The sequence below is a fragment of the Pogona vitticeps genome, chromosome 5, assembly GCF_051106095.1.
Source record: "Pogona vitticeps strain Pit_001003342236 chromosome 5, PviZW2.1, whole genome shotgun sequence".
Taxonomy (NCBI): Eukaryota; Metazoa; Chordata; class Lepidosauria; order Squamata; family Agamidae; genus Pogona; species Pogona vitticeps.
Genome location: NC_135787.1, coordinates 173078676 through 173310065, shown reverse-complemented (window position 1 = coordinate 173310065; position 231390 = coordinate 173078676). Strand labels below are relative to the sequence as shown.

General features: G+C 41.6%; 1 protein-coding gene and 1 non-coding gene across 5 annotated transcripts; both read right to left on the bottom strand.

The window, feature by feature from the left end:
• Nucleotides 1–44458: 44458 nt before the first annotated feature.
• HIPK2 (homeodomain interacting protein kinase 2) lies at nucleotides 44459–227900 on the bottom strand. Of its 4 annotated transcripts, none has more exons than XM_072999990.2 (15): nucleotides 227686–227900; nucleotides 154654–155746; nucleotides 88752–88875; nucleotides 86239–86358; nucleotides 85032–85118; nucleotides 83383–83567; nucleotides 80412–80574; nucleotides 79171–79393; nucleotides 74636–74757; nucleotides 65798–65940; nucleotides 64284–64463; nucleotides 56277–56558; nucleotides 50502–50758; nucleotides 49382–49545; nucleotides 44459–47350 (listed from the first exon to the last, which is right to left on the bottom strand). In XM_072999990.2, exons 1-15 carry the CDS (start codon nucleotides 227693–227695, stop codon nucleotides 46886–46888), a joined length of 3618 nt encoding a protein of 1205 aa, XP_072856091.1. In that variant the 5' UTR covers nucleotides 227696–227900; the 3' UTR covers nucleotides 44459–46885. The 4 variants fall into 4 exon arrangements, with proteins under 4 accessions (XP_072856091.1, XP_072856092.1, XP_072856093.1 ...); XM_072999991.2 differs by having other exon boundaries at nucleotides 50511–50758; XM_072999992.2 differs by having other exon boundaries at nucleotides 79171–79297.
• LOC140707873 (U1 spliceosomal RNA) lies at nucleotides 61863–62029 on the bottom strand. The gene has a single exon (XR_012088030.2). It is a non-coding gene; the product is annotated as a U1 spliceosomal RNA (small nuclear RNA).
• Nucleotides 227901–231390: the final 3490 nt, after the last annotated feature.

The following is a 231390-nucleotide window of genomic DNA, read 5'->3' as shown; positions in this document are numbered from 1 at the left end:
TCCTCCTTGTCTCTGGTCCCTCCTTCTCCTCCTCCAACGAGGAGCGCACCCTCCTTCGGCTTCCTGAAGGCGCTCGCTGGTGGGAGGGGGGGGATGCTGGGCTGGAGGACCGGGACGGGGGGGGGGGGAGTGTGGAAGAGCGGAGGAGGAGGAGGAGGAGGAAAGCCAGGCGGGCTCGCTGAGGAGGAGGAGGAGGAGGAGGAAGAGGAGGGAGGGAAAGATTTTGAGGAGGAGTGGACGCACGGGAGGGGGGAGCACCTGCGCTCGCTCGCGCGGGGAGTGTGCGCGCAACGGCGCCCGCGCGCGCGCCCGCCAAAGCCTGAGGGAAAGACAACGCGGGTCAGGAGGGAGAAAAGGCGCGCGCCACCCAGAGGAAAGAGGACCGGGGGGGGGGGACGACGGTTGGCCCCGCCCCGCCTCCCTCTTCCCCCCCCCGGCTCTGACCTAAGGGCACAGGGGGCGGGCTTGAGGCTTTGCATGCGCGCGCACGGCACCCGCTCCCCGGGGGCCCGGCAATTCGGGCACGCGCAAGCGCAGCGAGCGAGCGAGAGGGGAGAGAAAAGGAGGAGGCACCGGCGCGGAGGGGAGGGTCTTTTTTTTCCCCACCGAATCGCCACACCAGAAGGCGTTTGGGGGAAGGGGAGGCGCCCTCAGGGGGGTGTCGTGAGCTCACCGCCCCCGTGACGACTCCTCCTCCTCCTTTGCCTGCTTAACGCCCTCGCTCCGGCCGCAGCTCGGTTGCCCTGCGCCGAGCCACCAAAAGGAGGATGGGAAGCGGACCGTTATTTTCGGCCGGGGTATCTTTTCCCCCCTCCCTTTGCCTTTTCTAGGCCGCTTCTGTCCCCCAAACTGGACGAAGGTGGGCCCCCGGGTACCTTCGGGGATCTCCGGGGATGGGTTTGATATCCCTCAAATCTACCCCCCCTCCCCGGTGGCCAGAACAAAAAAGAAGAGAAACGGGCATCCTCAGAAGGGACGATGGAGGGAAGAGCCGAAGTTGTCCCGCCACAACTCATTATTATGGACCTCTCCTCTGATGGAGTTTCGCCCGAAATATATACCCGAGATACGAAGAAAGAGATTGAAAGGCGTTAAATCAAAAACGGATCTTCGTGGGTTTTTTATTTTGTTTGTGTTTTGGTAATGTGGAATCCTCACATTAGATTAAAACAGAGAGTTCAAGGATCCCTCGGTGCATGGCTTGGCAATGGCACAAAACAGGAATGTGAGGCACGGATCTTCATGATTTCATGTGATTTTTAGATTTAATCCTCCTAAATTTTAGACTAAAACCACCTTCAGATGCTCAGCTCTGACTGGCAGCCACTCTAGGGATCCAGCGAAAACCTTAAGGGGATGGTAGAGATTAAATGTAGAATATTGGATATGTGAAGCACATGTCGCTGAACTATACCCCTCTTTTTTTGTAGCCTTTATGGTTGTGGAAAACCATTTTGGCAGAACTTGGACTGCTGTTGTTAATGTAATTATAGTTCCAAAGCTTCCAAAAGTAGTTAGTTACTCTAGAACCTGAAAATATTTAGAAGTACCTTTTTACTCTTATAAACACACACTTGTATTTCCAGTCACCATGTATGGATGTGAAAGCTGGACAATTAAGAAAGCTGATAAGAAAAAGATTTGTTTGGAATGTGGCGCTGGAGGAGAGATTTGCAGATACCTTGGGCTGCCAGAAAGTCGGAGAAGTGCGTCCTAGATCAAATCAAATCAAGCCTGAATATCTCTGGGGTCAAAAATGGTGAAGCCGTGGCTGTCCTACTTGGAGGCATCATGAGAAGGCAAGATTGTCTGGAAAAGACAATAATGCTGGAAATGTTGGGAAGCAGTAGGAAAAGAGGAAGGTGAAGTGCAAAATGGGCTAACTCTCTAAAGGAAACCACAAGCTTGAGTCTGCAGGAGCTAAGCAGGGCTGTTGAGGATGTTCTAGAGATTTTTCATTCATAGGGTCACCATAAGTCAGAAGTGACTTGACAGCATGTAGCAACCACCACTTCCCTGTTCCAAAATTATGTTCAAAAATAGCTCTAAAAGATTCCTGAGTTACCTTAAAAATCTGAATGCTGAAAGTTTCTGTCTTGTGGTACAAAACGTAATCTTTTTCCCATTGACCTCATATTTACCTCTCTGTGCACACACAGGGGGAAAAACATTGAGGAACACAGCATGGATCAGCACTTGGGCTGGATTATATCCTTCCCCTACCCTTTAGTGAGGTCATGTGACTTTAGTTGTAAAAGTTTTTTAAAAGTTACAGTTACACCACAAAGGGAAATTATCACTTGTTAAAGTGAAATCATAACATAATATAATTACATTTTAATGGTACATTTATACTTTCCATACTAATCAGTTAAAAACAAACAGACCAAGAAATTGAGCTAGAAGTAAAAAAATGAAAATATAGAGTAAGTTGGCACATATACAGTAAATGCCTTGAAATATGATTGAATTCAGTGGAATGATAGCTACGCAATAAAAGTTAAAAGAAAGATGGCTCAGAGCAGCTTCCTAAATATGAAGAATGCAATATATAACAAAAATAAAAGCCCTAGCACATTGGGTTGAGAATGCACATTGTACATATATTTTCTTTGTATTCTTAGTTCTGCTTTGTGATGTGAAATAATGGAGTTACACACACACACACACACACACACACACACAAAAGACAGAAATGTTTGAAATTTGGATATATCACACGATATTAAGAATTTCTTGAATCATGAGGGTGACCAGGAAAGCACTAAAGCAAATCAATAAATAAATTTTAAAACATAAAATGCAGTAAAAAGCTAAGAGGGTTTAGTCATACAATAAGAAATGAAATGTACAGATTGTTACACCTGACCATTTAAGGTAAACTAAATAGAAGAAGTGCAGTAAGGAGATGAACTTGAGGAACTGTTTAAGATGCAATACAATGCTATTATTTATAGCTGCTGAATCTGAAGAAGTAGTAATAGACATTATTGTTATACCAGCAGTTGTCAATGTTCTTGTGTGCCATCAAGCCACTTCCATGAACTGCTGATGTCATTAATGTGCCATCTACTTGTGGGAATCCTATGGATTAATAGCCTCCGAAAAGATCCAATCATTAACAGCCATTTTCAGGTCTTACAAACTAATGGCCATGGCTTCCTTTACATATTCTCATAATTCGTCTGCGATTTCCCAGCTTGTTCAATTGTGCGTGAAAATAAAAGCCAGAGGGCCTTTCAAATTTTTGCACATGGACAACACATGGTCTTGCACATGGTTCAACACAAATCCTGTTCAAGGTAGCCAGAAAAATGGATGATTGATAACACAATCATGCCTCCATCCATAGAAGCTTCTCCCTGTGCTCTAAAGTGCACAGAGCATCAAACAGTGAAGGTATTCTTTATCGATATATAAGACATGGTTGTTGTGGGTTTTTCAGGCTCTTTTGCTGAGTTCTGAAGGTTGTTCTTCTTAACTTTTTGCCAGTCTTTGTGGCCGCATCTTCAGAGGACAGGAGTCAGAACTCTGTCTGCACTCTGATACATAAATTAATCCATTTTTGTTTAGCAGAAAGTTGCTGCAGGAGCTTATTTTATTGTGGATTGCAACATTGTTTGAATTGCATCAAAATATCCCAAGGCAAAGCAGCGAAGGGAAGTGTAACAACTGACAGTCCCAGCCAGAGAAGTCAAGGGAAAAACCAGTGTCCTACCAAAAGACAAGTCAACCAGGTACGGGTGATCTCCAACAGCCCCAATCTGAAGGTGAGGTTTATATACCCAAGTTGCTGCACCCTCACTCAGAGCTCAGCTGTAAATATCTGGCCAGCTAACAGTGGAGCTTAGCTGCAAGTTTTGGATCACTGACCTCCCTGTGAAGAAGGTTTTTCCCTGAAGAATATCTCTAGTCCCCAGGAAGCCTTCTCTCTCAAGGTGTCTTTCCTTGCAGCAAGACACTTCATGTAGGAAATTCTAGGTGGGTCTGCATCTTAATCCTAAAGCATTGTTGTGAGCTAACCTCGAGGCAAAATCCGGAGCTGGAGTCCCGAAGGCAGCATGTGTCGTTCTGCCAACTCCTGCGACATTGCTGGAACCAGTTGTATTGGCTCTTGCCTTTCCATTGGACCATTTCAGCAATGTGGAGAGGGGGGATCTGCTGCTTGGGTAACAGCCTATCCTCCATATTACCTTACCCGGGCTTCATGCTCTGGAGAGGACACTCCTCGATTCAGAGCATGTTACCATAGTCTCTCAAGGCTGAAGGATGCCTATATGTTGTGAGCTGGGAGGGGTCCAGCCTTCTCCTCTGACTTGAATATAAATCAAAATCAAGCTGCCTTCGTTTAGGGGTTCACACTCTCAAGAGTCCTGAGCAGTGGTGGGATTCAAATAAATTAACAACCGGTTCTATGTCCTAATGATTGATCGATAAATAAATAAATAAATAAATAAATAAATAAGTAAGTAAGTAAGTAAGTAAGTAAGTAAGTAAGTAAGTAAGTAAGTAAGTAAGTAAGTAAGTAAATAAATAAATAAATAAATAAATAAATAAATAAATAAATAAATAAATAAATAAATAAATAAATAAATAAATAAATGCCCAGGACAGTGGGATCTGATGAGGGTTTCTTCCATAGTGGTCTCCCTACTGCCTATTATCACAACTACCTCTCACATGATTAAGACATCTGGATAACTGTACTGTATCTCTTTGGGCATACCACTGCTGTTACCCTCACCATGGGCTTGTGCCAAAAACGCACACACAAACACACACACCTCACAGTGAGTGCTTATGACCAAGTTTGACAGAGAACTGACACATCTTTCCTTTACCTCCAATTTCGCCCTATAGCTCACCAGTAAAAATTACTTCCCTCCCCTTTCCTGCTCCTGAAATGACTGATAGCTCAGTTTGTTGTTAACTGGAGGCCAGCTTTGCACACCTGCAGAAGTTGCTGCTGACAAATCCATTAAAGCTGTTAATCAAATTTCTATTCCAAAGAACTCGACCTCTCCATTTCTCCCCATATCAAAAATCAAGGAACTGTCATACCCTAGTGACAAACCCTGTCACATCTGCTCTGTGGATCTCTGTACTTCTACTGCAACACACAAAGGAATTTGACCAGAAATTTAAAACTTCAGAAGATTCCTGGTGAAAAGAATGTGAACAACTGCTCTTCCAGGTGTAGGGATTTACTTTTATTTTATTTATTTATTTATTTATTTATTTATTCAATTTCTACCCCGCCCCTCTAGACAACGTCTACTCGGGGCGGCTTACAAACATTACCTTACAAAATATCTACAGGGCCCTTTGGCATTACTGAGCATGCGCGCGCGCACACACACACACACAAAATAACTCTTTTTGAAAACCAGAATTAGAATTCTAGCCGCTTTGGGAAGAAGAAGGAGGTGGACTTTGCAACTTACAGACTTTGCGGCAAAAATTGAGACCAGGGGCAACAGACGTTGCTCACCCCTGCTGTACATAGATATTATATTTAAATTATTCAAGAGAATTATGCTTCTCATAAGTTTCCTTAAACTGCTGTTGTGCTACACAAAACTTTAATTTGCTAAAACCCAGTCTGTGTCTAAAATATAGAAAATTAGACACATTTTTCTCCCCATATCTGCACACATGGGAAAATAGTAAAAGCGCATAAGAACCTAAGAGGAGCCCTGCTGGATTAGGCCAAGGGCCCATCTCAGTCCAGCATCCTGGATCTCTCAGTGGCCCCATCAGATGCCTCTGGGAGCAAAGAGACAACTAGACGCCTGTCTCCTGATCCCCCTTCCCTGCATCTGGAATTTGAAGGGACCTTCCTTTTAAGCCTGGAGACCTCAGCAACCACTGCCTCAGGGTCAAGCCTGTAGTTATGCAGAGTGTGACAACTACCTCATGTCATGAAATGGCAGGAAATTATTAGTAACTTAGGGTTACTTGTTGTATTTTTACTGGTGCTTGCAGGATTTTCTGCTTCACACTACTTCACGAATTGTCTTTGGGTGGCCCTGAATGATTTCACATACCTTCATCAGTACATTATTATCTACTACAGCACTATCTAGTTATGGAAATATACAGATTGAACAAGGAACAAGACAGGGATGTAAAAGCATGTTGACTCAGCAGTAGGCTGCCAGACACTTCCTCCCCCCGCCCCCCACCCCCCAATTCACCAACAATGTGGTTGTCGAAGTTCCTCTGGCTTTTGTTCTCTTAACTGCAGTTTAACATTATCAATGACTTGTTTCCATAAATGTTTACTGGAAGCTACCTCTAGACTGCTCCTATTTCATGCCCCAAAGCTACCACATTTGTAACGAAATTGTAGGCTGGTAGTATTAATGATGACAGTGAAGTAGAATTCTCTCCAGAGAAATTTTTCAAGAGAAATCAAATTTTTCACAGAGACAAAATAGGACATGCTTATATGCTTGCAAATAATAACATCCTGCCTTTCACAACAACCCTTAACATTAAGTAATGCAATTCAGAGAGGGACAGACTGGGACTCCAGAGTCCTGCATTCGAATTCCCATTCAGGCGTGGAAACTCACTGAGGGCGTGGAACTGGTAAAACGTAAAGCCACTCCTTAGATATCTCAAATATCTTTAAATATCTCACTTGCCTTGAAAGGCCCATTAGGGTCATCTTGAATGGCACATAACACACATGTAAAGCAAAGATGAACTTGAGAATAACTCTCAAATTCTCTGACCCCTTCTGAAGAAAAAGTTCTTACCACAAAGCAACAGTAACAAAGCTTTTTCTGTAGCACAAGCAAGAGAGGGCTGCCACCCTGGGATTTGGAACTGGTCTCTGAACAACGTCACAATCATTTAATCCCTCCCCATTCCAGGTTCTGCAGAAAAGCTGGAGGCAACAGGAAAAGAGGAAAACCAAATGTGAGATGGATTGACACCATCAGAGAACCCACAGGGTTGAGTTTGCAGCAGCTGTGCAGGGCTGTTGAGGACAGCACAAAGGGGCAATGTTGATAGCATGTAACAACAACAGAAGCTTAAAACAGCTTGCTGACACAAAGAGGACTGTCCCAATTAACAAAATTACGATCATCTTTGCAGACACCCTTGGCCTGATCAGATCGTATGGCAGATACTCTGGACTGCCAAAAAAGATGAGTAAGTGGGTTCTCGATCCAATTAAGCCTAAATTATCTCCAGAGGCAAAAAGAAAAAAACACACAAACAAACAAACAAACCTGAGGCTGTCCTACTTCGGGCACATCATGAGAAGGCAGGCATAGATTGAAAAAGACCATAATATTTGGAAAGGTGGAAGGCAGCAGGAAAAGAGGAAGGCTAAATGCAAGATAGACCTACTCCCTAAGGAAACCACAAGCTTGAGTTTGCAACAGATGGGCAGGGCTGTTGAGGCCAGGCCATGTTGGAGATTGCTCATTCCTGGGGTCACCCTAAGTAGAAATCACAGGCTTTGTATGGATTCCCTGCATCTAACTGCCAATTCCAAAAAAGTTGAAAGGTTATTCCCTTAATTGGTTGTTGTGAGTTTTTCGGGCTCTTTGGCCATGTTCTGAAGGTTGCTCTTCCCGAAAAACCCACAACAACCATCAGATCCCGGCCATGAAAGCCTTTGCAAATAAATGTCCTTACCAGCTTTTAAATTTTTTAATCATCATCATAATAAAATATAATACCATCCCCTCCTCCTGACCAAGCCTGGTTCCCCATTAGTTTTTCCATAGATCCTAAATACTAGATTTCTGCATACCAATGAAAAAAGTGGCATGTTATGCCCTCCCTCCCTGAAAATCTAAACATAGTGGCCTATATCATAAATGTTCATTTTCCCTTGAAAGGACATCACTGGAGGGAGGCAAATTAACTTCATGTTAAAAAGCATTAACTCATGGTGGCAAAATTTGGTTATGTTTCTTGGGGCACCTGATGAACACAATTAAACTTAAGCATGTGTTAATCACAAATACAGGAATAGTCTGGCATATTAGGACTCTGGAGACCAGGGTTCAAATCCTCACTCAGCCATGGAAATTCACTAGGAGTGGAAATTGTAAAATCACTCTTTAAAAACATATACTTTCTTTGAAAACCTAGTTGCTGTAAGTTAATTTTGCATAACTAATTAATCACCAACAGGCTTCTGAGCGTTTTTCTCCAAAGTTCAGGTATTTATTTATTTCAAAAAATAGAAGTATCAAATTTTCTAAACTCAAACACAATAACAATTACATAAATGCTAAAAGGTCCTAAAGGGAATCCTGTTGAAATAATTTTCAAAATATATTTTACATGATAAAATACCATTTCATTTTCCTCCTTCCATTTCTCAAGACTGCATGGCAAACAGCTAAGGCAGGGAAATATTTAATGAAAAGCGGCTTTATGCTCAGACATAGAAATGTATTATACTTACCTACTTACTTGAATAATCTTAAAAATGAAAGCTTGTGAAAGCAAGTTTGAACAGTCCTCTGAAGATGCTGGTCACAGAGACAAATGCAGCATGCATGCTTGAATTAACATGCTCTGTGTGCCCTTTCCTCCTCTTCCTCTCAGTCCCTCCGGCCCCCACCCCCACCCCCACCCCCAGCCTGAAGGTCTGGATCTAGATAGTTCAGATTTCCCTTTGATATGTTGATCTGCTCTGCTTTAACCCTGGCCTGGTGGTAAATCTTACTAGTGTTAAAAAGCTGATAGCTGTCTTCCTGTTTTTGAGTGAGGATCAATGTGTGCCATTTGTCTCCACAAATTGTCAGAGCAACAGCCTTAGTTACGTTTAACTTGGGAAAAAAAAACATAGCCCCCCTCCCCCCCCTCCTCGCTGGTCACCTGGCCCTCCTTCATTCATCAGTTTAGGAAACGGTTCGGCGAACTATTATTAGATTTAGGAAACGGATCGTGGGAACCGGTGCGAACCTGCTGAATCCCACCTCTGGTCCTGAGGGTCCAGGGCTGGGCATGGGAAGACCACTGTCAGTGGTTTTGCCTCCTGGAACTCTGAGAGTCCAGAGTCTGTGGGACCCAATAGTTCCTCTCATGTGTTGGATTCAGGAGGCTGGCTGCAGTGCATCCACAAGGGAGGACTTGTCCAACAGGGCTCTGGCAGATGTGAAGATACAAATTGAAGATATGCAAGCTTATTTTAAATTCCAATTTATGCATTGGAGTTACTTATTAAATTGTGACAGTACCATGCTGTGTCACCCTATACGGACTACTGTAGAACATTTATTACAGCATTAGCTTTCATGGACTACACTAATAAAGCCATCATGAGATGGCAATGGATCTTAACGTCAAATATAATGTTGCTCAATGTGCAAAAACATTGATGTATTAGTGGAACACCACTATGTGATTTCAGACATAGCTAGCATTTCTTCTTCTTTAATGCCATCTAATTTGATTAAATTCCCACTAAGATGTTATGCAGTATTATCTCATCCTTGTTTCCCCTTTTGTTGTATATTTCTTGAGTGAAGTAAAACTAAATTGTATTACGCAAGATTAAATTGTGTAAAAAACATTTCAGTGGATTCAAATTTGAATTCTCTACTTACCGCATCCACAGTTGAGTTCTTCTTGGTGTACCTACAATATATACTTGGCACAGACTTTTTTTTCGATACAGACTTCTTATGTAATGGTACTTTTTTCATCTATTATAAAATAATATAATCTCTAGGCAGAAGTCTACATTTTACTAAATTTGTCACAAAGATTATGAAGGACGTGCTACAAAAAAAAAGTAGCTCACACGTAGTGGTGTTGCTAGTGTTTGTAATATCTTGGCTAGGGATGCAAAGCTCATAGTATTTGTCTTTGTTGTCAGTATGAGGGCATGTGGCACACTCTAAAAGCTCTTCTGTGGCTTCAGTTTTAATCAGAAGCAGAGATGCTGTAGCAGTAGAAAATGTTATATGTTTGCAGGAGCTGGACTAGGTGGTCTCTGAGGACACCAACAACCTTTGTGGTTCTAAGGACCCAACCTGATTTTTGTCATGGGGATATCAGTCTTCAACACAAATAGAAAAGATATGTCTTTGGACCACAACCACTAGAATCCCCTAACCTTGCTAGCCTGGGGATTCTGGGAGTTGTGGTCGAAAATTGTGAGCTTTCCCAGCTCCAGTCTTTAATATTTTTATTTGTATTAAGTTAACTGCAAACAAGGAAAACATATTTTGAATGTTGGACCTTGGGATTTAATTTTTCTTAATCAAAAGACATAAATACGTGCACATGTGCTCTTAGTGGGTGTACATTTGATAGGCTCCAGAATGCCTCAGGGGTGTGTGTGTGTGTGTGTGTGTGTGTTTCTTTATCTTGCATGTTGACCAACTGCTGATTGCTCAGCCTTTAAATCAAGCTCAGAAGAATCACATGTACTCAGTATGAGTACATATGTATGAGTATATGAGAATGTACTCAGTATGAGTATATGAGAATCTCATATACTGTACTCTCCCTCAGGATAACCTACCTCGCAGGACTTCTGTGGAAATAAATTGAGGGGGATGGAGCAGGGCGGTGTAAGCTGTCTCAAGGCCGTCAGAGGAAAAGCAGGCAAAGCAGTGAAAAATAAACTTTTAAAATACTGTAGTAAGAAATAGTGTGTTGGGTCAAATTTCTGAACTGGCCACCCATTCACTGTGATGAATCATCAAGAAAGTTGTTCAGTGGAAAGGGGAAACCATATATCATCTGTATCATCCTCCCTTCTTCTTCACTTATAATTCCACTCCATGCCTGGAAGAAGAGGAGAGCAAGAGTTTCTACCATAGTAAAGGAGAAGAGAAAGCTTAGGGACTTAAAAGAAAGACAGAGGGGTTTCAGGATTGGAAACAGCAATTAGGCAACAGGGGGCTAACTCAGAGAGTTGTGTTGTTACTTCTGTACATTCTCCACTATCAATCATAATTGCCTTTCCTAATAGCAATTGAGCTGCAGATAGGTCACAAATCTCTACCTACCTCTTGTGAGATTTAGAGAGATAGATAGATATAGAGATATAGATAGAGAGATAGAGAGATAGAGAGATAGAGAGATAGATAGATAGATAGATAGATAGATAGATAGATAGATAGATAGATAGATAGATAGATAGATAGATAGATAGATAGATAGATAGATAGATAGATAGATAGATAGATAGATAGATAGATAGATAGATAGATAGATAGATAATCTTGAATGTTCAACAAAAGAAGCAGTCACCTTTCTATTGTGATGGCATGTCATGCATGAAGTATTTTATGGAGCACTGCTTGCAGTGCTGGCACATAAACACCAAATTCTCTGTAATAAAAAATATGAGGGGCTATTGGCCTTGTATTTTTTAACATGTGCAAGCACACCGTTTGTTCTGGGTACACTCAAGAACTCTCAAAATTTGAATTTTCTATATCTCTTCTCATTTCAGCTCATCTCTATTTCCTGCTCTGCTTTCCATTTGTTCAACCCTGTTAATGCACTATCTGTACATCCCTCAATTATTTTCAGAGCTGGGCTGAATGTTACTTTTTTGATGTTTGTTAGTGGCAACTTTAGTCTCCTACAGTATTAGGAATTCAAATGATAGCTTGGTGTGCTCATTAACTGTTTTATTGTTTGCTGGTGTTTCTTCATTTACCTTCATTGATCACCCTCTCAATTCAATAAATTCTTGATATCCTGTAATAAATCCACATTTCAAGGGCTTCTAGCTTTTTAATGATAGCCTGTTCATTCAATTAAATGCCAAGATACAGTATTTATATTAGTTAGTCAACACAATTCATTTTAGATTTTCATTGGCATTTGTTGAGCTGTTTCTTTCCCAATAACTGATATGAATTTTTTTGCCATCATCTATTGCACCTTTGTATGTTTTGCATTAGTTATTTTATATTAAGAGATTTGGTTTTTCTTTGTGTGGTATTTTATTAGATTATTATTGTATTTTTATTATATGTTTGTGTTATGTTGTAAGCTGCCCAGAGTAGTGATCTGGCCACTAGATGGATGGGATAAACAAACAAGCAAATATGGCAACAGTCATTTTTAGACCATATTCATTGCATACCTTTTTGATTAACTTTAGGGAATAACCTTTCCCAGACCATCTAAGTTGTCAGTTGGTAATACTGTATCACTTGTATATTGGGTGCTGTTGATAATAGCAAATTATCATATTTTTCATAAAATATTTTCATATTTTTTCCATGTATAAGACACCCCCCACTTTTCTAACTCCAAATTAAGAAATCAATATTTTAAACATAAAACAGAATACATTTTTATTTAGTACTTAGGTAACATTTACAAGAACAGGGGGCAAGTATACACAGAGGAATTATATCAGAAAGATTTGGATATCCCGGACAACCCAGATAATGTGGTTGCTGACCTTGAGCCAGACATCCTGGAGAGTGAAGTCAAGTGGGCCTTAGAAAGCCTGGCTAACAACAAGGCCAGTGGAGGTGATGGCATTCCAGCTGAACTATTTAAAATCTTAAAAGATGATGCTGTTAAGGTGCTACATTCAATATGCCAGCAAGTTTGGAAAACTCAACAGTGGCCAGAGGACTGGAAAAGATCAGTCTACATCCCAATACCAAAGAAGGGCAGTGCCAAAGAATGCTCCAACTACCGGACAATTGCACTCATCTCACACGCCAGCAAGGTTATGCTCAAAATCCTACAAGGTAGGCTTCAGCAGTATGTGGACCGAGAACTCCCAGAAGTACAAGCTGGATTCCGAAGGGGCAGAGGAACTAGAGACCAAATTGCTAACATGCTCTGGATTATGGAGAAAGCCAGAGAGTTTCAGAAAAATATCTACTTCTGCTTCATTGATTATGCAAAAGCCTTTGACTGTGTGGACCACAGCAAACTATGGCAAGTCCTTAAAGAAATGGGAGTGCCTGACAACCTTATCTATCTCCTGAGAAACCTATATGTGGGACAGGAAGCAACAGTTAGAACTAGATATGGAACAACTGATATGGTCAAAATCGGGAAAGGAGTACGACAAGGCTGCATATTGTCCCCTAGCTTATTTAACTTATATGCAGAATATATCATGTGAAAGGCTGGGCTGGAGGGATCCCAAGCCGGAATTAAGATTGCCAGAAGAAATATCAACAACCTCCGATATGCAGGTGATACCACTCTGGTGGCAGAAAGTGAGGAGGAATTAAAGAACCTTGTAATGAGGGTGAAAGAGGAGAGTGCAAAAAACGGTCTGAAACTCAACATCAAAAAAACTAAGATAATGGCCACTGGTCCCATCACCTCCTGGGAAATAGAAGGGGAAGATATGGAGGCAGTGACAGATTTTACTTTCTTGGGCTCCATGATCACTGCAGATGGAGACAGCAGCCACAAAATTAAAAGACGCCTGCTTCTTGGGAGGAAAGCGATGACAAACCTTGACAGCATCTTAAAAAGCAGAGACATCACCTTGCCAACAAAAGTCCGAATAGTCAAAGCTATGGTTTTTCCTGTAGGGATGTATGGAAGCGAGAGCTGGACCATAAAGAAAGCTGACTGCCAAAGAATTGATGCTTTTGAATTATGGTGCTGGAGGAGACATCAACTTGCTGACAAAGGTTTGCATAGTCAAAGCCATGTTTTTTCCAGAAGCGATATATGGAAGTGTGAGCTGGACCAGCAGAAGGCTGAGTGCCGAAGAATTGATGCTTTTGAATTGTGGTGCTGGAGGAGACTCTTAGAATCCCTTGGATTGCAAGGAGAACAAACGTATCCATTCTGAAGGAAATCAACCCTGAGTGCTCACTGGAAGGACAGATCCTGAAGCTGAGACGCCAATACTTTGGCCATCTCAGGAGAAGAGAACATTCCTTGGAAAGATGCTGATGTTGGGAAAGTGTGAAGGCAAGAGGAGAAGGGGACAACAGAGGATGAGATGGTTGGACAGTGTCATCGAAGCGACCAACATGAATTTGACCCAACTCCGGGAGGCAGTGGAAGATAGGAGGGCCTGGCATGCTCTGGTCCGTGGAGTTACGAAGAGTCAGACACAACTAAACAACGAAACAACAACGACTATGAAAATTTACATACCAGTACTGTCATATTATGCATCACACTTAGCTTTGAGCATATGACTTTATTGAGCCTCTCAACACGCTCGGACATTACCAGTCCCTATTACATCTGAGCACTGCCTATGTGTTCCACCTCCAATGAGGTGTGTTCCAATTAGTTTGTTCACCAACAACTGACATCAGTTAAATAAGGCTCGTGATTGGATGAAGCTAAGTCTCCTGACTGTAGGAAGCTAAGCCTCCTGATTGGAGGCAGTTAAGCCTCATGATTGAAGGAAGCCTGTTTGCAGAGGCAAGGTATGGTGAGTTTTGCAATTGCGTGGTTCTCTCCTTGGCTTACTTCTGTGTATAAGACAACCCTCAATTTTTAGTCTAAAGATTTTAGACAAAAGTATTGTCTTATATACGGAAAAATGCAGTAAGCCTTTAAGTGGAGATGCACAACAGGATTTCAGGCAATCTTGCCGTTAACAATGATAACCTTCATTTGAATCAGCAAGTGCTTCTCTAAAGATGTCCTTAATACACATTAGAAAACAGGTTACATGCTGTGCCTCCTGTGTGGTTATGGACAATATGCACAGTCCCAGAGTACAGTATCACCATGGGAAACCACTTCTAAATACTTTATATCTAGAAAACCATGGGAAGGTTCCTGTAAATCAGAATCAACTTGAGTGGCATATTAAGCATGCTTCTTTGAAAGTTAAATGTCAAAATCAATAGGACATATTTCAGAAGAAATATGTTTAAGAGACGTATTTTAAATATAGTATACCATTATACCACACTCCATATGTCTTTCTCCTTTGCCCTGCATAAAGGAATATCACAGTTTGCCCCTCCTTTAGAGAACCAGTGCTTTTCTGTCATCAGCAACCCTTCCAACCAACACCCATTCTCATTCAAGGTTTTATTAGGATGCCAAGGAATGAGAAAACCTCACATTAAATAATGGGCAAAGATTATGAGATTTAACTGCATGGAATCAAGGGCTGAGGAAAAAATGTGGGTAAGTAGAGATGAAGCAGTGTAGTAAAATAAATTTGAAAGTGCAGACATTCATCATGGCAGTCCCCCATGTCATGTCCACAAGGAAACTCAAAAAATGCAGGGCATTATCTTGGCCTAATATCATCAAACTCATTTTCTCTTTCACCAGAAGCAGCTGCCAATGTTTATTAATTTTATGTGCCAGCATCCTTTGCAGCATCCAAGGTGATATGCATATAAAATTGACATAACTAAAAAAAAGGCACACACATGATAAAGTATTTAAAAGACAGGCAAAATTCCTCTTAAATATTTTATGTGCAGACAAGAGCAACTGTGGATGTTACATGGCTAATTGACAAGGTGAAGGTGATTGATTGATTACCCGGCACCTTGTCAATTAGCCACAATTGGCTACACTAATGTCCATGATCCCTCTTGCATGTAGGATTTTTGCAACTGTTATATAAATTACGACATTAAAGCAAATACCAGATTAACATAACTTTAAAGATGTAACAACAAGAAGTGCAACATTTACTGCTGAAAAGAAGTACAACACCCACCTGCCTCAACAGTCAATCCATGGCCAAGAAAAATGTCTTTCCCATTGGAAGGATGGGAGGGGAGCGCGGCTTCACTTCCCTTAAAAGAAAATGATGTTGCCTCGGAGGAGCCATTGAGAAAGCCCTCTCTTGATTTCTCATCAAGCTTAATTGCTCATTCAAGACTAAGTCACCCAAAAATATTTTACATATTGACAGGGATGAATGGGCGGATGGGTGTTCTGTGCCATCAAATCAGAACTGATTTACTATAACCCTGATAGGGCTTTCAAGGTAAGTGAGCTATTTAAGGCATGGTTTTACCAGTTCTACTCCCCCAGTGAGTTTCCATGGCTAAGGAGGAATTTCAACTCTGTTCTCCAGAATCCTAGTCACTCTATCCACTGCACCACACTGGGAATTCATTAACAGGGATAGCTCACAGGAATACAGTAGGGCCCCTATATCCATGAGGCATCGGTTCCCAGCTGCCCCCACCCACCCCAGATACCAAAAAGCATGGATAACATACCTGTCATTACATGTCTCCCTGTACCTGTAATGACAATAACTGAGGGTGGCTTGTGATGATGGTACTTTGGTAGGTATAGGGAGTTGAGTCAAGGTGAAATAGCAGTGAGCTACCTCATAGCATTGTCCCTCGTTTCCTCTAGTGGCCAGTTGTGGTAACTGTGTCGTGTTAACATCTAATACTGTTGTTTTTTAAAAAATAGAGACAACCATATGTCAGATATATTTGATTTGCATTCCTGCATTGGCCAGGGGGTTAGACCTGATGGCCTTATAGGCCCTTTCAAGTCTGTGTTCACCACTTTAAGATCCTTGGAGTAAAGTTGGAATATAAATGTAACAAGCAGGAATGACCATATGGAATGAGAATAATTGCTACATTTCAAAAGCAGTATTAGTAAACCAGTCTGTTTGAGAGGGCAAAGACTTCCTTGGTTCAATTAATAGATTAGAAATAATGTCAGGCACCCTCATAAAATATCTGCAGGACTGCAATTTAAGAGACTAGAGTGCCATATGCTCTGAAGAAGCAAATGGGGATTATTTCGGAAGAGTTCTTTGAAGATATGTTAGCTCACATGGAATTAAAATTTAGGAAATGATTAAAACTCGTGGGGCTATATAAAGACTCTCTCAATTTTAAATTCTCCCTTTAAAACTGGTTGTAGAGAACTGCCAAAATAATTTCCAGAGACACACTCTTACACATTAATACTTGAGAAGACACCAGGTGCAGTTTCCACAACAACTTTTTTAAAAAGCCATCGGAAAGACTGCTGAAAGGAGCAGCTGTAATCTCTGGACAAAAATGCCCTTCTCTTCTCGTCGCCTTTTATGCAATGCAAAATTAAGGTCATGTAAAGGACAAGCACAGGAGTATCCCTCACTGGTGAATAATCTGTACGAAAATTCCAAGATAACTCTGTTTTGTTTTGTTTTTTTAAAGTAGCTCTTCTGCTTTGAAATGTCAGTTTGCTTCAGAGGTTTCTAGTCGGAATAAGAGAAACAAAACCATTTATTTTAGAAATCCCAATATTGGAAAAGGAGAAGACTCAACACTCAATCCCCTGCCTTTCTCTGACCCCCCCCCAGTGGAAAATTGAGGCCAGATTTGCCAACAGGAGACACCAGGTGTATATTATAGGGGGCTTTCAAATAACTGATAAAGAATTAAATTGTGCCCAAAATGTCAGCCAAAGCGATCTCTATCATTTAAAAAAAGCGGTACTGTGCAGCAAACAGCTTGCTGGTGCATGGATTTTCATGGCCCTCCCCTTAAAGTTTTATTTATTTATATTCTATTTATTCTGTGTTTTTGTTGTTATCTGCTATCAAGTCACTCTCAACTTATGACAACCCCATGAATGAATGATCTCCAAAATGTCCTGTCCTCAACTGCCCTGCTCACCTCTTGCACACTCCATCCTCTGTCTATTTTTGTTTATTTTATTGTGAATTATACTTCGATCTCTGGTGGGCTTAAAAGTTGAAGTGCTTTAAATCTTCTTTGTTCATGTTGGAAGCAAACCAATGGTGGAAGGATCAGCCTACAAGGTGCTGTTGCTGCCCAGGTATGTTGCCCAGGTAAGTACACAATCCTCACATTCTTTGGAAAGATTCCTTTGATGCCCCAGAATGTTTGGAATGAATAAATAAATTACCCAGCACCCATCTGAACAAAAAACATGTTGTTAGCCTATGGAAGGACCACAGAGATAGACCCAAACTAGGCTCCTTCAGAAGGGAGTTGCACAGCCTGGGAAAAACCATTGAGAAAACCGTCATGGTGATATCAAAACAATCAAAGAAAATCCCGGAATGAAACCAGCCCTGACATCCTGGCCCAACTGTACTGGATCACAGACTTAATTGTGTTTAAAGCATGTACGTGCAAAACTTTTGCTGTAACTTTAGGTGCAATGGACTGATAGATAACTACAGTATGAATCTAAAGTTTAAACAAGGGCCTCAGTTTGTAAAGTGATCCATTTGCAAAGAGGGTCTAGTGAGCCAATAATGTATTGTACATTTATGCACATACACAAACATGCAGACAGGTGGGCTATATAGACCTCTGCTCCAGAAATTTATCTGGGCCACCACTGTTTTCATTTACAACATCCCTGGCCCCTCCCAGCCAGTATGAACATGCTGACAGGAGAAATTTCTTCTGGCATTGATGGAGGAACTCCACATAGTTCTCACACAACATGTGAACTCTCAGACAGAAGTCAGCTTTTGAGCCCCAAAGGATCCTTCCACAGACTAGGCATTACAGAGCTGAGGGTGGTGCAAAAGAATCATTGATGTCTCAAAAGCCATTGTCAGATGTATGTGCCAGGCTCCTTTATTTCAAGCAAGATCCAAAATGGGGACTGCAGAATCATTTTGGAGGGAGCAGGCTTCAGCTTTGACCTTGAGGAACGATGAAATCTACATCCACTACCCTCAGCACTACTTCTATGTCCACTACCCTCAGCTCTTTAATGCCCAGCTGATGAAGCATCCTACAAGACTGAAAAGCTAGCTTCCATTTGAGGTCTAATAAAGGTACCACTCACCCTTGTCTTCAGATGTATACATGTATCATATGGCTTTTTTTGTAGAATTTGTGAAGTGTAGTTGAAAAAACTGAATATCAAATATTCTCTCATTAATCAGTTCTCTGATTAACCTTCAGAACCTACACCTCTTCTTCACATTTTCCTCACCCTTATTTGACCAAACTCCATCCCTTATCAAACTAAAATCCAGAATTTGCTGCACTCTAGAACACACTTAAACAGGGACGTGGTGGCGCTGTGGGCTAAACCGCAGAAGCCTGTGCTGCAGGGTCAGAAGACCAGCAGTCGTAAGATCGAATCCATGCAACGGAGTGAGCTCCTGTCACTTGTCCCAGCTCCTGCCAACCTAGCAGTTCAAAAGCATGTAAAATGCGAGTAGATAAATAGGTACCACCTTGGTGGGAAAGTAATGGTGTTCCATGTCTAGTCGCGCTGACCATGTGACCACAGAAACTGTCTTTGGACAAGCGCTGGCTCTACGGCTTGAAAAATGGGATGAGCACCGCCCCCTAGAGTTGGAGACGACTGGACTAAAAATGTCAAGGGGAACCTTTACCTTTACCTTTAGAACACACTTAAGCTTTTAAAATTTTAATTAACATCAATTAGGTTCAAGTAATGTATGCTACTGTCTTAATTTTATTCACTAGAAATAGCTAAAAAATTCTGTTGTTACACTTAAAAAATTATAATGATCATGCAGTTTTAGCTGTTATATTAGTGTCAAACATTATTACATTGAGATCCTCTAAGCTTAATTCCTTCTAATTTATTAATAAGTTATTATGTAAAACCTGGAGCATTCTTTTCTGATTTAAAAATGTGTTTTCACCATGCTAACTAAATGTATTCTTTTCTGCGAGGGCGCACAGTTTTTTTATATTATTGTAGCTAAAATAGGATTACTTCTTAGGAAATGTATAAATAATTATGATAATCCTATAAAATACATATTCTTTTGAGTGATTAATGCTAGTAGAGATAGAAAAATAAAATATATAGCACATTAAAGTTTTAGTTAGTAAAAATTTAATGTAACTTATGATTTGGAGGAACCTGGCAAATATAATTACTAGGACAACAAAAATTCACCACAAGGTTTTGTGGACTACAAACCACTTCATCAGATACCATTTATGAAAGTGTAAACCAGATAAAAGTGATTGGTCTTTGTTGTGACTTGAAACTTTGATGTTTTTGCTGCAACAGACTGAAAAACAGCTATCCACCTACAACATCTTGCCAAGGTCACTACCATTCTCCCACCAGCTCATAAAACCATATAATGGGGCTCTGTAATCTCTGTGAAGAAATTCTAGGAGCTATAAAATAACTGCAGATGTCCACAGAACCTAAAAAAGCTACTTTTATAAGCTACCATTGTGAGACACTCACATGCACTCCGACATCATTTTTCAAGGTCTGGAACTCCTTCTCTGAAAGCACAGAAACTAATCAAAGGGTCCTCTGTAGCATTTTCTCCCACCATGACTGTCCTGCTGGCTCTGTTCCACCATCAAGAAGGAAAAAGGGAGAACATTCTAAGGTGTGTAAGGGATGGGCTTCGAGGGGTCTTTGAATCCATCTGATCCAAAGGCCCTTTGTTTTCCAGACATGCCCCAGATTGGGTAGACTAGCTGAGTCAGCTGTTCATGTGCTAGTAGAGCAAGCAATACCAAGCAGCAGCTAAGTCAACTTGTAGATTCATCCCGACTATCAGAACAATTAACAGGACACGCTTCCCACATTGGAAAGAAATCACACCCACATCTCTTATTCTAGGAAAATGAGAAAGATAGTATTTATTAGAGAAATACATTGAGATAGGGAGGATAACAAGAATCCTGATCTTAGCTAAACAAGTTAGAGATGCAGGAAATGTGACTACTCCTTCACCTCTCAAAAACAAATGTGCCTCATCTTCCAGAAAGAGTTAAGATGAAAATGTGAGAAGAAGTGACCTCAGCAACCCTAAGTATATCCATCTAGGTTGAAGGAAGGTCAGAGCAGATAAATGATAATCTTGAAAACCTGAGGAAGTCAACTCCTTCCCAAAATATACATCTTCTTCAGCATAAGCAGAGTTGAACCCAGTCACTTCCAACAATGGGCAACTTCAAGACACCTGACAGTCTTTATTGTTCAAACTGTGCTTGGGGCCATTTATACTGTGTTGCTTGTAATGTATGGTGACTCTAACAGGGCTTTTAAGGTATGTGAGATGTTCAAGAAGTGGATTGTTGTTGCTGAGTGGGAGTCTGAACACAGGCTTCTTGAGTCCTAGTCCAATGCTCTATACATAATACCAAGTTGGCTGTCATACTATATGTTATAGATAATTTGTGAGAGACTGTTGCTCAACTTTATGCTGAGTTAGGCTGGGTAACAGGATTTCAGCCAATCTACCATTAGAATCTGGAATCTATTAGTGTTCCAGAGACATATTTGAGTCAGACCTTTGTGATTGAACCATTATGCTTACAGATGAAGCTAGACCTTATATAGTAATGACCAATTACAGAGCAAAGCAAGCTAATTTGCAAACTACATGAGGTGTGACAATCAGATGCTTTCAGCACTTAAAGAATTCCCTGTTCTAATGGCAGCTTATGGTCTGGTCATCAGACAGGACAGTGCTCAGACAGAGGACACCATTAAAAAGAAGGCTGTTTTCTGCTCTCCCTTCAAACAGAGGGCTGTGCTCTTTAAGAAATGGTGTGTTCCCACTCTAAGTGTTACTGTCTTATGTAATAATCATCATCAAGTCAATTCTGACCTACAGTGACTCTTTTCAGGATTTTACAGGTAAGGAATACTCAGAAGTGGTTTACCATTCCCTTGTTCTGGGACTCCCTGGGACTGTGAAGCTTGTCCAAGGCCACCCAGGCTGGCTCTACTCACAGGAGGCACAGTGGGGAAATTAATTCCCAACCTCTGGCTCTACAGCCAAATACATAAACCACTGAGCTATCCAGCCAGTGCTAATAATTGTGTGCCGCCAGGTCAGTTTTGACTTATGGCAACCCTTTCTGGAATTTTCTAGGTAGAGAATACACAGAAGCGGTTTACCGTTCCCTTCTTTTGGTGGCACCCTGCGACTGTGCAGCTTGTCCAAGGCCACACAGATTGGCTCTTCTCCCAGGAGGCACAGTGGGGAATCGAACTCCCAACCTATATAAACTGTTTAATAGTAAGCCGTTATTATGTGACAAAAATGCTTCCACTGCAAACCACCAGTTGCCCTATGATATACAGTACATTAGACAAAGAGATTATGATTGGTTTATTTCATATGTGTTGCTGCATGATAAATATGTTGTTTTTAATGGGCCTTGTTATTAAATAGTCCTTTCATGACAGGCTCTGTCCGTGAGCCATAAAAAAGTATGGTGTGGAACTTTTGAGGTATCTATAAATTATGAATATAGAAATCTGCTGAAAATAGAAAGGGGGTAGTGGTATTTCTCGAAGTAGCATACAAATTCTGGTTGGTGCGAAGTTGCCTCTTTAGGAGCCAAATTGAGATTTTAGTGACATAAACAGTGATGAGGAATTGACAGCGTACTTTCTCTCCACACAGCACCTCTATGTTTGAGCACATAAGCACGTAAACACATGCATGCATTTTTGGACAGGTGGGATTGCTAATTGGGGTCTTGTTCTTAGAAGGGTTAATTAGTTTTGGGGAGGGGAGGGTGTTTCTGCTTTGGATTCCACTGTGCCCAGCTGTTTTTACTCCATGGAATGGAGGAACTTCAAGACTTTGCACCAACCAGCATGACATTCCTTCGGATCAGCATTGAGCTTGCCTTCACCTCCCTTTGAGATATGTGATGGCGGTGCTTGCTTGCCTTGTTGGATGCTCTGAAATTACTCTGAGAATGTGAGCAAGTACAGTCCTGGCTTCAGCAATTATTAAACATGAAGGTCAGACAGGAATCCACAGGCCAGCTGTCACAGGGTCAAAGCCGCCCATGGCTCTCAAGTTGCAGTCTGGGAATTCTGTTACATCGAATCTCTAGTTTCCTAGGCATTGGTAGGAATGTGAAGCATCTTGTTGTGGGGAGTGCAGACCATCTGGGAGGCCACGCACTCTGAAGGTGTATCTTTTGAAAGCTGCCATGGAAAAGCAGCTGAATGGTTGATTCTGGAAAAATGTGTTGGTTTGATAACAACTCCCGGATTCCTAGTTCTAGGATCTGGTTTCCACAAAAGTTGATTTTTACCTAGTTCTGTGTTTTGTTGTAGGAAATCCTGGAGCAGTTCCATGAACTCTCAGCCTGACCAATCCCACAGTTTTTTTGGTGTTTGTTTGTTTTGTCTATGTGTGTAAGACAAAAACATTACTCTGGAGCAGGACAGGGTTGAATATAAACAAATAAACAATGTACGTATATTGGATTGGATCTAGGCTGAGCTTCAAGGTGCTGTTCCATGAATGAACATCAAACAAACTTAGCTGTCACTGTCTCAGTCTTTCCAAAATGCAAAGCTTTGGAAACACTGCCTTGGGACAACATGTGACTTGGTGTACTCAAGAGGGATTACCCAGAGTTACATCTTGTCAATAATCCCAGCTAGACCACTCCCACTGAATCAGCCAACCTTCAATAGATGTTGACTTCAAAAAGTCCTGATCATTCAACAAGTTGACAGTTGGTTTTAACACACGGGCAGCAGGGAATGGCAGTCGCAGTGCTTCTTCTTCTGCCTCAGTCAACAGGAAACCTTGCACCAGCACTACAGTGATGAGTTAAAAGAATAACTCCCCCAACCGACTGAAAACCCATGAAAGAACAGGAACGGTCTCTTCTTGAAATCAGTGACATCTCTTGGAGATCTGTACTGGGACCAGTGCTTTTCAGCCTGATCCTAAACCTGGAGTTGGGGTTAGGAGTCACATGGCCATGTTGACTGGGGCTGCTAAATTGTTTAGGGTCATGAGAACAAACATGAGTTCCTAAGAGTTCCAAAAGGGTATCTCCAAATGGGGGAATAGAGGTTAAAATGACAACTGAGATTCATGCCGTGTGCACTTTCATTGGGAGAAAGCTGGGATCTTAATCAATGATGGAATAAAAGAATTAAAGAGATCTTGTAGCAATGATGGATAGCCAAATGAAACTGGGAGCCACACACTAGCAGTGAAATGCGGGACCAGTGTCTTTGACAGACAAGCTTAAATAGAAACTCCCTCTCCTTTGTGGGTGGGTGCGATTTCCTTAAAGATCCAGACAGAACTGGCTTAGAGAATTGAGTCTGAACTCCAGATTTAATATTGATTAAATATTAATATTAAATACTGCTGACTGTTTACTTTGGCACCATTGATTGATTGATTGATTGATTGATTGATTGATTGATTGATTGATTGATTGATTGATTGATTGATTGATTGATTGATTGATTGATTGGATTTCTACCCCACCCATCTAGACCAAAGGTCTACTGTGGGCAGTTTACAAATTTAAAAACAATAAGACGAAAAAACATATATGATAGATCCAAGGTGGCGAAAGTATGAGAAATTAAGATACGGCAGGAAGGAAAGCCTGTCCAAATAGCCAGGTTTTAAGTTTATTCCTAAAAACACCCAGAGACGGAGCCAGGCAGATCTCCACTGGCAAGTTGTTCCAAAGGCGAGAGGCCACTGCCAGGAAGGCCCCGTTACTCGTTCTTTACTTCCGGACTTCCCTCGGCATTAGGCCCCTCAGCCACCTGGCCTGGCTGGAATGAGTGACACTGGCAGAACAGGGTGGGAGAAGGCGCTCTGCCAGATATCAAGGTCCTAAACCGTTTAGGGCTTTATATGTAACCGTAAGAACGTTGAAAACAACATGGAAACAAATCAAGATAGGGATGCAGCTGGGCAATCCAACGAAGGTGGAAATGTGTGGAACGGACCACTGATGACACCTGGGTCTCCATGGTGAGCACTGGGTCCAGATGTACAGCCAAACTGCGAAGCTCACTTTTGGTGGTAAGAGTCACACACACCCCAAGGGAGAGGGAGTTTCCCAGACTACTGATGTCTGCAGCACCCACCCGAAGGACCTCCGACTTGCCTGGATTCAGCCTCAGTCCATTCACCTGCATCCATTGCTGAACAGCCCCCAGGCAGCGCTCAAGGGACAAAACAGCATCCACTGTTGTTGGAAAAAAGGAGATGTAGAGAGCTGAGCATCATCAGCATACTGATGACACGAAGCCCCACATCTCCTGGTGACCCCTCCCAGCGGCCTCATATAGATGTTTAAACAGCACTGGGGAGATAATCGAGCCCTACAGATCCTCACAATTGAGGCTCCATGGGGCCGAGAAACTCTCTCCAACCTGCAGTCTCTGGGGATGGCCCTCCAAGAAGGAACAGAGCCAGGCAAGAGTCAGGCCACTGATTCCCAACTCGGAGAGACTCCCCAGGAGAATACTGTGGTTGACGGTATTGAAGGCAGCTGTGATATCGAGGAGGACCAGCAGAGACATTTTGCCCCTGTCGGCCTCCTTCAGGAGGTCATCAAACAGGGCGACCAATGCTGTTTCCATGCTGTGGTGCAGCCTGAAGTCGAATGGAATGGATCCAGGGCATTGGTTTCATCCAGAAGAGCCTGCAGCTGATCGGCCACCACTCTCTCAACTACCTTGCTGAGGAAAGAAACATTGGTGACAGGCCTATAATTACCAATATTGTTTGCTGCCAAGTTCGGTTTCTTCCTAATGGGCCTAATGAGTCTCTCCTCCTAATGAGCGTCTCCCCCTGGAGAGACCCATTAATTATTGCCGTAGCCCATTCAGATGTTATAGGCCTGGCTGCTTTGATTTGCTAGGCTGGGCAAGGGTCAAGGGAGGAGGTGGTGGCACAACAGCGGTCAAGCACTCTGTCCACCATGTCTGACGTCACAGGCTGAAAGTGATTAAGTCTCATCGGGCACGATGGAGCGCTGGACGTCTCTGCTTGATCCACTGTTTTCATATAGAGGGTAAGATCCCGGCGGATGGCTTCCACTTTTGATTTTAAAAAGGCTGCAAGTTGGTCAGGTGAGATGCTAGTGAGAGGCCAGTCACTATGACCAACTCCGGATAGATCGTGGACTATATGGAAAAGTTCCACCTGCTGGTTGGAGGCTTTGCTTATCCGAACAGTGAAGTAAGATCGACTAGCAGCCTTCATTTTAGATTGGTAGGGGTCAGTCATGACAGCTATTTGATTATTTTCCATCAGTTTCCACCTCCATATGCACTCTAGTCTTCTCCTATTTCACTTTATTGATTGCAGCTCTCAATTAAACCAGGGCGAAAGGCGATCTCTGCAGCTGGAGAGGGTGTTTAGGTGCAGTTGTGTCAACAGCCCTGGTCACAGCAGCCAGCTAGGAATCGCTTTCATGGTATTCTGGAATCCTATAGGATCCAATAACCTTTGAGGGCGGACCATTAAAATAGGTCTTTGCTCCCCAGCACTAATGATAATAATTTACAGTGGGGTCTTGACTTAAGAACGGCTTGAGTTAAGAACATTTTGACTTAAGAACCACTCTCATAGGAAAATATTGACTTGACTTAAGTACTTAGATTTGAGTTAAGAACTGAAAAAAAACCACGTGGGAGGCAGGGAAAGTGCAAAATTTGAACTTTCAGTTAACTGTTGGCCAGTGAAAAGGGTGCCTGTCTGCTTCCTCACTCCTCCCAGCGTTTAGAGAGTGGATTGGGAGACAGTCTTCAGACTGCCTGGTACTGTCCTGCCTGGACTGTATTTTCCCTGCCTTCCCTGAACCTTTCTTGACCTAAGAAAAAAAGAAACAAAATATCCCCCTCTAGTGGTCGAAGGCGGAATAGCAGCTTCCCATTAGTTTCTATGGACGGAAAAGAGCAGATACGGATCAAATGGTTTTCAATGCATTCTTACGGGAAATGCAGATTTGACCTGAGAACTTTTTGACTTGAGAACCGCCTTCCAATATGGATTAAGTTCCCAAGTCAAGCCCCCACTGTACTATTTGCTGCTCAAAATTACACCAATGGCCTTATGTAGATGTAAATAGTCATGTGGATGCTGGCCTTCATTATATATGCCGTGGTTCTTAAAAATATTTCTCTCACCTGAAGCTGTTCGGTAAATACAGGATTTATCTTCCCAGACTTAATGTCTATGTATTCCTACACTTCAAAAAGTAGGGAAAAGAGAAAACACCTTTGGTACAGTTAAAAAAAAAATTATGTAAAACAAAAATTCAGGCCACACATCTTAACTCCTTTTTTTTAACAGAGTAGGATGGAAGTCCTGAAACAAAACAGAGGTTTTGACATAAGTGCATATCTACAAACAACAGTTTTGTTCCCATTTACACTTGCCCACAGTCCTGTGGATCTAAATAGGACGGGAGGTCTCTCTATGGCTGAAATCTTGTTGCTTAGTATAGTACTTGCAACTAGAACAGGCCCATTGCATCAGTCAAGATTTGGTCAATCAACTCCTCTGTAAATTCCACTGATTTAAATGGGGCTACTCTAGTGGCAACTTACTACAGAAAGCAACAGGATTTCAGCCACTGTATTTGGTTTAGTCTTAAGTGAGAGAGGCACTTTTATTTCCTGTTTAGGGCACGGGCTCCCACCTTGAGTCCCCAGATATTATTGGAAACCCTTAGCAGGACAACTAGTGGTGAAGGTCTGAGACCATCTGGGGACCCAAGACTGGGAACCATTGTTTTAGGGAATCAAAGAAGGAAGATTACCGCTTCTGTTTACATGAGGTGGGAATTAAAGGGCAAGCAGACAATACTGGCATGTCAATCTCTTTAGTGTGTGTATGTGTAGAGGGTGACCTGTAATCTCTAAGGGCCATAGGCTCAGACTTTTTGCTTTAAACCGAAAAATAAAAATAAAATGGCATAATCCTTTCCAAAGTGCTTAGTTAAATTTGAATTTAGTACCACAGGACTCAAACAGCTTTTAGAAACCTGTGGCAGAATCCCTGGAAAGCAACTGTAAATAACAACAGACAACACCGAGGAATGTCCACTTATTTATTTATTTATTTATTTATTTATTTATTTATTTATTTATTTATTGAATTGAATTGAATTGAATTGAATTGAATTGAATTGAATTGAATTGAATTGAATTGAATTGAATTGAATTGAATTTCTACCCTGCCCATCTAGACCAAAGGTCTACAGTTAATCCAGTGATATTTTTCAACAGTTAAAGTAAGTCTTTGTAAAGTTCATTCAGAGCATGGAAGTAACTCAATACAAACATCAACTTTCTTATAATTATTAGTTTTCCTTAAAAATCAAGGCATATTCAACTTGCACTGCAATTATTATGTAATAAATTAACTCCTTTTACGATGTAGCTGTAACTTGCAGCTACATTCATAGTTACAATGGTCACATGACCTCACTGTATAGGTGTGTTTCATGCCATAGGCAAAAAAATATGTAGACTGTTATTTTTGTTTTTCAAAATGAAACAAAAGTAGCCATTTAACCCGTGTTCATATTATTAGAAAGTAAACAGTCACTTTAAACATATATAAAAAATGATGAAAGCAACAAATGACTTTGAGTGCTTTAGAAGTATAACTAATTATTTCTAAAATTAACTTTCTGCATTCTGAGCTTACAGTGCTCTACATGTGCATCGCCAGAAATAATGAATGGAATTATGCAAATATATAGCCTTTAACTGGAGCACCAGGAGAACCTCCCTAAGCACAAGATACATTACCCTATTAAATAATATGCCAAGATAAAAGGACAAAAATCCATAACTGCTGCTACTGGAAGGTAACGGATTCACCTGTTCAGAGAACACTGAATTGGAGGAGTATTCTTTTCATTGTCATAATCATCATTGTCATCACCATTATCTTAGAACTGCAGGGCTGGAAGGGACCCGATGGATCATCGAATCCCGCTCCTGTCAAAGAAGCACAGTGGGGAATTGAACTCCCAACCTCTGGCTTCACAGCCAGATACCTTAAACTCATAGTGACCAAGCAGACCTAAACAAGGAGTACACCTCTGTCATTACAGCACAGAATTCCTTATACACACAAAATACAAGATGAACACATAGACCTCTTCCTGCCAGAAGTGGAGAAGCCAAGGGAGCGGAAGTTTAGAAGAATAGGTAAACGGGAAAACCAGCCATGTTACTTGACCCATATATTTACTGTATTTCTTCATTCATCTGGCTGCTCAGAGAGGTTGCCAAGCAACCATAGCAGTGCCGCTATCCATGGGTGCCCAGTTTATTTTGAGCAACTGTCAGCTTCCCACACTGGCAGAGGAATCCATCTCTACAAATGCAAAATATCAGCCTTGCATATGGCATTTTCTTCTTTATCATCCTGTAGTAGAAAGAGGGAAATGAATTTTAATGGGATTTTAAGGAAAAGGGCAAATGTGAATGAACTATACTATGTTCTCCCACACACACACTAACTCGTTGATTTCAGTCGAATACGTATTACAATTCCACTGCTCTGAGATGTAATCCTTTTTCAGTCAGGGGAGATCTATTTACATTACATTAGCTGTCTGAAGGAAGGGCTGCTCCTATGATCAGCTTCTCTTATACAGTGAGATTGTGAGATGAGACTCATCTACGCATAAGCACTTTTGCCATCTGCAGACAGTATTGCACCGATTAATGTTCTGCAATCAGATGCCATTCTTTATAAACCTGCACAATTCAGACAAATAGTCTACAGTGTTTAAAGGAAGGGTGAACAATGTCAGTGTTTCACAGGGTTAACAGGAAGCAGAGAGGAGAGATGGAAATAAGTGACAAAGCTTATTTCAACTGCTTGTCAGATCCATGCTCTAGGGCATCTGCTGACTATTTGCTGACACTTTCCAGATCTATTGGACAACTCCTACCATCTCCTGCTAGCAAATGATCTTTGGACTTTGTAGTCTGAAATATGTAGATGTGCTGGCTTGGGAGAAGCCCTGACTGAATCCCCATACTAGGTCTATTGTCTTGTTGGACCCTGCAGCCCGGGGGGGGGGGGAGGACTTGAGGAGACTCCACTTCCTACCATTGTAGGGATGTATTACTGGAGATCAAGACTAAGCTCCTCCACACTATTCTATTTCCGATCACCATGTATGGTGTGAAAGCTGGACAGTTAAGGAAGCTGACAGGAAAAAAATGGATTCATTTGAAATGTGGTGCTGGAGGAGACTTCTGCAGATACCCTGGACTGCCAGAAAGATGAACCAGTGGGTCCTAGATAAAATCAAGCCTGATCTACCTCTGTAGGCAAAAATGCTGAAACAGAAGTTGCCCTACTTTGAGCACACCATGAGAAAACAGGTTTTCCTCTGGAAAAGACAATAATGCTAGGAAAGTTTGAAAGCAACAGGAAAAAAAAGAAGACCAAATACAAAATGGATTGACTCCCTAAAGCAGTGGTCCCCAACCTTGGGCCTCCAGATGTTCTTGGACTACAACTCCCAGAAGCTTTCACCACCAACTCTGCTGGCCAGGATTTCTGGGAGCTGAAGTCCAAGAACATCTGGAGGCCCAAGGTTGGGGACCACTGCCCTAAAGGAACCACAGGCTGGAGTTTTCAAGAGCTAAGCACTCATTCCTGGGGTCACCATGTGTTGAAGGCAAATTGGCCACACATTGCAACACAAAGTAGATTATTCATCATGTTTATCTCTTCTTCACATGTGTTTAAAATAAAATTCTTAATATATCGGACCTGAGCTTCTGTTGAGCCCTGGATACCTCAGTGAATTAGATATCTGGCTGGAGAGCCAGAGACTGGGAGTTCAGCTTCTCACTATGTATCCCAGAAAAGGCAGCCTATGTAGTCTTGAGAAAGCTGCAGTCTCAAGATGCTCTGAGGAGAAGGAAATATAGTAAACCACTTCTGAATACTCTTTACCTAGAAAGCCCTGAAAAGGATCCCCATAAGTCAGAATTGACTTTACAGCACACAGTTATTGTTATTGGGTTTCTACTTTACTAATCTTTCAAAAAAAAAGCATTTTGGTTTAAATTGCACACTTATAAAATGCTCCATGTGATGAGATGGAAGCAGGGCAAATTTTGCATCCAATTACTAGTAAAAGGGATGACGCTAGTTTGCCTGATTTTAAAAATAGATTTTTGAGCTTATCTAAGGTCCATTCCTTGCTTAAGGAAGTAAGCTGTTAGCACCCTCTGCTGGACACTGGGAAACATTGCAAGCTACAGAAATAGTTGCACATATACAGCTAACAAAGACATGGAGCAGAAAAAACTGAGATGCTTCAACAGAAGTGTCTGAATCTGCAACACTAATTAAATCTGCACTTGGTGAATTTCTCCTTGTCACGTAATGGATCTGCTGCATCTCACTTTCATGATGCAGATGAATCTCTCTTTCCGGAGGCAAACCTTTTGAATAAATGTTACAAAATTCAAGAACAATTTATTACTGTGCAAATCCATTCATACCCTTTCAGAAGCATGTCCCCTGAGAACAATGGGACTTATTCAGAGACAGGTATGTATAAGCTACCATCCTTAGACATTTTTTGCATTCTAGCTACATTAATGGATGAGCAAAACTGACATTTGAGCAAAATCCCATTTTTAAGAAGAGACACTGTAATTTTTTTTAAAGCTACACTCCAATTCACAATTTGTTTAATGATTTAAAACATCCTTCCCTTACTCTGATCCCACTCCCTAGATGTGCTGGATTACAAGTCCCATCAACCCACCTAAACATGGATATGTATGGCTTAGGATGTTAGAAGCTATATTCCCAACATATGACAGAGAAAAGCTGGTTAGAGTAAGCTGGTTGAAAACATTAAAACTGTATCTTTATCATAAAAGAAAGCATGTTTTATCTGCTGTACTCAAGTAAGGTGTTATGCCCCATTTGAGTCTCATAACAAGTCAGAATCAACGTATAGCAACCCTAATAAGGCTTTCAAGGTGAGGTATTTAAGGAGTGTTTTTACTAGTTCAACTCCCCCAGTCAGTTTCCATGGCCACGTGGAGATTTGAACAGTGTTCTCCAGAGTTCTAGTCCATCACTCCATCCCCAACATCACACTGGAAAATCAAAATTATTAGCCACTTTGAAAATAATTTTTTAAAAGAGCCAATTCTTCAAAGATTCATTTTAATTCTGAGGTCACAGTGTGGGAACTGCTGTTACCATCTCCCATCTGGAACTATTAGTAGCCCAGTTCACAGCAAAGGAGTTTAACTGTAATTCTTTAATGTATGATGATGATGATGATGATGAGACACAGCCCTAAAATGTTTTGCTTTCTACCCATCCACCCCATTTCAAGAAGTACAAAAGCCAATCAAACCAATCTTCTTCAATAATGGTGTCAGGATAACACCCTCCATCACCTACAAGGGAAGCAAGCTAGCTTAAGAGGTAAAGCACACCAAATTGTCTCTCATTCTGCCCGACAGCAGGCTCGATCCTGCTTTCGGGAAACTGGGTAACATGTAGGTATGATATATCAGTTCCCTGCATCAACCATGTAAGATGGTTGATCTTACGTAGACATGTAATCACATTATGTCTTCAGAATCATTATTTAGAGTATTACTGCTCCCAGATTGTCTCGTTTCATCCAGTCTGAGACTGAGCAGTAATCCAAACATTGACATTAAAGATAGTATAATAGTCTATCTTTGCTGATGGCCTTCACCCATGAATTTATCTGATTTCTTTTTAAAGTAGGGGTGCACTACCACCAAAATTCAGATTCAGAATTTCTGTTCAGAGAAATGCAGCCCTTCAGATTCAGAATTCAGAATTTTAAAAATTCAGAATTTCCAGACATCCAGAACTCTGTTATAGTCAGTATAAACACTATATATAGCAATTCATTTCCCCACAAACACACACAAAACAGGAAAAACATTTTTAAAAAATGATTGAACCCCGAACCGTGGAAATGCCAGCAGGAAATGCCAGTAGCATTGGGGAGCAGAGGCACTGGGGAAAAGTGGGCAGGTCGACTGGAGCAGCGGATAGCCTGTGGTGGGCGGGAACTCTGCCAACAAGACAGTTGATTGAGTCAACACAATCTTGGAGCAGCGGCTGGAAAAAACGAAAGAGACAAAAGGAGGGGGAAGCAGACTGAAGCATGACATACCTAGTACTGTACTGTGAGCAGAGAGTGCCATTCTCTCTTACTTAGAGGTCTTCAGAGAAGCTCAACAATGGTACATTGACCCCAAGGAAAATAGATTTTTCTACAGATCCAGGTTCCAGGCACGAGCAGTATAGACGGACAATATTGCCTGCCTGAGACAACACTCTCTCATGTGGCATGCGACTTGGTGGACAATACAGCAGTTCCACTGCCACCCTGATCAGTTCTCTTAAACAGACTTCTTAGCCCAGTAAGACAAAGGATGCTTCTACCTCTGCCTCTGCCATGTCCTTCCTTTGAGATGGGTGTCTCTGGAGGACAGGCTCCTGCCATGCTTGTCGAGGCAGTGTCCCAGAAAGCTTGCCCTGTTGTTGTAGGGCAGGGGTGGGCAATTAATTTATATAGGGGGGGGGCACATGAAAAATCTGAACTGTGTTCGGGGGCCGAACCAACTTTACTTAAAAATAAAATGAAACAGTGATGTTATCATTGTTTTTATTTTAAAATTGTTAATCTTCACAAATACTAAAGTGGTTTTTTGCAGTATGTTAAAGATAAGCAACTGATCAACTTTAGACGAAAAGTTATAAATGGTTTTGATGTTCAAAACTGTCCGCGGGCCGGACAGGAGTGGCTCACGGGCTGTATGTTGCCCTCGGGCCGCACTTTGCCCAGGTCTGTTGTAGGGGCTACAACTGTACAGTAGAATACAATTGCTGGTACTGTTGTTTGCATTGCTATGAACATTTTTAGTTTCCTCCTGCTCTGTGTGGCCCCCCACCCTGCCCCAGCGCTAGCCTGACCTTCTTCGTTAGCTGCTGCTAACCTGTGATGGAACATTGGATGGCACAGCCCACCCCCTTGCTACTACTTAATATCCATTGCCCGCTGTTTAATTTGGGAGTCCAAGAGGATTGCTAGAACATACTCCTCCTCCTCCTTCAACAACAAGAAGGCAAACCTGTAGTGGAGCATGTTCTTTAGCTTGATGGCCAGGGCCACCAGTTCAGGCTGGGAAAAGAGGCTCTTCTTCATCCCACCCGACTAGACTACTGTACTATTATGGCCTCCATCATAGCACCCAAGCCCTGGAACATTGGGTTCACTTAAGGATGGCCATCTTCCCACTAATGATCTGTGATGCACTGTCAAAGCTTCAGATGATATAGACCACTTGACCCATAATGCCCCACTCTTCTCTGTCTAGAGGAGCAGCCGCACCAATGGAAGTCTCCTGTGCCAAAACATGGGGTGCCCTTTACTGCTCCAGCACTCTTTCCAGCAGGTAGCATAATAGAGTTCCATCAAGTTGCCACATCCTGGATTAGATGGTGCAGTGGCAATCCCACAGTGAGAAATGAAACTCCAAATGCCAGTGTAGAGAAGAAAGATAAATGTAATACTGTACATCAGTTTTCTTCTCAGATGCCTGTTAATACTCCTAGTCCACAAATTCCCTGACTAAACTCTTCAGAAGTGAGACAGGAGTATCAGATCAGTTCCAGGTGAATGAACTTTATAGTCACACATTCTTCCAAAGCTTGTACAGTACAGCTAGTTATTAGAGGGAGTAGTATAATGATCCACTCAAAGGTACCCCTCACTGAGCAGTTGCAGGATGATACTCTTTAGTTCCTGAGCATCATCCTACCACTATTTATTTTTGCCATGCCATTGTATTTATTCCTCACAGAAGTAAATTCCCATGCTCTGCATTTTTAACAAAAAGTTCAAAAGGCTCAAATTCTATAAGAGACTGCTTCAAAAACTTTAGAAGAATTTAAAAGCCACACTGAAAATTATATCACACCCATGCCAGTTAAATGACAAGCAGACAGAGTAGTGACTTAAAACAGTTTAATGTAATTCCAAGACAAAGGGTGATTACATTTCTACACATATACAATATGCATATGTGAGTTTACAAATTCGTATTAATAACTCGTTTCACCTCAGAGACCGAAAAAATGATCAAAAAGAAATTGTGAATAACAAGCTATAACATAGTTCACCACAATGGGACCCCCTTTCTCACCCTACAGTTAGTAATATTACAATTAAAATAACTATATTTTTCTATAATGCTTTTTTTCTGTTAAAATCATCTCATAAATTTACAATGCTATTATTAGTTTTCAAGTCTAATATAAATTCACTCCATTTTTCTACAACGAAAATGATTATTAATTAGAAGCACACAACGTCATGATGAGAAACACAAGCATTTTTTTTAGTAGCAAGAACTTGATTGGGTAAGAATTAGTTTTTGTGTAAAACATTCTAAAGCCAAGTAAAATATCCATTCTTATAACATACCTATAATATGAGACTAAGGAATAGGTTACATATAGTTCTACAACACATCAGTTTCTTTTCTGTTTTTTTTTTCAAAGACATTACCAGAAGGGGAAAAGATAATGAAAGGAAAAAATAACAGGGGAGGAGGAGGGCGGACAATCCACGGAAAAGGAAAAAATAAACAATACACAAGAAAATACTGTTGCACACAATAATTTCCACAAAGTTTTAACATGGATTAACACTCAATACAGAACCATACAGTGAAAGAATACTACCAATTAGGGCTTTCATGGGGTTTCTTGAACTGAGATGCTGTTGTGTACTGATAATAGAGGAACCCTTCAAATATTAATCAGGTAAAAGGCTGGGAAGGTGTCATTTGTGTTTTGGAAAGTATTTCAAAAGTTTGGGAGTCTCTTTTTCTTTTTGGAAACTACCTTTGTATATTAAGTGTTTTCCCCTCTATTCAGAGCATTTTAGGTTTATCGACAACAAGCAGGAAACATCCTTTCAGGTTGTGTCAAGAGGTCCCAAATATTCTCAAAAAAACCTTCCCTAACTCATGTATTTAATACTACCACAACATAGACACCTTCTTCCTTTTCTAATAAAGCTATTATCCTTCTCTGTTTTGGGAAAAATGCTTTTGGTATACAATTTACAAGTTAGGCATTCAAATTTTGCCTGTGTAGAATCTGGACACAGAAAAATCCTTCACTTTAAAGGGTTGCTTAAAAAAATAAATAAAAGCTGAGCTGGTGAAGCATGAGGATTGAGAAAATAATTTCTGTGCCTTAAAATAGGTACGTCTTGGAATAGCAATGGAATCATCAGAGGTGGTGAGTGGGATATCAAATGAGTAGAGAAAGTATTGCAAGTAACCACCCCCAACTGGAAACATCTCTTTCTAGGGACAGAGGTAATATAACTACAAAGGCTCTAAAGAATATGGATCTGTCATGTTAAAAACCATTTTGTGCTTTACAGACTCCAAGCCCAGGTGGAAGGAAGGAAGGAAGGAAGGAAGGAAGGAAGGAAGGAAGGAAGGAAGGAAGGAAGGAAGGAAGGAAGGAAGGTTTTCTAGGGGTAGCTTTGATATTGATAAGTAGTTTCTAGGGTCTAGTTGCTGTCTACTGTGTCTTGGAATTATGGAAGCCAACATTTCCAGTATTCTAGAGACCTTGAACAGGTCTCTTCTTGTTTGACTTTCACAATAGTGCCAACAGCCATATGCCAATTTACCACTTTGGGTACCACTGCTTCCAATGAATTTACAGTGAAGGTCTGTGGGGGACTTCCGTTGAACCACATAGGAATTCTGATTTTTAACTGGGGACTAAAAGCAGTAACTATTTCTCCCTTGCAACCCATGCATATGCTGGCACTGTACAATGAGTGGAATTTTGCTGAGGTTGTCAACTCCACAGTGAAACTGAGATGTTAAAACAGAGTTATTTTTGTGCCAGTTCCAGTATATTTATTGTCAAAAAATACCTCTTTGCCCACCAGAAGGCTTCCAATGAAACTAATTGGTTACTTGACTATAAGAAAAACAGCGACCACCACTGCCACCCACATATAAACAGAACTCAAAGAAGAGAGAAGAAAAAGAAACAAGAAGACTGTTTGCATCCAAATACACAGTTCACTACAATCAATAATTACAGAAACAGCATCCAATATACTGTTGCCAGCTAATGGCCAAATTAAAAGTTCAAGCAGCAGGTCAAGTTCTTCCTATTCAGTCAAGGGGTTCAAAGTGGATTTGGAGTGACGGGTATAGCCTGATATATAGAAGAAAATGCAGGATTGCAAAACGAGAGCAGCACTTGCCATTGTTTTCCCCAAACAACCCAAGGAATGGTTGTCTCAATTCAATCAGTGCTCAAGTTCACTGTCACCATCTCCCCTACTACAGATATGCACATGGGGTGCTAGCGACTATTCCTGCATTGAAAAACTCCCATGGTTGTAGCTACCAATTTTCCAAATGAGGGGGTGTTGTGAGAAGCACCACATGCAGTGCTTCCAATATTTTTCGGTGACATACATATGCATAATGCACCTGTGATCGATGATTGCCATTTTTAGAAAATAATTCTAAGCACATGATTCTGCTTCACATGATTATGAGCACATGAACACATAATGACGTAATTGTGTAAATTAGCTATGAGTCATTCAGCTGTATGACACATCTTTTGCTCTCATTATGCAAGTATTTCTGTTTGGGTGAGGCTCTTAACAGTGCAATCCTACACTTGTTTACTGAGAAGCAAGTTGTGTTGGGTTCACTGGGGCTCCCCCCACCCCGGTAAATGTGTTCAAGACTGCAGTCTTAAGTTGGGAATTATTGTGCTTCCTGGTTTCAACTAATCATGCTAATTAAAAAATAAATAGGTAATCTACTGGACTCTACTTGATATACTTTAAACATGTATGGAGTGATTTCCCCCTTACCTTTGGAATCATTTTATCTAATGTGACCTTCTACTACTATGTTATATCTCAGAACAGAATGTACATAATTGAAGACATAATGTTTACTTCTGTTTTTAAAAGGGCAAAATAAAAACGTAAAGGGATAGCGGAGTTGAGATCCTGAAGATATCATTAAAAACAGAACATTTAATTAGAAAGTACCAGTTTAAATGTAAACTATAAAAACTTGATAACTATAAAATGTAGCCACAGTCTGTTGTTCAGTTCATATTGGTTTAAAATGTGATTCATTAAATATCTTCAAGAAGGCCGAAGCACTTTACAGTAGCTATAAACAAATATATACTTACACGTGCATTTCAACATCACAATTAAAATACATAAAAGCGTAATTTAATCCTTGGTTTCATTGTTTTATTTTTAAAGACTCACTCAAAGCAACAATGACCAGGGTGAGCATTTATCATTATTCTGCCCATACAGATAGCTTAATTGCCCCCCAACCCCCAATCCCAATTTAAACTGGCTACATGATTTCAGAAAAAAGGCTAAAACCAAGATGAATGCCCACATTTGAGGTAATTATTGCCATTAGGTCACAGTTTTTATTTTGTAAGATAAGCATTTTACTCCTTCTTCATATATAAAACACAATGTTCTGTCAGAATTCTGGAATCCCATTTAAACCAACTTGAATCCAGAATTTTAATCAGGTGAGTTTGCTTCCAGTGGAGTCAATGAGCTCAAGAAAGTCAGAAACATCTAGAACACAGAGACTATTCAAGAACCACAGGAAACAAACAAAAAATAACAAAATACAAAAACTACCGTAATGATGAAAAATAAAAATGGAACGGATGGCAACTGCATATATTTCTAACAGAAATTCCAGATTAAAGTATTTCAAATTTCCACATAATTTTACTGATTAAAAAAACAAACAAATATAAACAAATATAATTTCCATTATTATCTGCTCCATCAACACCTTAGTAAGTCCTTGGCTTAGTCTCGAAAGTGAGAGAAAAGTTTATTTTGCTTTCAGTACTGTTAGCCCAACTCTGCAAGGATGAAGGAAGGAAGGAAGATGTCACTAGGTACCATTCACATGTATTTGGGGTGAACTGGCATGCAGCTTCCCCAAAAGCTGAAGTGTTAGGCTTAGAGATGACACAACATCTATCAGTGCAGTAAAAATATCATATTTGGGGGAATATGCTTTTAGTATTGCCTTTCTTGGTTTAACTACATTACGAAAAAGACTAATATACAACTTTTCCCTTAATATGCACATGTAAAGTCAGATATAGCAGCACTGCTAAAACTGGAAGGACAATACTAACCCGTACATGAGAAACAAGAGTTTCCCTCGTATTTGCTATATTCAGAAAACCAATGTCTCAGAGCCTCCTGACAACTCTTATTAATGGCCCGCTCAAAATTACATGCGTGCTACATATATGTTTCCTTCCCCTATAGGATTTTTTTTTTTACATTCACTAGTATTATAATTTTGCTTGCCCAATGTGGCAAATCCTGCAAATACAATATTCCCCTGACATCCTGCCACTGCCTAAATATCCTGTGGGGCTATTTCCCACCATCATCACCACATAGGTATAGGAAGAAGTATCTGTGGAAGCAAGCCCAGTTATCTACCCAACTGTTATGAACCCAACCATAAATCAAACAAAAAACCCATCTACCCAAAGTGATGGTAGAACTATTGGGAAAAGTTATCTCTACGAACCACAGTATCCAGCATTCCACACCCAGCAGCATAGCCATACTAGCTATGCTGGCTGAGGTATATCGAGAGTTACAGTCCAAAAAGCAACATTTCCAAGCTCTAGGTAGAACAGAGTGGTGTACTCAGAAGACAGAATCCAAGTGACCAACACTAAGACAACTCCAATAAAACCTTGCCTCACTGAAAATACTGCACCCATCATCTGGAACAAAACAAATCATGTTAACAAAAGAGTACTGTACAGGTTCTGTAGGATGAGAGTAATTTTCTCCATTTTGGGTAACATAAGCATACTAGGCGCTTGTGCAGTCAGGATTCCTACAAGCACAAGTAAGGCAATGTGCAAATTGAGGAGATGGCTCAAGAATGCTTATGTTTTGGCTCTTGCTGCAGGTATACAACTCATTATGGACAGAAAGCAAACAAAACCAGAAACAGAAAGGCCCAGTGTATACTACTTGCCCCACAGAATGATGTGACTATCTCCAGAGATGACCATGGGGGATTTTCATATTAGCAGCAAGAGTCCATGCAGATGTAAATTTACTGGCCAAAATTTTTACCTATTAGGGTGATGGCTTAGGTAAGAAACAGCAGGTATAAGTGCTATGTCAGCTTGACGATGAGGCCAATGATTGAGGAAGTAGAAAGGAATCTCTTCTAGGATGAGCAAATATGACCCTCCAAATGTTGCCTCCTAAAATGGAGGACAACCATGTACATCACTCTGAGCTCCTCAGAAAAAAGGCAAGGTATAAAATGCAAAACAGAAACAGACAGAGCAATAAATCAGCCCTAACTAGCATAGTCAAGGGTAAGGAATTATGGAAATTTCAGTCAAAAAACACCAGGACTGAAATTTCCATAATCCCTTACTAGGAAGGCAACAGTTGCCCACTTCTACTTCAGTGAATTCTTTCAATGATTGGCCTTGCTCAAGGCAACAGGATTTAATTCCTAGGCACTAAACCCCACATTTTGGGGTGAGTTGGTGGGTCAAACTTTTTTACCTATTGATCTTCCAAAATTGTGTAAACTGGATTTAGCCTTCAGTGCTGCACTGAATATGAATACAGTCAGCAGAGGCTGATTACTAAGGCATGAAAAGTCATCTGCTGTAGAAATAGAAGGACCTTGCAGAAGTGTAGCCCTAATGGGCACTTAGTGCACTTCTATGCTAAGATGCCATGGAGAAAAAATACATTTTATCCAGTTCTGTTCAGAACAATAGAACAAACATGACTTTTTGTCTCCCCCTTTTCAGGCATCCACTGAAGTTTGGGACAGCAGCAATGAATATGTGTGAATTGTCCCAAGTACATAAATTAAAACCTAGGGCAGCTTGTGCCACCACACACCCACATTTGGAGGGGGGCGCCTCTCTGCCCGTCACATACCATCACTGCTTCAAACACACATTTGGAGACTCAAGGAGAATGTGACAAAATAGAAAGACAGGCAGAAAATAACATGGGTTTCCATATCAGTTGGAATTGCTGTAACATCACTGGATTCTGTACCTGGATTCTTTACTGAGTAGATATACAGTCACATTTATGTATTTTTCTTATTTTAAATTTTCTTTGGTTAAAGAAATACAAAGTTTAAGCTTTAGAAAAATGCCATGTCTTTTGATTCAAATTCCAAAGAACAGTCCTTTAAGAATACACAAGAAAGCAAAGGGAGAAAGAAGCATTTTACTAGTGAACTGTGTTGTAAGATGAACTATGGAGTGGGATGCAGTGAAGGGTGTGTTCAAGACTCAAGACTTGGTAGAGTCAAGACTCAGAAAATGTAGATTTATTTCTTCATGACAGTGACATTTAGGTAATAAAGAGTTAGAAGGAAAGAATCAAGCTGTTTCATTACATTGCTTCCTTCTGTTAAAATAATGGTTCTTCCATGGCATACAGTTTTACAAACAAAATGAATCAAAATATTGAAAATGATGTGTCTAATCATTGCTGTCTCCTTTCTCCAGAAAGAAATGCACTTTCACAGGTTGCAAGCCTACCTCATTCTATATGTGCCTTGCTTCCAAAAAAAAGTCACATTAAACCACTCAACCCTTCAGCAATTTTACGGTGCCTTCCTACGCATCTCTACCACACTGAGCTGAATGGAGCTTACTTCCCAGGTCACTGCACAGAGGACTACTACCAAAGTTTTCCTTGGTGTTACAGACTACTGTCACTGTCCCTCTCTCTCACAGATTTAAGCTGCTCTCTCCATAAATCCACAGAGAACTCGAAAAATGACATCAAAAGTAATGTGTCATTTCCCCTACAATTCCAATTGTCTCCAAGAAATGTTTGTTTGCCCCCCCCCACAGCTGCTCCTACCTGATACCTTCCATATTTATTGGATTACAACTTCCATCACTCCCAGCTAGCAGTGGCAGCAATGGTGTGTAGATAATGGGATGTGTAGTCCAATGTGTCTGGTTTGTCCCTGTAATCAAAATGCTCTCCACTTTTCTATGATGAAAAGCACTGCACTACTTTACCACGTTCATTTTTTCAAAAAAAGGAATAAACCACGTATTTACATCTCCTTCTCCAAAAGAAATGGACAATTCTTCATTAGTTCAGCACATGTAAATTTCTTCTCGGGATGCTTTATTTAGCTGCCTCCTCACTTTCATTTCACCTCTAGGTTAATCCACCATTCTATGAAGCAGGGACTGACAGAATATATTTTTTTCCAATTTGGGAGTGAGGGGCGGTTTGTACCTCCTCTGCATTTCTTTTATCTTTGCATCAAAGCCCTTAAATCTCCATTTTTTGAATCATTCTATGCTGAAAAAGAAGTATGTCTGCACACATAAGCATGTGAAATATATAAATAAAACATTTCAGCAAGTGTAATTAAAACCAGATCTTCATTCTATTCCTGCCACAGATCAGCCAATTATGTTGATTCTTGATAAAGCAATAAATATTCATTCATCAAACATGTCAAAATGATGCACTTCAAGAAGATGCTCTACAACATCCTGCAGAAAAGAAGCAACACTCACAGTTCTGTAACTGAACAGAAGAATAGGGTAGTCTTTTCAATCAAGAACAAAAATATCATTTTGCACAACTTGCAAAAGCAACCATCACAAGTGCTTGAAAGCATTGTTTTGAAGTCATAATATTAGATATTTTGGAAAGGAGGGAAAGCAAACTATCCTGCGCAAGTAATTTAAAGTTTTCATTTTGAACAACATTAACATTCAAAACAGGCAATGTCTTATTTGGAGTTACCTAGTTTTAACTAACAAATGCATCTAGTACTGGACCATGGATTTGCTTTATCTGGCTTCAGAAATGTCATGCTCTTGGTTGGCAGATATCCCTTCCCCCCTACATGCCACAGGGTCTTCAAAGTGGAAAACTAAACTAAAATGCTTACACATTGAGTTCATTAAAGGGCCATGGCACTTTCAATCCTGTGATATATGGAAAGTATTCTGATTCAGAGCTATTAATCAGTCATCAGTTTGCCTAGCCAAAGCTCAAAGTGTCTCCATGAGCCCAGTATCTTTCTCGAATGCAGTTCTGAAACTATCAGGTGTTTGGCTTGTGCCTCAAAAGAACACCATTCTGAGAATATGAAGATTATGTGTAAAGATATCCACAAGCTGTGAATGTGTGTCATTGTATAATAATATGATACAGTTCAGACCTAATGGAAAACTGTGATTTTTTTTAAAAAAAATTGCTATATGAACAAACTGCTTCCCACCCTTCTTCCTCTCTGGTCTTCTTTCATCATCAAAGAAAATTACTGGATCTATCTCTTTCTGCTCCTAAACTAACCGCCATTACTTTAATTTGGGATACTGTGGTTTGTTCACAGGGTTGTGAGAACAAACCAGGTTCTCAAACAGAAGTCTGAATCTGGCTTGTGCTCACTAACCACAGTTTTACCAAATCACTGTTCCCTGAGCTTGAATGCCATGTGGAAATGCAGTAAGTGATAACACCTGAAGAGAATGCTTCTGATATCCTCCTTACATATATGGAGAAGTCATATGAGTCCAAAGTCTTTCATCAAAGTTCCTTCTAAGGTGTACACTTGAGCGAGTACGCACAACTCTATCCCCCTCTACACAGCCTTCCTCCTCCTCTGTGCACCAACAGCTATTGTTTTCAGCCCCTTTGATTCCATTTGTGACAGAACCCCACTAGGGTGGGAGTCGCACAAAAAAGGGGTAGAGCCCCGCCCAGCAGGGCTGAAAATCAGAGGGAACGTTGCTTATCATAGCTGGTTCACACAGAGGGAAGCCATGGTTTCCTACTAGGTCTGCTACATCTGAATTAAACCTATACCTTGATTTCATCCATATGCTCAAATCTGATTATCCCTATGTCTCCATTTCCCTGCAAAATTTATATGTATGACAAGCATTCTAGTATTACTAACACAGGAAAAAAAACTTAATTAACAACAAAAATCTGTTAAGAGAATAATAACGATAATAATAATAATAATAATAATAATAATATAAAGATGCAGGAATGCATGTGCAATTAAAACACAAAGTAAAATATAATATTAAAATTAATAATAATATGAAAACAACAATAAAATATCCTTCCTCTCAACGACACAAGCAGCACAAAGCATCCATTCTAGATGAGATAGGATGGGGAGGAATGCAGTATATTACTTGGAGAAAGTAGGAGACTTCATTCATGGGTAGCAAACATAAAGGGTTTTCCTTTATACTAGAAAGAGGTAAGGTGCATGAACCAATGAACAATCAGGTTGGTGGATGAATCATTAAAAGAAGAAAAATAAAATTGATGCTCCATTTGAAAACAACAGAGAGAGTTGATTTAAGGGTTTGCAAAGAAAACTGTGTCCAATGAAGTATTCCTAGTTAGAGCCCTTCCTTCCTCCAGGTGAAGTATGTGCTTGTCTTCTTTGCCAACCTACATCCTAAGAAACCTTTCTGCCTTAACCATCCCTGGGATCCCTCCCTCTTCTCTCAGCTAACTGACCTGCCATATCCCAACATCTTGCCATATTGTCTGAACACTCCTCTTCTTAAGTCACAATTACAGCTATAGTGGTACTGAGTGGCTATGCACACATACAACCTGTCTTTTGTAGACCTCAGGCCACCAGTGCAAGTACATCTCCGGGGGTGGGGGCGCGCTCAAAGCAGTGACGTAACAGACATATCTACGTACATTGATACATTGATCAGATTTCCCTCCAAACTGTTTGTTTGTTCATTTGTTTTTCATTATACACAAGCTCGTCTTTGGAAACCTATTTCGGAAGTGATGATACACAGACACCAACCAGCAAATCTGAACATTAGGATTTAAAAACACACACACAGTAAAAATGAGGTGATCAGAAGGGAATAAAGCACTGTCTAAACCATGATGGCTATAATCACAATAAGTCTAAGTCAGAACTACAAATTTCAGACAGACTGGAGAATTGTAACATGCCATGCTGCAGTGGTCAAACTCCTCCTTTTTGGGAACCGGACTTGACCTTCTTGCAAAAGTAATGCAGTCTAATCACAGTTAGTTCATACAGTTGCCCAACCTGTGCAGGTGTTGGTGCAATTTTCTCTAAGGAGGAAAAACACTTCTGAAGCAAACCTGAGTCTGATACTCAAGAATGAATTTCTCTCATTAGCATATTTTGAACCACTGAAAGCATTCAAGTGAAAAAAATATACTGAGTCCTTCTCAGGTAATCATCTCCCCCACACACCCCGGTTCAGACACAGCAATTTAACATGAGGTACTACGTATTCTGATTCAAAGCCAGCCTGGGACCCCCTTGTTCTGTATATCCTTCAGCAAGAATAATAAACTATAAAGAATTATGGGAGAAACTGAGCCTCCTGATAGGACATTCCATCAATCTGCCCAATTAACAAAATGGAATTATTTAGAAAACTCCTCATAGGGCCTAAGAACAGTCCAGTTGTTCCAATTCCCATAAAACTTTCCTAGGCCCACTCATTTTTACATTCTAGCCAAATTTTCACAGGCCCTTCCTCAACAGCTCTTGCAACTTAATCAATAAAGACAATGTTACACATATATTATATATATATATATTTTTTAAAAAAAAAAAAAGGTCTGGAAGAAGGAAAGCAACCACAAAGAACACTCAAAAGAAGAAAAAGAGCTGAGATCAAATTCCAACCAGCCTCAGTCAGTTTCTAGGAGTACCAGTGGAAGTAAACCCTTAAAACCGCAACTGTAGTTTGGTAAGGCACTACAAGGGAATGACGTAAAACTAAGACTGTGACAGTTTGTAATGGCTGTGCTGAGGACCACACCACAAGAGAAGGCAGCATCAGCGCGCATATGCGCACACACTCATACACACACATACATATATACCTGGACAATCACATTTGTTACATGCCTATGTTATATCACTTTTTTGTGCAATCACATTGAGGAAACGTCTATTGGTATCATTGGAGTATAACACAAAGTAGAAAAAAAGGGTGCATGTATGGGATAGTGCTACATTCTATCAAGGACCAGCTAGAACATCTACTCCTATACTGACAGCCCAATCCTAGACATTTGGGATTGCGTGCCTACTCACAACATTTGTGCAACATCACTGCAATGTTTGCATGATGTCATGCTTTGGGGATGCAGTGATGGGTTTACTAATAGCAGAGCCCACAGTATACACTGATTTGCTGGAACAGGAAATGTTAGGATTGAGCTGCAAATGGCAAGGGGGTATCCAAAGAAAAAGTAAAGTATTTCCAAGTAAGGAAGATTAGATTCTATTGTACATTATTAAAGATTTTTCTTTTAAGAACAATGCTTTCAGGGATTTATCCAGGGTGTTCAAAGTAAGAACAAATGTCCCCATTGACCTGGATTTCACCACATAAGTGTTCTCTGCTTAGTGCGTGTTTTTCCAACCTACTAGTGCTACTAAGCCTGAGAGAGCTGGAGTAATCCAAAACCTCTCTCTGTTTGCTCCTCTCTTTCTCTTCCCGACAGAAAACACATCACACCTTTCATTGTCTTTTTTTATTTTGGGTTACAGCGACCAGTGCAAAGACAAAGCAATAACCCTTTCAGAAAATCTGGATAAATCCCTAATTGGTACGCTTCTTGGTTTAATTAAAAAATATATACCCAAACACCTATGAAACTTTGTATTAGGAGGTTCGAACAGCAAATTCCTAAATGTTGTCTCCTGGAATCAGATGAAAATAATCTGTAAAAGTCTATGGGTGAATTTATCCAAAAACAGGACCAGGCAATGATGGTCCTTCTGCTTCTCCCACTATGTGGTCTGGCGCAGAATGTTTTTGTAGTTTTGTTTTTCTTTCTTTTTATCTTTTTTCATTTTCCTTCTTTTTTTTAAATAAAAACTGTAGGACTGGTGTCACCTCCTCTCTTCTTCCCTCTCATGCCTTCCACAAAGTCTCCTTCATTCAAGTTTTGTTTGAGACTCCCATTGCATTGTTCGTTTGCCTGCAACATTCCTTTTCACAAAAGCAGCCTTGTTGCCCTTGGTGCGTGCCGTGTCTTTTCCTTCCTCATTCCAGTGTTTAGATGTAAGGGTACTGGTTGACCTTGGTGGGGCTCAGGGGATATCCAGTGTAGACAGAGGCTGGAGACGCACTGATATAGGTCTGGTGGGCAAACTGAGCCTGATACTGACTCGGGTGGATCGTAGGTGATGGAAGGACACGAGGACCCATGCTCACTGGAACCTGGTGGACAATGCTAGCTGGGTACGTAGTGTGCTGTACAGCATGACGAGCTGAACCCTGGGAAGCCACCAAATGGGCCACAGTGCCTGTAGAGCCCAGAGCAGCAGGCGCAGTGTATGTGTAGAGATGAGGTTGGGTGGGAAGGTGAGCAGCGGCAGCGGCAGCCAGGTGCGGATGGACTGTGCCATGGCTGGGGCTGTTATGTGGGAAGGAATATGGTGCCTGAGCAATTGTCGGAGTGATGTAGGCTTGCTGTCGCCGGTGACTCCCTGTGCGATCAGTTGTGATGTGCTGCTGGGCCTGCAGAAGGGGGAACACCAATAAAACAATGGCAAGGTTTCATCCCACTCTGTGCCACTCCATCAGTTCTCAAACCCATGTGGATCGTATGCTCTAAAGACCTTTACAGATAATACATTATTAGAAAAGGGAATTCCTCAAGTTTAGAAAGAACTTCAGGAGCTTATAACTAGGCTTTGTTTGCAATTCTTATTTCTCAGGCATGAAAGACTGTACAAATTGCATCTTAGAATGGAACAATTTACAGTACTGATATTTCAGTTCTTACCATGGGCTTCTGTCATGTAGTTTGTCCCTAATTTTAAAATCACAACGTCTTTCCATTCCATTTCCGTTCCGTTTCCAAAGAGTGGAACCAGGAACCAGTTTTCCTTAGTAAATATGCACCTATCAGTTAATGTGAATGCAGGAGCAGTGACACTGAAGGGCAAAGGGTGTGCAATCCTTTCTGTGCTGGCCGAATATTATCTGCAAATGCTCATACTGTTTATAAACATGATTTTCAGAACATCTACCTACTATTCAGAAATCAGTTTGACTCTTGAGCCATATAAATCTTGAACTTTCCAGCTAAGTGCACCATGGTATAGCTGTCGTCTTCACCTACCACTGTTTTACTGAGGACTTCTCTCACCTGAATTATTTCAGTATTAAAGCTATTTTTGGGTCCTGATGGACACTTCTTATTTGGACAACTGAACTAACTTGCCCACTTTAGATTTGTAGCCTATCTGCTTCTTCCTATCCCTACCCTGTCACACAAGCCACTACCTCCAAGCACCTGAACATTTGATGCAAGTCTGCTTTGGATCCTGACAACCCCTCCCCCACTTTCTTGCTTCCCTGACAAAAGCCAAGTGTCTTACTAAGTGGAAAAGGCTGCAGTGAGTACAGTGGTGCCTCGCATAATGAGCGCACCGTTTAACTATGAATCCACATAGTGATCTATTTTTCGCGATCGCTAATGCGATCGCATTGCGATGTTTTGAATGGGAAAACATCGCATTGCGATGATCGGTAAGCATTTCGCTTACCAATCTTCACATTGTGATGTTTTTAGAACAGCTGACTGGCGGTTCCAAAATGGCCGCCGGGTGCCCAAAATGGCCACCGCAAGCATTTTTGCGCGGTTTCCTCGCTTACCGAGGCAGCGAAAATGGCGGCACTATGGAGGATCTTCGCTGAACGGTGAGTTTTCGCCCCACAGGAATGCATTAAACGAAGTTTAATGCGTTCCTATGGGGTTTTTAGTTCCGTTTAGCGATGTTTCCGGATAGCGACGATTAATCCGGAACGGATTAATCGTCGCTATGCGGGGCACCACTGTAGTCCAAAACAGCTGACAAAGCAAAGCAAAGCATACTGCTTATATATTGCCCCATAGCACTTCAAGCACTCTTTGGGCTGTTTACAACTGAATTATGCAGACTACATATTGCCCCATCCACCTGTGAGATGGTTACTCAATTTACCAATCTTGGATGGATGGAAGGCTGAGTGAACCTCAAGCCAGCTACCAGGATTGAACCCAGGTTGTGAGCTGAGTTTTGGCTGTAGTACTACCGTTTAACCACTGCACCTTGAGGCTTCTGACATGAAGTGCTCACTGCCACCATGGATGTGCCATTCGGAATTTCCAAATTACAAATTCCATAAGTCCCCATGCTGATATTTTCACCTGGCAGATACTTACAGACAGCTAAATGTGGCTCACCTGGGAGAAAGACCTAAGCTTAAAGTTTTGTGGTCTAGTTCCAGCCAAACGTCCTGTTTGGAAAGGAAGCTTTCTCATCTCTGCCCTTTCTCAAGCATAAGGCTTGCCATTTTAGCTTTTCTTCCTATTTCTGCTTCTTAGCTCTCTGGTAATGAACTATGTCTTGCACTAAGGCTAGGCTTGCATGACTAATTCTGAGGAAGAAGGTCTCAGTGGAAGCAAACTGTTTTCTGTAGGGATGCAGATTATGCAACTTCTTTGGTAGCTACTGAAGTCCTGGTAGGTTTATCTGGCCCCTGTTGTGCCATTTTGCATACCTGGCTGAGATTGAGAGGCTGCTGCTGCTGGAAATGTGGCCCTGGCCGCTGCTGCCTGTAGGCGATGGCTCCAGATGAGCTCCCTGAAGAGTGACCGCTGGTGGAAGTCATGATGCTGGAGGACTTCGACTTGTAGGAGGAAGAGTGATGATTGGTGGTGGTGACTAATGGATGAAAAGACAGAGACTGACTAGGTTATCCAGGTCTATCAGTTATCAGAAGCTTTCAGGCTTTATATTTATTTATATCTATATTTAAGGCCATTCATAGACTGGGACCCCAACACCACACAACTCTTTCCCAAGTTCCCCACTCCGTCCCCTTGGTTTCAGTGATACCTGCTTTAAACTCATGGTGATGAAGTGACCTGTGGGCAAATGTTTTCTCTCTCTCCTGATTCTGAGGAAACTTGCTTATAGAATGCATAGGGATGTGGGATTCTGACAGACTTCCTGCTTGTTCCCCTTGCAGGGACAGCTTCCTTTCTTAAACAGAAAGACAATGTCAGGCTCTGCTCCATTTAGACTAGCTCTAGAGCCAGATGATATCATCTGCTCTGTAGGAAGAGAGAAGGGGCGAGAGAGTACAAGAGCAGGCAAAAATAATACTGAAGCCTACTCTAGGTAGATTATCTTCACTTCAACTATATCCCAACTGCCTAATGGGAAGGAACATGACATACTTAACCACATGTGCTACTCAGATTTACTAACTATTTTCAGCATGTGCTTTGTGTTTCATATACCATATTTTATTAATGTAGTAAGGAACTTTGAATAGGGGGTTGTACAATTACTAAATAACATTACTGCTACAAAAAAACTTGGTGCCTAGCTAGCCTTCCAGAATGGCTGACTCTTTGCAAATGGTAGCATACCTAAGGACAAGCCTAACAGAATGTAAGGGAACTATTGAGAGACATCCAAATAAGCCCTGCAGATTGCATTGGTTCATATTTCTGCATAACATGCAGAAAATGTTTCTGGATCACATGCACAAACTGCAACAGGCCTGCTAAAAGTGTCAGAGAAAGGGGCTGGGACAAGGAACAAGATTAACTATGGGAGAAATGAAGTCTTTAGTGGACTCTTAAAATTCCTTAGTATTCCCAGGGACGTACCAAACTTACCAGGTACCAGGCTATCACATTCTACTAACACCTCGCTGGCCTGGGTTTTCAGTGGTGGCACAATGATCGTCCGAGGATTGCCATTGCAATGTGTTTCTGGTGCTCCCTTTGTATCATAGCCATTTCCATTATTGTTTCCACCACGATGCTGCACTGCATAGGGACTGGTGTTGCCAGAAGAATCAGAGTAAGGGGAATCATGCACAGTTACACAGCTGATGACGTTTTTTCTTTGCTTAGAAAGGGGGCTGCAAAACAAAACCAATCCCTTCCCATGTCAGGTTTCATACATGGCACTATGGTTTAAATATACACTCAGGCTATTTTTTCAGTGACAGAGCTAAAGCACAGTCTGCTTAATGTACATGAAGCACTATCTAGAGCAGGGGTCCCCAACCCCTGGTCCGTGGCCCGGTGCCAGTCTGTGGGCTTCACAGGACCGGGCCACAGAGACAGATCTCCCCCCGCCACACTCACACATGGTGGGTGTGGCATGCTTGCACGCACATTGCCTTGTGTGCGCGGCTGAGCAGGCACGTTCATGGGCTGGCATGGTGTGCTCACCCATGAGCATGCCACGCCCATCCACGCATGTGTCCATGCCACGTCCACCTGCAAGCATGCCATGCCCACCCGCAAGCGCAGGGGTGCCCCCACCCCCCAACTGGTCCGCGGTTCCGAAAAGGTTTGGGACCACTGATCTAGATGACCCACTGCTATCACAAAATTACAGAGTTGTAGAGCTGAAAGGAATTCAGGGTCTTCAAGTAAAGTCCACAGGTAAAGCAACCACAATGATCCAATACAGCCAACAAAAATGACTTCTTCTGGCTAGCTTCTCTGTATCTGACACGTATCCTTTCTGTAACCCAAATGGCAGCTTAAGAAGTCCTAAATCAAATTAATTCAACCAGGCAATTTTAAACATTTTAACTGATGATTGTATAATTGTATTTTATGCTATTTTAATTGTGTTTTAATTTATGTAAGCCGCCCCGTGTAGACGTTGTCTAGAGGGGCGGGGTAAAAATCGAATAAGTGATTTTCTCGAATAAGTGAAGTGATTTATGGAATGTTAGGCATTTTAATGTTTGCTCTGAATATTCGTTTTGTTCTGAATTACTTTTCCCTTTTTCTGTACATTGTGTCAGAATACTATTCCGCACTGGAAGAGATATGAAAAAAATTATTGACAGGTGTAGTTGATCACAATCCTGCACAGAGTTGTCCAATGGAGCTCTTCTGGGTGGTCAAAGGGCATCTATTTTCTATGTAATATATAACTAACCCTTGCTAGTTATATATTATGTGTCTGCTTACGTGTCTCTTTGTGCTCTTGAAATGAGGTTGGTAGATGCTTGGCATGTTCTTTATATATCATCAAGCTTGTGCATCTTGTGAAGCACAACCTTAAAGTTTGGAAAAATTGTTTATGATTCTAGAGAGCAGAAATGCCCAGCTAACTTGTTTGTAAAAGATATGTTTGTTATTGTGGTTTTTAGTTCAAAAATGGCTCATCAAATATTTGCAGAACTTGGAAATGTTATTTTTTGGTTTTATTGCTCCTAGACTTCCCTGGCTGGCATGGCCAATTTTTTTCACTTCTGATCAAGGCAAATGCAGTCTGCCTATCTTGGTCTCTGGCAGTATTTTCCCACTGGGACAATCTCAAGCAGGCAAATAAAAACAGGAGCATCACCAACTTCTTGGTGGGCCACTGTATGCAACCAGGGAACTATGTTGAACCTAGTGGTTCATCAGAGATGAAGACATCATTCTAATCCCTCTCAAATGTTAAGACACGGGAAACGTTTGTGGTTGCAACCTTACAAACAAGACGAGAAGCCAGCAGAAATACACTGTCAAAAAACTCCCCTCAGAATACCAACCACTTGAAATTGTAGTGTGCCTTACAACATTTTCTCTGAAGTTCACAAAAACTGTGGGGGCTGTTTTAGTTAAAAAAGCATTTGGACTGTAAGAAAGTAGGGTCTCAGATGCTGTTATATCACATACTGTGTTTATTGTTTTAAATTCTTAATTAAATGTAAAGGCATCCTAAGAGGCTTGCCTTGTAAATCTGAGGATTCTGAAAGTTACTTTGGCAGTCCTGGTTAGTTCTAGTCAGTGGGGTAAAAATTTAATAAATAAATGAACAAAGGTCTAGAAACACAGATGTACATATCCTGATATCTGCCTTTTTTGCCATTCCAAGGTACCATGTGAAAAAGATATGACACTTTTCTGTGCAACTGAGATTCAAAGGTACACTGCCTCTGATAGAGGAGGTAATATATTACTATCATGGCCATGTATTACCTCCAGTATCTGAGACAGTGTGCCTTTCAGGTCCAGTTGCTGAGGGACACAAAAAGACATTACCAAGCTTTATCCACCATGAATTCATCTAACCATCTTCTAAAGCTGTCCAAGGTGGTGTCCAGTGTTCACTGTTTTGCCTCTATGGAAGGAAAGTTTACTTCAATTACCATATTTTTCCGTGTATAAAATGACACTTTTTTACTTAAATAATTAGACAAAAAATTGAGGGTCATTTTATACATGGAAGGCAACCGCTTTCCCTGCCTTTTCCGAAGTCACAGGGTAAAGCAGCCGTGAAAGGGCTTCAGGATCAAAGGGGTCAGAGTATGCCACCCTTTTAGGGCTGCTTTACCCATTTCTTAAGCCCTGCGGGACTTAGGAAATGGGTAACGCAGCCGTGAAAGGGTGGCAGGATCAAAAGGGTGCGAGCATGCAAATATTCAAATTTTCTAATTTGGGGGTTAGAAAAGGGGGGGTTGTCTTATACATTGGGTCGTCTTATAAACAGAAAAATACGGTATGTGTGAAGAAGTACTCCACTGTCCCATAGACAGTAATATTTTCTCTCAGCTAATAAGAAATGCCATGAGATCAGAGAAACAGTATTTACTAGACCTTTCAGTAAATTGGTCCAATCCAATTTGGAGGCACACACAGCTGATTAAAACTAAGCAAAATTGTGAGTGAAATTAAAAATAATCACAGAATATCTGGAGAAGATTTTGCCCTCACTGGCAACAGTAAAGAAAGAAAATATTTAACAGATCTGGTAAAGGCTATGCATTTGGATATTTATTTATTTATTTATTTGATCAATAATTTAATATCTGTGTACTAAGTAAAATCCACCCAATATAAAGTGCATGATAACGAAACATTATTTGTCCATTTTATACTTTTAAGAATGATTTCCATTAGGGGGCAGTCTTTCATTACATTAAACTTGAAGTCCCCTGGGTTTCTCATTACGTGGAAGTCAGAGTCCCCTCCTGTTTCACAATTCATTAGAATTGAGAATATTTTAATGTGTCTATTGGTTTTAAAACTGTTACACAAAATTCATGCATAAAATGGTGACTTGAAATACAATCAACCTCTTTCAGCCCAATTCTACACATGCTTACTCAAGGGCTTATTCCGCTGGGTTCAACAGGTTGATACCCACATAAATAAATGTGCATCGGGGTGGTCCAGCCTCTCTCACCCCCTGGGTAAGGAAGCAAAATGCCAAACCCCCACCATATGCAGGACTATCCCACCCTTCCATGACACTCCGTAAAGGACACCGATCCCCTCACCCACAGAAGGAAGCAGTTCTAGCATTTGCCATAGCTCTGCACTCTTCCTTCTCACAGGATAAAGCAGGGTAGGCGGGAGAGAGGAAGAGGCACACATTGTTGATGTAGGTGACATCCAGGCAGCTCTGGAGAAATGCTTTGCAGCAGAACTGCACAGGGCCTCCTGGGTCAACACTGGCAACAGCAGATAACTGCACAGTAGCGACTGAAGCAAATGCCTCACCAGATCTCATGGTATGGATGGCTTTGGTGAGCATCCAATATCATAGTTACCTATCCCAAAATAAGCTATAGTGAACACAATACTTGTGGATAAATATTTCTAAAGAATGCACTTTTAATGAAGTACATGTTATTTCCCCACCTAATATCCTTTAAAATTTTCCATGTGGAAATTTTCCAGTTTCTTTTACAGCTTGATCTAAGCCTTTTTATATGAAATAATGTCTCACTAAGTTGAACAAGTTTTACTATAAATAAATCTAATTTGGGAATATAATTATATATTTGGAAATTCTTACAGGAACTGATACTGTTGTGACTTTGAAACGGTTTTTAGAGAGCTGAATTATATTTAAATATGTGGCGATATGCTGTACTGTATTTTTGAATGCTAACATTAAAATATATGTATGATGCAATGTTGTATTACTTTCTTTGTAGTTTTTATTTTGCTCTCTCCTTGGATGAATGCAAAAGACTTATAAATATTAAAATAAATACCATATTTGTACATTTACATTTTATTTCAAAAGGGGAAATTATTCCATTCGGCATGTCATTTGCCTGTAGCTTTATATGAAAGGATATTGACAGAACAAAAGTATGCGTATCAACCTCATTATTACGAAACCCGAAATAATGTTTTTCCATCTGCATAGCATCAGTTTCTTGACCTGCTTGTCATTGTTGCAAACTAGAGCCAAAGGGCCTGTTCCTGATCCCATGTGAAAACAGGTAAAGGACCTCCAGAAAATTAGAAGAGGTAGCTTCCAGACTCGAACTCTCTCCCACAGGGGTCCAAAGCTGGCCCCATCTTCACTATCATTCTGCAAGCAGATGAAGACCATTCTCTTTCCTTTAAATGACTGGCTGACCAAGGGGATTTTTAAAAGGGTTTATTTTATTCTGTTGTTTTACTTGTGTTTTTAATATTGCTCTTATTTATAATTTTTAATATGGTATTTGTTTAATTCTTTTAAAATATTTTAACTTTGTTTCTTTTAACATTGTAAACTCCCCTGGATCTTTTAGAAGAAAGGTGGGGTATTAATATTTTAAATAAGAATGAAATAAATAATAGTTCTCCTGATATTGTTGGACTGCAGCTTCAGTAACCCTATCAGACTTCACCACTGGCTATGCTGGCTAGAGTTGATGGGAGTCGCAGTTCATCAGCAGTCCTGTTCTACTTGTTTATTTCCATCTACTGTTTCTTATATATTTGACCCATTTTTGCATTTATATGTGAAAACATGGGCCTGTGTAACATAAATGATTTTAAAAATTTGAAATTTCACATCAATAGTACGCTTAGTCTGTGAAATAACATTTGCAAAGCATTTCACAGAGCAGGTAGATTGGTCTTCACAGATAATATGCATTAGTAACATTGCTCTGGCTCCACCATTAGTATGCTTAGGTACCAAATTCTCCACACTTGGAAAAGTTTCATGTTCATCATAGAAAGAGAATGCTGACTCTGGATACTCTTTCTCTCTCTCTTTCCCTTTCTTTTCTATCGTTATTATGCTAAATATATTTTTTCCTGGAAAACTAACCAAGATCGATGAAAGCTCTATTCAGGAATCCATAGGAAAATGAACACTGCTCTCCACACAGTCTTTGTGGGTGGAGCATGTTTCTGATTCTTCAATGTTTCCCGTCCTTCTTCTTTGAATTGATGCTCCCCATGTAAGAAGAGTGAGGATGATGATGATGATGGAGTGAGGTAAGGCTAGCATGAGCCCCACCTCACATGTTGTCTGGAACCTTGAATGAGGCTTTGATGTAGCTGGTGATGAACTCGCAGATGAACCAGAACTTTCAAGGCATCATCCTCACACAGAGACACATACACGCATACAGATAGGCTGAGCTTGGAGACACACACACCTTCCAGGAAACATCCTCTGTACCAGCTTACCTGGTGGGTGCATGTTTCTGCTCCTCCTCCTCATCCGTGTCACTGCTGATAGTGATGACACTGACTGCAGGGCTGGGCGTGTCAGGAATGACAATGGTCTGCCGCTGCCGCTCCCGTGTGGTACTGGATGCCCCATCACCCCACCCACATGTGACAGAGGTGCTGCAAGCGGGGCTGTTATGCACCATGGCACAGCGAGGAGGCGTGTTCTCCTTTACTCGCTTAGATCGCTGTGGTGAGCTGATCGTCTGAGAGGAGGATACCTCAAAGTTTGACATATTCCTGAAAAAAATATATATATAAAAGACATTAAATGCATATTATGCCCATGTCACAGTGTTTTGTTTCTTTTCAGTCTTCCTTTGCCTTCTGATTTCTGTTTCCTTGCAGCCTAGCACTATGTGTCAGAAAAGGAAACCCAACAAGATCAAAAGGCACTTACTTCCAAGTACTGTAACCAGATAACTGCCCCCTAATCACCAGAAACTGCTCACAATTGCCCAAGGAGGCATTCACTATCTGCTTGCTTTCAATGACGAGACTGCCAGTCAGATATTGTATAAAATGCTATTCCTGTGGAGATGTTATGCTACTTTTTTTTCCAAACAAGATACTACCCTTTCAATTAATCCAGACTCAGCATTACCATACAGCACCCTCAAGCTCTAGCAGCTGCCATGGTCTTGGTGCACTGTTAGCATTTACAACTAACCTGGCTCCTCTGATGACAGATAGCCAGGTCTACGAGATGCCATTTTAATTCACGTAATGTGCTTGCCTTAATTTAGTCTCAGTCTGGGACACTGTGGAAAACTAAAATTGGACAAACATACCTCATAACACTGTGAGGAATGAAAATGGCTGCTCTGTGCCACCTTTTGCCACAATGTACTGTAAACCCATGGCTGCAGTTCCATCATCGTAAGAAGGAGGCTTCGATTGGGCATTTGGCTCAATGTTGCCTCCAATCTGGAGTTTTTCTCATGAGACAGAGGTTTTCAAACCACAAACCTGGGAGTTCACGCAAGCACCATGACTTACAATGTCTCTGGACCAGTGGTTCCTAACTTTGGGTAGCCTGGGTATTCTTGGGCTGCAAGTCCCAGAAGACTTCATAACTAGCTGTACTGGCCAGGATTTCTGGAGTTGCAGTCCAAGAACACCTGTGTTACCCAAGAGGTTGGGAACCACTGTGATAGACCCATCTATATATCATACAATCCAAATCTGAGAGGCAAAAGTGATCTGGGAAGGCATGCAGTTCATCCTGGAGCAACGATTTCCTCTTCCACAAGATAGTCTGTTTTGCAGCTTGCGATTCTGAAATTGTGCATCTCTGTGCATGCACAAAAATGTATGTACGTGTGCAGGTACATACATACATGTGTCCTTCAAGGAGCAGAACATTATAAAAGTCAAAAGCAAGTAAAGTTCTTGTAAAAGCATTCTTCAGCTGGGCTTTGTTTGAATTTTCAGTTCGGTCTGAGCTAACAAAGGACTAGCTGGGATGTATCAAAGGAAGGGAATTATGGACATATCACACTGCACTGAGTACTTTGCATAACAAATGACTGCACAGTAGCATTCACAGTGCTCACTGAATACCAATGAGAAGTGTGGAGTATTCTTTTATCAAAAGCAGATCATTCATTTGGAAATAAAAATGCAAAGCAGAGGCTAGACCACAGGAATCACACCTCCACCAAGTGCCTGGCCCCCTTCTCCCCACCTCCCTGTATAAACATTGTGTGACTGTGGGAAGGGGGATGTTTTGGTAAGTTAAAATATGCTAGAAGAATCTGCTCCACGTTTTTTGGCTGACCCATCCTTTAGAGCCTCTGCTCTGCATTTCATATGGGCAAAGACTGCTGGAAAGGTCTCAAAGTAAATGAAATCAGGACAGTTGAGAAATTCTTTACAGATCCTCTGGCCTCAACCAAGACTGGATGGAACTGCACACTTCTCCATTTTTCAAACTGTAGATTCATCTCAACTCTCTTTTCTTCTACTATTGATGTTTAAAAGTAAAGTTTTGACAGATAGGTCAGTTTAGTTCCACTAACAAAAGAGCCACCATGTAATAATACAGATCTTTCAAACATCTGTCTAAACAATGTGGCTCAACATCTCTGTGGGGAAAGGAAGGGGTTACATGGCCAGACCCTCATTCATGCAATGGTTCATGATGTGTATCACAGGGCAGAACCTATCTTGATTTTTCAATCCAGCATATAAGAGCAAGGATTCCGTCAACCTATATAACGATTTTTTCTTCTGAAGATTTTGCAATGTAGGAAGTAAAAATACAAAATCTTCCAATCAAAAATATTACACATCTGCCCAGGGACTGTCTGCTATAACATAATTTTAATTTTTTTAATAAACTATTTTTACAAACCGTTCTCAGTGCAGAGTATCATAAACACTACCTATGTATTTAAAAAAATCCACACTGGCTGAAATCCTGTTGCATAGCTCCATGTATGCAACTGGAATGACATCATCATTGGCAGTGAATCACTGATGATTTTTTTTTGGAGTATGCACAATTTGACAAAGTCATATGGAACAATTAAAGGAAGCCTTTAATCACCTATCATTTGCCATTGATAATGACATCACTGCTGTTGCATGAGCAGAATTGCACAACAGGATTTCAGTCACTGTGCCTAAAAAATCCAGTATGTGCAGCAATAAAAATAGGATACAGGCCATGTAAACTGGAGATCTCCAGCCTCCTGGCTGGAAATAGCCTGCTAAGCATCCCCATCTTGCTTTCTGCCCCCTCCATGGTCCCATGTCCTCCAGAGCCACTTTCTACCAGCTTCCTGGCTACTTCCTAAAGACCAGCTGAGTGTCACAGGAGAAGGGATTTCAACTTTTCCTTTCTCAGCACAAAGTACAGGAATGTGTAACAGTACTGAAGGTGGAAGAGAACAATCTTGATCCACCTTGATCCACTTTGCCACACCCAAGTGAGAGAAGGTGGATAGAAAAAAAGGAGACTATTGCCTTAGCCCCACTTACCACTAGTTTGTGGCTTTTAAATTCCATTCTCAAGCTGTAAAGATTCCTGACATGTTGTTCAGTGTCATGAGGACAAACTGCAGTGAACCTTGAGCTTGTCCATGTCTGTCCTACCTCTTCCTTCCAGAACACCCCAAGAGGAGATGGGATTCTGCTTCCATTTTGGTTTGACCACAGTTAACATTATGTCAAAATCCTAAAGTACGGTTTGTGGTGACCATGGTTCTTGAATCTGCCATTTGAAAGTTGCCTTTCGCTCCCCAAGAAACCATGGATAACACTGAACATGATGTTCAAATTTATTTGAACATTGTAACTATCAGAGGTTATCCCCAAATTCTTCCTCAGAGACGCACCAGGGGAGAAAGAGGGAGCACATAGTCCTCAGGCTCATTATTCTTTGTGCTCAGAACTGTAAGCTATCATTTAGTGTTAGGTGTGCAAACAGCTGTGTAGTCCCACATAACATTTGGAAAAAAGGGCCAGCGGCCATATTGTCTGGGGGATTTTGGAAGTAGTAATTTAAAGAACTGGTATTTCCAAGTTTAGACTATGCCTCTTAAATTAACTAACAATCAAGGCCAGAAGATGTTGGGTTATGTAACCGGGTTGGGGCAATTATGTAAGTGGTGGGAGGCATTTTGCCATTGTGTGCTAAACTGCTTTTAACTTACATGACCAGGCATGTGACAGACAGCTGGAAAACGGTGAAAATCATTTGGGTAATTGGCCCTATGCATAGAGTCTTTCATAACAGGAATCTAGCCCAAATGTTTTGCTAAACATGCTTATTTGTCCAAACAAATTGTGCTCCTGGCCTAGTGGTTCTCCAGTGATAGACAGCTGATTGAGGCCACTACTATGGAAGATGGAAGGCCACTCATCTCCACACCTGTCATTCAGATTTAGGTGCCTAGGAAAAAATGGGTGCTTCATTCCTCATTAATTCACAGCCCCTGCCAACTAAAAAAATGGGTGCTTCATTCCTCATTAATTCACAGCCCCTGCCAACTATTGTTTTTTATCCTTTAGATCATGTTCTCCCAAGATAATGGACAGAACTGGTACCCTATGTATAATATATGGTGGATCACTTTGAAGCAGGGAGGGGTCAGTATTAGTCTTGCGGCAGACAAATCGCAGTGCTTCCATTTGTCCTGCCTTTCAGAAGCAGCTCAAAGTGCTTCCCACGATAGCAGACTGGAAGTGCGTCATCGCTGCCTTGTTTATGGGCAATTTTCGCTGGACGATGTTTAGGTAAACTTTTTGAGCTGAAAAAGTGGACTAAGACTAGGAAGTTTTGCCAGCCACCACTTGTCAAGACTCAGTCCTACACATAAAAATCACAAAAAAATTGGCCATAATGTTTGAATAAATGACCCCACATTTAAGACTGAAGACATCAGCACACAAACTATTTGCACTTGCAGAACTGTTGTCAAAGATGATATGTTCCCAGCAGCCTGTTTCCTTTCCAGTTCCCAACTTAAGAAAAAGAGGTCATAAGCACAATATATGTTGAAGCACACACGTCTTTTGCAAGATAACAGCAGCTTCCAAGTGCCATTAACCTGCAGTAACCCAGTACACCATGGTTGCTTCAGCCATTTCTGAAGAACAGTATCATTTCAAATACAAGCCAAAAGCCATTCCAGTATCTGTACAGTGGTGCCTCGCAAGACAACTGCCTCACAAAACGATGAATTCGCTAGACGGTGACTTTTTTTAGCAGTGTTGTACTTCCCAAAACGATTACAGTGGTGCCTTGCATGACGACGTTAATTCATTCAGCGAAAATCGCTGTAAAACGAAAACGTCATCATGCGATTTTAAAAAGCCCATAGAAACGCATTAAAACCCGATTAATGCATTCCTAGGGGCTTCAAACTCACCGTCCAGCGAAGATCCTCCATAGCGCGGCCATTTTCGCTGCCCGTGCAGCAAGGAATCCGTGCCAGAAAACAGCGGGCGGCCATTTTTTTTACCCGGCTGCCATTTTGAAACCGCCAATCAGCTCTGCGAAAATCATCGCTTTGCGATGATCGGTTACCGAAACAGGGGACCGATCATCGCAAAGCGAAATTCCCCCATGGGGAACATTGTTTTGCGATCGCTTTCGCGATCACAAAAACATCGACATAAAGCAATTTCGTCGTCAAATGGAGCGCTCGTAATGCGAGGCACCACTGTATTCCTATGGGCAATTTTCGCTGGACGATGTTTAGGTCCTTGCCTCGCAAGACAGTTTTTTTCCCAACCCTGTTTCGCAAGACAGTTTCCCCCCCCAATTGGAACACATTAATTACATAAGACATACTTTTTTATCCCAAAAAAGTATATGCTGGTGGCTTTCCAGGGTCTGCCTCCTAGAAAAACACCAGCATACACTTTCTCCCCTACTTTTTTGGAATAAAAAAAGTAGGTCTTATGTAATTAATGTGTTCTAATTGGGGGGGAACCATCTTGCAAAGCATCACCAATGGGGCTATGGTTGCAAATTTAAATGATAGAAAGTGGTGAAAATAGCCAGAAACCAAAGGGTAAAGTGATTATAAAAAAACAGGGGAATCATAAATGTAATCCCCTCATTAAAATAAATTATGCAGCTGACTTCCCCACATTTGGGGAAAATCACAGGGATCAGCAGCACATCCAAAGTGCAATGGATGAGCCTCCCCCAGGAAAAACACTTTTATGACACAGTATTTCTCCTGCAAGGTATGAGTTGGAATGGCCCTTGCATCTCCTACCCCATACTGTCCCCTAACCCCCCAAGTCATGGTGCCCCCCTGGCTGCACCTCCCACTCAGTACAGGGCTGCACAGCCCCAGTCCTGCCAGAGGCCAAGAGAGCTCCTCAGTGTTTTGGGGTGCCCTGCGGGACCCCATCAGGGGCTAAGTGTTCCTCCCACAATCCTCTAGTGCACTGGTATTAGCATAAGGTAGCAAGTCCTGATGATGTTTTATATTCCATTCTTTCTCTTTTAAAAATGCAGCTGAAATAAAGTAGGACATGCAACACAATGTGGCAGTGTAGAGTTTTCCAGCAAGCCATGACTTCTTTCAGGATACCCATCCCATTCTGGCTCCCAACCTGCTTTCTGCTACTCCATCTTTCCTAGCCTGAATATGCAAAGAAGACACGAAGCATTCTGTGACTACACAGTACACCCAGTTATTCCTGGGTTGTGTATTTTGGGAGGGTGGGGGTTCTTCCATTAGGCTTTTTTCCCCCTCAAGATTTTCTCTACTTCTGCAAACCTTAGAGTTCCTCCAACTGTGCTGATACCCCCTCCCTTATTTTTCAGGGCCAACATAATGAAGCATCATTTGCTAAGAGTACAGTGGTGCCTCTTAAGACGATGTTAATTTGTTCTGCGAAAAATGTCTTGTGAAAACATCGTCTTGCGAAATGCGGTTCTCCATAGAAATGCACTGAAATCTAATTAATGCATTCCAGTGGGGGGAAATCATCGTCTTGCAGAAAAAAATGTCTTGGGAAACACGGTTTCCCATAGAAATGCATTGGAATCTAATTAATGCGTTCCTATGGGCAAAAAAAAGTCAGAACAAAGTTAAATCAAAAAACTTTATAAATATCATAGAAAAACATTCATCTTGCGAAAAAGTGTCTGTTAAAAAATCGTCTTGCGAGTCAGGGACCCAACTGTCAAAAAACATTGTCTTGCGAAAAAGCGTCTCTTAAAAAAACTCGTCTTGCGAAGCATAGACCCAAACATCGTCTTGCGAAAATCGTCCATAAGAAAAACCGTCTTGCAAAGCGCAACAGTGATCGCAAAGACTAATCGTCTTGCGGATTAATCGTCCCGCGAGGCAATTGTCTTGCAAGGCACCACTGTATATGAATACTGAAAACAAGACATGAAGCTAACAAGAAGGGCTGCAGCAACTGCTTATGCAGCAGCAGCTTTTGTAAAAAGAATGCATACTTGCACCAAATACAACATAACTGATTGCTGGCTATTTTCTAATGAAGTTTATTCCATAGAGCAGTCTAGATTTTCCTAAGGATTTTCAGTAGCAGACTACATGCCCTGGACACAAACGGTTCCAGGCTCAGCCTCTGACATCTCCAGGCAAGCCTGGAATCTGAGCCTGGAAGGAGCAGATCACTAAAAATGAATTTATTCCTTTTAAATTGTTAAAATGTTCCACAAATTTTAAAATTTCCTATTTTAATTTTGCTGATGTTACAATTTTGAATAGCAATCAATTGAGGAACAACAAATGATTAATTTAATTTGTTACTTCAGGCGGTTGGGCCATATTTGATTCTATTTAGTACTGCTGATTGTTTTCAAAATGAAACTGTAATAATGCAGTAAGAATGATTAGTGTAGCCAATTAACATACTTTTCATTTACTGTTTTAAATTTAACCGGCTAGAGTCCTTTAACAATTTAATGTTATTGTGTTAGTGTAGATGCCACATTTCCAGTCCGCTGAACCCTGGAGAACTGCTGCCAACCCGTGAGGACAACACTCAAGTCAGATGGTCCACTGGTCTAACACGGCATAAGGCAGCTTCCTCTGTCCCTATGATTCATTCTGCAACCTTGTCACACATTAAAGAGGGGAAAACTCAGTTCTCCCACTGGTCACTCAATCTTGCCTACCTGATACAAAATACTGTATTCATATTGTATACAACACAAATAAAAACATGCTATGGCCTCTTCACTCACTACAAATTTTAGATGTGCACTTAAAAATGTGAAATATAATCACAACTATACCTTTACTGAACTGTGAACATCTCTATTCTACTGCTCTATTGATATTTCAGTTTCCTGTGAAACTTTCTCTCTTCTTAAGAGGAAGAAGAGAAGCTGAGGACATTGGGGACTAGCCACCTCATATTTCATCTAGTATGTCTCCGTATCTTCATAGCAATGTTGGTAACAGAAGACACCTTTCATGCCTCCAGCCCTTCCAATCACCCGCCCATGGCCATGCGTACCTTGCTGATGACTGATGTTGTTTATTCTTCCTAGAAGAGGTTGTGCTGGTTGGTTGCTGCCTCATAACATGAGCTACACCTACGTTTAAGGGCTGGGCTGCTGGAAGGGTGACATGACTTGCTAAAAGTGCAGGCTGTTGCATGATGGGATTGTAATGGCTGCCATGAGCGTGCGTATTTCTGGAAAAAGAAAAAACAGAGGGAAAGGTGATTTTTGAATTTCGAAAAGAATGTTTATAAACAAATGGCAATCACAACTGCTTCCCAGTACACCCAGAAGAATGTATATCAGCAGTGACAACAAGTTTCTTAGAAATGGCTTTCTACTCTCACCCCCATAAATTCTCTATCTGGTTTAAAACAGCTATTCTCAACTTTTTTTTTTTTTTTGCCTAAGCCCTTTTAAGAGCTCTTCTCAGGTTCTGGGGACCCATACATATATAAAAAAGGAAAACCTTTGGCGGTGTGCAAACAAGGCTGAAACGTAAACAGATGAATCTGTGGTCCCTTTCAAATGTGCCAAGGCCCCTATTGAAAATGGCTGGTTTAAAAGGTACTTCAGAGTGCTGCTTAATAATTAAACACTTAAATACCTACTTTTCAAAAGAAATGCAGGTGGAAACAAAAGCCAAGGAAAAGCTAAGGCCAACAGCAATATGTGTACGGCTCTCCAGTTCTCCTCAAACATTGGCATTTGGCTCTTGGATGCAGCTCCAAGAAGTCTCAGCCTGCATGTCCAATGGTCAGGGCTTCTGGGAAATGAAACCCCAAACGTCTGGAAAGCCAGAAGCTAAGGGTATGACACCATGTACTGAACACGCACTAGTGCTTTTTTTTCCAGAGTGAAGTTTTAAATGTAGAAAGATTGATACAATGGGCTTGTTCTTATCAATATTTGGCAGCAGATACAGCTTACTAGATGTGGATGATGTACTCCTCCCATCAGAAGTGGTAATTATCTGTCACAACCCTGGCAATTTCAAAATAATACCCATTGTGCTGTAAGCATGCAAGAGTGCAACAGATAATAGTAAAGAACAAAGAAATAAATCCCAAGGGATGGTTCCCAATAGAATAATAGAATATAAGAAAATAAACAACTCTAAACTGTTCAAAAGACAATGCCCTTTGCAGAGGGCATTTCCTGAGCTGCTGCTGTCACCATCATCAGAAGAAAATAAAGAGCATCTCGGCTGAAAGCTGCCCAGAGTCTCCTGTGGCTGTTCCCCACTGTGCTTTCTACAAGTAGGGCCCACCTGTGCGGTCTTGGGCAAGCTGCACGGTCCCAGGATGCCCCTAGAAGAAGGGGCAAGCCACTTCTAAATACTCTCTGCCTGGAAAACCCTGAAAAGGGTCACCATAAGTCAGAATTGACTTGACAGCTTATGATGATGATGATGGTGTAATGAAAATTAGACCATACAGGCAGCCTTCAACAATATACCACGCCTGGATAGCGAGGCCCTTGCAGAACGAGTTTCTCCAGACACACTCATGATTTTCTTGCTATTTACCTCCAATCCGTGAGCGGCTGGGTTCCTGCCATGGTCTCTGGGATTACAGCTGCATGCTGGACTGAGGTGTGGGTGGCTACCCCAGTCAGCTGTTGCCAAGCTGGAGGAAGCAGGATTTGCTGAGTACCACTAGGCCAAGCTTGCTGTGGGTGAGAAGAGAACATTGATTTCAATATAACAATTAAAAAAATTCTGAACCAGCTCATAAAATGACAATTACTAAACTCTGAACCAGCTCATAAAATGACTATTTTCCTTTTGGAAGAACTTTTGCACATATATGGGGTGGAACAGATTTAACTGAACTCCATTCAAAACTTCTAAATAACTAATTCAAAGAAAACAATTATGGGCCAGTCAGTTATGGCGAACAATGACAAAACATTGAATGCTATAAGCCAGGGAGGAAATCAATGAAATATCCTGTTTTAAAGATCTGTTAGATTTCAAAGAGAGCTGAAAAGATCAAACTGCTATTACCAAAGCCTGAACATTCATTCCTACTTCTTGTACTTCATGATCCTACATAATGGGTCTGCCTCTCTAGCCATGTCCTGTAGTCCTGTGCTCCCATATTTGGATGTAAGTTCCACTGAACTCTATTTACATGCTGGCAGCCAATGTGGTCAATTGGTCAGGGTCACTGGACTGGGGAAAAACAGTTCAAATTCCCACTCAACTAGAATTTCACTGGGTAACTCTAGACCAGTTGTCTTGATCTTAACCATGGTTAGTCAAGATTAAAACTCACTATTATTAAGAGGACGTCTTCCTAGGTAAGTTGAATTCCATACACAGTACATGCTCTTTTATAAGATTCACTGAACTCAGGAGGACTTAATTCCATGTAAGTACGTACAGGACCATAACCATTCTCAGTAGTACATCTGCACACAATCCTGTATGTACAGGCTACACTTATATAGTTGGAATCAAGGGAGTTGACTCCCAAGTAAATGTATATTGGATCTGACTGCAAGCCCCACTGAACTAAGTAGGTTATACTTCTGAGTTAACATATGTAAGCTCAGATTCTAAAGGCAGAATCCCAGATGTAAGGACAATCATGCAAAGAATTCTATCTGGTTAGGAGGCTGTCCACTGTACTCTCACACTCACAGAGTAAACGGACTTGTGCGCCCAGCTGCACAACAGACAGTAAGCAAAAGAGAGAAACTGTTTGCACTGTTTTGCCCTTATGCATGTGGTTTTCCTCAGTAAGATTTTGGTCGGCGTAGTATATGCAAAGAATGAAGTCATCTATAGGCCATTTCAGGTTTGCTTATTGTGATCTGCCTAACATATTCTAGGTATAAAGTACTGAGAAGTGGGTCACCAGTCCCTCCTTCTCGTGGTGCTCTGGGACTGTGAAATTTGCCCATAGCAGCCCAAGTGGTAAGGCATGTAACTGCAGCCGCCATACACATCATGACCCTTGGCTCCATAGCCAGGTGATTCACGCCACTGAGCTACACTGGCTCTAAAGTACACTGACTCACAATCTCAGGAATGTAGTCATAGGAGAGTCTGACGTATTAGGCCCCAACAAATTAGTGGGCAGATCTTTAGTCTTTTTTTTTTTTCCACTGGTGTTTTCTGAGCTTGTATAACATGCTGCTGCATCTAGGGTCATCTGCACATGCTGTCACCAAAGACATGTGCAAATGTCATGTTGCTCAAATGACTTGATTTTGGAGTCATATAATATTTTGGAGTCATATAATATTTGACCAAACTCTGGGAGGCAGTGGAAGACAGGAGGGCCTGGCGTGCTCTGGTCCATGGGGTCACGAAGAGTCGGACACGACTTAACGACTAAACAACAACAAAATATTTTACAACTAGGTCACATTTGAATTCCTCCTGCATGACATGGCAGGGCATCTTAATCTCTTCCAAGTACCAATTTAAGAAATGCATGTGCTGAAAGATTTGCTTGCTCCTGGAATCCAAGGCAGCTTAATACCTAGGGCAAGGAGCATTCTGCTCTGAAAAGGCCTACATTCTGCATGCAGGAAACTCACACTTTGCATTCACGAATAAGGAATGCTTACTCTTGGTATAAGCTGTTTCATGTGTTGAAATGACAGGGAAGCATTTGTGCCGAGATTTTGATAGACCAAGGGAACAGGGCAAATTTAGGGCACCATGACAGTCCCTATGAAAACAACAGCATCTCTCTTTGAGAATCCATATGTAACATTTCCAGAAGGAATTAAGGGGGCTTCTCTCCTAATATCTTTGTAACGAAATAGATCCTATATGTTTTTACTCAGGGGTTATTCCTGAATTTATGTAGATTTACTTAAGAGTAATCTCTCCTTGAACCATAGCTTGGTACATTATTTTTTCAAGGTAATTCACTGCTTGCTGCTCTTTGAGAGTATTTCACTAACATTGCTCTTGATAATATTTGTCATATTATGTTATCACTGGACTAACGTACACAACACCTTACTTTTTAAACCCTTAATTATTGTTGTTGTTATTCAAACACACCAGGCACAGTCAATAAAAATTATGAAAACATTGACTAGTATTATATAACAGATACAAGTTTTAACCAAAAACCTAAATATCTGTTAGATATTGGTACCATATATATGCTGTTCCTAATACTGTTGTTTTTTGTAGCTCTGATGGTGTGATTTCTGAGATCTGCAACTGCTTATAATACAGTGTGAAATTTCTTGATATTGTTCCCAAAGCCCCAATGACTATGGGGCCTACTGAAGTGTGTTTAACCACAAGCGAGATGTTTCAATTGCCAGGTCTCTATACTTTGTTAGTTTTTCTAACCCCCCCCCAACTCTGGCATTCCCTGAAATTGCAATGTCAATGATTCAGGCATTTCTTTGTTCTATTACTACTCTGTCTGGTGTGTTATGATCAAGGTGTCTATCAGTTTGGATCCAGAAATCCCACAGGATTTTGATGTGTCATTTTCTGACACCTTCTCTACCTGATGTTCCAATGGGGTTTTGGAGGCTGGCAATTTATTATTTTTTGCATAACAACCAGTGCACTAATTTTGCCACTTGATCATGTTTAACGACCAGTTAACTAATTTTGCCTCTCTATGTTGTTGATGCTGATGCTGATTACCGTATATTAATAATATAATGATGAGTTGCAGATCTCAGAAATAATACCATCAGAGCTTCAAAAATGGCAGTATTAGGAACTGCATACATACTGTGCCAACATTTAACAAATACTTCGGTTTTGGGTTAAAACTTGTATCTGTTATATAATACCAGTCAATATTTTTATAATTTTGATTGACTGTGTCTTGTGTTTTTGAATAATAATAATACATCTTAGAACTGCAGAGTTAGAAGGGACTCTATGGATCATCGAATCCAGCCTCTGTGTCAAGGAGGCACGGTGGGGAACTGAACTCCCATCCTTTGGCTCTGCAACGAGATACCTAAGCCACTGAGCTCTACCCAGCAGTAATTTTAATGATTTTTCCAAAATGACCCTAAATCTCCCCAAATATCCAAAAAATGTCCACACAGAATTTTTAAAGTAAGCAGTACCTTGCTACAGGAAAGATCTGCTTTGATTTGGATTCCTGCATTGAGCAGGGGGTTGGACTCGATGCCCTTATAAGCCCCTTCCAACTCAATTATTCTGTGATTCTATGGAAAGAAAGTTACACATTGTTTCACTGCATGTTTAAATTCCTGTTGTTAGCCCCTTGCTGTTAAACAAGAATAATGCACCACAAGTAATGATATTTGTATTATGTTATATCCAAACTCCACCTTGAACCCCGTGGAGTTTATTTCTGAATGTGCATGCACAATCCACACTGCTGGCTGTACAAACTTACAAGGCAGCATGCCCACATTCCCAGTTATTTCCCCTCCTTCCTTGCTGCCTGTGACAGAGCAGCAGACGGCATGTTCCTTTGCCTATGAACAAAATCAGGGTACAAAGCACCCCAGGCTAATCAACTTACACCAGTGCTGAAGGCAAAAAACTCCCACATATGTTGCTCTACCTTTGGCAGCAAAAATCCGGCAATGATAAATTAAACAATTAACAGCAGGTATAATCAGCTGCTGTTTAAATGCAGGGGTAGCCAAGCTACAAACTAAGCCTACCAAACTTCCGTTTTTTTAAAAGATAACACAATTTCAAGTTCACTTGAATTTTTTAAAAAAGGATCTTTTTGTCTGCACAAAAGGATAAACCAAAGTGTTTGCCTTTAAGAAACTGCTGCTATATTTGCTAAAAGTGAAATCAGAGCTTCTCCTTGCTTGTCTGTACAGAAAAGGCAAACTGATATAAGTGTCTCATGAGGGTGAAAATACACCCTGAAAGGTTGGGTAGGAAGGCTGTTTCTTCACCACCTACCTACTCTAGGAGTTGCACGTACACACCTGATCTAACTTTCATATCACATTCCCTGCAATCAATGTCTATGAAGATGAAATACCAACTTCAGCCCATCAGCCTTTAGCTACCATAAATATTTTACTGCATTAGGAACCTAAAACAGGATTGCAATTTCCCCCCCTCCTGCCAGAGGCAGTGCATATTTTAACAACCATATGGCAGACCAAACATATATATATGTTGGAGAAAAATTCATGTGTTGAACCTTATCTTCCATATAGCTCTTAATGAGCAGTGTTTCCGCTAGAAGAAAATGGGATAACATGCTGCCTGGGGGATTCTGGAAATTGTGGTTCTGAAAAATACTTTTTAAAAAATCTCTGTGAAAGGGAGACATGATCACATGGATCCACCTTGCTGAATGGAGTAACAAAGCATCCCTCTGTTTTGAAAAGGACTTGTCCATTTCTCTATAAGCATACACAAAGCAACAACGTTTGGCCAAGAGGGATGTCGGCAAGTCTTTGGGTCCAAGTCCGAGTCTTTGGCACCAAATCCTGAGTCCCAAGCCTGAGTCCCTATTAAAAAGAAGATTTCTTCCCCAGAAAAAAAGGGAGGGTGTGCGTGGGTTTCAAGTTGTGAGTTGAGTCCGAATCATTGAAAAAAAAAAGTCAAGTCAGAGCCGAGTCACTGGTGCGACTTAAATCTGACTTGACAGCAAGTCTCACAACTCAAGTCCCCTTCCCTCTTGGCTAGAGTATTGCAAAATTCCCATGGGGATGCAAAGATCCTACTGCCCCTGCCCTATTTACTGCAGGGCCTGCAAACCATACACAAGACACAGGTTGCCAGGGTTCGCTATGTAGGTCTAGTATGACTCCTTATGCTAGAAGTTTGTTTAGAGGAGGGCTGTGCTCAGCTTCATTCTGCTTGTGAGGAACTGAGCAGGAGTGTTTCCTACTGTGACCACTATCTTCATTCTTTTTTTTTTTTTTTTTTTTTTTTGTAATGTTCTTAGTCAAAATACTGGCGCATCCAGCTCGTACTGACAACAGTCTTTCTAATTATTTACTGTATATAAATATCCCAATTTTTCCAGCAAGGCAGGAGAAAAACAGCTTTCCTTCTCTTCATCCCCTCCCCCTACATCAACCCTGTGAAGTAAGTCAGGTAAAGATAAAGGTTCCCCTTGACATTTTTAGTCCAGTCGTGTCCGACTCTAGGGAGTAGTGCTCATCCCGTTTTCAAGCCGTAGAGCCAGCGTTTGTCCGAAGACAGCTTCCATTGTCACATGGCCAGCGTGACTGGGGAACGCCGTTTTACCTTCCCACTGAGGTGGTACCTATTTATCTACTCGCATTTACATGCTTTCGAATTGCTAGGTTGGCGAGGAGCTGGGACAAAGTGACGGGCGCTCACTCCGTTGCGTGGATTCGATCTTACGATTGCTGGTCTTCTGACCCTGCAGCACAGGCTTCTGCGGTTTAGCCCACAGCGCCAACATGTCCCTGACTGAAGTAGGTAAAGGTGAGACCAAATTACTGGCTCAAGACACTCATAAGTTTATTTCTTAACAGGGACAATAGACTGGATTTTCCAAGACTCAGTACATAATTATGGCACTATTCCCTCTCTAATTTCCAAGTCATCCATAGATGGACTGAGTGAGTCTTTTAAAATCAGAGATGCCAGGAATTATATATTGTTCTAATAGAGGTGACAGCCAGAGACAGAGGCTTTTCAGTTGTGGCATCCCATATGGAATATTCTTCCTAAGTTAGGTTTTTCTGGCACCAAATGGAATGAATGGAAGTTATACAAGAGAATATAACTGGTTATCATCTAGACCTGTGGTCCCCAACCTTGGGCCTCCAGATGTTCTTGAACTACAACTCCCAGAAGCCTTCACCACCACCTTTGTTGGCCAGGATTTCTGGGAGTTGAAGTCCAAGAACATCTGGAGGTCCAAGTTTGGGGACCACTGATTTAGACCAATGTTTCCCAGTCTTGGGTAACCTACATGCAACACCCAGAAATCCTGGCCAGCACAACTGCTGTTGAAAGTTTCTGGGAACTGCAGTGCAAGAACACCTGGGTTACCCAAGATTATCCACTTTTCCGGTAAGAATCAGCCTTGTTCTGATCATTTTGAGAACGTGATAATATGGTTTTAAGCCTCATAAATGTATCAATTTACTAGCCCATTATTTTTTTACTGTCCTATCCATATGGTACCACATTCCAAAGCAATCAGGTATGTGTTCAGATGTAGTTGAAGTCCCACTGGGTACAACAGAACATACTCCTCAATTGCAACACAAATGATGTAAAAAAGTCTTTTCATTTGTTACTTCAGTCTCTATTCCCCCTCTTTTAGAAACTCTAGAGGGAGCAAACATTTAACAAAGATCTTGTGCCCAGTTATCAAGACAGCCTACCTGTCGCAGGAACAGAATCTCATGGGACCTTAAAAGATAACGAATTGAGGCTGCAATCCTGTGTTGAATTTTTGGGCAGAGGGATCCCACTGAACTCAGCAGAACATTTTTCATAGTGGACACATACAAGGTTGTGGGGTTATTGGTGGATACAGTATTCATGGCCTGGAGTCGGCCCCATCAGTTGTATGGCTAGCCTCATACCACTACTGTGTATTACTGCCCATGTTGGCTGGGAAATTCTGGAGCTGCAGTCCAAGGAAACAACTTTTGAAACCCTTTGTTAAGTTATGAGAGTTTTATGCCACAATAAATAATCTTAGGGTTTTTTTCTGTGACAAGTGAAGAGAAGTACTCATTGGGTTCTTTTTAATGTATCATAATTGACCAGAGGAATTGACCTTTATATTAGAAAAGGTCTCAAATACAGAATTTGATAGCTTGACATAGTCTGAGTGCCTCACCTTTAAAAAAAAAAAATCACCATTTAAATGGTACTACAATATAACAATATCTGTCTTCATGATTAACTTTTAGCCTGCCAGATGAAATTACCTCGTGGCGCAGTGGTTAAAACGCTGTACTGCAGCTAAAACTGGGCTCACGACCTGGGATTCAAATCCCAGGTAGCCGGCTCAAGATTGACTCAGCCTTCCATCCTTCCGAGGTCAGTAAAATGAGTACCCAGCTTGCTGGGGGGGCAATGTGTAGCCTGTATAATTAAAATTGTAAACCGCCCGGAGAGTGCTTGTAGCGCTATGGGGCGGTATATAAGTCCAAAAAAAAAAAAAAAAGTCCAATTAAGAGATCTGTAAGATGTTTGGGTCTGAGTTTTGAAACTGTGTGAGATTATGTATGCTCATGACTGGGCACTTCAACTCATTTCACACGGTACTTTTAGGCAAATATTTTACATATTTATGTTTGCAAATTTTCCTTTCTTTCTCTTGACTGAAATGCTTACACTTTCTTGTCCTGCTTTCAAATGCTTCACCTTTTATTTTTAAATGAGAAAGATAGTTTTTCTCTCAACTGCAATGCTTGGAAAAAGATGGCAGGCTTTCACAGAAGTGGACTTCATTCACGTCAGAGACAGCTCTTTCACAAAGACTGTCTGTGGGAATGGGAGGCGGCACCTAGCTAATGAGAATAAATCATGCAAGCTTCAACTTTTGTTCCATACTGTCTTTCCAAGATAAGCTGGGCTGGCAGCTGGCAAAAGGAAAGCTGAACGAACACATGCTGGAATGCTATCCAAGCAAGTCAATGCTTTGGCAGGACCTGGGAAGCTATTGATGCCTTAGAATACGAGAATGTTCTTCCAGGCATATACATTCTGGTGCCCAGTGTGGTATAGTGGATAGAGTGACAGACTACTAAAAGTCAAGAGACCTGGGATTGAATCCCCATGGAAATTCATTAGGAGTGGCAGAACTGGTACAACTATTCCTCAAATATCTCGCTTACCTCAAAAGCTCTGTTAGGGTTGCTGTAAGTTAGACAGATATGAACCGCAGTTTGGCAGTTCGGCCTGGTGCCCGCACAGGTGTTCCATCATGCTGGGCACTTCCTTCCCCTCCGTCATTCCCTCCCGTATTGCCCACTCACTGGCAGCAGCATGTTTGCTTCCTCTGCCTCCTCCAGGTGACTGCCCACTCACTGGCAATGCCATAGGCTTCCCTGCCCTGCCTCAGCATTTGAGTGGTCAGGCCTTTCTTAATATAGTGAAGAAAGGACACAGAGTAGCTGGTTTATCTGCAGTACCTACTGTTGACCTTGGGGCAGGCAGATTAAAGAAAAAAGGTAGGTAGTAAGATTTCATGAACACACATTCTCCTCTCAAGGTTCTGTGAGAGAAATCCAAAGGAAAGAAAAGCTGGAGAAAGAAAAGCAATGATATTGCAGACATGCTAATGTTCCAAATCCATATTAATATCCACACACATGGACTATTCTTCTGTTGATTACACAGAGAAGGTTTAGCTTTGCATCCAGTTTTTCCCATTACAGTTGAAAGGTGGAGGAAAATCAATCCATGAGAATGAAAATGTACCTGTGCTAAAAGTCCTGGCTGGATCTGAAGGGGCTGAGCCCCTGGAGCCTGAGTAACTATTGGCACAGCATTCTCCATCCGAACAGAATACCCAGCATGCTTTGAAGGGGAAGTCTGCAATCCTGGACAAGGAAAAGAAGAAAAAAAATAAAAGACTTAGACATCAATTCCTTTCCTAGGAATAGGTACCTTAAATGCTATGCACACCATTCATGTTTGAACACCATAACTAAAAGCAGGAATTCAAGAGCTGCCTCTGGACTGGGGTGTGTGTGTTGTAATTCAGCACATGTTGAGGGCAACAAGCTGGGGAACACATCCCATACATGCCCACATTCAAAAACCAAGGACATGTGCAGAAATATTCTGAATAGGGTCTACTTCTCTCAGGGGATTTCTAAGGCCAGAACCTGGGCATTTTCCAGCTGGTTGACATTCAACGACTTGGAAAGAAACGAGTGGTGCAGGTTCACTGTAATTTCACTCGATGCTTTATTTTATTTGTATGTTTCTTTACTATATTTCCAGACTGGCTTTCAGACACAATGGCTCTCCAGGTGGTGGTGGTGGTGGTGATGTGTTGTCAAGCTGCTTCTGATTTATACCGGCCCTATGAACTCCAAAAGGTCCCATTCTTTGTCAGCCTGGTTTATATCATAGGGTCTTTTTCACTACATAGCAGGGATTGGGAGGACCACCTCTTGACAAGATAACCTTAAGGTAATAGCTTTCAGTAAAAACTAAGGTTCAGCTGAAAGTTCTCAAGGAAGAATTTTTGCCTGACATCGGAAGAAGTGGGTTGCAGTCCACAAAAGGTTATGCAAAAAACCCAAAAAAGCCCTGATTAGTCTTCAAGTTTTTTTCTTCTTCAGCGGACTAACATGGCTACCTCCTGGACATTTTTGTCTTGACATTTTAGAGGTTCTAGGGATACAAAACAAAGGCAGATCTGAGCTTATGGTTTTTTTCTCTGCTAGCCATAGTTTGACAGTTACACTCTTACTGACAGCTGCTTTTCCTCCTCACCTGTATCCTGAAAACCCATCCATGGAATGATTAATTTTATTATTCTGTTGGTTTTATTTCTATCCCACATTTGCTCTACAAGCTCAAAACAGTATACCTCTAACCTTCTTTATAGTTGAAAAAAACAGTCAGTTAGGTAAGGCTGACAAAAAGTGACGGGGCCAAGGCTACCCAAGGAGTTTCATAATTTAGCATGGGTATATATTAAGATCTGCCAGTCCAACGTTTTTACTGCTGCACCACACTGACAGAGGGGATTTCAGGAGGAAAGATGTACGGCTCTAGATGTTAGCAGCAGCAAAGAATAATTCTGTGCCCTTCTACTTTTAAGGTGCTAGTCATAACCTATAAAGCTCATCATGGTTTAGGACCTCAATATTTGGCAGAATATCTTTCCCACAAAATAGCCACCCATTCCACATGCTCCTCGCAGTCCTTGATCTTAAGAACTGCAACACCTAAGGAGGCCAAAAAAGTGAACACGAGGAACTGAGCTTCCTTAGTCATGGCCCCTTCTCTCTGGGACAAGCCTCCTACAGAGGTTTGCCAGGCACCAGCCTTCTCTGTTTTTAGAAAGCTAATTAGGACTGAATTATATAAAGCTGCCTTCTACTAGTGTGAATTTTGTCGTGAGATGTTCAAATGGGTTTTAATTTATGTATATTTATTTAAAGGCGGTTTTAACTGGGGACAGTGTTTATTGTATTTTTTGTATTTATTAGAGAGTGTTTTAATGTATGATTTCATTGCATATTTTGGACTGCCTCTCAGAGAGTGACAGATGGAAGAGGCCTCAAAAGTAATCTAGTGTAGACCAAACCCATGCCAATGTAGTTTTGTTTTTGAACAGTTTTCATATTCAGGACCTTTTCCCCCAAGTTTAGTTGAAATTCCTTTTCTTATAATTTGGACCTGTTGCTTCAGGAGAACACAGATTTGTGACAACCCCCCCCCCCAAATATTTGAAGACAGTTGTTATATCTCTTGTTAATAATCTTTTTCCTAATTAAATAGTTCCATCACTAGAATAAGTTTTTTTATTTTTAAGCTTAATGGTAATCGCAGGGTGTCAGTTTTCTTTGCAATAAAGGGAGTGGGTGGAATGGAATTTATCACTTTTTTTCCATGATCCCCCCAAAATCCTTTGATACTCTACGCAGATATCAGAATTAGGAATAATTTCTCCATCTTGTTGAGATTATGACTGGGGAAATCTTGCCACCTTGTATGTTATGGTCAGAATGAAAATTACCCCTATATGCATGTCCTTCCTTCCTTCTTTCGAAATAATGTTTTAACAATGAATGTAAAAACATACATGTTTTGGCCACAAAAAGGGTGGAAAATATGTGTTTATTTTGTTTTGTTCTCTTCTATTTTGCTTTGTGTTTCTTCCATTCTATTCTGTTCTGTTTTGCAAAGTTGCTTCCCCACCCCAGCCACTGAGAAGGAGCGGGACATAAATAAAACAAAGCCAATGAATTCATTGACACCACCTCCCAACAATTCCCCAGTACAAGCTAGTTTGAGACAGCAGCTGAAAAAGAGACACTGAAGTTCCAAAGGAAGCAGTGCCTGTTGCTAAAAGCCAGGGTAGAAATTAAGACTCCAACAGTCTATCATCCTTTCCGCTGGCCTGGTCGCTTTGTGCCTTTTGAGCTGACAAAATCATTGAGGATAAAAATTTGCCCAGAATAGGCAAATGCCTTTTGTAGCTTTTGTAAATAAGACTCAGGGGACTTTTCAAGATTTCACCCTGGAGCTCTTTTATGTTATTTTAACCCCACATAAAAAGGATAAAACGTCTGCTGCGCAGCAGTGTGCCGAGACATCAATATCTGCAAAGAACTTTAATATCTTTGAGTAAAAATGAAAAAGAGAGAGACTGGGAGTGGGGTGGGGAATGGAGTCAGGTGGCAGTGATTCGCGCTTCTAGACAACAGATGAGCCCAGATGTTAAAAGACAAGTACAGTTCTTGAAAAAGAGGCCGAAGCAGAAATGCACCAACTCCTAAAAGAACAATGAAGCAAACTCCCACTTAAAATTGCAATGACCGCATGATATTGTCACCCAACTGGTATGACAGTTAATCGGACATACGGGTTAAAATGCTGGACTGGGACCTGGAATATCCAGGTATACATTCCTGATGAGCCATGATATGCACTGCCTGATCCTTGGCCAGTTGTGCTACTTCAGCCTGACCTACATCTCAGGGCTGGTCCTATGACAACTCCTATGACAGTCAAGCAGAGTTAGGGCATGGTAGGAACATAGCAAACAGATTAAAATCTTCAGCAAACCCTCACAACCAAATGAACTACAGAAAGGAAATCTGAAATAGAATAAATTGTTACCAAGCAAAATAGATATTTTATTTTAGGGTCCCCTGTGGGGAGAAAGGTGGCATACAAATAATTTAAACAAATGTTAAGATACCTAGTGTGGTATGGTAGATAGAGTGATGGACTAGGACTCAGGCGTAAATGGATCTGAATCGTTGCTTGGCCACAGACACACACTGGGATGGGGGTGCAGATGGAACTGGTAACCAATATCTCATTTATCCTGAAAGCCCTATTAGAGTCATTGTAATTTTGTTCTAATTTGACAGCACATAACACACACACAAAATACTAGGGATATTGGTAATTATTCCCACAGATATGTGTTCTGGATGCCACACTTCTGAGAACACTGAATGGAGCCAGACTAGTGATCCGCATAAAACTATGCTACACTCACAACTGCATGATAAATGTTGCTACACTATATTGTTTTAACTACTCCACCATTTTAAATGTGAGTCTGTGGGCGTTGGATGGAAGACATATGACCTGTGGAATGCATGTGGTCTCATTGCCAGTTGTTCTTTGAAGAACCCACCGTCTGTTCTGCCTTTGCATCAATAACAGTGGTGCTGCTATCACTGAAAGAACAACGCTGCCAGAATTTGATGTCAGCACAAAAACTTTCTTTTGCTCTTCCTCCCTTCCAGAACGAAAGGAGACAGTGGGGAAAAGGAGATCCTCTATGATGCTGGAGGGCTCTCTGGTCACTCTGCACCACAAAGGACCACAATAGATGCTGCCAAATTGCAGAAGCTTGAGAACCCTCAGCAGCAAATATCAAATATTGTTAGTCACCATGGAATAGCATTAGTGAGCCCATTCCTCAATGTGTATGCAAGTGAGAATTCAATTAGACCTTCATCCCAGGGAGCTGTCTCCTGCTCCACAGACTGAATCTGGGGTCTTCTACAAATAAAGCAGGTGCTGTCCCTCCAAACTGTGACCTCTTCTGCCTGCTTGATGCAATGACATGCCATTTGTAGGTTTGCTGTTTATTTATTTACTTATGTTAAAATGTATACCCTGCCACATCTCATTCTATGGAAGTTGTCTTCATGCTAGGGACCTGACAGAGAGATGTTGTAGGAGCCCTTCAGATGAGACAAGATCAAAACAAAGGAGCAACCGGCTGCAGCGAAGAGGTCTATGTCTCTTACCTTGAAAGCCTGGAGGACATACAATGAGGGCTTGCTGGAAAGGGTCAGGGCGAGCACATATCTGCGCCGTTCCTGTTTGCAGGGGGACACTCCTCTGGGCCACCGCGGCCATGGATGCTGCCGAGGGCTGGTAGAGTGCAGATTGGTAGTTTAGTATGGAGACCTCAGGGTTGGTTAAGGAAATAGTGGCACTGGTGGTAGAGGTGGGAGCCAGGGTGGTGGCCTAAAGGAACGGTGGGATTTAAAATAAAATAAAAACAAAATATGAAGGAGATGGTAATGTTGGAAAAGGCAAGGCTTTCTTTAAAGAAAAAAATATGAAATAAAACCCTACTAAACTAACTTTAAAAAGGAAAAGAAAAAAAAAACTGAAAGAGGGAAAGAAAAGAATGAGTAAAAAGGAAGAAGCTAGGGATAAGTTAGGATGAGGAATTTTTTGTTAATAGCCTGTTCCACTTTTTGTACACAAGTGACCACATACGCATGCACACACACTGAAGTATTCACCTGCCACTCCAAAAGACAGAAAATAGAGTCTAGGTCAGGATTATGTTAGACCCAGCATCCCATGCAATGTATGTGCACAAACCACACATAAGTATGTGTGAGCCAGACACAGAAGAAAAAGAAAATAATCTATATTTCTTGTCTGTCCATAAGTGAAAAAGAGTATGAAAAGAGATGAAGTGACATAACTGTTTCTATCTAAAAAATTAAAGAAGTAAATTTTATTAAATTAAATAAAAACACAGTTTTGGGACAACTATCAGAGTCACACAAGTGAGGAATATACAAATCCCCTCCAATGAGAAAAAAGACAGCCACCTTAAGCCTGTTACGACCATAGAAACAGGTGGTAAAGTAGCGGAAATAAATACATTCTGCTACCAAAGTGTACAAGACAGCTAACTAAACATGTGTCCACTCCTGTCCAACACATATACCCTGTTTCCCTGAAAATAAGACAAGGTCTTATATTAAATTTTGCTCCAAAAATGCATCATGGCTTATTTTCAAGAGATGTTTTATTTTTTTCATGCACAACAATCTACATATATTCAAATACAGTTATGTCATCTTCTTCTGGTTGCTGCACAATGGTGGAAGACGGGCTTTCACTTAACTGGGGCTCATTTTTGGGGTAAGGCTTAGATTACAAGCATCCTGAAAAATCATAATAGGGCTTATTTTCAGGTTAGGTCTTATTTTAGGGGGAAAGGGGTACTAGTGAATCCACTTACCTGGTTATGGACTGTATTCAGCTGGTTGTTGAAGGTCATGGTTAGGTTGGTTGATGTACTTGGGGCCACATGAGTGATAAATGGTGTTTTGCTCTGATTCACTGTGTCATACATGTTCACTCGACGCTTGCAAATCTCCATATTTTGGAAACAGGACTTGACACTGTTTGCAGAGGGAAAGTGTGTAAGAAGCAAAAAATGCTCGTTTGTCTGATAGGCAAGTTCAGGAATTGACTGTAAAGAGCTATAAGCCATGTCACCACTGCCATTGCTATGTTACAAATTTAAAACTATTTGATAGACATTATTTTTTTCCTAGAGAACATTTGAAACTGTAATTTAGATTGCAAGGTGAGAGGCAACACACTAGGCTTCTTAACACAATCATACTCTCCAAACTACACTTCCCAGGAGTATTTTGACAGTAGCTGTGTCAGTTAAGCTGATACGAAACAGACACATGTATGTAGTGTTGATACATCTTAACACTTAAAGGTGTAAATTCATCAAATATCTGAACATCAGTTATGTAAACACCACGATTAACAGACCCCCTGCTTGTTCGCCATGCAGATTGTTGCTTCTTGTCTTGAGTTGTATTAAAATCTTAAAACTATACCTTAGCAATTTTAAACATTCTAGGAATGCTAGATGCCTCCCCATCTCCTGAAACTTTACTTTGGATCAGTCCCAAAGCAGCATCTCCAGTACATTTACCACTCTTTAATAGTTAGGTAAAGGTTCCCCTTGACATTTAGTCCAGTCATGTCCGACTCTAGGGGGCGGTGCTCATCCCCGTCTCCAAGCCGTAGAGCCAGCGTTTGTCCGTAGACAGTTTCCGTGGTCACGTGGCCAGCACGACTAGACACGGAATGCCGTTACCTTTCAATCATGGCAGTACCTACTTGCATTTAAATGCTTTCGAATGGCTCAGTTGGCAGGAGCTGGGACAAGCAACGGGAGCTCACTCCGTCGTGTGGATCTGATGTTACGACTGCTGGTCTTTAACAGTTACCCAGCAGTAACTCCTTACAATTTTTTTCTTTTTAAACATAGTCCTAAGACCATGTATGAACTTCCCTTAATTGTGCATGTAGTTTTATGTTCAACAGAATTAAAAAGAAAACTAAAAGGAGACCTTAAATGGAATCAACAATAGAAGGCGGGGGACTATTACCGTAGATCATGCTTCCAGGATCAAGACATCCAACCTCACATTTCTTAACAGGATTCTAAAAAGCTCAGTATTTTATCACAGGTGATTATATATTAACTTCTTAAGATTAGAAATGCATGTTATCTGAAAGCATACAGCTGATGGCAGCCAGATGTTCTATCACCTTCCTCTTTTGGTTGTGATATTCAGTGGCATGGGCTTCCCCATACTGTTATGGCAGCCAACAATCTTGAGCAAAGGCAGGGAAATGCACCATGTCATGACATCACAGCACAAAATAGGGTGTGGCCAATATTACAGAGGCAGACTAACAAAATTCGTGACCATTCTTTTTTAAATAATAGGGTCACTACCTTTGGGTAGTGTGGGCGGCATATAAATTAAATAAATAAATAAAAAACTAGAGATCCCATAAATGAATAAAAGCTAACTGCCCCTGTGTTAAAGCAGGCTGGGCACAGTACAGTGGTGCCTCGCAAGACGAGCGCCCCGTTTAACGATGAAATCCCATTACGACGAAGTTTTTGCGATCGCAAAAGCGATCGCAAAACAATGTTTCCTATGGGGGAATTTTGCTTTACAATGATCGATTTCCTGCTTCGGGAACCCATTCTCGCAAAACGACGATTTTCGGCCAGCTGATCAGCGGTTTCAAAATGGCCGCCGGGTAAAAAAAAAGACTCCCCGCTCTTTTCTGGGATGGATTCCTCGCTGCACGGGCAGCGAAAATGGCCGCGCTATGGAGGATCTTCACTGGACGGTGAGTTTCAAGCCCATAGGAACGCATTAATCAGGTTTTAATGCATTTCTATGGGCTTTTTTATTTCGCATTACGACGTTTTCATTCTTCAGCGATTTTGCTGGAACGAATTAATGTCGTAATGCGAGGCACCACTGTAAGATTCTCCAGATGCTATTGGAAAGCAATTCCAAGTATTCCTCACTATTAGTTGTACTGGCTAAGGCTGCAAGATATATTACTGTTAAGGATGCTACTTTTCTATGTTATTATTTTTTTAATATAAGAAAATCTTTTTCTGTAAAAGGAATTAAAGTCTCTCCTATTTTTTTATTGCTGCATGTGGAATCTGCCTCCTACTGGCCTATGTTAATTTTCTACCCACATGTTCTACCTTACAAAACCTCATCTTTTTCAGTAACTAAAACAAGTACAGTAAAGCTACCCTGGAGTAACTCTACCAAGGAGCTTACTATTTGCATCTGTTTCAGAAAAAAATAACTGTTTTTAAGAAACTTGTAATTCTATAAAAGACTGAAAGGTTTTTTCTAGATATTGTAATTCAGCTTCCCAGAAAGTCCACCTGATGACTATGGATTACCATGGTCACTGTCTCCATCTGAATTAAAAATGGAAAACACTATTTTAAACAGAACTACTGCAACACACAGTTCCGACAAGTATGAGGAGTAAGGCCATTCCAAATACCCTCCAAAGTCAAAGGTAAGTGCATCAAGCAAGAAAGTCTGTGGACCTTTTTCATCCAACCTGAGTTAGAAATTCGAGCTATTATATCCAACAAAATCTGGACGGTTGCAGTTTGTTAAAGTAACTCAGATCAGATCTTCCCTAGGACAGGAGCCACCAAATATAAGAAACTATTCCTCCAGTAGCACAAGGGCTATTTTGTATGCAAGCCTTTGATGGTGTCCATTCTGTTTGCTCAAATTTAGAAAAAATCCAGATACTACATCTAGCAGGTTGCCCTTCTAACCATTGATTACTCCCTTCCAAAATTTCCAAACCAAAATAGAGAAGAAGAAAAAAATGCATACTGGGTGCTATGGGGGAAATCAAGCAAGTGCGTCATGGTGACAAATGGGTGGTTGAGTGTTTCAATCGGCGTTATCCTTTTATCAGCATCTATCGTCAACATCTTCTTTAACAAATCTATGAACTCCCGCCGGTCTGCCTTTTCCACCAACATATCGCTTCCTTCCAAGTCTGTTGTCATATTCACCTGGAAAGCAAACTGAATCAGAAATATATCCATATTTCTGGAAGCCCTGGATCCTCCAAAATGATATTGTTTTATACCCTCTGGTCATTCTGCCTCTTCATATATTTTTGGCATAGTATCTTGAATAGGCAGTGTACTCAAGTGCCTGTTTGTACAATCTGTACATGGTTAAGCTCTCCCACAGGTTATGCCAAATGGTTATGGGGAAGCTAGTGGGTGTGATACTACTCCCCTCCATTTGTTTCTGATGTTACATGTGATCAGACAAGGAGACCAGTTTCAGACATTCAGTGGGTTTTTTGGGGGGAGGGGGAATACTTTCCCACATGATCCACTCTTGAGCAATTCGCACTACATACTCTAATGTAGCATGTTCTAAGGCAGTGGTCCCCAACCTTGGGCCTCCAGATGTTCTTGGACTTCTCCCAGAAATCCTGGCCAGCAGAGGTGGTGGTGAAGGCTTCTGGGAGTTGTAGTCCAAGAACATCTGGAGGCCCAAGGTTGGGGACCACTGTTCTAAGGCATGAAAAGGAAACCTCCAGTCTATGAGCCTACTCTAGCCCAAGCAGGTTCCCCTTCTTGCCCACAGAAGCCCCTAAAAAGCCCCTCCGCTCTCCTCTCCAAGCCCATTTTTGCCCAGCTACCTAACAGAGAAGTATCTTCCATCTCTTTCTAGCAGAGGTTTTTGCATGAATGAACCTTGAGGCTGGGATTCAGCGCATTTCTGCAAGACAAATGTTCCTCCTCCACAGTCCTGGCAAAGCTGGACACCTCACCAAAGTACTGGGAGGGAAACATAATGGCATCTTACCTACTGTTTACATACCAGTCACACATTCAACAGCTGTATGAAGGAACCCTATATGTGCACTAACATACATGTAGAGCTTCTTCACACAAATAATAGCAGTGAACCAAGCAGCACTGCATCAGCTTGCAACTCTTACGCACATGTAGATGTATAAGGTTCCTTCATACAGCACTGAACAGAGATATTGTGTAATACAAGGCCAGTGAGTGCAGTGGTAGCAGGGAGGTTACTAGCTGCAATCACTTTACATGAGGGCGAAAACCCAAGGGATAAAAAGAACAAAAGTTCTTATGGCACTTTAAGTAGGTTTTATTTGGCATGAGCTTTTGAAAATTGCAGCCCATTTCACAAGGTGCAGGAAGGGTTTCCTGATAGGCAGATACTTATACACATGCTCAGATGGGGCAAGAATAGAGGAATAGAAAGGAAAGAGGTGTAAATGTTGATGACTGTTAACAGTAGTTGTTCAACAGTTGTTGGGAAGTGAAAGGAACTGCATAAACAGTATGTGTCACGCCTGCCCCATTATTACCTGAGCTTCTAAAATCAAAATATCAAACACTGTGCATGAGAGTAGAGTTTATAGTCCTGTTATATGATGGGTTCTATGCCTGGTAATTTTTAGTGAACATGATTCTTCAGCCGTTTCTTACCTGTGCCATATCATCCAAACAGTTGAAAATATACTTTCTAGCTTCTTTTGACTTGATCCCCGTCTCTGCCTCATGATCATCTGGTGTCTGTTCAGAATCAAGAAAGAGCCAATTACCTGCAACCATCTTGATCTTTACATACTATTCATTGCTACTTTAGATGGACACTTCAAAACCTACTCTCATTGTAGGCCCAACTCCAAAGTAATCACGTCCTTCTCATGTGAAACTGGAAAGGAATGACAAGAGATCTATGCATCCTTTGACTCCTAAATTTTCATCTGACGTGACCAGCAGGTCCAGCAACACAGGATTTAGAGGTGGGGTGGTAGCCATGTGATACACATGCTGGATGTTTCAGCTAGCTATATGCCAGACAGACCAGGAAGCCACTGGATTGAATCTCATGGCCTTTTTCCTCTCTCTGAACCTCACTGGCAATTTGCTGTTGAAAAATGATTTGGCCAACTCTGTTTTTGGCTTTAACCATGCTCTCCTCTGGCATAATCCTGGGTAAATGAAAGAGACTTTTAGGGTGAAAAATATCCCTCACTCCTGTTTATGCGGAAGGAGAGATATCTATTATTTCTTCAATGTTTGTGTCAAAGCTTAATTGACTTTATCCTAGGAAACATGGCTGCAGGATCAATACAAGGAATGGAGAGATGGATCAACTTAATTACTAGACTTGGACCATTGCATGGCCTTACTCATGCTGAGTTATGATGTCACAGCTATCACAGTAAAAAAATGCAATTAGAGTCTTTCCTCTCGTTTTTCATACAAGCAACATGGTGGTTAAGGGAATCAGCTTTGACTCAGACAATGTGTCAAAACCCATCTTCAGTACAATTTCCCTTTCTATGAAACCATTTCCCAAATGGCATGGGGATTCCTGGAATAATGGGCCAAATATGTAACTTTTCTAGGGTCTGAGAAGTCTTTGCAAAGAAGGCCAAGATCAATCTGTATCTGATTTATTTTATGAAGCTCTTTTTATGAATTTGCTTCAGATCCCTGGATGACCTTCTTCGATACAAAGCTCTAAGTTCCTATACCCATTCGTAGTCAAAAATTACTCTCCCCTCCTACCCAGCATCACCCATATGTCAGCCCATTCTTATGCTTCCAATATGAATACTGGTACGTTCAAGCTTAGAAGATACAAATGATAGGAATGAGATAAGAATGTGAAACACTTCCTTACCTTTAGCCTCCACAGTGGATACGGTGAATCTGTATCCCTGTTGAAAAACCTTGTTGTTTTTGTCCCAGCACTTAACAAATACTCAGCTGGCAAGCCCTGTGTCTGTGAAATATACCGGATCTGTCAAAGAAGGAAGAGAAATACACATCTATGTTGGTATAATCCAAGCTAGGGTTGTGGATGGGTGGTGGAAGCAAAAAAAATGAGAAAACGAAGTAAATGCACAGAAAATTCTGCTTAAATCAAACCAAGCACCAAAAAGGAAGGGGAAAGCCCACAGAATTTAACCATTAATCATACTTTTTATATATTAAGAATAACCAGGTACCACACAATTATCTTTCCTTCTCCAGTTAAGCTTAATTACACTACTTCTTCAGCCTTTGAAGCCTGTGGACATGTAGAGATAAGGGATGAGTAGCAAAGGTAAAGAAGAATGCAATATATGCCTTGAGGGAAGGCTTTTATTACCAAATGTGCTTTTCATATATTTGGCTTTGATGCCCCCCCCCTCAACGTCAAGAAGATTTTTTGAACAATCTAGTTTGAGAGTCCAGGTACATCTCCCTTGAATGTGGTCTTGGCAAGCACTGCAATGTGCCCAGGAGTGTGTGTGCACCCCCATGAAAGAATTTCCATGCATAGATGTGGGAGTGGAGGAAAATCATGCTGGCAGGAGGTTCTAAATTTAACCTTTGGTATCTCCAGTGTAAAAAGAATCAGATAGACAATGATAAATATCTATCTCTGTCAGGCATAAACAATACTGTACTCGACAAGCCACCCAATCTGGTACAAGGCATTTTCCAGTGGTTCAGCTAGCTACGGCCCAACTATTGTTTTCATGCAAGGGTCTCTCTTTGACAAATGTGGGCTATCTTTTTGTTTAATATATAAAATGCTCTTCCATGGCCCTAGCAGAGTCATCTTGGTTTGATGGGAGGCACATCCCTTCTTAAAATTCTTAGAACTCCCTAGAAAGGAAAGGATTCTAAAATAGAGGTGGCAATCCTTAATTCGCCCCCCCCCCATGGAATTATGGGAATTTTAGTCTGAGACATCTGGAGGTCCAAGGTTTCTGTGCATCAGCTCTAAAACTATGGTTTATTGTTTAACCACTGCAACACCAATTTGGGATGTATCAGGAAACTGGGACAGATTGCCTGCAAATGCCTCTGTGCCACTATTTGCATAATCCTCTTCAGTTTGAATTGTGCTCATGATCTGACCTGGAGAAACACTAGAATCAGTAGCAATTAAAAAATAACCAGACAGTACTACCAGACGAAGGCACACTTTTGATGTGCAAAGTTCTAAAACAGTAGACAACCGGCCCAAGGACATGGTGAGGCAAGACAGACTTAGCACTGTGGATGTCTCTACTACACAACATCTTAAAAGCCTGTCTGTCCACACAGATTTACCCATACCGTTATAAATTCACATGCCTAATAATGAACCGTAAGCTTCGTCTCTCCCCTCCTGCTCACACTGCATTTTAAAAGGTGTTTACTGACCATCCACGTTTGGCACCACCATCCTGATCCTCTTCTACTGATTGCCTTCATTTTAATCTGAGGTTGAGGCTGAAAATCTATCCATAGTAACCTGTGTCCTAGTTACATCATGTCTAGACTACTATAATTAGACCACTCATTAAAATAATCAATGGAAGATCTCATGTGTCCCACTAGTGTCTGATGCATGTCTGGTTGAGACCAGGGAGAAGGCTTTTCAGTATATTTTGGGTTTCTTGAAAGAACTAGAAATAGTTATTTAGGCCATAATCCCTTTAAGAAAACGGTGTGTCCAAGAGCAACTGCAAAAGTAGTTTGTTTCTTGTTTGCATGCTGGTTGCATTCCCAATTTCATAATAAGGTCACACAAAAAATAGCTCATCAGAGAGAAGAATCACAGGTAAACAAAAGCTCACTCGTGTGATTGCCATTACAACTGCATTTTTCCCAGATTTTCTCAGCAGGATTTTGTCCTTAATCAGATATCATGATAGGGGTTTTTTTATTTTTTATTTTTTATTTTTTGCTGTGCCAGAATTACCTGATTAGTATGGGGCATGATGGTGAATGATGGGACCATTTGTTATCTAGCTTTAGGTAGCAAAATGTCTAGGACCATTTCATGGTCACAAGAAAAACAGAAAGATTAATAAAAGGAAATAGAGGAAAATGGAGAAAAAGACTAGAGTCACATACTAAGTCCATTTAGACATTCCTGGTATAAAACTGAGCTGATTTTCCAATCTATCAGTGGAGATGATACTAAACTCTTACTATAGAAATGTTAAGGGAATAGAATAGCACTGTTTGTTGAATTGTATTGATATAATTGCTAAACTGGTGTTCCAGCATGAGATCTGAGAGAAAATAATACTGAAATTCAACATCATATGCATAGATAACTATGGCCAAAGGCATTTTATTGCAAATGTAGTGGTTGTCACTCCCCCCCCCCCTTCTTTAAATCTAGAAGGGGGCAGTGGCAGTAATACTAACCTGATCATACTCTGAAGCTCCTGGATATAAAGGCCAGCCCAAGAAAAGTTCTGCAATGACACACCCTAGGGACCACATGTCAATTGCTTCACAGAAGGGTAAACCAAGAATGATTTCAGGGGCTCTGCAAGACAACAAGAGAGAAGGAATTAGCCACTGAAAAATATAGCAGTCCTATGCATGTCGACTCTAAAATAAACCCCACTGAATTCAGTGGGGCTTACTCAAAAGAAAATGCTGATATGTTTTTACTATAAAACAGATTACTATGGGTACAACACCCAAAATTTAAAAGGAAGAGGTGTGCATGATAGGCAGAATTCAACAAGTACAGTTTTCCTTGTCACTGTATCTCCAAGCTAGGAAAAACATCACTTGTGGTTTCTAATTTTGTAGCAGATGAAGAGCCTTAGTCTATAAAAAGACATTGATTTTAGCAGCCTATCTATCCATGTAGATGGATAGATAGTCTGTCATTACACATGGGGCCTTTGCCACCCCTGTCCAAAAGCTTGGTACAGTCTGCATTAGCTCTTTCCAGTTTTCACTGTATCACTCTTAGATTTTGAGGAATAATAAATACAGATGGATCTGGATAGCAAACCATGGTATACAAGCTGATTTCGTAGTGGTAGTAACAGTGAACAAATACAGGGGCAGATACAGGAAGAGCCACTCTCAATCAGACCAAAGGTATATCTATTCCAACAATATATTCACACAGTGGCCAACCAGGTGGCTATGAGGAGTCTTCTAACAGAAAGTGCAATTGGCACCATCTGCATCACATTTTCCAGCTTCTGTTATTGGAGATGATTACATAACCACCCTTATGAGTACCATGTTTCTCCGAAAATAAGACAGGGTCTTATATATCAATTTTTGCTCCAAAAATGCATTATGGCTTATTTTCAATGAGATGTTGTATTTTTTTCATGTACAAAAATCTACATATATTCAAATACAGTCATGTCACCTTCTTCAGGTTGCTACACATTGGTGGAGGGCGGAGTTTCACTTAACTGGGGCCTATTTTGGGGGTAGCGCTTATATTATGAGCATCTTGAAAAATCATACTAGGGCTTATTTTCAGGTTAGGTCTTATTTTCAGAGAAACAGGGTAGTCGCTGATAAAGCTTTTCTGAATTTATCCAATCTTCTTCCAAAGTCATTCAAGCTGGCATTCAGCTGCAGTGGATCACTAAATCTTAGCCAACCTTCCTTCTAAGCTGTGTGTGCACATGTGCAGAACTCCATCGGAGCTGTGCACTGGCAGCTGGAGTTGGCACCTCTTTAGCTCCATTTTCAGCTGGAACCCTGGCCCCACATACGCGCACGGGTTGAGGCTTCCACCCAATGGAGCTGAAAATCAGAGCAAATGTTGATCTTAGCTCTTTCCATATGCCTGAAAGCATAGAGTGATAAAATCGTGGTGTTGGATATGGCCTTACATGTATGCCCTTCCCTTGTGCTTCTGTTCCCACCTTCCAAACCAGCCCAGAACAATGAGGGACCTCCAGTGCCATATCCTACAAAGATGCTTGTAAGTGCTGGATGGGGAGGTAAGTTAATGAATCTCAAATAAGAATCACACACTGGCAAAAGAATCAGACGGTTCTACTGTCTTGTTCCTCCCTGAAATCTTAAAGACTGTGGAAGGTGCTACTGTATTGCTAAGATTTCTGGGTTCTCACATGATACTGTTTGCAGGTGTAGACTGCATTTCTAATGGAGAGATGTAGCTTAAAAATAACTTCTGTGTCAGCCCATATTCATTCACTAATTCATTCTTAAAATGTATGTCTTCCAAAATGTGTTCAAAGCACTTTACAATTGCCGCCCTGAATGCTGTCAATATAGTAGAGACCTAGAAGATAAAGGCTTGTACCTAATTGGGAGGGAAAGGGCAATTGTGTCAGTGGAAGACCAGGCACACAACGTAGAGATGGCCAGAGAGGGAGGAATGCTCACCTATTTGCCCTTCCATTCCACATTTCCTAAATAAGATATGGGCCACAGTTTTATAACAATGGCACCCATGACAGGGGAGGAAACTTAAATTATAGTAATAAAAAGGAAGAACAACCAAAATAACTATACTGTATATTGGCCACTAAAATTAATCTCCTTCAGATAACTCCCATTTTTGCAAACCAGACTTGTCAACGGTTGGGGATGATTGGAGTTGTAGTCCTCACCCACAACATACGGAGAGCCACAGGTTTTTTACCCCTGCACTAAGAGGAAAGCCTGAAGGCCAGGTGAAAACAAAAAAATGTATAAACTTGCAACCCACTTTGAAGGCAAACAAGAAGAAACAATTTCTCAGTTTCCAAATCCTATGGAGCTTTGGTTTTCAAACTGAAGGGGGGGGGAGGAAAGATAAGGGCATTTCAAGGGGACATGAGACTACGAACTATATCAGATCAGTACTAGACTTCAGGATTTCTCAAGAAAAACAACTTGTGCTTATTTTTTTTAATTTGAAATAATCTTTCACAAGTTTTTATGTTTGTTTTTAAACTTAAATTACAGACTAGTTTGCTTTAAAGGGGTTTCAGTGGTAATAAAAGAGAAGTGGGAAAGTGTGAGTATTTCTCAGAAAATCAAATCATGGTGTAATGCTGAAAGGTTCAGGAACTTCCACTCTGAAGTATTATGTGAAAGCTCCCTACTGTTCGTTTCAAATGATTCTGAACTAGCCATTATGGCCTCCTACAGGCCACTAGCCAAGAGAAATAAAACAGAACAGTACAGTACTGCCCTGCTGCCACCGGAGTGGTGAGGCTTTAGCATACAAAAGAGTCTTGTCTGCAGCAACTAGGCAAGGAAAAACGAAACATGGAACAGGAAAGGGCTATGTGCTGATGCAGATTGTGGGGCATGGGGTTGCTCCTTCCAGATGGATTGAAAAGGAGCAGGTGGGGACTAGATTGAGCTCCCTCTGACCACAGTTCTTCCAAAATCTAGTGGTGCATCAGTACTTTGCAGGGTCAACAGCATATTTTTCTTGGAAGAATGGAGTTTTCAGCTTGGCACCTTGGGTGGTTTTATATGGACACACACACTTGGGTGGTATTTATATGCACACACCCCTGGAAAGGAGCAAGTCTCTATGAACTGTCTAGAAAACATATCCTTCTGATGTAAAATAATCAATATGAACATCCTGTAACTATCCATTTGATCACTGTTTGGATCTCAGAAGGGAATAGTGCAGCTTTCAAGAACACAACACAGCATTAGCTTCAAAAGGAATCATTCACATTTTCCAGCCCCTTCCTGTGTGTGTGAAGGCTATATCTTGATATATCTCTCAACATAAAGGAACAGACTTTCCTCCCACATTATTACAAAGTTATCACCTCATCTGGCAGCTTATTTGACCACACAGACTCAGGCAGCTGAAGCCGCTGGTTCAAACCATAGCAAACAGAACCAGCCTCTGGAAACATAGAGTGTGTCATACCAGTGTAACATGTGCTAAATAAAATTCACAATTTAGCATTCCGTGGGCTAAGAAAATACACAAGCCACCTTATGCCTGTTTGTTTGGTTTGGTTTGCTTAACCGACCAGATAGGCGGGATATAAATAAAATAAATAAATAAATAAATAAATTAAATTAAATTAAATTCTCCTCATGAAGGTGAGGATGTGAACCAAAGCAACATCTGAATTACTGAGTCCAGACAAAAAGCTCGGCAAAACACAAGTTTTCACAACCAGGATGACAGAGACACATAGCACTGAAGGAAGGGAACACTCCAGCTACTTTAGGCAGGATTTTCTAGGCCTCACTTAGTTGCTAAGCAACATGACCCATTCTTGTACTCCTGCCTGCGCCATGGAAGACCTCTGCTAGTACCCTGGTTCCCCGAAAATAAGACAGGGTCTTATATTAATTTTTGCTCCAAAAACGCATTAGGGCTTATTTTCAGGAGATGCTTAATTTTTTCATTTACAATCTATGTTTATTCAAATACAGTCATGTCATCTTCTGGTTGCTGCACAATGATGGAGGGTGGGCTTTCACTTAACTAGGGCTTAATTTTGGGGTAGGGTTTATATTATGAGGATCCTGAAAAATCATACAGGTTAGGTCTTATTTTCAGGGAAACAAGGTATATAGTCTAATAGTAGGAAAACACTAAGACCAAGATGATCCTTTGCTACAGCTTTTCTGGTGTGATCTACTGACTATCACTGTCCCCCATAATCTGATTGTTGAAGAACCTTCAGGAGGCTTAAATCAGAGGAAAGCCAGGGTGCAATGTATAGATATAATACTGTACACCTATTACTGCCTTCTTCAGCTTCTTGTGCTGAGTGGGGGGGCCTGTGGGGCAGTATCAGGCCCCTTTTTTTGTCTCCACATAAAAGAAATGGAGCACTTTAGCACACAAAAGTAATAGATCAGCTTATCTGAATGCCAGTCTATGCAATCCATAAGTGTGTGTTATTATCCTGAATATACTAATTGTATGTTTATCTGAGAGCATGCAGGAAAATTTGTTCTCTTTTGTTTTTAAATATGGTGAACCATTCAAATACTTGTTTCTCTCACCTGCCAGTAGTATAGTCCAGTAACAAACACAGTCAGATGACTCCACTGGTCGTTCAAGTCAATTAAAAACCCCAGCCACTTCCTGAACTGTTTTTTTTTCCAGAATAAGGCCATTATTAAGCAAGAACTGCTGATGCTATATTTATGAAATCCATTTGTAATATTGCCCATTATTTATCACATGTCATGTCAAAGTGTTCCAAACATCAACAGTGTAATGTATGGGGGAAGAAATAGTTCCCTTATCTCATTAATGTCTCAATGTTATATTAATTGCCCCACATGCTATTCAATCCACGTATTATATAAAACTCTGAAAATTCTCACAATTGGCTCAAAATGCTTTTTTACATTTCCAGATCTGCAAAGTGAATGTAAAACCTACACTGGCTAGAATCCATTTAAAATGACTTTCTTCCACTTTATATTCCACATTAGCAATATATACATAAAATAGTATAAGGAAGGGTTGAAAGGTACTTCTATATACTGTACCCTAATAATTTGTGTATGCATTTATGCTACAGAGCTTTAAAACAAGCAAGACATTAGAGGCTTCCCCAAAACATGAACATGTTTGCCCATGTTCATATTTGTCTATTCTTAACTACAGGCTTCACTATTTCTATTACAGTACTGTGGATGAGAGGTGCAGTCTGCAGCCAGCAAGCTAGCTCTTAAATATGGAGGAACAGAAGAACACCAGTTTGGGCTTACACAAGCTCAGTGGACACTGCTGAGAATAACACTTCTAAATATCAACTACAGTACCTTGTTTCCCCTAAAATAAGACCTAACCTGAAAATAAGCCCTAGTATGATTTTTTAGGATGCTTGTAATATAACCCCTACCACAAAAATAAGCCCCAGTTAAGTGAAAGCCCACCTTCCACCATTGTGCAGCAACCAGAAAAATATGACATGACTATATTTGAATAAACGTATATTGTTGTACATGAATAAAAAATTCCCTGAAAATAAGCCCTAATGCGTTTTTGGAGCAAAAATTAATATAAGACCCTGTCTTATTTTCAGGGAAACAGGGTAGGTAAAATCCTACAATGCTCCAAATACCTGCATTGTGCACTTGGCATGCCTAAAAACTGTAGGAGAGGGCATGGTAAATTTAGATTTAGCAAATTCACCAATAAAAGTCTAAGAAGGGGTGTAGAGAGATTTGCTAAATCCTTCGTTTCTGTCAGCTAAAGCACTCATCTCAAGGTGATACCCTGATGACAAATTTTCAAGCAAAATGGCAAGGTGAGACATGGAACACTTTTGTTGTTGTTGTTAAATTGTCCTTTGCACCCACTATGTCTGCATAAAACCAGTGTTCTTTTTCTTTAAGAAGAAAAGGCAAGTACACAAACAGCAAAGAAAAAATGACACACCGATGGTTTAAAAACTCACAAACAACACTTCTGGTGCTATCGGTCTTTGAAAGTTCCTGCAACAAAGCTACCACCATTGTCATTTCGCACAATTTTCATTTTTGTGTGTGTGTTAAGGCTTAATGTGTGCCAAAAAAATATTCTGTGTTTCAATCTCTTCCTGAGACCACCATAAAACACCTTACCCTCCACATGGAACAGGGTTATATTTCCTTGGTTCCTCAACTTGGCATTCAAGGACAATACTGTACAACTGAAGATGTAAAAGTAGCTTCTGTCCTGACTCAAATGATTACATAAATGTATAAAATTAAAGAGAATTTAAAAAGCTATTATGAATAATATGGGATGTAGGGAGCTAAAACTGAAGTCAGGTGTCTCAGACAGCTGTGATAAACCAAAGGCAGCTGCTCCCTTCCTCAGTTTCCTGTATTTTCATCCCATATTTAAAGCGAATTCTTGCACCAAGCAACTGGGGAAGACTTGGATGAAAGTGCTTGTGAGGCTACTGTGGTTTGGCACTCACTCCTTTTTATTCCCTACTTGCCCTTGGAAGAGAATAGCAGCAGGACCTGTATCTCTGTGACAGCTGTTTCATCTTGGTATGGGAATGCTACCCACAACCTCTGAAGCCGTGAAACAAGCAAGCTGGGCCCTTAAACTCTCTGTGCAGTTCCCCCAATTCCCTTGCTGCAAAAAGTCTTGTCTCGCCATTGGCTGGCTCTCAATGTGAGACTCTGGGCCCATGTTCTGCCTGCCTCAGGCAGAATATTTACTTTAGTGACCCTGCTCAGTGGGCAAGGTAATTTCATTGTCTGGTGTTTCTGTCAGTGAAATTAATTACTGCTCTAACTCACCAACTCCCTCATCCACACATCATAAGACATTAAAAGCAACTGTCGAAGACTTAAAGCTTCCACAAAATGGGCAATTTAGGAGCTGGACTCCTGAATGCCAAAGATGCTTCCAAATACTATACGATACCTGCAGTGGCCTTGTGACATGGGAAAGAATGTTATTGGCTCAGCCTACTTTGACCGATCGACACACCAAAATAATGTGTAAACCCATATTATCAGGACTAAAATCTTACAGAGGATAATATAATATGTAAAACATTCAATGTTAAAAATTCATTACAGTTTTCATGTATTTTCTGTCAAGATGACTCATTAAGCAGCTGGTTCAGGATTTTCCCCCTTTGTAACAGTTTCCAAACACTGTATCATAACTGCAACACACCTGCCAATTGTAACTTAACATCTGCCATCGTTAGGAAAGTGATATACCAGTTAAGTTAACCGTACGCCACAAAAACATACGAATTAGTTATGGACCTCTGGCTCAAGGCACATTCTTGACAGGACTGTAAGAGTTTGCCGTCCCTCTTCTGTAGTCCCTTCTTAGGTGACAAGGCATCGCATCTTGATTTTATCTCTTCTTTGGAAACAGTATTTGTCTGACACCTTCTTAGCTTTCCAGCTCAGTTTTTTAACCCATTTTCCAGGAATTTGAGATTTTATAGGTCATACAGAGTTGAATTTCAGCTGCTCAGCTGGAAGAGTGAAATATTTAATAAAAAGAAATGCTCTCCCTCTTCAGATTTCATACTCTCAAACAATTTATTAAACAGTAAGGCACTACATTCTTTTTGCTATCATCTTTACAGAGCTGTTGCAATTGCTGTGAGAAGCAACTATACTAGGAATCACCTCAGCAGACCAATCTCATCTGACTTTAGAACATAAGCAGAGTCAGAGCTGGCTACTGTTTGGATGGAAGTCTGCAAAGTAACATCAGGGATGCCCAGGTTGGATTATGAAAAAGTCCTGCCTGAACTCCTGGACATCTGCTGCCAATCAGAGTTGACAATATTGGGCTAGTTGGACCAGCTTTGGATCACACAGCTTCCTGTGTACAGTAGTTAGTATTGGGGATTTGGGGGGAGGGGATTCAAGTACAGCAGGATGGCCAACTTTTAGACCTTCCATACAGGCTGATTGGCAGTAACAAGTACTTTGTTCTGCATTACAGGTGGGCAAATTATGGGGAACAAACAACCCTAGAATATTATCATATTTTAATGTATTTATTTAATTACTTTTAAATATTCTAATAATGTATTTTTTAGCTTTTATATTGTTTATTTTTAAATAGCATAAGCCACATTGAGTCCTTTTTAGGAGAAAGGCAGAGGAAAAACATTTTAAATAAATAAATACATCAAATATCTAGGCTGCTGGGAGCGCTGTTCAGTTTGAAAACTGAGCTCATACGCTCTGTGTGCCTTACTTTAAAAGTGGATTGCAGGAGGAGCACCTCCACTGTTTAAGCAGCACAGCAGGAAATGTTGGTGTTAGCAACTGCATAAAAGAGGGAGGGGGGTGTCTATGCAGCCTACAGCCCACATGTTGCTCTGTGCTGTGAACAGCTTTACCTTCTATTTTTCCATAACAAATTTCTGTAAAAAGAAGCAGAGCAGCCCAGTCTGAGTTATTGTTTTTGTTTTTTGCTAGCTACCTGACAAACAGGGGTGTGGAGAATTTCCTTTGATCTTGCAAAAATCTGCTATGAATGGCCCACGTAACATCTGCAGTACATCCAGGGAAATATAGCCCGGGCATTCAATTCCCTTAAAATAGAAAGGAAGATGGATAAAAAGAGAGGTAAGCTGAGGAAAGAAAGGCCTTGCAGCAGTTGGTTCTCCACAACCACCATGCCAAGCCAAGGATGGGTGGCTCTGCACAAACTACTGTACAGACATCAGCAACCCAGCTTCAATGAAGGAGTCCTTCTGGCTAAGATCCTGAAACAAATAGCCCAACAGCCTTGTGAGGTCCAGGTTGTACCTAAACCTATGATATTATACACCTGCTCCTGCCAAAATTCAGTACATCCCATGGCCTGATTCTGTGAAAACCTAACACAATTAAGGGCCTGATTCTACCAGACATGCTTCTCCTCTGAGACAGATCCTGCCTACATCTGCTTCAGGTAATAAAAGCTGTTTGACTGCCTTATATGGCAGTAGATTTTCCTTTATTGGAATTTTTTAAGTGGAGACTGGATGCATTTTTGCCAGGGTGCTTGAGCAATGGATTTACTACCTCTTCAGAGAGCTGAGCTTGATGATCCTCGGGATCCCTTCTATTTCTACAATTCTGAGATTCAGTTCTATTCGAGAACTTGATCCAGTTATACTTGCTCACTGACTTAATCCAACCTGTCTCTGGGAAAGCTAGGGTGAGCCCAGGCCCCAAAGTATCTGCATGAATCTATTTATCCCACACCTGCCTCATTTCCTTATAGGCCACCAGTGGCTATCTCTCTATGCAGGTAAATCTGTGTTTGGGGCATTCATAAGATTTGCACAAGCAGAGAGTCATAATAACCTTTTAACATAAGGACAAGTTCCAACTGAGTCTCTGCCTGCCCATAGTATCTCCATGAGGTGATCCTAAGTTAATAAACTGGCATCTGGGTGGTAATTACAAAATAAGAGTCTGTAGTTGTAATGTGCCTCTCTTGATGATGGAGGAAACATTTCCAACAGGTCTGTACTGTATTTTGAAGCAACCTGACCTAATTCAAACTTCCTGAACTAATATGCAGCTTCAAACAAAGCTTTCTTTTCGGCTGTGCGCTTCTCAAAATTCTGAGATGCATGCATTAGAGAAGTTGTTTGCAAAATTGTGTTTTATAGGAAGCTGCATATAAAAACAAATATAAAGTTCCGTATGACTTACTAAAAAACAGATGGAGCACACTTATGATTGAATTAATGTGAAATTGACATAAACCAGAAACTGATTCATCAATCTCTACTGACAGCTGCTGAGGTTTAAGGCTCTGCTCAGTTCCCACCTGAGCACAATCACTGGAATACTGTGGAACACTGGAATAGGGACATGGTGGCACCCGGGTGCCAGCTTCCTGGGCTTCCAAAGCTGCCCCAACCGCCATGCTGGGTGCCAGCTTCCCAGGCTTCCAAAGCACCAGCACCCGGCATGGCGGTCGGGGCGATGGGGAAGCCCGGGCTTCCCCGGCGGCAGCAGTCCCCGGGAGGCCTCCCACAATGGCTGTCACAGTGGCGGGGAAGCCCGAGCTTCCCTGGCAGCGGTGGTCCATTTTTGGGGGTGATTTTTTTCTTCAGCCGTAACGAATTAATCACTTTTCAAAGCATTCCTATGGGAAATGGTGCTTCGACTTACGAAAATTTCGAGGTATGGCCACCCTTCCAATACGGATTAATTCCGTAAGTCAAGGCACCACCGTATTTGCCTCTTCCACTCCTTTTCTGCATATTCTCTCGGTACCTTAAATTCTACCCACTCTCCCATCCAGGGGTCTTCTTGTATCAGATCTACCAACTCCTCTTTTTCCTCTACCTTTTCCATTCAACATGCTTGTCCTTCTTGCAGATCTACTAACCTCCTTTCCATTTTTATGTTTTCCTCTTTTCCCACCAAAATAGTGCCCCCTCTCACTTCTGTCTCAAAATTCAATTCCTGTAAATCTTTCATCACATTTCTCAGTTGTCCCTCAGTGTTTCCTCTCCATGAGACAGACGGTACACCATTCTGACCACCTCTGAGGGTGTTCCCAGTCTCACATGCATATATGGATCAAGTCTTACTTTGGCAGCTGAAATGTGTGCAGGACTTCAAGCCAAAATATTATTTACAATAGACATCTTCAGCTTACTAATTAGTATTGGATGTATTCGCGAAGGCACAGTTTGTTGTGCTCTGAAGATGCCGGCCACAGAGACTGGCGAAACGTTAGGAAAAACCACCTTCAGAACACTGCCAAGAAGCCCGAAAAACCCACAACAACCATTAGTATTGGGTGCTTAGTCTAGTGGTTTCCTGTGTCAGAAGCTGGAGATAAAGCATTATCTAGAGCTTGGAAATAACTAGTTAACAATAATAACTTAGTTTTGAATCCAGATGATTCCTTTTTTACTTTTCTTTTTTGTCATAACTGAGGCATAACTAAGTTACAGTATATCAGAAATACAGTCTAGTGGTGCATAAATTCCTTCATTTTGTGTTATAGTTGTAACTTTTAGTTACTTTTAAGATGAAAGGCTGGATGTAGCTCACTATTTAGATGTGTTTTATATCACTGGTCAACAGTATGTAGTATTCTGGTATTTTTTTACAAGTAGCTAAAATTAATTTTTACATTTACCATACTTGTCCATGTATACAACCCCTCAATGTACAAGACAACCCCCTAATTTTTATCCTTACCAGAGGCGGAGGAGTAGTCAATGGGCAGCTGTGAGGGGTGGCCCAGTGTGGCTGTTCTTCTGCCTCTGTCTCCTGCTGCTGCTGCCTCCACCACCTGACCACCACCACCCTTACCTCCAGCTCACGTCACCGCCTTACCCCTGCCCGAAGGAGATGATCGCTGGAAGAGGCAATCTGATGGCGGCGGTGGCAGTCAATAAGCAGCAGCGAGAGGCAGCCAAGTGCGGCTGCTTCTTTGCCTCAGTCTCTGCCTCCTGCTGCTGAGTGGCCGAGGAGAAGACTGAGTGCAAAGGAGCAGACGCACTCGGCCACCTCTCACTGCTGCCCATGGACTGCCGCTGCTGATCACTTCCTCCAGTGATAATTTCCTTCGGGCAGGGGACAAGGTGGTGACGCGAGCTGAAGGTAAGCCCCAGCAGTGGCGCTGGAGGAGGCGATTGGGCTGCGGAGGCAGCAGTCCATGGGCAGCCGCGAGAAGTGGCTGAGCGTGGTTGCTCCTCTGCCTCCATCTCCTGCTGCCGCCTTCCGTGTATAAAACGACCCTCAATTTTCCCTCTAATTATTTTAGGAAAAAGTGTTGTTTTATACATGGAAAAATACGGCACTTTTTAATATTGAAAAGTATTTTTTTAAAATCTCAAATGTAATGCTAATATATTTTTAGAAGGACTATAACTATAACTAATTGCTTATCAAAATTAACTTCCCAAGCTTTGGCATTGCCACAGGCCAATTTATTATGGCTTTCTTATATTTAAAAGGTTATCGGTGAATATCTCAGAAGACTCCAATAAATGGCAGGAAATGAAGTCAGACAACATTCAGGGGTAGGTATAGGTTACATAGTCTAATGTACACCAACTATATATTCTTCTGTGACATTGTAACTGCTAGCTGTTTCCATAACTAAAATGTTATGTAATTGAAGATGTCATAGAGAGGTGAGGGGCACATTTAACAGCACTATATTTCCAAGTATGTGCACTGTGATTTCTGTCTTCTTAAAACACAGGGCAGGTTACACAGCAGTTACTTTTGGCCTTGATAAGTATAATTTACCAAGTGGTTTCTGGAGCCTGTAATTACTACAGTGTATTTAATAGCAAATAAGCCATAGAACCTGTGATTGAAAATTCCAGCTTGGCCCTTCTGCTTCTGACATATGCTGTTAAGACTTTAGCAGTAACCAGACTTGGAAAGAATTTTTCTTTTACAAAAACTAGTTATATGGCATGATCATGTTTCTTTATGCTACACTTTGCCCTTCAACAACAATGGGGTTAGGGGCGCTGAACCCCGATGTAGTTCAAAATCTGTGTAGAACTCTTATGCCCCTCAAAATGTAACTACAAAGCATAAACAGTTGATTAATACACAGCATACATGCACACCAGTTCTCTGTAAAGGAGTTCTTTTCCACAGCATTTCAGTCTCCTAGCAGGATATACCAATAATCTAGGGGTCCAGAGCGCGCGCGCGCGCGCACACACACACACACACACACACACACACACACACACACACACACACACACACACACACACACACACACACACACACACACACACACACAAACCCCTAATAACACACGAGCCTGGATCTAAAGACAAGTGCCAGTGGAAATGGCTGTAACTGTCACCATCTTAATTTCCTCCTACGGACACAGAAAGTACTTCTCAGTGGAGCTTTGGGCTTGTGCCCGTGCTGCTGGATTCTGGGAGTCATGGTCCAAGAAATGAACTTTTCTGTGCTCTGCTTCTTTCAACATGGTGGCCCACACTTCCGTGCCTGGTCAGCTTGCAGATGGGCCCACTAAAGTCAATTTTGCATAAGGTTCTCTCAAACCTGCTGTGTCTGTCCCGGCTGGTGGAATTTTATAGGTTAGCTTTCTGGCCTCTGGCACTGCTAGCAAATAAGCCCACAGCACTGATTGGAGGAAGAAAGCTATCAATGGATACTTTGCCAAAGGTGTCCTACCTAGACTATAAAGACAGCTGCATGAAGAATGAATAGTGGAAATTTAATGTGGCTTTTCCAAAGAGAACAATTGAACTGGCTCCTTTTTTTGTCAGTCATTTGTGTTACATAGCACAGATATACGTAGATCAAAAATGAGTACAATAAGGTCAGGGTTAGCCTAAGATACCATGCCTGAAGGACAGCAGCTAATGGTGCCACTCATACCACAAGTGTTCAAGGTACACCCAAAGTGAGGCATAGAATTCCTCTTCCTGGCCATACAAATACAGTAACAGGTTAAATATTAACCATTTGCTGCTCTACTACATCAGCAATATGCTCCTTGAGAAGGCTGACTCACTTTACCTAACTGTAGGGCTGTCCCTATAGATGGTGCAGTCCCTCAACTAACTGTTCAAATGCTTCCATTTGCATGAAACCAGGTGGTCCTGATTAGGCCCACATTGCTCACCTCACTGAACCTCCTGTGTCACTCAGTGCAACATGTCCAAACAAACAGATACACTGCCATAAGCAGTCTAATTCCATCCGTACAGGTACAAATAAATACACCTTCTAATATAATGGAGGTGAAACCCCTGCTCACGTGGGAATAACCAAAGGACATTTCTGTCACACATAAACACAAAACTGAAGATTTAAACTGGGAGGCACACCACAGCTGCTGCTTTAACCAAGACAAAAGCTTTCCCTTTTTCCCTCCAACACTCCCCTTCTTCACATTGTTTCCTGGAAGCAAAGAGGGAAAATTCATTGAGAAAATCAGTGAAAACCCATAAATCTTAAGGCATGCAATATAGTGCAAAGAGGGAAAGAGTGGAATATGAACCATAGTTACAATATTTTCTCCATCAATACACTAAAAATTAAAACGTCGTTTATATGTGAAATTATATAGGATGGAACTGTTTTTAGGTCTTTAATTCTGGAGCCAGAGGTTGAGAGTTCAGTTCCCTACTGTGCCTCCTTAATAGCAGCTGGACTCGATCCATTAAGCCCCTTCCAGCTCTGTAATTCTAAGATTAATATTACAATTTTCAGACACCATTCAGCAACAGCTTTCTTTCTTTTCTAAACCTGATGAAGAAGCCATTCAAACTGCTAACAAATCCAGTAAATCACTGGGTTTTCATGTCATGGCAAGCCAGGGTTCCTGGTGAATGATGCCTTTTGTTCATGAGCAGAATGCTTGCAGCAGGAACAGCTACACAAAACCATGAGGTTTGGTGCTAGCAGTCTGCTGCTACTACTACACTGCAACATCCATCCCTAGCATCATGGCCTGCCTCCTCCCCAGCAAGTCAGGGCGATAAGCCACCAACCAACAACGGGCTGTTTCTCCAGCTTGTCAAAGGACAGACAAGCCACAGGGTTGAGTTTGAATCTCACACTAAGCAAACCACAAACAGAAGGCCTAGAGTTTATTTAATTACCCTTGCTTGCAGTGGGATAAACTGAGTAGTGTGCACCAGTTCAAAAGTTGTGTTTTACTGTGACACCCAACCAAGCCCAGTACATCATAGTGGTCCGAATAAGAATCAGACCTGATTCACACCTACCTTCACTTCACAGACTTTGGACCAATCACTCAGTAAAGCATCTCAGAACTTACAGTGCACAGAAAGAAGTATTATCACATAAAACAAAAGAACAAAGCCATAGAATGGCTTGAGTAGTAGACACACTAATTAGAAATAAATAATGATACTTTTATGTGCATGTCAGATGTTGGTTCCCAGCATCCTTCAGGTTTAGAGATAAAGGCCTTAGCCAGTTGGCCAACTTTCAAGACCCAGCAAGTACTGAACCTTATCTACCTTCTGCCATCATTCTTCAAGTTGCCCCAAGATCTGATTGGCATCCAGCCTAACCTTCCAGCCGTGCAGGCCATACAGAGGGTCTAAAAATCCTAACACAAAACCATATAAGGTGATATATAATTCTTCAGAGAACTTGGGTTATGGACAACAATAAATATATTTCTTTATTTCTAAACTGATAACTAAGGCACAGAACAATACCCATCGGACAATGAGGTAATATTGTTCCATTAATATATCATGACATGGTCCCGCTGAAGCAATGGGAATAGGAGGGGAGGGTGGAGTGCTGGACAAAAGAGGCTATTCAAAGACCCCTTCTCCCCACTCCTGAGCTGTATAATGCAGGAGTGGGAGAAAAGGGAGGGGGGAATAATGGTGTGCAAACAAAAGCTCTCCCTATATACAATCCTGAAAAAGATGACTCACTATAGATCGGGTGCAGCATTCTTCATTCTCTCTGAGGAGGCATCTGACTACAAGAAGAATGGAAATCATGGGGGTACCATTCATGCTAGTATGAGGAAAGCTACTTTGGTTTGGACCACACCACAGATGTATAAACACAAGATGATCTTGCTGCCTTCAGAGCCAAATGTTTTCCAGTGTCAGAGAGTCTTCTATGAATGTCCAAAACGTCAACAGCTTTATTAAAGAAGGGCACATGGACACTTGAAAGCTAACTAATGTTTAAATGAACTAAACTAACATGTTTTAAATGAATTAAACTAATATATTTAAATGAACTGCTAGACAGCTCAGTGGTTTAGGTATCTGGCTACAGAACCAGACGCTGGGAGTTCAATTCCCTACTGTGCCTCCTTGACAAGGACTGGACTCGATGATCCATAGTGTCCCTTCCAGCTCTGCAGTTCTAAGATTATGACTATGATCATGAAAAATAAAAACTATCTCGTCTTAAAGGCAACATTCTCTCTAACTATCATCCCCACTGAGCAGAAGCCTTCCCTGTTGGTGTGCAGGGGGCAGAGTTTTATCTGAAACCCGGAAGTAAACAGGCAGTAAACTGGCTGCTGCTGTACTGCGCCAATGGAGCTCGGCGCACTTGTGCGTACCTTAGTAGGTACGTCGCTTAAAGATACTTCTGGTTTCTCTAAATGTGAACTGTTGTCTGGTAGCCATCATCAGCAATTATTAGTGAAAGTTCATTATTTTGGATATTCATCGGATACATGTGGCTTTACCTGTGTTTCCTTGTCATTACTGGCAGTATTTGAGCTTTGAATATTTGGTTGAAAATTCAATATATATTTCATTGTAAAAACCTGAAAACAGATCAGTTAAAAATTGAGAGAAAGAACAGCTAATGAATTAATTATATTTATACCCTGCCTTTCCCCCAATAAAGGGATTCCAGGAAGCTTACTACACTTTTAAGTGACAAATACAGTTCAAATATCATAAACTCAAATCCTGAAAAGCAAATAAACATGCAACATAAAGAAAAGACTGAATAAAACAATTTAAAATTATTCAAAAGAAGATTAGAAGACAATGAGCTAATGTTGTTCCATTAATGCAATATCACTCCCATTGAAATCTCTTTGTTACCAAAAGCCTTTCTCAATGGACAGGTCATTATCTGTTGTCAAAAGACATCAGGAAGGTGTCCAGCCTGGTCTCCCTTGGGGGAAAGTTCCACATCTAGGGAGCAACCACTGAAAAGGCCCTGTCCTTCCAGGAGCTCCTGTGAGGTGGAAGGACTGAGAAACAGACCTCCCATAAAAGTCTTGAAACCTGGGGGGATGTACTCCTTCAGAGAGCCTGTGCCCAAGTTATTTAGAGCTTTGTAGGTCATAAGCAGTATTTTGAATTTTGCTTGGAAATGGATTGGTGAAGCTGTCATAACAGGGAATTTTCATTCCCCCTATAAGCAGCTCTCGTCAGAAGTTCAGAGGTAGCATCTTGGATCCAATCAAGTTTCTAAATGCCTCCCACAGGCAGTCTCACATAGTGCACATTATATTAATTCAAACAAGACATAACTATAAGGCAAGCACTGGGCTCACTGTTCTTCTACCAGCAGCCAAGGCTCCCAGATTTGTACAAATAATAGAGCCATTGATTTAAGGATAGAAAGTTGGTCGCAACCTGAGTTTTCTTGTGTGATTTCATTCTCTCCTCCTGCCCAAAGCTCCACTACATCTTGCTATTTGAAGGACCTACAAGTTCCTTGGATATTGTTTTTATCTTCACTGAGGAGAAACAAAAACATATGCTAGAACAGTTAAAATTTTCAGGCCCAGGGGGGACCAAAATTGAAAGGGGATATGTGCAGGTGACAACATTAGGCACCCAAAATAACATACCTAACCTTGTTGTATCTCCTCCCAGTAGATACTATAAATGCATGGCTATGACAGAGGATTAAATACATCACCCCTCTCTGCAACCAACACTGACTGTATAGATGGTGGATCCTTTCCCAACATAGTAAGGAGGGTCTAATAAAAGCATACAATAAAGCTAAAGTATATACTAAATGGGTGAAAAAAGCAGTTAAACAAATCACTTTTTTGGACTACAGTTCCCAGAATTCTCCTACCATAATGGCCCATGGCCATAGTGAATGGATAATTCTGAGAGCTGCAGTATAATACATTAACATTCTGAGGAAAAATATCAGTCACTCACTGAGGTTCAGGTTTGTTAAAATGAGGATAAACTAATTCATGTTAAATGATCTTGAGTTCATGCCCTAGGCAAATTTGACAGAAATTCACCAGAAAGAGATCTCTTTCTGGTCATAATTTTAAAAATTAACCTCTTTAACCAGCCCAGGGACTGAATTTGGAAAAAAACACCTGTTTAGTTTGTTTGAAAATCGTCCATAATTCTTTCTGCGCTGCTTTAGGAGTAGTCAATGTATTCCATATAAATGCTCAAGGGATTATGAACAATTATGATTCAACATATTTGGAGAGTAGCAAGTGGAGGAAGAATACTGTGCATCATGTGTGAGTCTGTAAAAGGCCAGGGAAGGGAAATAAGAGTCAGAGATGCCCAAGGAGTTCAAACTTATTGAACTTTCCTAGCTAACACAGGAAATGTTGCTTGGACAAGCAGTTCAATGCCACTGGACATTCGCAAAGAAAGAACACAACACTCTGAATTCCAAAGGTCAAGCTGTGTCAAGTTGAAACAACAGGGGATTCAGTGGGAGAATTCCTTTTCTGTGACATTTGTATCTGGAGTCGTATCATACATTTTGAACAACCAACTACCTTACTAGTGCTTGTTCCTTAAACTATGGAACACTTACATTTTTCACACATTCTATTCCAGTTTAAAAATGTGTATTGTATTTCTACTGTCTAATGAATAGACCAATGTAACTCATGATGTCCCTTTATTCTGGTTAAACCAGGTGCCAGAAGCCTGATCAGCAATCTATGCAACCCTGCCCTATTCCCAGAGTTAGAACTGACCAGCAGCCCTGATGGATATGGGATTCTAGGAGTTGTACTCTTTTTTAAAAAATTGCCAGCTCTACCCACCCAAAAAAGATGCTAATGTTAATTTGCAGAGAGCAGGAAACGCAACATTGACCAAAAATGTCACACTAATCAACTTTTTTCTCCTGGTAGATGATGGATTGTAGTCTGGAGACCAAGACCAAGGACATCCACACTATATATTCCTGCTCACCATGTATAGGTGTGAAAGTTGAACACTAAAGAAAGCTGACAGGGAAAAAATAGATTCATTTGAAATATGGTGCTGGGAGAGAGTTTCATGGATAGCCTGGACTGTCAGAAAAACAAACAAATAGGTCCTAGAGCAAATCAAAGCTAAATTATCTCTGGAGGCAAAAATGATGAAGCTGAGGCTGCCCTAGTTTGGGCACATCATGAGAAGGATTGTCTGCAAAAGACAATACTGCTGGGAAAGGTTGAAGGCAGCAGGAAAAAAAGGTAGACCAATTACCAGATGAATTGACTCCCTAAAGGAAGCGGCAGGCTTGAGTTTCTAAGAGCTCAGCCGAGCTGTTGCGGAGAAGACATTTTGAAGATCTCTCATTCATAGGGTTGCCATAAATTGGAGGCAACTTGATGACACATAACAACAACAGTAGATGATGGTTGTAACAAGACCACTTAAAGTGCAAAGTAATGCCCTGTTTCCCCAAAAATAAGACCTAACCTGAAAATAAACCCTAGTATGATTTTTCAGGATGCTCGTAATATAAGCCCCTACCCCAAAAATCAGCCCCGGTTAAGTGTAACCCCGCCCTCCACCATTGTGCAGCAAGCAGAATAGGACATAACTGTATTTCAATAAAAGTAGATTGTTGTGGATGAAAAAATAAATAAAACATCCCCTGAAAATAAGCCCTAATGTTTTTTTGGGGGGGGGGGACAAAAATTAATATAAGACCCTATCTTATTTTCAGGGAAACACGGTATAAGTAAAATTTGCTAGCATGGAAGATAATACAGAACAATCCAGTAAAATAACCATGTATAATACGTCTAAGGGAACAACACAAGGTGGATCATTTCTCACAGAGTTGAAGGTAATGTTGTTTATTTATTTATTCATTACATTCCTAGCCCTCCTTTTCTCCAGTGAGCTAATAGCGACATATTTGCTCTTCTTCCTCACTACTCTGCCCGACAAAAACCCTACAAGGTAAGTAGGAAAAATGCAGTATGGTAAAGATACTTTTTTGCTGGGTTATGCCCACATTCATTTGTTCAGTATTGGGCGCCATTGATCAAATAGGCTTTTGCTAGGTTTGGGAGCTCAGTAAACAATCTGAAGAAAACTTGAATGAAAATGAGCATAGTGGAATGAATGGGTATGCTTCAGGTCTCCCAAGAAGTGATAATTTCTCTCCAGGCATAAGTTCATGTAATTTTAGAAAAGTTCATTATCCCATTTGTATGTATTAATAAGCTCTTGTTGGGGAAGGATAAACCCTTCATCTCAGCTTGTGTTTACTGTTTGAGGGGGGTAGTGGTCACAGAACAGAACACAAAGTGAATCTTAATAATAAAACAATAAAACTTTATTGCTCTTGGAAGCCAAGAGTCCCAGTGTATGTACACAGTATATGTACAAAGTGGGTCTCTCTGAATAATCAGACTACTTTTTTATAGTTCTAAGTGGAAACTTCCAAAGTAAACAACTGTGCAGGAACACATAAAATGAAAACTGCTAAAAAGCAACTGCAAGAAGGACAATGCAGCTTGCTTTCTCTCTTCCTCCACACACTCTGAAACACTAAACTTTCTCCAGGTTGGGTAGTTGGGATAATCTGTAATAGAAAAAACGAGCTCACTGGCATTACAAAAGGCGAACCCGAATTTTGGGTTTTTGGCCTGAATTATCAAGGAATAGAATGTTGCTGACAAGGCAATCCTTAGAGAATTTAGAAACAGATTGTTTAGTTCAGAAGATCATGTAGGACATATAGAGTGGTAGCAGGACAAGCCTAATAAAGGCCCTGTGGAAAACTGATTACTGTGGAGTGTGAACTGGGAGTGTGCAAGTCCACAGGACATTCTAGTGCAAATACAATCTGGCCAAAAGATCTGAACTAAGGCCAACCATTTAGGATATGCTTATCAGTAGAAATGCACTTGTGACTTGGCTGTTTCACGTTTAGACCACTGATCCTCGTAGGCAAGCACTCTACATGCCAGCAGCCCTTTTCTAGGCATGTTACTGGAGAGCTTCAGAACAGGCAATACCAGAATTAAATCTAGACCTTTATGTCTGCAAAGTGTGCACGCTCTCTACCAATGAGCTGTAGATCTTCAACTTGGTGAGCACAGTGTGGAAAGTAGAAAGGCCAGGTGGATAGTGTCCTTATGAAACAGTATGCATCCAGTGTAATCAGTCACACATTATTACATATGCAAAGCTTTTCTATGTACAGTGGTGCCTCGCATAACAAGTGCACTGTTTAACGACGAATCCGCATAGCGATCAATTTTTTGGGATTGCTAATGCGATCGCATTGTGATGTTTTAATAACCTAAACATTGCATTGTGATAATCGGTAAGCGTTTCGCTTACCGATCTTCACATTGCGATGTTTGCAGAACAGCTGATCGGCAGTTCCAAAATGGCCGCCGGGTGCCCAAAATGGCCACCGCAACCATTTTCGCGCGATTTTCTCACTTACCGAGGTGGCGAAAATGGCGGTGCTATGGAGGATCTTCGCATAACGGTGAGTTTTCGCCCCATAGGAACGCATTAAACGAAGTTTAATGCGTTTCTGTGGGGTTCCCCCCCTCCCGCATTGCAATGTTTCCGGATAGCGACGATTAATCCGGAACGGATTAACGTCGCTATGCGGGGCACCACTGTACTGTATCGTACATTGAAGAGATGTTATCAACTATGTTTTTAAAACACATTGGTCTTCATTTTTGTCAGGCTTAAAAAGAAAAACAAAATGCAGGTTTTTAATCCTCAAAAATACTTTATAGAATAATTAATTCTCTCCTCTAGTTTGCTGCTTCGGGAAACAATACGAAAAGCGTGTGTGTGTGCGAAAACAAATCCTCATTATGCATTAATGCAGTATCCACTATTCATATTTGCTTGACTCTTTTCTGTTTTGTGTAAATAGTAAAAATAATTTGAAATAATAAGGGGGAAGCTAGAAATGAGAGAATCTGTAAGTGCTTTAAATTTATTCATTCTCATTTTGTGGTAGCTGAATTATTTTTGTAAAGAACAAATGGTGAGAGGAGAAACAAATTATCTAGACACTAAAAACTTGAGTGGTCTGTCTGGTTAGACTCAAGGAAGTTTAGATGGCCTTGCAGGCAAAATTGCTCAGATCCAATACTGTGGTTGATGCAGGTCCTGCAAATGTAACTATGACCCTGCTTGTCCTGTATTAATGGATAGGTTTAGGTTTCTGCAGCTTGATGATGCGGTTAAGACTTTGGAGAGGCAAAAGCAACCACATGTCTATTGGACTCTTGCTCTTCTTGGCGTAACTGCCAGACAGGGACTGGCCAAGTGTATATCGGGAGTGGTGAATGCCTCCTTGCAGCAGGGTAGGATCCCTGTAAGTTTAAAGGAGGCAGTAGCATTGTTTAAAAAAAAAAAAAACCTCCTTGGATACCAAGGTACTGGATAATTGCCACCAGTTTCTAATACAGTGGTGCCCCGCATAGCGACGTTAATCCGTTCCGGATTAATCGTCGCTATCCGGAATCGTCGCTAAACGGAACTAAAAACCCCATAGGAACGCATTAAACTTCGTTTAATGAGTTCCTATGGGGCGAAAACTCACCGTTCAGCGAAGATCCTCCATAGCGCCATCATTTTCGCAGCCTCGGTAAGCGAGGAAACCGCGCGAAAATGCTTGCAGCGGCCATTTTGAGCACCTGGCAGCCATTTTGGAACCGCCAATCAGCTGTTCAAATCATCGCAATGTGATCACATTAGCGATCGCAAAAAATAGATCACTATGCAGATTCGTCATTAAACGGTGCACTTGTTATGCGAGGCACCACTGCATTCTATTCTTGGGCAAGGTGCTAAAGTGGATGGTGGTTTCTCAGCTCCAGGGATTCCTGGATGACATGGATTGTCCAGGTCCATTTCTACCTGGCTTCAGACCTAGTTATGGGACAAAGACCGCTTTGGTCCCTTTGATGTATGACCTACACTGGGAACTGGACATGGAGAGTGTGTCCCTGTTGGTTCTGCTAGACCTCTCAGTGGCTTTCGATACCACGAATCATGATATTCAGCCAGCGTATAATAAAAGGATTGGGTATATAGGTCATATGGCTCAAGACTCATACAGTCTGAAACCCACACCTCTCTTTTTGAGAAAAAAGCACTGCAGCTTTACCTCTTTTGCTAGTATAAGATGTAATTTAAGGGGGGGGGGACCCACAATCCTTGTCCACAGGAATTTATCTCTAGATTTCCCACTAGCTTTCTAGTAACAGCTAGTCAAAATGTTCCCCAACTATTCACAGCAATTCTTCCATGTTTTGGTCTTAACCAAAGTCTTCTCACTTCCTTCCTAAATCTTTCGTTAGCCCCATGTGAGGGTTCAGGTTTTAATCCATTTAGTGTTCCTTCTACTTCAGGTTTAATCTCTTCAGACACAGACACAAATTCAAGTTGTAACGCATTAACATTTATTGTAGGTACTGTACTTCAATAACACTATTTACATCAAGCTGAATATTTCCATCTCCTCTCTTGTCAACAGGGCAGAAAAGGGGTTCCAATCTTGGGTAACAAACGAAATCTCCTGGCTAACATTTCAGGGTGCAAACGGGTTTATCTGGTCCCAGTCTCTCAATGTTGTCTCTGGTGTTAATGGCAGCAGGGGCACTGTGGTTTTCCCTGGGCACCCATTCCATCTTGTTTGTTCACCTGGTTCAAAGGAATCCCAGATTCCCGGAACTCTCTCCTCTCCATCACCTATTGTACCCCCATCTAGCTCTCTCTCTCTCTCTCTCTCTTCTTGTTCTAGTTGCATCCTCTCCTCTCTCAACCTATGCCCCCACTCCCACACTTCTTTCTCTCCCCAGTAGGAAGGAGAACCACTTTCCTCCTTCATTCAGCTTATTCCCTGGTCACCATTAGTCACTCCCACTTGTGTGTCCAGGGATTCTCTAACCACATCCACTCCCATCCATGGGATAAGATCCTCTCTTCTTGCTCTCACTTTTTCCTGCCTCTACTAAACTAGACTTTGTGCCTTCAGCCCCTCTTATACAGTATTCCCTTTCCCACCCACCTTCTCCTTCAACTCCTTTGATGTTTATCCTATCCTCTTTCATTCCCACCTTTATAAACTGTTCTCCCAGTCTTTCCACTTGCCCCAGGTCCTGGTAGGTTTCCTGTTTCATTACCCCTTTATGGGAACCTATACAGGTTGTCTCTCTGAGCACAGCCATCTCTGCTCCTCTCCCCTTTCTCCCCTGGAATGAATGGTGCTCTGGTGAGAGGTATCTCCATCTTGCCTCCTTGCTCACACCCCTCTTAACAAACTGCTCAATGCAGAGGCCAAAAGAGAGAGCCAGTGAGATGTAGAACAGGTGGAACCAGAAAGATCCATTCCTCATGTCTCACCTTCTACTTCACCATGAGGTTCACTGGGTGCTTTTGGACCAAGCAGTGCCTCTCTTCTTACCCTGAATGTCTTTGCAATGCTTTTGGAAAGACCAAAACAAAGACTTGTGTGTGTCACACTGGACAAGAAGGTTCAGAGTAAAATTTGAATTAAAATCTAATTAATAAAAGAAATAGCAAAGTCACCAGCACAACACCCCTCTTTTACACTGCACAAGTGGAATAGACAGTAAAAATAGCCAGTGCATGGTTAAGCTGATGACAATGCAGCTTATTTAGCGTCCATGCAACAAGAACACAACTAACACCATTCTCAAATGCTGCTGCAAATACACTAGGTAGAGAAACATGCCTTTTAAAAATAATTTCAGTTATCTATGTATCAATTGTTCCCCCCCACTTCAAAATCTGTTTCTGACTGTAAAAAGTGATGTACTATTTTTGAGCTGCAGATAGATGCCCAAAATAAAAAACATTTTCATAGCCCTCCAGCTCTCTCCCTTCCTTCCAAGTTGGTAAGAGCGACAGTACAAACAATATCAGCTGCTGTGTCATTCTGGTTTGCCAGATTAAAAAACAAAACAGAACTCTGCTTAATTAGCAAGTTTATGATGGTTTATATTCACCCATTGGTGAAAGGTATACGTGTTTGGTGGGGGCTGCACAGGCAGGGAGGTTATTATAGTTCTAAAAAGCTACATCTGAGCATACAGTAACCTTTCTAGGATAGATGACTTGCAATCAATAGGCTGTATCATTTTCATGTTGACCTTATCACAAGTCTCCCCTTAGAACAATAAAGCAAATTAATTATTCTTTACCAGTATTATTGTTCTCAGCAGCATTTTAGCTGCTTTTAAAGATTTTCTTAGAGTTTCTCAGTGAAAAGCTGAATGCAGTATTTTTATTTATTATTTTAGGGAGGGAGAGGCATAAAGCAATGTCAGGTCAGACTGCATGGCTTAGCTTAATATCATCTACACCAGCCTTCCTTATCCAAGTACCCTCCATATGTGCTGGATTATAAATTCCCACTGTCCCCCATCTGCATGAGGGATGGTGGGAATTTATTTATACATCCAGGTAGCAGTGGACTGGGGATCTGACTGCCAGAGGCTCTGCAAAACTTGACAAAGAACTTCTCCCTCTCTAGAAGACAATGGATAGATCAATGAGTTAGGTATCTGGCTGACAAGGATTTTGCTTCTCTACTACAACTCCTAGGAGAAGAGCCAGGTTGTGTACTCTTGGGCAAGCTGCACAGTCCCAGAGCACCAGCACAATAAGTGGCCGGAAAACCACGTCTGAGTCCAGTGGTGCCCCACATTACGACGACCCCGCAGAACGTCGAAATAGCATGACGATGACTTTTTTGCAATCGCTATAGTGATCGCAAAACGATGTTTCCTATGGGTTTTTTCGCTGGACATTGATTAGGTGCTTGCTTCGCAAACCGTTTGTTCGCAAAACAACAATTTTTCCAGCTCCGCAAAATGGCTGCCCTGTGTTTTCCGGACCCATGTGCAGCCATTTTAACAGCTGATCGGCGCTTGGAAAATGGCTTCCCCTATGGGCAATCTTTGCTGGACGACAAGGTAATTTCCCCATTGGAATGCATTAAACGAGTTTCAATGCATTCCAATGGGGAATTCTTTTTTGCATGACGATGATTTCACTTAACAGTGATTTTCCTGGAATGGATTATTGTCGTCATGCGGGGCACTACTGTACTCTCCTCTCTGCCTAGAGAACCCTGAAAAGAACCCTGGATTCTCTGTCGCTTCTTTATGTTTGCTTGGCCATCCTCTATACCTAAAGAACCCTAAAAAGGGCCACCATAAGTCAGAATCAAAATGCTAACTTGTACAGTAATAAATTTCAATTTACTTACAGGCATCAAGGATTGAATTTGTGCCCTTCTGCAATTACAGCATGTGTTCTACTACAATGGTTCTCAATCAGTTATACACTGGTGGGACACTGGTTGTTTATTACAATTACTAAGACCTCACTCCTTCATGTTTTTCTGCACATGTGTGATGTGTGTTCTACTTCCTATTAACCACATGTGCTGTAGGTTTTCCATCAGTGATGTTTTGCCAAGTGGTAACTCAGAACATTCCATGTTTCTCCTAATTCTCCTCATTCTCTGTTCCCCACTTGTCGATTTACCATAAATAAGAAATATGTCACTCCCTAATCTTACCACACAGGAACTGCAGGGCACGCAACAATAGGCTCAAGTTACAGGAAGCCAGATTTCGGTTGAATATCAGGAAAAACTTCCTGTTAGAGCAGTACGACAATGGAACCAATTACCTTGAGAGGTGGTGAGTGCTCCAACACTGAACACATTCAAGAGAAACTTAGACAACCAACTGGTATGTATTCTTTGATTTGTATTCCTGCATCAAGTAGGGGGTTGGATTTGATGGCCTTATTGGCCCCTTCCAACTTCATGATTCTATGATTCTATGCAACAAAATAACCAAGATGGGGAAACTTATTTTTTTAGATAATTCTCAGAATACCCTTGTAGTCATGCTGGTTGGGATATTCTTGGAGATGTCCAAAAAAAGTAAGTCTTCCCATTTCAAATGAAGTTACATTCATTTATGCATGGGGAGAATACATTTGTGGGACATGTGAAATTAAGCTGAAGATGTGAAACTAAAGGTCAGACCAGATGAGATGCTGGAAGATACACAATCAGTTTTACAATTAAAATTATTTTACATGTTTGCTTTCTTCTCTTTTCTTTTTTTCTATTTTCCATTCCCCCTTTTTGTGTGTTTATGTAAAATGCTATTGCAGTTATAGGTTTGCATGAACATGAATCTTACTGAAGTCCTTGTGAGAGAGGACACTGTCCTCTTAATTCTTTCTGCTTAGGAAAAATATCAGCATCATACAATATACAGTGGTGCCTTGCATGACGACGATAATCTGTCCCATTGAAATCACTGTTTAGCGAAATCGTCATCATGCAAAATCCGTTTCCCCATTGGAATGCACTGAAACCCGTTTAATGCGTTCCAATGGGGAAAATACCTTGTTGTCCAGCGAAGATTGCCCATGGGGAAGCCATTTTGCGAGCGCCAATCAGCTGTAAAAATGGCTGTCCTGCGAAGCATGGGTCCCGAAAACACAGGGCAGCCATTTTGCGAAGCCGACGATCAGCTGTAAAAATCATCGTCTTGCAAACAAACAGTTTGCGAAGCACGGACCAAATCATCGTCAAGCAAAAATCCCCCATTGGAATGACTGTTTTGCAAATCACTATAGCGATCACAAAAAGTCATCGTTATGCGGATTCGTCGTTTAGCGGGGTCGTCTTCTTGTGAGGTGCCATTGTATCATTGTGAAAACAGGTTGGGCTTGGGGAGGAGAGATTTTGATCAGAATAAAATTATCTGATGAAAAAGATGAAGCACCTTTTGTCTCCCAGTATCTACTCTAATGAGACTTTCAGTTTTACTTCCCAGTTTGGTTTTCAAAAAGCTATTACGAGCCATCTTGCTATTAGGAGACATCTTGGCTGTAAAAAAACATGCACTCTTTCCACCTCCGCCTACACATGCGCGGGCACACACACTTTAATAAAGTGATTTATTAGATGCCTGTTGCTGAACCACTCAATAAATGCAGTTAACTGTATGATGAATTTCACAAAATAACCATTGGTCCTTCTACTGTGATACTGGATGGGCATGAGAAGCATCAACAGCGCTTTCCAATTATACAGAGATTACTGTTATGCTTCTTGGGAGGATGAATTCAGGAGCAGCTGCAGGTTTATCTTTAAAAGCAAAAGCAATATTTTTTTCCAGAGGTCATTATAATCAGCTCCCTCTGCAGTCACCATTACCTATTTCAGCTCCCAGGGTCTTATAATCAGATTACTGTCACTAATGGCTAACTACATGCAAGATGGCAAGCCTCTCTCACGGCAAGGTTCCCTGCCCTCTCCTTTCCTCTCCCACTCCACTGTCATCATTCCAGCCTGCCTACTTCACGCTGTTCAGCTAATACACTATCCAGGGATCAATCCATCATCATCCCTCCCCATCCAACCTGCCCTTGGTGTCTAAGATGTATTAGATAAGCCCCCAGATAGCTGACTAAAGTAATGCGAAAACAACATTAGCTTGATTAGTGTATGCTGCTACCAAATTCTGCATGTAACACAAAACAGATGTACAGGCTCGGCTAATGCAGGAAGAGGAGGAAGGCTCTGAATTTTGAGTGCTTCTTAGCCTGACACACCTGAGGGAGGCTATTTCTCATTCGACATTGGGATCCTTCTAGGCAAAAATAGTCCACTATGATGGATTCTGTCAGTATGCAAAGTTTCATTGTTTATCATTTAGAAGGAGAACAGGAAAAATCATTATCATGTAAGTCAGACTCCCTTGCTACTTTTTGGTAGATGTTTTGTGCCTTGCAGATGTGGTGGCCAGGAGTGCCTTTCAACAGTTAAAACCAGTGTGCCCGCTGAGCCTGTTCCTGGAGATGTCTGATCTAGCCATGCTGACACATGCCTTAGTAACATCCAGGCTGGATTACTGTAATGTGCTCTACCTGGAGCTGCCTTTGGAAGATATTCAGAAATGTGAGTGTGTCTAAACTGCTGCCGCCAGATTATTAACTTAAACTGGTTACAGGAATCACATAGCTTGTTGCAACAACTGGCTGCCAGTTTGTTTCCACACACAATTCAAAGCGCTGGTTTTGAGGTTGAGCCCTAAATGACTTGGATCCAAGATCCTTGAAAAAAATTTCCCTTTATCTTCAGGCAGACTTTCTCTTAGTAACTGGTCGCCTAAGGAGGAAGGCTGTCTGTTTTTGTCTGTTTTGTTTCCCTCCCCCAACCTTCCAGTCTGTTTCTTATTGTTGTTTAGTCGTTAAGTCATGTCCGACTCTTCGTGACCCCATGGACCAGAGCACGCCAGGCCCTCCTGTCTTCCACTGCCTCCCGGAGTTGTGTCAAATTCATGTTGGTGGCTTCGGTGACACTGTCCAACCATCTCGTCCATCTCTCACTTCCATACATCGCTACTGGAAAAACCATAGCTTTGACTATGTGGACCTTTATCGGCAAGGTGATGTTTCTGCTTTTGAAGATGCTATCTAGGTTTGTCATCGCTTTCCTCCCAAGAAGCAGGCGTCTTTTAATTTTGTGGCTGCTGTCACCATCTGCAGTGATCATGGAGCTCAAGGTAAAATCTGTCACTGCTGCCATATCTTCCCCTTCTGTTTGCCAGGAGGTGATGGGCCAGTGGCCATGATCTTAGTTTTTTGATGTTGAGTTTCAGACCATTTTTGCGCTCTCCTCTTTCACCCTCATTAAGAGGTTCTTTAATTCCTCCTCACTTTCTGGCATCAGAGTGGTATCATCTGCATATCTGAGGTTGTTGATATTTCTTCTGGCAATCTTAATTCCAGTTTTGGATTCATCCAGTCCTGCCTTTCGCATGGTGTATTCTGCATTTAAGTTACATAAGCAGGGAGACAATATACAGACTTGTCGTACTCCTTTCCCAATTCTGAATCAATCAGTTGTTCCATATCCAGTTCTAACAGTTGCTTCCTGTCCCACATCCAGTCTGTAGACTGTTTCAAATATTGTAAGCTGCTTTGAGTCCTCTTGAGAAGAGAAGCAGGGCATAAATAATTTAAATACATAACCCATAGATAACAATGTATGTTATAGCAGATGTGTGTGCATGTGTACATGCATACAAACACTGGCCAAAATCCTACTTGAGTTTTATGTATGTATAAGGAGTAACAGCACTGCTTCCCCCCCCAAAAAAATGGGGCACTCATGATCGCATGATCAAGTTGTTCAGCTGACTTGCATGAAGGAAAGACTGTTCTTATGCAACTGGAAGAACAAACAGCATTCTAGCCGGTAGGTTTTGTTTATTAAAGCAAATACATCAACCTAAAATATGTAGCTGTCATGTGTAGACGTCTGCCACGATATAACAATATACAGACTTGACAGTCAAATGGCCCTAATAATTTGGGTTACTTGCTATTTTGTGGAAAAATATGAAGACGTTTTAACTCTTAAACTGTCTGGATTACTATAACACATTTAACAGGTCTACTGTTTTACACTGATTTAACAATGTCTGATAACTACTTTGAGTTTTTTGGGGGGCAGGGTTTAGTAAAACACGGGGCAAGCATAAATAAACAAGCTGGTTTATGATAAAATTGGTACTAAGAAGTTTCAGATATCTTAAACAAGTTACATATGCACAGCAGAAAGGTAAATATGAATCAACGAAAATGTAAATGTAAATCAAGACATGTTACTTTTGTTTCTATATTTCTGAAAATATTGCTTTGATTTTCATCTTTCCTTTTGGAAAATGGCAATCATTTATTTCCTGATACTGTTGTTACTCTTTGATCATTTTGTTTTTTCCTCTCTGTTCATACCCGCAGTCAGTTTGTCAATGGCTAAACATCAATGGCCACAATCCCCAATGTCTTTCTTGACCAACAGCTTTATCTGACAAATTCTTCCATAATTCATTGCATAAACGACCAAATATTGCAATCTAATTTACATGTGTATGTATATCTCTGAAAGCATCACCATGCTTCAAAAAGAGTTTGCTAAAAGAGTTCTGGGTATCTGGTATGTCTCTTCTGAGCAATAGTCTGGAAATTTTCACTTCTGATTTTAATCTAAGCTCTTTGTACGTGACACATGAGTTTGGGAAATGGTGGCATATTTAATCTATAGTTAACAAATAAGCCAGCATTTGAAACCACAATTTAATTCTGGTTTGTTCTCAGTACAAAAAACAGAACACAGCTCCCTCAGTGTTACCTTTTTCTTCTAAAAATTGGCTTCCATCATCAGCTCCACCCCACTTAACACATAACTGGGGCCAACCCATGAGACATTATCATGCCCTTCAGCTGCCTTTCCTTCAAGAAGTTTGGTATTTATGTATACTTAAGGCCTGTCAAGTTCCACAAATATTTGTTGAACCTTACTGTGAAAGCTTGCAGATCATAAACCAAATCTGAGTCTTCAAAGGCAGTGCATTCCAAAGGGTATAATAATGCTATTCTTTTGTAGAGGAATTTACTAGACTGATAAAACAGACTCTCAAGTAGAAAATTATCTGGTAGTTGAAATATCTCCTCAGGAGAAAAGGGAAAGTACAAGTATTTTATTTTATATCTTGTGTTTAATCAATTAGAATCTTGACATAACATTACAGTTTCATTCCTTCAATCTACAAAATATGTTTTAACTGACCTGGGTGCTGGATTTCCTACTTACTAATTGTTGTCATCTAGCACCCTGACAATTTCCTTTCCCCCCCCCCCCTTACAGCATGAATAACTGGAATGTCTGTCTCAACAAGTAGTTTCATATTCAGTTGAGACCTTCCCTGCTGGATATCTTAGTGGTTTGCTTGGGAGTTTGATTTCCCACTGTGCCTCCTTGACAGGACAGTACTTGATTATCTACAAGGTCCCTTTCAGCTCTGCAGTTCTTTCCCAACATGGGAAAAGTCCTAAATTACTGAACATTGCCACTGCCAGAGGACATTACCAGCAAAGAGAGATTTTCTGTAACTGAGGACCTCCTCCCTCCTATCCTGTGGCTGCAGGAAAGAAGTAGCAAGTTTTTAATTTCTGAAAATTGTCCCCTGCTGGTGATGTCATAACTTTTCCACAGATGTAAGTTATACAACATGATTTAAGCCCTTTCTTTCTTTCTTTCTTTCTTTCTTTCGTTCTTTCTTTCGTTCTTTCGTTCTTTCGTTCTTTCTTTCTTGCAGTCCTTTCCTAAGAACAATTTACAAGCTGAATGTATGCAATACTTTTGTATCTTATTTTCCCATTCATGTCATAGTACTAGGAATTAGCTCAACAGTATAAATTTTTAGCTTGACTTTCACGTTCTCTGACATACGTCCAACCAAACAATTAATTCAGAGGTGACATTAAAATTGCATTCCTAAATCAATGCATTTTGTTTCCAAGTGAAAATGTTTATAACTGGTCTGGTCTGCAATTTATGCTTCAATACCTAGTTTGAAGGTTACTATGACTCTCGTTAATCACAAGACAAAGAATCCAATCTAGTGACTGAGTTTTCTTTCTGGCATCATTCTAATTATGTTTCCCTTTTTTTCAGTTTTCCAGTGCAGCAGCCACTTTCATCTTTGTTAAGACCACATACTGTCTGTGCCATTGCCCCCGATGCTCCTGACAGAAGAAGCCATGCAGGTGCTTTGCACTTGTTGCCTCCAGAACATCTGCGAAATTCCTTCTGTCCTGTTGCAAAGCACTCCTTGACCTAGAGTGCCTCTGCATGGACTTTATTTGCCAATAATCTTGCAACCTTGTCTACTTGTACAGTGGACCCTCTACTTAAGGAATTAATCCGTATTGGAATGGTGGCTGCAAGTCGAAAAGTCTGTAAGTCGAATCTCCATTGACCTACAATGCACTGAAAACCGATTAATCCCATAACCAGTGGTTTTTATTCTATTTTTATTCCATTTTGGTTTTTTTCTGGTCTGTAAGTCGATTCTCTGGCTGCAAGTCGAATCTAAATTTTGCAGCCAGAGAAGTCTGTAACTCGAAAAGTCTGTAAGTCGAGCCGTCTGTAAGTCGAGGGTCCACTGTACTAGATTTGCTCTTCTATCCCACTTTTCACAGTCTGCTGTTGGTTGGTTTAGATACCTGACGACAACAGAGTCAGTCACACAATTTCTGCAGTGTGATCTGACCTCATTCAAGACATGCCACTTTCCCTACTCTAATACAATCCTGTTTATTATAGTCATAATCAGTACAGTGTTACACGATCCTTTGCTCACCTAACAGATAAGAAAAAGCATGCCTACAATATTTTGCAGGTACCCTTGTCTTATGATATGCACATTACACACAATATGTGATCACAACATTTTTCTCTTTTGGAAAACAATCTTAAGGATATTTGTGCAAGATAAAGCATCACTGAACATGGTGCAAACATGCACAGTGGAAAATCTCTCTCTCTCTCTTTTATTCCTATCACACTGAAATATATCGTGTTATCCATGTCCGGGGCATGGAAATGCTGTCTCATTGAAACTTCTAATGTGAGAATTACACATGGTTCTAAAATCCTCAGGGACATAAAGTACGAAAGAGGAATTTTTCTGTTTATGTATCCTGCAAGTGTTTTTCTTTCCTTTCTTTCTCATAGATGTTCTAGGTCCATTTACTCAGCAATCTCTTGACAGAGAATCAACACCCTGTAGCAGATTGAAGTGTAGTCTCATCCATGCATTGCAAGTATTCTCCAGATGCTTAGAATTCCCGTAACACTTGATCACAGGCCATGCTTACTGGGGCTGACAGCAGTTGTTGTTCAAAATATCTGGAGAACATCAGGTTTCTTATTCTGCTTCAGAATGCAGGTTTTTTTGGACCAACAACCCACATAAAGTGGTTAAAAATGAATGGCACATATGGTGATAACACTGATCTTATTTTCCCGGCATCTATTCATGCACTGCTTCCCCTAGTCACTCACTCTGCAGGACATTAATCATGTAAGGCATCTACTGGTGTTTCCACTCTTCAGAACATTTTCTGATGTCTTGGCTTTGCATCATTCAACAGCCATGGAAAACACCAACATAAAAATGCTTATCTTGAAGGAATATCTCAAGCTTTCAATGGGAAGTAATTTCATACCTTTCAATGCCAACAGAAGAAAAAAGGGGGAAAATCAGTTCGTATTAAGTCAAAACACAGTTAGAAACACAGCCGATAAGCAGGGGAGATGAGAGGCAAAGCAACTGTGAGTGAATCCGAGGCCAGCTCTTCTGTGTCTCTGCCCCACTGAACATCTCGGTTTAGGGCCTTCTTCCTTCTGGCAGGAGAACTACTTAAAGCAACTGCACTGTGCTCAATGGGACCAATGCCCAAGTACAATAAAATGGAAACATAGTCTTAATTTTTTAGATGGAAACAAATTCTGTATTTGTGATATTTTTAAAAAAGATTTGCATGATACTGTGCTGTCTCTGAAATACCTTATTGCAAATATTTCAGGAATTTTTTAAAAAAAGTTTTTAACAAACATATTTAATGTCTAAGCCTGTTGTAGTCCCTTATTTTCCATGTCACTGCATCTTTTCATAGTCATACCTATGCACTCATACTGTCCTTTGTGTCTTATACAATACTATTGTGCTGCTGCATCTTTATCAGTTACACATATAGAATAGTGAACTCTCAGCCTAATCTCAAAAATCCTCAACAACAGATCAGTTCATGCGCACCACAAGAGTCCTCTGTGTCCTCTCAGTTAAGCAAAAGAGAGTGGTATGTATGTAACAAGCAAACATTTAAAAAGAAAAACACCTTGTGGCAGAGACAGAGAACGGGTTGGGTTTGCCAACCTCTGTTTTTGCCAATCTACTGCTGGCCTCAAGCAACCAACAGAAGGGAATACAGTCCTGAAGAGAAGAAAGGCTGTATGCTGCTAAAATACAGTATCCTCTTCATGGATTGCTGCCTTGTCGTGGCGAAGGGGCTTGAGTAACTCAGAGAAGCAATGGGTTATGCCGTGCAGGGACACCCAAGACGGACAGGACATAGTGGAGAGTTCCGACTAAACGCAATCCACCTGGAGTAGGAATTGGCAATGCCACTCCAGTATCTTTGCCAAGAATGCCCCATGAACAGAAACAAAAGGCTAAAAGATATGACGCTGGAAGATGGGACCCTCAGGTCGGAAGGCATCCAACATGTTACTGAGTAAGGGCAGAGGAGAAAATACAGTATGAGATTAAGGTAGCCATCTTTCCTCCTTTAGGGAAGGTGATCTTTGTTTGAAAAACTCTCCTTTTTTGATGGCATGTAATTGACCACCTAATAAGATTCCCTAGCTAAGGAAGTAAGTAGGGTTTTTTTTACTAGTAAATGTGCATAGTCAGCCCTTCCTCATTTTTTAAAATAAAATGGGTTAGGGGTCATTTTGTAAGAAACCACATACACTGATATGTCTACTGATGCATGGCAGGAAATATGTGGTATGGTATATCAGTTCTGGATGAACATAGTGCATGAGGTCGGTCCCAGGAATGGACATGCTGAAAGCGGTGTTCAGGTCATTCATCTGGAATAGCCTAACTAGATATTTCAATGAAACGACAGCAATCTGGTTTTATTTTCTTTCTATATATACACTTTTATGCAATTTAGAAATAATATCTTATTGTGACTATACTTTGAGTTAGCATATGCAGATTTAATGCAAATGTGTCTTCCTCCTTTGTGAAGAATGACCAATTTTTTTGGCTATGGAGCAGTGGTCACCCCCCCCCCCCCGTGAGAGGGACATTTCCATGTATTATATCTCTAACAGTAATGAAAAATTAAAGGGTGAGGCCCAGTCTACCATGATCTATGGCCTGTCCAGCATGCCTGAAGTCAGTGGAGCTGTAAGGAGCATAAATCTACATACTTCGGTTCAAATCCTGTGTCAAACTTAGTGGGTGTCTCAGACCTCCTGAGCCCAAGTTTGGACCAAGCTGGATTAGCATTTATCCCCCACATTCCAGAAACTGAGGGGATGGGCTTGAAAGGAGTATGGGGCAATTAAGCAAAACAGGAGGGATATGTTTTTGATTAGCAAAAGGTGCCTTTCCCATCCCCCCTTTTCCCATTACTCTAGTCTCCTCTTCTTTCTCTCTCCCTTCCACCTTCCCCTTCCCAGTTCAAAGTCACTTGAGACCTTGGTTCTTATCATGAAGTGTTCTGCCAAATCAAATGTAAACAAATGACATGCATGGTTGACATGGCAACACAGCAGCGCCACACGCAAGGGTGGCGGCAGCAGAAGCTGTGAGTGCTCCAGAGCCAGGCACGGTTTTCTTGTAAAAAGCCCGAAATAACCAGTGAACTGGGAGAAAATTAAAAGGGGAGAGAAGAACACCTCTCTATCTATATACATTGAATGGGGGGGGGGGAGAGAAAGAAATACCTTCAATATCCTGGACAGTTCTCTTCCCTGCTATTTGTTTGTTCCACAAAATGAAGGTCACTGAATAATTTAAACTGGCAAAATACTTTCTCCAACTATTTAGCAGAAGCAGCAACAGTGTTCTAACAGTGTTTTTAAAATAGCATCCACTGCTGCGTGCAGCACTTATGCATGAAGTTTTAAGCTTCCACTAATGTTTAACTATTTAGCCAGTAGCTTCCCATGACCTTAATGTTCTTATTTGGATTTTCAACTTATGCTGTATGTTTGATATTGCATGACAGTGATGAAATGTTTGCAACACCTTTTAACATTTTTTTAAAAAAAAGCCATAGGTAATATATGGAACAGCTTATGTATACCAGTTTTCCCAGTGTCTTAGTCTTGTTAGGATTCAATTTATAAGCCTTTGTCTAGTCCATTCACCAGTTCAGCACTTCCATAGCTTCATCTGACTCAGACAACAGAGAACCAGTTGCAGTCATCACCATTTGGATGATCTTACCCAGTGACTTCATGGTAATGTTAATGTTAATGTAAAGGTTGGGGATAAATGGAACAGAGGTGGGGGGGGGGCTGCACAGCTCTAACGCCATAGAGCCAAGCAGAAATAACTTACTGAAACTACCCCTGAAAGCAGGAGTGGGACTCTTCACACCATTGTACCATGGAGCCCAAAGCTACAGAGCTAATCCAACAAGGTACCATGGATAGCCTTAAGCAAAGGCTGCTGAAACACTAAAAAGAATCAAGAAGGTCATGCAAGTTTTCTCTCTCTACTGGTTAGGGTAAACAGATCTCAGGCTTTGGCACTCAGGATTTAGGGTCCCATGGTCTGAAGCTCATGATCTGAAATCTCAGGGAATGGGAGGTTTCTAACTTGGCAACTCTAGTCTTGAGATCATTTTCATAACTTCATGTCACTGAGCCATGCCCAGAAGTACATGTCTTTTCCATTATCTTGCATGTTCTAGAGCTGCTGTTTCTAATAAGACATTTATATAGTATTTTTTTAAAGTGCTGATTGTTGTATAGTTTTAGTTATGAGCCACCTTGGGTTCCCTATGGGAGAAAGGTGGCATATACATAATATAAATAAATAATAAATATGTATCAATTATACTGTAAGCTTCCAATTATTAAAAGTTTAACAGGATTCAGAATATTGTATCATTAACATCTAAATCTGATTGATGTCCAAATAAAAGGTAAAGGTAAAGGTTCCCCTTGACAATTTTTGTCCAGTCGTGTTTGACTCTAGGGGGCGGTGCTCATCCCCGTTTCCAAGCCATAGAGCCAGCGTTTGTCCGAAGACAATCTTTCCGTGGTCACATGGCCAGTGTGATTTAGACACGGAACGCTGTTTACCTTCCCACCGAGGTGGTCCCGATTTATCTACTTGCATTTGCATGCTTTCGAACCGCTAGGTTGGCGGGAGCTGGGACAAGCGACGGGCGCTCACTCCGTCGCGTGGATTCGATCTTACGACTGCTTGGTCTTCTGACCCTGCAGCACAGGCTTCTGCGGTTTAGCCCGCAGCGCCACCACGTCTCCGATGTCCAAATAATGAGAACAAAATTATCATTTAAAAACCCATTTTCTTTAAAAATGGAATTTATACTTCTGTTTTCACATGGTTGATCCTTATGTCAACATCCCTCTGACATTATGATAAAACTCAGTCAGTTGTGGCTATGAACATATTTTATAACCCCAAGACTCTGTTAGAAGTATTCTCTTAATTATTCTTTTGTCGATTTAGACAAATCATTCATATCTACAGCTGAGAAACACATGACTTTCACTAGAACATGAGAAAGCATTAAAAAATAAGAATGTACACCTCTATAATCAGCTTGCTTTAGTATTGATAAAAATACCAAAGGCACTGTACCCCATATCCCTAGGGAATTGCCAGCTTTGTGTTATGCAGTCAGAGTTGCCGGCCTCTGCAGAGTCAACCCTATCGTTAGACAAAGGAATGAAGCTCCCAGAAGCAGTAGATATCAGCCAAGATCCTACTGCTCATTTACTCCAAGTGCAGTGGTGTACATGAAGGTCGTAAATTGCCATTTGTCTGCCTTGTTGATCACCAGTTCAGATGATTGGGACATTACAAGGTATCCAAACACTGATTTGTTCATAAGCAAAAAATTGCCACTCCTGTTGATGCCCTTCCATATGCACTGGCAAAACAAGCCAGTAGGGTTCTAGTGGTGAAGGTTGAACAGTAGCATGCTGATGAACATACAGGTGACTAAGTAGTCTAAAATAAGAACAGAAGATACAGGAAGAGTGGGGGCAGGATAGCTGGTCCCAGACTTGCTGGGTCATTGAGATATTATGTCTTGCTCTCCAGTGAATGGACAGTGAATGGTTAGCTACTTAATTTGTTGTTATTGTATTTTAATGCCATTCACAGGGAGAAAAGGTTGTTGGTCCTTTTTTGCCAGCTGGCACTGAACATTATGCAGCTTGCTTTGTGTTGACAGGTTGGACGCAGTGAGTTGGCAGGTCAACAATTTTGCACTCCCTGAGATTTCAGAGCCAAAACCTAGTAGTAGAGGTGGGCCTCTGTGATGTCACAGAGGCAGGTCCTCATGATGTCACAGAAATGGGTTCTTTGATGTCACACAGGCAGGGCAAGGAAATATTGGGTACAAAGCAAGCCAGACTCACATCTGTTTTCTGGCACCAGCAGAAAACAGATGGCAATTTTGCCCAGGTTTTAAAGACACCTCACACACAAAAAACAAACATTCTTCTACTCCAATGATGCTTCTCTTGAGATTTGTCTTCCTTTCCTGGAGACCTGGAGAAGCACAGGATTCCCCGAGACTTCAGACAGTGCTGTGAAACTAGGCGAACCAAGAGCTGTTTGCTGTGCTGCTGTTCCTCTACTGATGATTCAATTATCATCCCCCATACACTTTATTTCAGTCTCCTCTTCCTCATCCTTCACTTGTTGTTTCCTTGTATTACATTTCAGAATGTAAAATATTCAGAACAGGGAACTACCCTCTTGTATTCTGTAAAATAATATATATTTTTATGGCATAATCTAGAAGCTGTTGTATCGACATTGCTGTATCTGTTTTGGTCTGCACTTTGCCAGCCTGACTAGAATAAGAATGCCTTATTTACATATTCTGGATTGCAGCAAGACTCTGTTGCATACCCTTGCTTTAGGCAATGATGACTTTATGGTATGGGAAGGGCTATTCCCGTGCAATAACAGGGTACAGAACACCAGTTCTATCTCTTACCACCCGCCAGCAACAAGCAAGTGCAATTTTGTAAAGCTGACTGGCATATAGAATAAGGGAGAAGTTCATTAAGAAGGCAAATGAATGCAGTATATATCTCACATACACACAGATCTGAGGAAGCCTGTACCTACTGATTTGAGCAAAGAGAAGACTGAAACTGGCATTGCAATTATAAAAGGTAATGGAGTCTGATTTACATTTCAGAATTTATTAGCTCATTTTTAATTGGGAAGTCATTTGAATTGCAAGTGAAATGATTAGATTAGAAAGCCACTCAGCAGTTTAGTACACTGGACTGCAGAACAGCCTCGCTGAGTAGGCTGCCTATTTTGCAAACTGGCTTTTCAGGGCAGTGGGGGGGCCCCCCATGTCTCTCCAACTTCTCCCATGCCCTATTTTGCTAATGAGCTATCACTAGAGGTGAAGCTGTGTCTTTGTTAATGAACACATTTTGGCAAACTCTGTGTGGGTGCGAGTGCGGGTGTGGGTGTTTACAGAGAACTTTCCTACAACAATCCATACAAAGAATGTACCATGCGCATACATGCGTACGTGAGATTATGTGTCTATAAGAGCAAGGGCAACCCATGACCCAAGAGGGAGGACTTACCCAAAATAGTAGATAAGCCTAGGAATGTCACTTTTTTGAGTCTCCAGCAGGAGTTATAAAACAGCTGTTGTAGCTGTCCTGCTGGTGGTGATGATGGTACTTATATGGTTGTTGTAATGTGCCATCAAAACATTTCTGACTTATGGTCAACCTACGAATGACTTTCAAAAGGTGCTGTCTATAGCTTCTTTTATGGAGTCAACTTACAGTCCTTTGGTCTTTTTTCCTACTGCCTTCAGTGTTTTCCAGTATTATTGTCTTTTCCAGGGAATCTTATTTTCTCATGACATGTCCAAATTATAGCAGCCTCAGTTTTGTCATTGCTGCTTCTAGAGAGACTTCAGCTTAATAGCTAGGTGGTTTAGATGTCTGGCTGCAGAGCCAGAGGTTGGGAAATTGACTCCCCGCTGTATCTTCCCGACAAGGACTGGACTCAATGATAGATACATAGGGCTCCTTCTAGCACTGCAGTTCTAATATTATTATTATAATCTCGGACCCACCTATTTGTCTTTCTGGCAGTCAATGGTATCCATAAAGTTCTCCTGCAATGCCATGGGAGGTGTATGTGTTCTGTGCAGTCAAGTCAGAACTGACTGATAGCGGCCCTAATAGGGCTTTTAAGGTGAGATATTTAAGAAGGGGTTTTACCAGTTCCACTCCCCCAGTGCACTTCCATGGCCAAGTGAAGATTTGATCCCGGTTCTCCAGAGTCCTAGTCCATCTCCCTATCCACTACACCACTTGGGGAATCTATGATGACCCAGACAAGCTGCAGCAAGACACTGTATCATCACAGATGTCCATCACATAGCCTATGGGCCAAACACAGATCTGTGCCTGTATTTATAGCCTCCTTGTTGCTTCATTTTTCGCTGCACTAGTGATAGGAGAGAAATGTTTTGCTTTGTTGTGTTTTTTTACCTTAAAACAAGGCATGCATGGAACCACACACACTGTTTTCAAGTTAAGTAGTGCAGATTCAAAAACCAGCTGCACACTCTGCATGAAACTTGTTTTAAAGGGTACAGCGGCTTCTTTTACAGTCACACTGCTGCTAGGGTCTGATAGCACAGCAACAGCAGAGTGTGGCTCTTGGTCAGTTCAAGGGGATCTAATTTGGTCCTCTCATTCCATAAGGTGCAACCACTCCGCTGTGCTCAGTCCCCTTTTGGTTATGTGATAGATGTTACAATCAGATATGCCTGTAAGTAAATCCTACTGTTTCCATGCAACTTATGAACAACAGTGCTTAGGATCGGAATATAAAATGTAATGTTTAGAACATAGCGAGCACTGTAATTTTTGCGAGAATACTGTACCTGACTCAGTGGTGGACAAACAATCAACAGAGATGGCTACAGTTAGTGAGGAACTGCATGATCCATCCAGGGACTACAAAATTGCATATTACTGAAATTGCACCACAGCTCTCACTGCATTTAGGCCTACTAAAAGCTTTATTGATGCAACATGTTAGCAACCTGTAAAGTCAATCATTTCCAAGTCCACATCGCTACTGCAGACTAGGATCCCGAAGGGAGGTTCCAAACGTGAATGAAAACGATGCAAATTTTTACTGTTCTCATTTTTCCTGGAAAAGCAAAACTTGTGTCTCTTCCCAGCATGAGACCCTGGAACTACTTGGATCACCCCATTCCATTTATCAAGGAGACAAAGAAAGAGCCCAAACAAACTCTCAGCTTTATTATTAGAGAGAAGAACCAAGTTTGTTTTTTTCCAGTTGTCAGCAAGACCCCATTCCCTGACTGTTCCTCAAGAGAAGTGTCAGATTCAAGGCATATTTGGAAAGTATGCTCTTGCACAGAAGGGACAGTTTGCCCATCACTGGTGCTTACAATCATCCCCCTTAATTGCAGCGAACAAAACCAACGCTCATACCATGGCTTAGACCGAGATATTTTGCTGCCTGAAGCAGAGCAACAAATTGTATCACCCCTGCTCTCAATTTAAGTTGGATCACAGCTGAGGCCAGTCTGGTTATTTTGCTACCCAAAGCAGCAAACTCTGAAAGACCCTCTGCCCCCTTCCCAAAAATTAAAAAAGAAGAATGACAAAATAGTAACTAACATTTTGCTAACATTTCATGAGACCAGCAATCTGCTGTCAGAAGAAGCTGTGCCTAATGAGAGGGCCAAGTATAGTTTTACCTTATGTTTAGCACACTTGGACTTCATGTTAGAAGGACCTAAGTCGCAAGCATTAATTCAGTCATTTGGTTTATCTCTTTAACCCACACTGTTTGTACGACTAAAGATATTCGACTGTGTTTCCACAGAGTCAATCTGTCAAATTAATTACAAGTTCACCTTTAAAATTTATCATGTATATGATTTATATTCATTTTATGCATTTTAATTATGTACACATGCCTCAAGGTTTGTGAGAATTGAACACATTTTTTAAAATGCCTAACGATGATAATTTTGCCTATTATACTAGTACGGAAGTATTTTTTTAAAAGATGAACAGCATTTTTTAAAAGATAAAAGAAGCCCTTAACCAAAATGAAGAAAAAGATATATTTGCTTCTCTCTCTCTCTCTCTCTCTCTCACACACACACACACACACACACACACACATTCCACTTTATTATATAATATATATTAGGAATATTTGCTTCTTCCTTATTGAGCTAATTATACTGGCTGTTTACCTCAGCACTGAAACAAAGGAATGTAACTAAACCTGTAATATCTCCTAGAAAGACAGGTGGCATTTGGAAAATTTATTTTTTGGACCACAACTCCCATATTCTACTAGTCAACTTGTTGGCTGGCATATTCCAGAAAGTTTATGTGTATGGTGAGGAATTTTCCTAAGCACCGATCATAATCTTGTCGCCTTTGCAAAGTGGCAGAGATACCCAAAACAGGAAATGAAGGCTGAATTTCCAGTAAAATGCACTGTTGCACCATAGAAATAATACTCAGTTTTGATAATCTACCACTTGAGAGTCACAATAGCCAAACTGTTGTGGGCAGGGGCGGCTTCCCTGCACTTCAGAAAACACCAGGCTTCAGAGGATAGGTTCTCACACACAGGCACAGAAGCTGGTTTTTCTGCACTTGAAGGCAGAGTCAACCAATGGTCTAGTAAATGCAAGCACGTATGCTTTATGGTGCCAACATGTGAAGTGATCTCCACAGGACATCTGAATTTTACCCCTACCCCTGTGCTACATAGGCTTGGGTGCCTCTAACACACAATACAATTGACCTGTTTGCCTTATTCTTGCCCTATCTTCCTCTTCCAGTCCAGTAAAAGCAATGAAAATGGCAACTCTACTTGACAGATGGAACTGCTAGGCAGAGACAGTGAGAAGCTCGGACTTACTTTTGCATGTAATGGTACAATGTGCCAAGTCCCTGTATTGACATACAGTAGGGATATGGCAGAAAACCTGCCCTGCAGGAATCTCTCCACTGCTGGCCACCTTGCAATGCACTCAATCAAGCTCTTTATGTACACAGGAGTGGCCCAAAAACCTTATGCTGCCTGAGGCATACAAGGAATAGTGCCATCCCTGCAAGTTAAGGTGGGCGCATCCTAAAACTGGGTGCATCTGATGTCTAGGACAGAAAACATTCACAAGCAACAAGTTAAAAAATAAAAAGTAATAAAATACTACTCGTAGAATAAGATAAAAGCAATTTTCTCCCTGTTCATGACATCCATAATCATGGACAGACAGCAACCTGAACTCTGATGATAAAGATGGACTATTTGAGCGCATGTGGAAACATATGCCTGTGTGTGTCACGCAGGGCACACTGTATCAAGTTGGCGGCCCAAATCACAGAATACGGTTTTACCAGACATGTGAGAATTCAGTCAGAAAATCCTCTTACTGCTTGGTATGTTTTGTAAGCCGTTCCAAAGCACAACGCACACCATCTCTTTTTTCTTCTTCCCATCCTCCTCCTCCCTACCCAGTCCAAGCACTCCCTTCTGCCTGAATGGCTCTGAGAAGCCTCATTTCCTGGAAAGTGGCACATTTTGCTTAGCAGGAATTCTTGTCAGGGAAATTTAACTTGTGCTTGCCCTTCCGTGCCATAGCCTGACTTCCATCACAGCTGAGGAAATTTTGTCTTCCTCAAAGCATCCTCATGGCTTAGGTCCTTTCGGTTTGTAATTTCTCTTTCGTTTGTTCTTTCTTCTTCTTTTTTTTAAACCTTCACTCACTGAATCATTGTAATTTTTCCGTGAATTAAAACAGGAAATAAAAAGCTACTTCACAGAAACCACAGTATCAACCGCATCACTAGCTCCATTGAAATAGAAGTTCACATTCAGGCAGTATACGAACGACAATGTCATTGATAAAAAAAATCTACTAAAGAAGATCTTTCTCATATTGCTGGTTTCTCAACTTCCTCTCCTGATTATGTACATCGCAGTCAGACAACATTTGTTTCATTCTTTAATCACAGACTTCCCAAAAACGCCAGGAAGAAATTATTACACCTGTTTTGGTAAAGAGGCAAAGCTCATTTTACAACCACGATGTTGAACAACAGGATTTCAGCCAATAGGTTCCATAAGCCTGAATTCTGCTCTCTCCTTTTGAAAGCGATCTATTCCATCTTGTCTCTATTTTTTTAAACACACTGCCAACCTTTAACCTGGCAAATTATAAATAGTTCAGTCATTTACTGCATCCGTGCAGCTAAATGAGTAGAGAATCAAGAAGCTTAGTTCTAGTCACGGCACAATCATGAACATCTAAATCACATGGAACCAAAAAAACAGTTTAGTACATCTGATAGTCATAATCACTTACTGTCACACCCACCATTTTTTCTCTATTAGTGCATATATGCTTAAATGGGAAAATACAAGATATTACACTATGCAATGCAAAGGTTAGTGGGATCTGGAGGTTAGTGGGATCTGGAAGACATGCAGAGAGCTGTGTTCCAAGAGAGAGGAATGGACAGAAATCTCAGGAGGAATGACTGGCAGAGCGGCCACTGTTGCTTTCCAGCATTTCTAGCATCTGCTGGAGTTGCCACACTCTGTCTGATGCCCAAACGCCAGCCCGGTGTGTCTGCTTGCATGAAAAAACGGCACTCTGCTTTACAGTCCTAAGACATAAAACTTGCTGGGTTTTTGTTTTCTTTTGTGAAATAAACATTATTTTAATTCTTTGCACATTCTTCCAGTCTTCTCTTTCTCCAGATTCATAATTTTCAAACTGCAGCAAGGGTGTAAACATATAACACAGAACACTGGTAATATAAACAGCACAGAACATACAGTTTTTTTTCCTTCTTCTGGGATAGAGTTCCTAAAATACAAGCAGTCTATCAAAACCATGAGCAGATGGCACCCCTAGCCCTTGATGAACCCTACTCTAGCCCTGTCAGATTACTTCTCTCTCCCAAGATAAACAGATTTCAGCCACTTCTCATCGCTGCCTGGCACTATGGGAAATTCCTGGTTATTCCATCCTCGTGTTGTTGTTATCGGTGTTGTCACAGTAAATAACAGAGCTGGTATTTCCCACATCCTGCCCTTGCTATGCATTCTGCCTCTTTTACGGTAAACACAGCTTGCAATCTTTTTATTTAAGTACTCTGCTTTCCAGTATGTACTTTAAGAACACCGCAGGCAGTTTGCTTCCACAGAACAATATACAGCATTTTTGCCAATCTGCCCAGGTTTCTTTTCCCCTTGCCTCAACTGGCAAGCTGAGAAACGATCACACCTGTATCCCAGGCATCTCATATGTCATATTTAGATAATACCTATAACAGGAGAGTGCTAATGAACAATTGGCTCTAGGTGCTACTAATGGAACGCAGAACCATTCACCCCAACCATTGGTCAGTAGCAGACAAAACACCATTGTCTTCAGATGCCAGCCTGCCTGCCAGCCACAGTGCTCCAATGCTGCTGAGTCTCGTGATGTTTTTCTTGGTTTTCCTCCCTCCCTCTTGAAGTTCCAGCTCCATGAATCTTATGATTAGATGGAAATCTTGAGTTTTAAAATAGTTTCCAACTGAATAAGCATGGAGGAATAAATCCTGATAACCCAAATGACACATTATGATGCAATACGGACAAGAAGTTCAGGTTTCTTTCTCAGGATTTTTACAACCAACGAGCTCTTTTGATGAAAATAAAAAATCCCACGCTCCCTTTAAATCTCCCCAAATAACTCGATTTGAAATCTGAAATATAGCTAAAAAGGAATGCCTGAACTCTGCTCCTCATGTACATCCTATAGCTGAGAATTATATTTGCTGCTGCAGCCAGGCACTCTGCCTGTGGTGCCAACAGGCCTCCATGGGATTATTTTTTAGATTCCCCTCCTTCTCCATTTCTTGGAGGCTATTTTTTAAAAATCTTCTTTTATTAGATTATTTTGGCTGCCTGCTGCTGGGTGTTGCTGGCCAGACTCAAGGAAGAAAAGAAAAGACATGAATGACAGCAGGAAGAAAATATTCTCAATATTCTAGTAATTTTGGTTTGGGAACGGCTTTGTATTTTTTGCCTTTATTTGCTTTTTTGCTTCTCCTTGCATTTCAGAGGGGCTTATGTATGTGTATGTGTATGTGCTCTCTCTCTCTCTCTCTCTCTTTGCCTTTCTTGCCCCCCCCCCCAATATGTGTTGGTAGTTGTATGGGTATTTTCCTAACTAGACTGGTTTTTAAAAATTGTGTGGTTCAGTTCATTTGCTGTGGATTGCACACACTGCCTATGCTTTTTTGAAGCAATTTCTAAGGGTTCTTTAGGAAGTTTGAACCAGTTCCTAGTTGCCTCCCTTGACCCTGGTTTTTTGTGTGTTTTTTTGGAGTAGATCAAAGGGATCAGTGGGGCTTAATATGGTCTAGCACCGGAACAAGAAACCCAAAACCTGAAAGAGCCAGTCCCTTTCAAGTTTAATGAAAGCACCAGTAAACAAAAGACACAAAAACCAATGAGGCAGCCCTCAAAAGAAACCAAAATAAATTAAACCCCCGAAAGGCTTTTCTTGTGTATATATCCTCATGAGCTAAATTTAATCAACAGGTGCCAAAATTGTTAGTAACCACTTTGCAGAGTACCCAAAGTCTCACTAGAAGTTAAAATCTGGCTATAGGTGGTAGTAGGGAGATGGAGCAGAGCCAGGAACCGAGTAGGCAGGTCCAAAGTAGTTCTTACCAATTTAGGCAGTTTTTCACCAAGCACAGCTCAATTCTATGCCTGCCTACTCAGGAGTAAGCCCAATGAAAAACACTTCCTGACTGCAAACTGTGGAGTTATAGTTTTCCTACAGAACACACTTCCTCACAGTTCTTCCGTCTGTAAAATACAGCTCAGTCTAAAAGAAAAATACCTTTAAATATCTTCTTATCTCCAATCAATTGAGTAGAGATAAGAGTAGAAGGACTTGTAGACTGTAAAAGGCCTATGAAGGCCATAAGCCACCTACAAATGAGAAGTTTTGAATTCCCATTTTAAATCTCATTTAAACTACCCTTCAGATATTATTGGATTCCCACCAGAATTCGGCAATTACTATTTTTTAATGCTGGGATCCTTTTGCAGCTGTTAAGGCTAACAACTACAGCATTTAATTTTCTTTTGAGTTTTGATTGGCTGCCTTGATTCCCAGCACCACTGTCTATAAAACTTCTGCACACTTCTGCACTCTGACCCCAGCCTGTGGCTTGCTGATTTTTGAGAGGGCCACCACATTTAGGATTAGTTCTTCTGCACACCACTGTGAGCTAACATACTGAAAAGTATTTATAACCTAACCAGCAAAGCTTTACAGACCTTGTACAAAAATAGCAAAATGAAATCAAAACAACAAAATACAATAATACAGGAATGATGTATGATATTTCTTATTTCTCCCAACACATCAAATCTTGCAGGCTGTGCATTGTTCTTAAAGCTGCAAAAATTCCTAAAAATATTGTTTTGCTTGCAGAGACAGAGAACAAGAAAGAGACACTCTGAGACTCAGAATGATTTCCCTAAATCACTTATGTTAGATTAAAGATCTGAAAGAGAGCACATGATGAAGAAAAGGGTGGAATCTTGTATTTTCTAGATTGTCTCAAAGAAAGGAAAACTGATTGATGCAACTAATGTGTTTGAAAAAATGCTTTGGCTTTTATGTATTAAATTTTACATATTAAAGTGATGTCCTTAACCCAATATGGGGTTCCTTTATTTATTTAATTATTTTTGTTTGCTTGCTTGTTTGTTTATTATTGGCCTTCTTGGGAACATTTTGTCAGAAGGCATAGGATATAAATACAGTGGTGCCTCGCTTTACGATCACCCCGCATTACGATAAATCTGCTTTACAATGATCTTTTTGCGATCGCGATTGTGATGGTCTAAATGGGGGAATTTCACTTTGCGATGATTGGTTCCCTGCTTTGGGAACCGATTCTTCGCAAAACAATGTTTTTCTAACAGCTGATGGGCAGTTTCAAAATGGCCACCGGGTAATTAAAATGGCTCCCCGCTGTGTTTAGGGATGGATTCCTCGAAAATGGCCGCCATATGGAGGATCTTCACTGGACGGTGAGTTTTTACCCCACTGGAACGCATTGAACAGGTTTCAATGTGTTTCAATTGGGTTTTTTTATTTCACTTTACAATGTTTTCGCTTAACAGCGATTTTCCTGGAACGGATTATCATCGTTAAGCGAGGCACCACTGTGCAAGAATAAAGGCAGAAAAGGAAGGAGGGAAGAACTATCCATCATTATTTGTTAATCAGAACTCTATTATAGAGGCAGATACACATCCACCCTCACTATCCCTTCAGTGCTCCTGGTTACAGTGATACCAGAGGAAGTTCAGCTCTACACTTTTTGTGACGCCCACTTTAGCTGCCACTATGGGGAAGGGACGTGGTGGCGCTGCGGGTTAAACCACAGAAGCCTCTGTGCTGCAAGATCAAAGACCAGCAGTTGTAAGATCAAATCCACGTGACGGAGTGAACTCCCGTCGCTTGTCCCAGCTCCTGCCAACCTAGCAGTTCGAAAGGATGTAAATGCGAGTAGATAAATAGGTACCACCACAGTGGGAAGGTAACGGTGTTCCATGTCTAGTAGCGCTGGTCACTACTACGGAAACTGTCTTCGGACAAACACTGGCTCTACGGCTTGGAAACGGGGATGAGCACTGCGCCCTAAAGTCGGACACGAGTGGACTAAATGTCAAGGGGAACCTTTTAACTATGGGGAAGGGACATGATCTGGCCTAATTTGGAGGGAGTCAGGTGCTTGGGCTTATGGATTGCTAAGAAACACCACATCCTTTCCCTTCTAATTTGAATACCAACACGATTATAATGCTAGACGCAGTGACTTTTATCTCCCAGAAATGATTATCTCACCGTCTTAGCCATACAGATCAGAGATGCAGAAATAAATAGATCTTCAATACATCTGACTATTTGATTACTCTAATTTGATGCAATTTGACACCGAACGAGAGAGACACATAATAACAAGGAAGCAAAAGACGATGCTCCAACAGTTGCAACGCAGGCCCCTTCTGTTTTGTCATACTTTATTTCTGCAAACTACACAACCTCAACGCACAGTTGAACAGGGACCTTCTTTCTGCTATTGTGGAGCCAGCTGCCTGACAAATGCTATAAACATTGAATATTATTACTCTTCAGTGACTTCACTTTTCAACCATATGTAACTTTATTTGGACAGCTGATTTTGAAAAGTGATGCTGAGGTACGCCCTCAGGGTAACTTCCTGAGTAACTTGTTTGGCAGCTAAGCTGCTAACCCGGGAACGGCATTAAAAGTGCACCCTGAAAAAACACATGTTATGGGCAGAGTCTTGGCTGATCCCATCAATCCCCAGCTGATTCCATCAAGAATGTGGGAAATTAAGAAGAAATTACAAAATGAAGTTTCAGACATCTGTGGATTGCAAGGGCAGGCTATTCAGTAGACACAGATCCACTCTGAGAACTTCCCTCCATGCATTCCTAGGTTCAGGGGGGTATGTTATGCATATTGGCTACCTGTTCGCTTCTGTACCAGTTTCAAGGTGATGGTACTAACCTGTAAGGCCCTAAATGGTTTGGGACCTTGATATCTGGCCAAGTGGCTCCTTCCAGTTAGATATGCCCGTCCTACAAGATTGTCGCAGACTGAGAGTTCTGACCCCGAGAGAGGCCTGGAAAGCAACCACTAGAAATCGGGCCTTCTCGGCGGTGGCACCTCAATTATGGAACTCTCTTCTGCCTGAAATCCGCCTGGCTCCTTCACCCGGCACATTCAAAAAGCTACTAAAAACCTGGCTATTTAGACAAGCCTTCCCTGAATAAACTACACTCTGATACAATAGTGTCCAATAATATAACTTCTATCATAATGCATGCTCCATGTTTTTATTTTCTTCTATGCTTTTAACTGTATTTATTGTATTACAATTTTATCCTCACTTCACTTTATGATTTTTGATTTTCATCCCTATGTATTAATGTCGCTATTTGCTATTTTGTTACTCTGTTGTTTTTTGTTATTAACCATCCAGAATGGCCTTGGCTATCAGATGGGTGTGTGTATGTGTGTGTGTGAGTGAGAGAGAGAGAGAGAAAAAATAAATAAATAAGTAAATAGGATGTAAAAGATGACAGGAGTGCATATTTTGAGTAAGGCACACATACCACAAAGCTAATGTCTTACTGCTTCAGAGGAAAACAAGTGACAAAATAATAGCCATTTCTGTATTTTCAGAAACCATCAGTCTGAGGCATGTTCAAACATCTATGTTCAACACCGCTTGTTACATCAAATGATAACTAGCACATACGAACCAGCCATTACAGATTGAGCACCAGAAGCTGAGCTTCTGTACCACTGTATGTATCCTCCAACGCAGCAGGCCGGAGAGGCATGATACTGCTCTCTAACCCCAAATAGAAATCCGAACTCCAACAACACCTGGAAGCCCGTGATTTGCCATCTCTTCTCTGCTGTGTTAATCCTGCAGAGCTGAAATGAAGAAGTACATTCAGAGCAATTGCTCTCATAAAGTTCAGCAAGAGTAGGGACTGGATGTTACCTGGGGAATCAGCAGAGTGACTGTTTGCCCTTCTTTACAGGGTCAGCCTTCTGTTTGAAGGCATGTTCTTTTGAGGGAGAATCCAGTCCACATTTGATTTAAACATGAAGAACCAGCAGAATGGAGAGCAAGGGGCCTGGAAGTTGTTTCTTGGCAATTAGCATCCTCACAGTAGACCAGGTTATATACATAGGTCACCCAATTAAAGTCATCCCCACTACTGCATTTGGATTTCTATTTAGAGAATAGTAATTATTTCTAAATGTACATATATTCAAATGTTATGCAGAACAGTATCTCTTTTTTTTTAAATCATTTTTCCTTTTCTTTGGTAATACATAAAGTATGTCACTCCCCTAACAATCAGCCTTGTGATAGTTAGGGGAATGATATACATAGGCCTATGTATATTCAACTGTACATATGCACCCCAGATTCAAACGTTACAGCTGCAGAAGAAGACTATGGAGGGAGAGCAAGTGACACTGAATCTATAGTGAACTGTGTCCAAAGCAGCTCAATATACAGTACTTTTAATAAATATTACAAGACTGCACTGCATATAAATTTAGTTACAGAAGATGTCAACAGATTCCAATAAAAACAAAATCAGCAATTCAAAAACCATGGCATAACATACATTCAATATTACTCTCGAATCTAGTCCACTTACAGGATCACATTTAATTACTACATAATAAAAATCGAAGCCGAGGGTAAAATCAACATTGAGAGAGGGAAGGATAATAGATTCACCAGAGCTCAAGAAGAGAAAGAATGTTGGGTAGAAAGGGTTGTGAAGAGAAAATTTTGAAAGGAAAAGGAAATGGAATAGCTGTACCATGTGGATAGTGAGTGCCAACATGTTCTTACTCTTTTTAGCAAATTCACCTGTGACGGTGGGAAGGACAGTTGGTCTGAAAAAACACTTTTCATATGAAGCTGTTCAAAAAAGTGAGGTGTAGGTGCAGAAAGAGTTAAGTAATCTAATGAAATAAATGCTTATAGAAATCTGTTCTGAGAAATTTAATGAGCCAAAATTCACCAACCAGCAATTCCTTTTCTAAACATACGAATTTCTATTATGCTTTCCTGTGATCATAAAAATGGCATCTGTTATGCCCAATTCAACACAACATATCAGGCCAGGGAAGCCACAGCATGCTAGGTGTGTGGTTTGGATTCCAGTCTCCATCACTGCCAGCCAGCCTAGCTGATGGTGATGGACCATGGGGATTGTAAACAAACAAATAAACAAAGCCATGTGGTTGCTACACAATACAAAAGCAATACCATTATTATAACACTATTTTTTAAAAATTGCTGGCTTTTGACCTATACCTTTAAAAAATTAACCATCTAACATAGATTCAACAGAAGAAAAAGATAAAATATAAAAACAAACAACCAGGAAAAAAAACTACTAACCTAAACCCTCCTTCCTACCCCTATGGATCAGAAGATTTCATCACCGTCTGGACCTCAAATGTTCTCAAGAGGATTCCGATGGGCACTGACTTAGCTATATACTCAATTTCCCCCTAAGCTCCTGTCTTTTTCTGGGCCCAAATATATAGTGTGTCAGGCAGTAAATTCTCTGTAATCTCTGTTTAAAATGACAGTATCTATACCATGTGATTTTACTGTAAAAATTGTCATTCCCGGACATTAAGTCTGAATGGATTCCCATTCCTAAAACCAGTTATTTCGATGTCTTAGCTAAATACATGAAAATCTTTAATCTGCAATTTGCATGGTACATATGAGATACACAGGAGGCCCACATGTTTTTTCCTCTCCCCTGTGATGACTAGATGACAATGCATGGTATAACATTGCTGCATTGTATATTACTCTGCTATGTTAGAAGTTTGCACAGAGAGGGAAATGCCATGTGCCCATAGTCAGTGGTGCAAAATGTATAGTACGACATTGTAGGGGAGGAAAAAAATGAGATGAGTTCAGTTTAAAGACATGGGACAGGGGGCACAAAAATTCAGGATGGTGGGAGACATGGGACAGTTTCTCCTTTGAGAATAATTAATAACATGTAAGATAATGTGCTCATTTATTGCTACCCACCTTTTTTGCAGTATGTCTAAAGATGTATACAGAGACTTGTATGTAATGCTATGTATCAATACTATGTAGAAACTGTTTTTATATATATATTTCTGTGTGTTTTTTGCTGTAAGCCACCTAGAGTGGTCTTAACTGACCAGATAGGCGGGGTATAAATTAAATAAATAAATAAAATAAATAAATAGCAGCTTCCAACTATGCTTTACCAAATCTCTTGGTTGTTCTCGTAGTACCTGTGAAAGCGTGTCTAGTTCTGCAATGTCCAGTAGCTTCTTTAAAATTTCTTCCTTTGTTGGTGTTTCTTCATTCTTCCATGTTTTGGCCCAGAGTAATCTAGCTCAGAGTTCCCCCAAACCCCGGTCCACGGCCCGGTGCCAGTCCGTGGCCTGAGCCCGACCAGGCCACAGAGAGAGACCTCTCCCCAATCCATGCACGCACTCCCCTCTACACAGCCTGTTTGCACCTGCATGCGAGTGCATGAGCGCCTGCACAAGCACTGTGCCGCCCTTCAAGCATGTGCACAAGCATAAGTGCACATGAGCGCTGCATTGCCCTTTGCACATGCACACAAAGGCACACCCGCATGAGTGCTGCACCACCCTTCACACATGCACACAAGTGCGCACATGTGCCTTCACGTATGCGCACGAGCGCAGGGAGCTGCCCCAACTTCCCCAGCCAGTCCACAGGGCTAAAAGGGTTGGGGACTGCTGATAGCTGCTGGAAATATATACAGTATACTATATTTTATTTTCTTATCAATAATTTCTGGCATTATATTCAATAATAGCATTTCAGGTTTAAAATTTAAAATTTAATTTTTGTTGAACAATTTCTCTTGCCATATCCTCTTTATACTGTATCTCAATTCTAATTTCAGCATTGACCACCAATCCATAACTAGTCCCAATTTCTCTACATCTTGTTTATCTTTTATATTCAAATTTTTAATTAATAAATCTTTATATGTGAATAACTCCCTTCTGATTCAGTGCTTTCAAAGAGAATGCTTCTATTGGAGCAACCCATACTGGAATTTTCTTGTAAGTTTTTGTTTGAAATTTGTGCCATACTAAACCTAGCACCTTCCTCAGAACATGTTCTGTAAAGTGTGATTGTTCTTTCTATCTACCATACCATACATATGCGTGCCAACCCATTTTTAGATCATGACCCTCCAGTCTCAGTAATCTTTGATTTTCTAATGTTATCCATTCTTTTATCCAGACCATGGCACATGACTTGTAATATAACAGCCAATTTGGTAATCCTGAACCCCCTCTTTGTTTTAAGTCTTGCAATATTCTTGGCTTCTTGGCCTTCCAAATAAATTTTGAGGTCAGGCTGTCTAGGTCCTTAAAATATTTATAATTTAATAAAATTGGTAAGTTTTGGAATAGAAATAACAGTTTTGGTAATATCACCATTTTTACTATGGAATTTCTTCCCATCATGGAGATTTGTAGCTTATTCCATTCTTCCATATATTTCTGAATTTTCTTCTGTATTGTAAGATAATTTTCTTTCATCAGATTGCTTGTGGTTTTTTTTTGTAATATTGACTCCTAAATATTTTGCTTTCAGCCCTTCCTCAAAATTAGTTTTCTCTACCAATTTGTCCACATCTTCTTTCTTTATGTTCTTAGTCATAAATTTTGTTTTTTGATAATTTATTTTCAGACCTGCCACAGCTCCGAATTCTTCTATAGTTCTCACCAGTTCTTTCAAGCTATCCAGAGGGCTTTCTAGTATAATTGCTAAATCATCAGCATATGCTTGTAGCTTAAATTCTTCTAAGAGGAATTTAAGCTTTTGACCTATACTAAGGATATACAGCAATAATTATGTATAACACACGAGAAAAGCGTATGAAAGGTTCAAATGTCAGATCTCTGTGCCAGATCTCTTTCTTAAAAGTAAGTTCCAAAATGCAGGCAGCAAACACAAGTGAGGAGTGCTGAGTTCTAGCTCTACCCCTGGTGTTCTCTGGCTGGATTATGTCTCCCAAATGAACACACAAAAGGGCTGGCAGGCATTCAGCATTCTCCCTCCCCCATCACTTTCTTTTGAAACTCAAGGTTCCTTCCTATGTGGATGAGAAACGAGGTTACAGAGAAATGTGGCAAAGCCCCTACCAGATAAATGGGAATAATATTTAGTCTCCTCACTCAGTCAGTTATGTGCCATCAAGCTGGAACCGACTTATCTTGACACTAATAAGGCTTTCAAGGTAAGTGAGACATTGAAAGAGTAATTCTATTCCGCCAGTGAGTTTCGATGGCTGAGTGGCGAGTTGAACCCTACTCTCCAGAGTCCTAAGTCCATCACTCTAACCACTACACCAAACTGAGCAGCTTAGTCTATCCACTAGGTGAAGCCAATCGTACCAAATCAATAGTAGTACTTAGTGTAAATAGTAGTCCATTAATTTCTGGAGGGCCCAAGTCTTGCAGCCGGCAAACTGACAGTGCAGTTACTTAGTCAAAGTCTTTGAAACAACAGGCTAAATTCAACACTGATCCTCCTTTGATCAGACCCTTTGGAAATAATGGTTTTTAGACACAACTTACTTAAGTCCCATTGATTTCTTTTGTATTACTGTACTTTGTAAACTGCCGTAAATGTTGATACTCTAAAAATACAGTACAGTACTAAAAATTCTTTCATAATTATGATGATATTATCACATTTATAATACAACTGAGGATGGGAAAAATTATTTTCATGGGAATAAAACCTGCTAGTGTCTGTCAATTTTTGCTGCACTTTCTGCACGTGGTCTACTCCACCCCACTGCCTATGATTCCTAATGGAGATTACTAAACAGGTATTCAGAAAACACTGTACCAGGTAGTAACGGTCTTCTGAATAGTATACATGACTGAGAGTTTCACATCAACGGTCTTCTGAATAGTATACATGACTGAGAGTTTCACATCCAGTACTGCTAGAAATAATGAATGTCTGCGTTTTAATAACTGGGAGAAAGAACTTCACAGAATTAAAAACAAATAAACACAGAAGCCCAAGCAACCCACATATTCCCTGCTGAAACAAACTTGCAGGTGTTTTACTCATACGTTCTATATAACGTGGGGCAATATCTGTTTTCTTTTTCAATTTCATTTGTCTCTTTTAATTCCACAGTGAAACTCCAAGTGAAACACTTCATTTTCCTCTTGGTTGAGTGATTTTAGTCGCACAGTGGCAGTCAGCCAGGAAAATGGCTGGAGAACATTTTCAGCATTCATTCTTCAGAAGCCAAGATACAAAACCACATTGAACCAGTGGGATTTTAAAATGCTCAAACCATTTCTGCTCCATCACCCTGATCATCAGGGGTATTGATGATTTCCACACATCAGAAAATATTTACCTATCATTTATTTATATGCCATTCACACCTTTGCGTCTTCAGCAGTACCAAATCCTCCCCGCACGGAGATTGATGGGCCTCACTTGTCAATTTCTCTAGGACTTTTGAGGACTTTGACAAGGATTATGTATCTTCCGCTGGAACACAAGGCTCACATGGACAGCAACCAGGAGATGCGCAATAGATTGTTTGTGTAGATGGCTTTATGAGCTTCCACCATCCTTATTCAGTTCATCTGCAATTTGGATTCCCCTTTGGATTTTTGGTCACATCAACGGATTGATCTTTGGATCTTTCTTCCACTGATGACAGCCACATTCTCAATGGAAGTCTGCTCATGGGCTAAGTAAGACCAGGAGGAAGCCATGGGGAAGCAGAAGGAACTTTCACTGATTCCTCCTCCACACCCCCATACCTCATATGTTTTGGCACCTTAAAGACTAACAGATTTATTTCAGTGCAAGCTTTTTGGGGGATTACAGTCCTCCTGATATTCATTTCCAGACATGCAACTCATGAGCGCTCATACTGAACTAAATTTGTTAAGGTGCCACACCCCTTCTGATTTGCTCTACATACCGAAACAGATAAACAGAGCTACTTTGTTGAAAACAGTTCTTCGTGTACTATTGTTCTGACACATCATAAAAAGAAACCCTTTGGTGGGGAAAAGGTATGAAAACAAAAATAATTTTGCAAAGACCAAAGTGGGACTTTGAACTTTACTGAGTTTTGTTTTAGACAGGGTTCCATTTTTCAAATGAAAACGAAGTTCCTAAATATCTCATGATCTAAATTTTAACCATACAATGGTTTTGCACTAAACAGCAGGCAGCTTTTCAGAATGATACCTCCAAAACCCTCAACAGGTAGTTTCCTGTCCTCTGTACCCAATCACATTCAGAATTGGCAGACAAAGAAAATGGCAGATACTGGATTAGAGATGGAAGCTATGTCTAGGAATTTAGAAATAGTTCTTCTGAGCTGGGAAGTCAAATTTTATCCAGTGGCTCAGAGAAAGGCATTTCTTCCCTTACACTGTTTCCTGGATTTCCACGCTTCTCCCATCAAAGCTCCTTTTTTTAAAGGAGACCCTTGATCCGAACTGTTAATTTACACTCTTTGTTTACCTATGGGCGATATATCTGATTTAGATGTGACTTTTGAGGACAAATCTTCAAGTTGTGTTGAGCACAAAGCATGTCACTAAATATCTTTTTTTAAAAAATCAAAAGAAAGTGTGGGTTGGAATAAGCAAAGATTTAAACCTCTCCTGGTTTTTAAATTCAATTTAAATGTCTCCTTCCACAGAGGAGCTAAAAATTTTTTGGTAAAGTCTACTGTCACCAATGAACTTTCCTCCTTTTTAAAGTTATATGCAGATAAACATTTACTTATAATTTTTTTAAAAAAATCTTGGTAGATGGGATATTTAAATTGTTCACAAATTCTGCCTCTACCTCGGGCTGTCGTTCCATTCCCGCCAAAACATTCCCACTTTCACTAACAGTCATTCCTTTTAACTTCTCTTTTATGATCCCCAGGTCTGTTCCGGGTGGTCTTATCTTTCTGAGAGGGGGAATAGGTGGCGTTTGCACTTCCGTGTCGGCAGAGGGTGGGAGGGACGGCACTCCCGTGAGAGGAATCTTGCTCTCACTGTCAGTCTTACAAAACGGCAGCTGCATTTTGTACATTTAATATAATGTGTAGCTTGACCCTCAATCTAATCCAAATTTTAACATAACGCTTTCCATATGGCCCAAACTACACAACTGGAGCTTCACTGGATGCTCTGCTCCAGTTAACTGGCGTGCATAGGCAAGGACTTTTCAGTCGTGATACTCACAGAATTTGAGTCTTTTTGCCCCGAAAGATCTTGGCACTTCCCTCCCTCCTTTCCTGACTTCTGTTGTCAGATCAAAATACTGTTATTTCAGTATGCTTTGGCCTCGGAGGAAACTATCTCTTTGATCTTCTTCCCAGGGTCTGTTTGTCTTTCTCTCCTTCTCTTTCTAAACGGTGCAGATTTATTTGTAATGGTGACTAAACGTGTTTTTGGGGTGGGGTTGATACATTTATTTATCAGTGCTTTGAGAATTCACGCAGATAGGATGGTGGGGTACAAATGCAGTAAGGAAAGACTCCTTCGTTCTATCAGTTTTAAGAAACCACTGGATTCTCCTCATCTGCCTACAGTTTAATTTATTTCAGTTATTTATTCACTTGATTTATATACCATCCCATTAGTGCAGACACGACTGCTTGCAGGTTAAAACAGGCAGATTGAGAGTTCTGATCTTGCAAAACCTAGCATCACCTCAGCCCTAACAACCCCTGTTCAAACAACTTAAATATCCCTGTCCTGGACAAGAAGGACATTTTTAGGTTTTGTTAGATGCCTGTGGCTGATGGGTGGGCAATGAAGGCAGATCCAGGTCCTACACTGCACAATTCTCACCCCCTTCGTTTGCAGAGCTGTGATTACTGGAGCTGAGCAGATATTAGGATTTTGATAGGTGGATATACTCTGGATTCCTCCAACCCACTAACCACCACTGCTGAGCTGACTCACTAAGCAATATCATCCCTATGTGGAACTGAAACGATAATGAGGATGATACTCATTAACTCAGAAACTTTTCAAAAGTGACATTTTGAACCTGAGCTCTAAGAGTAAAGCCCAGTGCAGTTCAACCACTGTCCAAGGTCACTTTGGGGGGTCACCCATTTAGGCATGCTTAGAACCAGACCTTTGAGAAGTCTCTTTTGCAAAATCTTGTTTGCTCTGGGATCCTGAAATTGGAGTTCCAGAAAGTAAATTTTTCCAAACTCTGGCACCCTCTGCTCCTGAGCTTCAGATGAAAGACCGACTGGATGGATCTGCCAGTGGACCACAGAATGGCACCCCATGTCCCTGAGTTCTGCTTCCGTGCATCCTCCTTTCATTTCAAGGGGTTTTTTTATGCACAGGCATCTTGAGCAGCTGCCACTGAAATGAATGTTGGTGCCTATACAATCCCAAAGTCTGTAGGGTGGAACACTTTTATCTGTCCTCTTCTTGCCAGCTGGGACGCCACTGAGCCTCAACCAGTCCATCTGCATCACATTTAGATGATTTACAGACACAATGAGAGCAGGAAATACCCAGGTGCTTAAGTCATGGTCAGAAGAACAATCCCTAAAACCTCACACCCTCCTTTTTTTTTCTAATGCCCTTAATTAAATTCTTTTTCAAATCATTTCCTTGACCTTGTTCAGACTCATCCATTCATATTCCAGCTCAGCTCTTTTACAAATAGCTCTGTCCTGAAAAGCCAAGCTCCTCCATACAAGCCAGTGTATGCATCTGCAGTAGAGATTTGTCCTTAAAAAACATCCCACAACACTTTTAACAATGGAAGGAGAGGTTGACTCCTGCACAAGGATGTTATCTCTAAAGCAGAACACAGACACCCTACCGGTTGCTCATAGAATAACTGGTCATTAACCACATGGTCAGAACCTGAAAGTGCAGCAGTAAAAAACAAACAAACAACAACAACATAAAACACACACACACACACACACACACACACACACACACACACACACACACACACACACACACACACACACACACACACACACACAGACAAAATCCCCAAAAAAACCCAAGTCCAAATTCTCCAAATTATAGCAATAGAAAATGGACAGCCTGCTTCCCTCTATCTATGTTGCTACCTTATGAACAGAATATTCTTGTTCTAGAAATGTTGGTTCTATCAGTCCCCATGGAGTGAGAACAATGAGGTACCTTCTTGGTCCAGCCGCTGGACCAAGATATGCAAGCAAACTCAGGCAGGGACTCTTTCTGTCCTTAAAAGCCAGAGAGAAGGCGTACTTCCACCCTGCAACCAAGAACTCTTGCACTATACCAGAGCATCCATCTGGTTGTAATAAGAGCATGGTAAAAAGGGATTATGAAAATGCTTTTTTGTGGAAGAACTGTGTATGACCTTGAATTCCTATTCATAAGTTCAATCACCAAATCAGGAAGCAGACCGACTTATTCCAAAAGAAACTGCTTAAACAAACAAAAACGCCAGAAAGTCATAAGGAGCACAGGAAATTGCCTTATGCCCTACCCGGGTCATGACCTTTATCCATCCATCCGAATATTATCTATTCTGACCAGCAGAAGCTATCAAAGAAACTGGAATCATACCTTTTCCCATCAACTTCCATAGCAGGCCCATTTTGACTTCGGATAGGGCAGCTTTAAACAACGATGCTGTGTTACATCCCAGTTCTGCAGCCAATGAGTTCTCCCTCTTATACAACGTTTCCTGTTTACTTTACCTTGAATAACCAGCTGTAACTTCTTGTTTCTCATTATAAGACCAATGTAGCCTAGTTCTCTACAATTTCTTGGTTTTTATTCTTTTGCTTTAGTATTTCTTTGTTGGTCACCCTGTCTGTTCCAGAAATTCACAGCCTTCTGCAATACATCCACATTTCAAATATGCACCAGCCATTTCCACAGTTGTTCATGTGAAAGTCCATGGTTCCACACAACCCATGTCTGTGAGCTGGGAACAGCCCCTGAGCTATGAAGCATGCTTAAGGTTCAGAGCAACTCCACCCATCCAGACCAGGTGTTGGTTACCCTTGACCTTGGAAAGGCTGTAGGAGTCTGCGGTTTACGATGGGACCTTGTGCTGTGCTATGCCAATATACACTGAATCCTGATTTCCTTTTCTCACTCAGCCTGGGTCTATACCAATGGTTCCCAACCTTGAGTCCCAGATGTTCTTGGACTAAAATTCCCAGAAGCCTTCTGTGCAAGACAGGATTTCTAGGAGATATAGTCCAAGAATATATGGGAACTCAAAGTTGGGCACCACTGCTCTATAACAAACCATCCCCACTCCTGTTACCTAAGATACTGACAACTGAAGAGGCCATTTCTGAGTTCATGCTCACTGTTGGTTGATGGCCTCTCCCCTCATATGCACCTGCCACCTATAAACTTGGTTTAACAATTACTAATTGCATGTTCTCATTCAATTTATTTCTCATAGTTTTTTTTTAAAACCCCAGCCTTCTGCAGCGAAGCATGAAGCCCGTCCACTCAGCTCCCTGTTTGTTACATGTCGCTAGTCAATATTGTGTAAACAATAAAATAAAATAACAACTGTAGCTCACTTCCAGTTTAGAATAACTTTCCTCACAGGCCACCTAGCACAGAGTCTGAGACATTCTAGGAATCCTTGTGAAGGGCTAATTTTAAAGAAAAGCCTTCATATTCTAAGTTCTGACACAGTTCTACACAGACTAAGGTGGTTACATTCAAATACAGTAACTTGAGAGAGCAAAATTTCAGATCATCCTACCTACCGCTGAGCACAAGGACATCTGTGTCAAGACTCTTTCCCCATGGAGTGCCAAACGACGGAGAGAGGAGATGACGCATATTTCCAGAGCACGAGCTGATCACCCCCTGCCTCTTGCCTCCCTTTTTAATTACACCATCTCTGAGCCCAGAATGTGCTAGTACCAAGCAACCATGCCACAGTGGACTACCTGTTAATTAAAACACTACAATAAAATCCAACCATTCTAAGGCTTGTTTAATGCTAAGTGGCCTCTCACTTGGAGGGTATAGCTTTCAGGGATGGGGAGGCTTCCATCTGTGAAGGATACTATTTAGTGACTATTCCTCACCAAAAAAACAGCAATTTGCAGGTGTTACTGACCTTTATCGCCTAACTTAGAGGTTGCAGAGATGAAGAAGATGACAGCTCCTGTGGCCTACAACCCATAACATTTTCTCCAAACTGAGCAGAACAGGGACGTAGCCTCTAGTGGAATACTGGAACCATAGCTTGCAATGTAAAAGGGCCAGGACTTTTTCGTTAGCATGGATGATACTCTCTGCCATCTCCTTCATTTTCTTTCTGAGTTTAGTGTAATACTCCCAGATTGCTTTCTCCAGTGACAATAAATGTGTGAGTTAACTCAATTATAATGCAAAATATTGTAGACTGGCTTTGTCCTGAACAAGCAATTAGGACCTATTAGCTTTACAAAAGACCCAGTAATAATGAATAATAGAATTGGAAGCAGCCTATAAGGCCTCTGAGTCCAACCTCCTGCTCCATGCAGGAATCCAAATCAAAGTATCTCTGACAGAAGGTCTAATTTTCTCTTGAATGCTTCCAGTGATGGGGTGCTCACCATCTCCTGAGGCAACTGGTTCCACTGTCGTACTGCTCTAAAAGTTAAGATTTTCTTGATATTCAACTGAAATCTGGCTTCCTGTAACTTCAGTCCATTATTATGTGTCATGCACTCTAGAATGACAGATCCTGCTCCTCTTCTGTATGACTATGTTTCAAGTATTTGAAAAGTGCTATCCTACCTTTCCTTAGTCTTCTTTTCTCAAGGCTAAGCATGCCCAGTTCTTTTAATGAACATTGTTTGGATCCCTCATGGTATGGCTATGCATGCCAAAATTTACTGCTACTTCCCTGAACATATGTTGTTGTTGTTTTAATTACTATTATTTGGTCTAACAGGAGTGTTTTTAAATTATATTCACTTTCAATTTGGTTTCTTAACATCATCCTAGTGATATTCTTAATGACCTAGCAACAAAAGCAGTATAAAAAGGAAAAAAAATGGTTAACTCTTCTAAAGTTGTGTTGCTTCTCTTCTAACAGAAAGGTGTCTATTTCTCTGGTAAAGGACAGACCTTTGTTCCACCTTCATTCCCTTACCTTCACCCCCCACTGGCATAAGAAAATGCAGAGGCAGTAATATGCATTTTCCTCATGACTTCATCAGCAACCCCCTAGGCAGTTAACTCATCCTAGCTCACTATTTTTAGTGAGCAGCTTTTGCCTCTCCCGCCCCACCACCACCAACACCACCCGGTCCCACATCAATTCAGAATGAATTACAGGGGAGAAATTAGTTCATGCTGATGTGCAAACTGGCAGCTTTCAAACAACACTTTAAAATGCAAGACACAAGGATCAACAGGCAGCTTCCCAGACACTCTGACAAAAACATTCCTTTTCTCTCAGAAAAACAAACACGTCTCCTCTCTATCTCCTATAAATGCCTCTTCTAGGCTCATGTGGGGATTTGGGTTGGTTTGACAGTATCACAGGTAATGCATCAATTATCATGAATTCCCACTCCAGCAAGCTAATTGCAACCCTAAAAGCTTTCCTATCTTAACAGCAACAAAATGTTGGCTCTTAAGCAGGGGAGCACAGACCCCTGGCTTTCTAGATGCCCATTGGGGTTCTTTCTTCTTCTTCACTAGAACGTTAATCTTAATTTATATCCATCAGAATCCGATGCAAAATAGTGGCTCAGGAACCTTTATATGCTTTGATTTAAGGATTGTGATAAATCTAAGCATTCACTCCGCCTGAGCATTTTTTCAATCCTAGAACTGAGGTCACACAGAAAAATAATAAAACGTATCCTCTCCCCCCCCCCCCCACTGCTGTTTGCTAGTGCAGCCTAATTTGGGAGCAAAATGGGGGCCACATCTTTTTTTGCTATTGTTAAACTTTTGGACTCACAAAGACTTGGTGGGTGTGAGTGTGGGTGTGTCACAAATCATCATCATCTTAGAACTGCAGATCTGGAAGAGGCCCTATGGATCATCAAGTCCAGTTCCTGTCAATGAGGCATAGTGGGGAACTGAATGCCCAAATCCCTGGCTTCTCAGCCAGATACAGTGGTGCCTCGCTTTATGATGTTAATTCGTTCCAGCGAAATCACTGTAGAGCGAAAACGTCGTAAAGCGAAAAAAAGACCATTGAAATGCATTGAAACCCATTCAATACGTTCCAATGGGCTGAAAACTCACCGTCCAGTGAAGATCCTCCATAGGGGTGGCCATTTTCGGTGCCTGTGTAGTGAGGAATCCGTCCCTAAGCATAGCGGAGAGCATTTTGTACACCTGGCGGTCATTTTGAAACCCGACAATCAGCTCCCGAAGCAGGGAACCGATCATCACAAAGTGAAAAAACCCCATTCAAACCAGTTTTGTGATTGCAAAAGCGATCACAAAAACCTCACCGTCAAGCGGATTCGTCTTTATATGGGGTAATCGTAAAGCGGGGCACAACTGTACCTAAACCAGGGAGCTATCCAGTAGTTCTAAGGATCAGATCACATCTTAAGGCAAATGCATATTTCTTCAAATCAGTTCCAACGGATTTCACTACATTGTCCCTCCAGGCACACAAATCTATTCAGGGATACAAGTGTGAGACATCTTACATGCAAATAATGCCAGGCTCTCGCTCTCTCTCAGCTGACCAATTACTGTACAAATCAACAGCAGGTTAATTTGCCAACTATGAATAGAGGAAAAAAATTCCTGTTAGAACACACAGGAACCACTTTCCTTTTAAGTATGCACTGCTTTGAGATATGGAGTCAACATATTGGCTGGAGTGCTACAAGTAGATCCTGAGGCAGTGTCTGTACACCCCAGTTTGAACAGGCGGGCCTGTCCTTGGCTGAACATTTCGTGTAATAAACCTTGTCCAAGGAAAGAAAGGACGGCTATTCTTTTTCTCCTTTTCAGACCAAAAAGGAATTGAGCTGCTGCAATGCTACACAGTCAAGCTTCCACATTCTGGAAATTACGGTAACTCTTATCCAGCCCCGATTAGGTTCCCCCTCTAGTGACTGGAATCTGCATTTAACAGACAGCCAAGAGCAAAACACTAGACAAATTGTACTGGTAGGCACCTAGTCATCCTGGAGAAGAGTGTTTCATAAAGTGGTGCCATTACCTGCATTTCTATGGGCAAAACATCTGTTGCATTGAACACGTGAGCCACAGCAAGAACTTCTATGGCATGTTTTGATCAAATTCACCAGCATCAAGAACCACATCATGGAAAAATCCCATCACTGATTACTTCCAGAAGCATAACAATGGTAGGTCTGTTATGGCAAAAACAACAGAACACCTTAAAGAACACCTCAATGCTGAACAAATTTATCGTAGCACAATCCTACAAATCTGCACGCCGCAAAGAACGTCTTCGCATAAGGTAGCAAAGGTCTCAAAACAAGCAGATGAGCAACAAGAGCCTTTAAATCTTTGCATCACATCAGCAATGTGCTAGGAACAAGATCTGTGGTCCAATGCTCTGCTGTGTTACGCCATCACCATGGCTGATGGCAATAAGGCAGTGCTGCAGCTATCAAGATAATACCTTTAGCAGCATTAGGCAATGCCAAAAGGCAATACAGATCTGCCTGGTCCAGTTCTGAGACAACCAGTGATGTTCAACGCTTTCTACAGTATCACATGAAGTGCTACTTATTCTGTTATTCTGTTTGGCTCAGGTATCTTACCTGTAGTATCTGGACTGAAGGTACGTTGAGCACACGGCTTTTGAGACATGGCTAGCAGAACCAAAATCTATGACCTTGACCCTGTATGGTTGCCGAGATGGATCCACCAACATGATGTTTTCTGGCTTGAGATCTGCATGGATCAAGCCCAGACTCTTTAATTTCATGAGAGCTGTGGCCACCTGCTGCAGAATTGGTCTGATGTACTTAAGGGGCAATGGGCTGAATTTGTTTTGCTTTAGGAAATCATAGAGGTTCTGTTCCAACATCTCAAAGACCAGGCAAGTGTGGTTCTTGTGCTGGAAACATTCGTAGGCTCGAACAAAGTTGTAGTCATCTGCACTTTCCGTGCTTAACCGGGCCAGGATGCTGACTTCAATCTGACCTTGTCGGGCGTAAGAAGGATGGTTTTTAAGGATCTTGATGGCCACAATTTCATTGGTACCTCGTTTCCAGCATTTGACCACTTGTCCAAACGTTCCACGGCCCAGAAATTCTAAAACTTCGTATGTGTTGGTCATGGAACACAGCACCTCATGTTGCACCAGTTGGTAATCCCCTTCACTGTTGGAACCACTGTTTTTGGATGTGGCAGTGGATGTAGTAGTGGTGGCTACTGTGGCCCCGCTGGCATTGTTCTGTATCATTGGTGGATGCTCTTCGATAATCTGAACGCTGCTTGTGTTCTCAATCTCCTCGCTCTTGCGCTTAAGTCCACATTTTTGGTAGGTGTCCAAAAGGCTCACAGTGCTTCGACGCATCAGGTTGTGTGGTCCACCCAGTGCTTGCCCAGATACTGCAACCACACCAGAGGTGCTGTTGGCGGATGTCACTACAATGTGCCCCGTGCTGGCTGGGAAGATGATGGTCTGCTCGTAAGGGATGCTTGGATTGGGGATCTGGAGAGAGGCGTTGATGGCAGCAGCTGCTTGAGAGGATTGCACGTTCTTGCTCTGACTGTAGACTTTGCTGTGTGTGCCGTACCCAGTCATATCCCAGTTAGAACTTGGTTCCACTTTCAGTTTCTTCACGCTACAGAAGGCACTTGATTGAAGGGTATGAGGGGAGAAAACTTGCACATGTGAGGCCATACCTGGATCGGAAAACAACAGGAAACAATGGCATTAAAACAGGAAGTTATAATGCCCCTTATTTCTCAGTATTACAGACACAGTGTTCAAGGTAATATGCAGGATTTAAAGGACATCAAAGGTCATAATAAATAGTGTTATACTATACAATATAACTTTATTTATACACTATTAAAAATAGTAATTAAGGCAATATGACAATTGTTATCCCATCAGCCACAGGCCCAGATATGTAAGCTTTTTGACCAACTACAGAGTAAAGTAAATTGTGGAAGCCCATTTAACCTGTTTGAGGATAATATTCCAGAGAGTGCCTGCCACAGCTGAGAAGCCTGTTGCACACGACCCTTCTATGTTTGCAGCTGAGAAGAGGGTGATCTTTCTTTCCTCCTGCCTCAGAGAAACATAATCCAAAAACTTTGATCAGGTGTCCTGTCTCCGCTATTTTATATGCTACAGAATTATATGCTCTTAGGATTTTTCCTGTGGTATCTCTGTCCACAAGCAAGGATCGAATCATAGAAAAGTGAAGTTGGAAGGGGCCTACAAGGCCATCAAGTCCAACCCCCTGCTCAATGCTGGAATACAATCAAAGCATATCTGTCTGGTGATTATCTAAGTTTTTCTTGAATACCTCTAGTGTTGGCGCACTCACCAACTCCCAAGGTAACTGTTTTCACTGTCATACTGTTCTAACAGTTACAACATTTTTCCTGATGTTCAACTGAAATCTGGCTTCCTTTAACTTGAGCCCATTGTTGCATGTCTTGAACTCTGAGATGAATGGGAACAGATCTTGCCCCTCCTCTGTATGACAGCCTTTCAAATATTTGAAAAGTGCTATTATATCACCCCCGCAGTCTTCTTTTCTCAAGGCTAAACATGCCCAATTCTTTCAGCCTTTCCTTATAAGGCTTGGTTCTAGCCCCCTGATCATCCCCCTGTTGCTCTCCTCTGAAATTGTTCCAATTTGTTCGCATCCTTCTTGAAGTGTGGTGTCCAGAACTGGACACAATACTCAAGCTGAGGCCTAAAGAGTGCTGAATAGAGGGGGATTAGCACCTTGCGGATTTGGAAACTGTACTTCTATTAATGCAGCCTAAAATAGCATTAGCCTTTTCTGTAGCCACATTACACTGTTGGCTCATATTTAGCTTGTGATCTACAACAATTCCAAGATCTGTCTCACTCGTTGTTTTGCTGAGCCAGGTATCCTCCATCTTCTAACTGTGCAATTGCTTTCTTTTTCTCTGGTGCAGTACTTTGCACTTATCCCTGTTGAATTACGTTCAGTTGTTTTCAGCCCAGTGCTCCATCCTATCAAGGTCATTTTAAATTTTGTTTCTCTCTTCTAGGGTATTAGCTATTCCAACCAATGTTGTATCATCTGCAAATCTGACAAGCACTCCTGCACTCCCTCATCCAAGTCATTAATAAAAAATATTGAAGACCACCAAGCCCAGGACTGAGCCTTTGGGTACCCCACTTATTAACTCTTCCCAGTTAGAAAAGGACCCATTAATCATCATCCTGTGAGTACGATTTTGTAGCCAATTGTGTATCCACCTGACACTTGATCTATCCAGCCCACACCTAGTTAGCTTGCTAATCAGGGTATCATGGTCCACTTTGTCAAAAGCTTTGCTGAAGTCAAGATATACTACATCTACAACATTCCCTCTGTTTATCAGGCAGGTCACTTGATCAAAAAACAAGATCAAATTAGTTTGGCCAGATTTATTCTTAACAAATCCGTGTTGGCTTCTAGTTATTACTACATTGTTTTCGAGGTACTTGCACAATGACCGCTTTATAACCTGTTCCAGAATTTTGCCTGGAATTGATGTCAGGCTGACTGGTTTGTAGTTCCCAGGTTCCTCTTTTTTGCCCTTTTTGAAGACAGGGACAACATTAGCCCTCCTCCAATCCTCTGTCACCTCACCCATTTCCTGTAGTAAGCAAGATCATCTGTCTGACAACAAAGGGTCCAAAATATTGGAAATGAGAGATGGGAAATTCGCAACTGCATCTCCCGTTTCTTCAATATTTCTTCCAGAGTAGCTATGTGCATGATTTGGGTGAGGGATTAGGACTGGAAATGCAGAACGTGGAAGAGGAGGTTTCAACCCTTTAGTCTACGTGGCATTTCTTAAGCATCAACTGCATCAAACAGAAAAATGTACAGACTGAAAGAAGAGATCCAGCAGCCCATTCTCATCTTTTTGGGATTCAAGAGTCAAACAACCAATGTAGCATATAGACAATTAACTTGAATCAAAGATGCAGCATCACCACAGCCTATAGATACCCCTTAGAAAAGGATTCATTCAGTACTCCCAGAAACGTATTATAACTAAATTATTAAGATTGGGGGGGGGGGGGCGGCTATGGTGATATGTGACTTCCCTAGTTGTACCCAAGTCAGATGACGAATGAGGCAAACCGATACTTTTCACAGCAAATTCCATTCTTATTAAAGCAGCCAACAAAAGTGCTATTCAAGGAGAACAGCCAAGGGGGTAGATTTTCCCAATCACATGATTATTTATTCAGTGTGCCAATCGGTGCCCATCTTACGAGATCTACACAATTAGTGCCTGTTGTTATCAACAGTGAAGTAGGCCTATGTTTTCACTATGCCAAGGACAAACCTGGTGTGATTTTAGAAAACAGACTGGTGGACCTCTCTTGATAGATTTCTGAGGAGGTACAAAAAAGATAGGAGAATTACAACAAACCCTTCTTAAACAACACTGCTTTGCTTTAGTTTATCTATAAATTTATCAAAGACCATATGACCTTGAGGAATGCCTCAATGCCCCCTCCTCTAAGAAATAACTTGACATTCCTCACGTAGAATCTAAAATGGTCCCTGATGGCCGGTATAAGCCAGAGGCAGAAAAGTTGTTCAGCTGTGAGACTTACACTGAAAAATAATGCACAATAAAACAGGCTTCCTCCTAATTTGCATAGTTCATTGGCATGTAACTAATATAATTTGCATATCATTTTTATTAATCTAACAGATGCCAAACAATATTTACTCTATTGTCTTCCTATTCTGGGGCTGCCCCCCTCCCCTTAAACGGGAACATTTTAATTCTGATTTTTAAAAAACTCTTCATCAAACATGTGCTGTGGATAATTTTATGCACACTTTCTATAATCATTTACTCGTGTATGTCAGATATCACAGCTCGAATGCCACAGTGCTTTTAAATTTGTTTAAACACTGCTTTTAAGTTTGTTTTCAGTACTGATTTTATTTACCATTTTAAAAATGATACTTCTTTAATTCTTTTTAAATAATTGTACACTTACTGTTTTTAGCTTTGTATATTGTCTTTTAATGATGCCTTGGGTCCTTTCAAGGAGAAAGGGGGTTAAATATTTTAAATAAAAGGAAGGAAGGAAGGAAGGAAGGAAGGAAGGAAGGAAGGAAGGAAGGAAGGAAGGAAGGAAGGAAGGAAGGAAGGAAGGAAGGAAGGTTGCCCCAGTCAACATTCTTTTCAGTGGATGAAATTTCTACATGGGGGGAGTTGTCTTTAAAACTGTACTTAATTATTGGATGCCCTTATCAAAAAAAATCCTTCAAAACCTTAATTAATTGCTCCTGGAAGTATGTGGGAATATTAGTTTTGCTGTTCTCCATTCTCCTACAAACATGAAGGCAGAAGCGGATATTTAGCAATACATTACTCAGTTTGGATTTTGTTGGATCCATTTTGTTGGATCGTTTTCATGACTGGTGCAGCTGGACAGATAGAAAACCGGCCTCCAGCCCTCTCTCTCCAAGTTGCCCACTCTTGCCTTAGGGCTTCACCATATTTTAATCCAGCACTGTCAGTCAGCAAAGACTCAAGAGCGTTAGGTGAGAAATAGTCTGACCCCATATAGAGCAGGCTGGATAGTTCAGTGAGTTAGATACCTAGCTGCAGAACCAGAGCTTGGGAATTTGATTCACCACTGTGAATCCCAGGAGAAGATCTAGCCTGCGTGGCCTTGGGCAAGCTGTACAGTCCCAGGGCACACCTAGAAGAAGGGAATGGTAAACCACTTCTGAGTACAATCTATAAAAACTTGGAAAGGGTCACAACAAATCAGAACTGACTTGATGCCACTTAATTATCGTGTAAAGTATCCACTTATTTAGACCAATAAGAGTATACTGTACATGTCTGCAACAATTAATTTATCTTTTTAACTTGAGTAGCTTCTGCAGAACATGCAAAAGTGATGAATGCTGAAAGTGAGTGGAAATTAATAAATGGTGTATGGGGAATGTGTGTACTTTTGCCTGAAAGCAAACAACAAACAAACCCAAGTACCCTGTCTCTGTATAAACAACATTAGAGAAAAGATGTTCTCAATGCACAACAGCTGTTTTGACATCAGCACAAAGCAGACCAATCCTGCCCCTCTGGTCCTCCGTTCTTTATATGTTCGAAAATTCCAACCTCGGGTATATCTTTATATTCAGGGGAATTGCGCCTGACTTTATATACAGCAGATAAACACACTCTGTTTAAACCTAAAGGAAGCAGAGTATAAGATTTTATCTATAGATGTTACGTGACACCAAAGACGTTGAGTAAGATGTTAAAATACTTTTAGTTGTTGAAAGCCTGCTGTGAGTGATGCTGATCTTTTGCTTCGATGATGGAGTTGCCCTAAAAACTTCGGGCATAGTTATTTAAAGTAACAGAAAAAGCTGCAGCTCACAGACTTTAAAAAGATCTGAAACTGATTTGATGGGATTCAACACAGTTGTTTAATTGTTTGAGACTGTTTTAAGATGATTTAATTTATTGTTCCTTGTCCTGAAATTGTCTGGTATAGGGAAACTTAGAAATTCTTTAATAATAAAAATAAACAAATGCAAAAAAAAAAGACCCTGTGTATGAGCCTATTGATGGCTAAAGACCCAGAGTGGTAGAATATACCAGATGGGTGGGATATAAATCAAATAAATAAATAAATAAATCAAATAAATCAAATAAATAAATAAATAAATTCTGTACATCAAACATTAGAAGTTACATACTGTGCTAGTGCAGAGAGGATTTTTAAAACTCAGAAATAAGGAAAACAAACTCAAATAAGCAGTGATTAGGTGTGATGCCCGCTATAATTGCGCAGAGATAGATGCCTAGATTTTAAAACTAGCACAGACAATTCCTCTCCCAACACCAAAAACCCTGAGCTTTGCCTGGAGACCCTGGGAAGCATAGTAATTCCCTGAGACTCTGGGTCAGATGTGGCAAATCTTTAGTATTCCAGATATATTGGACTACAATTCCCACAGTTCTTTATCATTGGCAATATGGGCTTGGGATCCTGGGAGTTGAAGTCCAAACATCTGGAGTGCCAAAGGCGCAGCACCCTGCTGTAGGTGCTGCCCTGAGACCCAGCATGTTGGTTAAATTTATGGAGTACCTGTATACTGTACCGTCCCCACTGCAGGACAAGTGGTGAGTAACAACAATTCACTCAGAGGTCAGGGTACAGAACAGGAGGGGAAGAGACTGCACATACTGTATTCATTTGTACCAACTGAGCCCCCGAACAGAGCTAGACAAGCTTCACAATATACAGTACGTTGCTAACAACAGCAGCTGTTGTTGTTATTTGCAGTTCAGATTGGCAAAAGATCAGCTATATTACAGATTTGAAGCATTTGGCAGATATTTCAGCGTTTATTATCTTTACCAATGTATAACCACAACCTGCATCCAACTGGGGGGAAGCTATCAGTTCACATGGCAGCTTTTCCAGGCAAATATAGGGTTGACGAAAATAACCAGTGTTTGGCATTAGGGGGTGCAAAAGTCTTTACCAGAAAAGAAAAGAAAAAAGTCAGCAAGCTGTAGGTATAGGTTATGAGTCATAGTTTGCCCACCTGCAGTCCAAACAAGCTGCATGATCCTGAATTTGCCAAAACAAACCTGCTGAAGCATTGTTTTCAGAGAGTTTAGGACCAAACACTGCTTTGGTTTACCAACTCCCTGTCAGTTCCCGTGGAGCCTCGATTGTGGGGTTCCACAGGGCTCGATTATCTCTCCAATGCTGCTTAATATCTATATGAGGCTGCTGGGAGGGGTCATCAGGGGATGCCGGGCTTCGTGTCATCAGTATGCTGATGATACTCAGCCCTCTCTGTCTCTCCAGTCCCCATTTCCCACCAGGCTAGCAGGAACAGCTGTAACCAAGACCAGATCAACATAATGTGTTATACCAAAGAGGATTTCTTTAAAGATGGCTTGCCGATGTTTATTCCCGCCCAAGGCTTGACTAATGTGGAACTAGGAATGGGTCCTGTTCTTCCCGTCTCATTGTTGGTTATTTTTCCCTTCACTGTGTGGTTGGGCTTCATCATTTCATGCTATTTATTCCTTAAGCACTCCTGTGTGATGTTTCAGACACAGTGTGGTCTAGATCTGAATCAGGGTTGGGAAAATTTGGCAGTTCAGTGAGCCAATTTCCTTCCTCAGGATACAAAAAGAAAGAGAGAGAGGAAGGAAGGAAGGAAGGAAGGAAGGAAGGAGTTGGAAGACTATTTCAGATTTTGTACAGAGATTTTTCTGGGGTGCTCAGCCTTCTCTACCTATTTCAAAGGTAAATAACACAGATGCACTACCCGTTACTGGGTAGAAAAATGTGGGGAAGACAGGCCAGAAAGTCTATGAATTCAGAGGCACGAAAAAAGCCTTGATGGGCGACTCTGCCCAACCCCGATTTAAATTACGCTGACTGGAGGTGGGTAATGAGTGAATTATGTTTCCTAGCAGTAGCACATTGCCAGTTTTCCGATACAATTAATTCTTATTTTTTACACAAAAATGATATAGCACAAGAGCCATCCAACACTGTCTTTCGTAAGAATATAACTATCTCTTAGCTGAATCATACATCCAGTTAGTGCAAAAATAACAAGTCAACAACTAAAGTGTGCAGATGGCGTCCCTCATGTGCTGCTTGTCTGCTGTCAAAGACCAGCAACTTTTCCAAGCCAAACCGCAAGTTGGAAAAGTTGCTGGTTTTGGACAACAACTCCCCAAATCCCCCTTGCTGGCTGGAGAATTCTGGAAGCTGTAGTCCAGAAGAAATTGGATGTTCCAAAAAAACAATTTTTTTTTTTACTGTTGTGGACCTAACTCTAAACCTCTCCAAGCTTAGATCTAAAAGGAAGGTGCATTTAGAAGTACAGGAATCAACTCAAAACAAAAAGAGCTCCTAGTGCCTGCACATCGTGGAAAAGGGAAATCTCTCTGCCTGCGTTGTTTGTGGCCGGCTTGCACACAAGGTCTTTCTTTCTCTCTGCAGAAAATTCCAGGCCAGGCTCTCATTATCTGTGCTGCTTCCTATTCAGCACCATGTTTTCAGCGAAAGAAAAGGGACAAATATGAAAGGAATGACACACCATTCTGTTATTCATTGTGTACAGTACGTCTTTCAGGACATTAAAAACTGGGGAATTAGGAGAAAACACCCATGTCCGAAGTTACTTGTACTATGGCAAAAAAAAAAAACATGAGCAGATAATTTGTAGTAGCTAGGCTTGATCCAACAAGGTATGCCACACGTTGTGGAAGGCACAGTAAAGGTTCCCCTTGACAATTTTTGTCCAGTCGTGTCTGACTCTAGGGGGCGGCGCTCATCCCGCTCTTCAAGCCATAGAGCCAGCGTTTGTCCGAAGACAATCTTTCCGTGGTCACATGGCCAGTGTGATTTAGACACGGAACGCTGTTTACCTTCCCACCGAGGTGGTCCCTATTTATCTACTCGCATTTGCATGCTTTCGAGCCGCTAGGTTGGCGGGAGCTGGGACAGGCGACGGGTGCTCATTCCGTCGCGTGGATTCGAATTTACGACTGCTGGTCTTCTGACCCTGCAGCACAGGCTTCTGCGGTTTAGCCCACAGCGCCACCACGTCCCTGGAAGGCACAGAGATTGATACAAAGCAGGTAACAGTATTAGTGATTTTTTAAAAAAAGAATCCATGTCCCAGTTAAACTATTTAATTGTCTCTCTAGGGCAGTGGCTTCCAAACTTGGATCCCCAGATGTTCACAGACTAAAACTCCCAGAAACTTTCACCACTATCTTTGCTGGCCAGGATTTCTGGGAGTTATAGCTAAAGAACATCTGAGGACCCAAGGGTGGGAAGCAGTGCTTTAGGACATGTGCACTGTTGGTTGAGAACTGCTGATCTAGAACACTACAGCCTTGGGGATCCTGGGCTTCCTTAGAAGCTTCTAAGGCAGGGAGGCAAAAATGTGTGACCCTCCAGATGTGGCAAGCGAAAACTCCCATTAGCCTCAGCCAGCATAAACAGTTGTGAGGGATGACAGAGAGTTGCAGTTCAACAATACCTGGAGGGCCACATGTTCCCCATTCCTGTTCTAAGGGGCTGTCAAGGAAACAGGCGATGGTTGCCCAGATTTCCTGAAGGACAGTTTCTCCACTAGTTCCATCCTTCCCCTGTCCTGTACAGTTGTGCCACTGCATGAATTTCAGGATACTCTTTGAACAATGAGCCCAGGATGGACTCCATAGCATGGATATAGTCACACATAAACATAGAGATCCACAAAGGTCTAGCCTTACCCAAATCAAGAGAATTCAAAGACTCATCTTACATGGTCCCTGAGAGCAGCTAGCCCAGTTTCCTCTTTGGCTTAATTGCAACAGTGAAAGAGATGAAATAACCCTGAATTTGCCTCTTCTTCTCAGCTTTTTTCCTCCAACGTCCATCATTAGTGTGCCGGCATGCACCTGACTCCAATCCTAATCTTAACTCCATTCCCTATAATCCATTGGGTAGCGGACCCTTGGTATTATATCCCCAAAATGTGGCATTTCCAAGTTGTGCTCCACCTGCCTCCCGACATATGCAACCATCCTGGGTTAGTGAACCTGGGAAGCCTTTCCCTACCTAGCCTTATCTGTGACACTTGCATTGGCACAATCAAGACCTGAGTGACCTGCTGCAGCTGGAAGAAATACTCATATTGGGCACCACCAAGTGAGTGTACCGGAAGTATCATCAGACAATCTCCAACAATGTCCAAAGATAACCACACTGAGTCTTTTGGAGTTGAAAGAAAGAAAAAGTAGCATGGATAGACATTTCCTCATATATTCCTCAAATACTCAGGTGAGGAACGGGGTCCCGCCTCAGGCTGGAGACAAAGGTGACTATACAGGAAATAAACAGAATTCTTCCAATTTTTAGATGCTCAACATTCATTCTGAATAACTCTTATTCCCAGCTTCCTATCGCTTTTTGCACTCAGGGCAATAGAAGGCGTAGTTTAGGTGTTCAGAGGTGGGAGAAACTTTCGAAGTTAGACTGAACTAACCAACCTTCCTTCCTTCCCTCTTTTTTCTTTTCTGTTCCACCCAAATGTTGATACCACTGCATGGAGACAGAAAACAAAGGATCTTATAATGTATAAAAAGGAACAATGTCTTGTTAAATATAGATAAGAATGTCTCCATGCATGTTAGATTTCTGTCAATTAAATATTTTATAGCAATTAACCTAGTATTATAAATAAATAATATATTTCTCCTTACTCCAGCAGAAAATGGTAATATGCTGAGCCGGCAAGCTTTCTAAAACTTTAACAGCAAACAAAACTTCTTTCCAAATTTAAGAAAGGGGAAGGGACTAAGGCTACGTAGGATGTCTCAGGGATAAAAAAACCAAACAAGCATTATTTACAAAGTATTCATAGAGAAATGTCTAAACTGGATTCAGCTGATTGTGAACCTTTGTCAGAGATGGGGAAATTTATGTGTCTGGATTGCAACTCCCCTAATAGAGAATCTTTCTTTCTCTGTCCTCTGGGTACTTGCACATATCCCCAACCCTACCTCCTTGTGTACTCCATAAAGAAAATGTGTCACACTTTCTAACATCTATTCCTAGATCCTGTACATCCCAATGCTAGTAACAGAAATAGAAGCTCCATTGAGCAAACAGACGCCTTTCAGTAAATTCATCATTGACAGAACCAAGAAAGGACTCTCCTACATCAGCAGGCTAGGAAAACATTCTGGGTTACTGAGATACAAACTGCCAACATATTGAGCACATTGATTTAGCCCAGAATCCCCATCTTTGAAAACTCAATCAGAAAAACAAGCTGTTGTAGCTACAGGCATGTTAATAAATGCCTTATTCAGAGGGGAGGTGGGTGGCCGGAAGGACCATATGGATCGTTCTCACCTGCTATGCAGAAACTTGTGTAAACACCAGCACAGAAAGTACATTGCACGCATACTCCAGGTTGAGTTTTAATGCGACTTCCCAGCATATTGATACATTTAACAGGAAAACCCTTTGAAAATTCCACAGACTCAGATATCACGTCGCTTTGACTCTCATTCCCTCTCTTCTCCTCCCCCAGCTTTTCTCCTGACTTTCCACAGGGTTATGATGTTGCAGCAACGGATTAAGAGCATCAGGCACATGGAGTGAGCTCACAGAACTGCAGCAGTATTACTCAACTTGTCATCTAGGACATGAGCATCATATCCAACTACGGCCACGATGATGGCTTTCCTTCCCACTGCCAAAGAGTCATCGTTCCCATTTTTGGCATTAACCTTTCCGGGCTTGATGTACATTCTCAGCCGCACTCACGACTCATACCCTCAATGTTCCCCCAATAATGAATAACAAAGAAGGAACCCTTGATACACTACAGAGATTCCTACAGAGCGGGTTTAGCTCTGTTGGCTCACAGTTTCTCAGGCTTCAAATGGGAAAAGGGGGGAGGGTCATGATCCGAATCCGACACCCATTTTTACAAAAAGTACATGTGCAAAAAAAAAGTGGAGATGGGGGTGTTTTCTTCTGAATCCCGATTATTCTGTTCCCACATAAGTTGATAACATATGAAGTTTATTACAATACAGCTTCCTGGCAAAACACATAGTAGAATACAGAATTTCAGCTAGGCTAACATAATGAGGAAACTCCCTCTCCAAGGAAGGAAAGCAGTTAACGCACTATGCCTGAACGCCATATGGATAGGAAGTCAATGCGGTGTAGTGGTTAAAGCGGTGGATTAGGAACAATTTTCAAAGTGGTGGCCTTGTTAGTCGGCTTCTAATAAAACACCAATAAAAATAAAAAGTACTGTGACACTTTAAAGACTAACAGATTAATTTTAATGTGAGCTTCTGGGGATTACAATCTACTTCAATTAATTCAAAGCTCACTCTGAAATAAACCTGTTAGTCTTTCAGATGCCACGATATTTATTCTTATTTTGTCTTTATTGTACAAACTAGGATCAGGATATGCTGTTTCCAATCCAACTTCAGTCATGAAAACAAGTGGGTGATCTTAGGTCAGTGACCAGCTTTCTACTGCATGGGATTCTTATGGCGAGGGAAGGAACCATCTAGAGCTCATAGGATGACAGATGGCATTTAACTGTGAAATGAATGGATTAATAAGCAAAACAGGAATGTGAATGAGTATTACAAAAGGGGCAATGCTTCTTCTGCAAGTAAGGTGCACATTTGTGAGCATGTAGATCGGGGTATTATGGGGATGTGACAAAGGAAGTAATGCTCGTTTGAGCTCTGGCAGGTGAATGACAGGAAGTTGAAACAGAAGGGAAGTCATTGCTCTCCATCCATGTGTGTGCGTCTGTGTGCACGCACGCACGTGCACACACATGGTAGAAAGATCTGGATTAGATGTGTGAGAAAGTAGCTTGGTCAAGATATCTTTTTAAAGTGTTTCCCTAAAGAAAACGCTCTTTAGACAGAAATGGAAACAGGTACAGTCTGTGGTTAGAAATCCACACATTTCTGGAGTTTCAGGATGTTTCCCTCCCCCCCCCAAAAAAAGATATAAACAGATCTGTCAGAATTCACACATTTGAAAGAAAGCACAAAGAATACTGCATTCATTTCCAAAACGTTCAGAAAACATTCATCAACACTTCTAAAATGCAGGCAAGCATGCTTTAGTCAAGGGACACACACATTCATTAATAGGTTCCTCTGGGAGGGGGAAAGTATATCTACAAATTCTGCCTCCCTCCGATTTGCACAGAACTAGCCTGGAATAATTAGGCATGGGAGGGTCAGAAAGAAGGTAGTCTGGGGAAACAGATCTGACAGATCTGCTCTTTCCTCATCTTGATTTGTGTCCCCACTTTCCAATTAATCTTCAAAGGGAATGTCCTTCTCAGCAGACACAACCTTTCCAACTCATCAATTAGGACACAACAATGTTAGATCTCTTAATAGCTGTTAATAAGGAGTGGGCTGCGAGATTGCACATGACATGTCCCAACTTCCCACCCTTTTTTCCCTGGATGCAGATCTGCCCCCTCTTCTGTTTTAGTTTACGTATCACATTGGCATTGCCACCGACCACAATTTGCGCTAACAAGGGTCTTCTCTTAATTTGGGCTTGGAAACCAACATAATTTCATGGCTTACTTCTCCATCTCTCAATTGTAGTTAAAAACCAAACAATACTCAGTCTGTGCTAAGTCAAGCTGCTTTCAAATCCTGCTTAACAGGAATCTCAGATTAGCCTTAACCACAGTGAAGGGCACTGATGTAATGCTTAACTATAATTTGGGGTTGCCTGGTCAGCATTATGCCCTTCTCTGAGATCTCAGTGCCAAAACCTGAAGCTGAAGGTGGATCTCTGTGACGTCACACTCAAAAGTTGGAAGAGGGGCTTGGAACTGCTTCTGTGCCAACTAGCTGGAGAAATGTGCATGCAGAGAATCCCAGTAAATGGCTCCCAGAATTCTTGTAAATCTTGACAAATGTGGGAACCCACAGCCAGGGAGGAAAAACATTCACTGGAGGTCAGGCATATGGCAAAACATGTTCACCATTCACAGTGGCTACCAGGACTCACATTCCATGCAGACTTACCATCAACACACATAGCACATGGGAAATATTTCCAGAACCTTCTGGGAACATGCAATCACCCTGCTCTCACTCCAGCATTATATCACTGCTTTCAAGGCTAGTTCAGCAAAAAGGCTCAAGATTTGTGATGCTAGTGCTCCACTCTCTTGTCCTTCCTAGCTTTTTGGTGGAAAAACATTGTGAAAGCACAACATACATATAAACAAGTTCATGTTAAGCAAGTGATCCCAGATGCCTGCTAGGAATGGGTGGAGATTGGTTTTTAAAACCATCTCACATACAAAACCAAACATTCCCCTTTGCCAGTGCTGCTTACCCAGAGACCTTTTCCTTTGGCAAGAGAACCAGAAAAACACAGCAAATCCCTGAGAATTCAGCCAGCGTCTTGATGCCCAGAAATCCTAATCCACAAGTAAGGGGGAAGATAATGCATAAGACAAAGAAGCTGTATGTGGCATGAAGGCACTACAGATGGAAGGAACACACTTGAATAGACAACTTTCTCTTCCTCTAAGGCAGTGATTCCCAACTTTGGGTAACCCAGGTATTCTTGGACTGCAATTCCCAGAAGCATTTACCACTATCTGTGCTGGCTGGGGTTTCTGGGAATTGTAGTCCAAGAACACCTGGGTTACCCAAGATTGGGAGTCCCTGCTCTACAGCCTAAGCCAAGCAAACTCTCTGCTGGGTTTGAGCTTTTTCTCAGAGTAAGAGACAGCTTGAATTCAAAACATTTCAGAGAGACTGACACAAAGGAGCTAAGGAACAAATTGAGAGCAGAGAGGATTTTTCTAGAGAGAACCAAAAAAGTGCATCAACAACAAGGTCAACAACGAAGGCCTCAAGTCCAGCAAGTTCCATTTTTTTTCATCACAAAAATCGTATGAGGAAATGATAAAGGGTCTCTCTAAAGATCCCCTTCCAGGCCTGATCGTTATTTACTCATGGCAATGATGAACTGCCATTACTACCTCGAAGGGTCACAGACAATGGCAAACAGAGAACTGTGCATTCATTCAGTTTTAGCAGAGAACCGTCAGTGTCCTGATTCAGCTTTTCGGAGGCATATTAGAAAATTCAATACATCAGATTCAGAACTTGAAAAATGTTACTCCCAGAACCCATTGGCCATAAGGTCTCTGCCTAATTTGAAGGATGGGGATTCCCCTCCTCACACATGTAACACAGCTCACCCCATTCATTAGAGGCTCCTGCCCCCCTCTGTTACATATGGAGAGGGTGTGAGGAAGAAGGGAGAAGCAAAATTGGATTCTACCCACTAAGTTGTACACAACTAAATCTGGATCCTCGCACGGACATATTAGTGCCACGTCGACCATTACCCTTCACACAGGCAAATTTCTTCATGGTTTGACGGCTCATCATCAGTGCAATTTGAGATAACTCTGTCCCAAAGCATCGGCTTTATTTTGCCCCCACAATACAAGGTTCCTTGCTATGGCCCGCAAGTCACAGTGAAGCAAAGTGTGTTAGTTTTTACCTTGAGATTGGAAAAGTTAATGCTTGGGTTGAAATTCCTAGCGTTTCTCCAGTTAGCATGGCAATTGGCTTCCTAGATTTGTAGTCAAAAAAAGTAACTTCTCCAGGCTCCGTATTCTCTGTAGAAAAGGCTCTCAGCTATTCAACTTTTAAAAACATTTCATATTCATCTACTTCTACTTTCATATAATACTGTTCTAATGTAATCAGATTAGACTAGCAAAATGTGCAGAAACTGATTGGTCTTATACAAGAGAAATATGCACATTTTATATTGAAGAGTCACCACAAATTTGTTTTATCAGTGGCCTAGTATGTTTCTTCGTCATATGTCTATAGTGGGACATGGACTTGAGAAGTTCTAGGTTGACCACAAGCTTTCTCGACTCCTGCCGTTCTTGTGTTGATTAAATTTGAGGGAAGGTAGAGATTATGAATGCTTCTCTTAGAGTGAGACTTGTGCCATTGTTACTGGACCATTATTGAAAAAGAAAAGAATGAGAAAAGAAAGAAACAAGAAAAGCTCAACAATGAAATGCCTTTGATCTTTGGCTAATAACTGTTCAGTTCCTAATCTGTCATTAGTTATGTGGCCATTTAGTGCTAGCTGATAACTTAAATTGTTCTCTATATAATCAATAAAAATGTGCAATCTGCATAGATTCTATCAACAGTCGTTGTGAAAGGTAGTAAAATAGAACTGATCTCTGTGGAAAGTTGAAAAATCTAAGCGAACTTTGAGTGGCACTCCCAGAAATCTCAAACTGAAACCTTTCACAGTAGAGCTTAGAGAAACTCCTGTGCCAGAATATAATAATACGGTACTGCATGTTTGGACTATGACTCCCAGAATCCCTCGGCCAACATTGGCCAAGTTCTGTTGCCATTTTCAAGACCTAGCACTAGCTGCTTAATAAAGGCTATGTATGCCTGTTCTTCACCATTGATATGGAGTACAGAAGACAAAAATGTGTGCCCTCTCAATCCTGATACGAGAGGAATTTTTTTCTTGCTTGCTTGATTTCACTAAATTTCAAACTAAACCTGAATATCAAGGAAGCAGAAGGACCACATGGAAACCCTGACTGCTTGTCTCCTTCCCTAATAAACACATCTGCAAATGAAACACAGCCCACTTCTACACAATCCCAGTTGTACGGCACACACCCCCATAGTGTTAGAGATTGGGAATGTTCTAGAAAAACAATTCCTGCTGAGGTTGCCTGAGGATCTCCTCAGGAAGCCGAACATTTAAGCAGAATTCACGGAGAGCCCTCAAATTCCAAACTGCTTCAACACCATTTTTATCTTGATTAGTGCTCGTGTCATAAACGGCAAGGATTTTTTTTCTGTGAAATGAGTTTCAGAAACAGAGAATTCCACCCCCAAACTTCACACACACACACACACACTCCTTTTAGCAACAATTTGCACTCATAGTAATTTCTGCTACTATTTAAGTATCTCTTAGTTGACAGAAATGGTTCTGTTTACAAGTTAATCCAAGTGTACAGATTTGCATTTTCCAACTACAACATCCAGAATTCCCCAGGCAGCAATCGGGGAAATGTAGTCGAAAAACATAAATCTGCATACTTTTAATATATGGTAAAAGTATGATACATTTTCTATTCTCTTGGCAAGTACTGTAGAAGACTCTCATGGACCAGATGGATGGGAATGGAAGTAAGTAAGAAGATAAGTAACAACCCAGAGAAAGATGAGGAACAGGGAGAGTTTGTGTTGCATAGCAGCTAAGTGTGTGCTTAAAAGACCGCACATTTAAAAACTCACTTCACCCAGAATGCAGTGGTTTAGTATTAGATTTAGAACTGCAGGTGCTCATCATGATAGGTCCCATAACTAAACTGCCCCATGTCACCACAAAAGTCCAAAAAGCAAGCAGCTGAAGCAGTCCACATTAATAAATGAAAAGCAGGGCTTTTGTGAAGCTAATGTCTCTTAATAGCCCATTCAAGGTCAAACCAAATATATTGCATTACAACAGACACTATGCAACAATTCTATTCCTGGAATAGAGAAGTGCAGCTAATCTCTGAGAGAAATAGGAAAACTGGGGGGGGGGGGGGGTTTCAGCATTCCTGCTACTCAGAACAACCCCCCCTCCCCGAGCTTCAAACATCTTTGTACATTTCTGCCAGGTGATTAGAGCACACTGAGGACATATACCCACTCAACACAAAGATATTTTTTCTTGTGTTGCACTGGTACAACACTGGCAGGTCAGATGTTTCTGACCCGGCAACCTAAATTACAGGGATGATAAGGGCGACCTAAATTATAGAGTAGTCATAAATATCACTGAAGTAATGCTTTTGCAATGTTCAACCATGTCTAAATCGACTTATACATTAGTAAGGGTAAACAAACTATGGAAAATAAGTTACACAAGAGTAGTGAAGAAGCTGGGGGGGCACATTTATTTATTTATTTATTTATTTATTTATTTATTTAATTTATATGCCGCCCACTCTACCCAAAGGTCTCTGGGCGGCTCACAACAACCAAAATTCAGTGCAGTAAAACAAAATGATTAAAATACAGTTAAAATACAATTAAAATACAATTAAAAAATACACATGGCCCATGAGGAGCAAGGGAATGTTTAAGAAGGATTGAGCTTTGCTTGGAAGGATGTTCTCTGGCTCCTGGGCAATCAGGCCTAGAGGGCGAGATGGTTGGGCTGCCTGGGGAACAGCAAGGAAATGCATGCCAAGCATTTGCCCTATGTTGTAAACCAGCCATTCTCAATGGAGGCCGTATGGCCCTGAGGGGACCTGGCACATTTAAAGTGGGACACAGGCTGGAAACAATTCTGCACACATTACTTTATTCGTCGTGTGACTTACACAATCCTGATTCAGCCTACATTTCTTGCATACACTTCTCCCTTCAACAACGTTGGGGTTACGGGCACAGGAACCAAGCCTGCGTAGTTCAAAATCCGTGTATAACTATTATGCCCCCCAAAACATAACTGCAAAGCATAAACAGTTGATTTTCTCTCCCTCTCTCTTTCTTTCTCTCTCTCACACACACACACAAAAGCATACAGAACAGTTCTGTCAGGGTTCTCTTCCATAGTACTGACAATCCTTTCCAAATAGTACCATCTGCAATGAGCCTTTAAAGTCCTTATGGCCCACCCACTCATTCCTGATCTAGAAGCTGAATTAGAGATATTGTGTTTGGGGGCAAACAGACCACTTCAACACCTTCAGTGTTGAACCCATGGGAATCTGGATGGCCAGGGGCACAGTATTACTTGAATATCTGTTTGTTTGTTGAAAACAAATCTGTGTATAACCCAAACCATGTTGCTCAGATCCGTGCAATTAAAGGAAGAAGTCCATCATAGGCATCCTTCAGTCTCGAGAGACTATGGTAACATGCTCTGAATCGAGGAGTGTCCTCTCCAGAGCATGAAGCCCGGGTAAGGTAATATGGAGCAGATCCCCCCTCTCCACATTGCTGAAATGGTCCAATGGAAAGGCAAGAGCCAATACGACTGGTTCCAGCAACGTCGCAGGAGTTGGCAGAACGACACGAGCTGCCTTCGGGACTCCAGCTCCGGATTTTGCCTCGAGGTTAACTCCTGAAGCCTTTTCCATTGGTGGATATAGCCACAAGGCAGTGGAGGTTTGAAATCGGAGTTTTCCTTCTCCTGGAAGGAAGAAGTACTGTATACTGTATTGTGTTTACAGCCGTGGCCAAAAAAAAGGTTGAGAATGACTGTTGCAAACTAGTTCACTCACTTAGGTCCCTAGTTTTTCCCTCCCTGTAAAACCAATCACCTAACAGCTTCTGCCCAAGTGCTATCCACACCGGAAAGTGTTTGTGTGGGGGGGGGGAATTGAAGAAAAGAAGGAAGGAGTGTGGGGAGAGAGATTGAGAGGGAAGGAGAAATAAGGACAAGGATGCTGAAGAACGGAACAGATCGATTGATAAAATAAAAAGAGAAAGGAGAACAGTTTGCAATACAGTCTATTATAAACTATGTGAACAGAAGTGATTTAATGCTCGCTCAGGTGAACAGGGGAAGGAGACAGGAAATGCAATTACCCTACCATTCCTGCTATTGCACTTCTCAGTAAAGTCCTAAATGCAGCACTTTGCTCTTCCCACACAGTGAGTTGGAAGCACACGCTGTTCCCGCATGTGGCACATTTGCATCTCACTTGGGATGAAAAGGATGTGAACGTTCTCCTTTGGTCATGAGGGAGAACTACGGGGAAGAGGAAGTACATGGCTTGTGCTTCCTGCTGCTGTAACTTCTATTTGTCTGTGATAATATTCAATACAATACGCAGCTAAAGCACAAAATGTAAACTAAATGGCTTGGGCCGCATTTATTTATTTATATTTATTTAAAATATTTTAACCCACCTTCTCCTTAAAAAGGACCCAAAGGCATCTTACAACAATTAAAAGACAGCACTGAGGTTTGTAACAATGAGTATACAATACTAAAAGCATCAATACAAGTAAACATAAGCAACACTAAAGATATGTTCAGTGCAGTAAGGTAAAACAATCAATTTTAAAAACTTCACTCGGCAGTCGTCCACTCAGGAAAAGCTCTCCTGAAGCGAAAGGTCTTTACCTGCTTGAGGAAAGACGGCAAAGATGGCCAGCCTAGTTTTGGTTTTCTATCTGACTTTGCCAAAGCCAAACAGCTTTCACTTCTGTTTGTTTTACCCACTAACTTCTACACTAAGCCACCTGTTTTCAGTTCTTGTTATCTGCTAGGCCTTGTTCACTTGTCCTTTAAGCAACATCACTATATTCAATTCATAGTTTTTCATAGTGTATCTCCTTGTTTCAAAGCCACTGACTGAGAATAAACTTCCCATCTAAATTCTCTCTCTTTTGCTTGTGAAGAACCACCAAACAACCCGGGAACAGTGGTTTTTCAACATTGTACAAACAGGGATGGAATTGCTTTTTGGAAAATAAATGTATGTTTAAAAGCGTACATTTAAACTGTACATATTTTGTACAATTATCACGGTTGACATTTCTCTTTGTGTCCTAAATAGTGTCAACCACGTGGCTATCCCCATTGCAATGGTTACAAAAAGAGGAATATTTGGATGGAACTGAAAACAATAGTTTAGTGGCTTAGGTCTCTGACTGCAGAGCTAGAGGTTGGGAGTTCGATTCCCCACTGTGCTGCCTTGACTGGGGCTGGTATCCATGATCCATAGGGTCCCTTTTCAGCTCTGCAGTTAAAGGTTATTATAGCTATTATAATTAAGAGTGATGTATTCCCTAAAGGTGTCCCCTACTTCTGCATATGTATTGTATCCACACAGCTCTCTTTTATTTCAATGGTGTCCTACGTCTTCAGTGAAACTATATTAAATGGGAGCCTGGATTTTTACATTTGGCTTACATCCCTTTTGTAGAATGTTTAAGTCAAAACAACAACAGAGATTCAGTCATCAAATAATCTTCCGACTGCACCTTCGGACAGCAGTGTATCCAGGCTGTTGGTGGGGCCTGTAAAAGTGGATTTTATATCTTTATAAATTTTATATTTATCTTGCTAAGGCCTATAGTTAATGCAAATAAAATGCGATTGGGTATTAAAAGGTTCAGCCCTAATTTGCACTGCTTTTGTCTGTGACTTCACCTGACTGCTGAACTTTTCTGTTCATGTTTTCCAGCTTCCAAAAAAAGTAGGTTCTTATAATAGCTCGTTGTCACACAAAGGCGTTTGCAGAATTAATTAGTACATGGGACAGATTTGTAGCAACTGCACCAGCTGATGCCCATACATCCCACTGGGAATTCATCCTGAGGGAAGTAAAGTTCTATTTTCCATAAAAGATATGCCAACAAAGGCTTTGAGGAGCAGATACTGTACAATAAGCCACTTAGCTGTGGTTTCTCACACTGCATGTAGCATGTCCTACTCTGTCAGAAATCTAGGTTCCTTAAAATTTCCAAAAAGGAATACTTGCTGGAATAGTCAGGATCAGCGACAGGAAGTTACCTTTTCTTTTCTTTCTTTTTTTAAGACTACAACTCCCAGAATCTGGCTGTAAGATTCAGAGAGTCGAAATCCAAAAAGGCAACATTTGCTATCTCTATCTGAGTTCCCTCACACTAGAGAGGTTAGACTAAGCCAAACTGGTCCTACCACACAGAGAGTGTCAGTTGTAAAGATAAAGGCAGACAGACGTAGTCCGAGACACCCAGTTTCCATATACTCACGTTTCAAAACTACACATTTACTATAATTTGCAACAAAAGGTTATATTGCAGGTTACAAGCAAATAGGCATGAAGCCACTTAAAGATTTCAATGCAATTTCTTGCATTTAAGCAGAGGGCATGCAAGCACACCTACACCCACTGTCACCTGAAGGTAGGAGGCTGGAGCAAGGAAGATCCCAGACCTTCTAGACTGCATTAACAGAAGTACAGTCTCCAAATTTCATGAGGTGCTAGTTCCCCACTAGGAGTCACCTTGAGTATTGTGTCCAGTTCTGGACAGCACACTTCAAGAAGAATGCTGACAAATTGGAAAAAGCTGAGAGGAGGGCAACAAAGATACGGTAATCAATGGGCTGAAAAGGAAGCCCTGTGAGGAAAAAGACTGAAAGAGCTCAGCATGTTTAGCCTTGAGAAAAAAAGACAGAGGGGTGATATGATAACATTTTTCAAACACTTGAAGGGCTGTCAGGAGCGGGGCCAGGATCTGTTCTCGATCATTCCAGACATGCAACAATGGGCTCAAGTTACAGGAAGTCAGATTTCGGTTGAATATCAAGAAAAACATCCTAACTGTTAGAGCAGTGTGACCAATTACCTCAGGAGGTGGTGAGTGTTCCAATATGGAAGGCATTGAAGAGAAACTCAGACAACCACCTTGCAGCTATCCTTTGATTTGTATTCCTGCATCAAGCAGGGGGGTGGACTTGATGGCCTTATCAGCCTCTTCAAACGTCACTATTCTATGATTCTGCTTTCAGGTGGCAGCATTAGGGCTTTCTCTGCAATCAGTCGGGATGAGAGGGCCCTTTCTCCTTCCCAGGGCTTACTTGTCTGGCAGGCAGCTGGGTGGCAGGAGTGGCCGAGGAACACATTGTCATCAGTACCGGCAGGGCAGGGTAGATGAAAATGATTGTTATGATAATTCAGAAACAAAATATATGCCTCTGCAGGCGAAGAATACTGTTACTACACAGGGCAGAGAGCTACCAGCTGATGGGAAAATTCAAGACCCCAGCTTTCTGTCTTTACAGTTCTGTGATTCTGTGGGTGCAACAAGAAATTAATTGTGTCCTCAGGTCACAAAGGCTGGGTTGAATGCCACTAATGGCCAGATTGTATTTGTAATACCAGAATCTAACTGCTGCACTCCACCAGTCTCATGTGATCTGCAGCTTTTACTTATACATTTATAATGGGGTATAAATCAAATAAATAAATAAATAAATAAATAAATAAATAAATAAATAAATAAATAAATAAATAAATAAATAAATAAATAAATAAATAAATAAATATTGGCAGCGTGTGGACCTTTGTGACTTAAAACTTCTAGTTACTCAGTGGAAAAAGTTCAGGGACCTACACAGCAGAATTAGCTTCAAGTCTCCTCAAAGTTGTTTGTTCTCAGCAACTGGCTGGCAAGAGAAAGAATAAAATGTTTCCATTTACTCACAGATCTGAGTAGATTAAAAAACAGCACATTGTAGAAAAATAATAACTGTTTACATGAACTCACCTGATTGACTAGCTTCAAACTGACTACATGGGTGACTCACTACATGGCTAACTTTGACTATACACTGATTTTAAATATCCACTGACTAAAGAGAGCAGGGGGGAAATGCTTGGGTAGAGAGACATGACTGTCTTCAAAATCTGAGGCAGAGAGGGAAGATCTGGTGGCTGCTGGACTGACTGACAGTGACTCCAGTCCAGAAAAGACCCTCCCAGCCAAAACCTCTTAAAAAGGAGCATATGAAGGTTGCATTAATTCCAGCAATGCACACCCTGGTAGAAACACAGAGCTAAAACTTGCACAAGAGAGTACTGAACACCCTCTTGTCTAACCCACATATTTTGCCAGCTCTGAATGCACAATGCCCTGTTGCCAAGAGGTGGGAAAGTGTAATACGATTCCAGCCATTGTTGCTGAGAGGTGACTGAACCAGTCCTTTCCACTTTTCTTAAATCAGAATCTCATGCATAATTTCTGAAGACAAAATAATGAAATAAAGGAAGCTAACCTGCATACGTCCAGAGGTGAGAGATGCTCATGCAGTGACACTCAGTTACACACAGTTGCTAAGTATTTCCCTCTTTCCAGTACAATTCTAGTTGGTGGTCCTTCAGATCTTAATAATAATGGCAATGATGATGATGACAAAGATTTAGATTTAAACTCTATAAGCCTGGAGTTTCCTTATGTTTGGCCAGAGCTCAGAAATTTTACTTTGTGGACTACAACTCCCAGAATTCCCCAGCCATCACTGAGTTACAGGCCAAAGCAACAACAACAAAAAGCAATGTTCCCAAGTTCTGGTTTGAATTGTACCATCCCTGTTCCAAAATCTCCCTTCAGGAGCAACAAAAGAAGTTTAATTGCTAGTTGTCTCGTGATTGTGAAATTTCATCTTCCTGAGAGTGTGTTAAACACAGAACCAGAGCATATTCTGGGAGCCATTTCAGATGTTAACTGGACTACTTTTTAAAGTCCATTTGGTGTCATTTTAATCTGGTGTAGTACAAAAGCATTTTATATTCTAGCAGGTGTGTATTTTAGGCTTCCTTGGTTTTAACAAGTTATTTTTTGAAATGTCTTCAGGATGGTGCAGGCAGGAAATCAAAAATACCATATGTACATACCTGTCTGTACCCCACGCATATTTGTTCCTGATCTGGCATTACCCCAGATTTATGTAATTCCATGACTGAGTTTTGAGTCAGTTAACATTCACAGCATTTTTGTAATGGTTTTGTTTATAGCAAGGCTGCTGCAAGATAGTCAGCACTTTATTCTGTAGGTATAATTAGAAACATGTATCAGCCACAGCTTGAGCTGGAAAGGTCAAGGATTTTTCTTTTTACTGAGCGATTCCTTTCATTTTGCTATGATCAAGCCATTGGGCTATAGCTGTCAAAATATCAGACAATAAAGTGGGGTTCCAGTCTCCACTCACACCTACCTACCTACCTACCTACCTACCTACCTACCTACCTACCTACCTACCTACCTACCTACCTACCTACCTACCTACCTACCTACCTACCTACCTACCTACCTACCTAACCTTCCTTCCTTCCTTCCTTCCTTCCTTCCTTCCTTCCTTTGCCACTTTTCTCCTGAAGGATCCAAGGCACCTTACACTATTTAAAAGAAACAAAGTTAAAAGCCAAATAATAAATGATTACAACGTTAAAAGCATTAAACAAATATCATATTAAAACTCATACCAAGAACAATATTTAAAAAAAAAAAACAAGTAAAACAGAATGAAATGGTCTCTTTAAAAATTCCTTGGTCAACCAGCCATTTAAAGGAAAGTCTTTGCCTGCTTCCAGAAGGACAGCAAGGATGGGGCCTGAGCTCCAGTGGGAGGGAGTTCCAGAGGTTGGGAGCAACAACAGAGCCCTCTCCTACATCCTCACCAAATTCACCTGTGAGGATGATAGGACCAAGAGAAAAACCTCTCCTGATTATCTTAACACCTTGTGTAGGCTTATAAAGGGAGATACTGTACAGTCTTTTAAATAGCTTGAACCCAAGCCATCTAAGCTATCTGTGGAGTTTCTAGGAGATCTTGAGCCAGTTACACACATGTACTCTTTCTCTTCCTATTTCTTCCTCTCTCTCTTTCCTTCTCTCACAGGCTAGCTTATGACAGAGCTGCTAGGATGCAGTGGGCTGTACAGGAACCATGTACGCCAGGGATGGGGACTATGTGATCCACCTGATGTAGTCAAGCATCTCTCGTTATGCCTCTCCATTAGTTACATTGTTCAGAGCTGGAGTCTGGAGGGCCACATTGTTCCTAACCCTGCCATACACTGTCCAGAGCTCCCAGGAGGAATGGCTGAATAAAAATGTAATTGAAAAAGTATCATAGGTATAATAAAAATCTGGCTCCTAAGCTTCCATTGAAAAACAAAATGTTGGACAAAGAAAGAGACAGCTTGTTTGCAGGAGAAGGGTTTAAGCAGGAGAAACATATTAAGGGCTGCCCATTCGATTCCACATTGACTTCAAAGTTTTAAAGCCCTAAACGGTTTAGGGCCTCGGTACCTGGCAGAACGCCTGCTCCCACCAAATCTGCCCGTATCACCCAATCGAGTCAGGAGGTGAGTCTGAGGAGCCTGACGCCGAGGGAGGCCCGGAAGGAAAAAAGTAGAAACCAGGCCTTTTTGGCGGTGGCTCCTCGCCTCTGGAATAACCTTCCTCCAGAGATTCGTGTGGCCCCTTCGCTGGGCATCTTTAAAAAAACAACTGAAAACTTGGATTTTTACGCAGGTTTTCCCTCCAGTTAATACCTGATTTTTTCCCATTTTTCTTTTTTCCTTTTTCCTCTTGGATAATTCGTTTATATTAGTGTTTAAAATTTTTTGCTATATTGTAATATTGTTAGATTGTTGTTTTATGTGTTGGAAGCCGACTAGAGTGGTCGTTCGACTAGACAGGCGGGATATAAATGCAATAAAATAAATAAATAAACAAGCAAACAAACACACATTCGGACAAGCTAATCTGAAGTGGAAAGCCTCTGGACTAACATGGCAGTTGTAACTCGTGGCCTGCCCTCACAGACAGTGGAGGCTGTTTCTGTAAGACCCTCTCACTCTCCATTTATGGGTCATGTGATAATGGGGTGAGTGAGGCAATCACATTTCCCTTCCTCACATGTTTAAAGTGCACATTTTCATGTAAATAATGCTTTAGCTGACGTTTGCATCCCACTGAAATCAGTACTACTTGTCATAACTCTTTTATCACAATATTCAGTAAAGAGCTGTGGATCATCAAGAGTAACACAGGACACGTGGTCATTCAAGATAGGGTGAGTGGGTTCAGGAAGGGGCAACAACGACAAAAATAAACAATCAGGAAATCAACAAAATTCAAATCAAACAACAAAAAGGAAAGAAAACGAAATCCTCTAATTCAGAAGCTAAAATTTAAAATATCTGGGGAAAAAGATACATTTTAATTTGCTTCTGTTTAGGGGTAGGGACTCAAACGTCAGTGCGAAACAAACCTCCCCTTTGGGAGGAGATACAAATATGAATACGCATATGAGCGTAAAGGGTCATGAAACTGCCCTTTAAAATTCAAATGAAATTCCTTATTTATTCATTTTCCAAGAACCAAATTATGAGATTTTTATTGTGTTATATATTTAATTCTACTGGTTCCACTGACACATCTTTTGCTGGCTTTGTTTGGAATACTGTATGCCTGGCCCTGACCATCAGAGATGCTGCTGAAAATCCAAACCTAGCATCACTTTCTAAGATGTACAGCTACTTCTGTCCAAAATAATAAGGATTCTTCAAATGATCATCTTAGGTCTACAGGGACTTGGATTGTGGTAGCCAGGGATACTACCACGTCCACATGTTTACAGCATCAATTCTACGGCTCCCATCTCTGTGCATTTTGCTCAAAACAAGGCTACTTATAGAAGCTTTTAAGGCATCTCTTGAGACATGACCATTGTTTAGGCCTCTATTTCAAGTTCTGTATAGTATTAGATTGATTAGATTAAATGTTGGGGTTTTTTTACTTTTATTATTGATGATCTGTTATTATATTGTTCAGATTTCCTATTGATTCTTAACTGCCCAGAGTAGCGCTTGATACTAATCAGGAGCTAAATAATTAAATAAATAAATTTTGCACATAAACTGGGCACAAATGTCCTTGTGAATGCAAGTGTAGCCCTACAGCAGCACTAAGAAGGACAGGGTAAGAAAGTCAGCTCTTTTTAATTCACAGAGACTATGATATAATCTTCTACCCAGTCTCCCCTTCCCTCTGAGCTTAGCTGTGAGGTATTCAGCAGCTGAAGATGGGAAGCTGGGATTTTCCCAGCGACAATATATTGTTGTGAGCTGTCCCTTTTGTAATGCAAATATTTTGGTGAATGGGAAAGTTGTCTTACAAAAGACCTGTCCCTAATGGAAATGAAAACTGACAGAACCCGGTTTCTTAATATGCCTCAATGCAGATGTCTGCATTTTTGGACTCTCTTTTGGGGTATAATTCCATAGTTCCTCCGAGGACCCTCACAAATGTGCTGTCGTGCAATCTGCCACCCAAATCCTTCCCCCCCCCTTATGCATTCACCAGATACACAGTGATTATCAGAACAATGGCTGTAGCAGAAAACCAGGTGCACAGAAAATGCTGCAAGGTGAATTTAATAATGGCATCAACAGTGATCTCATCAGAGAGACTCATTCAATTCCAGCTTGCTTTTCTACATTGGCTTTGAAAAAAGCCTTGACGATTCTGACTTCATTGTTCTGTATAAACTAACTACATGACCATAACAACACATCCAGACTACTTTCATCTTTGTCACAGTGGAGGGAGGCAGAGACTTCAAGCTAGCTGTACTTATCACCCAGTCTACTCTCACAGAAAGCAATGTTCACCCTGTCTGCCCATTGAGAAATAGCCATCTTCCCTTCCCTCCCGCCCAGTCTGATTGTTCTTTCTTGCACATTGAACAAACGCCCATTAACTCAACTGCTTTGAAGAATCACTCTAATCTGTTAAAAAAAAACACTTTGTGTACAATGCAGGTGACCTTTCTGCAAGTGTGGGTCTGTGCTTTCTGTTTGAGTTCTATTGTTTTCCGAACAAAGGGGGCAGGAACGCTTCATATTTGTCGGCACAGGACACAGAATACATCCCCCAGCCTTTCCAACAGGAGGAAAAGATGTTTTGCAAATGGTGCAGTGCTGATGACTTCAGCAGCAGGTTCCCTATATACCTTCTCCTGTTCCCCTCCCTTGAACTTCCTCCACATGGCTGCGTGCCCTGCTAAAGGGGATACGGCCACTTTGGGCTTCTCTCCCTTCTCCTCCTTTGTCCCCATCAAGAGAAAGCTCAGACACCGGCCCAGTTTTTAATTTTACACGTTTTATTAACAACAACTGCGACTTTTCAACAACCAAGTCTGCGGGTTCTTCCTTCAGAACAGGCTTTAGAATATTTTTTTTCCCATCACTTCTTCAGACAGTTTGAACTTGGTTCTTAACTGTAACTTCTCCCCCACAACTCCTTTGTCTCATGTTCATGAACAGGGGTAAATGCACCTTCTAATAAAGAAGCTGATTTCAAGGGTAGTAAACCCCACTGGGTAGCCATACTCTCCTTCCCAGGGTCAATTGCAGTCTGGGAGGGAATCTTCTCTGTCCAGGAAATATCTCAGAGGAGTTATTCTGTCTTAGGTCCCGTCTTTCTTTCCTCTGTCTTTCTTTTCTCTCTTTTGCCTCTCTCTTTCCTCCCTTTCTCCCCAGTATGAGGGCTTACATGGTGGTTTGCTGCACCAATCATTCCCTGCTTCACCCTTAGGGGCTTTGAACTTTGTCTACTCCCCCGTTCAGGCCTCTTCTTTCGCTATAGGTGCCCACTCCTCAGACACTCTCTCTTCTTCAACTTGACTTTCTCCTGTCCAAAGACTGACTGCCTCCCCTGTTTCTTCCACCTTTTATATTTTTCTCTTTTCCCATCAGCTCCACCTCTTCTGGCTATTGTTCGTTTCCCAGTTCTTTTTCAATCACTGGATCTTCGGTCTCATCTGTGGTTAACTCTTTTCTGTATCAACAGAGGGGTGGGTCACCTCTATTTCTGTCTTTCTTGGCTGGAGAGGAGATAGCACACCCACAGGGTGAGTCCGCTCCCTGCTATCCTCCTCACAGGGAACTTGTCTACTTCGTTAACTCTCATGGAGAAGGCAAGCTGTCTAGCCATCCCAGCTGACAATGTTGGTTATGTTTCCAGAGAGATCTTGCTTCATGGGCTGACCATGTGGCCACAAATCCTTTTGTGAAATCTTGCACACTTACAGGTTTGGGCAGATGATGGACAGTCAACATGACTGAGCACACTGCACATGGTGACTGCCAGTTCACACGCTGTGATTCCAACAGGATTCTGGCACTTGCTATCTAGCTCTCAATGTACTGAAACCATTTCTCTGTGTGTCTGTCCAGTGTAAAGGCTCCCACCTGTACTTGTAATGGTCGTGCTGAGTGGAGGATTGTCCACACTGCAGCCCAACAAATCTGGAGGGTAGCTAGAGGTGGCTTGTGGCCTAGAACGGGCAGGCATCTCATCACAGCCACTGCCTAGAAAGCCAACCTGTAATAATAATTTCAGCAAGTAAGAAAGCAAGTGCACACCTAGAGCATTTAAAATTCATCAAAAATGTAATCACCACCATCCTCAAAATTGCAGATAGCAAGCACTCGTTTTAAAAGAGGCATTCTCACTTCTCTTACAAACGGGTAGGAATTCCTCTTTAGAATTTGTGCCTTAAATGGATATGCACTTTATCTAAAAGCAAGATGAGAGCACAAATCAGAAACACACTTCCCATTTCAAACAGACCACTTGATTTGTATGGAAATATATACAACTTTAAATAGCTAACTGATTATAATTTATTTAACTGAGTTACAGCTTTGTGGTCTCTCACCTATTTGTTGATGCAAGATCTTTCCCTCCTCATCTGTTCCAGAAGAGAACGTTGGTTGCAATCCTACATGATCTGGCTCTTGCTCCCTCCCCGCCCTCTCTAATTCATCCTTATTTCTTTCTCTCTTCTTCTCCTCATTCCCCGCCACAGCTCTGAACTGACTGCCTGCAGACGGAAATTGCACTGAGGACCACAGGAAATTAGACGAGTTGTCCATCCCTGCTATATGCTTTTTACCAGTGAGTAACTCTACTTAAACTTAACTGCACGTATTTCCAAGCAGACATGCACAGAAATGCATTTTAAAATATACTGGGGGAAAATACGATACATATAACAAAAAAAAATGCAAATGCTACAGAACTAGTGAAAAATGGGAGTGGGGACAAAGCAAACGCAGGCATAATTACTGGAGCATTGTGTGTATACATCCAAGGTGACAGTTCTTAACACATGGCTGGGCATTCCAGGCTGGGAAAATTAATATGTGTACACAAGCAATGTGAATTTGAGCATGGCTTAATGAGTCCATATAATCAGAAAGTTTCCAGATCCATTCAGCTATTCTGACTCACATGGCTTCCATCAACATTCCAAGCAGAACACAGAGGAGCAGAGCAAACTCAATGGCATTGCTCTTGCCTTCGACAGCAGAAAAATCTAGGCTTTTCACACAGCAAAGCTCTAAAAGTTACAAGCTGTCTCCCTGCATTTGACATGCATGCCCTGCATCACATACACACATACATACTGCTTTTGGGGGATGAGATAAAGGGATCTTTCATCAAATGCACTAAAAATAAACAGAATGCGAAAAGGGTGGGCTGATTGCTCCTTCTTTACAAGTTACAAAGCACTGATAAATTAATGCTCCAACTTTCCTACTATTTACTGATTTTCAAAATAAGCTCAACAAAATGAGTGAAAAGAGAAATTTACTTTCATTCTCGTTTCCAAGAAGGAACTTTTTGCCTTCTCTGACAGACAAAACTAGTAAGATTACATAAACACCTCTATTACATCATCCTTGCTTTGCAGATGGTGGCTTGTGGCTGAAATAGCATTTCTGTGATGGATTGTGTGCCACTTTGGATTCTTTTCGAAAGCACTCCAATAAAGCACATGAATAACTCGTGCTTGTTGGTTGTACCTTGGGGGGGGGGACTCCTGGGACACAAAGATGGGTAGATATATATCCAATCCCCACACCTGCAGACTATACAACATCCCCATTTCAAATGTGGGGGTTGATCAACTTTTCAAGAGCCGCAGTGTTCAAACTGTTCCAGAAACCACATGGTTCTTCAAAAACTTATCAAAGGATCCCCCATGAGAGCACCTGTAAGGGCAGATACATGCACTTGCCTGTCACCATCAGACTTCTCATATAACACAAAATTGGGGGACAGATGAAGTTTGGTGCCCCCTTTCAGCAGGGCAAACTGGATGTGGCAGGCGATGGCAACACTGTGATTATCATCTCCTGCCAGAGATAAATTACCAATTTCATCTCCCACAATGTCTCCAGGGCAATGGTTCAGAGGGGCCATTGTGGAAAAGCACAATGGTCCCTTCAGATAATAGTTGGTCTAGCAACCATGACAACTGCAGTAAGGCTTCTACATGTTGATGCCAGGCCTACAGCTACAAAGAGTACAGTATTTCGAGGAATATAAGCCAACAAGGAAATAAGGTCCTTCCTCATGTATCAGGTACGAGGCTTAATCAAAGGCTCAGAATCACCACAGTCCACAGATACACAAACATGTCTCAGGACAAAAGTCACAAAAGTCAATGTGAAAGGGTGCACTGAAGACAGAACATCTGAAAACTGCCAGTTTAGAGAGACAAAGACAGTATTTTGACAGAAAGGTTGTCTTGGTGTGATTTTTTTTTTTTTAAAGTTGCACTAAGGGTCACAGAAACTGAACGCTAGGCAACATTTGGTATGAGCATAATCTGTAAATTTGGGTAGGGGGAATTGGTGGGGGAGTACTGATTTTTTAAAAAATATATATTTTTTGATCCTCCTTAGAGGGGAAAACCCAAATTGGATTTGTCAGAATATGGAATATCCATCTGCCACCTTTTCAAAATCAGTACTAAGAGACCTCGGTGTTTTGTCAGTTCCTTGGAATGAACGACATTGTTGCTGTGGCAAAAGAAACAGTTATCAAAAAATCATATAAGCTTACATTTCCCAGAGTTTAATAAATCCATGGGCATCTGGCAAGTCCACCAGAATACCTGCGACACATTCTTGATGCATGCTTAAAAGTAAAATAAAATATAATAACACAAACCGCCTCCCCATTACCACTTGCAACAGGAATGTTGAAAGTGGAAAATTAAAATAAACACAGGGAGGTGAGCTGACGTTTCAGATAACAAGACAAAAAGCAGACTTGCTTCAATATGTGCAAGGCGTAACTTTTGACCTGACCCTCACCCCCCCCCCCAGATTGGGCTGGTACCCTGACGTAAAAAACAACAACACAGCGTTCATAAAAAATGTTTCAGAAAAGCCATCATGGAATAGTATCTTCCACACAAGGTCATATTCGGCAACTAAGGTTTCATAAAAACTGTTTCAGGGGAAAAGATCATGAAATCAAATCTCCCACACTGACTCATATTCTGCATCTTAAGCAATCAAAGGCCTAACACTAGGTCAGTTTCATGCTCACTTCAGGATAAGGGTTGCCAGTTGTTTGGTCCTGGAGCCATCCCAGCTGGTTTTCTTTTACTTTTCAGTCCGCCTGTTAGTCACTGGCAAAAGCTGTGTACATTTAAAATATCCAGATGAGCAGTATCAGTTTCCTGTATGACTGATAGCGACTCTAGGCTCACCAGGTATCGATCTCATAATCCTATAACCCACACAGGAAAAGTCACGCAGCGAATAATTGTCAAAACCTCTGGTTCCCACATCATGCCCATCCCAGCATGTTTGATACTGAGTTCACAGCATGAAGATAAGGGGTTTTGTTATTTATTTGTTTGTTTACAAAATTATTGTGCCATAATTCTTCTGCTCTCTCTCCACAAAACAGGTGGTGGCGGCTGAGAATGCTGAAGTTGGAAGGCCCTCTTGTTTTTACTAGAATACTAAAATTGTCATCCGTTGGCTGATTGAACAGTTCACACGTGAAACAGAGTATTCCTGGACAGGAAGACTCTGGTTCACGTGTCGATAATCTCTTCTGCAATGCTCTCTCTATGGGGTTGCTTTCGAAGGCAATACGGAAGCTACAAGAGGAGCAAAATGCAGTGGCCAGGTTGGTTTTGGGAGCAATCATGCTGCTCCAATCCTGGTGTGCTTGCACTGGCTTCTTGTCTGCTTTCATGCAAAGTTCAAAGTATTAATATTAATCTATAAGGCGTTAACAGTTTGGGACCTCGTTACCTGTCGGAGCATCTCTCCTTAAGATCATCTATCTAGACCACCTGGTCTTCCCAACCATTGCTGTTGCAGGTGGCCACCCCAAAGGGGTCTGGAAAATGGGTACCAGAAACCTGCTCCTTTTGGTGGTGGCTGCAACAATGTGGAATGCATTGTCTGTGGATGTACGTCAGGCACCCTCCCTCCTGTCCTTCAAGAAAGAGGTTAAAATGGTGCTTTTTAAAAGCAAAACAAAGTGTGCTGCTTATATACCACCCCATAGTGTTTCAAGCACTCTCTGGGTGGTTTACAAGTTAATTATGCAGGCTACACATTGCCCCCCCCCACGAGCTGGGTACTCATTTTACCAACCTCGGAAGAATAGAAGGCTGAGTGAACCTTGGGCCAGCCACCTGGGATTTTTAAGGCGGTCTTTTCCTCTCCCTATGACTGGCCCATTACATTAAAATTTTCTTGCTGCTGTTGCCTCTTGGTGTGTCTTTGTTGTTGTTGTTATTGTTATTTTATGTTGGCTACTGTTATTTCCTGTGTTTGTTTACATGGTGGGTGAATGGTTTTTTAAAAAAATATTAAACCACTGAGAATAGTGTGGGTTTCCAGCAGTAGGTGGTATATACCGTATTTTTCGCAGCATAAGACACACTTTTTCCCCATAAAAACAGGGGGGGTGGAAAGTCTGTGAGTCTTATGGAGCGAAGAAAACAGATTATATTTTCCTGTTTTCTTCTCCTAAAAAATTGGTGCGTCTTATGGAAAGGTGCGTCTCTCCCACCTCTGATTATTATAATTTAATGCTTCTAACTTTAGAAGCAGCAGTGGGAAGTAGGTCACCAGTCAAACTTATGTAATCACATGCATTAGATATGTGGGTGCAATACAAAAACTTATTCTAGACTTAAGTGTATTTTAAAATTAAGTTTAAACATAGCAGTCAAAATCTTCTTGTATGGTTACGCCAGCAGAAGAGAAGTATCATAATGCGCCGTAACAAATTGCTACTAATTAACAAGTCCCTGTTGGGCTTTCTCATTGCACACTGGTCAGGTGTCTTGAAACTGTGAACAATGCAACTTGTAGCTTTGCATGTCACCAGGAATCCAAGCCACAATTTGTTAATTAGCAGCAATTTCCTGCTGTGGCTTGCACTACTTCCCTTCTGCCAGCCTAACTACACCAGAGGATTTGGGCCACTGAGTGTTTTCAAATTGAACTACTTTTAAAACTGATACCTGAAAACTAAATGCTGGACAGACAAAGGGGTGAAAGAAGGAGTGCCAGTCCAGCAACCATAAAGAAATGCATTTTGAAAATGGCAGAGGGGCAAAGTTCTAGAAAACAGCAAGAGGGAAAAAAGCAATTATTACAGAGTGGGAAATATACCTTGTCAGTTTGGGCATGTGAGAAAAGAAACTGCTTTGGACATGTACCACTAACGTTGTTTGCTTATATTTGCAAGCCATCCAAAAGGGAACTAAACGTCCCTCCCAATGAAGTGAAGTACTTAAGAAGAATAAGAAGAAATGTGGTCTGACAGAGACACAAGCAAGAGAGTGAAATTAATGGATAAAGAGGAATGGAACAGAGCCTAAATGGGGAATCAGGGTGAGAATGAAAGCAGAGAAGAATGAAGCATGCAAATCAATGGCATACCACTGACAACAGAAAGAGATTACAGTCTCTCGAGGTCTGAATTCTTTATATTAAAACTGTCATTTTCACTGTGCTGTTAGGATGCTAATGCAGACATCACTTTGTCCCTGCATCACTCAGCAACCCCGATACGGCTGGAAGCTGGAACATAGGTCCGCAGTCCTAGAGCTCAGAGTGGGAACCAAAACAACAATTGGGGGGGGGGGATGATGGCAGGTGGGAGGTAGGAAGTGGGCCAGAGGGAAACTGGGTCACCCCCCAGCATTGGTAGTTGTGTACTGAATAGAGGTGGGCACAAAGCACTTTGTGCTGTGTTGTCTAAATCGTCTGCATGGTACCACAGGTGCTGTGCATTGTTTCCCCACCTGCCAGCCAACTCCCCCACTGAGCTGCTGGTGAGCACTGCTCCGTCCCTCCCCCGTTGCACAATCTTCTATTTCAGCAGGAGCATCCCTTCTCCAACTCCTCCAGCAGTGGCCCACCCACTGGCTATACTGCAAGAATCCTTGCCCCGCCTCCTCATCTGAGTGGGCAGTTGCTGGAGGAGGTTGAGAAGGGACTTACATACTTTGCCAAAATGGAAGATCAAGAGACGGGGAGGGAAAGAGTATTGCGCACCAACAACTCATTGAGGGGTTGAGGAAAGTGAATGTGCAGCACCTGTGGTACCGTGCCAGCGACCTAGACAACACGGCATGAAGTGCTAAATGCCCATCACTAGTACTGAAGTTAACATCTCTTGACATAAGAATCCTTTGGGGGGGAGGCTTTTCAAACTCCAAATGAACAGTCTACATTTGGCTTTCAGAACTCACCATGTCATTCTTCCAAACTACTGAGGAACATGCTCCACAATTCCAGCACAAAAGTACTAGGTGGTACTATGCACATGGGTGGGATTCTTGTTGATTTCAGGAGGACTAACTTTCATGGAACCATGTCTAGGAAAATGGTGTCTAGTGGCATGCATACTTCACCATTGGGCATTCTCTGATATTTTTTTTCCTATGAGGAGCACATCTTTCTTCGAGTACATTTATGTTCTTATTCACTCAGTACTGAGTTCTGCCAAGAACATTTTGCTACATACCTAAAGGATAAAGATTCCTGCTTTCCAAACACAAAACACTTTATTTCTATGACTATCTATTTGTGCTATGGGTATACTATTACTACTACTATTTATCATCATCATCAGTATTTTTGCTACTGAACATTTTCTGTTGTGTTATCCAGCTGCAAAAGGAAATCTCCCAATGCCAGATGTTAGGCAGACACAATGAAATGCAGCTTAGATGCAAATAGAAGATAAAGCTCTATTTATTTCCTGGTTCCATTCAGATAAAGGGGATTCATTTATTTTTTAATCTTAATGCACAATAACAGCATCTTGTTACTCAATTCTAAACAGCAGCTCCTACTTTACAGAATTAACTCTGTCCAAGCTTGTGTTCTCAGAGACAAAGGAGGTTAAAAAGGTCTAACAGCAATATTATGGTGAAGAGAATTAAAAAGGGAAAAAAAGTGGAGTAGCAGGGAGAGGAAATGAATACTTTGCCCTTGAGAATCTGGATATCAGAATTTGAGCTACAATTTAGGCAATTTTATCCAGGTTTCGGAGAAGTATAAAGTTGAATCCATAGATTTTGCTAGGCAAGTTTGAACTCCAGGAAAATTTCATAGCAATTTGGGGTTTTGTGCAAATAAAAATTGGGTCTACTGTTATGGAGGCAGCAGGTCCCTTCTTGCGTTGTATGGTGTGCAGCAGTGTCAGTCCAAAATATGAGCCACTCTGAAAAGATGCACCACACCGTCTATTTATTTATTTGTTAGGTTTATTTACAGGCTGTTTTTCTCCTGATAAGAGGATCCAAAACAGCTCACAATATTAAAAGAATAAAATTAAAAACATAAGCAAAACATTAAAAGATAATTAAACTATACATTAATTAAAATACAACTGAATAATTAGAGGCAGGTAAACATTAAAAACTATCTTAACTTAAAAAGGGCAATCAGGGACTCAATCATCATTGCTAAAAGCCTGCGTGAAAAGATAGGTCCTCAGCTAACAGCGGAAGGACAAAAGGGGTGGGCGCCAGCCTAGTATTCTGAGAGAGAGGATTCTATAACCTGGGAGCTGCCACAGAGAACGCCTTCTCTTGTGTCCCCACCAACCGAGCCTGCACTGCCAATAGGAACAAGAGATAGTTCTCCTTTGACTATCTTAAATGCCAAGAAGACTTATACAACAGAGCAGAGAATGTGGCTCTCCAGGTATTGCACTGCAACCTCCCAAGGTCCCTCAATGTTATGTTGTAGTCCAATAGCATCTGCAGAATCAGACTTTTCCAGCCCAGGTGTAAGCAGAACACGTGGCTCTTGGATTGTGCTCCATCTCCCCAAGTGAACACCTAGTGACGCTGCACTGGCCTTCTGTACATGTACTCCTGCAGGTCCAAAGGAGTCCATGAACAATGACATCTCCCTTTTGTAAAGGAGAAAAGAAAGAACTGTACACAAACCCAAGTGGTTTGAATAAAATTAACCTGTTACCCCAATGGATCAACGGAATTTACATAAGTGGTCACCATTCAGCAGTTGATTAAGTGGTTCTATTCTAGTTGGAAGATTTCAACCATCCTTTCCAGCCCATAAATGTGTTTTCTGTGCAACTGGGATCATTTACGTACTCACTTATTTAAATCATTTTTAATGTAGCAGTTTGCAAAAATACCCGTATTTTTCGCTCCATAAGACGCACCTTTCCATAAGACGCACCAAATTTTTAGGAGAAGAACACAGGAAAAAAATTATCTGCTTTCTTCTCCTAAAATTTGGTGAGCCTTATGGAGAGGTCCATCTTATGGAACACACCCTAGGGTCCTAGGGTCCTAGGGTGTGTTCCAGGACCCTTTGGAGCCTCCCCCTGCCTCCCTCGGGGGCCAGAGGGGGTGAATTCGCCACCTTCTGGGGCTCTTCTGAAGTTTCCCGAGCCTCAGAAGAGCCCCCAAAGGTGGCGATTTCATCCCCTCTGGCCCCCAGGGGAGGCAGGGTCAGTCTCCAAAGAGTCCTAGGGTGTGTTCCAGGACCCTTTGGAGACTCACCCTGCCTCCCTCGGGGGCCAGAGAGGGCAAAATCGCCGCCTTCTGGGGCTCTTCTGAGGCTTCCCAAGCCTCAAAAGAGCCCCAGAAGGTGGCGATTTTGCCCCTTCTGGCCCCCAGGGGAGGCAGGGTGAGTCTCCAAAGGGTCCTAGAACACACCCTAGGACCCTTTGGAGACTCACCCTGCCTCCACCGGGCGACAGAGCGGGCAAAATAGGCAGCTTCCAGTACCTTTTCTGAGCCTTTCCAGGCTCAGAAAAGGTCCTGGAAGCTCCCGATTTTGCCCCCGCTGTCCCCGTGGGGCGGTGGGGGGAGCCTGGCAAGGGTCCTGGGAGGCTCCCTTGGACCCTTGCCACGCTCCCCCACCTCCCATGGGGCCAGGGGGGGTAAAATCGCCAGCTTCTGAGAGTGTTTGGAGGCTTATCAAGCTTCCAAACACTCCCAGAACCTGGCGATTTCGCCAGGGCTGGCCCTGTGGGGGGGTGGGGGGAGGGTGGCAAGGGTCCAAGGGAGGCTCCCTTGGACCCTTGCCACCCTCCCCCCACCCCCCACGGAGCTGGGGGGGGTTAAAATCGCCAGCTTCTGGGAGTGTTTTGAGGCTTGGGAAGCCTCAAAACACTCCCAGAACCTGGCGATTTTGCCAGTGCTGGCCCGTGCGTGGGTGGGAGGAGCGTCGCAAGGATCTGAGTGAGCTTCCAGGACCCTTGCGACGTTCCCCCCACCTGGAAGCTGCCGATTTCGCTGGTGCTGGCCCCGTGGGGGGGTGGGGGAGCCTCGCAAGGGTCCTGGAAGGCTCACCCGGACCCTTGCGACGCTCCCCCCACGGGGCCAGCAGTGACGAAATTGCTGCATTCACACCATTAGACGCACTGACTTCCCCACCCACATTTTGGAGGGGGAAAAGTGTGTCTTATGGTGCAAAAAATACGGTAATCATGTTCATCATTCAGTTCCTCAAGAACAAGAGGACCTAAAAAGCTGGTGTCTGAGCACAGCCTTCTGAGAATGTCTCTTGTTCCATTGTCTCCCACTGTTGCAGCATGATCAGTTGGAACAATTATACCAAGGACCCCACCACCCAATTACCCAGAAGGTGACACATTCTGTAAGCTGTCTCACAATGCTATCTACAGATACTTATTCAGCAAAGGTAAGTTTCTTTACAAAGTTCAACTATGATGTATCAGCCACTGGTAAACGTATTGTATGAAGGACTGTCCTCCATAACATGGGTCCATATAGCTTGTGAGCACATTCTGCCAAAGCCACTTACAACATTCCTGTGGATTTTAACATGAAATACACCAAATTCGTCACAAGCACCAGCACACCTGGATATATTGGACATGCAGTTTCTGCATGTACCTTTGTCTCTGCCACACTTTATCCCATCATGTATGCAAGCTAAAAGCCTGCGCAGGGCTAGAGTATTCTGATCCCAGTCTTCCTATCGATAAAGCTCAGTGATGCAGTATTCAGACTGATAAGTGATTAACAACTCTGCAGCTCTGCTTTCTAGAAAGTGTAAGGCCACGAGTGATTGATAAATTAAACAAAGAGGTATAGATTTATCTGGGTTAAAAAGCCCATCAGGCACAGGCCTGAAAGGGCTGCTGAGAAGGATGCTTATTGTTTTATATAAAGGACAATCTAAGTAAGAACACCATCAACAAAGGATGAGGGTGGAAGAAACTGGGCACATAAGGTGTCTCCTGGAAGCCATTCTTAGAACATACATCACTTGTTGGGTCCAATTATTTGTCCATCTGCTTCAGGTTTCAGGCAGAAATCTTTGCCAGAGCTACCTGGAATGTAGAGCATGTGCTCATACGTCTTTATCCTCCTGTCCCTGCTTATGTGCATCCCTAATACATCCTGTAGTGACAGCAACCACATTCAAGTAAACGTATCAGTGCAGCATTGCTGCCTGCTAGTTGTTGTGGGTTTTTTTGGGTTCTTCGGCCGTGTTCTGAAGGTTGTTCTTCCTGATGTTTCACCAATCTCCGTGGCCAGCATCTTCAGAGGACTGGAATTGGAACTCTTGCTGCCTACCTTTGAGACAAAGGCATCTTTGCTAGCATTAACAAACATATTCTTTGAAATTACCAAGCTTTTCAGACCATTTCACAGCACAACTTGCATCCACGCCTTCCAGTTAGCCATGGCTCACATACATAAAGTTTTATACTGAATTAGTAGCATTACTCATCAGGAAAAGTGTTCTTCTAGAAATAGTAGCAGACCTCACAGCTAGAGCATGAGCCGAAGATGTTATTAAATCAATGAAACGGGAAAATATTTAGCTCCTTCCCTTTTTTATAAGCAGAAAACATATTTTCAGTAGGATAGGAACACTCCTACGTGCCATATTTTGCTGAAGTCACAAATTGTGACCCAAGCAATAGCTCAAGTCAACATGGAGGCCACAAAGAAAACACCAGGGATGCTTTAAAAAAAAGCTGCCGAGGGATCTGCAGGACATACCTTTTTTTCCTTATGAAGAGGAGGGTATCTAGGCACGAGTTTGAGAAGGACTGCGAACTTGAGATGTGCCCCATCTAGGCCACATTTGGTTGCCATGACAGACTTCAATGCTGGCCTGCAAAGGCGAAACTAGTGTGCTGGTGCCTGTTGGGTAACTACCCGTACTTATAACTGGGGTGGCTAAACAACCTGTTCGCTTAGGGCAGGGGAGGGCAAAGTGTAGCCCACAAGCGACACCCCAAGATTCCCCAACAGTCCTTCAAATGAACCCGAGATGGCAAACTGCAATTCCAGAAGCTTTGGGGGAGGGGAGAAGCCATTTGGCCTGTAATTTCAGGAGGAAGAGGGAAGTCTACTTATGCCAAAAAAAGCCTTTTAAAAGAAAAAACGCTTCTCCTGTCCTAAGATGAAGCCAGAAGGGAACAACTTGGAGGGAAGCAGGATCTATTTTGGGGACATCAGGAACATGGCCCTCAGAGGTAAAGGAGAGGGCACTAACAGTCTCCCGAGCCTGAGAAGCTGCCCACCCAGTTTGGAATTACTTCAGGGTAAAGCACTCTGCCTTAGTTCTCCCCTCAAAACCTGGAGAAAACAGCCATGATGTGCTCTCTGTGTTGGGTGCTTGCTGGGTGGGAACCACTGGTTCTTGCTTGGAACAGACAGCATGCTAACCAAACACTTTGTTTAACTCCTCCCATTGGAAGGACAGATCCTGAAGCTGAGGCTTCAATACTTTGGCCATCTCATGAGAAGAGAAGACTCCCTGGAAAAGACCCTGATGTTGGGAAAGTGTGAAGGCAGGAGGAGAAGGGGACGACAGAGGACGAGACGGTTGGACAGTGTCATTGAAACAACCAACATGAATTTGACCCAACTCCGGGAGGCAGTGGAAGATAGGAGGGCCTGGCGTGCTCTGGTTCATGGGATCACAAAGAGTTGGACATGACTTGACAACTAAAAAACAACATCAATTGCAAGCCGTATCAATTGCTTAGGGTTTTGACTACTCTTCCAGACCTCTAGCTTGCCAGGATGTGTGAACTGAGTCTTAGGGAGCACACAGCAAGAAGCAGTTCCCTTTTTTATGCTTTTAAATTCATGACAAGCAACAACCGAAACGTAGGAAACAAGCATGTACTGAATCAGACTATGGGTTCATGCAGCCCCACATGATCTGCTCTAAGTGGCAGACCAGTCCAGGAACTTGGGCAGAGATTTTTCTTATCAGCTGCCACCTGGAACATTATTCTAAAAACTGGCAATGCCAGGGATGAAACCTGGCATCTTCTTTAGGCGGTACATCTACCCTACTGTTGAGCTGCAGTCCCTGTTCAGTGTAAATGGGGCCATGCACTAGGATGCCACACTGACCAAGGCATCCATACAATATACCGTTTGGCATTTTAGACATGGAAACAGAAAGACTAAGAGGCTTTTATTTTATACCTTTCACCCAAGCTTGGAAACATTTACTCTTTTGAATTACAACTCTCAGAGTTTTCCAGCCTGAATTATACTAGGATATGCAGTCTAAAAACATGTTTTCCCAGTGCTGCCTTTTGCCACCTAAGGATAGCATGCTTTGCCCCATATACTGCATAAATAAATCTACATTACAGGCATATCCTCTCGGTACTGCCCTTTAACGGGGGGGGGGGGGCTTTAATGTCACTACTGCTGCCTCCTCCCCCTGCACACACCCCACTCACACTCCTTCCTGGCCGATTCAGTTTTCTTTCCTTAATTGTCTGTGAGTGCTTGGCTCTTTTATAATCCCCCAATGAGCATTTCATTAACTCTTTACTTTGCTGAACCCTCCCCTCCCTCCTTCCCTCCTTCATCCAAATGAAAAGGGCACAGGCAGGAGCAAACAAAGAGCAGGGGAGAAATCTGAATCTCAAATGAACAACAGGAATTAATTGAAAATGCTGTTTTCCTTTCAAAAATATTGTATGAATAATTTGCTCATTCTGCTCCCTCCCTCCCAACAGCACCATTTCCTCTTGGCTTTCTCCTAATCAGTCCTTTCCAACCCTACCTTCTTCTGTGGGTGTTTGCATACAGTGGCAGCTTACCTCTCTCTGTCACTAATCTTCCCTTCCTTATTCATACCATGAGGTCATTTGCCTTTGCTGGCAACCTCACAGTGAATCACACTCTGAGGTCTGATTTGAAGTCTCATTTTTAGATCGCAAGTGGAAATAAAGCTGGATGGATCCTGCCCTTCACAGCATGGCTGTCTCTGCTCAAAAGGTACAGTATCTGGAAACACACAAAAAAAAGCTCTTAGCAAGATGAGCAAGCAGGGCTGTATGCGAGTCAGTTACACTGCCTCAGCCTATATAGACACATCGTGCTTGTTTGGCTGGTGAAGATCTTAAAGCCCTTGAGAAATCAACTCAGAACCTGCCATCAGGGCTATTCTCACCTGCCCAGTAACAACTTCCTTCCTTTTCTACGGATCTCCTTCACTCTCCTTCCTATCACGTTTTTTTTTTGATTGCATAGTCAACCCTGTTGTTTCCTGTTCACCTGGAGCGGGAATGTCTTATAAGTAATAGGTTTTATAATTAGAAACTAAAGGGATCAGATTCCATTCTCCCCCCCCCACTCTCTCGCTCTCTCTCATAAACACACACACACACACACACACACACAGAGAGAGAGAGAGAAAGAGAGAGAGAGAGAGAGAGAGAGAGAGAGAGAGAGAGAACTTCCTGAAGCAGAACAGCAATGGTGCTCAGTCTCGCCATCAATTCCTCCAATCAATATTCCCAAGACTCAGAAGCAACCCAGATACGTTAGGACATTGGTCCCCAACCTTGGGCCTCCAGATGTTCTTGGACTACAACTCCCAGAAGCTTTCACCACCACCTCTGCTGGCCAGGATTTCTGGGAGCTGAAGTCCAAGAACATCTGGAGGCCCAAGGTTGGGGACCACTGCGTTAGGACATGCCATGCCAAACACTTCTCCCCATCCCTGGAAGTAAAAAAATAAAACACAATGCAATAATAAGAAATAAATGAAACAAGTACCAATTTGCTGTCCTTCCACGACACTTAAAATATGCTTATAAGACTGAAGCCCCACACCACCTGATGATAGGACAGCCAAGTCCACTCAGATGCATAATAAAAAAACAGAAGCTGACTGTGAGATACCCTGCTTCCCTGAAAATAAGACCTAACCTGAAAATAAGCCCTAGTATGATTTTTCAAGATGCTCATAATATAAGCCCTGCTCCCAAAATAAGCCCTAGTTACGTGAAACCCCACCCTCCACTATTGCGCAGCAACCAGAAGAAGATGACATAACTGTATTTGAATAAATGTAGATTGCTGTACAACATCCCCTGAAACTAAGCCCTAATGCATTTTTGGAGCAAAAATTAATATAAGAACCTGTCTTATTTTCTGGGAAACATGGTAGATTTGTCTATACTGCACCATCCAAGGCTCTTTAGACTACTGTGTAGCAAGGCAGAGAAAAATCTATGGTTTTTTAAAAAAAATCAAATCAATTTAAATCAATATTTAAATCCCAATTTAAATTTTAAAAATCAACTTTTTAAATTTAAGTCATCAAAAAATCTGATTTTAAAAAAATGCAAATTGTGATTTAAATCAATTTGATTTTTTTAAAAAAATTGATTTTTATCCACCTTGCAACACAGTATTCTAAAGTGCCCTGAGTGCAATATAGACAAATCCATCTCAGGGTGGATGAGATTTAAATCAAATCCACCCTGCTGTGTTGGAACAGGGTTGGGGAACAGCTTAGCTATGTTCTTCCTTGTCATGTGACCATACAATTGCAAGTTGAGATGAACACAAATTCCAAACTGTTGCTTGATGTAGGTTAATGTCATTTTTAAAACATTTTACCAGCATATGTAATTCTAAAATCTTTTGCTGACTGCTTTAAAGGGAATAGGATAGGGATGAATGGAAATAAATACATAAAAGACTCCTAAAACAATGCTGATTCAACTACAGCTATCGCTCTGTATCCTAGAAATGACCCGATTACAGAGCAAATTGAATGTTTAATCCACAGTCTGCAGCAACAATGTTTGCATCAATAGATCTGTCTAACAAGTTCCAGTGTACAGAAAGTTACTCAAGCCCATATCATGGGAATAGTAGATGGGAAGACAAGATCATGAAGTATGTTGTTACCATCATATTCTAATCTTAGAGCCTGAAGGGACACCATCAGTAATTTGATGTAAGATACATTTCTTGTGGCATTAGGTGCTCCTGTCTGTAAAAGAACCACGGTGCAATTTATCACTGGGCTATTATATGGTATAAGCAAGACTAAAGGTATGCAGAGCTTCTTTTCAGACTGGAGATTTTTGACCTTGGATTTTAACCACCAAGGATTTTCACCTTAACCTTCCCTGTACAGTACTTTTGCGCTGTCTGGAACCAGCTCCAAAGGATACTCCAGACTTCTAGAGAAAGGTTGAGGGAGTCACCCTCCCCTATCTGGTTCCATTGACAAAGGAAGAATCAACTCTTTGGATTTTGGCCAGTGTCTCCTACTTAGAAAGATTACTGTTCTAACCTTTTCAATTAGATGCAATGAATCAATGGGATTTCTGCTGTCACAATCAAGTGTCTCAGCACCCAGGGCTTTGTTGCCTATATGTGCAATGGCTGTTTTGGTTCCTTTCAGAACCCAACCATTTTGTGGATCCTTTCACCTGAGGAGGAACATCTAAAGGGAGCATACATGCTCAGGGCATGCAGGTGTGTCAGCATCGGTGACAAGGCTTGAATGGAATGTACACAGTGTTAACAGAGAAAGAAATTATTACAAGATTACACTATACACAGACTACATTGTTTTCTTTTTACAGGAACCTGTACTCATCTCTGATTAGATTAATGGATGTACTGGGAAAACTCAGAACTGCATCAGGAACTCATGCATTCAAACTAAACCAGAGATGGTAGGAAGTAACATAGATCTGGATTAAAAAATGAAGTCAGACAAGTAAACAAACTGAGTGAAAGGTTAAAAATTTTAAATATCATGGGGTAATTTTCTTCAGGAATGTTGAAAGATTTATTCCATCGATAACTGACCACTTAACAAAGACAACTGAAAAGATGCAGAAGAGGTCCAAATTAAGAATTGTATTTCTTGAAGTGCAGGCTTTCCTAACATTATTATTATTTTTCTTGAATGTTGTATTGCTGTGTCAAAATGCTCTTATCAAAAACATCCTAGGAAATGCTTCACTTGAATTGCATTTATAATAATCCAAAGCTTCAAGAATGAAAGCAAGAATATTACAATAGGAGGCCATGATGGCAGGCTAAGGAGAGGGCACTTCCAGATATCTCACAGTATGGTGGATACATTATGTTGAGTGCTTTACTGTCAGTGACTGGAGCCCAATAACTTAGTAGACATTAGGGCACTCCCAACAGTTTGAATTCCCAACAGCTCTGAGAGAATGAGCCATGCTAGGCCAAAACAGGACTATACTGTATGTGGAAATAAAAGAGAATTATTGTAAATGCCTGGGGTAAAGTTAAAAGTGATTATCTGTTCCAATTTCAGTGAAACAGCATGGTAAAAATGAAGGCTGTAAATAAATACAGAATAAACCTAGAAATCATAGAAAATTTGGATTTCATGGATGGCAAATCAAAATATTTCGGCAGCAGCAACCATTTCAGATTTCAGAGGGATCTGTAGTTGCAAAGGTGCATAAAGAATGTTAGGTGGTAATGCTAGATGTCAAGCTGCCTTGAAGGTCCTGGTTTGGGGAGAGAAAATGAGGAATTCTATGGACTGGAGAAAGAATGTTGCCACAAAGATAAAGATGGAAATCCATGTGTTAAAAGGAGAGCTTGGAAAAGTGACATTTTAGGACAACAGCTCCTAAATTCCTCCAACCAGCATGCCCAAACTATAGATGAAAGCAACTGTGACATAGTTTTTATTCTCAGGTTTTGATGCCCAACTACCCAATGTAAAGATACAATTTAATTTTTAGCCGTTGATAGATTCCTACACCTACTGTTGAGATATGATCTTCACTGATGATCTGTTCCTCATCTCCTTGCTCCCTCAGGTCTAGCAACCTTCCATCACTGCCTTGGTGGAAAACATATGCAAAGGGATTGAGTACAGTGGTGCCCCGCTTGATGATTACTTCATTAGACGAGGAAATAGCTTAACGATAAGTATTTTCCGATTGCTATAGCGATCGCAAAACAATGTTTTAATAGGAAAAAATCACTTGACGATGATCGGTTACCTGTTTCGGGAACCTATTTTTCGCTTTACGACAATCAAAACAGCTGATTGTCAGGTTTCAAAATGGCCGCCTGCTGTTTCAAAATGGCTCCCTGCTGTGTTTAGGAAGGCTTTTTCACTTTACAGGCACCAGAAAATGGCCGCCCTATGGAGGATCTTCGCTGGACACTGAGGTATTTCGCCCATTGGAACGCATTGAACCGGATTTCAATCCATTTCAATGGGTTTTTCTACAGCAATTTTGTTGGAACGGATTATCTTCATCAAGCGAGGCACCACTGTACTATCCAAATAGCAGGCAGTCAACAAAGTAACAGTAAATATTTTAAGCTGAGGTGTATGTTGGCTTCAGATACACAGCACAACATGGTAGGCAGAGAAGGAACCAGCAGCAGGTTGATGAAGCCATAAGGAACCAGGTCTGGTTATGTCCCCATCCTTACTACTGGGACACTATATCAGACAGCACAGACCAATGGGAAGCCTGTTCCTGCACATCTCTGTCCAACCAAAATGAAGAGGATGGTCTCTGAGGAGGAAATAAAGCATAGCACTGTGCTAGTGTTCAAGGCACCTGCGGATTTTCGAAATCACACACACAGATAGGCATGTCTGTGAATGGACAACCGACCATAACATCAACAGCAGCTCTTCAATGTCCCTGCTCATAAGACCTGACATGTCTGATCATTCAATATTACTGTATTTCCTTTTAGTGCTTTCTCCTTTATCAGCAAACAAGGGGGAGGGGACGGAAGGGGAAAAAAGAGGATGGTGAAAATAGGGAAGAACTGGAAAAAGTAACAAAAAGCCAACACAATTACCAATACATTGTGGAAACAGTGACAACATGCATGATCCCAGTGGTAATTTGAACAATGCCTCTACAGTATTTATTTATCTGCCTCTGTCATTTTCAGGCGCGCACACCTATGTGAGCGACCCAACGAAAAGCAATCCGAACACTTCTGCATCACGCAGTCATTTACAACAAATGTTCTCAGCAGTGCCATGTCTTGCCAGAGCTTTTCGATGAGCTAATTTACTTGGTATGTGCAGGGATGACATAGATATCCTAGGCATTTAACTATTAGCATTGTCAGGCATTAACGAGATAATATGAAAACAAAATAGTAAGCTATGGAGGGTTTTCTTTTTATATGATTAACTCCGGGCACCTCATTTGTCTTTCACCTCCTCATGAAACAAGGGGAACACATTTGTATCTGCTCTGTCTTCCTCTCTCTCAATCGCTCACTCATTCCTGCATCTAATAGCTTTGTTAATCAGTTACTTTATGCAACTGAAGGCCAGGCCACATGAAGAAAAGCAGCACATAAATAGATTAGCATTTTGCCAGGGAAGTAAAGAATGTGCAAATAACCGGAGTCATGCTTCAGTTCTCTAGTTCAGGACGCACTATGGCTAGCCGTCTATATCCCAGGAATAATGGTGCAGCAAGTGGAAGATCTTCTGTCATCCTTACACCATTATTTTGTTACAGCCATGAGGGAGTGGTGTTATTCAGGATTTTGGCAGGAGAGTGAATTCAGAAGGTTCCATCTGGGGGGCGGGGAGAGTCCTGATATTGCTTCAGGCTTACCCCCATGGTTATTTTCAGGGTGGTTTTTTTTTATTATTATTAAATGCAAAAATACCCTGTATCACATTCAGTTTGACTCTAAAACAGTGGTAAATAATTCCTGATATACTACTGTCATGCACTAGGCCTAATGACATCTGGCAGTGCAATCTATTTAAAGCATAAGCTGGTAAGTAGCCTCACTCTACCTATTTAATTAGTACAGTGCTTATTATTTTCCTCGTTTTATTTTTCTACTGCTATGATCAATCTATATTCATTTCATTCAGTTCCTCTACAACCATAAGTATGTATCTCTTTTTGCTGTTATGCTTTTGATATTAAAATCTGCATTACTGACTTGCAGAATGAGACTACTCTGGAATATTTGCAATGATTCGTCAACTCAGTAACCAGTGTGAAACTAACTACAGAAAAGGCAGAATGAGACATTTAAAAAAGCTGGTGTGGGGGGAAAGGTTCCAAGGATAGTTAGGCTTAGCATGAAAGAGAGAAAAAGCTAAGCAATGCTTCCAAGGCCACACGCCTTGGGCTTTGGCTGTACCCAATTTGCCAATTTTCATCAGCAACTGGGTGACTTTTCCCATGAATCAATGGTCATTCATAAGAAAAGACTGCTTATTCTCCTTCTACAGAAAATGACGGAGAGTTGAGTAGATCCTGTCTATCTAACTCCATCCCATCTTCTGCATGGCTCTGCCATTTCTTGGGTCATATTAGAGCAAAAAGATGGAAGAGAGAAACTGGCTTTTACACATAATAAGCCAGCATTGCCCTGCCATGTAGTGAATTTTGTAGTCTAAAAAATCAACATTTTCCAAGCTCTGCTTTTAACTGTTTAACCCACCATCTGAGCACTACCACTGACAGTGTTTTAAAAGAATAGGAGTGCTTTAAATTACTGACTTCTGTAGCTCAGCATGGTTTGGAGGAAGAGTTCCCAAACTTAACACCTCAGATGTTCTTGAACTGCGACTCCCTGCAGTACAAACTGCATAAACCCCCAATCTCTGTCTCCAAAGCCAGACACCTAAATCACGGAGCTATCCAGCGGCAGGCCAACTTGTTTAATCATTGTGCTTCCAAAACACATGTTCATTATACAGTACTATACCCAGAACAGTTCAAAACATACATCTAAAAAAACAAACATTTGACACAACGCAGGTGCCCAGCTGCTCAAACCGGGCAGGTGTAAACCTGACAGCTGTAAAGGTGTGTCCACCAGTAGTTTTAGCAATAGACCTCTTAACAGACTGAACAATAAAGCACATTTAATGTTATTTCATTAATAAAATGAAGTACTGAGTCTCAATTTGAAGCTTCTGCAAGTGACTAAAAACCACATAAGTAATGTGTAATAACTTTAGAGTTGCAATTGAGTTAAATTAGGTTTGGCAGGAAAATACTTCATTGCATCGATATCAGCAATGTTGCTTTTTTCCTCCTTACAGGAAAATGCAACAGGAAGGAAATTAGACCATTTGTCCTAGAAATAAATTTGGATATAGGGATATTATGATGCACTGTCACACACATATACTGTAACCTATACCCTCCTCCTGTGTGACATTATCCTTTGTTCCAGTATCATAATCTGTTTCTATGGAAACAACTATGATGCCAGACAGTGAGCATTATGGATGCCTTGGCTTGAACAGAAATGAAAGGTAAACTGGAGGGAAACACACCTACAAATAGCTGTTAGGATGCAGATCTTTTTTAAAAAGTGTTAAGAGAGAAATAAACCAAAGACTTCAAGCAACAAATAGTATATAAATATACAATTGTGCCATGAACTTTTAACTGTGACTCAAAAATTCACGTCAGTCAGCAGGGCTTTGTAATTTCCAAGAAACCAGTTATTTTCCTGTTTTCATTACACCAGCATAGACCGTTGGTTTATATACTTTGCTGTTCCATGACTAACCACAGTGTTGTGTATCTGTGGGAACTTCCTTTATTCATCAACACTTCAATACAGTACTGAAGAGAAAATGGACACAGAAAAGTTTCTATCTCAGTCATGATACCAGAACCAACTAACATGAGAGTCACAATGAATCTGAAGAAAGGGAGAGAGAAAAAAGCCAGAAACAGGGACAGTTGACACAGATACTGGACCACTAAAATATTTTAAAGGAGTTAATCTTTTGAGTCCAGGCTGGACAACTGCAGACTAAGAGGTGGAAGAAACAGAGAAGTCCCAAATTTATCCTGATGAGATCCTACAATATCAGGATCTGATATTGAAGTAATATTCCAAGATGGAAACCCCTCACTTGCTCTGAAATTAGACCACAGTTTCAGTCAGTAAGAAGGCTGAAAGCTACTGCAGTAATGTTACATGGCTAGAATTAGCTGACTCATGAGAGTTTATGTCTTCTGTCCCTGTGAGTTACTGCCAAGTGTGTTTTCAGATTACATATAAATGGGAGAAAAGGGCATTTTGCTCCTAGTTTGGTTTTACTAGCCTTGGACGTTGTGAAATCTACTGTAAAAACTTAGTAGTTCTTTTCTACTTCTTAAGCTTGAACAATGGATTCCAAAGAAAATATGAGAGGCAATTTGAGTTGTGTCAAGTTGTGGAAGGGCTTAAATAGGTTTTTTATTCCTTTGTTTTAGTATAATTGTAAGCCTGCCTCTTCCTCTCACTATTACACTGTTGAAAGCCTTTGGGCAGCACAGGAGAGAGATTCTTGCACATGTCTATTTCTTGTGAAAACATGTTAAAACGTTGCAAAAATGAAGAGAGTTTGGTATATTAAAAATCATGTGCAAAAAAGAATAAGAGTAAAAAATACAGTACAAGCACTGTGAAAGGATACAATGAAAGAGAGAAAGAATCACATAGGAGCGTTCATTAAAGGACTTTGGAATGACTACTGGAGTACTGAGATAAGATTCAAAAATAATGGGACATAAATACTCAATTCAGATTGCAGGTTTTGCACATTTCAATATTAATTCTAGAGCTTTTATGATGAAAGCAATCATTATTGCTACCTCATTACATAGCTGCCATTATTGCATCATTATGTGTACAGTATTCCCAGTCAATACATGCAAAGTAGAGATGGAAATAGGCATCTGTTCAGAGGTTGCTGGGATTGTTGTTAATTCCCACTGCCTATCCTGGCATTAGCTGCCATCTACTCCCTGGTATTAAAGACTAGTTATGGCCAAGATTTGTGAATTGGCTTAAAAGCTGTTGCCTGACTTTATGACAAACACTTACTTACAGTAGGTAGTATGCTAGGTTCTGTACCAAACTTTATCTCCTGAGCTCTCTCTAGACATGGGCTAAAACAGACAAGTGCTGCTTTAATTCTACGGTGGAAGAAACTGCATAAGACTCCGCAATCCTGACTGGCAGGCCACAACCCCAATCCGAAAGACTCTGTGACAGAGAGCTAATTGAGTCTGACTGAAGGCCTGTTTATCCAAAGACTGATAAATACAAGGGAAGGCACAAACCTGCCTGCTGACCCACCCTCCTGACCTCCAAACTCAAGGTTCCAACAATTATTATAAGAATTCTCTATGGGCCTCTTAACACATGTTTTCACATAAACATACAATCAAATCTATAGGCGGTTCTGCTCCCCCTTGACCATTTATTCCAGTCGAGTTTATTTTTCTCCTCTTCCCCATACACATTTTAGAAAATATTCTATATTTTTGAGGGAATGTGAAGGAATTGTTGGCTTCTTTTCTGTATCTAAGTATAATAATGAACTTATACCTCTGTGCTAAGGACCTGTCTTTTTCCTACCTACTGGGACAACTTTCCTTAGAATAGCAAAGATTGTTGGAGCACCTTAATACATCAGGTAGGCAGTGTCACCTCAATAGGCTCAATGTTAGTTTCTGAGCTAACCTCTGTGTTATGTGATGAACATTAGCCTTTATTATTTATTTATTTAAAATAACTGTACCCCACCTTTCTCCTTAAAAAAAACCCAAGGGCAGCTTATATAATTAAAACAATATTTAAAACTTAAAAACAGTAAATATGCAAATTAAACATTATATTAAAACTTGAAAATGAAATCAATACTAAAAACACACTTTAAAGCAATAGATCACAACAATCCAGTCAAAAACCCCTCTCAGACATCCAGTTAACTAAGGAAATGCCCACCTGAAGAGAAAGCCTTTTGCCTGCTTATCCAAGGAGAACAAAGATGAGATGGCGTTCCAGAATCTGGGAGCCGCAACAGAGAAGGCCCTCTCCTATGTCCCCATCATCTGCCTGTAAGGAATGCGTCCCCTGATAATCTTACTGCCCAGACAAACTCATAGAGGGAGATGTGGTCTTTTATATAGCTTGAAACCAAGCCATTCAGAACTTTAAAGGTTAAAACTACAGTGGACCCTCTACTTAAGGAATTAATCCGTATTGGAATGGTGGCTGCAAGTCGAAAAGTCTGTAAATCAAATCTCCATTGACCTACAATGCATTGAAAACCGATTAATCCCATAACCAGTGGTTTTTATTCCATTTTTATTCCATTTTGGTTTTTTTCTGGTCTGTAAGTCGATTCTCTGGCTGCAAGTCGAATCTAAATTTTGCAGCCAGAGAAGTCTGTAACTCGAAAAGTCTGTAAGTCGAGGGTCCACTGTATCACTTTGAGTTGTGCCCAGAAATGGATCGGCAACCAGTGGAGCTGCTGTAACAAGGGAGTTACCGTATTTTTCCGTTTACAAGACGACCCAAAGTATAAGACGACCCCCCCTTTTCTAACCCCCAAATTAGAAAATTTGCACACTCGCGCCCCTTTGATCCTCTGGCCCATTCCAGGCTGCGTTTCCCACTTCCTAAGCCCTGCGGAGCTTAGGAAATGGGTAATGCAGCCATGAAAGGGTAGCGTGCTCGTGCCCCTTTGATCCTGATGCCCTTTCACGGCTGTTTTACTCTGTGGCTTCGCAAAAGGCAGGGAAAGCAGCTGCCTGCCGTGTATAAAACCACCTTTAATTTTTGGTCTAATTATTTAAGTAAATAAGTCTCATTTTATACACGGAAAAATACAGTATATGCTCCCTGTAAGCAGCCCCAGTTAACAATCTGGCTACGGTATTTTGGACCCACTGGAGTTTCTAAACAGTTTCCAAAGGTAGCATGCATTATAATAATTCAGCCAAGCTGTAACCAGGGCACGTGTCACCATGGTCAGATCGGACCTCTCCAGGAAAGGGCGCAGCCGGCACACTAGTTCTCAGTGTGCAAAGACACTCCTGGCCACTCCCGAAGCCTGGGCACCCAGTCTCAGAGACGAATCCAGGAGCCACCCCCGAAGCTATGCACAAAGAGGCCACAAAGTTATTGCTACCCTGCAATGTAAAACCATCCCAGATTTTCAAACATGATACTGTACATAGTTTGACAGTCAGTGCTGCTCCCCCACATGTAATGTTCTGGTTTCTTTCTGCTACAGCCTTGGGTCCTTTCGAGGAGAAAGGCACGGTAAAACTATTTTAAATAAACAAAATAAATAAATAAAGCCAGCTCAAGACCTTTTGCACAGGATAGTGCCCATTCTCCCGTTTTGGAAAAGTTAAATTTGGGAGGGGGGAGTCACACTTTCCAGAGCCCTCCAGCTGGCATGGCTATTTTTACAGACGCTGGCACATTCTACACAGTGAATCCAACTAGGCTGGTACCATAATGGTTCCTGAACACGGGTGAAGGGACAGCTTGCACCATCCCATGGAGGGGCAGCAGCTTAAGGGTACAGAACAGGTTATCTAAAGGGCAATGGTGGGGAGCTGCCCCCCCCCCCGACTCAGGCCTGTGGTGGCTGCTTCACTACGTCTAATGGCAGAGCCAGCCCTAATTGTGGCACGACAATATTCCTTAAGATGTTACCTATTTGGTGCTGGCTGCTTTTATGACTTATTTTAATGAGGGACTTACGATTTTAATGACTTATTTTATGTAAGGAAAATGTGATAAAAATGTATGCGGTGAAACTGGAAGAGAAAGATATAGGTATTTATGTCAAACATTTATTCATCATGGCCATGGGGGGGGGGGACGACCAGCCAGGCTGACGTTCAACATGTGAGCTGTCAAATCCAGGAAACTCAGTACAGGAAATCTCCACAGTCAATGACTCTTTCCAGAGTATTAGTTCCATGAGATTAATAAAAATAGATCCCTAGTTGTGTATCTTAAAATGGAGCCTCAACATAATAAGAAATATCCTAGAACAAAATCTTCATAGTAAAGGTTCTATTCACATAAATCTTTCCCCCATATTTTTAAACCTGTGCTAGGCAGTTTTACACAGAAGTAACCTCCAAAAGTGAGTTAATTGGTCCTAATCACAAATCAATGGTCAGCACTTCTATCAAGGTGTATAGTCATCTATTTGCAACACTGTGACCGAAGATTCTAGGTTGACCTACTGATTTATCACATTTATAATCTTTAGAGAGCTAAATCACAAGGAAATAGTCTTGTTTTCCATCAAAAGTCTCTGACTTGTAATAACAACAGGAAGCCACTACTTCAAAGATGCCGGAATAATCTAATTCGGGACTCAGACCAAAAGTACAGTTTCATCCTAGAGATTAACAGTAGATGCCTTTCCAGGGATCACTCATGAAATTTATATACACAGAAATCTGATGTAAAATGTCACTGAATCATACTTGGGAGTCTGATCACTTGACTTTGGGAAGTGGAAAAACAACTTCGAAATGTTAAGACACTGAAAGGATTTAAGCAACAATTAATTACAAGAACTAGAGTTGAAGATAGTAAGAAAAGACAGGGTACTGAAATCTTTCTGATTTATTATTGTAATGCTGGTCAAATGTGGACACACACTCTTACATTTGCATGCAGGAAGTATTTCACTGACTCCTGAGGAATTCAAAAACTGGCACTATAGTCCCTTAGGCATCCTTAACTGGGGGGGCAATGTGTAGCCTGCATAAATAACTTGTAAAACCGCCCAGAGAGTGCTTGAAGCGCTATGGGGCGGTATATAAGCAGCACACTTTGCTTTTTGCTTTGGGACTAAACTCCACTGAGGACAGTGTGAATTACTTCTGAGTAAACATGCACAGAATTGCTCCACATAACAATCATCATAAGCAACTAGTCTCCAGGTATATAACTTGGTTCCTCCTGCTAGTCTGAGCAGTTAAAGGACAAGAAACAATTTACTGAAAGTACAGTGTATTCCAGCACGAATCCCATTCCAGCCTTTATAAACTAAGTCCAAAAATCGTCATTTTTCTTAGTTTACAAATCGGGGGGGGGGGGTTAATGATTCAGAACCCCATTCAGAGAGCACCCAAAACAAGTCAGGTTTACTTTCTTTAGCCATTTGTACTTGCAAGAGGAGCTAAGTGGGAGTCAATGAAGGTGGTACACTGAAGTTCCTGAGCCAATTTCTATCTTGTAAACTTGATCATTCCCCTATTTGACGTCCCTGCTTATTTCTCCCAGCCTTAGCCCTTCCCAATATCTACCTGATCCCTGTATCCATGACAGAGATGGACAACACTATTTTTCTATAGTACAGCTCTTGCAATAACCCTGGGCAGGCTGAGATAGCCTGAGAGCTATAAACTTAAAAACAAACAAACAAACAAACAAAAACAGTTCTCATTCCTGGGTCAATGCTAACCTTGACTGCTCATGTTAAAGACAACTGATCAGCTTTAAAAGCAAAAAAGCGCGTGCTGCTTATATACCGCCCCATAGCGCTTCAAGCACTCTCTGGGCGGTTTACAATTTAATTATGCAGGCTACACATTGCCCCCCCCCCCAGCAAGCTGGGTCCTCATTTTACCGACCTGACCTTGGAAGGATAGAAGGCTGAGTCAACCTTGAGCCGGCTACCTGGGATTTGTACCCCAGTTCGTGAGCACAGTTTTGGCTGCAGTACAGCGGTTTAACCACTGTGCCACGAGGCTCCTCCTCCTACTTTTACAGTTCTAATTCTAAAAGTATGCAAACCCCGCCCCTAGTTATGGCAAGACTGTGGGTAGTGATATAATCTCTAGACTGAGCAGGGCCAGCCTTGCCCTTATATCCCTGGTGAGGTGGTTGTTTCAGGGGATAGGGAACCTGGGACCTCCATACCCCATCCTTTATTGTGCCAGGGACACAGCTGTTCTACAGAGCTGGTGTTCTGCACAGCGATCCAAAAAGAGGCTTTAGCAGCATGAGGGAGTATAACTGCCTCTGCCTGCACATACGTCTTCTTGAGGAGGGAGGTGCTGTACTAGTTAGCTGCAACCCCTGTCCTCTTTTGCTCAAGCATCTCTGTCTTTACCTCTCTACTCACCACCTCTCCCTTACAGGCTGGGCTCAGAGACATGTCCAACGGCCGCTGATACCAGGGCCACTTGCCATTTTCTTCTCTATGAATGCTTGTCTGTCTCCTTTCTTGCTCTCATTTTTTTCCCCTGCTTGTGCCTTCTTTCTTTTGCTTCCCTGTTTATACAAACAGTAATTAACCACTTTTGGGATACTGCCTACACACCATGGCTCTTGACTAAATAAAACATCTAACACGTTTTCTAAATCAGTGACATAATTGGACAGGAGCATAGGAGGTTTTTTTAGAAACACAGGTTAGCCAAAAATAACTAAGTAAAAATAGCACACCTGAGAAAAGAACCAGATTTTAAAATAATTCCTTTATTTAAAAATGCAAAAGAAAGAATTTTCTTAAAGGGCTCGAAATAAATCCATTTTGTTGTTGTTTAGTCGTTAAGTCATGTCCAACTTTTCGTGGCCCCGCCAGGCCCTCCTGTCTTCCACTGCCTGGTCAGATTCATGTTGGTGGATTCAATGATACTGTCCAACCATCTCGTCCTCTGTCGTCCCCTTCTCCCCTTGCCTTCACACTTTCCCAACATCAGGGTCTTTTCCAGGGAGTCTTTTCTCATGAAATGGCCAAGGTATTGGAGCCTCAGCTTCAGGATCTGTCCTTCCAGTGAGCACTCAGGGTTGATTTCCTTCAGAATGGATGGGTTTGTTCTCCTTGCAGTCCAGGGGACTCTCAAGAGTCTCCTCGAGCACCACAATTCAAAAGCATCAATTCTTTGGCCGTCAGACTTCTTTATGGTCCAGCTCTCACTTCCATACATTGCTACTGGAAAAACCATAGCTTTGATTATGTGGACCGTTGTCGGCAAGGTGATGTCTCTGCTTTTAAAGATGCTGTCTAGGTTTGTCATCGCTTTCCTCCCAAGAAGCAAGCGCCTTTTAATTTCATGGCTGCTGTCACCATCTGCAGTGATCATGGAGCCCAAGAAAATAAAATCTGTCACTGCCTCCATATCTTCCCCTTCTATTTGCCAGGAGGTGATGGGACCAGTGGCCATAATCTTAGTTTTTTTGATGTTGAGCTTCAGACCTTTTGTTTTGCACTCTCCTCTTTCGCCCTCATGAAGAGGTTCTTAATGAGAGTGAAAGGGAGGCAGTGGAAGACAGGAGGGCCTGGCGTGCTCTGGTCCACGGGGCCATGAAGAGTCAGACACGACTTAACGACTAAACAACAACAAAGAGGTTCTTTAATTTCTCCTCACTTTCTGCCATCAGAGTGGTATCATCTGCATATCGGAGGTTGTTGATATTTCTTCCAGCAATCTTAATTCTGGCTTGGGCTTCATCTAAGGCTGCTTAAATATTTGCAAAGTTGGGTCTATTCACACCTCAGCGGGGAGGGTGTTCCATAGCCTAAGGCCAGGTTTATATACAGGTCAACAAAAAATACATCTGAATCTAATTGTTAAGAGTTAGTAAAGAAACAGTGTGGTCCTATTCTAAAGAGAAAAACTGAACACAGAGCGAGCTTTTCCATGTGAAACTGTAGGCCAGATTTAACAATAATCCTGACATTGTTATTTGTTTAAATATAGGGACAGCACTGCTGATTTATAAAGAGCTTAATTATTTTTATCATATTTGCCTTCCTTCACCAGCCCTCTTCTCCCTGTCTCTTTGTACGTGAAGCTATTTCATACATCCTAAGATGGCGGCAAGGACTTGTCTATTTGACTGGAGATCAGTCGGTATATACTTAGCCACAGTCCTGACAAAACCACGGCCACCTTTAATCCTATTTGTGAGATACAAAACAAGTGACTTGAATAAGGCCAGGAAATTAGTCAGATAACTTGAGACATACAGTGGTGCCTCGCATAACGATGTTAATTGGTTCCAGAAAAAAAAAGTTATGTGAAAACATCGTTGTGTGAAGCACCATTTCCCATAGGAATGCATTGAAAACCGGTTAATCCGTTCCAATTGGAACGGATTATCCGTTTTTTCCCTCCCCCCCCCGCGGCTTGGATCTGACCCATGGCGGCTACCTCAGCCATGGCTGGACTCCCTAGAGTCCGGCCATGGCTGGGGTAGCCGCTGTGGCTCGGATCCAAGCTGCGGGGGGAGGGTGGTGGGATTGGGATGCCTTTCAGGCATCCCGGGCTTGGATCCCACCAACCGCCGGTTACCCTTTAAGCGGCGGAGACAGGCTGGGGGGTGGACCGGGGAGCTTGAAGCCTCTCCGCGCCGCCTACCCCGGCCGTTCTCGGACTTCCAGAAGTCCGAGAACGGCCTGGGTAAGCAGCGCGGGGAGGCTTCAAGCTTCCCGATCCACCCCCTAGCCTGTCCCCGCCGCTTAAAGCCTCCTTGCGCTGCCTAGCCCGGCCGTTCTCGGACACCTAGGCCTGGGTAGGCGGCGCGGGGAGGCTACCGGCATCGGAGACAGGCTGGGGGGTGGACCGGGGAGCTTGAAGCCTCTCTGCGCCACCTACCCCAGCCGTTCTCGGACTTCAATGTCAGCTTTGATATGTTTGAAGCATGGCTCCTGCAGAAATCTCTCCTCCCCTGGAAATGGGACATTTCTTATTCCACTTTCCACCACTATGCAGAACTTACAGAAAGTACGGATATTAATTTCACAAATCTCCTGCATACAAATCTACCACCCACCACTGCTAAAAATATGCTCTAAACTGCTATAAAAGTTGTCAAGGAGAAGGAATAAGCAAAGCAAACAGAAACACACAGAACTAAAGTACAGTACAATACAATGATCTCTCTTTCTCTCTGAATCAGTCAACAAATATTAGACTGCAGGAACATCCTTTGATACACTTCTGGGACCTCAGGTGTGCCACATTCAGACAGTGGCAAGATGAATTACAAAGCAATGAATGGGTGAAATTCAAAACCAAAAAAACAAAAGGAACCTCTAAGAAAACAACAAAGAGTCCTGTGGCATTGTGGACACAAACAACTCTCGGTTAGCATCAGCTTTCACAGACTTTGGCTTATTTCTTCAGATGCAACCTGTTTGTCTTTCCGATATCTTAAGATCTTGTTGTTTTTGCTACTAACAGACTAACACAGCTAATCTCCTTAGAAATCTATATAAAAATCTATAAAGTCTATCTTTAGGCTCTTTATACAATGAATATGATTTGTCCCAAGTGCAAGTCATTATTCTCAGATGACCCTAAACAGGGTTCATAGATCTTCAGCAAACTTCTCACTGAACATACTTTCCCAGAGCAAAATTTCTTTCCAGACTTAAAATAAGGTTATAGGAACTGATTTTATCTAATGAAGTCACAAAACTTGTCATTTCCCCTCTACCTTATCTACTTCACAGGGCTGTTGAGAGGATGAAATGGGGAGCCAGGATCTTCACATGGAAGTCACTGAAGGAAAAAAAGTGTCATGAATGTGTTGTTACTATTGCTGTTATGTGCTGTTGAAGTTGGGTTTTTGAGCTATGTGAGGTTTGCAAGGATAATTTAGCATAGCCACCCAGTGAGTTTCCACGTCCAAACAGGGATTTGAATCCAGGTTTCCCAAGTCCTAATCTGATCCTCTGTCCATTAAACCAAACTGGCTTTCAAGACACATATACGGAACTAATAAAAATTAGTAACACATGGTCAAAGCCTGGCTCCTTCTTTTTTTTCCTCGTTAATCACTGGATCTCTCTCAAAAATTTAATTTCCTCTTTCCCACCCACCCCACCAACATTCTCTTCTGATGAGGGAAATCTACCTCACACCTAGAAATATAAACCATAAGAACCAGGCATATGTATATATGTAGGCACAAGTATAACCGAAGAACTCTTCTATGACTAGGTTCTGTTCCCAGGCTCATTTTGTTCTGGTGATGTAAATCAATATGGTTTTGTGGGAAACTGGCCTATTGATTTTTAAAGGGCCATTGTGATCATCCAGCTACCATGAGCCTATTGGATTTTGCCCCGATGCTGCAGCATAATGCCAATATATTTCCGGCTCTTGATTAAGAATAAGGCAGCTAAAAACCAAACCATGCACCATTAGCTTCAATATGCTTTTCTGGCTTGTTTTGCTACATCTGTTTCATACCCTTTCATTTCTCTTCTCCAGCAACATGAAAACAAAACAAAAATGTATCCAAAATGCACGATTTATCTGGAATGACTGCATGTCTACCGCTAAACAGCTCTCTGTCAACATCCTTTTACAGCAGGGGTGGGGAGCCTGAGGCCCACTAGCTGTTGTTAGGGTCTCACTCTCCTCAGCTGTAGTCGGCACAATCAATGACAAGGGATGATGGAAAGTGCAGTACTACAACATCAGGAGGGCCACACATTCCACGCAGGAATAAAACACTGAGAAGAAATTTTCAGTGCTCTGTATCCATGATTCCCAACCGTGGGTAACCCAGGTGTTCTTGGACCCCAGGTGTTCTTGGACTGCAACTCCCAGAAACCTCAGTTAGCACAGCTGGTGGTAAAGGCTGCTGGGAGTTGCAGTCCAAGGACTCCTGGGTTACACAAAGTTGGGAACCACTGTTCCCTATATGGATTGCAGCTTCCATTATCCTCTGGCCATGATGGCAAGGGCTCCTGGGAGCTGAAGTCCAAAACACCTGGAGGACTAATATTTCCTCATCCTGAGCTAAAAAGTTGTTAAAGAGCTGCTTACTGAAAAAAAGCCCAGATTTTTTCCTGTTTTATATATGCTCTGGGCTACTGGGATAAATGAAATTACTGTGATAGTTATCTGTGGCATTTCTATGGTACATTTTAGGATTAAAGGGATTCTATATACAGTATATAATTCTCATACCACTCCTGTAAGGTAGGAATCTTAATATTTAACATCCTCAATATTGTAGCCCTGAACATATCTGTCAGGCCTACCATTAGGTGAGGTGAAGCAACCGTTTCAGGTGGCTGATGCTGGAAGCAGAAATAAGAACTCCCCAGCCATTCCTATTCAGCCCTTACACACACACACACACACACACAGAGTCTGATTTATTTGTGGAAGGAGAGAAATAATGATCAGCCTGAAGTCACCTTATTGATATAAGAGGTGTGTGTCTGATAAAGAAGCAACGAATCATAATACAGTAATAATTAATTTACACATAAACTTATCAAAAGAAATCATGACTGCAGCACACCAATGCCCATATGTTAAGGGAAAAACAATCTAACATACAAACTTATAATTATATAATCTAATAAAACAAAATGATTCAATTATAAAATCAGCCCATACGCCAGATGAGCACATTTTAAACCACAAGCCTTTTTCAGCAGCATGCATCTGAAAAGTCCAATTACAGAGCATAATTCGCAATTTTGCCTCGTTTTAAAAAGTGCCAGTATCATTTTTCCACTGTTGGATGTATAGTCACCTACGCATGCAGGCAGATGCCACGTCAGGCTGTCGGGGGGCGGGGGGGCTTCTAAATTATAATTATGTAAGCTAATAATCTATTTCTCTGAAACAAAACAGAATTACATTCTGTGCATTCAGCAATACTGCACTGAAGAGACTGTATTTCCCGGAAGTTCATATAAAGTTAGCCACTTTTCCAAGTCTTTCAAAGCGTTCTCCGTCCCAAACAGGTCATTAATATCGCTTTGCACAAAGCACTCAATTTGCTTCATCAAGCAAAGAGAATGGCCACAGCTTGATAGTAGAGCACCCCAGGTATACACAGAAAATCTCAAATTTTTGCATCATCAAGTGAGGCTTGGGAAAGGCCCCCTCTTACAACCCTGGAGAATGCAGGTTAAGGGTGGGAAACCCATGGTCTTAGGGCCTAATCTGGCCCAAGGAACCACACCCCTCGGCTATCACTTGGTGACCATGATCACTTATCTCCTAACTTTTGTACAGTATTTTTCCCTGCCCATTTCCAAAAAGTGAAATGCCCATCGGCCTGTTAAGCTAAAGGAGGCTGGTATTTTTGGTCTCTTTTCACTGGATCCCACCCATTCTTGGAATGTGGCTCTCAAGAACTCTTCTGAAGCTAAACATAGGCAGAAATAGATTCCCCACACTCGGTACAGACCAGATTAAGCTCAATGGACCAATGCTGCAAATCTGAATAAGATAACTTCCCATACACACCGACCTCTGTTTGATATTCCACACAGACTCTGCCAGTCCAAGTAGATAAAACTGGGCTAGATGGGTGCAGTGCGTAGTTCGGGGTTTCGAATTCTAAGTTTCCATGTCTTGTCTCAATCAAACAACTGTGGGTACCCACCAATTGTCCCTTCTTAGAAGGATTCCACAATTCTGCACCACAGCTTGCAGATCAAAGTGTAAGCCGCTACGTTATACACACTGTTCTGCCCTCCTATTTCTCAGGAGTACATGATGCTGCTTATGATAAACAAAGCCACTTTCTGGCACTTCAAGGCCTTTCCGCACGATCACGTTTGTGTAAAAGGGCCATAAAATAACAAAATGACATAGGATCCTTTTGTGGGGAAATGAGCCGATAGCTGGGAAAAGGTGCCCCCTCCCAGATGCCATCTGTCCTTTATTGATAGCCATGTTATTAACACATCCAATTAACAGCACTGGAATCTTGCAGTATGGCTATTGACCTTATGGAAGCTGTGTTACACACAGCAGAGAATGGTATTGATCTAACACGTCAGTAACCCAATAGTATTTGACAGTTTGGGGAGCCAGAAATGAACAGTGGGTTGTTTGAAGGGGGGGGAGACCTTTGGTTACTGAAAGTCCTCTCCTGATTCTAAAAAAAAAAAAAAGTGTTGATCTGCAAAATAGCCAAGTGGAAACACAGTCCTTCCCTCTTTCTCTGAAATAGAATTTCTGGCCTATTGACCTCTTTGAAGGCCAAATGTCTAAAGATTCCTAATATGCCACAGTGGTTCCATAAATCTGCTCAAACAGTATTTCTTAAAACATCAGCATTTAACTAATCTGGGTACGACTTCTACTACTCTCTTCCCAATTTTTAGTAATTAAAATTTTAAATTGGCAAGAAGAACAAGAACAGGGAAAAGTGGAGTAGGGTGTGTGTGAAAGGAATACATTAGCACGCCTAGTCAGTAACGTAAGCTGAGTGGATGGCCAAAGAGATATTCAACCAAAGGGTGTGTGTATGCGTAGAGAACACAGTAGGATTATCTAATCACTGAACAATTTATTTTGCTCGCTTATTACCTGAATTAATTACATTTCTATTGTGCCTTTCCTTCAGTGAGTGAAAAGTGGTACATATACAAGGCTCTCCTCACAAAAATTCTGGAAGATACATAAGGATGAGACAGAGATGTAAAATCTCCAAAAAATTCCAATTTTTTACAGAAGAAAAGTTTCCCCCCTGTTTATTTCCAGGGGGGGGGGAATGGAAATTTTCAGAAGTTTTACATCTCTAGGCTGAGAGAGTTGCCTAAGGTCACCCAGTAAGTTCAGTAGCTCAAGTTGAGACCTTGGCATGCAGGATCCAACCCTGTTGGCCATCCTTTAAATTAATTTCTAAGGCACATTAATTTAAAAGTACATTGCTGCCTACAAATGTCAAACATTTTTCGAATATAAAATCATTACACTGCAACAAGTCACCTGCCAACATAGCTACAAAGTATGTCATAAGGAAGCATTTTGTCTGCACTGGATTGTTCACTTTTAGATGAATCAGCCAGTGTCTTCCTAAAAAGATGCAATGCTGCCTACTATACCAAAATGAAATGTTTTGTTTTGTTACTTACTGGACCAAAGGCAATGTTAAGCTTCAGATTTTGAAGCTAGAGCAATTTCCCACTGATTAGCACATGTACCAAAAATAATGATTTATTGCGATGGCTTTGCTTACAGTTTAAATAGTAGTACAATCAGATAATATTAAACTATGGACTGAATGAATTTACAGACACTCTCTCTGAGAGTCCAGGGACAATATATTTTTTTTTAAAGGCTACTTTCTAAAATTCTATTTAATGTTCTCTTGTTTTTTCTTTTTGTTTGTTGTTTTCTCGTCTCTAGATCCTGTCTAACATTTTATGGCAAAAACACTGTTCCTGGAGGCTTTCAAGAGTAGAAAATTGTCCCTTTGCCACACCCCAGCATTTTTTTTCAGTCACAGACATGGTGGTGTCAAAGAGACTAGAAAAAAAAATACTATGGTGGCACTTTGCTTCAGATGGCAAAGTGTAGGACCACTTCCAAGTTTTGTGAGCTCTTGGGACAAAATGAATCTCATGGGGGTGGGGTGTTGGAACTGTTTTGGATTTCTACCTTCTGATCTTTTCTAGAGCCCTTCCCCACCTCCACAAATGTTGTGTATTCGTTTGGAAATCGCTTGTATATTCTATGCTGACTAGCAAACAAGCTCCTGTAGGTTTCAAACTATATGCCTTACAACGCCAACGCTCATAGATGTTATTTTCATTGTTGACACTCCCAGAATCCCCTAGCCAGCTGTGGAAGACTTGGAAAAGTAACATTTTTGATCTCTTGTCCCAGAGAAACAAACAGAACTTCCTAAATAAGCACTGAGCTATAGTATTTCATCATCATCATCAATGACAACTTAGAACTGCAGAGCTGAAGGAACCCCATGGATCTCCTGGTCAAGGAGGCATATTGGGGAACAAACTTCCAACCTCTGGCTCCACTGAGCTATCTAGAAGTTCCTCATACCCTTTTGCAGTTTAGTTATTTTTCACAAAGTTTCTGAAGGCCATCCTGTTCCATCTAGCTTGGCAACTAGTATGTGGCACCCTAAGTATCACGATTTTCATTTAGAATAACACGTTTTACACTCTCATGATTTGTAGACATGCTGAAACATTGCTGAATATCTTGGCCAGATCTCATCGAACAGAGCACAGCATCGTAAAATGGCCATGTTGACATTGGAAATACTGGGATGTTCAATTAAAGACAAATGTCATTTTTCCATTGTCTCAATCAGATGGTCATTTGGAAGAGAATCAAACACATGAATGACTAAATGTAGTGAATTAAACACTACCAGTTCAGATCTCAATTCTAGCAAGAATACACGGGGTGCTTTTAGATCACAATCCTGCAACTTCAGACTCTACCTAGAATACACCATAGAGAGGCAATAATTCAGCATGCTGCCAGGGGAATTCTAGGAGTTATCATCCAAAACACAAATCTGCACAACTCTAATTCAAATCTATGTGTAACATTACTGCAAGGATAAATCTAAGTAAATCTTTATTGGTCCTGGTGAAGAGGAACACTACGTTTTACTTCAATTTAATGGAATAAGTATGACTATTAAGTATAATTAAGATGGTTGTGTTATTGACTGTTTTTAGTTACATGTATTTTTGGGAGGGGGGTTCTGCTTATTTTCTATAAGGTAAATAAAATTATTTTTTTTTAAAAAAAGGATACATCAAAGTACCGTATTTGCCGGCATATAAGACAACTTTTTCTGCCCAAAAAAACATGCCTCCAAGTGGGGGGGGGGGTCATCTTATACACCGGGTGCACTTCAGTTGGGCCAGGAAGGAGCCGCCGCCGTTGAGTGAGTGACGCAGGGCCGCACCAGCCAGGGAGGAAGGCAGGCGGGCAGGCAGGCAGGCAGTCGGTCCGAACGGAGGGAGGGAAGCAGAGCCGGCCATGCCTGAGTGGCCAGAGCCTGCCGCCGGGCTGCCCGCCGCCCCGCACCACTAAGCCAGCCGCTTCCCCTCCTCCTTCTCTTCTGCCGCCGCCTGCCCGGCCGCTCCCCCTCCTCCTCATCGCCGGCCATGAACTTCCAGGGCAGAGCCCTGGGCAGCTGCTGGCGGCGCTGCAGCAGAGCCGTCCACTCTATATTTTGAGTGGAAACGTTGGGGGGGGGTCATCTTATATGCCCAGCCGTCTTGTACGCTGGCAAATACGGTATATGAAATACTAAGGTCAACATCCTATTTGGGAAAATGGTAGATTAGTATTGCAGTCAAGGAAGTATGATCACATCTCCCTAGTCCTAGCTCACTTGCACTGGCTACCTATCTCCTTCTATGCCAAATTCAAAGTGTTAATGTTAACTTATCAAGTCCTCAGTGGTTTAGGAACTTCTTACCTATCAGAGCATTTTTCCTTAAGATTGTCTGCCGGCGGGCACCTAATCTATTCAGGCTTCACGGTTATGAGTGGTCACCCCTAGAGAGACCCAGAAAACTCACCACTGAGAAAACTGGGCTTTCTCAGTGGTGGCCACAACATTGTAGAAAGTGTTGCGTGCTGAGATCACAGATACACCAGGCTCCTTCCCTTCTAGCCTGAGGAAACATGAGAAAGCTGATCTTTTCAAAAAGACATTTAGAAAAATCCTCCTCTTTGATTTCCCTTCCTCACTCATGTATTTCAATTTGGTTTTGTCATTTTCTATTAGTTGTTTATTTGTTTGTTTGCTTGCTTGTTTGTTTGATTCGTGTACTGTCCATCTAGCGTAAGGCCACTCTGGGCGTGTGTATGTTTGGTGGATGGGTTGTTGTTGTTGCTGTTGTTATTACTGCTGTCAGCTGCCAAGAGTAGTGCTCTGTCACTAGATGGGTGGGATAAAAATGTAATTAATAAAAACATAACTAAAAGAAATAATATAGACAAAAGCAATCATGTAGCAGTTTTTCCGTCATTGCTTACCATCCATCTTGCAGGTGAATGGACATACAACTGCTTCCCTCACCTGGGAAAACTGAGGAATGTGATTCTTGGCTGGCTTGCTCAACTGCCTCCTAATGCTGTGTGAGATCAAGAAGTTTTTGGCCAAAGAAAATGTCATGTTTCATTACTCTTCTGCTTACTTAGTGCTTCTGTCCCAACCTCGCGGTATCTGTATCTTCTTCCTTCCTGCACAAATACGCAAAATTACCTCCCTCCGTTCTCTTTCCTAGCCATCTGTCCCCCATTAAGGAAAATATCTGAAAAACCAAATTTCCAAGAACTTACCAGAATAACGTACTTTACGTAATTTCCCCTCCCTAATCTATATAATTTATTCGTAACAAGGAAAAATATTGCATTTGTCATTCAGCGACTGTAGTTATGTATGCAGCAAGAGCTGGAAGGGGCAGTTCCTCTGTTCTAAAAGTAAACAGTCCCAGACACACGGTGTCAGGCCGAGAAAGACTCTGGCCTGAGAGACAGGGGAGCTGCTGCTGTTCCGTGTTGACAATATTGGTCTGGACAGACCTATGGTCTGACTCCTTCTGAAGCAATTTCTTCTGTTCTCGGTGTCTTTGCGCTATTATGATCAGGGGAAACTGAGCACTGGCAATGTCCGCTGTGGTATTTCTCACACAATATTGATTGTCACCCTTTGTATCTCAATTTATCTTCTGCTCCATAGTTGTGGTGCTTGTTTGAGGTGTTTTAAAGGTGAATTTACCCCAACTGAGTGTTCCTAGGGTGGCAAAATTGTTCAAGAAAGTGATGTTTTTGGATTATAACTACCAGAATTCCTCACAGCAGAGCCAGTGTCTCCGAGCCATTCTAGATGTTGTAGTCTAGTGGGAGTTGTGGTATCCGCCCCCCCCCCCCAAATAACCTTCTTAAACTCTCAATCACACCAACAACCCAGATTGTGGCGCACAGAGCACTTGCATTTTCTAAGCATCTGCCTTTAAGTGGATACTGAAAAATGTGGTAGGAATGACACATAGAAGTCTTTGAAAACATATCTTACAGAGGGAAACCGGATCAGTTGTAGGACCCACCCATTGCAGAAGATGCCGAACAGTTCCTAAGAAAGAGTAAAACCAGAAGACAAACCTTAGGTCTTGTACTTCTTGGGGAGTATATGTCAAAAGATTACCCTTAGTCAGTATTTTAGGAAGGCATATATTCTGGAGGGGATAATTAAAAATTGTGCTGATGGTTACAGGGAAGGACTTCTTCACACAACACAAAATTAAATTATAGAATTTATGGTCATAAGATAGAATGATGGCCACCAACTTCAGATAGCGTAAAAGGGGGATTAGATAAATCCATGAAGGAGGAAGATAGCAGTGGTCGCTAGACAAAATGGGTATATATCACTTCAAGTGTCAGAGGCAGTATATCTTTCTCTACCAGCTGTGAGGAACATGAGTGGGAAGATGTAACTGTGTTCATTTCAAGGGAGGAGCTGTGTTAGAATCAGAGCTGCAACTAGGTGTTTTGGCACTGGGAAATTATATCCCACCTGTTCTGCCTTGAACCCCAAAAGGGGGGGAGAAGGAGGGGAGAAGAACATGGTGTTCTACGCTGAAAGAAAAACAAGCTCCCCCCCCCCAAAAAAGGAGAGTGAATCAGGTTATTTATTTTCCTACCAACAGATTCACCTGCAAATTTTAGGGTTCTCTAAATTTTCATGCTCTGGGGCAAAGCTGGGGTTTCCCTACACTAGTTGCAGCCCTGCATAAGGTTTTTTTTTATGACACTGAAGTTAAAGCAATTTGATACTGCTTGAACTGCCATGGCTCCATCCCACGAGGTCTTCGGATATGAGGTCTGCCAAGGTTCTTGAGATTCTTTGGATCACCCTGGAGCTGTCTCTGGAGGAATCTGAAGGACCTCAGCAAACTACAGATCCCAGGATTCCACTGGCTGGAGCTGGAACAGTTCAAAGTGGCATCAAACTACTATTATTATGTAGTGTAAATATACTCAAATTCTTTAGAAACCTTAAAAATGAGGAGAAACAAATCATTGAGCTAGAATGATGAACCTTTGCTGTGATCCAGCGAGGTTTGTAGAATTACAGAGCTGGAAGGGACCCTGCGGCTCATCAAGTCCAGCCCCCTGTCAAGGAGGCCCAGTGGGGAACTGAACTCTTGCTCAGCAGCCAGATACCTAAACCACTGAGCTATTTATATGTCTTCTTATGTACTTGTGCTAAACTTTGGTGTTTGGGGTGGGTAGGAATCACATGGGACAGGAATCAGTCTTAAGCCATCTGTTTAGAGATGTTCTGGTCCTAAATTTAAAATATTATCTCACAGTGCCAAGGACATGGTCCTGGTCGATCCATCCCAATGGACTTCTTTCTGTGTATTTTTTCAAAAAAAAAATTACAAAATCGACAGGCTCTCTTTTCGAGAGTTATAGTAGTTAAGGTCAACTTGTACAGGTGCTTTAGGGAGAGGTACAAAGTTCAATAAGACAAGAGAAAAGAAACAACAGGGCAGGGTTAAGATGGATGCACCCAGCTAAGAGTGGGGAAAAGTTAACTTTTCTCGGAGTAAAATTTGGAGCTGGCCCTGCTGGACGAGGAATTCTTTGAGTTTTATTCTGAAAAAGTAACTTTCCCCAGCTCTGCCTCCGATCCAGTGATGGCAGGGGCTACAGCTGAGAAATACACAGACTGGAGATGTACAGGTTTGTATTTTTGGTCTACAATTCTCAGAACTATACAAGCAACAAGGGGAATTGTAGTCTGAAAACGCAAGTCTGCACACCTCTTGCACATGTATTTTTTCATGCAATAAGTTCCATTTCGGGCTCTGACCTCTCCAGTTAAAATGTTCATGTCACGAGGATTCCGCAGATTTGTTATTAGTCAGGTTTCATTACACTTTGCTAATATTGTCTAGCACAAGATCTCCTGTTTTGCATTCCTGGAATCCATGACACAACCACACTGAATCACAGCCCCACAGATTTCAACATGACTCAAGAGTGACCAGCAGCTGACTCACATACACACACATGTACGTCACGGTGTTTCTGTGGGCTCCACTCCCCACAGAGTCTAGTTCATCTGGGCAGGTTCATCACCGAAAACTGCAGGAGCAGGTGACGGACCACTGGTGTGAGGGAGTTACCCAACTTTGCAAGGTTGTTGTGCGGATGACACAGGGAGATCCATAGACGTTAGGGTGATATGTTGGGGGAGCAGGGTGAGGTACACATGAAAGAAAGACGTGTTTGGAAATGAAGCTCTAGAACATACTTTTAGAGAGTATCATCCCCACTATGGACCCCCAGAAATTTCCACTAAAAACAGCTCCCCAGTTTCTCCTATTCAGTTTCATTCCCAGCCGCCACACAATCGCCCAGCAGAGGGCGCATCAGAGAGGTATTTAAAGGGAAACCTTTTAAAAAAAAACCCACGCCAGGCTAATATACACTCTCTGTAGTCTGGCCTTAATCTTTTATTTTTAAATTAAATAATGCAACTATTCTTCTTCGCTGGCATTCTCTATCAACAGGAGCGCGTTTCCTGCTCGCCTTTTCCCCCTCCCCCTCATCAATAATTTCTAGAATTCTTATTATTGTTATTATTTCTCTTTTCCAAATGGCTACCTTTTGACCTGAAAGGTTCACCATCTGGAACGAGAAAAAAACACACCTTGGAAGAATAACGCCATCCCTTTCCCCGCTTCTGCGAGAGCGTGCTTTCAAGCCAAGATGCACCAAAGCGACCTTTTTCACATTTAAGACTCCACGCGTTTTTTTAAGCAACATCGACCCATTACTGTACAGCTCGACGGATCGGCAACTTTCTAGCACCGGGGGAAGAATGGAAAAAAGAGATCTGGTGGCAACTAATGCTGGGTTTCTCCAAGTTTGATCGCCCTTCTTGCCTGGTACGGTTCAAAAAAAGTGCCGGTATCCACGCAGAGAACTGCAGTCTCAACAAGTCACCCTTTCCGTCTCTGCTCTTAAAAAAAAGAGGACGAGGCGATTTGTGAATTTCAAAGAATAATCACAGGGAATGCCTCACGTAATTTATATAACGCAATCCATGCCCATGGAGGCTGGCGATCTCAAAACGCGCAAGGTGATGCCAATTCTACCGGATTTCTTTCTCATGCTGTCTTTCCGGGGGGGGGGGGGAAAGAGAACAGAAAACAAGCCCAAGACTCCACGAAGGGAAGAAATTCCTCCTCCGATTGCCTCTTAGTTCAACCCCAATTAAAACATGAAACCCCAACTTCATGCACTTCACCGTCCCCTCGGTCCCACCCATTCAGACCGGCTTGTTTCAAGCTGGAAAACTGGAAGAACTACCGACGATCGCTCAAGATCGGAGAACAAAAAAAAAATACTGTATGTGCGTGTTTTAGTTCCTCGGTCAGAACCAAAAAAAAATCTCTCCCTTTGACATCTCCACGCACGCCTACACAAGGGCAGCGTCTGCCTCCCTGATCGATAGAGGTACCTGTATAGATAATTTCCCCGTTTGCTACTGCTTTTTTTTTTTATTAAACTACGCGATCCCGATGCACCACCGATGCAAACACGTCCCCTTGTGCGTTACGATCATTCAGAAAACAGAAAAGAAAAAAAGAAAGGAAAGGAAAAAGATCTGCCAGGGAAAACCAGGAGGACTTTAAATGTCATTTTTTTTTGTTCCCGAGGGGGGGAAAAAAAGACGGCTGATAGACGCAGAGAAGACACCGGCGACTGCAGGCGAGATCCTGTCCATTTCATTGTTCTCACCCGGCACCGAAAGGAGACTTTTTTTTTGCAACCCAGGCGGTGAGGAACACTCCCACCCCCCCGCTCCAAAAAAAAATAGAGAGACGTCTTCCATCGCAGTCTACCTTCCACTTAACTGTCTGGCCGATCGGAAGAGAGAAATATTTCAAAGACCATCTCCGAAGGAGGCGGGGAAGTGCGGGGGGGGGAGAAGGAAGGAAGGAAGGAGGGAGGGAGAGAGAGAGGGGGGAGCCCACAGGGCAAAACCTAAGAATCTAATTCTCTACATAAATATTTCGAAACCCCCCCTCCAAAAAAAAAAATACATAGATCTCCAAGGCGCTGCTATAGGAAACCGACGTCTCCATAGATTTCAAAGCAATGTCGTCCCCCCAGCACTCCTGGAGAGAGGATTAAAAGAGGGGGGGGTGTTACCGAAAATCGGGGGGGGGGCGTTCATAATTTTTCTCTCCCCTTCTTCGGCTGCCTTTCTCCCCCACCCGGAGAGAAAGCCAGAGAGAGAAAAAGAGAGAGAGGTCTTAAAGCAGGAAGAGAAACAAAAAGACCCAGAAAGCTGCTGCCCTTACCTTCGTACATCGGGGCCGCCGGTGCAAGGGTTGTCTGTTATTCATGGCAACGAAAGGGAAATGAAGCAGGATTTCATCCCCCCCCTTCCCCGCCGCCGCCGCCAGGTTTTTAAACTCAATAGAAATCTGCCATCTTGAGCCGATGCCTCCTCTCCGCGCCGCCGAAACGTCCAGCAGCCGAGGCGGCCGCCTCCTGCATCTCCTCCGCGCGAGCCTTTCAGCGAGGAGGGCGGCGGCAGAAGAAGGGGCGAAAGGAGGCGCGCCGGCGGCGGCCAGCGGGAGAGCCCTCCATAAAACAAGCCGCCCCGCCGGCAGAAGCAGCGGCAGCAGCAGCGGCAGCAACCGCCCCACCGGCAGCTCCCAGCGAGACTTGGGGGGGGACGGGGGGAGGGAGGGAGGGAGGGAGGGAGGGGGCGGTGTAGGACCGGGGGGGGGGAAAGAGAGAATTAAAATAAAATATAGATTTCTAGAGCTCTGTGTAGAGATCTGGGGAAGGGGAGGGGAAGGGGAACGAGGGGGTCTCGATCCACCGTGCACAGGTCAAGTGGGGAGGAGAAGGGGGGGCGGAGGGTGGCTGGAGGTTCCCTCCCCCAGACTTGGGATTTTTTGGGGGGGTGGGAATGGGGGAAATGGGGGGGCTCGAGAGATTTCCCCCCTCAAAAGCTTTCAGCTCAACATGTCTGTCCGCCCGCCCGCCTGTCTGCGTCGTGGGAGGGGAAGGGGCTTCTGCAAAAGTTGCATTAGAGGCGAGGGGGAGAAGGCGACTGAGAGAGAGAGAGAGAGAGAGGGAGGAAGGGAGGGAGGGAGAGAGGGAGGGAGGAGGAGGGGAGAAAAGAGCACAGGGAGTTTGCAAATAGTCAAATACCGATGGCACGGATCGCGGTTTCCCCAGGAGGGAGGGAGGGAGGGAGAGAGAGAGGAGCCGGCGCGCGCGATCGCCAAAAAAAGAGAAAACAAAACAAAAAGCGCCCGCCTTGGGCGAGATAATGGGGAGATCTTGTTGAACAACCCATTTCAATCAAGGAACAGGGGGAGGGAGGGGAGGGGCAAGGAGACCTTTTGGAGCAGGGAAAAAGAAGCCGGGGTGCCCTCAGGTTTTGTCCCCGGTTCGCGGCTTCGGGTTAAAAAAAAAAGGCGTTGCAAAGGCTGTTCCGACTGTAAGCGGCTTGGGGCAGAGACCTATCCTCGGGTTTTTCCTCCCTGTTTGCTATCGCAAGGACGCTGATAACCCTCGTCAGGTGCTCGGAGGGGAACAGTCGCAACGACAAGTTAAAGCTTGCTTTTGAGTTGGTGGTAGATGAAGCTTTATTTATATCAAACATGGACAGGCTTTATTTATATAAAATGTATTTATATAGCGACTTTAAAGACGTTGATATTTCATAGAGCGGCTTTACAGCACCGCGGTACACTGCACATTTTGCAACGCAGTTATTTATTTTGCAATAAAATAAAATAAGCTAGAACATTCCTCCCCTTTCCAAGTAAATGTTCTGTTCTCTTGTGTTTTGTAATCATGAGCCCCAGACAACAAGTTCTAGGCTGCCTTCGTTTTAAAAGCATGTTATAAACAGGGCAACTATTTGTGGGATGTATTCTCAGATAAAGATACACTTTTTCTTTGAGCCCCCCCTTCCACTCCGAAAAAAAAGCCACATCAAAGGAATGATTACAATTGAGCATGACAGGCTGGGAGCCCCCCTCCTGTGTTCATTTTAAGCCATCCATCCCTTTTGCTCAGTTTCTGCCCTGCTCATGCCAACTCTTTTCTTAGAAGTTGTCTTCAGGACATTCCCCCTGGGGCTGCTGGAAAAACCTTTCTTTCTTTATATAGAAAGTAATCTTACAGAGGTCTTCCCACACAGTATAGCTACTTTTTCACAGTACACTTGCTGGCTTTTGCATGACTCCTGGAAGTGTTGTGGTTTTTTAAAAAATCAACATAAAGGCCAAAATCCTATAGGGCTTTGTGCAATTCCAAATTCAGGCTCTCATAACTGGTGTGCATGATTGTGCCGGCTGTCCTGTTGTGTGCTCGGGCACACCCTTGTGCATTTGATTAAGTGTCTTGGGAATGCAACAGATGGCAGTTATGAGAATTGTTTGCTTAATCTGACTTCCACATGCTGTATTTCACAATATGTTTTTGAAGAATTGTATTGTAGAGGCCTGCCACCGAAGGGCCTGTCAGGTGCCTCTGAGTGCAAGAGGTCATCATTAGTTGGTAGTTTTTCAGTGCTTTGAAGTAAGGAAGTACAGTATAAATAACAAAATCACACACAATGGCCCAAATCCTGTTGGGCACAGCTCGCTACCTGCAAGGCTGGTGACATGATCAGACTTATACATGGAGCTACACAGATAGAATTCTAGCTAGTGAGCTAATTTTTTCTGCAGAACAGGCATACAGTAGTGGACTTGGCAGCTGAAGAAGAGTACACATTTCCAAGTTACTTTTCAATAAGATTTTAAGCAGACCTCAGAAAAGTTACTTTAGATTGCAGCCTGCAAACTCCTCCTTGTTGTGAACAGTGGCCATGCTAGCTGGGGATTTTAGGAGTTATACTTCCAAAAAAGGAACATTTCAAAACTTGCTTTCTAAGGAATTTATATGGCATTTTGCATGGAATTGTTAGAGCTTTCTTTCAGTCGTTTACCAATTCTAAATCTTCTCTCCCCCAACTAAAAAAAAACAATGAAAAGTAAAAAAAAAAAAGGAGTCATTCTGATTAACCTCTAGATTAGCCTTGCTTATGCTTAAACACAAGATATATAAAGCAAGAGAGCAACTTTTTTCAAAGAGAATACAGACTGACGTCACATCAGGCATTATCTTAAAAGACACCCGCTCCTATGTGGGATGGAACTATCTAAGAACACCTCTTGAAGTGATGCTTGCCACCTACAGTTCTAATACGTACAGGCGCTTGGACTAAAAACAGCATTTTAAAAATCTGCCTTATTAAAGGGGTCATTCTTTTAGCCAATGGAGAATACACTCCCAGGCACACTTTCTGGGAAGTAATCCCTACTGAACCTCACAGGGCCTGATTCTCATTAAACACGCATAGGATGGTACAATAAAAGTTTTTTGATCAATTAATCTAATCAATTAATTGAAGATACATGGCTGCATGGAAGTTGAATAATGACAATAAAACAATAATAAAGATACTGTGCTAAGATGATAAAACAGCAACCACAGTCCCAATCCACAGAGTTGGACTGTGGACAATCCATGACAAATGGAATGCTCCAAGAATGGGGAATTCGTGCACTGCTTCTTCATAAATTACTTAATAAACACATTTTTGTTCAACACAGTGCATACATGCTACCTGGCAATGAAGGCCAAAGGAGGTCCTAAATGTTTTTGCCCCTAGGGGGTAAGTGTACCAAGCAGATAGCCTTGTTGCAACTCTTATGACCTTATTATGGCATGATTCTTTACAGTATTGAAAGTACTGTATTTCATATCCACTTTTTGTAGCAACCATCCAATCATCCTGCAAAGTAGGCCAGTATTATAATTCTCACCTAGCAAAGGAAGAGTGAAAGGGTGGCTTGCTATGGGACTTTCCAAAATGCTCATTATAAGAACATGGGGACATGGAAGCATTGGGCTCCTGTAGACTTGCACCTGCCTCATAAGTAGACATATGACAGTGAAGCTATTCTTCTTCCCTAAGCAACTGGTCCTGAGTT

Bases quoted from the DNA above. Each gene is read 5' to 3' on its own strand.
- HIPK2 (XM_072999990.2), bottom strand. The intron at 86,359-88,751 runs GTTAGTATTACT...CTTCTTTGACAG, and splicing joins GAGCTTCAGAGTATGATCAG to ATCCGGTATATTTCACAGAC. The intron at 64,464-65,797 runs GTAAATAGCAAG...TTCTTTTTCCAG, and splicing joins CAGCCGCTCACGGATTGGAG to AAATACGCACGCTCATGGCA.